Source organism: Mobula hypostoma, chromosome 6, assembly GCF_963921235.1.
Source record: "Mobula hypostoma chromosome 6, sMobHyp1.1, whole genome shotgun sequence".
NCBI lineage: Eukaryota > Metazoa > Chordata > Chondrichthyes > Myliobatiformes > Myliobatidae > Mobula > Mobula hypostoma.
The window spans coordinates 37,253,435-37,520,095 of record NC_086102.1 but is presented as its reverse complement, the minus strand read 5'-3'; the positions used below and the strand labels follow the sequence as shown (position 1 = coordinate 37,520,095).

The 266,661-nt window shown below is 41.4% G+C and overlaps 3 protein-coding genes across 6 annotated transcripts in view; 2 read left to right on the top strand and 1 right to left on the bottom strand.

Moving 5' to 3' along the window:
- The window catches only part of si:ch73-264p11.1 (uncharacterized protein LOC100000923 homolog), a 30,997-nt gene extending 4,703 nt beyond the window's left edge, over nucleotides 1–26,294 (top strand). The window contains exons 2-6 of the mRNA XM_063049840.1: nucleotides 2,617–2,785; nucleotides 11,361–11,585; nucleotides 16,246–16,309; nucleotides 22,386–22,545; nucleotides 23,880–26,294. Of these exons, the coding sequence (XP_062905910.1) occupies nucleotides 11,398–11,585; nucleotides 16,246–16,309; nucleotides 22,386–22,545; nucleotides 23,880–23,917 (450 nt within the window). The 5' untranslated portion in view covers nucleotides 2,617–2,785; nucleotides 11,361–11,397 and the 3' untranslated portion in view covers nucleotides 23,918–26,294. The remainder of the gene's footprint in view (nucleotides 1–2,616; nucleotides 2,786–11,360; nucleotides 11,586–16,245; nucleotides 16,310–22,385; nucleotides 22,546–23,879) is intronic.
- Nucleotides 26,295–66,822: 40,528 nt separating this feature from the next.
- Nucleotides 66,823–187,134, top strand: cip2a (cellular inhibitor of PP2A). 4 transcript variants are annotated; one of them, XM_063050604.1, is made up of 23 exons: nucleotides 66,854–66,890; nucleotides 76,568–76,667; nucleotides 95,840–95,943; nucleotides 96,123–96,270; nucleotides 103,579–103,688; nucleotides 111,410–111,504; nucleotides 116,444–116,540; nucleotides 126,627–126,749; nucleotides 130,567–130,712; nucleotides 134,379–134,454; nucleotides 135,485–135,709; nucleotides 139,045–139,204; nucleotides 140,674–140,815; nucleotides 141,706–141,805; nucleotides 143,319–143,437; nucleotides 149,637–149,817; nucleotides 151,110–151,184; nucleotides 157,144–157,254; nucleotides 179,826–180,022; nucleotides 180,620–180,733; nucleotides 180,850–180,932; nucleotides 183,249–183,388; nucleotides 184,101–187,134. In XM_063050604.1, exons 3-23 carry the CDS (start codon nucleotides 95,842–95,844, stop codon nucleotides 184,269–184,271), a joined length of 2,715 nt encoding a protein of 904 aa, XP_062906674.1. In that variant the 5' UTR covers nucleotides 66,854–66,890; nucleotides 76,568–76,667; nucleotides 95,840–95,841; the 3' UTR covers nucleotides 184,272–187,134. The 4 variants fall into 4 exon arrangements, with proteins under 4 accessions (XP_062906672.1, XP_062906674.1, XP_062906673.1 ...); XM_063050603.1 differs by lacking the exon at nucleotides 66,854–66,890 and adding an exon at nucleotides 67,062–67,564; XM_063050602.1 differs by lacking the exon at nucleotides 76,568–76,667 and having other exon boundaries at nucleotides 66,823–66,890.
- Nucleotides 187,135–234,020: 46,886 nt separating this feature from the next.
- On the bottom strand, nucleotides 234,021–249,904 carry LOC134347775 (tyrosine-protein phosphatase non-receptor type substrate 1-like). The gene is made up of 6 exons (XM_063050180.1): nucleotides 249,821–249,904; nucleotides 246,612–246,690; nucleotides 244,401–244,760; nucleotides 243,169–243,474; nucleotides 239,430–239,522; nucleotides 234,021–237,923 (listed from the first exon to the last, which is right to left on the bottom strand). Exons 1-6 carry the CDS (start codon nucleotides 249,902–249,904, stop codon nucleotides 237,784–237,786), a joined length of 1,062 nt encoding a protein of 353 aa, XP_062906250.1. The 3' UTR covers nucleotides 234,021–237,783.
- Between the last annotated feature and the right edge of the window lie 16,757 nt (nucleotides 249,905–266,661).

Below are 266,661 nucleotides of genomic sequence, written 5' to 3'. Positions count from 1 at the left end.
GACATTCTGAAATCGACGATAATCTCCTTGGTTTTGGTGACATTAAGCATCAAGTTGTTATCACTGCACCAGCTCTCTAGGTGTTTGACCTCCTCCCTGTACATTGTTTCATCATTTTTGCTGATGAGCCCCACCACTGTGGTATCATCAGCAAATTTAATGATCAGGTTCTCCTTGAATCTGGCTGCACAGTCATGTGTTAGCAGTGTAAACAGCAATGGGCTAAGCACACAGCCTTGTGGGGATCCAGTGCTCAGTGTGATGGAGTCAGAGATGTTCCTGCCAACACGGACTGACTGTGGTCTCCCTGTCAAGAAATCCAGAATCCAGCGACACATGGCAGTGTTAAGGCCAAGCAGCGACAGTTTCTCCACTAGTCTCTGCGGGATGATGGTATTGAACGCTGAACTGAAATCAATGTACAGGATTCTGGCATGAGTGTCTTTGTTGTCCAGTGAGAGAGAACTGTGTGCAGTGTGGTGGATATTACGTCCTCCGTGGAGCGATTTGGACGATAAGCAAACTGTAGAGGATCCAGTGATGAGGGGAGGCTGGCTGTGATATGAGGCTTGACAAGCCGTTCAAAACATTTCATCACTATGGGGGTCAGGGCAACGGAACGGTAATCATTCAGACAGGCTACAACTGATTTCTTTGCTACAGGGATGATTGTGGAGGTTTTGAAGCATCTGGGGAAAATGGCTTGACGAAGGGAGATGTTGAAAATGTCTGTCAGGACATCTGCTAATACATCAGCACATTCCTTGAGCACATGTCCAGGGATGTTGTCGGGACCTCCTGCTTTTCGTGGGTTGACCCTGGCAAGGGTCCTCCGTGTTTGCTCTGGATCAATAATTGGAGCCAGCTGGTCAGATGGTAAAAAGGGACTGGCTCTCCCCCTTGCTGTAGTGTTTGATGCTTCGAAGCGTGCAAAGAAATTGTTAAGCCTGTCTGGAAGAGAGGCGTCGCTGTCATCAGTTTTCTGCCTGATCTTGTAGTCTGTCAGAGTTTTAATTCCCTGCCACATCCGTCTGGTGTCACCTGTGTCACAGAAGTGTCCGTGTATTTTGCCCGTGTAGGCCCTTTTCGCTTTCCTGATCCCTAGTGAAAGTGCAGACCTGGCTGAGCGAAGAGCACACCTGTCCCCCGATCTGTAGGCTGTGTCATGAGCCTTCAGTAGTGAACGCACCTCTGTCATATCTATAGCAAAGGATAGAAAATATTGGCAAGAATTAGTTGCAGACTACCAGCTAGTTGTAATATTGAGTGTGGCATAGAGCAGAAATGTAGAGGTGCATATACAGGAAGTGAGGTAGAGACTTTAACCTACATGGAAACAGGATGATTCAAATTTCCTTTAAGGTAAAGTAGAAGTTGAATGCATGGAACTTATGAGATGCTCTTCTAGTTCAATATGTAGAAGTATCCAACATTTTAAAGTTTTTTTTTTGCATTGAGAAATGGTTTGAATGATAAGCTTGTTCTCAAGGAGAGTTCAGAAGAATGATCTTAATATGATAGATATAAACAGAAAATGTTGAAGTATTGAGCAAGTCAGACTGAATCCGTGGAAAATGAAAGAAGTCATTCTGTTTACTGTATAGATACAAGCCAGATGCACTGAATAGTTCCACCATTTTCTGGTTTTTTATTTGAGATTTCCAGCACCCGCAATTTTTTTTCGATTTTCATTTACATTGGATTTGAAAGTGATTCAGTACAAAGATAAACTCTTAAGTCTAAATGGAGAGTTAGTATCATTGATTGTGAGAAAACATTGAAAGGCGGATTGGTGGATAGGAAATGCTAAATAGTAAAAGAAAGAATGCCAAAAAACAAAGTGGTTAATCTGTGGCTGACCTAAGAAATTAAGGATAAGATTAAACCACAGGATGAACCATATAAAATTGACAGAAATAATGGTTGGCCTGTGGACTGGGAGCATTTTGGAACTTAGCAGAAGAAATTGATAGAGAAAAGCAAGAGAAAATATAAATATAGATCACGCAAACATAAAATCAGTAACTTATAGAGACATGTGAAGAGAAAGGAAAAAGATTAGTAAGGGAAAATGTGGGCATTGCATGAATAGAGATGGTGCAATTTATAATGGGGAATGAAGATACTGTGCAACTAAGCAAGCAATTAGTTTGTATTTGAATACAGAGAAGACACAAAACCTTTTGCATATATTAGAGAATCCAGGTGCTAGTGTGAAAGGGGATCTGAAGTGTTACATAATAAATAGTACAAAATAATGCAGAATGTGGAAGTGGATAAATCCCAAGGATTTTATAATATACATGCCAGAAGTTTGAAGAGATTACTTTAAAGAGAGCGTTTCTGAAGGGTGCAGCAGTAGAACACTTTAAAATACTATTAAGGAGAATAATATGGATTTATGAAAGGTAAATCATGTTTGTTTAATTTACTGGAGCTCTTTGGGAATGTGACTGGAATATATAAGGGGGTATTATTGGATGTAACATATTTGGATTTGCAGAAAGTCAAAATCGAAGTCCAGTTTATTGTCACATGTATAGAGAAAGTAAAGAATGGAATGAACGGATCCTTCTCCGCTTGACAGCCTGACCAATGTTCAAAGCTTATTCACAGGGCTCAAGACAGGAGTGTGATGGAATACTGTCTACGGCCTGGATAAGTGGACTCACGAAGCACAACACCACGCTGGGTTTAGCAGCACACTTGATCAGCACCCTATCCATAGTGTGGGTTTTCTCCGGATGCTCTGGTGTCCTCCCACAGTACAATGACGTGCTAATTGGTAGGTTAATCAGTCATTGTCAATTGTCTAGCGATTAGGCTAGGATTAAATTGGGGAGCTGCTGGGCGGCGTGACTCAAATGGCCGGAAGGGTCTGTTCCGTGCTATATTTCAATAAATTAAGATAAAATCCATTCACACGCTCTACCACCACCAAGCACATTATCAGCAGTTTGTGTTATCAACAGGACACACTACAGTACCCACCAAGACTTCTTAGACAGCAACTTTCATCATATGACCTCTACCGGCTAGATGGACAAGGCCAACAAGACATAGGAACACCAACGCCTAGAAGTAGCCCTCCAGCCATACAAAGGTTCAAAGGTTCATTTATTATCAAAGTGTAGAACTCTGTAACTCTTCTTCTCCAGATAGCCACAAAACCAAGAGACTAAAGAATGGCAGCTTGATCATCAACCCCCAAATCCCTCCTCCCAGCAAAAAATAGTGAACAAATCATCGACCCCCAAATCACCCTCCCTTGCACACAAAACTACCTAGAAAGATTGGGCAAAAAACACAGAACATAAAATACTGTGAGACTGAAAAAAAAGTCTATGGTCCAAGTCCATATCCAAAACTCAGAAAATCTGGGTAGCATTCTTTGGGCATAGCAGCAGGTCTTTCGCTCTCCAGCACCAAGCGATTCCCCTCCCCCCCCCAGTGATCAAAAGGCAGTTCATCACCATTCTGATTTGGAAATACATCACCGGGTCAGAATCTTAGCACTCCCTCCCTAATAGCATTGCGGATATGTCCACGCCTCAAAAACTGCGGTGGTTCAAAGAGGCAGTTCACCATCTCCTTCTCAAACACAATTAGGAATGGGTAACTAAATGCTGGGTCAGCCTGCACACATCCATTGAATGAATAGAAGACAAAATCTGTGACATTCCATCCTTTGTCTGGTCAGATACTAAGATGGATTTGTCTTTAGCAAGACCTAGATAGCTTTAAGGAAAAGGCTGATAAGTGACAGATAATATTCAACCCACACAAAAATAGGGCCTTGACCATCATCAACAAGAGGAAGTCCGATCACTTACCCATGACATTCAGCTTGCTTATCATTACTGAATAGACTCAAGAGTTCATCATTGATGGAATCAACTGGATCCACCACATAAGTACTCTGGCCACAAGAGCAAGACAGCGAATGGGTGTCCTGTGATGAATGATTCACCTTCTGGCTCTCACATTCTAAAGGTTACAAGTCAGTCATGTAATGGAATCTGTGTCTTGGCTAGTGTAACACTGACAACACTGAAGCATCTCAAACACCATCCAGGGTAAATTAGCTCACTTGGCTGGCACTCAATCCACTATTGCAAATGTTCACTTCCTCATGCACCATCTAGCTGGCCAGTGTTGTGGTGGCATCCACACCAGGCATCAAGACGCGTGGTCTTGGGTTCAAATCCGGCTGGATCCTTGCACGATCTCCATCCATGCTGGGTTCAGCATTGAACTAGTAACTTGGCCTTGTAAAAACAAACAAAAATGCTAAAGAAGTGGCGAGGTTTCCACCTGATGTGCCACAAGGCATGGAAAGGAACAAAAACATCTACAAAATGCACTGCAGTTATTCATCAAAACCACTACCATCAAGTAGGACAAGAGCAGCAGGCAATGTAAAGACCACCAAGAGTTAAAAGATTTTCTGATTCACCAGTTAGAAAATACTTCCAAATCTGGGTGTGTTGGAGGATAATAATGATGAGGCGGGGGGGGGGGTGGTTAGTGGTGGGATGGGTTGGCATAGTAACTAATGGATATGTATCTTCATTCAATCTGAAAACAACATTTCACCAGAATTGTGTCTTCTGCTTATTAATTTTGTCGCTACTGCCCTTTATATCCTATGTATTTTTAGTTTTGCACCAACACTCCAGTATTTGCTCTGTGCTGCATGTGCCACAACCTCAACCCTTTGACCTCCCAGATCCCAGGCTCTGACCTACTGATTCCTCCTAAATTTCAAATGAAGTTCCAATCCTCAGCCATACTTCTGGACACTGAATAAAAACAGAACGGAAATCAAGATATATGCTAGCAAGGAAGTGTCAAACCAAATGCACCATATTCTTGGAAATGTAGCCGTTAAGGAATTGAGCCACACAAATTTTATGCCTGTTATTGTTTTCTAGATTTAAAAGGGTAATATCTCCAGTTTTAGTTACTAGGATTTTGTGTATGAAAATAGAGGAATCAAGAAGAACTACAGAAGCAGAGAATATATTTTTCTTTTGTGAAGTACTGACATTCTGATTTCAAAGTAGAGATGACCCATGTTAACAACAGGAATTCTGCAGATGCTGGAAATTCAAGCAACACACATCAAAGTTGTTGGTGAACGCAGCAGGCCAGGCAGCATCTATAGGAAGAGGTGCAGTCGACGTTTCAGGCCGAGACTGACCCATGTTAAATTTATTTTATCAAGTTGATGCTATTTTTGGAGTTACAATACAAAATACCAAGTTCTGTGCTTCAGAAGTTGTACTTTGTGGTGTGAGCATTAGCCATTTGTTCTGGCCGCAAATTAGGAAGTAGAGTTCTCACGAAGCCTGTTTTGTTCCATTGGTGAAATAATCTTGCTCTTCTGCAAAGTGCAGTGTAATTTATCTTTCTTAACAACAATAAATACTGAATCTTGCACAATACACGAGATTATATTGCAAAATAGTAGAAAGGTATTAACCGTGGCAAATTGCAGTTAATGCGCTGAAATGTTCAAAGAATTTCATATGAGCTTTATCAAAGAAAATATGACAATGTCTTGTATAAGGATGTATTAGGACTGATGATCAAAAACTTAAGACAGGGACTGAATGAATATATTTGAAAAGAGAGAGAGATTTAAACTACTTGAAGATCCTTTCCTTCCTGCATAACCTTCCATTTTTCTCTCATCCATGTGCCCAAGTTTCTTAAATGCTCCTAAGTTACCACCAGTCCCGGCAGGCGTTCCACACACCCAACCCTCTCTGTGTGAAGAGTTTATCTCTGATATCCTCACCAAATACTTTCTTCCAATCTCCTTAAAATTACATGTCCTTGTATAAGCCATTTCTGCCCTTGGAAAAAGTCTCTGGCTATCCATGCTATCTATGCTTTTTATCATCTTGTACACCTCTATCTAGTCACCTCTCATCCTCTTTCTCTCCAAAGAGAAAAGCCCTAGCTCACTCAACCGATCTTCATAAGATGTGCTCTCCAGTCCAGGCAGCACCTCCCTGAAGCTTCCCCATCCTTCCTATGATGAGGCGACCAGAACTGAACACAATATTCTAAGTGTGGTGTAACTCGGGTTATAAAGAGTTGCAGCATTATCTCGCAGCTCCTGAACTCAATCTCTCAACTAACGAAGTCCAATACACCATATGCCGTCTTAGCAACCATATTGCGCCCAAAATCCCTTTGTCCCTTCACACTGCTATGAATCCTGCCATTAATCTGGATTCTGCCTTCAATTTCGACCTTCCAAAATAAATCACTTCACACTTTTCCAGGTTAAACTGTGTCTCTGAACCATCTCCAAATGAAGGAGTACTGATGGGAGGGGGCAGCTTTGGTAAAAGTAGGCCTTTTCCAAGGTTTCTTAATACCTTGGCCCATGAAGCCCAAACAAGGTGTGCTGATACCAATCTTTAACAGAAGCCTGACAATAAGTATGAATTTAATTTAGAATGGGTACAAATGGGTGGGGGCAGGGGAGGGTCTTTGGGGAAGACAAGTGGTAGCACTGTATGAGTACGGAAGCCAGGATGAACTTTCAGTATCTTGTTTTGTCTGTGGCTTTCCAATTCAGCCAATTAATTGCAACATTTTTCTGAGTTTGGCGTAAAATATGTTGCACTATGCACTATGTGGATCTAGAGCAAGGAATCTCATCTAAAGGCTTTAAAGAGGCAATCCAACAATGGAAATTGGAGATTAAGAAATGAATGAGAGAAGATTCTTTGTGGATGTAGGAAGAACTGGTCTTGTATATAATAATCAGTTGCTCTACACATTGTTGAGTTTCAGTGAAGAGTCAGCAAGAGATATTCTTTCGCAGCATGGCTGGATGACCTAGAAGATTATTAGTAGGAACATTATGTCATGGATGGGAATGGTAAAGTAAGTAGCTTAATAAACTTGTGCCAGGACAGGGACGATGAGTACAATTGTACGCTACTACAGTATATACAAAGTGACTCACTGGTCTAGGGGTATGATTCTTGCTTTTGGTGTGTGAGAGGTTCCAGGTTTGAATCATGAACGAACTCAATTTTGGGATGGCGTGGCAGCGTAGCAGTCAGCACAATGCTTCACAGTACCAGAGACATGGTTTCAATTCCCACAAGTATCTGTAAGGAGTTGGTATGTTCTCCCATGACCCTGTAGGTTTCCTCCCACACTCCAAAGACATATATGTGAGTATGTTAATTTGTAATATGGGTGTAATTGGGAGGCATAGGCTCAATGGGCCAAAAGAGCCTGTTCTCGAAATAAAAGTAATCACCAAACCTACCTCTCATCTGACTTCTTAAAGTAAAGTTAAGGCACTGTTAGTCTTGCGAGACCATGGATCTGCGCCCGGAAAGTCTTCACTCTCCAGGGCGCAGGCCTGGGCAAGGTTGTATGGAAGACCAGCCGTTGCCCATGCTGCAAGTCGCCCCTCTCCACGACACCAATGTTGTCCAAGGGAAGGGCATTAGGACCCATACAGGTTGGTACCAGTGTTGTCGCAGAGCAGTGTGTGATTAAGTGCCTTGCTCAAGGACACAACACGTTCCCTCGGCTGGGGCTCGAACTCACGACCTTCAGGTAGCTAGTCCAATGCCTTAACCACTTGGCCACGTGCCTACACAATCTGACTTCTTAGATCCCCAGCAAATGACTTCTCATATCCACCTATCTTGTAAGTCATTATTTCATTCTCTTTCTGAGCACTTTATTGTATAAAGCTTTACCTTAATCAGTTACTTCTTAGCTTCCGCTGGTCAGGGTCAATGCATCCTAGCTGTCAAAGCCAATATACAAGACGGTACGCAAGCCAGGGCAGTTCAATATGGAGAGCAAGCTGTTGCCCATACAGCAGGCTCTCCCTCTCCACACAGCTGATGAATCAAAAGGAGTGACAGAGACTGATACAATTTGGAACCAGTGGCTTTGCAGGAGGTACCTGTCAGCATTGAACTAAATGTTGGACTGCCTGAGGGACTCCAGCTCCGATTTTTCCTCTGGGTTTCCCCATGAATAGGTATAGTCACAAGGCAGCGGAGGTTTGAAATTAGAGTTTTCCTTCTCCTGGATGAACTGCTAACCACAGCTGATGAGCGCCATTTGTCTAGAGCAATTGATTTTAAGGTGCCAGTAACCTGCATTTGCCCTTTCTCCTGTCAGTAGAAATGCTTCCGTTGGGCTTAGTAGCTAAGCCACACATAAGGCCAGGAGCTCGACTTGGTTGTCGGAGGGTACTTGAGACGCACACCATTGGGAGCATTAAATAGGTAGTGGGACCTCATCCCCACTTCTACCCCTGGCTATAACAGCCTTAAGGAACCACTCAATTACTAAATCTCTTCTGACTAGGCACTCTCACAAAATGTGCTAGATCACTTAGTAAGCAATGAGGTGTGCTTGTTTCCCCATTTCAGCAACCACAAATTGAATATGACATTTCAAACCCCACATTTACATGGGAAATGCAATAACAACAGATCCACGGCTCCCTTGCAACCTCCATGACATCAGAGACAGAGATGCTGGAACTTCGAGACACTTGGAAATAAAATTAAATGTCAGCAATCCACACATCAGACAACATTAGATTACGTTGAGGACACAGAAAATACTGGAAATATTCATTTGTAGAGAGAAATACAAGAATTAGCATTTCAGGTCAACGGCCCTACTCTTTCTTGCTATATCCTGTTGTGATGTTGACTGTCTCAATTTTTCCATTCTACTTAATCACTCTAACCAACGCCCCTCTGAAATTGGAGCATTTTGTGCTCTGAAGACAAACCCCAATATTTTCATCAAAACCGCTGACAAAGGTAATGCTATCATTGTATGGCATATTTACCTTTACTTTGCAGCCCTCTGAGATCTTCTTATAATCATTCTGGACATCTGGGGAAATGCGATCTGTGTTAGTGTGGGAAACACTGCCCAGATAGTGTGATCATAATCTAGAGATATTGTTATGTCTTTTTCTCATATGGTCATATAATACTCTCAGGCAAGAAAGTCTATTTCCCCATTATGTTTGGAGATCCATTGTTGCTCTTAATTTTTTCTTCAGTAATTCAGGATTGTTTGTATGTGTCTAGAAAGTCCATTCTTTGATGATTTTCTTAATATCAGTATTTTAAGTATCTTTTACTAGTTTGAGCCGGTCTTCTTAGTAGACAATATAATTAAAGTGGTACTACATTCTAACTTTTTCACATTATTTGTTATCTACATAAATTAGTAAGATCCCCCCCCCCACACACACACACACACACGCCCCTTGGGCTCCTCCTTTTCAGGATGAAAAACTTGTTTCCCAAATTTTTCCTTGTTTTTTTTTGTGATTTATTTTTTATTGAATTTCATCATCAAACAAACATTTCCAAAAGATGTATTTCAGATACTGTACATGTATATCATATAATCATATTTGTCATAAATCTGCACATAATATTTATCTGAAGTATACACTTATAGAAAGGAGAGGAGAGAAAGAACAATCAAAAGAAGAAAACTATGTACAGAGTAGGGAATGATTTTTTTTTACAACATATTCATTGACTTGTGAGAATAAAATCAGACCTATGAGGTGTTATGTAGTTAAACCATTTTTTCCAGTATGAATAAAATTGTTCCAACTTATGATTAACAGATGCTGTTACCTTCTCCATTTTGTAAATGTCCATTGTAATTTCCATCCATACATTTAAAGTTGAGCTCTCCTGTGATAACCATTTCCTGGTAAGGGTCTTTTTACCAGCCACCAGCAGTATATTCATTAAATATTTATCTCTTTTCAACCATTCTTGAGGTATATACCCAAAATATATGGTCTTACTCTCTAAGGGTATTTCACATTTAAAGGTGTCTTGTAGGGCATTATGTATCCCACTCCAATAGTCCTTAATAATGGGGCATTCCCAGAAAATATGATAATGGTTTGCACTTTGATTTCCACAATTTCTCCAGCGAGCAGGGCAGTTACTATTATAATGGGATTTCTGAGAGGGTGTAAAAAAATATCTTATCAAGTTTTTCCACCCAAACTCCCTCCATTTCTGTGAACTGGTACACTTCCATTGATGCCTCCATATTACTGTCCAGTCTTCCTCAGATATTATTATCCCTCCTTCCTTCTCCCATTTTGTTTTAATGTATGAAGTTGAATGTGTTTTAAGATTTGACAAACCCTTATAAATGCTTGAAATTATTCTACTACCGTTGACTGAATTATATGCTTTTCTAAGTAGCTCTATCAGACATGTACTTGCTTTGGTTACATTTTTAACTGTCCTATTAACATACTGTTGCATCCGTAAATACCGGTAAAAGTCTTGTTTTTCTAATAAGTGTTTCTCTTTGAGCATTTCAAAACTGAACAGTGTTCCTTCGTTCACTATATTGCAAATAGCTGTTATTCCTTTAGCTGTCCAGTCCTTAAATCTAGCATCCAGTTTATTTGGCGTAAAATCTGAGTCATATGCACACCATTTAAGAATTGCAATGTCTCTCTCTAGTTTATATTCTTTTATAATAGTTTTCCATATTTTAAGAGTCCATTTCACCCACGGGTTGTCAATATTATTTATGTAACTTTGTTGGTTGTTATCAGCCAAAATTGCCTGTATGGGGATGGAAAGTACCCTCTCCTCAATGTTTTTTCATTGAGCGTCAGCATATCAAATTTTTTCTTGTAACTTAAGCTTCTGACTGAGCAGGTAAACCCTGTATATTCTCTCTGCACTATTTCCAGAGGTTGAACCTTCTCAATGATAAGAATTGAGCAGAATATGTAAGTAACTTTACTAATGCTGGTGACAATGGTGAAAGATATAGCTAGTTCTTCCTTTGACTTGTATTCCATTGTTTAGGTTATACTCTATATCAAAATCACTCACAGTTTTTGCTATATTGCCCACTTTGCTTCTTTGTGGAAAACTTCCGTCCTCCACTACTAAATCTATGCACAGGTTAAAACACTTAGTTATATATAAAAAAAAATTGCTGAAGGAAGGCAGCATCTGTGGAGGAAGATGGCATTTTGGATCAAGTTTGCTTTTTGCTCCATATTTCAGCATCTGCTGTCTCACTAGTCACCATTAATCCATTCTGGACTGTGTCCTTGATTCACAGAGGTGCCCACGTTTACATTACCCACAAACTGGGTAGCACAGAAAAGCTGTGTTTCTCAGTATTTCCTTCTTCATTGACTTCATCACCCTGACTACTAGTTTTTGCAATTTAGCTTTTTTTTATCATTACTCAAATTTGCACTTGAACTGATAAAGTTGCTCTTTGCTTGTAATTAACAACTAAATACTGTAACATTCTCAACCTTTTTTATTCAATAGTTAAAACTGAAAGCTCAGGAGAAAGAAATAAGATTTCATGTGTGAAGCAAAGAGAAGACATGAGAGAAAACCAGACCCAATGTCTGCTATTGCATCACTCCCGTATTTTCATGGAAACATCAGCAAAAAGGAATGTGAAACTTTACTTGGAGCAAATGCGACTGATGGAAGTTACTTAGTGCGGCAGAGTGAAACAATCCCTGATACTTTATGCCTCAGTGTCTTGTAAGTAACAGTGTGATAAACGTAGTTTAATTTACAAAATTAATATTAATTGAAAGGTAAAGTAACATAAATGGTCAAAGCAACACACACAAAATGTTGGAGGAACTCAGCAGGTCAGGCAACATCTATGGAAATGAATAGATAGTCAACATTTCAGGCCGAGACTCTTCTTCAGGTCAGAGAGGGAAGGAGGAAGACGCTAGAATAAAAAGGTGTGGGGAGGGGAAGGGGAAGGAGGCGAGCTGAAAGGTGATAGGTGAAGCCAGGTGGGTGGGAAAAGTCAAGGGCTGGAGAAGAAGGAATCTGATAGGAAAGGAAAGTGGACCGTAGGAGAATAAAAAGGAGGAAGGGACCCAGGGTGAAGTAATAACCAGGTGAGAAGAGGTAAAAGGTCAGTGGGAAATAGGATAGAGGAAGGTGGGGGGTGGGGGGGAATTTGTTTACCAGAGGGAGAAATTGATATTCATGCCATCAGGTGGCGGCTTTCCAAATGGATTATAAGGTGTTACTCCTCCGCCCTACAGTGGTTTCATCTTGGCACAACAGGACAGATATGTTGGAACGGAATGGGAATTGGAATTAAAATATTTGGCTACCAGTAAGTCCCGCTTGTGACGGATGGCGCAGAGGTGATCAACGAAGCAGTCCCTCAATTTACGACAGGTCTCCCTAATACATCGGGAGCACTGGACTCGAATGATGACCCAGCAGGTTCACAGGTGAAGTGTTGCCTCACCTGGAAGGACTGTTTGGGGCCCTGATTGGAGGTGAGGGAGGAGGTGAATGGGCAGGGGTAGCACTTAGGCCACTTGCAGGGATAAGTGCCAGGACGGAGATTAGTGGGGAGGGTCTGATGGGCAAGGGAATCACAGAGGGAGCAACCCCTGCAGAAAGCAGAGGGGAGGGTGCAGCAAAGATTTATGTTTAGTGGTAGGATCCTTTTGGAGATGGCGGAAGCTGTGGGGCATAGCGTGTAGGATGTGGAAGCTCATGGGGTGTTAGGTAAAGACAAGAGGAGGCAGGAAAATAGGGTGAGCACAAATGTTCTGGAAATGGAGGAGATGCAGGTGAGCGCAGCATCAAGAGTGGAGGGAGGGAAACCCTGTTCTTTAAAGAAAGAGGGCATCTCTGATATCCTGGAATGGAAAGCGATGTCCTAGGAACAGATGTGGCAGAGGTGAAGAAACTGAGAAAAGGGAATAGCATTTTTACAGGAGGTAGGGTGGGAAGAGGTATAGTCAAGATAACAGTGGGAATCAGTAAGATTATAAAAGATGTCAGTCAACATTTTGTCTCCAGAGATGGGAACAGAGAAATGGAGACAGGGGATGAAGGTGTCAGAGATGGGCCAAGTGAATTTAAAGGCAGGGTGGAAGTTAGAGACAAAGTTGATAAAACTGACGAACTCAGCATGAAGCAGCACCAATGCAGTTACCAGTGTTACAGAGGAAGATTTGGGGAGTATTACCAGAGAAGGCTTCAAACATGGACTGTTCTACAAGGCCAACAAAGGGGCAGACATAGTTGTGGACCATGCAAGTGCCCATAGCTGCTACTTGAGCTTGGAGGAAGTGAGAGGAGCCAGAGGAAAAATTGTTCAGGGTGAGGACCAGTTCTGCCAAACGGAAGGGGAGGGGATGGTGGAGGGGAATTGGTTGGTTATTTTGTCAAGAAAGAAGCAGAGAGCTTTGAGGCCTTCTTGATGGGGGATAGAAGTGTATAAGAACTGAACATCCATAAAAAGTTAAATTGTTTTATGAAAGTGTTTTATGGTTTCAAAGTAGGACAGACAACTTTTTGTTTTTAATCACATTTATACACATCGAAGTCTGACTGCCACATTTCAAGAAGTGTGCAATACCATGAGAGAGGATTCAGGAAATTTGTAAGGATGTTGGCAAAATGAAGTTTAGTTAGAGAGAACTGGGTAAATTGTATTATTTTCTTCAGAATAAAGAAGGCAAGGAAGAAATTTAGCTGAGTATTTAAAATACTGTGAAGCCAAGACAGGAAGAAATGAGGAATTATTTCCCTAAGCAGTGAAGTCAATGAATATGGAGCATAAATTTAAGATAATTTGAAAGGATTAGAGGGAAACAAATGAAACTTTTTTTTCCTTATTAGGATCTGGAAATTGCCGTTACAATTTATGATAGAAGTGTAAACTCTCACCACATTTAATAAGTATCTGGTTGCACCCTCATCAAAGTTACGGACCAGGATTTTCTTTTCCTTCCCAACCAAAGGCAGAATGGCAATTTGTGGCATCCATTCCAACACCCTGGCTAATTCAGTATGGTACTGGAAATTAAATCTAGGACAGTTCTACTCTCCATACCTCTGTTGTGTTACTACCCCTGTTCGAGTACTTGCATCAGAGCTGTGTAACAATTCAATGAATTGGATTTATTCATTAATATATGGACTGCAGTTGTAACTTTTTTTTAGATTAGATTAGATTACGAGGGCACGCAGTCCTCTTTCATTGTCATTTAGTAATACATGCATTAAGAAACCTTGTGTTGTCTCTGGAATACGACTAAGTAGTTTTGGAGATTAGAACATACAACATGGAACAGTACAACACAATACAAACCCTTGATGTTGTACAAACCTCTTAACTCACTCCAAGATCAACCTTATGCTTCACTCCCACATAGCCCTCCAGCCCTCTTTTATCCATGTGCCTATCTTAAATCTCACTAATGCATCCACCACTACCATCACCACTAGCAGGGCATTCCATCCTTTTACCACTCTCTGTATAAAAAAACTTACCTCTGACATCATAACTATACTTTCCTCCAATCACCTTAAATTTATGCCCTCTCGCATTAGCCAGTTCTGCCCTGGGAAAAAAATGCTGGCTGTCCACTTTTTCTATGTCTCTTATCATCCTGTACATCTCTATCAAGCCATCTCTCACCTCCTTCACTCCAAAGAGGAAAGCCCTAGCTCAGCCAATCTCTTTTCATAACACATACTCTCAAATCCAGGTAGCATCCTGGTAAATCCCCTCTTCACCTTCTCTAAATCTTCCACATCCTTCCTATATTGAGGCAACCAGAACTGAACACAATGTTCCAAGTGTGGTCTAACCAGGATTTTATAGAGCTGAGCTGCAACATTACCTTGTAGCTGTTAAACTCAATTCCCCAACCATTGAATACCAACGCACTGTATGCCTTCTTAACCACCCAATGAACTTGCTCGGCCACTTTGAGAGATCTAGGAACGTGAACCCCAAGATGCTGCTATTCCTCCATGCTGCTAAGAATCGTGCCATTAACCTTTTATTCTGCCTTCGAGTTCAATCTTCTGAAGTGTACCACTTCACACTTTTCTGGATTGAATGACATCTGTCACTTCTCAGCCCAGCTCTGCATCCTATCAATGTTCCTTTGTAATCTATGACATACTTCTACACTATCCACAACACTATCCATGTCCATATCACCTCAGACTTACTAACCCACCCTTCCACTTACCCTTCCAAGTCACTAATAAAAATCACAAAGATAGATCCTTGTGGTCATCACTGGTCATCAACCTCCAGGCAGAAGACATAGCATCCGTTACCACTCTCTGCCTTCTGTGTGCCCATCACTGATGTAAGAGCCACTGGTCTATAATTACCAGGATAATCCCTTTTACCTGTCTTGACAAAGGCATAACATTTGCCTCCCTCTAGTCTTCTGGTACTTCTCCTGTTGCCAGTGATGATGCAAAATTCTTCACCAGAGGTTCAGCAATCTCTTCCCTCACTTTTCTTACAAACCTGGGGTGTATCTGTCCAGTGCTGGGGACTTATCAATCCCAATGTTTTTCAAAAGTTCCAGCATATTCTCTGGCATCATCAAGGCAGTAGAGGAGGTCGTGGACCGACATGTTGGAATGGGAATGAGAAGTAGAATTAAAATAGGTGGCCACTATGTAAGTCTCCCTTTTGTGATGGATGAAGTGAAGGTGCTGGAAGTGTGCACTAGTCTACATTGGGTCTCATAGATGGAGAGGAGACCACATTGGGAGCACCAGATGCGGTGGAAAAACTCGACAGAGTTGCAGGTGAAGTGTTGCCTCACTTGGAAGGTATGTTTGGGGCCCTAAATTGCCCTAAAATTCTGTAAAAAATTTACAATGCTTCTTATCTGGGCATGGATGAATGAATATATTTTTATATACCTGATGAGAATTTTCAGTGAATGCATAGTGTAACTTAAATGATAATCGAAGTGTTGGGATGACTGGTTTCAATTCAGTAAATGCAGGCTAAATTTCAAGTCAAGATTTTGTTTGATGCTAAAGCAAAGACTTGACACTCTTAATTCAAATTCATTTTTCAATCAGATGGAGCCTCAGTTCTCTCGATTTACACATGATTTACAGACAGACATGTAAAATGAGCCTTTTTTTTTAGCTATTTCCTCCAAACGTGAGTTGTGTAAAATAAGAACCCTATTTCCGACCTGTGTTTGAGTCGAGTGAGATTCTGCCCCGGCTGAGGTCAGACGATATATCTTCTCTTGTGATGTTAATGGTTTACAGTTCACAACCGTATATCTGAACATTTCACCCTGACCAATTCATAAGCAGAATTTGTTTGGGTGCAATTAATAAATGTTATACATTAAAAATTACAATGTTTTAAATTTTTTTTTAGCTTTAGTAAAATTGTATATACATACCGTATTTTCAAAGATCGTCATGGACAATTTATGATTCAGGTAAGAAAAGTTAATGTTACTTAATTATAGTTAAAGTTTTTTTTTTCTATTTCTGACTGTTACTTGATTACCAATAAGGTTCAGTTGGAAATTTGAGTGAAGCTTCATCCAAACAAATGAGTGGTGGCGTATTTTGGGAGGACAATGGCAGTACACTTTGGAGCATTGATGTACAAAGTGATCTTATGTGAATAAAAACTAAATAATGAACACAATTTTTTAAATTCATATTTCTTGAGGTTTTTAATTACAGAGAACTGTGATACAAATTGTTTACAGTTTTGTAATGTGGGCGGTTCTGGGTGCCACACTATAGAAAAGGTGTGAAGCCTTTGGAGAGAATGCAGAAGACGTTCATCAGGATGTTGCCTGGATTGGAATGTATTATCTACAAGGAGAAATTGGACAAGCTTGAATTGTTTTCTCTGGAGTGTGGGAGTTAGAGAAGGGCAACTTGATAGAAATATACAGAATTATGAGGAGTGTGGATAGGATGATAGTAAGTCCTTTTCTGAGGATGGAAAAGCCTAATAGAAGGTGTAGTTATAAGGGGAGAAGGTGAAAGTTTAAAGAAGATAAGCAGGTCATTTTTTACATGGGGATTTGTAGGTATTTGGAAGGCAATGCCAGGGGAGGCTGTAGAAGCAGATATGATAGCAATGTTTAACAGGCATTTAGACAGATACATGAACAGGCAGGGAATGGAGGAATATGACCACGTGCAAACAGACAAGTTTAGTCAGATTGGCATCTTGGTTAGTGGACATATGGCGAGCCTAAGGGTCTTTAACTGCAATTGGATGGGGTGGATTGCTGTCACATGTACCAAGATGCAGTGTAAAACATTTTTTTGCATGCCACCCATTTCAAACAGAAATACATTGCGGTCCGAGAAAGGGAAAAGCAATAACAGCAGGCAGAATATAGTGCTACAGTTACAGAGAAAGTCAGTGCAGTGCAAGGGTCATGACAAGGGAGATTGTGAGGTTGATAGTCCGTTTTATTGTACAAGTGGTCTATTCAAAAATGTTATAACAGTGGGATATGACAACTATTCTATGTTCTATGTTTATGAATTCTTCTCATTGTGCCAGCTAGCTCAGTAGATTTCTTTCCCAAGGACATGGGAGGATTGTTCATCCAAACCTAACCCCTTAGAAAGGAAGTCTGCCTTTAGAAAACTTCCTAGGACAGTATGAATCAGAACCTAGAAAGAAAAACAGAAATTAATCAAGGATAAACATCACCAGAAAGTTGTAAACTTGAAAAAGCCTGCAGATGCTGAAAATCCAAAGCAGCACACACAACATGCAGGAGGAACCCAGCAGGTCAGAGTGGGGAATAGAGCAAGAGGGAAACAGGGGGATTATTTTACCAGGATGAGAAATCAATATTCATGCTATCAGGTTGGAGGCTATCCAGACAAAAATATAAGGTGTTACTCTAATTTACTGAGGTGGTCACAAAGGAGACTAATGAGAGGAGTACATTTGATACAGTTTGATTTTAGCAAGGTATTTGGTAAAGTTCTGCGTGGCAGACAGAATAACAAATGGAAGTCCACAGGATTCAAGAGAAAGTGGCATTTGGATATAAAGCTAAATGCAGTGGTTGGCAACAGGGTTAAAAACCATATAGGTGTTCTTATCAAGGTTCCGTAGGGCTTGGTACGGACACATTTGCTTTTTGTGTTAGCTATCCATAACTTGAACCAAAATGCAGGAGCCGAAGAGTCATAGTGTAATGCAGCCCAGAAACATGCCCTTTGGCCTAACTTGACAATGCTGAACAAAAAGCCCATCTGAGCTAGTCCCATTTGCCCACATTTGGCCATATCACTCTAAATCATTCCTATCTAATCACCCGCCAATGTCCTTTAAATGTTGTTATTGTACCTGCCTCAGCCACTTTTTGGCAGCGCGTGGCATAAGTGTACTGGCCTCTGCTTGAAGAAGTTGCTCCACAGATCCCTTTTTAATCTTTTCCCTATCACTTTAAACCTATAACCAGTTGTTTTTGATTACCTTTTCCTCAGAAAAATACAGTGTGCTTTCACCGTATTTATGCCCCAGTGATTTTATACACCACTATAAAGCCACATCTACACTCTAAGGAATAAAGTCCAACCATTGCCTATAACACAGGCCCTTGAGTCCTGGCATAAATGTTGAGTCATGGCATCTCATAAATCTTCTTCGCACTCTTTCCATCTTAATGATATCTTTCCTGTAACAGGATATCCAACACTTGGATTGCATTTGATTGCATTTCTTACTTTAATGGCTAGAAGATCCATTTTGTTGAATTGGAAAGAGATCAACCCTCCTACTGTATTTCATTGGTTTTCACAAACTATGGTGTGTTTAAATTTGGAGAAAATTAGAAGTGCGGTTTATGACCCTTCCATTAAGTTTGAAAAAACCTGGAGGCCATTCATTCAGCATTTTCATTTGATGTAATTTGATCATTTCCAAACTTGTTTTATCTCTCTGTACTGTTGTTGGGGAGGAATTTTTAAGTTGTTAGTTTTGCCCAAGTCTTTTAGTTTAGTTGATTAATTCTGCTTTTCTTTGGGGATGGGGTTTGTTTTTTTTTTGTTTTGTTTTTTTTTTCTTTTTCATGGTTTTTTTCCAGTTTTTTTTTGCTTTGTATTATCCGTTGTCAGTTCTACATGATTGGGAGCTTTGTTAATTTACACTATTTGGTTTTGCAATTACTTTTTTAAGTGTAACAATGTATCTCCTACTATTTGTATTATTGCTATGTTTTGTTTCTATATTTTGAAATTAATAAAAAAGGTTGAAAAAAAAGAAAGGATATCCAACACTCTACACAATAGGCCAGGTATGATCACACCAATATCTTGTACTCAATGACCTGACTGGTGAGGTCCATGATGTCACTTTCAGGGAACTATGTACTTGTGCTCCTGGCTGCCTCTGTTCTACAACACCATCCAGAGCCCTACTATTCACTATGAAAGTCCTACCCTCATTTGACTTTTAAAAATGCAGCACATCACACTTATCTGAATTTAGTATCATTTGCTATTCTTTAGCGACTTATCTGGTTGAGAAATACCCCCTGTAAGTTTTGATCATCTTCTTTACTGCCTACAACACTATCTGTTTTAGTACCATCTTGTTAACCACACTTTGTGCATTCTCATTCAAATTGTCTATATAAATGATGACCACAATGGGCCCAGCAAAATTCCCTGTTGCACACCACTACAATCCCAAAAGCAACCTTCCAACTTCATCTTCTGATTCCATCATCAAGCCAATTATGTATTCATTTAGTTAAATCTCCCTGGGTACCATACAATCTAACACCCCGCCCGCCGAGACCAGCCTTCCATGTGGCATCTTGTCAAAGGCCTTGCTAAAGTCCATATAGATAATGTCCACTGCTATGCCCTCATCAATCTTTTTTGGTTATCACTTCAAAGAACTCTAATCGATATGTGAAATGCAAAGTGATAAAGAAAGTTGCAGATGAGGACATCGTGGTTAGATTGTGCTGAATAGCAAGTTGTAGTTTCCTGGTTATCAGTGGATTGCTCTGTTAGGCACAAAAAAACGGCAAATGGATGCATTCCAAAGGAATGCGAGGTTATGCAGTTGGGAAGAGAAAGCCAGACAAGGATATGCATGGTAATTTTTTTTTAAATTTGAGAAGGATCTTGGTGCATGTCTACTGATTCTGGACATGTGGATGTGATGATTAAGTATGCATAGCATTTTAGCCTTTATTGGCTGAGCCATCAAATAAGAGAACAGTGAGTAGTAAGGACACAGCTTATAAAATGTAGACAATTATGGGCAATGCACTACAGAGATATTGTGATATTATCTCAGATGGTGTACAGGAGATTTATAAGATGATGCCAAAGTTAGAATTTTTGACATAAGAGGTTGGCAAGGCATATGTTATATTCTTTGAAACAGTATGAGAGATTTAATCATTGCACATATGAATGGATTGTATGAAGGGATTTGTGAATAGCCCAAAAAGTCCTCTTTTGCCTGGCATGAACATGGTACTTACATCTGTACTATAAGTAAAATATTTGTGATCTTATGACTCCTGAGACCCAGATCAGAACATTTCACCAATTTTACAAATAGCTGTCCTGGCACTTATGCCTTTTCACTAGGGTTGAAGACGTCGCAAAGTATCCACAACTATAATTTGATTCCTTTGTTCTTGTGATGATATTCTATGGGACCCAGTTTCTGGATCTGTTACTTTTTTATATTTCTATAAAGCAGATTTTGTTTAACCTTCAAAATAATTGGATCAGTCACACTTCTGGAGTTTCAAGAAAACTGTACTGACAAAATGAAAAAATGCATCAAAATTTTATTAAGCAGTAGATAAAAATATCAAGATTTAGCTGTTCTAAAATGGTTGTTATATCTTAAAATTAAAAATAATTGAAATACTGAAAAGGTTAGGCTACAACTGTGGGAAGAGAAACAGTTAACATTTCAGATCAAAAACTCTTCATCTTTAAATTGATGCCTCAAAAAGATAATATGGCCAAGATAGTGTATACTTTAATTTTGAGCAACCACAGACCTATTAAAGGATTGAGGATAAAAAATTAGATCTCACTGACAAGTGTATATGGTTAGCTGCCCTTTGTGTGCAGGCAAGGTTCTGTGCAAGTGAATTTTAGTCACATGGGTGTAATAGGGCAGTGTGAGCTTATTGGGCTGGAAGGCCTGTTGCCATGCTGTATCTCCTAAAAAAGAATGCAAAATCATTCTTCAAGAACAGCCACAAGTTAAGAGCGGCTTAGGCTCAAATTCGTTTTCTGCATCATTAGTGCACCTAATGCAGATCTTTAAAATTAATACACCTGATCAAATTTATCTCTCGTCATACCCTATCCCTCTTTTCCAAGAACAAACCAATATTCTGTACAACATACAAGTATTTTGAGTTTATTTCAGGTTTCCAGGGTTCATGATTTTGATTTTTATCCAGCCCAATTGAATACTAATGTAATATGAAGGCATTACTTCTGTTTTTTTTAATGTAAGCTATTAGTCACGGGTGATCAGATTATTTAATATTTGCATCTACACTGAGTGGCACCTCTTAGGCTATCATCCAGATTGTAGATGGCTTACTTCCACCGCAATTCTGTGTGTTCAGAAGTGGCTAATGAGGCCAGTGTAAAAATTGCAGACACCTTCAGATGGGACAGGTAGTGGTAATAGGTGAGAAGGTTTATTCATTTCACAACTAATGCAAGACCTGTCTGTATTCCTGATACACAGTCTTGAATTTCTCAATACCTTTCTAAACTTCCTACTCCATTCATGGGGCAGAGAACCCCAAGCATCACTGAGAATAGTGAAGATCTTTAAGCTGTGAACAACAGTATATTGAATCATTCTCTGTGTCTACCCGATAATATCTTCCCATGACTAAACTCAGAAAAGAGTGTTTGGTTTGGGAGACTGTTGTTAGGTATCTGAACAGGTAAATTGGTGCAGTTCACATTTTCCTTTAATCCCTAAGTAATGTATTGGTGGAATACAGTGGAATACAGTATTCATCTCTCTGCAAGAGTACAAAGAAAATATATCGAATTAAGCAGATCAGATGAACTGAAAACCATTTGCAAATTGATGTGTTTCTATGGACTAGTAAGGAAAGAGGTGGATTCCACTGGTGTGCAGAAAGAGAAAATACAAACTGTTCTCTATCAGTAACATTCCTCAACTGAACAATCTTTCATTTGATAAGTTCAAATTAATCTTGAAATTGTAATATATTATGTATAAAGAAAATACTTTATAAAAGAGCACATTTTATAAAAGTTGAAAGCAGAAGGTTTTTTTTCACAAAGGTAGCAGGTATTACATGGTGAATTTTATATTTGTGAAAGAGGCATTAAAAGAGTTTGATCATTTGTAAAGGGGACCAAATATATTTCTTGAAATATTTCTTTTGGCTGTGGTTTTCAGTCTGAAAATAACTCTTTGAGGTTGACTATATAGTGAAAATGTATAATTGTACCAAGTTTTTAAATGGATGCATTGTTACTTTCATTGTACAGGCTGGATTTGGAATTAAAGAAAAGTTCTTCAAACACCTGCCAGATTTAATTGATTACTATAAAAAACCTCACAAAGGTCTAGTGACACATTTGCGTTACCCTCTGCAAAGAAATAAAGTTATGACAGAGGATGGAGAATGCTCAAAGACTGTCTATGAGGGTATGATAAGATTTTACTTTTTTATTTCTTATAATTATAATTTTTATATATAGACTACCAATCTGATGAAAAAATAAATGAATAAAATCAATAATAATTCTTATAACTGACAGTAAATATTACAATACAACATTTAATAAATTTCTGCACACACTGCACAAATATTTCTGCACCTATTTCAGGGATGGATATATAAAAAAACCTATTAACTTGTTTCATGGTTCAATGTTATGTCAGAAGCAGATTCCAAAATGATTAAATACATGCTCTCTAACAAGTGTTATAAAGATTCTGTGTATTTTCCATGAAAAACACAAAGTTACATTGTTATCTGCTCAGTGACAGCAACAAATTTACAACTGGGTATAAACTGTTCAAAGACAGCAATCATTAAAGGCTGGAGTGGAAAAAAAGTAAAAATTAACGTGCAAGACTTGCTATCATTATATACACTCTGTGGCCACTTTACTGAGTATACCTGTTCAGATGCTTGTTAATGCAAGCATCTAATTAGCCAATTATGTGGCAGCAACACAATGCATAAAAGCATGCAGACACGGCCAAGAGGTTCAGTTGTTCAGATCAAACATCAGAATAGGGACAAAATATGATCTAAGTTACTTAGAATGAGATCAGAGGAAATTAGCCAGACTGACAGGAAGGTGACAGTACTTCAAAACCATGTTTACAACAGTGATATGCAAAAGAACATCCACTGAAGTGGATGGACTATAGTAGCAAAAAACCACAAACATACATTCGGTAGCCACTTTATAAGGTACGGGTAGTACCTAATAATGTAACTACTGACTGTACAATGTCTAATGGTTAGTTATAAATTCCTTAACTAAATTAAATTAATTTCAGAAAAATGGAGAGATGGGATTAAAAAGCCTGATAGAGAAATGGAGGAAGATTGCACAACAGTCCACAATCAACATTTAGGAACTTTTCCTGTACTCACTGACAGACTTCTCAAGTACTTATGCTCTTTGCTTTGCCTTGAATTTGTTACTTTTTCAGGAAATATACATTTTGATGAGCTATGAAAGAAATACAATTAATGAGGTTAGAATGTTTTGAATTTGTAGTTCTATTTTCAAAATAACAATTTCACCATCAAAAAGTTCAAACTTGAAAGGGAGGGGTTCATTCAGTCACACAGTAATGTGATAATAATATGTGTCTACTGTCAGAACCAATGAGTTAGCATGGATCTCATTAAACTCAGGAAGGAAATGAAACCGGAACAATGCAGGAACAGAAATCCATGTTGCCAAATAATCTAAACTCCATACAGTTTCTTCCTCATTTATTTTCCTTTTATTTTGCAGAAGTTGAAGATGCAGATTATGTGGAAGTCCTTCCTTAATAAAAATAACAAAAAAGAGGCACCACTGACTTTTCAAAATCCCCAAAATCCACTGGCAAGGCAAGTTCATTGATGACCTTCCTATGGGCAACACCCCCAAAAGTTAAGCTCTGTTCATGTTCATTCAGCTCCAAATGGGTTGCTTGCATGCTCAACACCGGACTCCTAAAATATGGCTCTATCGTGAGAAGGAAAAGAAATGATTTAGGGATAATCTCAAAGCCTCCTTGAAAAATGTTGCATTACCACAAGCTCACTGGAACCACGCGTCTCTGACTGCTCAAAATGGAGAGAGGCATTTGGGGTGACCTTATGTCTGATTGTTTGCAACACGTAGAAGGTCAGCCTAACTGCAAACGATGTGATCCACCTCCCATACAACCATTTAAATGCCACATCAAATACTTATTGCTTCAAAAGCAGCAGAGTCTGTGGGACCAATGACAGCCTCATCAACCATCACAAGACTCATGGAATTGGAGTGGAAACATGTTGATGTCAATACCATGGCACAGATTAAGGTGAATAAATTAGTGCTATGTAAGGCCTAGAAATTATTCTGTCATCTGTCACATTTTCACACAGTATCTAAAGTACACTTGCTAAAATACATTCCACTGCTGGGGAAACTGAAAGTGATGCTCTTCAAGAATATATTAATCTTCAAACTTGGAATCAGAATCAGGTTTATTATCACTGGCATGTCACGAAATTTGTTGATTTGTGTGTGGGAGCAACACAGTGCAATGCATAAAAGATAGTGTACATTATAATAAGGAATATGTGCAGGTTGGTTGTCCACCATATCCAACCGTGACAGGAGAACCGAGAGGGAGAGTTTTTACAGCGGAAAAGCAGTTTCACTGGAGCAGTTCCACTCCTTCGACCTCAGAGGTCCAGATCCAGTGGTATGAGTAGTTGTCTCAAACTGGGGACAGTAGATGACCATGACTACTTCTGTGCTCTTTGTTCTCCATGAAGCATTGCAGAACCATCTTCCTGGCTGCTGGATCTCATCCACCCAGTCTGCTGGAACTGACTTCACATGCTAGGACAGGCAACGTCAGTATCTCACTGGGGTATGAGGCCTGCTGGCTACCCTCACCTGGTTTAGCCTGCCTATCAAAGTGGTGTACCAGGGTGTGGCCGCTGCCACATGCAAGCAGCTACTGGGAGCCACATGGGAGAGCTAAGTGTCTGGTGGGGACCAAGGGTGAGTGAGCTGCCCCAGAATGGACAGAACAAGCCCAAATGCCCCAAGAAATCTGTAACGTAAGTAAGTACTGCAAAAAGAGAGCAAAATAGGGAAGTAGTCTTCATGGACCTTTCAGAAATTTGATGGTGGAGGGTAAGAAGCTGTCCTTAAAATGTTGGGCATCTTCAGGCTCCTGTAGCTCCTCCCCAAAGGTTATAATGAGAAGTGGGCATGTCCTGGATGATGAGGTTCCCAATGACAGACCCACCTCCTTGAGGCAGCACCTTTTGAAGATGTCTACGATGGTGGGGAATCTAGTGCCTGTGACAGAGCTGGCTGAGACGCCATCTTCCTGCAGCCTTTTTCAATCCTGCTCATTGGAATCTTCATGCCAGGCAGTGATGTGAACAGTCAGAATGCTCTCCATGCTACTCATGATGTAGCTCATCTAAACTGGCCTTCCTTTGCTCAGCACTGATTTGTTCCCCGCCTCCTCAAACCTCTCCCCAAACCCTTCCAATCTTTTTCCTATCTACTTATTTTCCTCATCCTCTTATTTCTATCTTACCTCAACCTCCTCCATGAGTTTCTTTCAGCATGCCTTTAAGCCCCTCCCAATTTATCTCTCAATAATATTTTACCCCAGTAAAAAATTCTAACCCTTACAAAAATTGTCCTCAAACTCCCCAGTTTTCTTCCCATCTCCAAATATTCCCTGCCCTGCCTTTGCCTTTATGTGGATGGTGAAGAGAGACAATCTCTTCCCATCCCTCTATTAACATGGGAGGATATTGGAAAAAACGCCTTTTGTGAATATCTAAGAGTGTTTCTACCACATATAAATGTTTTGGTCATCATATTTGGAAGTACATATTGAGGTTTCACACAAAATTCATTCAAGTTCCCTTATCCGGTGACTTCTCAAGGTACATGATATAGAATTTAAAGGGCTTTGGCTGTTAGTTTGGATTGAATAAGAATGATTCACATACAGTAACTCACAACATTCTAGCTTTTCACCTTTTTCAGTAGATAAGTTACATTTGTTGTAAATAAGTTTAAATGTTTTTATCAATCTTCTTTCAAATTTTGTCTGAATTAAAAAATGCTTAAAGAAAGCAATCTTATCTCTGCAAACTACTGGTTTCAGGTGTTGATGAGTTTCATATAAATTATTTTGGAGTTCTTGCAGATTATATTAATAAAAATATATAAAAAAGTGGCCCTCTTGTTGCCATTTGTTTCTCTACGATGACTTGTCAATTAGAAGTAAAAACTAAATTCATTAAGCTACAATCTTCCATCAGGACTGAACATGCAAAGGGGAGAAAGCTAGTGTAAAAAGTTGCCAGGGAGGAGTGAATGCTAACCTGTCTAGTGACAGTTCAGGAAGGGTTGATGGACAGGTAGAGCCAGCCAGGGGATGGAAAGCTGGAGATAATGGGAGACGCTGAGTGATGAGATGGTAAACAGAGCAACACACACGAAATGCTGGAGGAACTCAGCATCTATGGAAAAGAGTGCAGTCAACATTTCAGGCCGAAACCCTACAGCAGGGCAGGAGAAAAAAAGCTAAGGAGTAGACTTAAAGGGCGTGGGAGGGGAGAGAGAAACACCAAGTGGTAGGTGAAACCTAGCGGGGAGGGATAAAGTAAAGAGCTGGGAAGTTGATTGTGAAAGAGGCAAAAGGCTATGGAAGAAAGAAAAAAGGGGGGTGGGGGAGGAGCACCAGAGAGAGACGATGGGCGGACAAAGAGATAAGGTGAGAGACAGAAAAGGGAATGGGAAATAGTGAAGGCGGGGGGGGGGGGGGTTCATTACCGGGAGTTTGAGAAATCGATGTTCATGCCGTCAGGTTGGAGGTACTCAAATGGAATATAAAGCGTGTGGCCTTATCACAACAGTGGAAGAGGCTATGGATGGATATATCAATAAACAGAGACAACAGAAGACTGCAGATTATGGAATTGAGTTGAATTGACTTTACTTCTTACATCCTTACATACATGAGGAGTAAAAATCTAAATGTTACTTCTCCATCTGAATGTGCAATATGCAATCATAGTAATTTATAATAATTAATAAACAGTCAATGTTCTATAATAAATAGAACAGTCAATGTAATATAGAGTACACTCAAATCAGCGTGAGTTCAGCAGTCTGATGGCCTGGTGAAAGAAGCTGTCCCGGAGCCTGTTGGTCCTGGCTTGTATGCTGCGATAACCCTTCCCAGATGGTAGTGGCTGGAATAGATTATGGTTGGAATGGTTTGGGTCCCCAGTGATCCTACGGGCCCTTTGTACACACCTGTCCTTGTAAATGTCCTGAATCACAACTACAGATGCACTGGGCTGTCAGCACCACTCTCTGCAGAGTCCTGCGATTAAGGGAGGTACAGTTCCTATACCAGGCAATGATGCAGCCAGTCAGGATGCTCTCAATTGTGCCCCTGTAGAAAGTTCTTAAGATTTGGGGGCCCATACCAAACTTCCTCAACAGTCTGAGGTGAAAGAGGCACTGTTGTGCCTTTTTCACCACACAGCTGGTGTGTACAGGCCACATGAGGTCCTCGGTGATGTGGATGCCAAGGAACTTAAAGCTGTTTATCCTCTCAACCCCAGATCCATTGATGTCAATAGGGGTTAGCCCGTCTCCATTCCTCCTGTTATCCACAACCAGCTCTTTGTTTTTGCGACATTGAGGGAGAGGTTGTTTTCATGACACCACTGTGTCAGAGAGATGACTTCTTCCCTGTAGGCCACCTCGTTATTGTTTGAGGTAAGGCAAATCAATGTAGTGACATCGGCAAACTTAATTAGCAGATTGGAGCTGTGGGTGGCGACACGGTCATGGGTAAAGGAGGGGACTCAGTACGCAGCCCTGAGGGGCTCCTGTATTGAGAGTCTGAGAGTTGGAGGTGAGGGAGCCCACTCTTACAACCTGCTGGCGATCTGACAGGAAGTCCAGGATCCAGCTGCACTAGGCAGAGTCAAGGCCAAGATTTCTAAGCTTCTTGTTGAGCCTGGATGAAACTACGGTGTTGAATTCTGAACTGCAGTCTAAGAACAGCATTCTCACATAAGCATCTTTCTTCTCCAGATGTGTAAGGATGGTATGTAGAGCAGTGGCTATTGCATCGTCTGTTGATCGATTGTGTTGGTAGGCGAATTGTACGGGGTCCAATTTGAGTGGTAGCAAGCTGCAGGTGTAATCCTTGACCAGCATCTCAAAGCATTGGCTTATTATTGAGGTGAGTGCAACAGGACACCAGTCGTTCAGGCATGTTACCTTGGTCTTTTTTGGTACAGGGACAATGGTGGATAATTTGAAGCAGGAGGGCACACTACACTGGGAGAGGGAGAGATTAAAAATGTCAGTAAACGCACCTGCCAGTTGTGCTGCACACATCCTGAGTACTCGACCCAGGACGCCGTCCGGTCCCGCAGCCTTGCGACCGTCCACTCGTTGGAAACACCTGCGTACCTCAGCCTCAGAGATGACCAGGTTGCAGGTTGTAGCGGTGGCTTTCCTCGGAGGCTCAGAGTTAGCAACATTGAACCGAGCGTAAAAGTGATTGAGCCCATCTGGGAGAGAAGCCGCGATGTTGGCTGCACCACTACGTTTTGGCTTTGAAGTCTGCGATGGTTTGCAGCCCTCGCCACAGGAACGGAAGGTGGTGAGAGGAATGAGATAGGGGAGGGATTAGATTAGATTAGGTTAGATTCAACTTCATTGTCATTGTGCCGAGTACAGATACAAAGCCAATGAAATGCATTTAGCATCTGACCAGAAATGCAGAGAATAGTGTTATTCACAAAATAACTGCGAATAAAAAAAGTGCTACAGCACACAAATATAAAAGTACTTGAGACAGTACAATATGGATGCAATACTGCTTAGCGCTGTGATGAGAGGTTCAACAGTGTTACAGCCTCAGGGAAGAAGCTCTTCCTGTGCCTGCTGGTGTGGGAGCAGAGGCTCCTGTAACACCTACCGGATGGGAGGAGAGTAAGAAGTCCATGATTAGGGTGAGATGCATCCTTGATAATGCTTTTCACCCTGCCCAGGCAGCGTTTATAGTAGATGTTCTCAATGGTGGACAATTGGGTGCCGATAATCCGCTGGGCAATTTTCACCACACACTGGAGTGCTTTGCGGTCAGATACAGGACAATTGCCATACCACACTGAGATGCAGTTGGTGAGTATACTCTCAATGGTACAGCGGTAAAAGTCCTGGGACAGAGGTGAGCTTTCTTCATGCTCCGCAGGAAATAAAGGATGGTGGGCAGATGGGAATAAATAGGAAGGGAATGAGTGTGTGGATGATGGGTAGATGGAACTACGTGAGGGAGGGAAAAGAAACTGAGTAAAGGAGGATGGCGTGGTTGGATTAAAATGTGCGTGAGAGAACCTAGATCGGCCATTTCCAACTTGAGGCCCATAGACCTCTTGGTTACTGGTAGGAGTCCATGGCATACAAAAGATTGGGAAGCCCCGACCTAGATCAATCAGAGCGATGCTATTGGGTTTACAGATCACAAAGTTCTAAACTCAGACGAAGACCTTAAGCCCTATCGGGGATAAATAGCCACTGATACTCTCTCTAAAGGGAGGTTAGACTGTAACTGTCCAATCTTCAAAGACCAGTTCACTTCCCTGTTTATTCTCCATGGTGAGATTAGCTGCCAATACCCACTATTCAACTGGTGTGACCCCTCACCCTAACAAGGAGAAGATCCTTCCAGCTAACAAAGTAGTTTAAAACATGGTTCATTTACGCATTTTCATTGATACACATTTAAATCCAAACAACATTCTTAAAACACATTTCCATCTTAAAGATTTCCAAATTTCAAACTATTTCCAAAGCACAAAACATTTCCAAACCACAAAGCACTTGTAAAGCGCAAACGATTTTCAGAACACAGGTACAATTCCGATAAACTAAAAATTTTAGAAGTACTAATGAGTTGCAGACGAATGAGCCATCCATTGCAGAAAATGAAGCTAGAGGAATGGATTCCAGTTCACCCTGTGTTTCTTTCGTAGCTTCTTCAAGTTCCTTACCTCATTCCAATCCTAATGAGCCTGAACTACTCTCTACATTTATACCTTTTTTCTACCACTTGGGTAACTTCTCAGCTATATGATATTTCCTCAGATATTCTTTTTACACAAGCATCTTGGAGACACAGTTCGCAACTACATCGCACGCTGTCGGAGAAGTGCTGCCAGGATAATCAAGGACACGACCCACCCAGCCAACACACTTTTTGTCCCCCTTCCCTCCAGGAGAAGGTTCAGGAGCTTGAAGACTCGTACGGCCAGATTTGGGAACAGCTTCTTTCCAACTGTGATAAGACTGCTGAACGGATCCTGACCCGGATCTGGGCCGTAACCTCCAAATATCCGGACCTGCCTCTCGGTTTTTTTGCACTACCTTACTTTCCCTTTTCTATTTTCTATTTATGATTTATGGTTTAAATTTTTAATATTTACTAATTTAACTATTTTTAATATTTAATATTTGTAATCCAGGGAGTGCGAAGCGCAGATTCAAATATCGCTGTGATGATTGTACGTTCTAGTACTAATTGTTTGGTGACAATAAAGTATAAAGTATCTTTGATGTAAAGCTAACTGCTCTGCATACATAAACCTTCCAACTATAAACATCTGTTTTTGATATGCTGAATGATATTATCCATCTGGTTTGCAAGTTTCCTTGAACTAAGCAACTTAGAGTCAGCTTGCCTGTTTTGAAACAAGCTGAAATAAATAACCCATTGTCTTATACTACACTTTTGAGCAATAGTAAACTAGGTGCAGTGAGCTACATCTTATTTCCCACAGACAGAGTGCCCGCAAAGCTGTTCTATACACAATACTTTGTTTTAACTTCAAACTGATTACTGCTCATGAATTACATTTTAAGAACTGAAGACGGACTCCCATTTTATGACCAGAAGTTAGACAAAGAAATATTAGTTGGAAGTTTACTTACATCTGCTTGACCTTACAAGCGGTATCCACAGTGATCAGAAAGCAAGATCAGCAAACATGAGCAAGAGGCTCAAGAAATGAATATCCATCACATCAGAAGAAGAGAGAAAGGGAAAGAATGGATCCAGATTTCCTGAAATTGGAGAATCTAATGTTCATGTTTTTGCACTGTGGACTCCCCAGGCAGATCCTCTGGTTGCATTTAGTCTGAGTGTTGCAGTGAGGGAGTCTGAGGGCAGTCTGGTCAATGTGAGAATGGGAAAGGGACTTAAAATGGCTTTCAACCAGGAGCTCAAGGTCAATCGTGGTGTTCCACAGGGATCAGTACACTAGGGTTCATAATTTGGACTGCAGGATCATCAACACATTTTCTACGTCTGGATATGATACCTCTAGGTGGGAGAGGGATAGTTAATACTGAGGACGGATGCAATAAATTACAGCATGACATTAATATATTTGCATATGGACTTCGATACAGATAAATACAGGTTAGTATATTTTGGTAAGAAACCTGGAAGTGTGAGTCTAGGTGGCATGGATCAAAGGGATGTTTGAATACAAATATACCAATCATTACACATTGTTCTGTTAGTCAGGTAATAATAAAACAAACCACGGAATTGCCAGTGCCAATGGCACCTCTGCGTCCCCCCCCCCCAGTTACTATTAAAGAGGGAGGAGCTGGGGCAGGGAATCAAAACCTGGATGTAACATACACTATTCCATTTGGAGTACAGCAGCTAAGAGAGATTGTCAAAGATATCAGGACTTGTGACCCTTGGGAACAGTTTCAAGCAACTAGTCTTCAGAGAATAATACATGACCTAGATGATGCCGAGGAAAGGGAATTGATTATAATGTGTTTACATCCAAATATACACTTGGCTTTACCAGATATACAGCAACAAGGCACAAATGAGGAATTAAAGACGGCAATACTGACTGTTATGGGTATTAACAGAGGGGAGCCGGTAGAGGCGCTAGCCAAATGTTACCAGAGGAGAGGTGAACATCCCACTGTGTTTGCGTCCCGTTTATAGACGGTGTTCCAAGGAGTCTGTGCAACAGCATTAGATCGAGATCACTTAGGACCAGAGCCCTCAAATAGATGGTTAAGGACATTGCTGTCTCACTCTACTGATGAATCTAAAAAGGCATTAGAAATGTTTGATCCCACTGAACCTACACATAATGGGGCATGGACACGGAGGAAAATGAGTAGAGCATGGGAAAAGGAGACACAAAGGCCAAATAAACCCGCTAATAGGAAAGTGCTGCCTGTTGGAGATAAGGCAACTGCCTGGAGAGATGAAGGTAGGGGACCCACCCCAAATGTCTCCCCACTACACTATCAAGTGACCAGGAAAACCAAAGGAAATGAAACAGTGTCGAGAAAAGGGAGACTTGGAGGTGGAGTATTTAAATGCTGTAACTGTGGTCAAGAGGGAATGCCCAAACCTGAGAAGTGGGAGAGTAGAGCAAGGAGGGTTGTCCTTGGAGTGGGCAGGCAGAACTCAGGGTCATTTGCACGGTATAAGCATGACTGCGGAAAAATGGCTGGCAGCACATGCATACAAGGTCCAGACCCCAAACCACAGAAGCAATATGGGTTTCCAAAAAAAGCTGATGAAGATACGGGTAAGGTAATACAAAGTTTGGTAAAACGACGGGTACTGAGGCTAGTAACCTCCACAAATAACTCAACTATATGGCCAGTAAGGAAACCAGATGGTAGTTGGAGGTTGACAATAGATTATCGAGAGCTGAATAAAGTAACCCCATTAACAGCCCCAGCTGTAGCAACTGACCCAGAAACAATGTCAAACAGAATGAAAGATCACAATTGTTCACGGTTTTAGACATAAGTAATGGATTTTGGTCTATCCCATGAGAAAGAGAGTGTCAATACAAGTTTGCATTTACCTTTCAGGGACAGTAGTATACATGGACTGCCCTACCACAGGGATTCCATAATTGCCTGTCTATATTTCAGCAGCATTTATTGGAGGGTTAAAACTGTTTTCAAAGACTGAATGCTTGGTCTAATATGTAGATGATCTAGTCCTGCAGACTGATACCAAGCAAGAACATTGTCAGCTATTGACAGAAGTGTTGCAATTATTACATGCATTGGCACTGAGGGTAAACCCTAAAAAAAGCACAGGTGATAAAACAAGAAGTTGGTTATTTGGAAATGACCTTGACACTGGGAAAAAGAGAAATTAATAAACAAGGAGTAGAATCGCTCATAAAACTGTGTATTCCCCCAGACGTGAAAAAGCTGACATCCTTTCTAGGGCTGGTAGGATACTATAGGGATTACATTGATGAATTTTCCACTAATTTTTATAGATGCACCGTAGAAAGCATTCTTCGAGGGTGCATCACAACCTGGTCTGGAAGTTGTCCTATCCAAGACCGAAAGAGGCTGCAGAAGATCGTGAACACGGCGCAGCACATCACACAAACCAATCTTCCATCCTTGGACTCATGGTCAGAGCAGTGCTACCAGGATAATCAAGGACACGACCCACCCAACCAACACATTTTTCGTCCCTCTTCCCTCCGGGAGAAGGTTCAGGAGCTTGAAGACTCATACGGCCAGATTTGGGAACAGCTTCTTTCCAACTGTGATAAGACTGCTGAACGGATCCTGACCCGGATCTGGGATCTGGCCCTCCAAATATCCGGAAATGCCTCTCGGTTTTTTTGCACTATCTTACCTTCCATTTTCTATTTTCTATTTATGATATATAATTTAGATTTTTAATATTTACTATCGATTTGTAATTCAGGGAGCGGGAAGTGCAGAATCAAATATCGCTGTGATGATTGTACGTTCTAATATCAATTGTTTGGTGACAATAAAGTATAAAGTATAAAGTAAGGCAGCTCCTTTAATGGAGTTACTGAAAAGAATGTGGCGTGGGAATGGAAATCAGAGCACACTGTGGTAAACCATACATATATGTTGTAACTGGGTTACCTGTCTGGACACGCCCCTCTGCTGGCTGCTCCTGTGGCTCCTCCCACAGACCCCTGAATAAAGGCGATTGGGCCATGGATCCTCCTCTCAGTCCAGGGCAGATATTCAGCATGGTCAAGGTCACATTTTACTGCTAATAAAAGCCTTTCAGTATTTACTCTACCTCCAGTCTTTTGGAGTAATTGCTAGTGCATCAATTTTATTAGCAGTAATTCTAAAGCATGGAACACGTTCTGAGACCCGACAAGTTAGACCTCAACCCGCAAACACCTGAAGCTGGAAACGCATTCGAACTCTGGCTGGCCTGCTTCGAATCATACCTGGAGGAGATTGAAGTGACCGAGCCCACCGCGAAGCGCAGAGTTCTCCTCTCCAGGGTCAGTCCACGGGTCTACTGGATGATCAGAGACCAGCCGAGCTACAACGGCGCGATAAGCACACTCAGATGATAATACCTGTGACCGGTAAACACTGTCTATGCGCGACATCGCTTAGTGTCGTGGCTGCAGCGGCCCGGGGAGTCGAGCACTGAGTTCGTCTGGGTCCTACAGACACTCACGCAGACCTGCGACTGCGAGAACTGACAGCTGAACAGCATTCGGAGCTCCTAGTGAGAGACGCCTTCGTCACGGGGACCAGGTCAGTGTATGTGCGCCAGCGGCTGCTGGAACACGCCGATCTTAGCTTACGTTCGGCGATTGAGCTGGCCGACACGCTGGAGGCCGCTCTGCACAACTCTGATGCTCTCCAGGCACACGATCTCCTGACGGCCACGTGGACGCCGCAGACCCCGTAACCCGCTGGCGAATCGACCATGGCTGCTGCCAGTCGCAAGTCCGCGAAGTGCTACTTCAGTGGACTCGAGAAGCACCCCCGGAAACGCTGCCCGGCCCGAGAAGCTACCTGCTCCAGCTGTGGAAAGAAGGGCCACTTCGCCAAGGCCTGTAAGTCCAAACCGCGAGCGGGATCGAGCAGCACCGCGTGCAAGGCATGGGGGTTGCCATCTTGCCTGCACGCCGTCACCACGTGCGAGACATGGGGGCAGCCATCTTGGTCGGCGCCACCTTGCACCACCTACGACCCACGGGTGTTTACGAGGCACCCCACTGCGCCGGACCAAGACAGCGACTGAACTCTGGCCTCCGTGACCCTCGACCAAAGCGCTCCCCACCAGCTCTCAAGGTCAATGATGGACATCCTGGTGGAGGGGTGCAGGACAAGCTGCCTGTTTGACACAGGCAGCAGGGAGAGTTTCATCCACTCGGACATGGTGCAGCATTGCGGACTCGTGATTCGGCCGGTAAGTCAGAGGGTCACCATGGCTTCCGGGTTGCATACAAGAGACATCCAGAGGGGTTGTGTAGTGACGCTAGTGGTGCAGGGCACAGAATATCGAGACTTTACATTACTGGTCATGCCTCAACTGTGTGCCCCTGTGCTATTGGGGCTCGACTTCCAGAGCCACCTGAAAAGCGTGACAATGGAGTATGACGGGCACCTCCCACCAATTACTGTTGTAAATCCCCAGTTTTATAGGGATGCGTCACATACCCCGCTACTGACCACACAACACACACCGACCCGCACGTCACACCCAACACCATGCCAACTGCCGCACTACCGACGCCACTCACGGCCTCTCCACCCTCAAGATCCCTCACCCACCGCTGTTCGCCAACCTGACCCCCGACTGTAAACCTGTGGCAACTGAAAGCAGGAGGTACAGCGCGGGGGACAGAGCCTTCATTAAGTCAGAGGTGCAGCGGCTGCTCAGGGAGGGGGTCACTGAGGCAAGCACAAGTCCTTGGAGGGCGCAGATGGTCGTTGTTCGGAACGGGGAGAAAAATAGGATGGTCGTGGACTATAGCCAGACCATCAACAGGTTCACACAGTTCGATGCGTACCCTCTACCCTGCATCACGGATATGGTCAATCAGATAGCACAGTACAAGGTGTACTTGACCATAGACCTAAAATCCACTTACCATCAGCTCCCCATCCACCGGGAGGACAGCCCTTACACTGCCTTCGAGGCGGACAGCAGGCCTTATCACTTCCTGCGTGTCCCCTTTGGTGTCACGAATGGTGTATCTGTCTTCCAGAGGGCAATGGACCAGATGGTGGACCAGTGCCAACTGAAGGCCACATTGCCATATCTGGATAACATCACCAACTGCGGTCATGACCGGCAGGATCACGACAACAACCTCCAAAAATTTTTCCAAGCGGTCAAAGCTTTCAATCTCACCTACAACAAGGACAAGTGTGTGTTCGGACTTGCTATCCTTAGGTGTGTCGTGGAGAACGGAGTCATTGGCCCTGACCCCGACTGTGTGTGCCCCCTGTTGGAACTCCCTCTACCCAACACCCTCAGAGCCTTCAAAAGGTGCCTGGGCTTCTTTTCATATTACGCCCAATGGGTCTCTAACTACGCAGACAAGGCCTGCCCCCGGTCAAGTCCATCACATTCCCCCTCTCAGCCGAGGCCCGCACGGTCTTCAGCCGCATAAAAGGGGACATTGCCAAAGCAGCAATGCATGTGGTGGATGAGGCCATTCCCTTCCAAGTAGAGAGTGACGCCTCCGACTTTGCGCTGGCTACTATCCTCAACCAGGCAGGAAGACCGGTGGTGTTCTTCTCCCGTACCCTTCAAGGCCCTGAAATTTGGCAGTCATGGTGGAGAAAGAGGCCCAGGCCATAGTGGAAGCTATTAGGCACTGGAGGCACTATCTCGCCGGCAAAAAAGTTCACCCTGCTGACTGACCAGCACTCAGTCACATTCATGTTTAGTAACGAACAGCGGGCAAAATCAAAAATGATAAAATTCTGAGGCGGAGAATCGAACTCTCCGCTGTTATGTAACCAACAACAATGAATATTAATGGAGACGGGTTATATAAAAACAACCAAACATTTATTAAACACGTATAAACGATCAGGCAAAAAAAAAGGAAAACTTTAATCGGAGGTTAACAGGTATGCAGCTGTTCACCAACTCGCCACTCAGCTCTGGTTCTTAAAGCGTTAAATGCTGAAAACAGTTCTTAAAGCGATACAGTCAGATAAAGCTCTTAAAGCGATAACTTCGAAAGTCCAACAGTTTTACACATTCAATTGGGAGAGACTTCTCTGGAGAAAGATTTCTTCACCAACGCACCTTTACTGCTGGTTCTGTCCACAGGATTCCCGATGCCGAAAATAAACAGTTTAAATCAACTGACCTTAAATTCCTTTTAGAGAAGAGAGAGCAACTTTTTGCATGAACTCATTGCCCTATTGCAAGAGTTATCTCGATGCAGGTTCTCTCCAACGAAGACTCAATAAGGTCGATCCTTTATTAAACTGCCAAACGATGCCGACTTCTCTCGATCCTTCACTTCGATGAATTCTTCACTTTCCCTTCAAAACTGTCGGAATTGAGTAAATTGGCACTTCCAGCCACAAATTTCCAGTCCGAATACAATATCTTGTTAAGAGAACGCACCTTCCGTTTTAAAAATGAAACTGCGTCACAAAAACAAACACGCAGCAGAAACGGAGGCACAACACGTTCTACCTGGAAATCTACAAACTCAAAAACCAACTGCGTCACCTGGGTCGGCCCTTATATAGTCACGGGGCACATGTCATCACGTGACCTCACATCGGCGGGAAAATCACATCAGGTGACCTCCAAAAGACCATTACAGCATTCTCACAAAAAAACAGATCTCCTTGAGCATGTAGCACCTCCATCCAAAAGAAAATTTTGGTATCTTGAAGAACAAAAATTGAACAATTTATACAAAAAAAAATACAAAGGTATAAAATTTACAAAATACACAATATATACAATCTTATCTTTCAGCCCTTTACAAACAAGTGTACAGTAGGAGTGTTACAAATGATATCACTCCAAAGAAAAACAAATTTTCATTGTACATTTAACATCTAGACAGACAATCAGTGATCACATTGTCTTTACCTTTAATATGGGTGATCAAAATATTGTACTCCTGTAACATTAAACTCCAATTTAATAATCTTCTATTTATGTTTTTCATCTTACTTAAAAACACTAATGGATTGTGATCGGTATAAACTGTGAGCGGTTTATGAGTAAAACCAACATACACTTCAAAATGTTGCAAAGCTAAAACAAGAGATAACAATTCTTTTTCTATTGTTGAATAATTTCTTTGATGGGCATTAAATTTCTTAGAAAAATAAGCTACCGGACGATCAACTTCATCACCATCATCTTTTTGAAGCAACACTGTTCCTGCAGCTTCATCACTAGCATCTACAGCTAACGAAAATGGTTTTTCCAAGTCAGGAGATTTATGTACAGGTTGACTACATATTATAGCTTTCAATTTATCAAATGCCTCCTGACAAGACTCTGTCCAAACAAACTCCTTATTTTTCTTCAAGAGATTAGTTAATGGAAGAGCAATGTTTGCAAAATCCTTACAAAATTTTCTATAATATCCCACCATACCCAAGAATCTTCTGAGGGTTTTTCTACCAGTGGGAGTGGGTACTTCCAAAATTGCCTGAACTTTTGCTTGAACAGGTGCTAATTTCCCCTGACCCACAACATAACCAATAACCTTTTAACAAATCAATTTTTGTAAGGAATTTGGCCTGTCCAACTTTATTCACACAGTCATCTACTCTAGGGATTGGATATGCATCGGTCTTTGTCACAGCATTCACCTTCCTATAATCCGTACAAAACCTAATACTATTGTCTGGTTTAGGCACCATAACACACAGCGAACTCCAATTCGAATTAGAATGTCTAATAATATCATTCTCTAACATGTACTTAATTTCCTGTTCAGCAATTTCACATTTTTCCCTGTTCATCCAATATGAATGTTGTTTTATGGGTTTTGCATCTCCCACATCTACATCATGTGTAGCTACGGTGGTTCTTCTAGGGACATCTGGAAATAAATCTCTGTACTTAACAATTAACTGTTTCATCTGCTCTCGCTGTTCCGGCTGTAAATGAGCTAATTTTTCATCAATCTTTTCCAGAATTTTTGAATTTGGCAACCTGGCTGAAATAATGTTGGGTTTAAAATAAGTTTCAGATGAATCCTCTAGTAAGTTTTCATCAAGATCAGACTCATTATTAATCATAACAGTCATAGTAGCAAGTTCTCTTTCATAATACGGCTCACCAAATACAAGAATTGGTTGCAGTGGAGCCACTGGAGTAACCTGATTAGGTTTACCAACAATTTGACGTGTATGACACGTTCTACAAAATGTCGCCACATCTTGTGTTAAACTAGGCCAATAAAAATGTTTAGAAACTTTGTTCATAGTTTTCTTTACCCCTAAATGACCACCGAAAGGAATACTATGAGCCATAGTCAAAATCGCATTTCGGTAACTTTTAGGAACAACAACCTGATGATTAACTTCCCATTCCTCACTAGCAGGAATTGTCGGCGATCTCCAGTTTCTCGTTAATACCCCCTTTTCAAAATAATATCCAACTGGTACTTTTCCAATTTCACTATCTGGAAGAGCTCTCCGACTCCGAGCCTACTTCTTTGGCAAGGACTCTTCCACCCCCACTGATGACCCCTTCTCCCGTCTTCAACCCTCCTCTTCTTCATGGACACCCCGCTCTGGTCTTCTGCCTGCTCTGGATCTCTTTATCGCTAATTGCCGACGGGACATCAACCGTCTCGACTTCACCGCACCTTGTCCCCATTCCAACCTCACTCCTTCGGAACGCTCTGCTCTCCACTCCCTCCGCACTAATCCTAACCTTATTATTAAACCCGCCGATAAGGGGGGTGCTGTTGTAGTCTGGCGTACTGACCTCTACCTTGCCGAGGCACAGCGACAACTCACGGATACCTCCTCTTATTTACCCCTCGATCGTGACCCCACTAAGGAGCACCAGGCCATTGTCTCCCACACCATCACCGACTTTATCCGCTCAGGGGATCTCCCATCCACTGCTACCAACCTTATAGTTCCCACACCCCGCACTTCCCGTTTCTACCTCCTACCCAAGATCCACAAACCTGCCTGTCCTGGCTGACCTATTGTCTCAGCTTGCTCCTGCCCCACCGAACTCGTTTCTGCATACCTCGACACTGTTTTATCACCCCTTGTTCAATCCCTTCCGACCTATGTTCGTGACACTTCTCACGCTCTTAAACTTTTCAATGATTTTAAGTTCCCTGGCCCCCACCACTTTATTTTCACCATGGATGTCCAGTCCTTATATACTTCCATCCCCCATCAGGAAGGTCTCAAAGCTCTATGCTTCTTTTTGGATTCCAGACCTAATCAGTTCCCCTCTACCACCACTCTGCTCCGTCTCGCGGAATTAGTCCTTACTCTTAATAATTTCTCCTTTGGCTCCTCCCACTTCCTCCAAACTAAAGGTGTAGCTATGGGCACCCGTATGGGTCCTAGCTATGCCTGCCTTTTTGTTGGGTTTGTGGAACAATCTATGTTCCGTGCCTCTTCTGGTATCTGTCCCCCACTTTTCCTTCGCTACATCGATGACTGCATTGGCGCTGCTTCCTGCACGCATGCAGAACTCGTTGACTTTATTAACTTTGCCTCCAACTTTCACCCTGCCCTCAAGTTTACCTGGTCCATTTCCAACACCTCTCTCCCCTTTCTAGATCTTTCTGTCTCTGTCTCTGGAGACAGCTTATCCACTGATGTCTACTATAAGCCTACTGACTCTCACAGCTATCTGGACTATTCCTCTTCTCACCCTGTTTCTTGCAAAAACGCCATCCCCTTCTCGCAATTCCTCCGTCTCCGCCGCATCTGCTCTCAGGATGAAGCTTTTCATTCTAGGACGAGGGAGATGTCTTCCTTTTTTAAAGAAAGAGGCTTCCCTTCCTCCACTATCAACTCTGCTCTTAAACGCATCTCCCCCATTTCACGTACATCTGCTCTCACTCCATCCTCCCGCCACCCCACTAGGAATAGGGTTCCCCTGGTCCTCACCTACCACCCCACCAGCCTCCGGGTCCAACATATTATTCTCCGTAACTTCCACCACCTCCAACGGGATCCCACCACTAAGCACATCTTTCCCTCCCCCCCTCTCTCTGCATTCCGCAGGGATCGCTCCCTACGCAACTCCCTTATCCATTTGTCCCCCACATCCCTCCCCACTGATCTCCCTTCTGGCACTTATCCGTGTAAGCGGAACAAGTGCTACACATGCCCTTACACTTCCTCCCTTACCACCATTCAGGGCCACAAACAGTCCTTCCAGGTGAGGCAACACTTCACCTGTGAGTCGGCTGGGGTGATATACTGCGTCCGGTGCTCCCGATGTGGCCTTTTATATATTGGTGAGACCCGACGCAGACTGGGAGACCGCTTTGCTGAACATCTACGCTCTGTCCGCCAGAGAAAGCAGGATCTCCCAGTGGCCACACATTTTAATTCCACATCCCATTCCCATTCTGACATGTCTATCCACGGCCTCCTCTACTGTAAAGATGAAGCCACACTCAGGTTGGAGGAACAACACCTTATATTCCGTCTGGGTAGCCTCCAACCTGATGGCATGAACATCGACTTCTCTAACTTCCGTTAAGGCCCCACCTCCCCCTCGTACCCCATCTGTTACTTATTTTTATGCACACATTCTTTCTCTCACTCTCCTTTTTCTCCCTCTGTCCCTCTGAATATACCTCTTGCCCATCCTCTGGGTCCCCCCCCTTGTCTTTCTTCCCGGACCTCCTGTCCCATGATCCTCTCGTATCCCCTTTTGCCTATCACCTGTCCAGCTCTTGGCTCTATCCCTCCCCCTTCTGTCTTCTCCTATCATTTTGGATCTCCCCCTCCCCCTCCAACTTTCAAATCCCTTACTCACTCTTCCTTCAGTTAGTCCTGACGAAGGGTCTCGGCCTGAAACGTCGACTGTACCTCTTCCTACAGATGCTGCCTGGCCTGCTGCGTTCACCAGCAACTTTGATGTGTGTTGATCTGGAAGAGCTTGTTCTTTTAATTTAACTATCTCAGGATCCCTACCGTGCTCTGCTATCATCTCCTTCCGAGACAAAGACAAATCTTCCTGATCAGACTTACCACCAAAATCCTGATCAAATAAGGTAGGCAAGAAAGTTTCTGATAAATCCTCAAAATTCGAATCTTGATTTGAACTGTCATGGGTAACAACCATATCCTTTACATCAGTCTTTTTAGCCATAGCTCTTGTTACAACACAGGAAGAATCTGTGTTAGAATCCCTCTGTGGTTCCTCAGAATTTGAATTTATTGTCAAATGCACTTCAGGAAAATCTTGTCCACCTGCTAAATCATTCCCTAACAAAAGAGAAACATCATCCACAGGTAAACTGGATTGTAGTCCTACTTTAACAACCCCTGTAACTAATCCTGACCTTAAATTTACTCTACGTAAATGTACTGGCATAAGGGCACTGCCTACTCCTCTTATATGATTTACCTCACCTGTGTCAGACTCATCACTAAACCTTAACACACTATCTAATATTAGTGATTGTGAAGCTCCAGTATCTCTAAGTATTCTTATCGGTACTGCATTGGATCTTTCTTTCAGGGATACAAACCCTTCTGTTATAAAAGCCTCATATCCCTTCTTAACTTGGTCAGACTCTGACACATCTTCAGTAATATTTTCTAAACCCTGTAGCTTTACAGGCTTTCCAATATGCTGCACAATAAGCAATTAGCCACTCCATGTCCAGGTTTCTTACAATAATTACAAATAATACCAAAATGTCTTTCCTTCACATGTCTCCCTTCATCCTTACTTTTCTCACTAACTTCAGATTTAATTTCTGATTTACCTTGACTCTCTGTGTTAGTTTTCCTCTTAAAAATTTTACCTGGAGAAAATTTATTCTTGTGAATTAAAACATACTCATCAGCCCATTTAGCAATCTCCTGCAATGTAGCAGTGTCCCGTTCATTTAAGTATGTTCTCACTTCAACAGGATTGCTTCTTTTAAATTCCTCCTGCAAAATCAGCTCTTTCAATTTATTATACTCTCCATTCACATTTTTAGAGGAAACCCATCTCTCAAAACACACAGATTTCTCATAGGCAAATTCCACATGAGTTTTTTCCACTGATTTCTTTAAACTTCTAAATCTTTCTCTATATGCCTCCGGAACCAACTCGTTTGCCTTTAATATATTCTCTTTAACAATAACATAATCCAGTGCTTGTTCAGCATTTAAAGCTGTATAAACTTGTTGTGCCTTGCCTTTAATTACACTTTGTAACATCACTGGCCATTGGTCCTTCGGCCACTTTAAACTCAGAGCAACTGTTTTGAAATGTTGGAAATATGCATCCACATCAGCTTCATTAAATGGAGGAGCCAAAACAACCTCACGACTAGCAATAAATTGTTTCATAGCACCAGAAGACTGACTCCCGAACTTTAATTTCTGCATCTCTAGCTCGAATTTCCTCTGGTTTTCAGCTTCTCTTTCTGCAAACTCGCTTTTTCTAAGTGCTTCTCTTTCTTCAAGTTCCCTTTTTTTAAGGGCTTCTCTTTCCTCAAATTCCCTTTTTTTATTAGCCTCTCTTTCGGCTATTTCCACTTCAAATGTTTCAAACTTTAACTGTTCAAGATGCAACTGCATTTCCAGATTACTCAGTGGAAACTTCTCTAACACCTCCTGATCAAACAATTCCAAATTAATATAATGTTCAGCAATTTTTCTTTGTATGAAAGCCTTGGTGGAATTTCTCGTAATCCCTTTAATATCCAAACTCTTAGCAATCTCCAATACCACAGGTTTTCTCGCATTCTCTAAAAATCCCGAGTCAGGCGTTTTTAAAAACCCGTCAATATCCATTGTTGCCGAATACAACACATACACCAATCAAACCAAAAAAAAATCGGATATTCCCTTTTCCCAAATCAAAATGGCAATTACCAGCACTTAAACTCAAAATCAGAACATATCCCACGAGCCCCCACAAAATTATGTTACGTAACCGGCAACAATGGATATTAATGGAGACGGGTTATATAAAAACAACCAAACATTTATTAAACACGTATAAACGATAAGGAAAAAAAAAGGAAAACTTTAATCGGAGGTTAACAGGTATGCAGCTGCTCACCAACTCGCCACTCGGCTCTGGTTCTTAAAGCGTTAAATGCTGAAAACAGTTCTTAAAGCGATACAGTCAGATATAGTTCTTAAAGCGATAACTTCGAAAGTCCAACAGTTTTACACATTCAATTGGGAGAGACTTCTCTGGAGAAAGATTTCTTCACCAACGCACCTTTACTGCTGGTTCTGTCCACAGGATTCCCGATGCCGAAAATAAACAGTTTAAATCGACTGACCTTAAATTTCTTTTAGAGAAGAGAGAGCACCTTTTTGCATGAACTCATTGCCCTATTGCAAGAGTTATCTCAATGCAGGTTCTCTTCAATAAGGTCGATTCTTTATTAAACTGCCAAACGATGCCGACTCCCCTCGATCCTTCACTTCGATGAATTCTTCACTGTCCCTTCAAAACTGTTGGAATTGAGTAAATTGGCACTTCCAGCCACAAATTTCCAGTCCAAATGCAATATCTTGTTAAGAGAACGTACCTTCCGTTTTAAAAATGAAACTGCATCACAAAAACAAACGTGCAACAAAAACAGAGGCACAACACGTTCTACCTGGAAATCTACAAACTCAAAAACCAACTGCGTCACCTGGGTCGACCCTTATATAGTCACGGGGCACATGTCATCACGTGACCTCACATCGGCGGGAAAATCACATCAGGTGACCTCCAAAAGACCATTACAGCATTCTCACAAAAAAAACAGATCTCCTTGAGCATGTAACACCACCTACAACTATGACATCATGTACAGGCCTGGGAAGCTCAACGAGCCCTCCGATGCCCTATCCCAGGGAACGTGCGCCAGCGCGCAGATTGACCGGCTATATGCCCTACATGTAGATCTTTGCCACCTGGGGGTCACCCGGCTTTTCCACTTCGTGAAAGCCCGGAACCTGCCTTACTCCCTTGAGGAGATCAGGAGGATGACCAGGGACTGCCAAGTCTGCGCAGAGTGCAAACCACACTTCTACCGACCCGAAAAAGCACAACTAATCAAGGCCACCCGCCCTTTTGAGCGACTGACTGTCGACTTTAAGGGCCCCCTTCCCTCCACCGACCGCAATGTATGCTTTCTTAATGTTATCGACGAGTACTCGCGGTTCCCCTTCACCATCCCCTGCCCCGATACCACGACCACGTCAGTTATAAAAGCCCTGCGCAAGCTCTTCACTCTGTTCGGATACCCATGCTATATCCACAGTGACGGAGGGTCCTCGTTTATGAGTGACGAGCTGCACCAATATCTATTGGCTAGGGGAATTGCAACTCGTAGGACCACAAGCTATAATCCCCGAGGGAATGGACAGATGGAGAAGGAGAATAGCACGGTGTGGAAAGCCACACTCTTTGTCCTCAGGTCAAAGGGACTGCTGGTCTCCCGCTGGCAGGAGGTCCTTCCCGAGGCACTCCATTCCATCCACTCCCTGTCATGCATGGCCACCAATGCCATCCCTCATGAGCGACTCTTTTCTTTTCCCAGAGTCGACCACTGGGACCACCCTATCAACTTGACTGATGTCCCCGGGGCCAGTGCTGCTCCGGAAACATGCGAGGAGCAATAAATACTCCCTGATGGTCGAGAGGGTTCACTTACTTCCTGCGAACCACCAGAATGCCTATGTGGTTTTATCTGATGGGTGGGAGGACACGGTCTCCATCCGTGACCTGGCGCCCGCAGGAGCACCGAGCCCCTACTCTGAAAACTCCATGTTGACTATTAACCCCATACCCATCGATATATGTCCCCACCAGACACCGCGCACTCCAAACCCTACACAGACACCACACGACACTCCCATACCAGGCGCGACGCACATGCACGAGGGATTAACAACGCCTAACGTGCTGACCCCTCAAGTCAGGCCGGAGCCAGCACAACCGCCATCGCCGGTGCTACGTAGATCACAGCGACGGACTCGACCACCTGATAGACTTGACCTGTAAATATACTTGTTTTAAATATTGTCAGTCACTTCACCCAGCGGGACTCTTTTTAAAAAAGGAGGGGTGAATGTGGTAAACCATATATATATGTTGTAACTGGGTTACCTGACTAGACACGCCCCTCTGCTGACTGCCCCTGTGGCTCCCCCCACAGACCCCTGAATAAAGGTGATTGTGTCACTGCTCCTCCTCTCAGTCCAGGGCAGATACTCAGCATGGTCGAGGTCAGATTTTACTGCTAATAAAAGCCTTTCAGTATTTAATCTACTTCCAGTCTTTTGGAGTAATTGATAGTGCATCACACACCCAGGCGATTACAGCTCTAAATAAAGCATTGGCCACTGCGCCTGCTTTAAAAACCCCAAGTCCGAATAAGCCATTCTCGTTGGAGGTGGCCACAACTGGTACCACCCTCTCAGCAGTGCACATGTCTCAGCAGGAGACACATGGTAAGTTAAGACCAGTAGCATATGCCTCACGCATGCTCTCACCAGTAGAACAGGGGTATACGGTATGTGAAAAACACTTGTTAGCAGTTTTCTGGGCGGTACAACATTTTGTCTACATAGTGGGGCTTAATCCACTTACAATACTGACAGAACACACCCCCATGCAATTACTATTAGATGGAAAGATTAAAGACGGTTCAGTAAGACAGAACAGAATTGCTAGATGGACATTGCTGTTGCAAGGGAGAAATATAACTGTAAAATGATTAAGTACCACCACTATGTCAGCTGACAACCTGGTGTACCAAGGTGATGAACATGAGTGTCAGGTTATGATAGCAAATGATCCCAAGGGACCATTTGTATCAAAATGAAAAGGAAGGGGTGGAGGCAGATCAGACAAAATAATGCTTGAGAACGAAGACACAAAAGAGAAGGGAAAACGCTATTTAAAAGTTTTTGTCGATGACTCCTCATCAGTACAGGATGTTGAGAGGAGAACTAGGTGCAGCATATATGTAGAGGATGAACATGGCCAGGAAAGGTATAGCATAGCTTTAAAGTTACCTAAAACCATAAGTGCACAGGCAGCAGAATTGGCAGCTGTAGCAAATGTGGGTAGCCACCTAGAATGTTTTCTGCCTGGATCAGTCACACAGCTGATAGTATGTACTTTTTTAACAGCCTTACAGAACATTTGCCTCTGTAGGAAGCAAGAGAGTTTGCTTCAGCTGACGGAAAGCCCCTCCTATCTGCTGCTTTGTTGCGACATATATTTGAAGAAGCAAAGGGGAAAGAATACGGAGTTGCAAAGGTGAAAGCCCACTCAAAGTTGTCCCCCGAGGGGAATAGGAATGGGCAGGAATGACAGCCGCAGACTGGGGAGATCAGAAGGCAGAAGGAACAACAGGTTAAGGTTATGGATTTGACTGAGGAGGGGAAGAAAGAATGCATTAAAAAAAATAGAAGGAATAGGGTCAGAAATGTTTAAAGAGCACAAGGTCCTACTCCATCCTTAACTAGTGGAGTGGTGTTGTAGCAACAACCTTGCACTCAATGCCAGTAAGATGAAAGAGCTGATTGTGAACTTCAGGAAGGGTAAGACAAAGGAACACATACCAATCCTCATAGAGGGATCAGAAAAGGAGAGGGTGAGCAGTTTCAAGTTCCTGGGTGTCAAGATCTCTGAGGATCTAACCTGTTCCCAACATATCAATGCAGTTATAGAGGAGACAAGACAGCAACTATACTTCATTCGGAGTTTGAAGAGATTCGGTATGTCAACAAATGCACTCAAAAACTTCTATAGATGTACCATGGAGAATATTCTGACAGGCTGAATCACTGTCTGGTATGGGGTGGGGGGGGGGGGGAAGGCTACAACACAGGACCAAAAGAAGCTGCAGAGGGTTATAAATTTAGTTGGCTCCATCTTGGGTACTAGCCTATAAAGTACCCAGGACATCGTCAAGGAATGGTTTCTCAGAAAGACAGCATCCAATACTGTATTAAGGACCTCCAGCACCCAGGGCGTGCCCTTTTCTCACTGTTACCATCAGGTAGGAGGTACAGAAGCCTGAAGGCACACACTTAACAATTCAGGAACATCTTCTTCCCCTCTGCCATCCAATTCCTAAATGGACATTGAATCCCTGAACACTACCTTGCTTTTTTAATATACTTCTGTTTTTTTCACAATTTTTAATCTATTCAATATATGTATACTGTAAATTTACTTGTTTATTTATTTTTATTATTATTTTTTTTTTCTTCTTCTTCTATATTATGTATTGCATTGAACTGCTGCTGCTAAGTTAACAAATTTCTCGACACATGCTGGTGATAATAAACCTGATTCTGATTCTATATGAAGGAAAGTTTGTGGTCCCAGAGGGAGGAAATTAGATGATCCACTGGCACCATGATTTATGGGGACATCAGGGAGCTGAAAGCTACCTGGAAAAGATAAAGGGGGTGTGTTGGTGGCTTAGGATGAAGGACGACATAGAACACTCTGTCAAGAATTGCTTGATTTGTGCACAATATAATCCCGACTGAAATGTAAAGAAAGGAGCCCTCTGACACACCAGACCAGTGGAAGGGCCTTGGACTAATTTGCAGATAGATTATGTTGGGCCTTTACCACCCACCCCAGGAGGGTACAAATATATTCTTGTAGTAGTAGATACTTTCACCGAGTGGGTGGAAGCTTTTCCAACTAAGATTAACACGGCCAAAGCCATTGCAAAAATCTTATTAGAAAGGGTTTTTACTCACTGGGGATTACCTCCGAGTCAGATCAAGGCACACATTTTACAGTCCAGATAATGCAAGATGTCATGACATTTTTAGGGATTAAGCACAGATTTCATATACCATATAGACCACAGTCCAGTGGAATTGTGGAAAGGATGAACCAAACATTAAAAAATATGATGGTCAAATGGTGCAACAACATAGGACAACATGGCAAGTAGTTTTGCCTTATGTACTGATGATGATAAGGAATACAGTGACATCATCAATGGGTTCACTCCTTATGAACTCACTACAGGTAGAAACATGAGATGGTTAGAGGAGTTGTTAGGATTAGATTTATCAGAACCTGAAATAGATGGGATTGTGTCAGAAAAGTGGGTACAACAGTTGGTAGAGACAGTGAAAGAGACCAATTATGAGGCAGCCCATGAAACAGTAAAGAAGAAGCAACAGAGTAAAGCTTACTTTGACTCAAATGTCAGTCCTGTTGAATTAAGCGCAGGACAAAGGGTGATGATTAGAATACGCCAACCCACCTCATTTTTAAATCCAAGGTTTGCAGGACCCTATGAAATCACAGACAAAGAAAGTCCATCAGTATACAGGGCACTAACTTCTCCAGATAAAAGTGGATGGTACCACATCAACCAGTTGAAATTGGTAGGAGAGAAACAGGAAAATTATCATCATCGGCATGTAACAATTGATGTACATGATGGTCCTAACTTTGGAGACTTGACAATCGATGTACATGATAGTTCTGATTCAGAAGATCTGAGTTTGGAACAGTTGTTCCAGGAAGGTGACAGCAGATCTGACCAAGGAGGAGTTTTTCCATTTTCTCAGTCTGAAAATCAACGGAGGTTTATAAAGAAAATAAAGAAAAAAAGAAATCAATTGGTTCCTACCTCCCCTATCCTGAAATGAAACTGGCTGAGAAAAGGCAGATAGCATGAGTCCAAAGACAATTGGGAGCCTAGATTGGATGGGTTAGAAAAACACATAGAAAATATGGATTTAAAGTAATTTAAGATTTGAACTGGAAATAAGAGCAGATATTACCCTTGTGTGTTTACAGATTTAATTCAACATGAAGAGAATAATGTATTTTATTGTGATGGAATTGATCATGTCTGGGGCCATGATTGGTTGCGCTTCAGAAACATTACAGCGGATGAAAGTGTCAACAACGACTTTGTTATTTGAAGAACATTCGGTGATCAAAAACAATTCTCTCAACGGACACAGGTAATATGGGCACATGTGGAAGAAATAGAAGATTCGAATTTGTGTTTTTCTGGGGTAGATCGTTTGATGTGTGTGGATAAAACATTAAATATTCCAGAGGATACAAAGGTACAATTCCTATGTAATAAAATTTTAGAGGTGACTTTGTTTAGTAACCCAGGGGGGATAATCATCAGTCAGTTTTCTGGTCGGTTTATTGAGCAACCTTCAGGTGATGATGGCCACGGTAAGATTACAGTTCTGTGGGATCGCACTCATGTGAATATTGAGTGGGACAGTGATCTACACAAGAGATATATCGATTGGGGTGGCCACATCAAGTGTTTCTCAAAGTTTGTTTCTATTGTTATAAACAGTCCACAAGAGGATGTAGTACATGGGGAGAGTAAAATGGAAAGGACACTAAGTGTTTCTGTCAGGGCCCAGTCCCTTTCAGGGTTTTCAAACTAATAGGAAATTGACCACTCCACAACCCCAATTAACTAAACTACAGCAGAGCCTAAATGTAGTGAGACTCAAGGTAACATAAACGGGGTGGATTAGTGTTAGAAGATACAGGGGAGTTTGTCACTTGGGTACCAGGGTACCAGCACGTGCAGGTAATCTTTAATCTAACTGAAATAATGGTGCCTGAATGGCGCTCATCTACAACAAAATGATTATTTACTCACCTTCTTGGGAGACATTAAGCAGGAGTGAGTTTAGGCCAGTCAAAAATAGAAGGAAGAGAGGACTATTGGAATTAATGGGAGCAGGTTATGCATTAGAGGTAGCAATGGTCAATACCTCAGATATAGCAGAATTAGAAAATCAGGTACAGTCTCTTCAGCTAAAAATGCAGGATATTACTAGAGAAAGTTATTGGAATCAGATGCAAACTAGTCAAATTGGTCAGAGTGCATCACAGGTAACGCTGGATTCACTTAAGTTTCTGAAACCCCTTCAGGATACAACAAATTTGATAATTGACCGCATAGACCTCCTAGCTAAAGGAACACATAAAGCAGAGATCTGTGCTACATATACTAGTTGGCTGCTCACCATGTTTGGTATGAATTTATTAACAATTTGATGCACATCCAGTACCAAATTGGATAGCAAATGAGCAATTAATAGAATGGCTTGGAGAAGAGGTTCCCTTGTGTCATTTTAGAAGTCTTACACTAACCAATAGAGTACTGGGTACTTGTGATGATGGTAAAGGGAGGTTTTATGTTGGTGCAGTATTTCACATTCCCTGTCATGGAAGTAATTTTATTTACTCCTTATAAATGGTTTGCAATGTAAGTAAGTATTATGAGAATACTTGAATATCCTTTAGCGACCCACCAAAACATGCTATTGTTATGAATAGGAATAGATGTATCGAAATGTCATCAAGGAGGAAACCACTGAGCTTGTCCAGAAGAGATGACGAGACAGAAACTTGTCATTTGTGGTTTCAATATTTATGAGAATTGTTCATTTTCTATTTTTCTTGTGAATAATGATTCTTTTCTGCAGTATGCACTGGTGGGATGAACATACTATAAAGCAACAGCAGCCATGAGTTACACCAAGAAATGGAAAGAGTGTCCTTTGGAAAGTCACAATGTTGCAATTAGGGATATGACTTTAATCTTGACATTGGAGGATGAACTTTGCCTCAACCAGACGTGGAGAAGGTGGTGGGGGAGAAACTTGCAATCCAACGAACTGATGCACATCAATATTTGTGGGACTATGTTGTTACTGAGTTGCCACCGATTTCTCATTTGACTGCAGACTGGACACGAGTTGGAGGAGGCAAAGCAGATAATCCATCAATGGACTAAATATACAAAAGTTATTAAGACACATGTCTGATAAGGCAAATGAAATATTTAGTGACTCAGACTTTTGGGATAAGTTTTGGAATTGGGGATCAAATGTTCAAATACATCCATGGGTGAGGATAATCTCACATGCTGCTGCAATATTTATTTTATGTACACTGATAATTGTATTGTTTAATGTTTAATTAGAAGGTGGAAGGATGAAATTATGCAAAAGATAGAGGATGATAATTTTATAATATTGAGAAAACAATAGCTGGTATAAAAATGTATGAATTTAGTAAGTAAATGTTATAACGTAAGTGCAGCATAACTGCTGGGGATCTATGGCAATCCAATGGATAGTCAACAGAATAGAGGAGGATAGTGATCCTAACATAAATATCTTTGGATCAAGAGGAGGGAGATGTGGGCCAGAAAGAACAACAGTCTATAAATCAGTGAATTCAAATGAATCAAGGACAGTGGAAGCAGACAGACTAATTGTCTTTGTTCTTGCCATGTGCTTGGGGATGGAGGCTGCCATTTTGTGAAGACACTCTATTCTCCATTTTGTGAGCTTGACATGTTGAGCTTGATCAATGTTTTAAAAAAGACACAATGATAATTCAGGTAATCTGGTAGACTGGAGATAATTTCTAAATTAAAAGTTATTTGTGAGATATTCTTTGGAGATAAGATGCAGATTTGTGAATGTTAGGGTTGGTGCCTGCCTGGAGTGATTTGAGCTTGTTGCTGATTGAGAACAAAGAGCGATAAATTATCGACTGTCACTTGATGGGGAGAGGGGAATAAATGGATGCTGGCTTGGAGCAAAGCCAATAACTAGGTGTTAAAGGTCAGACACATGACCCGTGACCAATGGCATTGGAATGCAATATTTGAATTGATAAAGAATGGATATTCGGACTTGGGAGTCGGTCTTCAGTTCTTAAAATGTAATTGACGAGCAGTAATCAATTTGAGGTTAAAACTAGGTATTGTCTATAGGGCAGCTTTTTAGGCACTCTGTTTATGGGAAGTAAGATGTAGCCGGTGGGGTGGGGGAGAGAGGATAGGTCCTCTCCTTTAAGATTCCCCCGTCTCCAGCCCTGAATCTCTTTCACCAAAACTTCCCAGCTCTTTACTTCACCCCTCCCAGTTTCAATTATCAATTTGTGTTTCTTCCTCCTCTCCCCCACCCTTCTAACTCTGACTCCTCAACTTTTTTTCTCCAGTCCTGATGAAGAGTCTCAGCCCAAAATGTTGGTTATGCTCTATTTCATAGATGCTGCCTGGCCTGCTGAGTTCCTCCAGCATTTTGTGTGTATTGCTTACCAGTATCTCCTCCATTTCCTGCACATCTGTCTTCAATTTATGTTCTCTCATAACAGGGATAGGGTTCCCTTTGTTTTATCTACCACCCCATGAGCCTCTGTATCCAACAGATCATTCTCCATAACATTTCCCATCTCCCACTGGATATTACTACAAAGAATATCTCCTCTCTTCTCTCCGCTTTCCATGAAGATTGCTCTCTCTCCTCTCTGATCTCCCTACTAGCACCTATCTCTACAAACGTGACATGTGCTACACCTGCCCCTACATCTCCTCCCTCACCACTACTCAGGGCCCTAACAGTCCTTCCAGGTGAGATGATATTTCGCCTGCGAGTCTGTTGGTGTCATTTATTATGTCTGGTGCTCCGGGTGCGCCCTCCACTCCATTGGTGAGACTAGACGCAATTTGGACAACTTTGATGAGCACCTTCGCTCTGTTGGCTGCAAAAGGCAGGATCTCTTGGTGGCTACCAATTTCCATTCCCATTCTGACACATCTGTCCATGGCTTCCTCTACTGTCATGATGAGGCCAAACTCAGGTTGGATGAGCAACACCACATGGATATCCGAAAACATAGAACATAGAAAACTACAGCGCATTACAGGCTCTTCGGCCTACAATGTTGTGCTGACCACGTAACCTACTCTAGACACCGCCTACAATTTCCCTACTGCATGGCTCTCTATTTTCCAAGCTCCATGTACCCAAGAGTCTCTTAATAGACTCTGCTGTATCTACCTCTACCACTGTTGCTGGCAGTGCATTCCACACACCCAACACTCTCTGTGTGAAAAACTTACCTCTGTCATTCCCGCCATACCTACTTCCAAGCACCTTAAAACTCTGCACCCTCATGTTAGTCATTTCAGTCCTGGGAAAAAGCCTCTGGCTATTAATTCCTCTCATCATCTTTCCACCTCTATCAAGTCACCTCTCCTTCTTTCTTTTCAAATCTTTTTATTGTTATATCATAAAAAAGAAATAACACAAGCACATTGAAGTAACAACACTTACAATGTCTCAAAAAAGACTATCTTAAAGATTGAAAAAAAATTGTGATAACAAAAAAAACCTACTAAGCAGAAAAGTGAGGGAAAAAGAAAAGAGCCCATTAGGTGTACAACCCCAGAGCCATGCGTCATACAAAAAGCTTCTAAAAATAAACATCAAACCGCCAGCAAGAAAAGAAAATATATCAAAAAATTTACAATTAGATCGTGGAAAAAATCTATCAATCAGCTCAGATGATAATAACGAGCAAATGAGCCCCATCTTTGCTCAAAATTAAATAAAAGTTCAAAGGTTTGACTTCTAATTTTCTCCAAACTAAGATATAGCATCACTTGAGAGAACCATTGTGACAAAATGGGAGCTGATGTATCCTTCCACTTCAACAAAATGGCCCTCCTAGCTATCAATGTAACAAATGCAATAACACATTGGTCAGACACAGAAATACTACGAATATTTTAAGGGATTATTCCAAAAAGCACAGTTAATTTATTAGGTTGTAGATTAATTTTAAGTGCTTTCGAAATTGTTGAAAAAAACAACTTCCAGAACTGTTCCAATATAGAACAAGACCAAAACATATGTGTCAGTGTAGCTATCTCAGTATTACATCTATCACAATGACTATCAGCATTAGAAAAGTTCTTAGAAAATCTCTCCTTCGTCAAATGATAACGATGTACAATATTAAATTGAATCAATGAATGACTAGCACAAATTGAAGAGTTAACCAACTTCAAAATCTGCATCCAATCCTCTGTCATAAAAGTCAAATTGAGTTCCTTTTCCCAATCCTGTTTAATCTTAGATAAAGGACGCTTATCCTATTGTAATAATAAATTATAAATTCTTCCAATAGAACCCTTGATCGAAGGATTTGTACTCATAATATAGAGTGGATAGCCAGCTCCTCTTCCCCAGGGCACCACTGCTCAATACAAGAGGACATGGCTTTAAGGTAAGGGGTGGGAAGTTCAAGGGGGATATTAGAGGAAGGTTTTTTTACTCAGAGAGTGGTTGGTGCGTGGAATGCACTGCCTGAGTCAGTGGTGGAGGCAGATACACTAGTGAAGTTTAAGAGACTACTAGACAGGTATATGGAGGAATCTAAGGTGGGGGCTTATATGGGAGACAGGGTTTGAGGGTCGGCACAACATTGTGGGCCAAAGGGCCTGTACTGTGCTGTACTATTCTATGTTCTATGTTCTAATAGTATCTAACAGGTCAGCCTCCAATATGTAAGGAATATTACTTAAGTATTTTTGTAAAAAATGTCTAACTTGAAGGTATTGCAGAAAGTGTGAGTATGAAAGAGAATATTTATCAATTAATTGTTCAAAAGACATCAATCTATCTTCTTTAAATAAATCCAAAAAACAATTAATACCTTTATTTTTCCAAAATAAAAAAATTGGTTCACTCAAAGAAGGCTTAAAAAAGTAATTTCAATAAACTAAACTACAAAGTTTAAATTTTTTAAGATTATAAAATTGCGGAACTGGAGCCAAATTTGTAAAGAATACTTAATCACAGGATATAGGATTAAATTAACAATTTTAGCTAATTGTATATGTAAAGCAGCTCCCAATAATGAGGTTAAATAAAACTGTTTTACAACTTACAGTTGCAGGTCTACCCAAATTGGCCAATCTCTCTTATCAACCCAATATAACCAGAAAGACATGTGCCGCACATTAACAGCCCAATAATACATTCTTAGATTAGGCAAAGCAAAACCTCCATCCTTTTTCAATTTTTGTAAGTGACATTTACTAATTCTTGGTCTTTTATTATTCCAAATAAAAGATAATAGAATCAATCTGATCAAAAAAATTCTAGTCAAAAAAACAGGAATATTCTGAAATAAGTATAAAAATTTTGGTAAACTCATCATTTTAACTATATGAATATGACCAACAAGTGGAAATGTAAGTGGACTCCATCTACCAATAAATACTTCATAGAGTCTACTAAAGGAACAAAATTGGCTTTATAAAGATCCTCATATTTTTTAGTAATTATAATACCTAAATATCTAAAAGAATCTGTGACTTTAAAAGGAGTATTATCATATATAGAGACAGAATCATTTAAAAGAAACAATTCACTTTTACTAAAATTTATTTTATATCCTGAAAAACCTCCAAATTCATTAAATAATTTTAGCAAGGCAGGAATAGATTCGTCAGGATTGGATATATAAACCAATAAATCATCAGGGTAAAGAGAAATCTTATGTATGGTGTCATTCACAAAAATCCCATGGATATTTTTAGCCTCACGAAGAGCAAGGGGTTCTAATATTAAATTAAACAACAAAGGAATTAATGGACAGCCTTGCCTTGTCCCCCATGAAAGCTGAAAAAAAGGAGACCTACAATTGTTAGTGACAACAGTAGCAATAGGGGCTTCATATATCATTCTAATCCAACTATTAAAACTAGCACCAAAGCCAAATTTCTCTAAAACATTAAATAAATATTTCCATTCGACTTGGTCGAACACTTTTCAGCATCCAATGATACAACACATTGTGGAGTTTTAAAAGAGGACGAATATATAATGTTAAATAGTCCGAACATTTGAAAAAGAATAGCGACCCTTTATAAAGCCTGTTTGATCTTTAAGAATAACTTTACCCAAAATATTCTCCAACCGATTGGCCATTATCTTTGACAGAATCTTAGCATTGACATTCAGTAATGAAATAGGTCTATATGAAGCACAGTCTGTAGGATCTTTATCTTTTTTAAGAATTAAAGAAATAGAAGCCTCATAAAAAGTAGAGGGTAAGTCACCTTTCACAAAAGAATCCTTAAACATTTCCAACATATACAGAGAAAGCAACTTTTCAAATTTTTCATAAAATTCCACAGGATAGCCATCAAGTCCCGGGGACTTACCAGATTGCATTGAAAAAATAGCTTTATGAATTTCAGCTTCAGTGATTTGAGCATCAAGAGTTTTTTGATCCTCAGCCGAGATTTTAGGAAAAACAATCTTCCGTAAAAAAGCGTTCATTTCAGAGGAATCTGATGGACATTGAGATTTATAAAGTTCAGCATAAAAATCTTGAAAAATCTTATTAATTTCTTCATATTCCTGAGCTAAGGTACCATCTTTCCTACGAATTTTCATGATTTGCCTTTTGGCTGTAGCCATTTTTAATTGAGATGCGAGCAGTTTATTATTTTTATCTCCAAACATATAAAATTTGCTCTTTAACTTAAGCAAATATCCTTCAATGGGATGGGTTAATAACAGGTTATATTGTGATTGAAGTTCCACCCTTTGTTTAAATAAATCAATATTGGGGGAAATTGCATAGATATTATCTAAATCTTTATTTTGTTTTGATATTCTATCTAATTCTGCTTTAGTCTATTTTTTAAGTTTAGCTGAATAAGAAATAATCTGACCATGTAAAAATGCTGTAAATGTATCCCATATAATTAAAATAGACATACCCCCTATATCATTAAAAAGAAAAAGTTCCTTTATCTGGGTTTCAATGAAAGTGACAAAGTCAGAGTTTTGCAATAATGTCTGAGACATGCGCCATGGTGGGCGGGCAAGAGTGACATCATTAAATTCAAAAGACAAACTCAGAGGCGCATGATGAGATATAGCAATAGTGTCATATTCACAATCTTTAACACTAGGCAAGAAGTGGGGATTGATTATAATATAATCGATCCTCAAATATTTTTATAAACATGTGAGAAGAAAGAATATTCTGTGTTATCAGGATACCTCCACAAATCAATCAACCCAAAATCATTCAAAAAGGAATTAATTAATGACGCTGAACGATTTGGAAGTCGCTGATTGGTTGATCCCTTATCAATCATAGGATTTGAGCAGCAGTTAAAATCCTCGCTCATTACCAGCATATATTCATTTAAATCAGGCAGTAAAGCAAATACCTTTTTTAAAAAAGAAGGATCATCTAAGTTAGGACCATACAAATTAACCAAAACAACTTTTCTGTTATGGATCATTCCTTTAACAATTAAAAATCTACCATTAGAATCTGATTCAATATCCTCTTGAATGAATATATTAGATTTAATAAAAATAGACACGCCTTTTGCTTTACTCTGAGAAGTAGAATGGAATTGTAGACCATTCCACCATCCAAAAAATCTATTTTGATCTCCTGCTCTGATACGTGTCTCTTGAGCAAAAATTATATCAGGTTGGAATCGGTTAATAATTTTAGAAGTCTTTTTTCATTTAATAGGATGATTCCAACCACATACATTCCAACTTATTATATTAATCTGTTTAAGTACCATACTATAATTTTATTCTACTTTATACATGCGCAGAACACATACCAATACGGGATGATCAAAGATGGCAGTGATGAAGAATACAACCACATAAAAAACAAACATGCTCCAGAACCACCCAATGGGAAAAAGCTCCTATCTCTAAACCCACCCACCCACACCCGGAAGCCCGAAAAAGGCAAGTGATCTACAATAGAGTTCAAAGCTACTGACTGCTCTGTCTGTATTTTCTTTCCCTTCCCCCAGTTAGTAAAAAAGTAGAGTGACCTTGTAAAAAAGACAAAAAAGTCTCAGCAAAGAAAGGTATTTACATTCCATCATCTAATAAACAAGAAAGAACCAAAATAATGTTATCTCTCAGAGAGAAAAACCAGTGCCATTTTAAGTTTAATATTAATTCCCTAAAAAAACTTTAAATTCAATTGTAAAATGTTATAATAAAACAGAAAAAAATTAATAGTATATTTGACCCAGCTGAATTTTCAAAAATACTAATTAATAATATCACAAGTAATTAAACCCTCCCAAATATATATATAAGCCCTATTAGTAGGAAAAAAATGCCAATTAGCTGATTAAAAAAAAGAAACAAAAAAAATTCAAACCAAGTATTAAATTAAAGGAACAAATCCCCTTATCTTCTTCTCTCAGTCGAATGTTCAGGTGATCAGTTAGACAGTCATACTTGAGCTGTAAATCTTCTTTCCAAAGGAAAGCCAACAATAATGAACAACTCTCCTTGTCTTCTCTAGTTAGTCTCTCAATGAAATATCCAAATGACCTTCATGAATCTTCTTTCCAAAATGTGAATAATATACAGATAACCAAACAACCTTTCAGATAGTTCATTCAGCAGTGGTGTCAGTAACAGCGGTGGGTATAGCCTGAACAAAGTCTAGTGCAGCTTTTGGATCAAAAAAAGTACGAGGAGGAGAACTAGCAGGAAAAACTTTAATTCTTGTCGGATACCTCAGAGAGGGAAAGAGTTTTTTTATCATATGGCTGTTTCATTACCAGGGCAAATTCTGATCTTTGTTCCATTCAACACACATCAAAGTTGCTGGTGAACGCAGCAGGCCAGGCAGCATCTGTAGGAAGAGGTGCAGTCGACGTTTCAGGCTGAGACCCTTCGTCAGGACTAACTGAAGGAAGAGTGAGTAAGGGATTTGAAAGCTGGAGGGGGAGGGGAAGATCCAAAATGATAGGAGAAGACAGGAGGGGGACGGATAGAGCCAAGAGCTGGACAGGTGATAGGCAAAAGGGGATACGAGAGGATCATGGGACAGGAGGTCTGGGAAGAAAGACAAGGGGGGGGGACCCAGAGGATGGGCAAGAGGTATATTCAGAGGGACAGAGGGAGAAAAAGGAGAGTGAGAGAAAGAACGTGTGCATAAAAATAAGTAACAGATGGGGTATGAGGGGGAGGTGGGGCCTTAGCGGAAGTTAGAGAAGTCGATGTTCATGCCATCAGGTTAGAGGCTACCCAGACGAAATATAAGATATAAGGTGTTGTTCCTCCAACCTGAGTGTGGCTTCATCTTTACAGTAGAGGAGGCCGAGGATAGACATGTCAGAACGGGAATGGGATGTGGAATTAAAATGTGTGGCCACTGGGAGATCCTGCTTTCTCTGGCAGACAGAGCGTAGATGTTCAGTAAAGCGGTCTCCCAGTCTGCGTCGGGTCTCGCCAATATATAAAAGGCCACATCGGAAGCACCGGACGCAGTATATCACCCCAGCCGACTCACAGGTAAAGTGTTGCCTCACCTGGAAGGACTGTTTGGGGCACTGAATGGTGGTAAGGGAGGAAGTGTAAGGGCATGTGTAGCACTTGTTCCGCTTACACGGATAAGTGCCAGGAGGGAGATCAGTGGGGAGGGATGGGGGGGAAGAATGGACAAGGGAGTTGCGTAGGGAGCGATCCCTGCGGAATGCAGAGAGAGGGGGCGAGGGAAAGATGTGCTTAGTGGTGGGATCCCTTTGGAGGTGGCTGATGTTACGGAGAATGATATGTTGGACCCGGAGGCTGGTGGGGTGGTAGGTGAGGACCAGGGGAACCCTATTCCTAGTGGGGTGGCGGGAGGATGGAGTGAGAGCAGATGTACGTGAAATGGGGGAGATGCGTTTAAGAGTTGCCTCACCTGGAAGGACTGTTTCCATTATCTCTTTTGGATAATCTTTGTAAAAACGGAGCTCAGATTCCATAAATCTAAAAACTCTCTGTTTTCTTGCCTGTTGCATTATTTGATCTTTAATTTTAATTTTAAAGTGATGGAAGCAAACCAGAACAGATCTTGGTTTACTAGAATCCTTCAATTTCAAAGTAAACGCCCTATATGCCCTTTCTATAGCAGGCGGCTTTGATAAAATGGTAGGAAATAAAGTGTGGAAAAGCTTATCAAAGTAAGCAGTTAAATCTCCATCTTCAGCTCCTTCTTGCAGCCCAACAATTCATATATTCTTTCGATGAGATCTAGTTTCCGGGTCTACAATCTTATTTTGATATCTTTCCAAACGGGTTGTAGCTTCAGACAACTTGTGCTTAATTATCTTCAGTTCCTCTTCATGTGTAATAACTTGAGTTTCCAGGTCTTTAAGTTTTCCCAGAAATGACCTCATTTCATTACTATTCTTTTCCAGTTGGTCTTAAATTGATCCATTCTGATCTTTAATTGAATTCAATGTCTGAACCATATCTTCAGCCCACGATAGCATTTCATCAGATCTTTCCTTTTGCATCTTTCCTTTCCCATTACCTTTATCACTGGGTTCAGGTAAATTCTTCCCACTTCTCGTAGACATAGACATATTGTTCCCCCTCAAGAATCAGCAAATAAAAATTTTAAATTCAAAGGTTAAACTAGGGGGAGAGAAAGAAAACTAAGAGCAGCACAAAATTACTGCTACTCCACTTGCAGACGGGGGTGGTCTCCCCAAGTCACCTCTCATCCTCTGTCACTCCAAGGAGAAGTGGCCAAGTTCAATTCGCCTATTCTAATAGGCATGCTCTCTAATCCAGGCAACATCCTTAAAAACCTCCTCTGCACTCTCTCTATAGTATCCGCATCTATCCTGTAGTGAGGTGACCAGAACGGAACACAGTGCTCCAAGTGCGGTCTGACTAAGTCTTATATAGCTGTAACATTACTTCACAGCTCTTGTACTCAGTCTCACAGATGATTGAGGCCAACACACCATGCACCTTCTTAACAACACTGTCAACCTGTGCAGCAGCATTGAGTGTCCTAAGGAAACGGACCCCAAAATCATTCTAATCCTCAACACTGCCAAGAGTTTTCCTAATAATGATATATACTATTTTCAAACTGGACCTACCAAAATGAATCACTTCACACTTATCTAGGTTGAACTCTATCTGCCACTTCTCAGCCCAGTTCTGTATTCTATTGATGTCCCATTGTAACCTCTGACAACCCTCCAGACTATACAGAACACCCCTAACCTTTGTGTCATTAGCAAACTTACTAACCCACTCTTCTACTTCCTCATCCAGGTCATTTATAAAAATCACAAAGAGGAGGGATCCCAGAACAGATCCCTGCGGAACACCACTGGTCACCGAACACCATGCAGAATACCAACCATCTACAATCAGGTTGGTGCTGGATTCCTAGAGGGGGAATTTCTAGAATGCCTATGAGATGGTTTGCAAGAGCAGCTCGAAGAGATCTCAGGATACTTGGAGGCACAGGATAAAATAGGCCGTAGTCAGCATGGTTTCCTCAAGCGAAAATCTTGCCTGATATATCTGTTGAAATTCTTTGAGAAATAACAAGCAGGATAGACAAAGGAGAATCAGTTGATGTTGTGTACTTGGATTTTCAGAAGGCCTTTGACAAGGTGTCACACATGAAGCTGCTTAACAAGCTCGAGCCCATGGTATTACAAAAGATTCTAGCATGGATAAAGCATGGATTGGCAGGATGCAAAGAGTGGGAATAAAGGGAGCCTTTTCTAGTTGGCAGCTGGTTACTAGTGGTGTTCCTCAGAAGGACATTTTCAACCTCTCACTACTATGGGTGGAAGTTCCCACTTGCTTCAAAAAGTCAACAATTATACCAGTGACTAAGAAGAATAATGTGGGCTGCCTTAACGACCATCACCTGGTAGCATTCACATCGACAGCGATGAAATGCTTTGAGAGTTTGGTCATGACCAGACTGAACTCCTGCCTCAGCAAGAACCTGGACCCATTGCAATTTGCCTATTGCCACAATAGGTCAACGGCAGACACAATCTCAATGGCTCTCCACGTGGCTTTGGACAACACAAACACCTATGTCAGGATGCTGTTCAACCCACAATCCTGATTGAGAAGTTGCAGAATCTGGGCCTCTGTACCTCCCTCTACAATTGGATCCTTGACTTCCTAACCAGAAGACCACAGTCTGTGTGGATTGGTGATAAAATATCCTCCTCGCTGATGATCAACATTGGTGCACCTCAGGGGTGTGTGCTTAGCCCACTGCTCTACTGTCTCTATACCCGTGACTGTGTGGCTAGGCATAGCTCAAATATCATCTATGAATTTGCTCATGATACAACCACTGTTGGTGGAATCTCAGATGGTGATGAGAGGACATACAGGAGCGAGATATGCCAACTAGTGGAATGGTGCCACAGCAACAACCTGGCACTCAATGTCAGTAAGATAAAAGAGCTGATTGTGGACTTCAGGAAGGGTAAGACGAAAGAGAACATACCAATCCTCATAGAGGGATCAGAAGTGGAGAGAGTGAACAGCTTTAAGTTCCTGGGTGTCAAGATCTCTGAGGATCAAACCTGATCTCAACATATCAATGTAGTTATAAAGAAGACAAGACAGTGGCTATACTTCATTAGGAGTTTGAAGAGATTTTGCATGTCAACAAATACACTCAAACACTTCTATAGTTGTACCATGGAGAGCATTCTGACAGGTTGCATCACTGTCTGGTATGGAGGGGCTACTGCACAAGACCGAAAGAAGCTGCAGAAGGTTGTAAATCGAGTCAGCTCCATCTTGGGTACTAGCCCACAAAGTACCCAGGACATCTTCAGGGAGCAGTATCTCAGAAAGGCAGCATCCATTATTAAGGACCTCCAGCACCCAGGGCATGCCCTTTTCTCACTGTTACCATCATGTAGGAGGTACAGAAGCCTGAAGGCACACACTCAGCGAGTCAGGAACAGCTTCTTCCCCTCTGCATTAGATTCCTAAATGGACATTGAATCTTTGGACACTACCTCACTTTTTTTTTAATATACAGTATTTCTGTTTTTGCATGTTTTTTAATCTATTCAATATATGTAATTGATTTACTTGTTTATTTATTATTATTATTTTTATTTTATTTATTATTATTTTATATTCTCTGTTAGATTACATATTGCATTGAACTGCTGCTGCTAAGTTAACAAATTTCATGTTACATGCTGGTGATAATAAACCTGATTCTGATGTCTGTGTTGGGACTGATTCTTTTTACGTTATATATGGCAGATTAGGAGGAAAAGCAAAGAACTGGCAGATGGAATACAATGTCAAGAAGTGTATGGTCATGCACTTTGGTAGAAAAAATGAAAGGATTGACTATTTTCTAAATGGAGAGAAAATTCAGAAAACTGAGGCACAAGGGGACTTGGGAGTCCTTGAGCAGTATTCTCTAAAGGTTAATTTGCAGGTTGAGGCTGTGGAGAGGAAGGTAAATGTGATGTTAGCATTCATTTCAAGAGGACTAGAATATAAAAGCAAGGATGTCATACTGAGACTTCATAAAGCACTGGTGAGGCTTCTCTTGGAGTATTACAAGCAGTTGTGGGCCCCTTATCTTAGAAAGAATATGCTGAAACTGGAGTGTTCAAAGGAGAGTCCCAAAAATGATTCCAGAATTGAATGGCTTGTCATATGAAGAGCATTTGGGCCTGCATTCACTAGAATTCCGAAGAATGAGGGGTGACCTCATTGAAACCTATTGAATGGTGATGGCCTTGATAGAGTGGATGTGAAGAGGATGTTTCCTACAGTGGGAGAGTCTTAGACAAGAGGGCACAGCCTTAGGATAGAGGGGCATCCTTTTAGAACGGAGATGAGGAGGAAATTCTCATTCAGAGAGTGATGAATGAGTGGAATGCGTGTTGGCAGGAACATCTCTGACTCCATCACACTGAGAACTGGATCCCCATAAGGCTATGTGCTTAGCCCATTGCTGTTTACAGTGCTAACACATGACTGTGCAGCCAGATTCAAGGAGAACCTGATCATTAAATTTGCTGATGATACCACAGTGGTGGGGCTCATCAGCAAAAATGATGAAACAATGTACAGGGAGGAGGTCAAACACCAAGAGAGCTGGTGCAGTGATAACAACTTGATGCTTAATGTCACCAAAACCAAGGAGATTATCGTCAATTTCAGAATGTCTCAGCTTGAGCACACACCCCTCAGCATCAGCGGCTCCACAGTGGAGAGAGTGGAAAACATCAAGTTCCTTGGGGTGCAGATCTCGCACAATCTCACCTGGTCCAGGAACACCACTGGGATTGTGAAACGGGCCCAGCAGAGATTGCACTTTCTGAGGAAGCTTAAACAAGCATCACTCCCCACTAACATCTTAACTACATTCTACAGAGGCGTGGTTGAGAGTGTGCTGACCTTTTGCATCACAACCTGGTACTCCAGCTGCAGTGCTGTCGACAAAAAAGCCTTGCAGAGGGTGTTTAGGGGAGCAGAGAAGGTTATTGGGGTCTCCCTACCTTCTGTCCAAGACCTCTTTCAGAGTCAATGCCTCCAGAAGTCACGGTACATCATTAAAGACCCCCCACACCCTCTCCATGAACTGTTTGTTCTTCTGCCATCAGGCAAATGTTACAAGAGCATCAAAACTAAAACCACAAGGCTACTAAACAGCTTCCTCCCACAGGCAGTCAGACTGCTAAATAGCTGCTCTACCTGACTCTGCTTTGGACACTCTTAACTTGCACTGGACACTTATAACTTGATTTTAACTGACATGTGGCTGTTGTGTTTTACCATTTATTGTTATGTTTATTATTTAGTGTTGCGTTTGTTATGTTATGATTGCACTGCTCCTGAGAAACGCTGTCTCATTCTGCCCTGCAGAGCTGATGTACGGTTAGAATGACAATAAAGTTTTTTTGAATCTTTGAATCTTTGAATGCTTTCCAACAGACAGCTGTGGAGGGTAAGTGTTTATGTATATTTAAGGCAGAAGTTGATAGATTCTTGATATTTCGGGGCATGAAGGGATATGGGAGAAAGCAGGAGATTAGGTCAGCCACGATGAAGTGACAGAACAAGCCTGATCAGCTAAATGGCCTCGTTCTGCTCTTATACCTTATGGTCTTATAGTGTAACCTCCCCAAAGTGAGGGTCCTCATTGGCACCATTAAGACTTAAAGCCTCAGCTTCACTTTCATAAGTGTCTATCAGTATCCCCATTTTAGGGAGGATATACTATATACTCAATATCAATTTCATTATAGCATAGCAAGGCTAAGAGTTTGCATGTTCTCACTGTGACTGTGAGGAGCTTTCTCCAAATCCTCTCACGTCCCTAAAGGATGCATATTGGTTGGTTAATTCGATACTCGGGGCTGGAATCCCGAATTTGCAAATCTCTGTGAGTCCGCTGTGGAAGTTGGGGCTCAGTGACTGCAAATCCAAGAATCCACTAGGACTGGAAGCTGAAGATGACCTGCCCTTGGGTTAGATGACTGCGTTATGTGCATGGGCGAAAGGGAGAGAAGAATGGGTCCCATTGCTCGTTGTGTTCTGCCGAGTGTTGTGAGAATGCTATGTTGGCATTGGAGTGTGGTGACTCTCGCAGGCTGCCCCCAGCACATTCTGAGGTGTGTTGGTTAATGTAAATAACACATTTCATTGTACATTTTGATGTAGATGTGATTTTAAAAATCTGAATCTGTAAATTGACCCCAATGTGTAGATGAGTGGTAGGACTAGGTGGGATAGTAAAATAATTAACTGGGTATATTGAAGGATTTGTCCCCAAGCTGATTACTTCTACACCCAGCTGTGGGAAGAGTTCCTGCAAATATTAGCGCAGAAGTAAAAATAAGACCACAAAATATTGTAAAGTCTCAGCCCTTTGTGGAGAGAAAGTCGCTTAAAAGATTTCATTCGCACTTAGAAAAGTAACTTCACATCTTCGCAGAGTGACGTCAGGGAGCATAATCAAGGCTCCGCTCCTCACTGCGCATGCGTTCTACGCGCCCCTCATGATGGTTGCGCTATTACGTCAGCGGGAGGAAATGCTTCTTCTGTGAGGAGATTTTTTACAGTAATTTACAGGTAATCTACAGGGAGTGGGGTGCGCTGGAAAGTTGGGAATACGTCTGTACTCCTCAGAGTTCAACGCCAACTAATTAGTAATTAATACAATTGGCAAACGAATGGAGCTGCGAGCTGGTGCCGTGAAGTTTAAACCGTTGGATGATTTAAATTGTAGTTGTCCGAATGGCGGGGGAATGGTCGTAAAGACACGCCGCATTTACGTTTATTTTGACCATAACAAAGGGATATGCGGGGCTAGTATTTAGGGAACGGTCAGTTCTCGTGGTAATTCAGCATTTAGGGAATCAACGGGGACGCTGGGTGTGTTTAGTTGTGCTGCTTTTGTCCGACTCCCCCTGTTCTGAGCAGTTGGGAGTGTCGGTGGTTTAAACGGGGAGCGCGCGGCACAGTAACGGTTACAGACCGGTGATCGCGAGCGACAGCGGGACCCGCGGGGCTGGGCACTCGGACCTCCGACCTAGGACCTCCTACCTCCGGAGACCAGCAGGGAGTCACTCCGTTCCAACTAATGCAGCGCCTTTAAATAAGCAAAGCTGTTTCTCGAGCAGTAAACAGCGGTTGACTGACAGATTATGCACGGCCACCCTCTTGATCTAAGGTGTGGGTATCATTGAGCGTCTTAAAGGAGGAGAGAGAGTCAGAAAGTTTAAGGAAGGCGATTCCAGCAGAAGGTACATTGGGTCATTTACATTTGTTGATTATGTCAGGGCCAATATTAACTGTCCCAATAGGGTTGAAGGGATTTCCAGGGAAGAATCGTGATCATGGAAAGATTAGAACTAAGGTGAAAATTTCAGACCAGGTTGTTGATTAGCCAAAAACAGATAAGACAGAATAAGGCTTCATGTGGTTGAAGATTTGACCAATAAAAATTTGCTGAAAGCAGATATTATGTTTGAGAGAGAGCGAGAGACTCTCCATATATCCATATGAAGTTACGTTGCCTTTTCATGATCTCATACATTATTTCTCTTTTTGTGCTTGCTCTGTTCATAACATCCTCGTTAGATATTCGCTTCATCCATGATATTCTTTGCATCCTCCTCTAAAACCACATCTCTGCTGCTTCAATTTGCTTCCTCATGTTACTAGATATTGTCCAACATTCTGATCCATATAAAATCTCCTCCTTAAGCCTACCCTCTGCCACCTCCAGTTTAAATTCCATGCGGAATATTTTGGAGGACTAAGAACTATACTCACACTCTCTTACTCCCCACACAGTCTTGGAAATGTCGACTGTTCATTTTCATGTATGCTGCCTGACCTGCTGAGTTCCTCCAGCATTTTGTGTATATTGCTTTGGATTTCCAGCATCTGCAGAATCTCTGATGTTTATGTTAGGTTTGAGGACATTTGACATTGTGAAGAACAATTGTGTTGCAGATGCCAGCAAGTGCCGGTCCTTAGGTTCATCATCATCATCAGGTGCCGTGCCCAGATTGAGCTTTGACTGCCATGGCCCACACACTCCTGTTTCGGGTCAAGTGAATCAGTGTATTGGTATTCATTTCCAGTCTCTCTGGCTGCTGTCTCTATCATCATTTGTCTTTGCCTTCCTTTTGCTTTCTTCCCTTCAATCTTTCCCATAATTACCGTGCATTCTAACTCCTCTTTCTTAATCACATGTCCAATGAAATTACATTGCCTTTTCATGATCTCATACATTATTTCTCTTTTGTGTTTGCTCTGTTCATGACATCCTCATTAGATATTCGTTTCGTCCGTGATATTCTTTGCATCCTCTTCAAAAACTACATCTCTGCTGCTTCAATTTGTTTCCTCATATTACTAAGATTGTCCAACATTCTGATCCATATAACTGGATAAACGTAACATTTCAGTACACTGAGGCAGGTTGTCATGCCTTGTTTAGTGTTGGTCAGTATACTCTTCATTCTCGTAAAGGTGCCTTTTGCCATCCATATTCTTCTTCTGATGTCCATGTCGCACCTGCCATCTGATATCACCCAGCATCCTAAGTAGCAAAATTTGTGTACTTGTTTTATGTCTTCACCGTTTATTTTCAGCTTGCAGATAGGATTCTCCTTTTTGGATATCACCATATGTTCTGTCTTTTTGCGATTGATAGACCCATTTTTGCACTTTCTTTGACATCTATATCAGTTAAGTTTTGTAGTTCTTAGACCATAAGACCATAAAACAAAGGAGCAGAAGTAGGCCATTCGGCCCATCGAGTCTGCTCCGCCATTTTATCATGAGCTGATCCATTTTATCCTATTTAGTCCCACTGCCCCGCCTTCTCACCATAACCTTTGATGCCTTGGCTACTCAGATACCTATCAATCTCTGCCTTAAATACACCAAATGACTTGGCCTCCACTGCTGCCCGTGGCAACAAATTCCATAGATTCACCACCCTCTGACTAAAAAAATTTCTTCGCATTTCTGTTCTGAAAGGGCGCCCTTCAATCCTGAAGTCATGCCCTCTCATAGTAGACTCCCCCATCATGGGAAACAACTTTGCCACATCCACTCTGTCCATGCCTTTTAACAATCGAAATGTTTCTATGAGGTCTCCCCTCATTCTTCTAAACTCCAAGGAATACAGTCCAAGAGCGGACAAACGTTCCTCATATGTTAACCCTCTCATTCCTGGAATCATTCTAGTGAATCTTCTCTGTACCCTCTCCAACGTCAGCACAGCTTTTCTTAAATAAGGAGACCAAAACTGCCCACAGTACTCCAAGTGAGGTCTCACCAGCGCCTTATAGAGCTTCAACATCATATCCCTGCTCCTATACTCTATTCCTCTAGAAATGAATGCCAATATTGCATTCGCTTTCTTCACCACCGACTCAACCTGTAGGATAACTTTAAGGGAATCCTGTACGAGGACTCCCAAGTCCCGTTGCATCTCAGAATTTTGAATTCTTTCCCCATTTAAATAATAGTCTGCCCGTTTATTTTGTCTGTCAAAGTGCATAACCATACACTTTCCAACATTGTACTTCATTTGCCACTTCTCTGCCCATTCTTCCAATCTATCCAAGTCTCTCTGCAGACTCTCCGTTTCCTCAGCACTACCGGCCCCTCCACCTATCTTCGTATCGTCAGCAAACTTAGCCACAAAGCCATCTATTCCATAATCCAAATCGTTGATGTACAATGTAAAAAGAAGCGGCCCCAACACTGATCCCTGTGGAACACCACTGGTAACCGGCAGCCAACCAGAATAGGATCCCTTTATTCCCACTCTTTGTTCCTGCCAATCAGCCAACGCTCTATCCACGTATGTAACTTTCCTGTAATTCCATGGGCTCTTATCTTGTAAGTAGCCTCATGTGCGGCACCTTGTCAAAGGCCTTCTGAAAATCCAAATATACAACATCCACTGCATCTCCCTTGTCTAGCCTACTGGTAATTTCCTCAAAAAATTGTAATAGGTTTGTCAGGCAGGATTTTCCTTTAAGGAATCCATGCTGAGTTCTGCCTATCTTGTCATATGCCTCCAGGTACTCTGTAACCTCATCCTTGACAATCGACTCCAACAACTTCCCAACCACCGACGTCAAGCTAACAGGTCTATAATTTCCTTTTTGCTTCCTTGCCCCCTTCTTAAATAGCGGAGTGACATTTGCAATCTTCCAGTCTTCCGGAACCATGCCAGAATCTATCGACTTTTGAAAGATCATCGCTAATGCCTCCGCAATCTCCACAGCTACTTCCTTCAGAACATGAGGGTGCATTCCATCTGGTCCAGGAGATTTATCGACCTTTAGCCTATTCAGCTTCCTGAGTACTTTCTCTGTCGTAATTGTGACTGCGCACACTTCTCTTCCCTGCCACCCTTGAGTGTCCGGTATCCTGCTGTCTTCCTCAGTGAAAACTGATGCAAAATACTTGTTCAGTTCCTCTGCCATCTCCTCATCTCCCATTACAATTTCTCCAGTATCATTTTCTATCGGTCCTATATCTACTCTCACCGGTCTTTTACTCTTTATATACTTGAAAAAGCTTTTAGTATCCTCTTTGATATTATTTGCTAGTTTCCTTTCATAGTTAATCTTTTCTCTCTTAATGACCTTGGTTTCCTTTTGTAAGGTTTTAGAAACTTCTCAGTCCTCTGTCTTCCCACTAATTTTTGCTTCCTTGTATGCCCTCTGCTTTAACTTTGGCTTTGACTTCTCTTGTCAACCACGGTTGCATCCTTTTCCCACTTGAAAATTTCTTCTTTTTTGGAATATACCTGTCTTGCACATTCCTCATTTCTCGCATAAACTGCAGCCACTGCTGCTCTGCCGTCTTTCCTGCCAGTGTCTCTTTCCAGTCAACTTTGGCCAGTTCCTCTCTCATGCCACTGTAATTTCCTTTACTCCACTGAAATACCGACACATCAGATTTCGGCTTCACTTTTTCTAATTTCACAGTGAACTCAATCATGTTATGATCACTGCCTCCTAAGGGTTCCTTCACCTCAATCTCTCCAATCACCTCCGGTTCATTACACAATACCCAATCCAGTACAGCCGATCCCCTAGTGGGCTCAACAACAAGCTGTTCTAAAAAGTCATCTCGCAGACATTCTATAAATTCTCTCTCTCGAGATCCAGCGCCGACCTGATTTTTCCAATCTACTCGCATGTTAAAATCCCCCACAATTATCATAACACTGCCCTTCTGACAAGCCTTTTCTATTTCCAGTAGTAATTTGTAGTCCACATCCCTGCAGCTGTTTGGAGGCCTATAAATAACTGCCATCAGGGTCCTTTTACCCCTGCTATTCCTTAGCTCAACCCATAAAGATTCTGCACCTTCCGATCCTATATCACCTTTTTCTAATGATTTAATATCATTTCTTATCAATAAAGCCACGCCTCCCCCTCTGCCTACCTTCCTATCCTTCCGATACACCATGTATCCTTGGACGTTCAGCTCCCAGAGACATGCGTCCTTTAGCCAGGTCTCAGTGATGGCCACAATATCATACCTGCCAATCTGTAGCTGTACAACAAGATCATCCACCTTATTCCTTATGCTGCGTGCATTTAAGTACAACACCTTAAGACCAGTATTTGATACTTTTTGCTTTGATTTCACTGCAACTTTATTGCACTGCAACTCATCCCAATGGCTACACATTTGCCCCATCACCTGCCTGTCTTTCCTGACATCTTTACTGCTCAGTATCTTAGATTTATTTCTGTTTTCCCCTTCCTCCGCTCTATCATTCCGGTTCCCATCCCCCTGCCAAATTAGTTTAAACCCTCCCTAACAGCTCTATTAAACTTTCCCGCCAGGATATTGGTCCCCTTCGGGTTCAGGTGTAACCTGTCCTTTTTGAACAGGCAACATACATCAATGTTGCTGGTGAACGCAGCAGGCCAAGCAGCATCTATAGGAAGAGGTGCAGTCGACGTTTCAGGCCGAGACCCTTTGTCGGGACTAACTGAAGAAAGAGTGAGGAAGGGATTTGAAAGTTGGAGGGGGAGGGGGAGATCCAAAATGATAGGAGAAGACAGGAGGGGGAGGGATAGAGCCGAGAGCTGGAGCTCTTCTCCTATCATTTTGGATCTCCCCCTCCCCCTCCAACTTTCAAATCCCTTACTCACTCTTCCTTCAGTTAGTCCTGACGAAGGGTCTCGGCCTGAAACGTCGACTGCACCTCTTCCTATAGATGCTGCTTGGCCTGCTGCGTTCACCAGCAACTTTGATGTATGTTGCTTGAATTTCCAGCATCTGTAGAATTCCTGTTGTTTGCTTTTTGAACAGGTCATACTTTCCCCAGAAGAGATCCCAATGATCCAAGAATCTGAAGCCCTGCCCCCTACACCAGTCTCTCAGCCAGGCATTCATCTGCCTGATCCGACTACTCTTGCCCTCGCTAGCACCTGGCACAGGTAGCAATCCCGAGATTACTACCCTGGAGGTCCTGCTTCTCAGCTTCCTTCCTAACTCATGGAAATCTCTCTTCAGGACCTCCTCCTTTGTCCTATCTATGTCATTGGTACCAACATGTACCAAGACAACTGGCTGCTCACCCTCCCCCTTTAGAATATTCAGGACCCGATCCGAGACATCCCGTACCCTGGCACCTGGGAGGCAACACACCATGCGGGTATCTCTGTCAGGCTCACAGAATCTCCTGTCTGTTCCCCTGACTATGGAATCCCCGATGACTACCGCATTTCTCTTCTCCCTCCTTCTCTCCTGCACAACAGCACCAGGCTCAGTGCCAGAGACCCGGTCACCGTGGGCGTCCCCTGTCAGGTCATCCCCCTCAACAGCATACAGAACAAGATATTTGTTGCTGAGGGAGACAGCCACAGGGATGCTCTCCATTATCCGGGCATTTCCCTTCCCTCTCTTGACAGTGACCCAGTGTTCTGACTCCTGTAGCCTAGGGATGACTACCTCCCTGTAGCTCCCGTCTATCACCTCTTCACTTTCCCTGATAAGCATTAGGTCATCAAGCTGCAGCTGCAGATCCTAACACGGTCTCTGAGGAGCTGCAACTCGGTGCACCTGGCGCAGATGTGGCCATCAGGGAGGCTGGAAGTCTCCCAGGATTCCCACATCTGACACCCTGAACAAAGCACTAACCCTGCAGGCATGCTATCTAATTCTACACGAATGAAACAGGAAAAATAAGTCTACTCACCTACTTACCTCGCCAAACAGACAAACTTTTTAAACCGTTAGCTGTGAGAGCCCTGCTGTTCCTGTCTGTGCGGGCCGATTCGCGAAAGGGGTGGGGGGCGGGAGAGAAAAAAGAGTTCGCGCTTCACTCTCGCCTCTTCCCGTTTATCGCCAAAGCCCGTTGAAGCCAAAGCCCTACACTCTGCTACCGCTCACTCCGCTGCCTGCTGTATAGGGTGGTCGCCTTTTTAAACTCTCCGCGCGGTCCTGCTGATGTCACGCGCCTGCGCAGTCTCGCCCTTCTGGCACTCGAAGAAGTTTTTAAAAAAAAAACTGCTTCCTTCACAATTCAGCTCCCATGACGCTCTGTAGTCCCGATCCAAAGGATCCAAACGATCCAATGTTCTTCCTCCATACTTGCAATCAACACAGTGTCATCTGCATATCTGAAATTATTGATGTTTTCACCGCCAACTTTGATTCCCAAGATGTCTCTTAATTTTTTATAAAATGTTGCTTCACTGTACACATTAAATAAATCAGGGGAGAAAACACACCCTTATCTAAAGCCTTTCTTGAGTTTCGTAAACTGACTCACTTCTCCATCTATTCTTACAGCAACAGTTTGTTCCCAGTACAGATTTCTGAGTAGGCGGATGTCTATCAAATCTCGATCTAGAGTTTCCTGTAATATTTAAAATAGCTTATTGTGCTTCACTTTATCAAATGCTTTTGTGTAGTCGACAAAATAAACAAATCTTTTTGCACTTGAATAGCTCGTTCTGATAGTATCCTTAACATCAATATTGCGTTTCTTGTACCTTCGTCTTTCACAAAACCACATTGTTCTTTACCTATTTCAGCTTGTATCTTACTTTTAGCACTTGTCATCAAAATTCTTAGAAGTGTCTTAGTGATATGACTCATTAAATGGTCCTATGTAATTCACATTCTATTGCTCCAGGTTTCTTAGGAAGAGTGATAAATACTGATTTTTTCATCTCTTCTGATATTATTCCAGTCTCATAAATGTCATTGATTAAATCAGTAAGTTTTTCAATTCCATCATCTTCAAGGGCAATAATTTGTTCTATTACTGATCATCAGGACCTGCTGCCTTTCCTGTCTTCATCTTATTTATTGCATTTCGAACTTCAGATTTTAAAATACTTGGATTTTCAATGTTCTTCTTAGTTTCTGTTTTTTTGCCTCGATCGTCTTCAAGCAATTCCTGAATATACTCAGTCCATCTGTTCTTAATCTCATCTTTTTCCATGATAACCATACTGTCCTTTGCTTTCGAACATCCACCTGAAGAACGGAGGAGCTTTTTACCAGTGATATTCTTGACTGTTGATGTACCCTTTTTGGATCAGTAATAGGGATTCTTTCTAGTTGCTCACATTCCTGGTTTAACCATTCTTCTTGGCTTTTTGACATAAGCTTTTAACTTTTTTATCTAAGAACTTATATTCCATAGAATTTGCTTTCTTCAGTCTCCTTTCTTCCATTTTTTGATTTCATCTGTCATCCATTTATTCTTTGTGCTTTTTTCTTTTTTAGGAATCACTGACTTTGCTGATTCTACCAAGGCATCCTTTAAAGAGTTAAATTTCACTTCTACATGATTGCTATCATCTTCAACAGATTCTATTTCTAGACTTTGAAATCTATTCCTTACTTCAATTGTAAATTTTTTGTCTTAAGTTTTCTTTAATTAATTGCGAGTAGTTAAGGGATTGTTCAGGTTTTTGCTTCTTTAGTTTTTTTAAGTTTTACTTTTACATGACATATTACTGGGTTATGGTCACTATTACAGTCTGCACCTGGATATGTTTTGCATTGAGTCACTGAGTTTCTAAATCTTTGGTTTATAGTAATAAGGTCAATTTGATTTCTGGTGCTATCAGCTGGACTTTTCCAGGTCCACAAGCGTCTTGGATGGTTTTTAAAGTAGGTATTCATAATGACCTGATTATTCCTTAGGTTACACTAATGTAATTATACTACAGTTACATTTAGTGTCAATTTTATGTTGTTAATATAAGAAAGATACATTGTCTAGTCCTTAAAATGTATTTACAAAAAGCATAAACTTAAGATACTGGAAATCTTAAGCAACACACACAAAATGCTGGAGGAACTCAGCAAGTCAGGCAGCACCAATGAAGCGAAATGGACAGTTGATGCTTCAGGGCTAGAAAAAAAGAGGGAGAAACTAGAATAAAAGGGTAGGAACACACATCAAAGTTGCTGGTGAACGCAGCAACGGCCCGAAACGTCGACTGTCTCTCTTCCTAGAGATGCTGCCTGGCCTGCTGCGTTCACCAGCAACCTTGATGTGTGTTGCTTGAATTTCCAGCATCTGCAGAATTCCTCGTGTGCTTGCGTTCTATAAAAGGGTAGGGGGTGGGTTGGAGCAAGAGCAGGCAGATGATAGGTGAAGCCAGATGAGAAGAGGAAGGGAGATAGGTGGAGAGGGGAAAGTGGGAATGATGTAAGAAGCTGGGTGGTGATAGTGGAAGTGAAAATAGAATCTGATTGGAGAGGACCATGGAATAAAGGGAAGGGGTGTGAGGATGGGAGGAATGTATGGACGAAGGGTAGATCAAGAAAACGGAAGGGGAAAGAAACGGCTATGGGACTAGTGGAATAAGGGAAAACAAAGCGGGGGGGGGATAGAATGGTATGGTTACTCGAAGTTAGATAAGTTCATGTGACAAATCTTGGAAATACTGTGTGATCATTTTCAACTTCAGAAGCCTAAGATTCTAAACCTAGAGGAATTGTGGAGACTATTTCTCAAATAATCTAACTGTAGAAATTATAATTGCATATCTGCTTTATGATGACATGATATAAAAGTGAACCTAACCATAATGTTGTGTCAATCTAGTTCAACCTACTCCATGATCAATTTAACCCTTCCCTTCTACACAGCGCATAAACTTTCATTTTCCCTATGTCCATGTACCTATCTAAAAGTCTCTTGAATATCCATATTGTATCAGCCTCTGTCAAAAAAAACCCTTTATTCTTGATCTTTTTACCATATTAGTTTATCTTTCCTCCAGCAAGCATTCAACTAGAATAGAGTTAATCCTGTTGATGAGAAGGAGCGTATTCAATCTTCTTCACCTCCAATCAAGCACAAAGATCACCATAACCTGAGAGGTAGAAATGTATTATACAAACAGCACCTGAGTTCACACTTTCAAATCAAGTTCTCAGCTACGGTTGATTCATTTGTGGAAGCATACCAGAGAATAGCTTTGCACTGGACATCCAGAAGAGACGAGAAAGTTCCTCTATTGATATGTCCTGCCATAGCAGCTCCTACCCCATCCCCGGGCAGTTGGGATCCACAGGGAGATTATGGAAATATGGAACCACTCAGAACACATCAGAGAATATTTTATAGTGTATTGGTTCTCCACAGCTGGAGTACTGTTGCTACACTAGATGTGATTGCATTGGAGAGAGTTCACAGGAGATTCATCAGGATGCTTCCTGGGAAGGTCTGCTAAGTTATGAGGAGAGAGGTTGGGTTTGTTTTTCTTGTAGAAGAGGAGGCTGAGGGGGTAATCTGATAGAGGTTTGCTAAATTTCAAGGTTTTAGAGAGGGTAGAATTTCTTTTAAAAAAAAAGCTTTTCCCTATAGCAGATGTGTCAAATACTAGAGGTCATAGTTTTAGGGTAAAAGGTTAATTAGTAGGTTTAGAAGTGATCAGATGGTGATTGAAACATGGAGCATACTGCCTGATTGTGTGGAGGAGGTGGATACTTTCACAACATTTAAGAAGTATCTAGACAAGCATTTGAATCATCACTGCATGGAAGGCTATGGACTGAGTGCTGGTAAATGGGATTACTATACATGGAATTTTGCTGGTAGGGATGGACACGGTGAGACGGAGGGCCAGATTCTATGCTGTGTAGCTCTTTGACTTTAATAAACACATATTGCTGACGGAATTTTCCCCTGCCACCAGCATGAAGCATGGAATTTTAGACAGCACCCAAGGGGAAAAGGTTTGATTACAAATATGGTGTTTGGCACCAAGCTATATTTATTATCCCTAATAAGTCCTTCCCTCCGCTAGCCTGCAGGTCACTCTTGGGCAAGGTGTAGCACCTGCTTAGCCCTCCGATCAAGATCATGTGAAGCCATGGGAGCAGGTGGCGGATGGTCGTGTGAGCAGTTAGTGGATATCGCAAATCCTGGTTATGTTACCACTGATGCTAGACCAATAATCTCTGAAGATTATTGATAATGGCTGGGGTCACCTGTCTTGTAAAGACAATGTCCAGAGGAAGGCAATGGCAAACCACTTCTGTAGAAAAATTTGCCATGAACAATCATGGTCGAGACCATGATCGTCCATGTCAAATGACACGGCACATAGTAAATGAATGAACAAGTCCTAACATTCTCAAAAGCAAATAAACCTGTCTTTCAAAACTTCGTCCAATAACTTTCCCATCATTAATGTAAGACTCATCAGGCTATAGTTCCCTGGCTTATCCCTGATGTCCTTCTTAAATAAGGGTACATTAACTAACATAGCTCTCATCCAGTCTTCCTGTACCTCACCTCTAGCTAACAAAGACACAGAAGTATCTATTCAGGCCCTAGCAATCTCCTCCCTTGCATCCAATAACAAAATAAGATACACTTGCTCAAGATCTGGATATTTATTCACTTTTATGTATTTCAAAACCTCAAACATCTCCACCTTCATATTGTTGATAATGCTCCTGTGTATCACCTGTCCCTTCCCTTCAAGTGACTTGCTTAATCCTTGCTGTCTGTAGCTGATATAAGCCTTTTTTGCTGAATAGTCCTTGTCCACCAGGATTCTCTAATCCTGCCAGCCTTGTCCTTCATTCTAACAGGAACATACTGACCTTGAACTCTTCCTATCTCATTTCTGAAAACATCCCACTTGCCAGACATCTCTTTACCTAAAGAAAGTCTCTCCCAATCAAATTGTGCAATTTCCTATATGCTGCCATCAAAGTTATCCTTGCCCCAGTTCAGGACTTTAACTTGAGGACCAATCTTACATTTTTCTATAACATTTCCTAAATATATTTTGAGTGTAGCATTTCTCTATAGGTGATCTATATGCTGCCTCAGAAAAATTCTACCCCATCTAATCCCTGAGTACTAACACAGTCCCAGTGACTCTTAAGGAAGCTAAAATCATTCACTTTGCAATACCTTCTCTCTCTTCGTGCATGTGACATTGGTACCAATATGGACCATCTGTCTGTTCTTTCAAAATATTGTATAGCTGTGCAGAAACATCTTTGACCCTGTCACCGGGGAAGCAATATGCCATCCTGGAATCTTGCAGATGGCTAAGGAAACACCTATCTGTGCTCCTGATAATAGAGTCCCCTATTACTCACCCAGACAGACTGACCCAGTTATGGTTCTGCTGTTCTAGCTGCTGCTGTTGATTTCCTCTAGGGGAAAACAGTAGAGATATTGTGGTGGGTGATTTTGACTTCCCATGCTGACTGGGACTCCCTTTGTGTTAGGACAGTATTTGTTCAGATCATCCAAGAAAGATTCTTGAAACAGTATGTAGATAGTCTATCTAGGCATAGGACCTTTCTGGTCATTATATTGGGGAATGACCCTGGCAAAGTGATTGAAGTCTCAGTGAGAGAACATTCTAGGAACAGTGATCATTATTGTGTACATTTTCAGTACTAAATTAGGGGAACACTGATTACAACATTATTAGGTAGGAACTGAAGAAAGTGGATTTAGAAGCTGTTGAAAAACATTAAGGTGGATAAATCCACAGGGCCTGATCTAGCACAAGACTCTCAGTGTCTTGGCACCTCATCAATTGCTAAACAATAGGCATTATTATTCCTTTGTTTTAAGCAGGACAACAAACTATTTGGTTGTGAGCCTTACATCACTGGTGGGGAAATTACTAGAGAAGTTTCTTGTTGATTGATATACTTCTAGGCAAGATGGAATTATTAGGGACGGTCAGCATAGCTTTGTGCTTAGGTCCCGTGTCTCAATTTTTCTTTTGAGGAATTGACAAAGATGAGGGTAGGGCAAGTGGATGTTGTCCAAATAAACTTTATTCAGCCATTTGACATGATCCACTGTGGTACATCCCACTGTATTCTCTGACAATCTTCCTTGCTATCCACAACTCCATCAATTTTGGGTGTAGCAGTTAATACAACACTATCACAGCTCAGGGTATCCAGAGTTCAGAATTCAATTCTAGAGCTGTTTGTAAGGAATCTGTATGTCCTCCCTGTGGAATGCATGGGTTTTCTCTGGGTGCTCTGGTTTCCTCCCATAATCCAAAGATGTACCAGGTAGGCTAATTGGTCATTGTAAATTGTCCCATGATTAGGTTAGGGTTAATTGGGTTTGTTGAGGTTTTTGTGGCAGTATGGTTCTAAGTGCCATAAGGACTTACTCCACGCTGTATCGCTAAATAAATACATTTTTGTGTTATCTGCAAAGTTACTAATCATACCTCCTACATTTTCATCCAAATAATTTATATATACTACAATCAAAGGTCCTAGCACTGATCCTTGCATTGGTGAACTTTCTTAGCAGTGGCATCATTGTGGTTGACCAGGATAGGTTATTGGTGACGTTCACCCCTAGGAAATTGAAGCTCTCAACCACAACACCATTGATGTAGACAGTAGCATATACACTGCCCTCCCCCCTTCCTGATCAGCTCTTTTGCTTTGCTGGCATTGAGGAGAAGGTTGTTCTTATGACACCATGTCATAAGCTCTCTATCTCCCTCCCGTACTCCCAACTCGTGATTATTTGATTTATGGCCTACAGCAGTTGCAACTGTAGGTTGCAAACTTGTAGATGCAATTGGAGCAATATCTGCCCACACAGTCATAAGTGTGTAGGGGATTGAGGATGTAATCTTAGAGAGCACCAGTGTTTAGAGTAATTGTGGTGGTTCTGTAACTGCCTATCCTTACTGATTGCAGTCCATTGATCAGGAGGTCGAGGATCCATTTGCAGAGTGGGGAATTGATTCCCAGAGTCCAGAGACTGGTAATGCATTTGCTTGGACCTATAGTACTGAAAATGAAATTATAATCAATAAACAATAATGTAGGTGTCTTTACTGTCCAGATGCTTTAGAGATGAGTGTAAGAACAGGGAGTTGGTGTCTGCTGTGGACCTGTTTCGGCAGGTGATTGCAGTGTGTGCAGGCTGTCTTGAAGGCTGAAGTTAATGTGTGCCATGACTAGCTTCCCAAAGCACTTCATGATGGTGATAGCCATTAAGGAACTTTATCTTCTTTTACTTAATACCAGGATGCTAGTGATATTCTTAAAACCCGTGGGAACCACAGACTGAACCGAAAGAGGTTAAAAAACCTTCAACCAGCCTCCTCTTTATGGACCTATGTGTATATTTTCACAAAGATCAGTAATGTAGCCAGTATAATCAAAGACCCCACCCATACCAGATATTCTCTCTTCTCCCCTCTCCCTTAGGGCAGAAAATACAAAAACCTGAAAGCATGTACCCCAGGCTCGTGGCAGCTTTTATCCCACTGTTATCAGACTCTAGAATGGACTTCATACAATAAGATGAATTCTTGACCTCACAATATACCTTATTATGGTATAGGGTTTCTCAGTAATGTTAACTACTAAGGCTAATGTAATGGCTTCTCTGTAATATTAATTGCTGATGTAATGGTTTTTCTGTTGCAGCGATGTTTGGGTTATAACGGGTGGCTAACCAATGGGTGAAATGTTATTCTTTCTTGTATGTCTGGGAGCGGGGGTTTTCGTGGGCTTTTGGTGGAGGTGAGTGAAGAGGAAGGACGCGGGTGGAGAGTGCTGGGTGATCTCCAGACGGCGTATACTAGGGTCCGAGGGTTAGTGAAGTTTCGATAGAGGTCGTTTACGGAGGAATACTGGTTGCATGAGCTCCAACAATTATTGAGACTTTAAAGTGGGCCCTTTTATTTTGTTTGTTTATTTTCATACTAACACTATATTCAAATTAAGATTCATAAAGTTTATTATTTGATTGTATATGGTGTACTGTCTGATATTTTGCATTGTGGGTTTGTGAACAGGAACACATTACACAGCATCCGTCCAAACTTGAATTCTCTGTTTAGCGAGGCGGAAAACTGATTCCCCTAGACGAACGTGAGTGGCAAGCCTGGTGGGTTACATTTGTGGGGGCTACGTCCTGGATTTGATTCCGTTGGATGCTTTGTGATCGCCCTTTTTAAATTAGTGCTGATATGGATGCTGCTGGGATCCAACACTTGTGTGCATCTGAGGGATTAAAGGTTATTAATGCGTGTGTGTTGAGTGGGGTGGATATTAGTACCCCGGATGAATTGTTAATTCAACGTTTCAGTATGGTTAACGCTGTAGGCAAGGTTGAATTTGTAACGCGAAAGTTTGATAAAACGGCAAGCGCTGACATAATGGTGGTGGGACTGCCAGAGTCTATTGGCGACCCAAGGGAGGTGGGGCCATGGCATGTTCATACTGTCAGGGAGGGGGAAAATGGAGCTCAGCGAGCTGAGTTGCCAGCAGTGGAGAGCGGTGATTTTAGAGAACAGGCTCTATCATTCCTGAGGGATGAGGGGAAAGAGTGGTCGGATTTGGAAAGTTTGATTAATTCCCGTCCCCCTGTGAAGGGTGAGAGCTCTGAGTTGGCATCCACCATTACCTCCCTGGCAAGTAAGGCAGCGGCTCCCCGCCAGAAGCTAAAAATTTTCTCTGGAATAACGCCCACCCCCGAGGGGGAGGAGGATTATGAGACGTGGGTGGAGCAGACCTCTCAATTGTTAAGTGAGTGGCAGTGCTCTGATGATGAAAAGCAACAGAGATTGGTTGAAAGTTTGAGGGGGTTGATGGCTGAGGTAAGAGGCGTGAAAGTTAACCAGCCCTCTGCCTCCTTTGCTGAGTATCTGGATGCATTGGAAAGCGCTTTTGGTCTGACTGGGAGCTCCTAGAGGAGTTTCAAAACTTGCGTCAGGAGAAGGGGCAGAAGCTTTCTGTGTACCTTTTTCGGCAAGAGAGACAGCTAAATTGTTTGCGGCACCGGGAGGCATTCAGGCGGCTGAGATGGATCAGTTGAGGATGGACCAGGTAACTGGGACGCCCAGGCCCAAGATAGGATTGCTTGGAGTCTCTAGCAGTCCCGTAAGACGCGTCCCCCTCCATCATTTGTTCAGCTGATCAGAGAGGTGTGGGAGGATGTGAACGCATTGGGCTGCGAGAGGACTCTGTCAGCAGGGTGCAATCCTCAGTAGTAACCCCTTGTAGTGAAGTGACCGGGGCCAGCTCAACCCGGGAAGTGGTAAAGGAGGTGGTGGCAGAGCTGAGAACTGAGAGGTCACGGGGGTTCATGGCAGGTGTGGACCCTTTGTATGATAGGACTGGTAGAGAGGACCCACCCCCCAGGGGACGGACTGTGCAGAGGGCTGTGGGTGGCCGAGGTTCCGTGAGAGGAGGGGTGGCCGGTAGCGTGTGCTATAACTGTGGGGAAGAGGGACACTTCCGGCAGGAATGTGAGCGGCAGGAAGCCCCTCGGAGAGTGAGCCCCCGGGTATCCAAGCAGGGAGACGTGTCAGGAAACTTAGAGGAGACCCAGTGAAGGAACGGCCTGGTGTTTCTGGGAGAACACATTCCCAGCAATGTACCAAGGAACCCCCCGAAAGCAAAAGACCCTATTCTTGATGGATTAGAGGGACCCCACTGCAGTGTGTCACTACGGATAGAGGAAATCTATGCTAAAGCCATACTCGACACCGGTTTGCAGATCATGTTACTGTACTGTTCGTTCTACAACCAGTAGCTGAAGCATTTGCCCTTGACCCCATTCAGTGAACTGGAGATTTGGGGTATCAGTGATGGCGATTATCCGTATGGCAGTTATTTGTCAGTGAAACTGGAGTTTTCGGAGGCCGATGTGGGAGTGTCTGAAGTTCTTGAGATGTTAGTGCTGGTTTGTCCGGATCCAGTTGAGACGGGTGGTGTTTCAATTCTGGTGGAGACCAACACCTCTCTGGTACGGAGGCTCATGGGGGCCTGCAAGGAGAAGATAGGTGAGAGCTTTTTGGGGACCTTGTCTATGTACCCAGTGTTTCAAGCTGCGTTTGAGGAAGTGCGTGGCCGCACTGGGCTGGATACCGAATTTAAACGAGGGACTGTGTGGTGCACCCAGTTGAAGCCTAAGGTGATACAGCCTAGGGAGGTAGCGGGAGTGATGGGGACCCCCAGATTCCCTGGAGTGCCTGAGGGCGAAGCCCTCTTAGTGGACGCTCCGGAAGATCTTGAGGGGGAGTCACGATTTTCGGCTGGGGTGCTGGTGAGGCCCGAATTTCAGAGACCCTCGGTTGTACAGGTGAGCAGGATGGCTGTGATTGTCAGGAACACTACGAGGAGGGAGGTCACCTTTAAGAGAGGGATGCCCCGGCGCATTTGTTCCTGGTGACAGTAATGTCTAGTGTCCCCGTGAGGCCCCCTGGGGAGAAGCTATTGAAAAAAAGGGAAAAGTTGACCGCTGAGGCATTTAACTTCAGGGATTCTCCTGTGCCGCCAGGTTGGAAAAGGAGGCTGGTAGAGAAGATGTTGAAGCTGGAAGGTGTCTTTTCCATTGGTGAGTTTGATGTGGGTTGTTCCAAGAGCACTCGTCACACCATCTGGGTGACCAAGGACACCCTGTTTAGAAAAAGGTCGCGGCGACTGGCCCCTGCAGACGTGGAAGACGTGTGGCAGCATTTGTGTAAGTTGAAGGAAGCTGGGATCATCACTGAATCCCGAAGCCCCTATGCATCCCAAATAGTAGTGGCCCAGAAGAAAAACGGGAAGGTACGCATGTGTGTGGACTATAGGACTCTGAACAGGCGCACCTTCCCTGACCAGTATACGGTCCCGAGGGTCAAAGACGCACTGGCCTGTTTGAGTGGTACGAAGTGGTTTAGTGTGCTGGACTTGAGGAGTGGATATTACCAGATCCCGATGAGGGAGGCCAATAAAGAGAAGACGGCATTTATATGACCCCTGGGATTCTTCCAGTTTGAAAGGATGCCCCAGGGCATATCGGGAGTCCCTGCCTCCTTCCAAAGGGTCATGGAGAAGATGGTGGGGGATATGAACTTGCTTGAGGTGTTGATATATTTGGATGACTTGATAGAATACGTTAAGGATGGCACCAGTAACTGGTGACTTTGCATGTGCTCTCCAGAGCAAACTGCCCTCTCCACTATCCTATACCCGAGAAACCCTTGTAAACCTTCAATTTAGCAAGATAAAGATCAACAACACCCTGGCGAAGCTACTGACCGAGCTGGAGATCACTGCGTCAGAACTGCTTCTTAAACTCCGGACCGCACCTGGAACCGACCAACGAGACGCACCACGTTCCCGGAGGCCCGCGGTCTGCTACCGTGCTGGAGCGCTTGGAGACACGACCCATTCCAACCAGCACCTCTCCAGAGCAGATGACCACACAGAAATGACAGCGGAGACCTCAAGATGCCCCAGACGCTTCCCCGGAGAGACCACCGTAAAGCCCTGTTGGTGGCCATCCACAGTTGCCAGAAGTGAGGCCTCTGCTGCCGACCTCAGAAATCGAGCCTGAGGCTCGGCTGGAGTGGAGGCCTCCGCAACCATGACTCAGCTTAAGGACTTGTTTCAACAAGAAGCCCGGCCATCCGGGATTAAGTGTAGGCTTCGGGGCCTGACCCAATCGACGGCCCAGGCCCTCGGCAGCTGGAGGTGGCAGCGGAGCCTCCCCTGTTACTCGGCCCGACCAGGAGCACACAATGACGCGACCCGCCAACATCGAAGAGCTGACAACAACACACTGCATCAATGGAGACTGGGAAAGATGCACTACTTACCAAGGAAGCGTGGGAAAAGAGCTGGGCTGCTGGTCAGATTGAAGCTGAGGGGCTTCAGGGTACCTATGCTCACCATCCTACTAGCTAATGTGCAAGCCATAGAGAATAAGGTGGATGATCTGAAAGGGAGACTCACCTACTGCAGGGAGGTGCAGAACTGCTGTGAATTCTGTTTCACCGAGACCTGGCTCTCCCCTGCCACCCCTGACTGTGCCATCTGACCGGAGGGATTTTCGATCCATCAGATGGACCGCACGGCGTCTTCGGGCAAGATGAGGGGAAGTGATATCTGCCTACTGATCAACACTGGGTGGTGCTCGGACACAGTGGCACTGACAAGCTTCTGCAGCCCAGACCTGGAACACCTGTCAGTGAAGTGTCTTCCCTACTATCTGCCACGGGAATTCACCTTGGTCATGCTGACAGCGGTCTACATTCCCCCCCAGGCAGATGGGGAGTGTGCTCTGAGCATACTGTATGCCAACATCAGTGAACTTCAGACCAGGTATCTGGAGGCTTTGCTCATTACAGCCAGGGACTTTAACCAGGCCAACTTCAGCAAAGTGCTGCCAAAGTTATACCAGCATGTCTCCTGTCCACCAGAGGCCCGAATATACTTGACCACTGCTACACAGCAGTCAAGGATGCCTACCGTTCCGTCCAACGACCTCACTTCGGAAAATCGGACCGTCAGGCTTGCATCAGACTCCTCCTCCCGGCTTACAAACAGAAACTGAAGCGGGAGGTCACGGTGTCAAAAGTAGTGTCGCATTGGACGGAGGAAATGGATGAGGTCCTCCGTGACTGCTTTGAATCGGTGGAATGGTTAGTATTCAAGGACTCGACAGCTAACCTCAATAAGTATGCCTCAGCTGTCACAGCCTTTATTTGGAAATGCACGGAGGACTGTGTGTCTCGCAAGACGATCCGGGTATTCCCAGATGGCGTCCCAGGACCGGTTCTCCGGGCCTGTGCAAGCGAGCTAGCTGGAGTGTTTGCTGACATCTTCAATTGCTCCTTGCTTCAGTCTAAGATCCCCTCGTGTTTTAAGAAGGCAACAATAATCCTAGTGCCGAAGAAGAGCAAGGTACTTCAACTTCCTCACAGACAGGACCCAGGCTGTAAAAATAGGGGACAAGCTCTCCTCTACAATCACTCTGAGCACAGGTGCCCCACAAGGCTGTGTACTCAGCCCCCTGCTGTACTCACTGTACACCCATGATTGTGTAGCCAAGTTTCCATCAAACTCAATATATAAGTTTGCTGATGACACAACAATTGTAGGCCGTATCTCGGGTAATGATGAGTTTGAGTACAGAGAGGAAATTAAGAACCTGGTGGCATGGTGCAAAGACAATAATCTATCCCTCAACGTCAGCAAGATGAAGGAATTGGTTGTTGACTTCAGAAGGAGTAGCAGACCGCATGACCCAATTTACATCGGTGGTGCGCAAGTACAACAGGTCAAAAACTTTAAGTTCCTCGGGGTCAATATCACAAATGAACTGACTTGGTCCAACCAAGCAGAGTCCACTGCCAAGAAGGCCCACCAGCGCCTTTACTTCCTGAGAAAACTAAAGAAATCTGGCCTGACCCTAAAACCCTCACTAATTTTATAGATGCACCGTAGAAAGTATTCTTCCAGGGTGCATCACAACCTTGTCCTGTCCAAGACCAAAAGAAGCTGCAGAAGATCGTGAACACGGTGCAGCACATCACACAAACCAATCTTCCGTCTGTGGACTTACTTTACACTGCACGCTGTTGGAGCAGTGCTGCCAGGATAATCAAGGACACGACCCACCCAGCCAACAGACTTTTTGTCCCTCTTCCCTCTGGGAGAAGGTTCAGGAGCTTGAAGACTTGTACGGCCAGATTTGGGAACAGCTTCTTTCCAACTGTGATAAGACTGCTGAACGGATCCTGACCCAGACCTGGGCCATTCCCTCCAAATATCCGGACCTGCCTCTCGGTTTTTTTTGCACTACCTTACTTCCCATTTTTCTATTTTCTATTTATGAATTATAATTTAAATTTTTAATATTTACTAATTTTAACTATTTTTAATATCTTTAATATTTAATATTTGTAATCCAGGGAGTGTGAAGCGCAGAATCAAATATCGCTGTGCTGATTGTACATTCTAGTACCAATTATTTGGCGACTATAAAGTATTTGGATCCACCTTGGAAGAACACGAAGCGAGGCTACTGAAGGTGCTAGGCCACCTGAAAGATGAAGGGTTAAAACTTTCCCTGGACAAGTGCCAGTTCTGCAAGACGTCTGTTAGCTATGTCAGGCATATAATCTCTTTGAATGGAGTAGCTACAGACCTGGCTAAGATAGAAGTGGTGACCACTTGGTCAAGGCCCCACACTGTGAGTGCTCTATGCTCGTTCCTTGGGTTCTGTGGTTATTATCGGAGATTCATGAAGGGCTACATCAAAGTGAGTCACCCTTTGAATCAGCTTCTGTGTAGTTACCCTCTCTTGGGGAAGAAAGGGACAGGAAAGAAAGGACGGGAGGTTGGAGAATATCTAAACCCGTCGGAGCCCTTCGGACAGAGTTGAGATGCAAAATGTAAGGAGGCTTTTCAGTCGCTGAAAGAGTTGCTGACCCAGGCACCGGTGCTGGGTTTTGCGGACCCCCGGTTGCTGTATGTACTACACACAGATGCCAGCCGAGAGGGATTAGGGGGCGTCCTGTATCAGGAACAGGGCACTGGGTTGAGGCCTGTAGCGTTTGTCAGCTGGAGTTTGTCGCCCTTCGACAGAAACTATCCCACCCACAAGTTGGAATTCCTGGCATTGAAATGGACGGTAGTGGATAAGCTGAGTGACTATCTCTGGGGGGCCAAGTTTGAGGTGAGGACGGGCAACAACCCTCTCACTTATATCCTGACCTCGGCGAAACTGGAGGCCACAGGCCATCGGTGGTTGGCAGTGTTGTCTGCGTATGATTTCAGCCTGAAGTACCAGCCGGGGAGCCAGAACGTCGATGCGGATGCTTTGTTCCAATGGATGCATGAGGAACTGGACAGGGACAAGGAGTAGGAGAGCGTTCCTGCCCCTGGGGTGAAGGTCATGTGTCAGTTTGCTATCACCATGAAGGCCGAGGAAAAGGAGAGGCTGGATCGAGCAGTGATTCAATTGAGGGCTTCTGATGACGCCCTACCCCCAGTTTACTGTAACCTGACTGCTCTGAAGACCAAGCAGTTGCCAGAATTGAGTTCTGGGGAAGTGACTGCTGCTCAGCGAGATGACCCAGGCATTGGCACTATTTGGTATGTGGTTGAAAAGTGGAATATGGCTCAGGCGGAGAAGACGAAACATGCTTCGGTGTCTCCATTACTGCGAGAATGGCCTCTGTTGAAGTTGAAGAACCAAATCCTATACTGGGTCAGGTCACTACAGTGGCAAAAATGTAATGGGAGAAGTATTTCGTTCATTATGGCCTTCCCAGGGGGAATACATAGTGACCAGGGACAGGACTTCGAGAGTAGACTCATCTATGAGTTCATAGTCATAGTCATATTTTATTGATCTTGGGGGAAATCGGTTTTCGTTACAGTTGCACCATAAATAATTAAATAGTAATAAAACCATAAATAGTTAAATAGTAATATGTAAATTATGCCAGGAAATAAGTCCAGGACCAGCCTATTGAGTGAGGGTTTCTGACCCTCCAAGGGAGGAGTTGTATATTTTGATGGCCACAGGCAGGAATGACTTCCTGTGACGCTCCGTGTTGCATCTCGGTGGAATGAGTCTCTGGCTGAATGTACTCCTGTGCCCACCCAGTACATTATGTAGTGGATGGGAGACATTGTCCAAGATGGCATGCAACTTGGACAGCATCCTCTTTTCAGACACCACCGTCAGAGAGTCCAGTTACATCCCCACAACATCACTGGCCTTACGAATGAGTTTGTTGATTCTGTTGGTGTCTGCTACCCTCAGCCTGCTGCCCCAGCACACAACAGCAAACATGATCGCAAGACTCGTAGAACATCCTCAGCATCGTCCGGCAGATGTTAAAGGGCCTCAGTCTCCTCAGGAAATAGAGACGGCTCTGACCCTTCTTGTAGACAGCCTCAGTGTTCTTTGATCAGTCCAGTTTATTGTCAATTCATATCCCCAGGTATTTATAATCCTCCACCATGTCCACACTGACCCCCTGGATGGAAACGGGTCACCAGTACCTTAACTCTCTTCAGGTCTACCACCAGCTTCTTAGTCTTTTTTCACATTAAGCTGCAGATAATTCTGCTCACACCATGTGACAAAGTTTCCTACCGTAGCCCTGTACTCAGCCTCATCTCCCTTGCTGATGCATCCAACTATGGCAGTCATCAGAAAACTTCCGAAGATGACAAGACTCTGTGCAGTAGTTGAAGTCCGAGGTGTAAATGGTAAAAGAGAAAGGGAGACAAGACAGTCCCCTGTGGAGCCGCAGTGCTGCTGATCACTCTGCCACACAGTGTTGCAAGCACACGTACTGTGGTCTGCCAATCAGGTAATCAAGAATCCATGACACCAGGAAAGCATCCACCTGCATTGCTGTCAGCTTCTCCCCCAGCAGAGCAGGGCGGATGGTGGTGAACGCACTGGAGAAGTCAAAAAACATGACCCTCACAGTGCTCGCTAGCTTGTCCAGGTGGGCGTAGACACGGTTGAACAGGTGGCATCCTCAACTCCTAGTCGGGGCTGGTAGGCGAACTGGAGGGGATCTAAGTGTGGCCTGACCATAGGCCGGAGCAGCTCCAGAACAAGTCTCTCCAGGGATGTGGGAGGTCAATGCCACCGGTCTGTAGTCATTGAGGCCGCTGGCGCGCGGCGTCTTCGGCACAGGAATGAGGCAGGACGTCCTCCACAGCACAGGAACCCTCTGGAGCCTCAGGCTCAGGTTGAGGACATGGCGAAGTACTCCACATAGCTGAGTGGCATTCTTGGAGTTGAGAAATTGATGACCTCGCCCTATCACCCGCAGGGCGATCCCCAGCCTGAGAGATTTAATCAGACCTTGCTAGACGTGCTCGGGACCCTGGAGATCAGCAAGAAGAGCAAGTGGAGTCAACATATTCGGCATCTGGTTCACTGTTAGAACTGTACATGAAATGAAGCTACTGGGTACTTGCCATATTATCTGATGTTTGGGCGCGAGGCAAGGTTGCCCATTGACCTTTGTTTTGGGACTAACACGGGTGACTTACCATCGAAGCCTTATCTGAATTATGTGTCTGATATGAGAAGAGAACTGAAAAGGGCTTTATGAATTGGCTGTGGTTGCGGCCGCCAAGCAGAATCGAGGAAATAAGAGGAGCTATGATCAGAAAGTGAGGTTCCTCCAACTCCTGCTGGGAGACCGAGTCCTCATAAGGAATTTGGGACTCCCTGGAAAGCACAAGTTGACTGAGCACTGGGTGGCCACACTTTTTGTGGTGGAGAGTCAGATGCCAAACCAACCAGTTTTCTGGGTGAAACCAGAGGAGGGGAAGGGGCCTGTCAAGATTCTGCATTGGAACCACCTGTTGCCCCTGGGACAAGAGGTGCACATAGACCCAGAGTCTGACTTGGAGCCTACACCTAGTAAGAGGACTCTGCGAAAACGTGGGGTGACTGCAGGGCCCCCAGCAGGAGAGGCTGGGCTGGGCCCCACCCCTAAGAAGAATACTGATTCGGAGGATGATGATTTGGATGTGTGGTACATGCTGCCTTTCGCTAACTCCCCATTGATTGGGGACGAGACTCCTGGCCCTTCTCCCACTGAGTCAGGTGAGGTGAGGGGTGTGGGCAGCTTGGGGTACAGCAGGACCCTGAAGGAGAAGAGGCGGAGCCTGGACACGAAACAGGGGAGTTTGAGTGACAGATCGTGGGAGGTTTCGCCAAACAGACCCAAAGTATCCCCAGTAGTGTCTGAGCAGGAAGAATTAGGTGAGGAGGTATAGAGGTCTCAAAGAATTAGCACCCCAGATAGGTTGGCCTATGTAGTGCCTGGGGAACAGGACGTGATCTCTACTGTTTTGGGGAGCTATGTCACTGCTTTCTGCACTTGGATTGGGCTTTGTGTTTTGCAGGAAGGGTTGGCGAATTATCTCAACGTAATGAGGGCATGACTAAATTCGGTGGGGGGAGAATGTAGAGTTTCTCAGTAATGTTAACTGCTAAGGAAAATGTAATGGCTTCTCTGTAATGTTAACTGCTAAGGCTAATGTAGTGGCGTCTGTGTAATGTTAACTGCTGATGTAATGGTTTCTCTGTAGCAGCGATGTTTGGGTTATAATTACAGATAATGGGTGGCTAACCAATGGGAGAAATGTTATTCTTTCTTGTATGTTTGGGAGCTGGGGTTTTCACGGGCTTTCGGTCGAGGAGAGTGAAGAGGAAGGATACATGAACAGAGTGCTGGGTGATCACTGGTCAACGAAGTTTCGACAGAGGTCGTTTGCGGAGGAATACCGGTTGCATGAGCTCCAACGATTATTGAGACTTTAACGTGGGCCCTTTTATTTTGTTTGTTTATTTTCTTATAAACCCTATATTCGAATTAAGATTCATAAAGTTTATCATTTGATTATATATGGTGTACTGTCTGATATTTTGCATTGTGGGTTTGTGAACGGGAACACATTACACAGCATCCATCCAAACTTGGAATTCTCTGTTTGGTGGGGCTGAAAGCTGATTTCCCTATAGACGAACGTGAGCAGCAAGCCTGGTGGGTTACAATGGTTTTGCACTTTATTATTTACCTGCACTGCACTCTCTCAGTTGCTTTTACACTTTATTCTGCAGTGGTATTGTTTTACCTTGTTCTATCTCAATGCACTGTGTAATGATTTTGATATATATGAACAGTATGCAGGAAAAGCTTATCACTGTATCTTGGTACATATGACAATAATACACCATACAAAATACCCAACAGCTAATCTGCACAGGGTTTAAAAGACATGGCCAGGGACTCCATCCAGGCCAGATGCTTTCCACAGATATACTGTCTGGAAGACTGATATTATGTCTGCAAGAGTGACTCTGGGTTCAGGTGCATTGGTGGCTGTAAAGATGGGTGGTAACATACCAATCCCCTTCTGTGTAAGAAGAAAGTATGCAATAAATGGCGAGAACCCCTGATGTACAGAGGGATCTTGGGGTCCAAGACTATATCTTCTGAAAGTAGAAACACAAGTGGATAGGTTGGTAAAGAGTGTGTATGGTATGTATCCCCTCATTGATTGGGCATTGAGTGTAAAAGTTGGGAAGTCAGTCTTTCTCTCAGAGTGGAAAAGTCATACGTTTAAGGTGAGCGGGAGCGAGGTTAAATGGAGATATCTGTGGCAAGGTTTTTAATAGGTATGGTAAGTGCATGGATCGTGTAGCTAGGAGTGGTAGAAGTAGTGAATCATTTAGATGGACAAATGAACAGGCAGGGAATAGAGGGATAAGGATCAAATACAAACATGGAAACAGAAAACCTACAGCACAATACAGGCCCTTCAGCCCACAACGCTGTGCCGAACATGTCCTTACTTTAGAAATTACCTAGGGTTACCCACAGCTCTCTATTTTTCTAAGCTCCATGTACCTATCCAGGAGTCTCTTAAAAGACCGTATCGTATCCGCCTCCACCACCATCGCCAGCAGCCCATTCCACGCACTCATCAGTCTGTACCTACTTCCAAGCACCTTAAAACTGTGCCCTCTCGTGTTAGCCATTTCAGCCTTGGGAAAAAGTGTCTGACTATCCACACAATCGTTGCCTGTCATCATCTTATACATCTATATCAGGTCACCTCTCATCCTCCATCGCTCCCAAGGACAAAAGGCCAAGTTCACTCAACCTATTCTCATAAGGCATGCTCCCCAATTCAGGCAGCATCCTTGTAAATCTCTGCACCCCTTCTATGGTTTCCATATCCTTCCTGTAGTAAGGTGACCTGAACTGAGCACAGTACTCCAAATACTCCAAATAGGTGTGATTAGTTTAATTTGGCCTTGGTGGCACAGACATGGTGGACTGATGGGCATGTTCCTGTTCTGTACTTCTGTATGTTCCATATTTCATTCTAAAATATGCATAGCAATCATAGATGGAAATTCATCAGGAAGGAGGTTATTCTGCCTACTGTCCATGTTGACTTCCAGCAGAACAATCCCCTCTGTACCATTTCTCCCTCTTATTTTTAAAAACCTACGAAGAGCAACTAAAAGAATCATTAGAAGGGAAAAAATTAAATATGTAAACAAGCAAGCGAACAATATCAAAGTGGATAGTAAAAACTTTTTCAAGTATGTAAAAAAAAAAGAGGGATGAGAGTGGATATAGGATCACTTGAAAATGAGGCCGGAGAAATAATAACGGGATAAGGGGTTGGCAGATGAACTAATTAAGTATTTTGAGTTCGTCTTCACTGTGGAAGATGTAGTGTGTGAAGGAAGAGAAGTGAGTGCAGTTACCATTACAAGGGAGAAAGAAAAAGACCCGAGGGTTCTGAGAGATGTAGCGGTAGCGGGTGTGGAGGCATTAGCTTTCAAGAATCACTGGACTCTGGCATGGTTCCGAAGGGCTGGAAAATTGCAAATGTCACTCCACTCTTTAAGAAAGGAGGGAGGCAGCAGAAAGGAAATTATAGACCAATTAGCCTGACCTCAGTGGTTGGGAAGATGTTGGAGTCAATTGTTAAGGATGAGGTTAAAGAGTACTTGGTGACACAGGGCAACATAGGAAAAGTCAGCATGGTTTCCTTAAGGGAAAGTCTTGCCTGACAAACCTGTTGGATTTCTTTGAGGAGATTACAAGTAGGATAGGCAAAGGGGATGCAGTGGATTTTGTATATTTGGACTTTCAGAAGGCCTTTGACAGGTGCCACACATGAGGCTCCTTACCAAATGAAGAGCCCATGGTATTACAGGAAAGTTACTAACATGGTTAGAGCATTGGCTGAGGGTAGGAGACAGCGAGTGGGAATAAAAGGATCCTTGTCTGATTGGCTGCTAGTGACTAGTGATGTTTCACAGGGGTCGGTGTTGGGACCACTTCTTTTTATGCTATATATCAATGATTTAGATGATGAAATAGATGACTTTGTTGCCATGTTTGCAGATGATACAAAGATTGTTGGAGGTGCAGGTAGGTTGAGGAAACAGATAGGCAGCCGAAGGTTAGGAGAATGGGCAAAAAAGTGGCAAATGAAATACAATGTTGGAATATAAATAAATGTGCAGACTATTTTCTAAATGGGGAGAAAATTCAGAAATCTGAGATGCAAGGGGACTTGGGAGTCCTTCTGCCGAACACCCTAAAGGTTAACTTAGAAGTTGAGTCAGTGGTGAGGAAAGCAAATGCAATGTTTGCATTCACTTCAAGAGGTCTTGAATACAAGAGAAGAGGTGCGATGCTTAGGCTTTATAAGGCATTGGTGAGGCCTCATCTTGAGTATTGTGAACAGTTTTGGGCTCCTCATCTAAGAAAAGATGTGCTGGCATTGGAGAGGGTCCAGAGGCAGTTCACAAGGATAATCCCGGGAGTGAAAGAGTTATTACATGAGGAACGTTTGATGGCTCTGGGTCTGTACTTGCTGGAATTTAGAAGGTTGAAAGGGGATCTCATTGAAACCTTTCAAATGTAGACAGAGTAGATGTGGAAAGGAAGTTTCCCGTGGTAGGGGAATCTAGGACAAGAGAGCACAGCCTCAGGATAGAGGGGCGTCCATTTAAAACAGAGATGTGGAGAAATTTCTTCAGCCAGAAGGTGGTGAATTTATGGAATTTGTTACCACAGGCAGCTGTGGAGACCAGGTCATTGGGTGTATTTGAGGCAGAGATTGATAGGTTCTTCATTGGATACTGCATCAAAAGTTACGGGGAGAAGGCTAGGGAATGGGGTTGAGGAGGGGAAAAAAGGATCTGCCATGATAGGTAGAGCAGACTTGATGGGCCAAATGGCCTAATTCTGCTCCTATATCTTATGGTTTATGGTCTTATTTCCCTATTTTAGAGTACCCAAATACTAAACTAGTTCTTGTGTAATACTGACGAAGGGTTTCGGCCTGAAACGTCGACTGCACCTCTTCCTAGAGATGCTGCCTGGCCTGCTGTGTTCACCAGCAACTTTTATGTGTGTTGCTTGAATTTCCAGCATCTGTGGAATTCCTGTTGTCTTGTGTAATACTAATTACTTGTCTACTCAAATCTATCTCACCTGGAAAAACGAAGTGAAGTTTTCTGACTTTTAGTTGTACTGCAGTTTGAGTGTATTTATGACCTCTGATGCCAATTAATGAAACTCTATGGTCTAGAATTTCATTAAAAATGTGCAAGTTTTACATTATGGTGAAAAAATTGTTTTTGACAAAATTAATGCTTATTTACTTAGTAATGCTGATCAAATTTTAACTTCTATTGATCTGCTTTAAATTGTCTTACTTGCTTACTTGCCTAGAAATGGATCTGACTTCTTCCATGAAATCCCTGTTGCTGGCTATCACACAGTATAAAAATAGCAAATCCGAACAGAATGCTTTACAAATCCAAAGGCAATTGGATGTAAGTACAACATGTATTGCATGAAAAAAATCTCTTCTTTTGTGTGATTTTATGTGAAATCTTCTGGATAAGTAGATTTCAAGAATTCAGAATGTTGTCAAATGCACAACCCTTGTTGAGAAATTAATATTTTCTAGTCTGGAAATGTTCAGCTAAATAAATTCTGTTTTTTTTTGTAGATAATTTGTGGAATGAAAGCAATACATGTATTTGCAACAAATCAAAGTTTGCCAAGTGAATGTCTGAACAGTCTTGTGGAGCTTGTTGGTGATCCTAACATAAAAGTGACACTGACTCTGAAGATAATAGGATTACTCACTCAATTAGGTATTGTTTTATTTTGTTAAATTAAGTTAAATACTCTCATGCAACATAATTCATTTACTTTTCATGACTTATTATCACAGAAATGTATTATGGTGCGATTGCAGACTTTGTTAGGAAATTATTATCTGTTTTGACAGCTCTTTCATGCTTACAAGTAAAATTGTTGCCATGTACTTGTATTGATCTCTGAAAGTGTAGAGAGAGAACAAATATACTTAGGGATTCAACATTTTCTAAAAAAGCATTTTTTAAAAATATTCCTGTGCAAAAATGGTATCTATTCAGAAAAAGTCTGTGCACCTCTAGCTCAAGTGTGGGGAAAAATATGATAAATGTTTAATGTTGAAGTTTATGCAATATGCACTATGTGGAACAAAACATGATTTAGTGTTAACCACAGTGAAGTGAAACTATTACAGGTGTCCCCCGCTTTTCGAACGTTCGCTTTACGAAACCTCGCTGTTACGAAAGACCTACATTAGTTACCTGTTTATGCTGGCAGAAGGTGTTTTCACTGTTACGAAAAAGGCAGTGCGTGCCCCTAGCAGCCAAGCCCCTCCCCCAGAACTGCATTCTAGCCGGCATTGCTTAAACATGTGCCTGTGAGCAGCCGTTAGCAAGATGAGTTCTAAGGTATTGGAAAAGCCTAAAAGAGCTCGTAAGGGTGTTACACTTAGTGTAAAACTAGACATAATTAAGCGTTTCGATCGTGGTGAACGAAGTAAGGACAAAGTGAGTTTGGCTTATGGAAGTTGACGAAGGTGATGTTGTCATCCCATGACCAAGAACTGACAGATGAAAAGCTGATGCAATTGGAAGAGGAAAGGATAACAATCGAAACTGAATGCAGCAGCGAATGGACCGAAAGTGAAGTCGTCCAGGAACTGAACGTGAAGCAACTGCTTGAGATTTTCGCTGCAATTATTGCAGAAAAGTACGACTTTAATTTTGAAAGGATACGTCGGTTTAGGGCATATTTGCAGGATGGTTTGACTGCTTACAAAGAACTGTATGATAGAAAACTGAGTGAGGCTAATCAGTCAAGCATACTGTCGTTTATCAAGCCTTCCACATCAGCCACAGCAGACGACGAACCTCGACCTTCGACATCGAGGCAGGCAGACATAGAAGAAGATGACCTGCCTGCCCTGATAGAAACAGATGATGATGAGATGACACCCCAGTGTCCCACCACCCCAACCCCCGGGCCGCGAATTGATACATTGCCGCGGAGAATGCAGCGGTAGCTGGGACGCACCCAGCATATCTTTAAGAAAAAAGCCTAAATACACAAGCTAATTAATCAGGTGCCGCCCGGCATGTAATTAATTAGCTTGTTTATTTTGGCTTTTTCCTTAATGATGTGCTGGGTGCGTCCCAGTTACCGCTGCATTCTCCGCGGATCGGTATCAGTTCGCTGCCTGGAGTTTGGGGACCACTGCACCACCCCAACCTCGGACAACTCAGCTTAACACACCATCATCAGTGTGCTCAGCGCTGACTTCTCGATTCTGGTAAGTGATACTACACTGTACGTACATTATTTCTACTTTATATAGGCTGTGTAATTTTACGTGTTACAGTATTTGGTATGATTGGCAGCTTCATAGCTTAAAGGTTACTGCAGAGAGTGTTTCTGCTGAGAGCGCTTGCATGAGATTTTTGCTACGGAGAACAGTGCGGCAATGATTGTAGAAAAGCATTTCTACTTTATATAGGCTGTGTATTTATCAAATCATTCCTGCTTTTACTATATGTTACTGTTATTTTAGGTTTTATGTCTGATTTGGCATGATTTGATAGGTTATTTTTTGGGTCTGCGAACGCTCACAAATTTTTCCCATATAAATAAGTGGTAATTACTTCTTCACTTTACGACATTCCGGCTTACGAACCGTTTCATAGGAACGCTCTGCCTTCGGATGGTGGGGGAAACCTGTATTGGAATCATATTCAGAGGGTTAGTGAAATTTAAAAGGGGAAAAAATTTTGAAGAATGAATTAGTAATATTAGAAGTAGTAATCTGGAGCAGATGAATGTTCAAAAAGGGGTGAGCAACTAGAAAATACATTAAATCAAAGAATCAAAATCAGGTTTATTATCACCGGCATGTGTCGTGACATTTGTTAACTTAGCAGCAGCAGTTCAATGCAGTACTAGATGTGCGTGTGTGTGTGTGTGTGTGTGTGTGTGTGTGTGTGTGTATGTATAAAAGCATATATATTAGAAACAATATATAAAGTAACTTCAGTAAAATGTAAAAATAATAGACTGGGTCTTGATCTAAAACATCAACTGTACATTTCCATAGATGTTGCCTGACTCATTGAGTTTGTCCAGCATCTTAAGTGTTGCTCTAGATATTTGTTTGCTGAGGCCTAGCTTGGGGAGAAAAACATGAGAACCATATCGGACGCAGAATTAAGGCAAACATTGCTTACTTCATAAATTTTATCATTATAAATGCAAGAGAGGGAGGAAGAAGTGTTGGAGATGTAAAAGATGAGAATCTGAAGCGAATAAAAAAGCAATGAACAATCAGTATTTTGGGTCAAGACCTATTAACTGGACTGATAGAGGGGAGATAGCTAATTTAGAGAGGTGAGGGGTAGAGGTGCAGAAAGAGCTGGCAAGCATTAGGTAGATCTAAGTGAGGAGAAGTGATAATCAGATGGATGAGGAAAGAACGATGATGGTGACAGTGGTGATAGGTGCAGGCAATAAAGGGCTGCAGATAGTAGAATCAAATTGGTTAGGGAAATGGAGCATCGAACCAAATAAGGGAGCTGGGGTGGGCAGATTGGATCAGTATGGGAAGGGAACCCAGTAGAAGGAGCACGTAGTTGATGGGCAAATGGAGTGGGTTTAGTGGAGAAATAAAACAGGGTGACTGAGTGTGGGTCTTGAAGTGTGTGTAAGTGGAAACAGATAGATCAAGAAGAGAATTTAAACGCAAACAACAGGAATTCTGCAGATGCTGGAAATTCAAGCAACATACATCAAAGTTGCTGGTGAATGCAGCAGGCCAAGCAGGATCTGTAGGAAGAGGTGCAGTCGACGTTTCAGGCCGAGACCCTTCGTCAGGACTAACTGAAGGAAGAGTGAGTAAGGGATTTGAAAGTTGGAGGGGGAGGGGGAGATCCAAAATGATAGGAGAAGACAGGAGGGGGAGGGATAGAGCCGAGAGCTGGACAGGTGATAGGCAAAAGGGGATACAAGAGGATCATGGGACAGGAGGTCCGGGAAGAAAGACAAGGAGGGGGGGTGACCCAGAGGATGGGCAAGAGGTATATTCAGAGGGACAGAGGGAGAAAAAGAGTGAGAGAAAGAATGTGTGCATAAAAATGAGTAACAGATGGGGTACGAGGGGGAGGTGGGGCATTAGCGGAAGTTAGAGAAGTCGATGTTCATGCCATCAGGTTGGAGGCTACCCAGACGGAATATAAGGTGTTGTTCCTCCAACCTGAGTGTGGCTTCATCTTTACAGTAGAGGAGGCCGTGGATAGACATGTCAGAATGGGAATTTCTGCTTTCTGCTTTCTCTGGCGGACAGAGCGTAGATGTTCAGCAAAGCGGTCTCCCAGTCTGTGTCGGGTCTCGCCAATATATAAAAGGCCACATCGGGAGCACCGGACGCAGTATATCACCCCAGTCGACTCACAGGTGAAGTGATGCCTCACCTGGAAGGACTGTTTGGGGCCCTGAATGGTGGTAAGGGAGGAAGTGTAAGGGCATGTGTAGCACTTGTTCCGCTTACACGGATAAGTGCCAGGAGGGAGATCAGTGGGGAGGGATGGGGGGAACGAATGGGCAAGGGTGTTGTGTAGGGAGCGATCTCTGTGGAATGCAGAGGGGGGGGAGGGAAAGATGTGCTTAGTGGTGGGATCCCGTTGGAGGTGGCGGAAGTTACGGAGAATAATATGTTGGACCCGGAGGCTGGTGGGGTGGTAGGTGAGGACCAGGGGAACCCTATTCCTAGTGGGGTGGTGGGAGGATGGAGTGAGAGCAGATGTACGTGAAATGGGGGAGATGCGTTACTGACTCTCACAGCTATCTGGACTATTCCTCTTCTCACCCTGTCTCTTGCAAAAACGCCATCCCCTTCTTGCAATTCCTCCGTCTCCGCCGCATCTGCTCTCAGGATGAGTCTTTTAATTCTAGGATGAGGGAGATGACTTCCTTTTTTAAAGAAAGGGGCTTCCCTTCCTCCACTATCAACTCTGCTCTTAAACGCATCTCCCCCATTTCATGTACATCTCTCACTCCATCCTCCCACCACCCCACTAGGAATAGGGTTCCCCTGGTCCTCACCTACCACCCCACCAGCCTCCGGGTCCAACATATTATTCTCCGTAACTTCCGCCACCTCCAACGGGATCCCACCACTAAGCACATCTTTCCCTCCCCCCCTCTCTCTGCATTCCGCAGGGATTGCTCCCTACACAACTCCCTTGTCCATTCGTCCCCCCCCCCATCCCTCCCCACTGATCTCCCTCCTGGCACTTATCCGTGTAAGCGGAACAAGTGCTACACATGCCCTTACACTTCCTCCCTTACCACCATTCAGTGCCCCAAACAGTCCTTCCAGGTGAGGCATCACTTCACCTGTGAGTCAACTGGGGTGATATACTGCATCCGGTGCTCCCGATGTGGCCTTTTATATATTGGCGAGACCCGACGCAGACTGGGAGACCGCTTTGCTGAACATCTACGCTCTGTCCGCCAGAGAAAGCAGGATCTCCCAGTGGCCACACATTTTAATTCCACATCCCATTCCCATTCTGACATGTCTATCCACGGCCTCCTCTACTGTAAAGATGAAGCCACACTCAGGTTGGAAGAACAACACCTTATATTCCGTCTGGGTAGCCTCCAACCTGATGGCATGAACATCGACTTCTCTAACTTCCGCTAAGGCCCCACCTCCCCCTCGTACCCCATCTGTTACTCATTTTTATGCACACATTCTTTCTCTCACTCTCCTCTTTCTCCCTTTGTCCCTCTGAATATACCTCTTGCCCATCCTCTGGGTCACCCCCCCCCTTGTCTTTCTTCCCGGACCTCCTGTCCCATGATCCTCTCGTATCCCCTTTTGCCTATCACCTGTCCAGCTCTCGGCTCTATCCCTCCCCCTCCTGTCTTCTCCTATCATTTTGGATCTCCCCCTCCCCCTCCAACTTTCAAATCCCTTACTCACTCTTCCTTCAGTTAGTCCTGACGAAGGGTCTCGGCCTGAAACGTCGACTGCACCTCCTCCTACAGATGCTGCTTGGCCTGCAGCGTTCACCAGCAACTTTGATGTATGTTGCTTAGATCAAGAAGAGAACTGGGACAGCACGGAGCAGGTTTCCTGAAATTGGTTAATTCACCATTCTTGCTGTCAGATTGTAGACTACCCAGGCAGAATATGAGGTGCTGTTTCTCTAGTTTGCATTTAGTCTCAATGTGGTGGCACAGGAGTCTGAGGGAGTGTGCAACCTGAACATTGAATACTCCTTTCTTTCTTGACAGTATTAAGGTAAAGTAAGAGCTAAATATTCAAAAAAGGAACAACTCATTGATTATAAAAGAATCATATTAATCATTATATTTCATTAATTTTCAATGGAGAACTAAAACATGGAGTTACTTGTTCCTGGTATGTTTAGTTACTTTGCCATGGCAAGTTTGATGGTCTGGTATTTTACTCCATAATAAAGATTGAAGAATTTCAATGAGCCCTTTTGTAGCAGGTAAAGCATTAAAAGGTTCAAAGGTCCAATTTAATGTCAGAGAAATGTATATAATATACATTCGGAAATGCTTTTTCTTTGCATTGAGCTATGTTTTATTGAGCTATGTTGGATATTGCATGAATAAGGACACTTCTGAATTTGTAGTGTCCTATAACTCACCTCTGAATAATTTGAATTAGGAATTATGAATATATTGTATGAATAATGAATAATTTAATGAAGTATAGGTAGATACAAATACACAAACTTCTGTTTTATGCTTTTGTGTGCTGGTGATTGAATTAGGTTAAAATTTATCCTTTCTTGAATTCCTTGAATACATTTTTTGAATAATAGGATGATTTTCACTACAACACAAATTGCAATGCAAACATCACAGAAGAGTTCCCTTCTAAATTGTTTAATTGTAAGTCATTTCTTTTTCCTTGTTAGATTAGATTAGATTATGAGGACATGCAGTCCTCTTTTATTGTCATTTAGTTTTGCATGCATTAAGAAATGATACAATATTCCTCCGATGTGATATCACAAAACACAGGACAGACCAAGACTGAAAAAACTAACAAAACCACATAATTATAACATATAGTTACAACAGTGCAACAATACCATAACTTGATGAAGAACAGTCCATGGCACAGTAAAAGAGTTCAAAGTTTCTCGAAAGCCCCACATCTCACGCAGACGGGAGAAGGAAGAAAACTCTCCCTGCCATGCCCGACCACAGTCCAACTCTGAGTCGTCCGAAAACTTCAACCCTCCGATCAGCCCTCCGACACAGAGTACCGAGCACCATCTCTATCCGAACGATTCGACCTCAGTCTCGGTTGCCAGCAGCAGGCAAAGCCGGGGATTTTGAGGCCTTCCCTCCGGAAGATTCTCGATCGCACAGTAACAGCGGCAGCGAACTGGCGTTTCAGAAATTTCTCCAGATGTTCCTCTGTGCTTTCACGTCTGTCTCCATGAAATCAGAATTGTCTACGGCCCCTATTTAACGGATACAATATCATTTTCACAGGAGGGCTGTGCATGTGTGGCGTGCTGCTATCACCTCCTCCCTTATGGATATTTAATTAGATTTGAAATCTCAATATTTATTTCATAAGCCAACAGCCCTCAGCACAGATTGCTTCTTTTGTTTCTAAGGGGACCTTTTCTTTTCCTGGTTACCCTCTTCCTCTTTATGTATTTACAGAATGCCTTAAAATTCACCTTAATCTTATCTACCAATGATATCTCATGGCCCCCTTTTGCCTTCTTTTTCACTGTTATATTTTGCTGTTAATTTTTTAAACTAGCTTTAAAGATTAAAAAAAGAACGGTCCTATATTTCTGTGCGTTGTAAGCAGTCCCTGATACAGATGAGTGTGAGGATGAGTCATGTGTGCAATAGCTCGATGAGCCTCATCTTCCCTCTTTATTAAAATCTAGTATCACATCCTCATGAAGGAAGTTGCATTCTTAAGTATTGCCATTACTTGGACTTATAATTGTTTTAAGTTATATTTTTCATTGTTTTCCACTATTTTAGATGAGTTTCCTCTTGTAATTATTTTATTTTTTCTGTTGTAGCATCAGGTAGTGAGACCAGAGAAATATTACACACATACAACCTTATCAGTGCACTTGCAGCAGTGGTTCATCATAACAGTACAACTCCCAAAGAACAAGTGGTATTGCAGGTAAGAGTACAATGTAAATGGGAGTCTACTTTTTGTAGTTTTTTTAATATAAACATTCCTGGATGTGATTACTACTGCAAGGCCACCATTTATTTATTGCTCCTTACTGCTATTAAGGATGTAGTCATTGGATGCTTCTTGAATTGTTGCAATCTAGATAATGTCTGTACTTGCAATGCTGTTAGATCTTCTTCTGTTAATACATTCCCCTTATATGAAGGTTAGGAGTGAAAATGTTTGTTCCAGTGTAGCATTCTTTTTGATTTACGACTTATTGCGCAACTAGCTGCTATACCTACCATTGGTTGGGTAATTATGCTGGCAATGTTGATGTACAGTTGATTCTGGTTAATTGGGACACATTGGGACAAGTACATTTTGGCCCAATTAAGCAGCTGTCCCAATTAGCCAAAGTTTCATGGAAATAGTTAAAAAGGTAGAAAAAATTACCATTTAACTGAGTAATAAATTATGCATTTAAATGAAATACAGAACAAATTAGAACACTACCAATATTACTACAGTACTATAAAAATATGTATTACAGGTGTCCCCGCTTTTCAAACGTTCGCTTTACGAAACCTCACTGTTACGAAAGACCTGCATTAGTACCCTGTTTTCGCTTTCAGAAGGTGTTTTCACTGTTACGAAAAAAAATCAGTGCATGATAAAAGGCAGCGCACACCTCGAGCAGCCGCTGTCCCCCGATTCGGAACGGCATTGTCGCCGGCATTGCTTTAACACGTGTCTGTGAGCAGCCGTTTGCAAGATGAGTTCTATGGTATCGGAAAAGCCTGAAAGAGCTTGTAAGGGTGTTACACTTAGCGTAAAACTAGACATAATTAAGCGTTTCAATCGTGGTGATCAAAGTAAGGACAAAGTGAATTTGGCTTGTGGAAGTTGACGAACATGATGTTGAAGAAGTTTTGGCATCCCATGAGCAAGAACTGACAGATGAAGAGCTGATGCAGTTGGAAGAGAAAAGGATAACAATTGAAACCGAATGAGTAATGATGTAAAGTACGACTTTAATTTTGAAAGGGTACATCGGTTTAGGGGATATTTGCAGGATAGTTTGAGTCCTTACAAAGAACTGTGTGATAGAAAAATGCGTGAGGCTCAGCAGTTAAACAAGCCTTCCCCATCAGCCACGGCAAACGACGAACCTCGACCTTCGACATCGAGGTAGGCAGAGGTAGAGGAAGATGAGCCGCCTGCTCTAATGGAAACAGACAACGAGATGACACCCCAGTGTCCCACCACCCCAACCCCCAGGCCACGGACAGATACCAATTCGCGGAGAATGCAACGGTAGCCGGGAGACACACAGCACATCTTTGAGGAAAAAGTCGAAATAAACATGCTAATTAATTAGGTGCCGCCGACACGTAATTGTCGGCCCAGATCAGAGATGACACAATGGGCAATTGCCTCTGATCTGGGCTGACAATTACATGTCGGGCAGCACCTAATTAATTAGCATGTTTATTTCAGCTTTTTTCTTAAAGATGTGCTGTGTGCCTCCCGGCTACCGCTGGACCCCTGCATGCTTCACGGCAATGTATCGGTCGGCGGCCTGGAGGGTGGGGGCCACTGCACCACCCAACCTGCGACGACTCAGCCTAACACACCTTCACGATTCCCGTAAGTGATACTACACGGTACATACATTATTTCTACTTTATATCGGCTGTGTATTTTTACGTGTTATTTGGTATGATTTGGCAGCTTCATAGCTTAAAGGTTACTGGAGAGCGCTTGCGCCGCGTTTTTGCCAACAGCGCTTGCGTGAGATTTTCTGCCGACGGCGCTTGCGTGAGATTTTCACTATGGAGAGCAGTTCAGTAATGATTGTGGAAAAGTATTTCTACTTTATATAGGCTGTGTATTTATCATATCATTCCTGCTCTTACTATATGTTACTGTTATTTTAGGTTTTATGTGTTATTTGGCATGATTTGGTAGGTTATTTTTGGGTCTGCGAACGCTCACAAAATTTTTCCATATAAATAAATGGTAATTGCTTCTTCGCTTTACGACATTTCGGCTTACGAACCATTTCATAGGAACGCTCTACCTTGGGATGGAGGGGGAAACCTGCAGTTCAAATACTTATTGGTGGAGGAATTCATCCAGTGTACGCTATCGTGTTCATTTGATTGACTGTAAATGAACAAAATCAGCGCAGACATCCAGTGCAGATAATGGACTGTCTTCATATAATGCTTTTGACGGTTGCATCTTTCAAATCTTCATTTTCATTGTAATATTCAGATAATTGTAAATACCTTCAAATTCTAAGCAATGTTCCCTCTAAGATGTGCGTGTGCATACATCTTTTGCTACAAGTGCACAAAGGAATTTAAACTGCCAAAAAAGTTGTCACCCTCTACCTCATTGGCGTGTTAATTATGTTACACGATTGTACAAAATCACATTTCCTTTACTGCTTTCTGATGCAGAAGATGTTGACTATGTGGAGTTTGGGATGTTTTGTCTGCAGATTTTAGAACTGGCTTATTTATACTGTTTTTAATTGAAGAAATTATTCACTGCACACGTTGTCACGGGGCAAAAAAATGCACATCAAGATCTTTGCATGCACAGGTCGTTACAGATTAGAAGGAACATTGATTCTAACTAACTTGTTGAAGTAGTGCAATCATTTCATTTTCACTCCCGGCTGTTTCTGACATCTTCAAGCTTGAATGCTTGAAACTGCAGTGAGTAAAATAGTTCTCAATTGTCGTCTTCTTTATTTCTTGCTAACTAAAAGTCATTGCTTTTTAAAAACAAGCACACACTAAGTAACACTATTTAAAATTGTTTGCTCTAAGCACTAACGGCCTCACAAGATGCAAGTTAGAAATTGTTTGGTGACCATCTCCTGTACCAATTAAGCAGCATAGTGTCCCAAATAAACAAACTGAATCCTTGCTATTTTCTCGATCAGCTTTTTGTTGTTTAAGAGTTGTCCCAAATAAGTAGATGCTCTGATAAACTGATGGTCCAATTAACTGGAATCTACTGCATTTATTTCCATACATTATAGAGCTCCTGGTAAGTTAAATAAAATGTAACTTAAACATATTCAAACGCAATCAAATTCTAAAATGATAAATTTAACTTAAATTTGTGATATATAAATGATTTGGATAAGCGTATAGGTTGGTTGATATGTAAGATGGTAGGTGACAAAGTTTATAGAAATTGGTCAAGTTATATGTATATATGCATATATAATATGACATTGAAACATAGAGTAAAATGCATATATATACATAATGTGAAAAAAGTTGTCAGAGGTTTCAGCAGAGGGCGCAGCCTCAGAATTAAAAGATGCTCCTTTAGAAAAGAGATGAGAAAGAATTTCTTTAGCCAACAGGTGCTGAATTTCTGAAATTCATTACCACAGGTGGCTATGGAGGCCAAATCATTGGGTATGTTTAAAGTAGATGCTAATAATAATAAATAATAAATCAGCCATAAGAAAATGGCTGAGCAGACATGATGGACTGAATGGCCTAATTCTGCTTAAATGTCTAGTGGTTTAAGAAATATGACTGGAGAGATAGTTTAATCTGGACAAGTGTGAGATACTACACCCAGGGAAGCCAAATTGAAGAGGAAAGTATGTACATTCTGTGAGCCACAGTTCCCTTGGAGATGTTAGATTGTCTAGTGGGACAGAGATTTTAAAAGAAGTAAGCAAGCATAGTCGGGACATTCTGTGCACCTCAGTTCTCTTGGAGATATTGGATTGTGCATAATTAGGCACTGGGCAAGGGTCAATAAAAATAAGTTAGGTTTAAACAGTCTTATAGAAGCTTTGTAGAGGAGATGTGAAGGCGTTGGTAGATTTTTTTCATTTAAATTTTCTTTCTTATTGCACAGTTAGAGCAGTGGGGATGCCAGGCAGGATAGTAGAATGCTCCTCTTGCGGGATATGGGAAGGTAGAGAGATCTCGCGTTCCTTATGATACACTTGCAAGAACTACCTCCAGCTGCAGCAGCTTCCAGACTGTTAAAGAAATGGAGTTGGAGCTGGGTGAACTCTGGATCATCTGGGAGGCTGAAGGGTTGATAGGCAGGACTTACAGTGAAGTAGGTACACCCGAAGTGCATCACACAGGTAGCTGAGTGATCATCAGGAGGGGGAAAGGAGATAGGCAGTCAATGTAGAGTACCTCTATGGCTATTCCCCTCAATAACAGGTACGTTGCTTTGGATACTGTTTTGAGGGAGGGATGATTTAGCAGATGAAAGCCACAGCAGTTAGGTCTCTGGGACGGAGCCTGGCTATGGCTCTGGCTCAGAAGGGAAAGGTGGGGTGGGAGGGGGAGGGAAGAGAATTGAGATGTAGTGATAAGAGGTTCATTTGGTTAGAGGAACAGAAAGAAGGTGCTGTGGATGAGAACTAGATTTCTGGATTATATGTTGCCTACTGGGTGCCAAGGTCAGGGACACCTCCGATCAAGTCCATAGCATTCTTAAGTGGGAGGGTGAGCAGTCAGAGGTCGTGTTCCATGTTGGTACAATGACATAGGTAGGAATGGTGATGAGTTCCTGCAAAGTGAATTCAGAGAGTTAAAGGACCGGACTTCTGGGTTGTGATCTCAGGATTGCTACCCATGCCACGTGCTAGTGAGGCCAGAACTAGCAAGATCACACATAGCTAAGGAAATGATGCAGGAGGAAGGGCTTCAGATTTTTGAACCATTGGGCTCTCTTCTAGGGAGGGTGGGACTTGTGTAAGCGGGATGGGTTTGCGCCTAAACTTGAGGGGACTAATATCCTTGTGGGAAGGTTTGTTACTGCCGCATGAAGGGGTTTAAATCAGAGTTGCAGTGGGATGGGAACCAGAATGCCAGACCAGATATTGGAGTGGTTGTGGGGAAAGATTTGTTAAGGCTACGTACAAAGTCAGGAATGGAAAGGTTGAGTATGGTGGGATTACTGTTTTGAGTTGTGTATGTTTCAATAAGGTAAGGTGGATGAGCTGAGAGCATGGATCAGCAAGTGGAATTGTAGCCATTAGTGAGACTTGGGTGCAGAAGGGGCAGGTCTGGCAGCTCAGTGTTTCAGGGTTCCAGTACTTTAGACATGATAGAGCAGGAGGGATTAAAGGGGAAGGGATGGGAAAATGACACAGTGGAGACTGGAGAGCTCATCTACTGAGGCTATTTGGATAGGACTGAAGACTAAGGAAGGTACAACTATGTTAATGGGATTATATTGTAGACCATCCTACAGTGTGCAGGATTTAGAGGAGCAAACTTGTAGGGAGATTGCAGACTATTGCAAAAAACGTATGATTGTGATAATAGGTGATTTTAACTTTCCACATATTGACTGGGATTCTCATACTGTGAATGGAAATTGAGTTGTCAAATGTGTTCAGGAAAGCTTCCTTAATCAGTTCATAGAGTTCTCACCCAGAGAGAGTGTGATACTAGATTTCCTATTAGGAAATGAGATAGAGCATGTAACAGATGTTTGTGTAGGGGAACACTTTGCATCTCGTGATCATAATGCCGTTATATTCAGGATAACTATGAAGAAGGATAGGTTGGGTCCTTGTGTTGAGATTCTAAATTTGAGGAAGGCCAACTTTGATGGTATCAGAAAGGATCTGGGAAGTGTGATTGAGACAGGTTGTTTTCTGCCAAAGGTGTACTTGGTAAATGGGAGGCCCTCTAAAGTGATATTTTGAGAGTATAGAGTTTGTATGTTCCTGTTAGAATAAAAGACAAGGATAACAGGTTTAGGGAATCTTAGTTTTCGAGATTGAGAATCTGGTTAAGCAGGAAGATGGTAGGGCATAGCAGTTACAGGCAGAAAGGAGCAGATAAGGTGCTTGAGGAGTATACGAAATGTAAGAGAACACAAAAAGGAAGTCAGGAGGACTAAAAGAAGGCATGAAGTTGCTCTACAGACAAGGTGAAGGAGAATCCCAAGGTCTTCTACAGATATATTAAGAGCAAAAGGATAGCAAGGGACAAAATCAGTCATTGGAAAATCAGAGTCGTCATCTATGCATGGAGGAGATCAAGTAGATATTTTGCATGTGCCTGTCCTCGAGAGATGGACACACAAGTAAGGCAAAACAGCAGGGTGGTGAGAGTGTGGAACAAGCTGCCAGTGGAAGTGGTGGGTTCAGGTTTGATTTCAACACTGAGTAGAAATTTGGATAGATATATATGGATGGGAGGGGTATGGAGGGCTATAGTCTGGGTGCAGGTCGATGGGAGTAGGCAGATTAATAGTTTGGTATGGACTAGATGGGCTGAAGGGCCTTTTTCTGTGCTGCTGTGGTCAGTGATTCTACATAGTAAGTGACAGGATCCTTGACAATGATATACAGAGGACTCTTAGGGTGCAAGTCCATAGCTCCCCAAAATTAGCAACAGGAGTAGATAGGATGATATTGATGGTGTAGAGCATATTTGCAATGAATATAGAAATTGCAGACATGAGAGACTGGAGATGCTAGAGTCTGGAGCAACAGACAGTTTGCTGTAGTAACTCAGCAGATCATTCAGCATCTTGGGTGGGGGGGGGAGAGAAATTGTCAATATTTCATGTTGAAACTCAGCATCAGGACTAAAGGGTGCAAGAGAAGAAGAGTTGAGACCGAAACCAAAGATGATTGGTGGACCGATGGGAGAGGTGAAGCAGAAGGATGATGAGTAGATTGAGTACAGTAGGAAAAAGGGATAGGTAAAGTTGGGAACCATGATAGATCAGGCAAAAATCAGAGGAAATTGGACCCAGGAGGAGTGGGAATATTGAAGATGAAAGCAGCTAGTGGAGCTTGGTATCCAACAAGGATAATAACTAACTACCTATCCTTGACATTCATAATAATTACCATCAACATTGATTAGAAACTTAATTGGATCAAGCCATATAAAGATTGTGGCTTCAAAAGAAGGGCACAAGCTAGATATCCAAGAGTGAGTGTTAGGGAAATTAATTTGCTAAGGAAATTCAATTGAAGTTGGTTGCAAGTAAATTAGACAGAGACTTCGAAGTAAAGAGAGCCTTATTCACGATATTGTGGGGAGTGGAACCTCTTACAGTGGGTTTTGAGCTCCAAATAATACAGAGAGCACAGCTCTTTTTATACATGTGCAAATCGATTGCAATAGTAAAGGCTGTTCGGTTACCCTTGTGAATTAGAAAAGATAAGCTAGGTTCACATGTAGTTCTCCTGTGATAAATTATACCCATAGCAACAGCCAAAAATAAAAAATACAGTCCTGTGTACAACTTTGTATTAACAGTTTGTCTCATACCCTTGAGTCTTAATTCTTACAAGATAAGCAACTGCAAGTATTTATTCTAAGAATCATCTTTGCTGAAAGCCAAGGCCATATCTATAACAAACTAAGCTGCAAACTGGTTTCCATATTCAAAAACCCAATTAACCTTTGTCTGTCAAAATCTTTAACTCACAATATTTTCCTCCACAGTGAGTGATTCACTTCCTGACTTCCCAAAGAAGTTCTACTGTCTGAAAGTCATTTAAGTAATGTGATTTTTTAAAAAAGTATGTATGATAAATATAATGCCTTTTCCAGCAAAGATCTGTGCCAAACATATCTCACCATTGAAAATAAGTTAATATTTCAGCACGAGATGAATATAGTTAATTGATTTTAAGATTCATGTGCCTTGCTCAGATTTGATCATTATTAATTATTCTGTATTTTCAACAGAGCCTGCAGCTTCTACAGAAAATAACTTATAACACCAGAGTTTTTCATTGTGGTACAAATGTTGATGAACTGATTGCATTTCTGGTGAAACATGTGTAAGTTTGTAACAATTTTATGAACTTAAATTGAACAACTCTGATAAATTATAAAGATCTGATATTTTCATCCTTTTGAAATCCATACTCTCCTTCTTAAATGTCTTAATTAATTAATAGTCTGTCTCCAATTCCATGTTACTGCCTCTTTGCTATCCAACATCTTTCAGTTGAATATTGTTGGATATTCAACTACTCCTTGGTTAATGCTCAGCTTGTCAAATCAGCTTCTCCCTTTAGCATCATTGCCTTCAATATTTATGTGACCATCATTATCCTCTAATCATTAATCCTTTTATTGCCAACTAAGCCTTTCTAAATCTTTTGAAAATATAATTACACCACTATATGTTCACTACCATAAATATTGTTATAAATTCATCCGGTCTGATATTTGGTCTATGTAAAGAGCTCTATCTTTTCTGGTCAAAGGTGTTGAAGGAATTCTCTATGTCTTAAGTACAAGGTAGTCTGCAAATGCTAAAAATCTTGAGCAACACACACAGTATTCTGGAGGAACTCCAGGGACTGATTTGCTGGAATGGGAAGTCCAGTTGAAATGGGTGGCCATCGGGAAATCCCGCCTTTTGCAGTAGATAGTGCAAAGCTAAGTGACATAGCTACCCCTAATCTATGTCGGGTCTTGCTGATGTAGAAAAGGTCATTCCGGGAGCACCGGATACAATAGATAACCTCCACAGACCAATGGGTGAAGTGTCACCTCGCCTGGAAGGACTGTTTGGAGCCCTGAATGGTGCTGAGGGAGGAGGTGGAGAGGCGGTTGTAGCACTTGTCACACTTGAAGGGATAAGTGCCAGGAGGGAGATCAGTTGGGAGGGATGAGTGGACAAGTGCGTCACATAGAGAGCGGTTCCTATGGAAAGCGGAGAGTGAGGTCGAAAGGTGAGGGTGGGAAAGATATGCTAGTGATAAGATCCTGTTGATATAAGGGTGTTATTTCCACATGGGGTAAATGAGAGATCACCGAGAAGTCAACTTCACTTTTTAGAGGCAGTTAGGGAATGAGTGGAAAGTTATAACTAAGGTGAACAGTTGAGGTATATATGCAGGACTTGCCGAAGTACAGTATATCCGGGAATAGAGAACAAAAAGATTTCTTTCAATAGTTTTATGAAAAAGTAGGCAGAAGGTATTAGCGTAATTGGCCATTAGATTACTAATTTAATTGGTTCGGCTCAACATTGTGTGTTGAAGGGCCTGTTGCGTTGCTGTGCTGTACTGTCCCATGAATGGCAACAATCAAGCAGAACATAATCCCTACTATGGATTCGGTAGAACCAAAAGATCCATTTTCAGTGCTCTGTATATTCTATGTCATTGTTTTTAAAAATTGTGTATTGCAAAACCCATACAAAATGTAATTTGGATATTAGAGAATCAAAACTACAGCAAAACGTGTGTTCTTATTCTTTGTTAACAATTTTGTGAAATATAATCATAAAAGCTAAATAAGAAATGTTCAGAATGTTCAGCCTACTATTTTAGTCATCTGTTAATCTACCTAAATACAAAGTGCTTTAAAGTAAAATTAATAATTTTAACTACTAATGAACTTCTTTTTGAACTCCGAGTCAATATTTGCAAGATTCTGTTGGTTAGAGCATAACATATAGGAGAAGAATTCGGCCATTTGGCCCATTTCATCATGGCTGATCCGATCTTCCTGTCAGCCTTAATTTCCTGCCTTCTTCCTGTATCTCTTCAGGCCCAGACCAATCAAAAATCTATCAACCTCTGCCATAAATATACATAGAGACAAGGCTTCCACTCTTCCACAGCTGCCTGTGGTAAAAAATTCCACAGATTCACCACTCTCTGGCTAAAGAAATCTCTCCTCATCACTGTCTTAAAAGGATGCCTCTCTATTCTGAGGTTGTGTCCTTTGTGTCACCCACCATAGGAAACATCCTGTCTACATCCACTTTATCGAGGCCTTTCAACATTTGATAGGTTTCAATGAGGTCACATCTCATTCTTCTGAATTCTAATGAATACAGGCCCAGAGCCATCAAACACTCTTCATTTGATAAATATTCAATCCTGGAATCATTTTTGTGAACCTCCTTTGAATCCTTTCCAGTTTCAGTACATACTTTCTAAGATAAATGGCCCAAAACTCCAAGTGAGGCCTCAACAGCGCTGTATAAAGTCAACATTACATAGTTGCTTTTATATTGAAATGAATGCTAACATTGGATTTGCCTTCCTCACCATAAACTCAACCTGCAACTTAACCTTTAGTGAATCCTGCACCTCATTTTTTTATATTATCTCCCCATTTAGAAAATAGTCAACACTTTCATTTCTTCTACCAAAATGCATGACCATACACTTGCCAACACTATTCCATCTGCCATTTCTTTGTTCATTTTCCTAATCTATCCAAGTCCTTCTATAGCTTCTCTACTTCCTCAGAACTACCTGCCCCTCAACCTATCTTCATATCATCTGCAAACCTTGCAACAAAGCCATCAATTCCATCATCCAAATCATTGATATATAATGTAAAAAGAATCGGTCCCAACACAGACCCCTGTGGAACACCACAAGTCACAGGCAGCCAGTCAGAAAAGGTTCCCTTTATTCCCACTCTTTGCCTCCTGCCAATCAGCCACTGCTTTATCCATGTTAGAATTTTTCCTGTAATACCATGGGCTCGTAGCTTGTTAAGCAGCCTCATGGCACCTTGTCAAAGGCTTCTGAAAATCCAAGTACACAACATTAACCAATTTGCTTTTGTCTATCCTGCTTGGTACTACTTCAAAAAATTCCAACAGATTTATCAGGCAAGATTTTCTCTTGCAGAAACCATGCTGACTACAGCCTATTTTATCATGTGCCTCCAAGTACCCTCAGATCTCATCAAGCTGCTCTTGCAAACCATTTCATAGGCATTCCAGGAATTCCCCCCAAAGAATCCAGCACCAACCTGATTTTCTCAATCTATCTGCATATTGAAATCCCCCATGACTATTGTAACGTTGCCCTCTTGGGGGTCTGTATACAACTCCTAACAGGCTCCTTTTACCCTTGTAGTTCCTTAGCTTTATCTACAATGATTCAACACCTTCCGACCCTGTGTCACCTCTTTCTAATGATTTGATTTCATTTTTTACAACAGCAGCACCGCCCTCTCTGCCTTCCTGCTTATCCTTTGAATACAATGTGTATCTTTGGATGTTAAGCTCCCAGCTATAATCTTTCAACCATGATTCAGTGATGCATACAACATCATACCTACCAATCTGCAACTGTGCTGCAAGTTGACGTACCTTATTCCGTATACTCCACACATTCAGATACAACCTCTTTAGTCCTGTATTCACCCTTTCCGATTTTATCACATCATGCTCAACCTTTAGATTCATAACTTTGTCTGAGGTCTTACCAACATCTGCCTCCACTACCTCTCCACTAACTGTTCTGGAACTCTGGTTCCCATCCCCCTGCAACTCTGGTGTAAACCCCACTGTGCAGCATTAACAAACCTTCCTGCTAGGCTATTAGTCCCCCTCCAGTTCAGGTGCAAACCGTTCCTTCTGTACAGGTTCCACCTTCCCTAGAAGAGAGCCCAGTGATCCAAAAATCTTGTACCCTCCCTCCTACACCAACTCCTTAGCCACGTATTAAACTGTACAATCTTCCTAGTTCTAGCCTCACTAGCATGTGGCACAGGTAGCAATCCTGAGATCACGATCCTGGAGGTCCTGCCCTTTAACTTAACACCTAACTCCTTGAACTCCCTATTCAGAACTTCATCACTTGTCATACCCATGTCATTGGTACCTACATGGACCACAACTTCTGGCTGTTCAGCCTCCCACTTAAGAATTCTGAGGACTCAGTCTGAGATATCCCAGACCCTGGCACCCAGGGAGGCAATATGTCATCAGGGAATCTCGTTCTCGCCGACATAAACTTCTGTCCTTTCCCCTAACGAATATTTTATCACCATAGCGTACCTCTTCCCCCTTCCCATCTGAGTCACAGAGGCAGACTCAGTGCCAGATACCCGATCACTGTGACTTTCCTCTGTTAGGTCATTCCACCCCAATGATATCTAAAGTGATTATCCTGTTGTTGAGGGGGATGGCCATAGGGGTACTCTGCACTGGCTCTACCCCCTTTCCCAGTATTATATAGTGGGTCTTAGTGTACACATGTTCTGGTCATACTGGATTTTCCTTTCATATTGCAGGTGTTAATTTTGTGTTACAATTTTATTCCTCATTTAATGTACATAAAGGAAGCCTCTAATTTAAATACGTTATCAGGCTATACTGAATTGCACCATAGCAAGAACATCAGCTGGTTAATTGTATAAAATTTAATCAAGTTAGATATCATAATTTGCTCATTTAGTATTTATTATCAGGTATGTTTCTTCAATGGAACCAAATGCATGGTTGGTCTCCACCATCCCTAATTTATTTCCTGCTTTACAGTGAAATAATAATTGTTGAGACTTGAATGCAAAAGTTTTGGCAAACAATCCAGCGCAGTACTGTGAAGCACTGCACTTACAGAGATCATTTGGATGACCTCCGTAATTGAGAACCTGCCTGATGTCTGGCGGATATAAAAGATCCCATGACACTATTTCAAACATTAGGAGAGGAATTATCCTTGGCTTGTATGTGTCCTTCAGTCAACATCAGTAAAAGCAGAATGTCTGATTGACATCTAGTTGGTCCTATGAGTAAATTGGCTGTTGTGGATGACTTGATTGACCGGACCAAAAGAGAACTTAAAATGATTAGTTAATTGCAACACTGTTGAAAATGTCTTGGGTTTTATGAAAGGCACTATATTAATACAAGCTCATATTTAATTGCTATTTCTCCATACTTTAATTTAAAACATCTTCAATAAATTCATTTCATGCAAATTAATTAATGTGAATTTCATTGTAATGCAGTCAAGCCCCAGAAGATGAGCTCACTTTACCATGTCTAGGATTGATGGCAAACCTTTGTCGCCACAACTTCTCTGTTCAAGCCTATATAAAATCATTGGTAAGATATTTCTATTTTTCTGTTTGAACATATCAAAACTAAGGTAAATCTAATGTAAAATCTGTTCATATTCTAGATTCAAAAACTGGTATTTGTTAGTTCTGTGCAGTGAGTATCTTTAAGGAAACAGTACGGGAACACATTTCAGCAATCCAATTATTGACACTTTTAAAATATTGTATTGCAGTGTTGAAACATTTCATAAATATTTATTGTGGATTACATCATGTAAGAATTATTCATTTTATTTATTATTCATTTTATTATGTTCGATATTGCCTGATAGGCAGTGAGTAGGGAAGAGTGTTTAATTTTCAGATTGGAAACCTGTAAGTAAATAGACCGCCACATAAATCAGTATGAGGACAGTTGTGGTTTATGATACAAGTTAGAGAATGTAACTGAATATAACCACATTTGTAAGCAATACAAAGATGATGGGAAAACAAACATTGAAGATATAAGCAGCTTACAAAGAGGGGTTAAATGAGTGCAAAATGTTGGCAAATGGCATATAATGCGGGGGTAATATGAAGCCGTTCCCTTCGAAAGGAAGAATCATAAAGCAAATTTGTATCTGAATGGAGAAAGATTTCAGATCCCAAGTCCCTCTGCACAGAAGCATGCTGCAATTTTTTACCATTTAAATAACAATCTGCTCTTTCATTTTTCCTTCCAAAGTGGATGACCTTGCATTTACCAACATTGTACTCCATCTGTCAGGCTCTTGCCCACTCACTTAACTTATCTATATCTCTCTGCAAACTCTCCGTATCTTCTGCACAATTTGCTTTTCCACTCAATTTAGTATCGTTAGCAAATTTAGATACACTACACTCGGCCCCCTCTTCCAGATTGTGTATGTTGTGAACATTTGTGGGCTCAGCACTGACCCCTGTGGTACACCGCTCACCACTGGTTGCCAGCCAAAGTAACACCCATGTATCCCAACTCTCTGCTTTCTATTAGTTAACCAGTCTCTTATCCATGCTGATACATTACCCCCAACTGTATGCATCTTTATCTTATGGATAAGTCTTTCATGGGGCACTTTATCAAACGCCTTCAGGAAATCTTAAGTAAACAACATCCATCTGTTCCCCTCTACCCATTGCGCTCGTTATATCCTCAAAGAACTCCACTAAGTTTATCAAATGGGACCTGCCTTTGCTGAATCCATACTGCATCTGCCCGATGGATCTATTTCTTTCCAGATCGGTATTTCTTATTTAATGATGCTTCAAGCATTTTCCCAACTACAGATGTTAAACTAACCGGCCTATAGTTACTTGCCTTTTGCCTACATCCTTTTCTGAACGTTGGCGTGACATTCGCCATCTTGCAATTCACTGGGACCTGCCCAGAGTCCAGAGAGTTTTGGTATATTATCACCAAAGCCTCTACTATAATTTCTGCTACTTCTTTCAGTACCCTGGGATACATTCCATCAGGACTAGGGGTCTTATCTATCTTCAGGCCCACAAGTTTGCTCAGCACTACTTCTTTAGTGACAGCTATTGTATCAAGGTCCTCGCTTCCCATTGCATCCATAACATCTCTCTTCGGCATGTTCGATGTGTCCTCCACCGTGAAGTCCGACACAAAATAGTCATTTAAAGCCTTGACCATTTCCTCATTACCCAATATCAATACCCGCTTCTCATCCTGCAAAGGGCCCACATTCACTTTAGCCTCCCTTTTCCACTTTATATAATTATAAATACTTTTACTATCTATTTTTATATTTTGTGCTAGTTTATTTTCATTATCTAGCTTCCTTTTCTTTATTGCTTGCTTAGTGGTACTTTGTTGCTTTTTAAAGTTTTCCCAGTCTTCCAGTTTCCCACTATTTTTGGTGACCTTGTGTGCACGAGCTTTTCATTTGATGCCTCCTTTTATTTCCTTAGTTATCCAAGGGTGGCTCTCCCCACCCTTACTGTCCTTGCTTTTAACTGGAATATACTTTTGTTGAGCACCGTGAAAAACCTCTTTGAAAGTCTTCCACTGTCCCTCAACTGTCCCACCATATAGCCTGTGTTCCCAGTCTACACTAGCGAAATCCTCCCACATTCCATTGTAGTCTCCATTGTTCAGGCATAATACGCTGGTTTTAGATCGAACATTTGCACCCTCCATTTGTATGAGAAATTCAATCATACTGTGGTTACTCTTTCCAAGAGGATCCCTAGCTACAAGATCACTAATTTTACCTGTCTCATTGTACAGGACCAGATCTAAGATAGCATGTTGCCTTGTAGGTTCAGTAACATGCTGTTGAAGAAAGCCATCCTCCTCAAGACTACCTCAACCAACTTGATTCACCCAATCTATGTGCAAGTCCCCCACAATAACTGCGATTCCATTCTTACATGCCTCAGATATTTCTCTGCTTATTGCCTGTGTCACTGTAATGTCATTATTCGGTGGCCGATAGACAATTCCCACCAGTGATTTTTCCCTTTATAATTCCTAATCTCTACGCAGATGGATTCAACATTCTGCTCTTTAGATATTATATCGTCTCTCACTATCGTCCTGATCTCATCCTCAATGAAGAGCAGTGTCCCACCTCCCTTACGTTTCTGACCTTACTTCCATATTACCTGATATCCTTGGATATCTTATTCCCATTCCTCTCCACCCTGCAATCACGTCTCTATAATGGCCACTTGATCATACCTCTTTTTGTACTGATTTGTGCCACAAGTTCACTGACCTTGTTTTGACTACTACGGGCATTCAAATAAAGTGCCTCTATACTCATTGTGCTTTTAAAATCTTGTAATCTTTTACTCTTTTGCACTTGACTTTCCTTCACTCTACTCTTACTTTACTCTTTTTTTATCTTTTGCTTTTTCTTTATCTTCATCCACACTTTTTCATTTTATCTATACTTTCCCAATCTGTTGAACCCACCCCCTTACTATTTAGTTTAAAGCCTTATCCACAGTGCTAGTTATGCGTTTCACTAGGATCCAGGTGCCATCACGGTTCAGGTGGAGCCCATCCCATTGGTACAGCTCCCACCTTCCCCAGTACCCACTTCTCCCACATTAATCCTTGAGCCACACATTTAACTCTTTAATCTTCTTGACCCTATGCCAGTTTGCATGTGGCTCAGGTAATAATCCAGAGATTACTACCTTTTCGGTTCTGCTTTTTAATTTAGTCCCTAGCTGCTCAAATTCCCTTAACAGAACCTCTTTTCTTGTTCTTCCTATGTCATTTGTGTAACCATGTCAACTGGTTCTTTCCCCTCTCACTGCAAATTCCTCTGCAGGTCAGATAAGTATCCCGAGCCTGGGCTCCAGGCAGGGAACACAGCCTTCGGAATGCTTTATCCTCGCGACAGGGAACTCTATCTATTCCCTTGACTATACTATTCCCAATTACCACTGCATTTCTATTCTTGCCCCCCCGCCACCGAATAGCTCCCTGAACTACAGTGCTACAGTTGGGTTGCTCATCCTTTCTATCGCCCCCACTCTCATCCACACAAGAGCAAGAATCTCAGACTTGTTGGACATGCTCAAGGGTTGAGGCTCCTTCAGCACTGTCACTTGGATCCCACTACCTATCTCCCTCGCAGGCACACCCTCCTGTCCCTGACCACAGACTAAATTTGAGGCAGCTTATCTAATGGGTGTGACTATCCCCTGAAGCAGAGAATCCAGGTTACTCTCCCCCTCTCCCTGATGTGTCGCAGTGTTTGAAGCTCAGATTCCAGGTCATCAACTTTGAGCATGAGTTCTTGAGCAGCCAACAATTGCTGCAGATATAGTCTCCAGGAACCACAGTGGGGTCCACCAGCTCCCACATCATGCAACGACAGCACATCATCTGATCCTGCATCATCTCTATTTAATTAGCTGTAATTTAGTGACTTTTCATTCAACCACTACAAAAGCCTTACCTGCTACTTACCTGTGCCTCCTCGCCAAAGCTTCAAGTTCCCACTCCTACACTGGACCACTCATACAATGCTTTGACCCTGCTTTACTTTTATTTGCTCCAGCTAATGAAACACGTATCGATTAGTCTGCCGCTAATGTGCTGATCCCCGTGAAACGCCTCTTTTTTAAACTCTTCACCGCGATATGTGGAAAGCACTCTCTTTGAATCAATTGGTCCACTGCTAATGTGCCAAGCCCCGTGAAACATTTTTTTTAACTCTTCTCCCTGACCCGTGCAAAGCTTTCTCTCTCTTCGAATTGATTGGTCTGCTGCTAATGCCTCTGTGTGTAGTCTAGTCAGCTGGTATTGACCCAGTAGGCCAGAACCACAGCACCAACAAAGCACAGCATTTTTAGATTAATCTGATCTTAACCTACCATATGATTTCACACTCTCATAGAAATGTCATTGTTCCACCTCCTCTTCCTCCATCGCTGCCTAGGTAGCTTCTCTCTTTCTCAGGTCTAGCACAGAGTTCCTCGTCTGAAACATTAACTCTATCTCTTTTTGCAAGTGTTGCCTGACCTGCTGAGTTTTTCTATATTTTTTATTACATCATGTTGGCTTTGTTTTTATTCTACACTTATAATCTGGCCTGCTGGCCATGTCCCACAATGTTTTCTGTTTTTATTTCAGATTCCCATTATTTGCAGCTGTTTTGATTTTTTAAAAAATTTTTAGAGCATGTAGTTACAAAATTAGATAACACACTGACCTCTTGCTTGATAATTATTGCTTGCAGCAAGCATTCTAGTATTGGTTTATTGCTTAATTTACCAGCATTCACTGGTTAGATCATAACTGCAACACACACAAAACACTGGAGGAACTCAGCAGGTCAGGAAGCATCTATGGAAAAGGATAAACGGTCGATGTTTTGGGCCAAGACCCATCTGCAACATCATAATTGCCCTGTTTGGCAAAAGAAACCAGCATAGAAACCATAGAAAACTACAGCGCAGAAACAGGCCTTTTGGCCCTTCTTGGCTGTGCCGAACCATTTTCTGCCTAGTCCCACTGACCTGCACATGGACCATATCCCTCCATGCACCTCCCATCCATGTATCTGTCCAACTTATTCTTAAATGTTAAAAAAGAACCCGCATTTACCACCTCATCTGGCAGCTCATTCCATACTCCCATCACTCTCTGTATGAAGAATCCCCCCCCAATGTTCCCTTTAAACTTTTCCCCCCTCATCCTTAACCTATGTCCTCTGGTTTCTTTCTCCCCTTGCCTCAGTGGAAAAAGCCTGCTTGCATTCACTCTATCTATACCCATCATAATTTTATATACCTCTATCAAATCTCCCCTCATTCTTCTACGCTCCAGGGAATAAAGTCCTAACCTATTCAACCGTTCTCTGTAACTGAGTTTCTCAAGTCCTGGCAACATCCTTGTAAACTTCTTTGCACTCTTTCAACCTTATTTATATCCTTCCTGTAATTTGGTGACCAAAACTGAACACAAAACTCCAGATTTGGCCTCACCAATGCCTTATACAACCTCATCATAACATTCCAGCTCTTATACTCAATAGTTTGATTAATAAAGGCCAATGTACCAAAAGCTCTCTTTACAACCCTATCTACCTGTGACGCCACTTTTAGGGAATTTTGTATCTGTATTCCCAGATCCCTCTATTCTACTGCACTCCTCTGTGCCTTACCATTAACCCTGTATGTTCTACCTTGGTTTGTCCTTCCAACGTGCAATACCTCACACTTGTCTGTATTAAACTCCATCTGCCATTTTTCAGCCCATTTTTCCAGCTGGTCCAAGTCCCTCTGCAGGCTCTGAAAACCTTCCTCACTGTCTACCACACCTCCAATCTTTGTATCATCAGCAAATTTGCTGATCCAATTTACCACATTATCATCCAGATCATTGATATAGATGACAAATAGCAATGGACCCAGCACTGATCCTTGTGGCACACCACTAGTCACAGGCCTCCACTCAGAGAAGCAATTCTCTACTACCACTCTTTGGCTTCTTCCATTGAGCCAATGTCTAATCCAATTTACCACCTCTCCATATATACCTAGCGACTGAATTTTCCTAACTAACCTCCCATGTGGGACCTTGTCAAAGGCCTTACTGAAGTCCATGTAGACAATATCCACTGCCTTCCCTTCATCCACTTTCCTGGTAACCTCCTCGAAAAACTCCAACAGATTGGTCAAACATGACCTACCACGCACAAAGCCATGTTGACTCTCCCTAATAAGTCCCTGTCTATCCAAATGCTTGTAAGATGCTGTCTCTTAGTACTCCCTCCAATAACTTACCTACTACCGACGTTAAACTTACCGGCCTATAATTTCCCGGATTACTTTTCGATCCTTTTTTAAACAACGGAACAACATGAGCCACTCTCCAATCCTCCGGCACCTCACCCGTAGACAGCGACATTTTAAATATTTCTGCCAGGGCCCCCGCAATTTCAACACTAGTCTCCTTCAAGGTCCGAGGGAACACCCTGTCAGGTCCCGGGGATTTATCCACTTTAATTTTCCTCAAGACAGCAAGCACCTCCTCCCTTTCAATCTGTACAGTTTCCATGATCTCACTACTTGATTCCCTTAATTCCATAGACTTCATGCCAGTTTCCTTAGTAAATACAGACGCAAAAAAACTATTTAAGATCTCCCCCATTTCCTTTGGTTCCGCACATAGCCGACCACTCTGATCTTCAAGAGGACCAATTTTATCCCTTACAGTCCTTTTGCTCTTAATATACCTGTAAAAGCTCTTTGGATTATCCTTCACTTTGATTGCCAAGGCAACCTCATGTCTTCTTTTAGCCCTCCTGATTACTTTCTTAAGTATTTTCTTGCACTTCTTATACTCCTCAAGCACCTGATTTACTCCCTGTTTCCTATACACTTCATACAACTCCCTCTTCTTCTTTATCAGAGTTGCAATATCCCTTGAGAACCAAGGTTCCTTATTCCTATTCACTTTGCCTTTAATCCTGACAGGAGCATACAAACTCTGCACTCTCAAAATTTCCCCTTTGAAGGCTTCCCACCTACCGATCACATCTTTGCCAGAGAACAACCTGTCCCAAACCACGCTTTTTAGATCCTTTCTCATTTCTTCAAATTTGGCCTTCTTCCAGTTCAGAACCTCAACCCTAGGACCAGATCTATCCTTGTCCATGATCAAATTGAAACTAATGGTGTTGTGATCACTGGAACCAAAGTGCTCCCCTACACAGACTTCTGTCACTTGTCCTAACCCGTTTCCTAACAGGAGATCCAATATTGCATCCTCTCTAGTTGGTCCCTCTATATATTGATTTAGAAAACTTTCCTGAACACATTTTACAAACTCGAAACCATCTAGACCCCTAATAGTATGGGAGTCCCAATCAATATATGGAAAATTAAAATCCCCTACCACCACAATTTTATGTTTCCTGCAGTTGCCTGCTATCTCTCTGCAGATTTGCTCTTCCAAGTCTCGTTGACTATTGGGTGGTCTGTAATACAATCCCACTAATGTGGCCATAGCTTTCATGTTTCTCAGCTCCACCCATAAGGACTCAGTAGACAAGCCCTCTAATCTGTCCTGCCTGAGCACTGCTGTAATATTTTCCCTAACAAGCAATGCTACTCCCCCACCTTTCGTTTCTCTGCCTCGATCACATCTGAAACATCGGAACCCCGGAATATTAAGCTGACAGTCCTGCCCCTCCTGTAGCCAAGTTTCACTAATTGCTACAACATCATAATTCCACGTGTCAATCCACGCCCTCAACTCATCCGCCTTCCCTGCAATAGTCCTAGCATTCAAATATATACACCTCAGAAGATTTTTACCACCAATCACAACCTTTCTATTAGCGGATTTGCTTGAACTTTTAAGATCATTTATTTTCACCCCAGCCACACTGTCAGCTCTGGCACTCTGGTTCCCATCCCCCTGCAAATCTAGTTTAAAGCCTCCCCAATAGCACAAACAAACCTCCCTGAAAGGATATTGGTCCCCCTGTAGTTCAAGTGTAACCCGTATCTCTTGTACAGGTCCCAACTGCCCCAGAAGAGGTCCCAATGATCCTGAAATCTGAAACCCTGCCCCCTACACCAGTTCCTCAGCCACTTGTTCATCCTCCAGAGCATCCTATTCCTACCCTCACTGGCACCTAGCACAGGTAGCAATCCTGAGATTACCACCCTCGAGGTCCTGCTTTTCAACTTCCTACCATGCTGTCTATACTCATTCTCCAGGACCTCCTCACTCTTCCTTGCTATGTCATTGGTACCGATGTGCACCACGACATCTGGCTGATCACCCTCCCACTTCAGAATGTCATGCAATCGATCAGAGACATCCTTGACCCTGGCACCTGGGAGGCAGCAAACCATCCTGGATTCTCTGTCACAACCACAGAACCTCCTATCTGTACCTCTAACTATTGAGTCCCCTATCACTACCGCTCTCCTCTTTTTCCACCCTCCCTTCTGCACTGCAGAGCCAGACTCAGTGCCAGAGATCCGGCTACTGCAGCTTGTCCCAGGTAAGTCATCCCCCCCAACAGTATCCAATGCGGTATACTTGTTGTTGAGGGGAATGGCCACAGGGGAACCCTGCTCTGCCTGCCCTTTCCTCTTCCCTCGCCTGACAGTGACCCAATTTCCTGTGCTCTGCTCCTTTGGCGTAACTACCTCCCTGTAGCTACTATCTATAATCTCCTCATTCTCCCGAATGATCCGGAGGTCATCCAGGTCCTGCTCCAGTTCCCTAACGCAGTTTGTTAGGAGCTGCAGCTGGATGCACTTCTTGCAGGTGTCGTTGTCAGGGACCACCGGAGGGCTCCCTGACTTCCTACATCCTGCAAGAGGAGCATTCCAACATCCTGCCTGGCATTCTCTCTACGCTAGACAATCTGAACAAAAAACTTACTGGAACCTACACTGGCCTCTGCCTGTTTGAGCCAAAGCCGTCCTACTCTGACTCAGTCCACTCCGACGATGGCCGCTGTATATGGTGGTCTGCTTTTAAACCTTGGCGCGCTACGTCACGCGCCTGCGCAGTGCAGACCCTTCTCCCCGAGCAGTGTTTAAAAAAAAAACCTACTTTTTCTACCTGATTTCTTCACTCCTTTCTTCAGCTGCTTGCTTCGACATATTTTGACATTAGCATTTATTACTAACTACATTGCTATTTGTCCTTAAAAAGCAGAATTAATTGATCATGACACTTGCTTATTTCTGCTGTGAGAAAAGCGGAATCATAAAACTGTGGTGGATGTTGGAACTTGTGATCACCAGCAGTGCTCTTTGTAACTTCATGCATCCTCCAAATCATGTGATAGCAAATTATGACAATAATTCTTGGCTTGTACCTGTAAGTTTTCATTGTTCTCGTACTGCCTTCTTAGACCTTAATTTTAGAAAACTATTGACATGATTTAAAATCCCTTTGTATATGTAATTATTGGTAATTTCTACAATGTTATTTTGTCATCTTTGTAATCCAGATTTTGCTGAGCAGTGATTTGAAGCATATGATCTATTGTATGACTCTTGAACTTTTGGTTCAAAATTCTGTGAGTTTATTGACCTTATCAGGAAAGACAGAATAGTTAACCGAGAGACATTAGTTCCTTTAGTTCCTTTGAACTGGTTTTGCAAAACTAATTGATTTTTTTATTCTTTCTTTTTGGTGCAAAATACTGTTGGTAATTAGCAGTGATTCTTAGTATAGCCCTGTAAGTTCAAAGCTAAATTATTAGTTTTTTGTAGTAGGATTTTCATTTCCATATGGTGTTCTTAATAAATTTCATCTTTTATTTGTAGTGAATGCCAATTTTTTTCTCCCACATGCTTAATCTGCACTTGAAACTTCAATTTCATACACAATTAAATTTACATAATAGGGCTGCCGTACTTGCTGCCCTAGGTTTCACAAATAATATTTCCATAACCGTTAAATTTGAATTATTCGTTTGAGGAAGGGATTCATCTTGAATTAAATAAAATCGTTCCTTTTTCAAAGATTTTGTTTTAAAATAGTCAAATAAATGCAAATTGAAAGCATGATTGAAGTAATCTATAATTATGTTTAATCAGCAGCTGAATAAATATTCATTTCAACTTTCTCATTTCTTTTTCATTTCCACAGAATTATATTAAAGGGTTTTATCGATCTCTTATTAAATTCTTAGCTCACAGCAGTTTAACAGTAGTGGTTTTTGCACTTTCTATACTATCAAGCCTAACTCTGAATGAAGAGGTGGGAGAGAAGGTAAGAGCTGAAATGCCCTCTATTAATCTCTTGCTCAATATTTGGCAGTAGCTACTATTATTTTGCTGTATGTTTTCATTGACTTATTTTGTGAAAGGCTTAGATAGAATGGACTTAGGATGTTTCCAGTAGTGTTAGAGGGTACAGCCTTAGAATGCAAAGATGTCTTTTAAGAACAGGGATGAAGAATTTCTTTAGCCAGAGGATTGTGAGTCTGTGGAATTGATTGCCACAGATGGCTGTGGAGACAAAGTTATTGGGTTTAGAAAAGCTGAGGTTGATAGGTCCTTCATTAGTAAGGGTGCCAAAGGTTGTGGGAAGAAGACAGGAGAATGGGGTTGAGAGGGAAAATAAGTAAGTCATGATTGAATGGAGAGACAGACTCAATGGGCTGAATGGCCTAATTATGCTCCTATGTCTTATGGCCTTAATGTTTTAATTCTTTTCTGGATTATTTCATAATTATATGAAACATCAAGGAGGGTCTATTATTTTTGGGTGATTTTGTTTTGACTAATTTCCTTTCCTTGGTCATTCTTAAATCTTTTGCTCATTTTTTCTGACTTTATAGACATAATGTAACATGCGTTTCAGTTTTTTAAAATTGATTGACTAGAATGCTTTCCAATTCTTCTTAGAAGGGTGTGCCTTCAAAACATTAAAAGTGTAATTGTAGATATATTATGAGGAAATGTGTATATTTTAATATAGTGCCTTTTAAAGCAGTAAAAATTCAATGCACTGTACATGAATTCAATCTTAGAAAATGTGTAGACTGAAACATGATAAAGATTGATTGAAAATGGGCTTCTAGGTTGTCCTGTGGGATTGAGAATTTCAGTTCTATGGATTCTGACATAGCTGATGAAGCTGCTGCAGATTGCTTGAAATACCAGGTGTTTGGGAAATGGTATGCATTTATGTATTTTCACCTGATAAATTGACTTGAGATCCTCATTGCATTCCAATTTTAAATAGTCATGGGTTAGGGGTTTTCCACACATCATATGGATATTGCCCATTCCTCTTCTGTGTTGACCTTTCCATAAAAAGGTAAACCTATCATCTTTATTCTTTCACCCGTTGGTCTCCTGCCGCGTGTCTCACTCAAATGTGGTGATGTCATTGTTAAAAGATCTTAGTTTCTGGACTTTTATAGTGGAGCAATGTTAAAGTCTGTTATAGTTGGGACTCCATGTGGATCCTGACTTTACAGGTCCTCAACTTCATATTGAGGGGGGAGGTGGCCTGTGTATAATGTCTTTAAATTATCTACCGCATGGCCTTGATGGAGCAGCTTCAGATCCAAGCTGACTGGAGGTGGCCTCTGTTACATGGATATTAGCGTTCATGTAGATGGATATGTACATTAGGAGTTGTTCAAACATCAAAGACAAGTGTATGCTCCTTTGCACATATCCTTGATAACTGCCATTTCCTCACTTCCTCTAAGCACCCTCCCATTGTAACCTCTCACTATCAACAGCATAAAGGAAGAGAGACAGAGAACTTTAGAAAGGCTAATTGCATAACTGGGGTGGCAGGATGGAGATTCATCTCTACCAAAGGAGGTGTGAGGCGCTTCTTCTGCCTGCTATCCTGCAGGTCACCCTTGTGCAAGGTGTAGCACCTACTGAGCCCTCCAGTCATGGTTACGTGAAGCCTTGGGAGTAGGTGGTGGATGGTTCTACAAGCAGCTGATATATATCATGTCCTAGTTATGCAACCACTGACACCCAGGCAGACAATCTCTGAAGAGGATTGATAATGGCTGGGGCCACCAGTCTTGTAAAGACACTGCCCAGAAGAAGTCAATGGCAAACCACTTCTGCAGAAAATTTTGCCAAGAGCAATTGTAGTTATGATTGTCTACATCATACAACATGGCACATAATGATGATGATAAATAACACAACTAAAGATTTGGACAGCTAAAGCACCAATCATGAACTAAGAATATGCAGTTACATTCAGTAATTATATAAATAATTGCAGGGACAATAAAAGGAAATACAGAATAGCTCCAGACATAGAGATTTAAGACTATATGAAAAAATGCATTAGGAGTATGATTCAATATATTCCCAAGAAAGGTGAATGCCATTTCATCTAAGTTAGGATGTAGGCCCAGTATAGGTTTATGGAGCATGGAAGATTAGATACTGGCAAGAAAGAATTAGAATAATCTTTTTTTTTAAAACAGCGGAGGCAAGATAGAAGGGGACTTTCTGTAAAATGATTATTTAAACGCTTATCTTGAGATCAAATCAGGCACTGAGATGGAAATAATATGACAGTGTCAAAAGAGTGGAACCAGGCTAAAGGAAATCATTCCTTGTGATGGTGGAGGTCTGGGCCTCATGCAAGGGAGGGGACAATAGCTTTGCTTTTTTAAATGCATAATGGAAGGAGTTTGATTGCTATAATGTGGATGTCAGATAGACACCTGATTAATATCTAGCTATTGAGAACTGAGAAAGGTAGTGATAAGGTGGATGCCCATTTTGACTCTTTAGGATGCCGATAAAACTGCAAGTGTAGTGTGTGTATTTTTGGCAGATCTGTGGCACAATAATGTTAAACATGGTTTAGCCAGATTAGTTAATAAATGGCTGAATCAGCTGCGTAGGAGATTTTCTAATTTATAGCTAGGAATTCCTGAGTTTGAGAAGGATCATCAATTTTTACTGGGTATGAAGATAGCAAAAGTGGAGAAGAGAGATGAGATTGATATCTGGATTATTGTAGAGAATGGTTGGCCAATTACTGTGTAGTTAAAATAAGAGTAATTTAGAGGGTAGGATGCTCAATGCCCGATAGTAAAGCAGCTTCTGGAGTATATTTAGAGAAATGTTACAATTTACATGCAATGTGCCCATTCTCAATTTTAGTTGGTATAATATGTATAAACAGAATGAAGATCTTAATGAAATCTAGAATATTCTGGCTTTCTACTTTATTTATGCTTCTCATAATTTTCTGGTCTCTTGGTCTAAAAAGCACAACCCAAGTTTGTCAACCTTTCCCTACAGCTCATATGCTCCACTTCAGAAAGCATTCTAGTAAACATCTTCTGTACCCTTTCCATCGTATCCACATCCTTCCAATAACAAGGCAACCAGAACTGCACACAATACTCCATGTACAATCTGACTAAAATTTTATATATCTACAGCATGGCTTCCTTACTCTTATACTCAACGCCCCTACCAATAAAGGCAAGCATGCCATATGCCTTGTTTACCACCTTATGCATTTGTTTAGTCACTTTCATTGAACTCTGGACTGGGCCCTCAATGCCATTAAGAGGCCTACTGTAAATTGTATACTCTCTCCTTTCATTGAACTTCCTGAAGTGCAACACCTCATGCTTCCCTGAATTAAGCTCCATCTGCCAGTTCTTTGCCCATATCTGTAATTGATCTACATCTATCAGTGTTTTACTCTATAACTCCATGAATCTTGGTGTCATCTGCAAATTTGCTAATCCACCCATCTATATTTTCATCCAAACATAGATATATATCAGAACAACAGAGGTCCCAGCACCAATTCTTGTGGAACACCACTGGTCTCGAACATCCAGCCAGAATAACAGCCTTCCATTCCTACTCTCCATCTTCTATCAACGTTCTGAATCAAACCTTGCAATTCACTCTAATTCCCATGCATCTTTATCTTCTGAATCAACTTACCATGAGAGATCTTATCAAATCCTTACTAAAGTCAATGTAGAGAACATCCCTCAGCAAGCACCTTTGTCAACTCCTCAAAAAACCCAGACAAGTCTCAAAGTTTGATTTTGTTTTAAATACAGCTATTTCACGCCAAAAACATCCACCAGACATTCCAACTTATATTTAATATTCTGGTCAATGGAGATGGAACACTGACCAGAAAATATGCTGTAGATCTTCTGGTGGATCTCCTCAAGAATCCCAAGATTGCAGATTTCCTTCAAAGGTAAGGTATTCTTTAGCAGTGTTATATGAACATTGCATCTATAAACTTTGGGTAGGAAACAGATTGTCATATTCTTTATACTAAATCTTCAAAATATTTTTGAACATTGGATACTAGATCCTTCTTTCTTTATTAATCTTTTTATTGATTTAAAAGGAACATAAATACAAACAAGAGGAGAATTATCTCAAATATATGTATATCAATAACAATACAAACCGAGATTAAGATAGACATTATCAAAATCATACACAGGTGTCCCCCGATTTTCGAACGTTTGCTTTACGAAACCTCGCTGTTACGAAAGACCTACATTAGTTACCTGTTTTCGCTAACAGAAGGTGCTTTCACTGTTACGAAAAAAGGCAGCGCGTGCCCTGAGCAGCCAACTTCCTACCCCGGAACTGCATTCTAGCCGACATTGCTTAAACACGTGCCTGTGAGCAGCCGTTAGCAAGAAGAGTTCTACGGTATTGGAAAAGCCTAAAAGAGCTTGTAAGGGTGTTAGACTTAGCGTAAAACTAGACATAATTAAGCGTTTCGATCGTGGTGAACGAAGTAAGGGCAAAGTGAGTTTGGCTTGTGGAAGCTGACGAAGATGATGTTGAAGAGGTTTTGGCATCCCATGACCAAGAACTGATAGATGAAGAGCTGATGCAATTGGAAGAGGAAAGGATAACAATCGAAACTGAATGCAGTAGCGAACGGACCGAAAGTGAAGTCATCCAGGAACTGAATGTGAAGCAACTGCATGAAATGATAGAAAAATGCGCGAGGATAAGCAGTCAAGCATACTGTTGTTTTTCAAGCCTTCCACAGCAGACAACGAACCTCGACCTTCGACATCGAGGCAGGCAGACATAAATGAAGATGACCTGCCTGCCCTGATGGAACCAGACGATGATGAGATAACACCCCATTGTCCCACCACCCCAATCCCCGGGCCGCGGACCAATACATTGCCGTGGAGAATGCAGTGGTAGCTGGGGCGCACCCAACACATCTTTAAGAAAAAAGCCAAAGTAAGCAAACTAATTAATTAGGTGCCGCTCGGCATGTAAATGTCGGCCCAGATCAGAGGCGATTGCTGATCTGACATTTACGTGCTGGGCGGCACCTAATTAATTAGCTTGTTTATTTCGGCTTTTTTCTTAAAGATGTGCTGGGTACATCCCGGCCACCGCTGGACCGCTGCATGCTTCGTGGATCAGTATCGGTCGGCGGCCTGGAAGTTAGGGACCACTGCACCATCCCAACCTCCGACGACTCAGCCTAACACATCATCATCAGTGTGCTCAGCGCTGTCTTCCCAATTGCGGTAAGTGATACTGCACTGTACATACATTATTTCTACTTTATATAGGCTGTGTATTTTTATGTGTTATTTGGTATGATTTGGCAGCTTCATAGCTTAAAGGTTACTGGAGAGAGTGTTTCCGCCGAGAGCGCTTGCGTAAGATTTTCGCTACGGAGAACATTGCGGCAATGATTGTAGAGAAGTGTTTCTAGTTTATATAGGCTGTGTATTTATCATATCATTCCTGCTTTTACTATATGTTACTGTTATTTTAGATTTTATGTGTTATTTGGTATGATTTGGTAGGTTATTTTTTGGGTCTGCGAACACTCACAAATTTTTCCCATATAAATAAATGGTAATTGCTTCTTCATTTTACAACATTCCGGCTTACAAACCATTTCAAAGGAATGCTGTACCTTCGGATGGCAGGGGAAACCTGCATATTGTTAAGCTAGTATAAAATATATAATAAAAAAAAAGAAAACCGCAATTCCCCTCTTATCAGTCCATGAAGAGGAAAGAAAAAACTTTGAATTTTAAATGAAGTAAAAAAACCCACTAAATATATTAAAAGAAGAAACAAAAAAAAAGGGACTGGGCAGTCCATTTTGAGGGTACGACCAAAAAAAAAGAAAGTTTCTGATCAAATCTAAAACTTCGGGAAAAAAAATTGGAAGAGTAATGAATCAAATTAAATGAAAATATTGAATAAAAGGTTGATACTAGATCTACTTATTCATAATTTTGGTAGCTAATTACTTTTAGTGTTGGTGCATGGCCAAGTGGTTAAGGCGTCGGTCTAGTGATCTGATGGTCGCTAGTTCGAGCCTCAGCTGAGGCAGTGTGTTGTGTCCTTGAGCAAAGCACTTAACCACACATTGCTCTGCGATGACACTGGTGCCGAGCTGTATCGGCCCTAGTGCCCTTCCCTTGGACACATCGGTGGCATGGAGAAGGGAGACTTGCAGCATGGGCAACTGCCGGTCTTCCATACAACCTGGAAACCTTCCAAGGCGCAAATCCATGATCTCACGAGACTAACGGATGCCTATTAATTACTTTTAACACACACAAGAATAGAAGAAAATAGACCAGAAGAAGACAACTGGTTACTCAAACTTGCTCTGTTATTCAACATGATCATGGCTGATTGACACGGAGTTCAACTTCTCTTCTGTATCAGTTCAGCATAACTGGGAAAAAAAATTGTCAACCATCACTTTACTATTGATTTACATTTTTTCTGATGACTAGCAATCCACAATTTCAAAACAGGAAGAAAAAGTCTTGGCAGATTAGTTCATGTTAGAAATAGCAGCCCAATAATAATCTTTTGAAAAATACATTTGAAGAAGGGTGTCAAAAATGTAATTTTATTTTGGGCTGCTTAAGTGTATATTTCTTTCTCCCTTAGTATCTGATGTAATGTCTGTCACTTAAGAATGAAGACCAATCATGATTCATCCATGGCACCAGGTTATTGATTGTGTGTGAAGCTTCATTCAACACATTCCCTTTTCAGGTTTTTCTGAGCTTTTGTTGAATCTATTCTAATTGATACTCCAATCTGTATTGGTAATTATGATATATATTTTACACTAATGCATTCGAGTATGAAGCTTGAATGTCCTTTCCAGCTTACAAACCTTTGATTTCGCTACTGGCGGGATGGATTTGTCAGCTGCAGACATCTTTTCCTGTGTGGGAGCTTAGTTTGTGGCTGCATCTCCGTTTTGCAAATTGTTTAAATTATGAACAGTTCTCAAGATTGGAACCTTGCCGTAGTCTGGGGAGTTTCTGTACAATGGGAACTCTCATGAAACTGAATAGAGACATAATTGTGGCGTATGATCAAGTGAATGATGATATAGCATTGTTCGTTTTTTCTATCTCTTTTGTGCCTTCCTTGAATTTGATTGATGTCTTCTACATTCTTCCTTCCAATCTTCTTTAATCCTTGTAGTTAAGCAAAGCTTAGTGTATTATTTCATTCTATAGTTGGGAATAACTTGATGCAAGTAAATTTCTTTTTTAACTGCATTTCTTTTCTCTTGTTATTGGCTATAATTAGATTAAAATAAAGGCTTACGCTTCTATATTTAAATCTACAATGAAATTAATTTAATTGCATATTAATTAATGCAATTTCTACTTTGGTACTTTACTATTCTGTTGAGCTACAAGAGAGCATATTTCCAGTGATGGCATTGCTGCAATTTAAAATGTTTTGAAAAGGACAGGATGTTACGATGATTTTGATAGAGCCTCTTTCTGAATGCAAAAGTGAAAATTGAGTTTGTAATAACAAATTAAAACCTGAGACTATTCAGTAAACATGTGGAACAAGTTTTTTTTTATCATTTTAGGTACGAGCATTTCAAATCATGCTTATGTCAAGTGTTAGGTCTTCTTCGTGGTAAAGATTCAGATTCAGCAGCTAAGGTATGTATGTAATATTTAATTTATAGGTGTATCATAAATATAAACATACATATTTCATTTTTTCACCTAAGAAAAACAACAAGGAAAAGGATCAAACTGGTAAGTATTTAAACTTGCAATTTTTGACTTGAATCTGATGAATGGTGTCTCTAAAACAGTGTCTAAAACATAAAAGCTAGTATATGAATATGCTTTTATTCTTGTATGTTGTTTTCATCTTGTTTCTTTTTTTCAAATATATTTTTTACTCTGAACAAGAAAGGAAGTACCCTTAAGACATAGGAGCAGAATTAGGCTGTTCAGCCCGTCACGTCTGCTACACCATTCCATCATAGCTGATCCGTGATCCCACTCAACCCCATACACCTGCTTTCTTGCCATAACCTTTGATGGCCTGACCAATCAGGAAACTATCAATTTTTGCTCCACCTTATCTAGACCTTTTAACATTCGGTAGGTTTCAATGAGATCCCCCCTGCATTTTTCTAAATTCCAGTGAGTAAAAGCACAAGGCTGCCAAACGCTCCTCATATGTTAACCCCTTCATTCCCAAAATGTGGAGCAGCTCTCATTGATGCTTGTCTCCTGCTCGGCAAAATTAAATGAAATAAATCAGATGAAACATTCTCTTAACAAGTCCTTAAATTGTGTCTTTCCAATTAGTGTCTTGTATTGTCCATTGGAATTTTTTTTTTAAATCCCCACTTTCCTGAGAAGCTAACTGGACTGAATTAATTGGTTTATTTATCCCATTTTAACATCAATACTATGTGTAATGAAAGAGCTTAGAAAGATGATAGAATCCTGCTGTTTCATCTTTTGTTTCGATTTAGAATGCTTTTACCTAGGTGATTTATCCATTTTTAAAGACATAAACTCTCTGACTTGCTGAGTGTCTCACTTTTGTCTTTATTGTTTCTAGATTAATTATAGAATAGAAGATAAAATCTGATGGGTAGTGCATTCGTTTAGTATGATTGTAACCCATTTTAAATTCCGTATATGCTAATACAGCTTTTCTGTCCTGCAGATCCTTGAATTACTAGTTGCATTTTGCTCAGTGAACAGTCTCAGGAGAATATTATGCCATGCAGTGTTTGGAGCTTCTGAAGAAAGACTCACAGCAGCTAAACTCAAATCGCAACTTAAACCTTCAGAGCCAATTATTACTCTCATCCATTGGTCAAGTCAACCACTAGAGAATCCTGAGAGGTGTTCATTACTTGCTCTTGTTCTTCTAAAGGAGTTATTTGAGGTACATGGTCTTTATACATCTAAGTGAGTGAATAAATAGAGAATGAAAAGCTAAAAGCTGCTTGCATTTTATAAACACTTATAACTTTATAAACTCTTTAAAGATGTAAATTCAACTTAGAGGTTTTAGAATAAAAATTTGCAACCAAATTTTATAATGCTTCATTCTAGAACTGAGCCAGTTAAATTAGGCTAAGATATTTCATAAGACCATAAGACATGGGAGCAAAATTAGGCTATTTTGCTCATTGATCTGATCCACCATTCCATCGTGGCTGATTTATTATCCCTTTCAAATCCATTTCCTTGCCGCCTTCCTGCAACTTTTGATGCTCTTACTAATCAAGGATCTATCAACCTCCACTGTAAATATACTCAATGACTTGGCCTCCACGGCCGTCTGTGGCTATGAGTTCCCCTGATTCATCACCCTCTTGCAAAAGAAATTGCTCCTCATCTCTGTTGTAAAGGAACGTCCTTGTATTCTGAGGTTGTGCCCTTTGGTCCTAGACTCCCCCACTAGGAAATATCCTCTCCACAGTCACTCTATCTAGGCCTTTCAATATTGGATAGTTTTCAATGAGATTCGCCCCCCCCCCCCATCGGTTCTTTTAAACTCCAGCAAGTACAGACCCAGAGCCACCAAACGCTGGAACAATCCTCACACATTAATCCTTTTATTCTGCAATCATTCTTGTGAACCTCCTCTGGCCCCTCTCCAAAGCCAGTACATTTTAGATAAGAGGCCCAAAATTATTCAATACTTAAGTGTGGTCTGAGTAATGCTTAATAAAGTCTCAGCATTACATCCTTGCTTTATATTCTAGTCCTCTTGAAATGAATGCTAAGTTTGCATTTGCCTTCTTTACCATCAACTCAATTGCAAGTTATACTTTAGGTTTAGGGAATCCTGCATAAGGACTCCCAAGTCCCTTTGCACCTCTTGATATCTGAATTTTCTTCCCACTTAGAAAGTAGTCTATGCCTTTATTCATTCTACTAAAGAGCATAACATAGATTTCCCTACACTATGTTCCATCTGACGCTTCTTTGCCCATACCCCCAATCTGTTTGTTTTCTCAACACTACCTGCCCATCTTCATATCATCTATAAACTTACAACAAGGCCATTAATTTCATCATCCAGATCTTAGATAATGTGAAAAGAAAGTGTTTCCATCACAGACCCCTGTGGAACACCACTGATCACCGGCAGCCAACTAAAAAATCCTCCTTTATTCCCACTCTTGCTTCCTGCCAGTCAGCCATTCTTCTTTCCATGCTAATATCTTTCTTGTAATGTCAACAAATGTTTCTCTTAATTTGTGAGTGGGTGGAGAGGAAAGCAAGAATGAGCATCCAGTTATTATTTGATAGCAGGACTTTGACATTACACAAGATGCTTGAGGATCTCAGTTGGTAAGGCAGCATTTATGGAGGAAACTGGACAGCCAATCATTTGAGTTGACATCCTTCATCTGGACCAAAAGATAGAACAGAGATAGCCATTATAAAAAGATGGGGTAAGTGGTGGAATAAGAGTTAACGAGCAATAGATGAGAAGGAGTATTAGGCAGATGGAAGAGGGAAGAGTGGAAGTAGCAACGGAAGCTGGGAGGTGATAGGTGAAGGAGCAAAGGGATGAAGATAATGGAATCTGATTTGAGAGGACGGTGGAGTATGGGACCAAGTGAGAGAGATGGGGGTAGGTAGATGGGAATAGTGAGGGAGAAAAACAGAGGAAGAGGGGGAAGAAACAGCGTAATGGCGACATTCATCCCAGCCTTCATGGTGATAAAATAAACTGTGTCTTCTTGCATCGTGCTGATAGAGGTGAAGATTAAGAGTCACGGGTGAGGAATTTCAGAGGCCAGGTGGAGAAAATAAATGGGATTGAATAAGTGGATTTCAGAAAAGTTATCTAGTGAATACTTCAGTGGTTGGTAAGTTGATGGAAAAGATCCTGAGAGGCAGGATTTATGTTTATTTGGAGAGACATAATATGATTAGGAATAGTCAGCATGGCTTTGTCAAAGGCTTATGAGCCTGATTGAATTTTTTGAGGATGTGACTAAACATGTTGATAAAGATAGAGCAGTAGATGTAGTGTATATGAATTTCAGCAAGGCATTTGATAAGGTACCCCATGCAAGGCTTATTGAGAAAGTAAGGAAGCATGGGATCCAAGGGGACCTTGCTTTGTGGATCCAGAATTGGCTTTCCCACAGAAGGCAAAGAGTGGTTGTAGATGAGTCATATTCTGTATTGTGGTTGGTGATCAGTAGTGTGCTCAGAGATCTGGGGCCCCTTCTCTGTGTGATTTTTATAAATGACCTGGATGAAGAAGTGGAGGGATGGGTTAGTAAACTTGCTGATGACAGAAAGGTTGGAGGTGTTGTGGATAGTGTGGAGGGCTGTCAGAGGTTACAGGGGGCATCGATAGGATGCAAAACTGGGCTGAGAAGTGGCAGATGGAGTTCAACCCAGATAAGTGAGGTGGTTCATTTTGGTAGGTCAAATATGATGGCAGAATATAGTATTAATGGTATGACTCTTGGCAGTGTGGAGAATCAGGGATCTTGGGGTCCGAGTCCATAGGACACTCAAAGTTGCTACGCATGTTGACTTTGTGGTTAAGAAGGCATACGGTGCATTGGGCTTCATCAACCATGGGATTGAGTTTAAGAGCTGAGAGGTAATGTTACAGCTATATAACATTAGCTGGTCAGACCCCACTTGGAGTACTGTGCTCAGTTCTGGTCACCTCACTACAGGAAGGATGTGGAAACTATAGAAAGGGTGCAGAGGAGATTTTGAAGGATGTTGCCTGGTTTGGGGAGCATGTCTTATGAGAACAGGTTGAGTGAACTCGGCCTTTTCTCCTTGGAACGGCAGAGGATGAGAGGTGATCTGATAGAGGTGTATAAAATGATGAGAGGCATTGATCATGTGGATAGTCAGGCTTCTTTCTAGGGCTGAAATGGCTAACATGAGAGGGCACAGTTTTAACGTGCTTGGAAGTAGGTACAGAGGAGATGTCAAGGTTAAATTTTCTATGCCGAGTGTGGTGAGTGCGTGGAATGGGCTGCCGGCAACAGTGGTGGAGGCGGATACGATAGGGTCTTTTAAGACACTGCTGGATAGGTACCTCGAGCTTAGTAAAATAGAAGGCTGTGGGTAACCTAGGTAATTTCTAAAGTAAGTACATGTTTGGCACAGCATTGTGGGCTGAAGGGCCTGTATTGTGCCGTAGGTTTTCTGTGTTCTATGAATGCCATGGAACAAAACAATGTTTTGGCCTTAATTTATTCTGTTACTTTCTATTGCGTTCATTAGGAAATAATTGACTGTACCCTTTGGATCACAGTTGAGCCATTTATGGAGCTGCTTTTTCCTGTTATCTTGGAGCAGTTAAAGATTCCAGACCAGTCTTTAGAGGATGCTCTATTAAAAAAGAAATATGAGCGAATTGCAAAGGCACTTGATGTCCTTTTGGATATCCTTTTTGGTTAGATATGATAATCTAAAGCATAAGCACTGAAGTTAACATGAGTATTGAGAATATTAAACATTCTGAACAGCTATTAATTTACTTTATTCGGGTAACTGAAGTTTGTCTTTGTTAATTGAATTAATATTGTGTTTGAATGTGGGGATATTTTTACAAAACACCCTAACTGAGCTAAATAATATACAATCTGAAAGCAGCAAAAAAAACTTTACTCTCTTCTTGATGGAGTGATATTCCCTCACATTTTTTCAGAGCAGATTTACAGTTTAGTATTTTCACCCTGTAAAAGAGAGCTGAGAGCGCTAATGAATTGAACATCTATGTATACAGAAATAAAAGTTTATAAGTTTTTTTTTTCGTTTTCTATTTCCAAAATTAATATAAAGGCTTGTGTGTTTTGGAAGCTAAGAAGGTTTTCCAGAATTTTTTTTTAATTCAAGTTTTAAGTTTAATTGTCAGTCAACCACACATGAATACTCATGAATACAGCCAGACGAAACAGAGTCACTCCAGGGCCAAGGTGCAAAACACAATACCAACAGTCATACACAGCATGAGGCACATATAAGATAGTAGTAAAATACAGTCACGCTTCCTCCAGCACCTGATTCCGCTGCCTACATCTGGGCAGGCTACAACTGAGGCCGTGCAGCTCCCTCACCATTTGCCAATAATCCAATGAATTGCACTTGCAGCATTCCACACCACCAATGTCTAACAGGGTCTTCTGATCACAAGAAAAGTGCCTGAAATGACTGCACAACTCCTTCACACACTGATGCCTCTCCATCGCAGGTATCATCACAATCCGCGCCAAATCTAGCTCCTTCAGTTTCTCTGCCAACAGGAAATTTGCTGATGGGGTAAACTTGCAGTACTTTAAGTTTTTAATGTCCAACAGGCTCTTGCATTTGTAAAAAATACATTTTAAAAAGGAAATAACGCCTTTGGTTGACTCCATAGAAGCCACTGCATATGAGTGCCACCATCTTACCAGAAGAATTGAAATCTCTGATATAACAATTTGCATGTGCCACTGTAACTTCATCGTCTGTAGAGAAATTTAACCTATGCTATTATAAAACAAAAATTCATTTACAGGATATGGGCATTGCCAGCTGCCAGCATTTATTGCCCATCCCTAGTTGTCCTTGCGAAGGTGGTGATGAGCTGCCTTCTTGAAGTCACTGCAGTCCCTGAGGTGTAGGTACACCCACAAATGTCATTAAATGTAGCCAAAGCTGGTGAACCACCTTATGTGTCCCTTGAAGTTGTGATAAAACTATAGAATAATTTAGCAAATACCAGTAAGTGGCAATAGTCTTTTGGTGCTTTACATTTTTACTTGACTAAAGGAGATCTAATTAAGTGAGGGCTAATCTTAGATTAAAGCAGGTATGTTCAATGATGGAGGAAGCGAAAAGTGCTTTGCATTTTTTCTTAACTATATTTACTGCTTTGTGGAGATGACACAGCAAAATTACAGATTGCTAAAGTTCTCACTGCCAGAAATTGTATTTCAATTCTGGAGTATCAGTTTACATACAATAGGATGGATGTTGGCTATCGGAGCAATATAACAGATGTGGAACTATGGTAAGCATTTGGATTGCCTTTTCTTAAAAAAAACAAGAAAATACTCTTGTGGGATCTTTTCAAGCATTTATTAACTAGCCTTAGAATGGTATTCAGCAATTTAAAGAATTGTTTTGGTGGCAGGAGATTCATATATTTTGTTCTAGCATTAACTGGAAGGGAAGTTTTTGTTAAATGCATTGAATTTAAAATCCTCATCCAAGTGATCTTGCCTCTTCTGTGTCCTATTATTAAAAACTTCTACAGTACAGTATTTGCTTTGTGCGCTGTTTGATTTGCCTTGGCTATTTGGTTTCATATTTGGAAACCCCTTCTAAGCCTCTCCCCTCCTGACTTCCTTGGAAGTTCGTCCAAATCATCTCCTCAGACGAAATTTTTGGTATGCCCTCTGAATTTTAAGTTCTTTTGGGGTACTATCCATTTACCTTGAGCTTATTCTGAGCACCTTTGGATTTTTTTTAATAAACGTTCACAAATCCTAACTGGCTTTGGAACATTAAAAAGAGGAAATTTGTTTCCTGTGGCATGGATGTTCAAAGAATACCAGTTCAGGTGGCTGACAAATGATTTAGCAGTGACATGACAAAATCAAAAAAAATTAAACAGTTTAATGTACTGTCTGAAAAGATGGGAAAAGCAGATTTGGTAGTAATTTTCTCAAAAAAGGATAAACATATGGGTAAGGATTTGTTTATGTAATAGAGAAATTTAATTTCTATGGTTCATTTTTCTAAATTTCTAAATTGCTTCATATAGTGTTTATTTGTTATGCTCATCATTTATGGCAAAAGTAAAATAAGCACTTGTAACCCAAGAATAGCTTATAATTGACATTGTTATAATTTTTATAAACTTGTATTTCTTTCTTCATTCTCCAACATGTTAAAAAGTAAAATAGGTACAGATATTGTCTTAAAGACTCTTACCCTTATGAGTGGAGTCAAACAGCTGGTGCCGAACATGGAAGCAAGCTTTTATAAGATTTTACAGGTAATAATTAATGGTGCGTTTAAAACTTGTATTTCTAAGAGGTCTTACTACTTATTTATATTTTGGTTAATAAAGATATTGCATTTAATGTGTTAATTCTTGAACCACTTTGAAAAATGTGATTTATTAGCAAGTGGTAGAATATTGGCCCAGATGTTTTGTGAATGAAAGATTTTATTATGGCAGCTGAGAGTCATCAGGAATCCTTGGATGATCTCTGACCTGTTTAACAACAGCAGCTTGCTAAATTGAGTGTGAAAATTCATCAATCTAAATGGAAGTAGTATAAGTTAGAATATTTAACTCAAAGTATTTACAGGAAAAAAAATGGAGAGGTAAACAACAACAAATGTATTGTTAGAGACAAAGGAGGCAAAGTTTAAAGTTAAACTTGAACGTAGTATTTTTCTCTGTTGATATTCAACAATAATTAAAAACTGAAGGAATAAGATTTTGTCTGGTCTCTAGAAGGTCTTGATCTTGCATAGTTGCTTCCTAAGATATTTCTACATATTTCTGAATACAAGAGGATTAACAGCAAAGGGTGTTTGATATCCATTCTCCCTGCTTACTTGGTTGAGAGATCTTTAGTTTTCTTATTAGCAATGAATTTTAGGTGAGTTGTACATGGATGTTTCAGCTCAAGTGTTTCAATGAGATTTTCCAGCAATTGTCACTGACTAAACTCGTAATAGAGTTGCCCATCAAACGTACTTGAGCTCCATAGTTTGGTTCTAACTGCATGCCTGAATAGAAGCAGCTAATACCCCATATAGCATCTGCATCAGTAAAAATGAATGGCATATCTTAGAAATATATTTTGAAGCCTAACTGAAGTATGTACCTGGAAAGTGATATGGCCTAAGCCAGTGTACTTCCAGGAGAGGAGAGGAATATGCCCACATACCTGCATTGGAATAATTCACGCTGACCACAGTGCTTGTTTTGGGATGGCTGCAATTATACCTATCATTAATTGATGATACTATAAAACAGTAGAACATCTACTATCGCAGCTGAGAAGAAAATCTTGGCACTTCCTTTTTAATGTGTCAGAGATTCACTGAAGGATAAAACTTGCTTTTGAATTATATATTTTCAGAGAAAATATTTCATTTGGAATATCGTTGGTATTTTTTGTAAAGAAACATGATATTTTAAAACTATTTCTGTTCTGTATCTCATAATAATATGTTTAATGCAGCAGATCTCAGTGGTCTCTCAAATAACTCACCTAAATGCCTGTTTTTCCCTGTTATTTCTTTTATCTAAAAGGTATCCATATATGCATTCTCTTTTCATCTTCCTCAGCTCCTGTTTTGCATATGGTAATCATTTTCCTAAGGAATTACAAACATACTTCAAAATTGTTAGCTGTTTAACTGTTACTATGTTGAATTCCTTCCAGCTCCTCTGTACCTTACAGAAGAGGAGAAAATTATGAATTGTACTACAAAGTTTGAACAAAGAATTGGCTTCATTAATTTTTATTTTTTTTTAATGCTTCCCCCAGGACCAGCGACTTACTTCAGCTTTGTCATTTGCATTGACATCTGAGCACAGAGAGTATGTACAGTTTGCGTTAAAGATTCTGTTTGAGGCAGCACCTTTGCCTGATTTTCCTGCTGTCATGTAAGTGCTGGTTTACTTTTACTATTGGTTGTTTAGAATTATCACTGTCTTGTATAACAATTTTACACTTTATAGAGCATTAATATCGTAACTGCTTTGAATGAAATATAGTATGTTAGTTCTTGGAGTCAATGTGAAAGAATCAGTCAGGTTTAATCAGAATCAGACTTAATATCACTGGCATATGTTATGAAATTTGTTGTTATGTGCAGCAGTTCTTTGCAATACATAATAAAAATTGTAAATTTCAGTGAGAAGTATGGGTATATATACTCTGTGTGTGTGCGTGTGTATGTATATATATATTTTTTTAGAGTTAGATTAGTAGTGCAAAAAGAGAAACAAAAAAGTAGTGAGGTAGTGATCATAGGTTCAGTGTCCATTCAGAAATTGGATGGCAGAGGAGAAGAAGCTGTTCCTAAACCATTGAGTGTATACCTCATGGTAACAATGAGGGGAGGGCATGTCCTGGGTGATAGGGTATTTAATGATAGATGCTGCCATTTTGAGACATCGCTCCTTGAGGATGTCCTGGATGCGGGAAAGGCTGGTGCCCATGATGGAGCTGACTAAGTCTACATCTGTCTGCAGCTTATTTCGATCATGTGCAGTGGACACCCCCCACTCCCCCCCCCACCAATACCAGACAGTGATGCAGCCAGTTAGAATGCTCTCCATGTTACATCTGTAGAAATTTGCAAGTATCTTTGGAGACTTACCAGATCTACTCAAATTCCTAATGAAATGTAGTTGTTTTCGTGCTTCACTTAAAGCATCTAAGATAGTAGATCAAGGAATGGTATTCAACAAGTCAAGTATTTCTATGATATCACCTGCAGTAAATAAAAGCAGACTTGTATTTTGAGCAACAAATAGTTTGATGGAGGAACTCACAAACAAGAGAAAATCTACAGACGCTGAAAATCCAAGCAATACATAAAAAGTGCTGGAGGAACTCAGCAGTCCAGGCAGCACCTATGGAAAAGAGTACAGTCGACATTGTGGACTGGGACCCTTCTTTGGGACTGGAGAAAATGATGCTTCTCTTTTGACACAATCATCCCTCAGAAGCTGGTCGGTAAATTGTCCTCTTTGGGACTCAACACCCATCGCTGTAATTGGGTCTTGGACTTCTCGATGGAAAGATCCTAGTCAGTCCAGAGTTAGTAGCAACATCTCAAGCTCCATCATGCCTTCCAAAGCTGTGTGCTCAGCCTGTTGCTGTTCATGATGCTGACTCATGATAGCATTGCCAGATCCAGTTCAAACTGCATTATCAAGTTCGCTAATGATACCACAGTGATTGGCCTCATCAGCAACAATGAGGAGTCAGCATACAGAGAAGAGGAGAGAAGGTTTTCAGGTACTGTGAGAACAACAACCTGAGTCTAAATGTGGACAAGACAAAAGAGCTGCTTGTGGACTTCAGGAAGGCACAGGTCGACCACTCTCCATTGCGCATCAAAGGTTCTGCCATGGAGAGAGTTAAGAGCAGAAAGTTCCTTGGTGTGCACATTATGGAAAGTTTAACCTAGGTCTAGCCAACACCTTCTTATTAGTCAAGAAGATACAACAAAATCTATACTTTCTAAGGAGATTGAGGCATGCAAAGCTCTTCCCCCTCCTTTTTACAGCTTTATACAGGTGCACAGTTGAGAGTATCTTGTCTGGCTGCATTGTTATGTGGTATGGAAGCTGCAAGGCATCAGACTGCAAGACTCTACAGAGGATAGTAAAAATTGCCGAAAGGATCACTGGGCTCTACCCCCCCCCCCATATGTGACATTTACCAAGGGCGTTGTATACGAAGGGCCCCAGGCTCTGTTGAGGATTGCTACCATGCATCTCAAAATCTCTTTGATGCACTACTATCAGAACCAAAGTACAGGAGCATTAGGGCTAGGACTCCCAGAATGGGTAACAGCTTCTTCTCACAGGCTGAGACTAATGCCTCAACTGAGGTCTCATCACTAGGGTAGTGAGCTGTTTACTATAATATTTACTGTTTACATTTTACCTGTGCTGTGCACTACATGCACTTTGAATTATATTTTAACTTATTTGTGGTATTACTTTGTTTTATGTGCTGTGTATGATGTATATTTTGTGCATGCACCGTGTTCTGAAGGAACGTTGCTTGGTTGTATATATGTACAGTCAGATGACAATAAACTGAAAGAGGGGAGGGGTGAGTGGTGTACAAGACCCCAAGGTGAACTAAAGAGGGGAGGATGACTGGCTGATGGTAGGGAAGGGTAGAGTTAGGAAACAGGCAGATAGATAGAAACATAGAAAATAGGTGCAGGAGTAGGCCATTCGGCCCTTCGAGCCTGCACCACCATTCAGTATGATCATGATCATCCTGTACCTGCCTTCTGTCCATACCCCCTGATCCCTTTAGCCACAAGGCCCATATCTAACTCCCTCTTAAATATAGCCAATGAACTGGCCTCAACTGTTTCCTGTGGCAGAGAATTCCGCAGATTCACCACTCTCTGTGTGAAGAAGTTTTTCCTCATCTCGGTCCTAAAAGGCTTCCCCTTTATCCTCAAACTGTGACCCCTCGTTCTGGACTTTCCCAACATCGGGAACAATCTTCCTGCATCTAGCCTGTCCAATCCCTTTAGAATTTTATACGTTTCAATAAGATCCCCCCTCAATCTTCTAAATTCCAGCGAGTATAAGCCTAGTCGATCCAATCTTTCATCATATGATAGTCCTGCCATCCCAGGAATCAATCTGATGAACCTTCTTTGTACTCCCTCTATGGCAAGAATGTCTTTCCTCAGATTAGGGGACCAAAACTGCACACAATACTCCAGGTGTGGTCTCACCAAGGCCTTGTACAACTGCAGTAGTACCTCCCTGCTCCTGTACTCAAATCCTCTTGCTATGAATGCCAGCATACCATTCACCTTTTTCACCGCCTGCTGTACCTGCATGCCCACTTTCAATGACTGGTGTATAATGACACTCAGGTCTCGTTGCACCTCCCCTTTTCCTAATCAGCCACCATTCAGATAATAATCTGTTTTCCTGTTCTTGCCACCTAAGTGGATAACCTCACATTTATCCACATTAAATTGCATCTGCCATGAATTTGCCCACTCACCTAACCTATCCAAGTCACCCTGCATCCTCTTAGCATCCTCCTCACAGCTAACACTGCCGCCCAGCTTCGTGTCATCCGCAAACTTGGAGATGCTGCATTTAATTCTCTCGTCTAAGTCATTAATATATATTGTAAACAACTGGGGTCCCAGCACTGAGCCTTGCGGTACCCCACTAGTCACTGCCTGCCATTCTGAAAAGGTCTCGTTTATTCCCACTCTTTGCTTCCTGTCTGCCAACCAATTCTCTATCCACATCAATACCATACCCCCAATACCGTGAGCTTTAAGTTTGCACACTAATCTCCTGTGTGGGACCTTGTCAAAAGCCTTTTGAAAATCCAAATATACCACATCCACTGGTTCACCCCATCGTCAAAAAATTCTATAGGGTTCGTCAGACATGATTTTCCTTTCACAAATCCATGCTGACTTTGTCTGATGATTTCACCGCTTTCCAAATGTGCTGTTATCACATCTTTGATAACTGACTCTAGCATTTTCCCCACCACTGATGTTAGGCTAACCGGTCTATAATTCCCCGGTTTCTCTCTCACTCTTTTTTTAAAAAGTGGGTTACATTAGCCACCCTCTAATCCTCAGGAACTAATCCAGAATCTAAAGAGTTTTGAAAAATTATCACTAATGCATCCACTATTTCTTGGGCTACTTCCTTAAGCACGCTGGGATGCAGACCATCTGGCCCTGGGGATTTATCTGCCTTTAATCCCTTCAATTTACCTAACACCACTTCCCTACTAACATGTATTTCCCTCAGTTCCTCCATCTCACTGGACCCTCGGTCCCCTACTATTTCTGTAATCTGTGGAAGCAGAGAAAAAAGATGTGAGTCAGATGAAGGGGGTGGGTGTGGTGAAAGTAAAGATAGGTTCTGGACAGTGATGAGTAGGAGCACAAAGACTGCTAGTGCTTGCATCTGAAAAGAAAGGTAGGTGATGATGCAAACTATAAGAAGGGAGGTGAATGGCAGTTGGAAGCGGGAAAACCCTGTCGAGGGACTGTATGTAGGAGGAGGATGAAGATGGGTGAGGAATGGAAAAGGGCCAGAAACGGGAGGATTGGAAGCAGAAAGAGAGAGTCTATTTTTAAAGTCTGTAATTTTTGCTTTTAATGATGTCTTGTAACAATCAAACTTTATTTTTGTGATTGCTGCATTACCTTACAGTGTAGGACAAAATTTTGGTTCCTCTTTAAAAGCAAAGATTAAAAAGAGTGCATGTATCATAGCTAAATTACATTGTCTTGCCTTTGTTCCCATGGTGCCCCTGCTGAATTGCACCACAATTGTCAAGCATCATCACTTAAAAATATAGTAAAATTGATAACCTGTTTGAGGGCTTGAGTGATTTCAATCTGCTAGATTTTCTGTATTTCAATGCTCTTCCTATCAATGCACTAATGCATTTTAAATTGACTTTTTATGTTGCAAAATAATGTACAAACATAAATTTTCCTGCGAACCAATTAAGTTTAAAGGGAACCCAGAAACGGGTTCCTCATGAGTGGGAAAGGAACCTGGTAATTTAGACCCCTGTGAGTGAGAAGAGAGGGCAGGGACCAGGGCCATGGTGATTGGGAAGGGAGCTTGCAAAAGTCATCTGCAAACCTACAAACTGAACCAATGGGATTTCTGAATCATTGGATAACAGATTTTCAGAGGTTTGTTGTAACACCTGTTGTATTTGTGGGAGAGATAAAAGGAGCAAATTCTTGATTTATAGCTTAAGGTATTAATTAATTGAAAAGTGATTTAGGGTGAGGAGTTGTTTCGGTCATTTTGATTAATAGAATTTTTATTAAAGTATAAAACACAAATATAATTGCAAGTTGGGCTAATCATTTGCTGTAATTTGTTTTCATTATGTTGCAGTCATTTTTTGCATTTAACATGGTAAATTTTCTGGTATGTCACAAATCTACAAAAATTGTGCTGTGTCAATTCTTGGACATATTCTGATTGGCTGTACAGTATATGTTCTCGATAATGACCTGTCTGCGATACTGTAGGTATTACATTAATGTAAAACCTTCTTGATTCAATTAATTTGTTGGAGGAGCAATGCTATATATTCCTTCTGGGTCGCCTCGACCTGATGACATGAACATTGATTTTTCCAACATAGTAATTTCTCACCCCTCTCTCCTCTCTTTATCCATCATCCATTATGGTTACCCTTTCACCCCTTCTCAACTATCCATCACCTCCCTCTGGGTCACCTTCCTCAATCCCTAGTTTCCTTGGTCCACTCCTCTTTGATTATATTCCTCCTCCTTCAGCCCTTGACCTCTAACACCTTTCCCCTCCCTGCTTATTTCATCCCACTCCACCACCCACCCACCTTCCGCCTCACCTAGTCCCACCTATAATCTGCCATCTGCCAGCTTGTATTCCTTCCATTCCCCCCCCCCCCTTAATCTTATTATTCCGGCTTCTGCCCCCTTCTTTGCCTGTTCTGAGAAGACTGGAAAGACCATAAGTGATAGGAGCAGAATTAGTCCATTTGGCTGAATGAGCCTGCTGTGCCATTTCATCGTGACTGATTCATTTTTCCTCTCAGCCCCAATCTCCTGCCTTCCCCCTGTGTCCCTTCATGCTCTGACCAACGAAGAATCTATCAACCTCTGCCTTAAATATACGTTTGTACATACAGACAAGGCCTCCACAGCTGCCTGTGGCAATGAATTGCACAGATTCACCACTCTCTGGCTAAAGAAATTCCTTGTCTCTCTCTGTTCTAAGAGAACAGCCCTCTATTCTGAGGCTGTGTCCTCTAGCCTTGGACTCTCCCACCATAGGAAACATCCACTCTATCAAGGGCTTTCACCATTTGATAGGTTTCAATTAGGTCACTCCTCATTCTTCTGAATTCCAGTGAGTATAGGCCCACAGCCATCAAATGCTCTTCATGTGACAAGCTGTTCAAACCTGGTATCATTATTATTTATTTCTCTCCCTTGATGCTGCCTGACTTACTGAATTCCTTCAGTGTTTTGTGTGTGTTGTTCAAGATTTATAGCATCAGAAGAATTTCTTGTGTTTACAATAATAGCTCTCTTTTCTTTTTAAGGCTTGGAGAAAGCATTGCTGCCAATAATGCTTGTAAGCAACAGAATTCTGATCACGTGATTAAAAACATACCTGTCCAGCAGCAATCAACAAACTTCATAACACCAAAGTGTTCGAGTACCGCTGATGCAACCAGATCAAATATTCATGAATTAATTGATAAATTGCAAATGGGAGCAGAGGTTTGTACTGCATGTTGATTGGATTTAAAAGATACCTAATTATGGTAACATGCTTTTGATATTGTATTTATGTATGATTGATATTGATAAGCTTACTGAGTTCACAACAGATATGTATTAATTGCCCATAGCACTTGGCCTTAATCTGTTCAACTGATAACGTGCAATGAATAGATAAAATTGTAGCATTTTTAGATTGATGTTTTAAAATAAAAGCCTCAAGGTACTTGATGGGGACATCATTAAATAAAATTTTCCCAAAATCACATAAGGCAATATTATGACAGATGATTGAAAATTTGGTCAAAGTGAAATGTTTTAAAGATGGTGAAACAGAGTGAATTAAGCACATCTGTGTCAATGTTATTGCCTTATCAGTTTCAAATCTTAGCTGTTTGTCATTGGAGGAACAGACAGCACTGATGGAACTATCTGGATTGCCCTGAAGTCCTCAAATGGGAAAGCATAGAAAGCTGAGAGTTTCCAGTTGCAGGGCGTTATATAGAAAGGGGAGGATACTCTGTTGAATATTTGAAAACAAGGATCAAATATATCAAAACTGAGCTGTGTCTTTGAGCGAAGGTACGTTAATGCATATAAGTGATTGGAGAACGGGAGTTTTGTGGAAATTAATACAGAAAATGGTTTTGAGAAATGATTAGGCTGCAGATGAAGATTTTATAGCCCAAGGCCAGGAACAGCTGAGTCATATGTGTGAAAATGGGTTGACCTAATCACAGCATGGATTTATAAACTTTTCTGGATTAAATATATTGTACACAGTTAGGTTCATTCTCAAATACTGTAGTTCTTGTGGAGAAAGGTGGAGTAAGTGGCAGAACAGGTTTGTAGTTGAGACCAAACATTGTGGCATCTTTCTTCACAGTAATTAGAGGAAAGTTCTACTTTTCTAATATTGGTTATTTGCTGAACATTTGATAGTTTATAGATACTGTACTTATAGTGCAGTCTTTTCTAATAAAAGCCTTCAGCAACCTTTTTATGTGGCATCTTATCAACTGTATTTTTAGGATTTCATCGATACATCAATCAGTTTTCCTATATCCATTCTGCTTAATATGTTGCAAATAAATTTGTCAAAGTTGATTTCCTTTTCATAAGATCATGTTGACTTTGCTTGGTTATATTTTGATTTTCTAAATATCCTTCCACTTCTGTATTTCATAGTAATGTTTTTGACCTTGTCTTGCTGAACACCTGAAATCTTTTCCCCCTTGTTTTCCACAAATTAGTATTTTATAAATTTGTTTACATTTACATTTAATCTACAGCTGAAGGAACAAATCAAGGATGTTAGGCTTTCAGATGTGATGGATGTCTATGAACAGAAGCTTTCCTCCCTTGCAGTAAGTGCTACTCGAAAATGTTAAATAAACTTTAAAATTGTGATGTTGAGTAAATTCAGATTCAAATTAGTTTATTGTCCTATATACCAGGGTACAATGAAATTCCTTGTTTGCGTGAAGCTTGCAGAGTAAACAGTATACATGATATAATAACTACAAATGAAATCTCATGTTCCAAAAATTAATAATTTATCATGTACATTTATATTAATAAAATTGATTTTTAAAATTCAGAAACAGGAAAATATTGGACATATGTACATATTTCTTGTTTGAAAGATAAATGATATCCATATATTCAAATTTTTCAAATATTTCCAACATGACAAAATAATTTAGAGGAGTGATTGAAAAGTAATTTTATATTATGTTAATTTCAGCTCCATAATTTAAAAAATGCATTAAAGTTTAATTGTTCATTTTGGTTCATTGCAAAGCAAAATCAGGTGGTAGGCAAAAAAAATAGTGAAGGATGTATGTCATCATATACAATATAAAACTGCTTCAGAAAACAGCTAGAGATAAAGTGCAGTACAGGTAAATGATAAAGTACTATATCATAACAGGGTAGACTGTGATGTCAAGAGTCCATCTTATCGTACTAGGAACCATTCAATAATCTCGTACAGTGAGGTGGAAGCTATCCTAGAGCCTGATGGAACATAACTTCTAGACTTTTGTGTCTGGGGAGAAGAGAGAATATCTGGGGTGGGTAGGGTGTTTGATTATGCTGGCTGCTATACTGAGGCAGAGGGAAGTATAGGCAGTGTCTACGGAGGCTGGTTTCTGTGATATGCTGAGTTGTGTCCACAACTCGCTGCATTTTCTTGCAGTCATGTGTAGAGCAGTTGCCATACCCAGCCAATATGTATTCAGATAGAATGTTTTCTAAGGTGCATCAATAAAAATTGGTAAGTGTCGACACAGACATGATAACTTTCTTTTGCCTCCTAAGGAGCAGGTGCTTTGGTGGGCTTTCTTGGCTGTGGCATCTTTATGATTATAGGAGAAAGAACAATCAACCCAGACATATTCTACCTTCCTATTATAGCCTTACTGAATTTTTGATCTCAATTCTTTTTATCCTTCTTTGTACCACATTGCCTTGATACCAGACAGTTCAAAAGATCAAAGTAAATTTATTATCAAAGTACATCTATGTCACTACATACAACACTGGCATTCATTTTCTTGCAGCCATACTCATTTGGTCTAATAGAATCAATGAAAGGCCGCACCCAAGAGGGTGGACAAACAACCAATCTGCAAAACTATGCAAATACAAAATTTAAATAAGGATACATAAAAAAACGATAATTATTGAGAACATGAGATGAAGAGTCCTTGAAATTAAGTCCATTGATTCTGGCAACAGTTCAACGATGGGGCAGGTGAAGTAAATGAATTTATCCTAACTGGTTTAAAAGCCTGATGGTTGAGGGGTAATAACTGTTGCTGAACCTGGTGGTGTGAGTCCTGAGGCTCCTGTACCACGTTCCTGATGGGAGCAACAAGAAGAGAGTGTGATCTGGGTGGTGGGGATCCCTGATAATGGATGCTGCTTTGCTGCACAGCATTCTGTGTAGATGTCCTCTGGAGGGGAGGGCTTTACCTTTAATGGACTGAGCCATATCCACTAACTTTTGTAGGATTTTCCATCGAAGGCCATTGCTGTTTCCATACCAGGCTGTGATGACTGGTTGTCAATATAGTCTCCAACATATATCTATAGACATTTGTCAAAGTTTTAGGTGTCATGCTGAATCTTTGCAAACTTGTAAGAAGGGAGAGGCACCGCTTTGCTGTCTTTATAATTGCACTTGTGTGCTGGGTTGAGGCCGGGTCCTCGGAAATGATAACACTGAGGAATTTAAGTTGCTGATCCTCTCCACTGTTGATCCCCTGTTGGCTCATGGACATCCAGTTTCCCCCTCCTGAAGTTAATAATCAGTCTCCCTCCTATATACTGATTTGTCACCACCTTTGGTTTGGTCACGACAGTGGTGTTATCAGCAAACTTGTGTATGGCGTTAGAGCTGTGCTTAGCCACACAGTCATAAGCGTAAAGTGATACCTATATCTAAACAAAATGGTTTTGAAAATGGCCATTAATCTTCCAGCTACTATCTTTTGGGGAGATATTTCATTGTTTTCATTGCTCTTGAATAAAACAGTACTTATAGCTTTCACTTGCAAATAGATCTAAATTTAGAGAAGATAGCCTTGCTGTATAAATGCTACATAATTGCTTATTTATTTTAATAACAGTTGCTATAACTGTATTTCTCTACTACAGAAATTTGTCTTTATTCATGATGGTCATTGTAACATGAAAGCTGAGATTGTTAAGGTGGCAGGCAATGTATTAAAGGCAATGATATTCTCCTTTGATGTAGATAATGAACTTGTTGACTTTTGATACTTTTAAATGAGTACTAGACAACAGGGTGACCCGTTGGAGCACCCTTTGAGAGAAGGATAGTGCAGTCTGATGTGACCAGAATGAACATTAAATTTTCCTGAATGCTATTGCTATCTCTGATTTGGAAATTAAAGAAGAAAAACTCAGCTTATTAAAGAAGGAAGACGCATAGCAAGACAAATATGTGACCAGAATGAACATTAAATATCCATGAAGTAAATTTGAAGGAATCGGGCTTGCTGGGTCGGGTCTGGAATTAAATGTCCGATGTAATGATGGATTTGGCCTTGAATAATCACAGAAGAATTCCATCCATTGTTAGTTGGAATGACTTCTTTGGCACCAAAGGATATCATTTGGAAGAGCAATTGTATTGTCTGATGTTCTTCCTGAACTCATTTGCAATAGGTTCATCATTGCTGTACAAATTGAGGAGTTCATTAGGTAGAGGCTGCAAATTGTCTATCCTGACCTTTCCCTTCATACAGCAGAAATGTGCGGTTTCTCCAGTGAATAGGAAGGCACGGCAGTGAGGGCATACTCTGGTCATCGAACCAACGTCAGCAGAAATGTGACAGCATGCGAGTCGTGCATTTTGCCTTGCTCTTTCTCTGTCGAGGTATTGTCATCGAAAGCAGCCATTGTCGCCTTCAGCAATTCTCGCAATAATTACTCTGTGCCGCATATTCTCGAGTTGATCTTTCCTTTTCTCCTCTGTCTCTTCCGCTCTCCTCCTCCTCTGCCTGTTTTTGTCATTCCGGAGACACGCAGCGCTTTCATCCTTCGTCTCTTCATCTCTTCTGCCATTTGTTCTTTCTCTCTGATCCTGGAGTCGTGCGGCCCTGGCCTGATCGAATTCTTGTTTTGTCCTCCGTCTGTGCCTATTGTTGTCATTTTGGAGACATGCATGCCTGTCCTCCTCTTGTCTCGTCTTCTCTCGTCTTTTTTGTCCTGACTCTTTGATCCTGGAATTGTGTGGCTCAGGCCTCATCCGATTGTTGTTCTCTCCCTCTCCTTGCCGTTTCCCGACGTCGTTTGGCATGATCTCTTGACCATAATGTCCCCCTTTTCTTTCCATGCGGCATAATTAGACTTTCCATATATTTTTACCCTAATGCTTGATAGAAGATAGGAAGCAGTAACACCAAAATCTCTAAGCTGCTGAGGCTGGCCGTGCGCATGCGTCGGGCTGTGGCATTGTCTCCATGAAGGGTGGAGCCGGCTCTGTGAGCATCATGCGGCACTGCTGAGGCTGGCCGTGCGCATGCGTTGATGTATGGCATTGTGGTCTCCATGAAAGGTGGAGCCGGCTCTGTGAGCCATCGTGAGGCGCTGCTGAGGCTGGCCATGCACATGCGTCGGGCTGTGGCGTTGTGGTCTCCATGATGGCCGATCGGGTCTCGGGTGAAAGGCAGCCTGTTTATTTTTGGCGAATGAGCAATTTTATATGAATATATAACCCTGAACTTTGCCTGCATTCTGTAAGTTAGCGCATTTTAATTTGATTTAGCCAAAATAAGTGCTGCTGTAATGCACCGTTTGCGCCAATTGGAGGTCACAAACAGACAGAGCATGAGAGTTTTAGTAGTATATAGATTTTACGATCTGCTTGTTTAAATTTAATATTGATTATGGTATTACTTTTTAGGTTGATATTTATTCCTTATCATTGTGGCTTGTGTGGATTTTCAGGCACATTTTTAAAAGCATTTGATTAACATAGTTCCGAAACTTATTAACAGCAGGAATCATCTATTTGAGTGGGTTGCAGTGGGTCATTTGCTGAGTACATTTGAAGGAGGATTTAAAGGTGAGATTTTGGATATTAATTTATGAAGTTACAAGAGGAAAATAGCATTGAGCCAAAGGATGAGATGCAATCTTAATGAAAAAACTGGCACAAGGAGCCAAGCAGCCTTCTGCTCCCTGCTGCCATAAGAAAAAGCTTGCCTGGTGTGGAACTTTAGTTGAAAACTTGCTAAGGAATAAGCTTTCCATCCAAAATAATAGGCTTTGAATTGACTTTATTACTTACATCCTTTACATATATACATGAGGAGTAAAAATCTTTACATTACATCTCTGTCTAAATGTGCAATTATAGTAATTTATAATAAATATTATGTACAACAGGATATACAGTTGCGTCACCTTGAATTAAGCAGTCTGATGGCATGGTGGAAGAAGTTGTCCTGGAGCCTATTGGTCCTGGCTTTTCTGATGCAATACCGTTTCCCGGATGGTAGCAGCTGGAACAGTTGGTGGTTGGGGTGACTTGGGTCTCCAATGATCCTTCGACCCCTTTTTACACACCTGTCTTTTTAAATATCCTGAATAGTGGGAAGTTCACATCTACAGATGCGTTGGGCTGTCTGCACCACCCTCTGCAGCATTGAGGGAAGTACAGTTCCCATACCAGGCGGTGATGCATCCGGTCAGGATGCTCTCAATCATGCCCCTATAGAAAGTTCTTAGAATTTGGGGGCTCATACCAAACTTCTTCAACTGTCTGAGGTGAAAGAGGTGCCGTTGTGCCTTTTTCACCACACAGCCGGTATGTACAGACCACATAAGATCCTTGGTGATGCTTATAGAAACACTGAAAAACTTAAAGCTGTTCACCCTCTCAACACCAGATCCATTGACGTCAGCAGGGGTTAGCCTGTCTCCATTCCTCCTGTAGTTTACAACCAGCTCCTTAGTTTTTGCAACATTGAGGGAAAGGTTGTTTCCTTGACACCACTGTGTCAGGGTGATGGGCCAGAATGTGATACCGTGATGAAACAAGTAAAAAGTAGCTTTGTCAATGGGTACAGCTGTACTCTCAGGTTTGCCATTCTTCAAAACTGTAAAGACTTTTGAGTGCTTCTAAATATTGTCAAAAGCTTTTGTAAACCAAAAGCAAAGTAAACAAATAAATTAACAAAATAATTTAACAGAAGTTAAATTATTATTAATTAAAACATTTAAAATGTGAATATTAATATGAATATGTGAATTTTCTTTCTTGCCATGATTCATCTGATAAAATAAATGGGCTTTATGTTTCTGATCAACTTAACTGTGAAAGCTTTAAATCATTCAATATTTCAAATTCACTGAAATTCAGAAGTAAAGATCAAAGTCATTACATTATTCAAAAAATTTTAAAAATAAACTAAATCATTTACTAAAGTGTAATTAATTCAAAAGCATATGTAAATTGTCACTCACTCACTCACCCCTTAGCAATTCTAGCTCTCCATTCAAATGAATAGAGACACTATTGTGAGAAACAGCAAAGCAATTTGAAACTTCTGCACTTGCTTGGAAATTCTAAGCTTAGTGATAGTTCTTTCCAAAATTTCTCCTGTGAAGTAGAAATTTGCCTGTGATGTTTATTTATTTATACATCTTTCCTGACTGAAGCAATATTGTGGAACTTTGCCTACCCCTGTGTCACATATTAAGAATTGGCATTTTAGAGTATACAAGGCTGTATTGATTTAAAAATGCTTCAATTTTGACATTAATGTTTATTTTGTCTTATTTGTTTAGTCCAAAGAAAATCGTTTACAAGATTTGTTGGAAGCTAAAGCACTGGCCCTAGCACAGGCTGATCGCTTGATTGCCCAGTATCGTTGTCAAAGAGCCCATGCAGAAGCAGAGGTATGTTGACAGATATATATGGTATAGCCTGATCGTAGTTACATCCAGTTATTGTTTCTGGTCTGTACATTGCAATTCAAATAATGAAATTGGTACAAAAAATGACTTCGTCAGGGATAAGCTAACTATGTTGTGAGTTTCATTCACAAATAGATTTTTAAAATTCAGCAGAACAGGATACTATTTTTATGGTTTTTGCAGTGCAAATCCATGAATAGTATAAGAGATGGTTTCTAAATCTACATACACTCAGAACCTGCTTAACGCTGAGGATGTGTTCCTCGGACGTGGAGCGCTATGTAAATCAGTGTTATGTGGGGTCATTATAACATTTCATAAATGGACGTGTGTGCCTGATTTTTAAAAAAATCAAACCCGAGATATATGACATTATTTTATGTAAACACAGTTTGTGGAGTAACAAAACATGCAAATAGGTCTAATATGCACATCAGTGGGGCAGCAACAGTAGCAGCGGAGAGAATCGGGTGGTGGTTGCATCTTAGGGACCAGGCTGTGGGTCCTCCTCTAACTTTGGCTTCTTCTTCAAGTAGGCGCAGAGATTTGACGGCCTTTTTTAAGGTACCTCTCATGAAGCAGTTCTCGGTAGCAGGAAATCATGTCAAGAACACCTCTTTGCCTTTTTGCTTCACTCCCATTCAGGGTCATTATTGATGAACTGCTCCATGATTTGTGTGATTGTGGTGAAGGTAGTGCTGAGGAATTTTGTGGTGAGCTTTCTTGCTGGTGTTGGTAACTTTGAGGTTGTTTTTGCAGTAGCCTTTATTTTGTCTGCATTTTTATACTTTTTCTGATCGTCGAGGTAGCCAATTTCAAAGAGGTGCTAACATAAACCTGACGCTCACCATTTACAAAACTAATGCTTTTCCTTGACATCTTAAATGTAATTCCCTCAATGGGTGAAAAATATGGATTAAATTGGCAAGGGAGCAAAAATGTTTACACTCGTTGGGGAGGCAGAGAACTACTAATACGTGATTGGCTGTGAGTAGCTCAGAGTGTATGTAAAGCGCTCTCATTGGCTGATTGAATGTTTACTGCATTGGTGGCCGCTGTTGAAAAGTTTTAAGTGATGTTTAGAATGAATTTTTGTTGTTTAAAAAAAATGTAAAAAAGAATTTGTAATGCTCTAGTTAAGACTTTCACTGCTATGCTGTAGGTATTTCATTTGAGCAGTTCTGTAAGGGCAGTCTGTTCTGCTTTCAGCCTGTTTGGGTTTAAGCTAAGAAAAGGGCCTTTGTTGTTCAGGATGGTGGAATTGGGAGAAGGTTCTGAAGAATGCTGGGCAGAGAGGTTTTTGTCACAGACACTGGTGTGGATCGAGGTCTTTTAGGCAGGAGCTGGGAGAAGACAGGAGGGAAGATGGCTGAAGATGCCATCCCTGTTGCACAAGGTGCTTTGTGCAGATTTCAAGGAGGAAGGAACAATAATCCTACCTGTGGGGGGAGGCCCGTTTGTTTGAGATGGATTTCAAATGACATTTCAAAAGTTGTGTGTGCTTTCACGCAGACCAAGGGTCCAGCATGTGAACTAAAGACAACTCCAGGATGAGCTCCAATTTACATGTATTTTTGACTAATTATGATAGCCCTTTTGTATTTTCTCTCTCTTTTCTTTAATAACTGGTTAAATTAACAGTCATAAATATACTTTCATCCCAACCTCATAGATTTGGCAGGATCCAAGTCATATCTACTCTAGACGTATGGGGTCTGAGAAAGTCTGGTGGCTGTTGGCAAGAGGCTAACGAGCCACATCTCTAGAGACGCCTAGTAAAAAGGGGTTGCATTTTGGGGACTATTGACCCAGATTGAATTTGTTGAATACTGTGTGATTGTTCTAAGAATTAATTGTGGTTTTGTATTTAAGCCTGTGTTAAACTATTGTTGGGGGAAGTGGTTAAGGTACATGTTTATGGATGCCGCAGGGATTAAGCCTTGATGTGATTCAAAGAGACTACCCATAACTAAGGATTGTGTTCTGAGCAGCATGAATATCTGCAGCCCAGATAAATTGTTGATTAGGGTTTTAAGTACCATTAAATTATTAGAGAAAGTTGCGATCGTGGAACGGCAGTTTGAGCGAACAGTGGGCAAAGATGTTGTTTTAGTTCGTCTAGCGATGACATGACGGGAGTGGATCGCCCTGGTAGCATTGGGGTCCCAGGAGAGGTGAGGCCATGGGCCGTCCATACTTTCACAGAAGAGATGAGTATAGGTGTGGGTGTGGAATTGGAAATCAAGTTTCCGGTAGCTGAGGGCAGAGACTTTAAAAAGAAAAGGTTGCTCTCGTTTCTGTGGAGTGAGGGGAAGGAGTTCTCTGATGTAAAAGGTGTAATTTAGTCCTTCAGAGGTTGATTTAAATTCTGAGCTCGTTTTGGTTATTACGTCAATGGTTGATTAATGCAGGAGTATATCTGTGGAGAGCCAAAGTTATTGAAGGCTGGGAGTACTCTCTGGGGTCAAGCCCACACCCGATGGGGAAGAAGAATATGAGGCTTGGGCTGAGCAGACATTTCAGTTACTGGATGAATGGCAGTGCTCAGATAATATGAAAAAACACAAACTGGTAGCGTAAAGGGGCCGGTGGCTGATATAGTGAGGTTCCTCAAGGCAGAAAATCCTTTAGCTGTGTCAGCTAATTATTTGCAAACTCATGAAGATTGGAAGTGCAGCCGATCTTGGGATAAAGTTTAGGGACACATTTCAGGAGGAAGAAGAGAAGTTGTTTGGCTACATTTTCAGGTTGGAGAAACTGCTGCTTTGTTTGTGCCACAAAGGGGGCATTGAATTGTCTGAGAGAAATTGCTTGAGGATGGAGCGAGTTGTGAAGGGCGTGTTGTCACATGACACATGCTCTACGTATTTGAATGACCCACAAAATGTGCCCTCCTCCATCTTTTACCGAATTACTCAGAATTAGAGAGGAGGAAAACACGATGGAGGAACAGAAGGCCCCTGTCAGCAGGGAGAAGTCCTCAATAGTAGCCTCTGTTACTAAAGCGACCCCTGATGCCACTCAAGTGGGGGTTTTGCAGGATGTCATGAAAGATCTAAGGGCTGAGGTATTTCGAATAAAATCAGTTGTTGCTGCCACCAAGCATGACAAGGCCAATCGAGGGCTGCTACTGAGCGGGGTCCCTTGACCAGGGAAGTGACTGGTATTTTCTGTTTCATTTCACGTGGGAGTGAGCAGAGGAGCAGGCGTCAGAGTATACGGAGACCGAGTAGGAAGGCTTTGGCTCAAGGGGGGTTTCGGCAAGGTAGGTTGCCTATGTAGAATACAGACAGGAAGAATGTGTGTGAGGCCGGTGTTCTGTGCTCAGTGTCAGATGTGGGAAGTCCCAGCCTCCTGGATGGCCACATTTGCGTCAGCTCCTTAGGGACCATATTAGGGAACTGGAATTGCAGCTCGATAACCGTCGCCTGGTCAGGGAAAGTGAGGAGGTGATAGATAGGAGCTATAAGCAGGTAGTCACACTGGGGCCTCGGGAAACAGATAAGTGGGTAACAGTCAGGGGAGGGAAGGGCAGGAGTCAGAGGCTAGAGAGCACCCTTGTGGCTGTACCCCTTGACAATAAGTACTCTTGCTTGAGTACTGTTGGGGGGGGATGGTCTTCCTCGGGGAAGCAACAGTGGCCCCGCCTCTGACACAGAGTCTGGCCCTGTGGCTCAGAAGGGTAGGGAAAGGAAGAGGATGGCAGCAGTGATAGGGGACTCCATAGTTAGGGGGTCAGACAGGCAATTCTGTGGACGCAGGAAAGAAACACAGATGGTAGTTTGCCTCTCAGGTGCCAGAGTCCGGGATGTTTCTGATTGCGTCCTCAATATCCTGAAGTGGGAAGGAGAACAGCCAGAGATCGTAGTACATATTGGTACCAATGAGATAGGCAGGAAAAGGGAGGAGGGTCCTGAAAGCAGACTACAGGGAGTTAGGAAGGAAGTTGAGAAGCAGGACCACAAAGATAGTCATCTTGGGATTACTGCCTGTGCCACATGACAATGAGTATAGGAATAGAGTGAGGTGGAGGATAAATATGTGGCTGAGGGATTGGAGCAGGGGGCAGGGATTCAGATTTCTGGATCCTTGGGACCTCTTTTGGGGCAGGAGTGACCTGTACAAAAAGGATGGGTTGCACTTGAATCCCAGGGGGACCAATATCCTGGCAGGGAGGTTTGCTAAGGCTATTGGGGAGAGTTTAAACTATGATTGCTGGGGGCTAGGAACCAAACTGAAGAGATGGAGGAAGAGGCGGTTGGCTCACAAATAGAGAATGCTTGGATTCAGTGCGAGAGGGAGGATAGGCAGGTGATAGAGAAGGGGCGCGCTCAGACCGATGGCTTGAGATGTGTCTATTTTAATGCAAGGAGTATTGTGAACACAGCGGATGAGCTTAGAGTGTGGATCAGTACTTGGAGCTATGATGTTGTGGCCATCACAGAGACTTGGATGGCTCAGGACCAGGAATGGTTACTTCGAGTACCAGGCTTTAGATATTTCAGAAAGGATAGGGAGAGAAGCAAAAGAGGTGGGAGCGTGGCATTGTTGATCAGAGATAGTGTCACGACTAAGAAGAGGAAGCAGCGGAGGGACTGTATACGGAGTCTCTGTAGGTGGAACAGGAAGGGGTCAATAACTCTGCTGGATATTTTTTTTACAGACCACCCAATCATAACAGGGACATCGAGGAGCAGATAGGGAGACAGATTCTGGAAAGGTGTAATAATAACAGGGTTGTCGTGGTGGGAGATTTTAATTTCCCAAATATCGATTGGCATCTCCCTAGAGCGAGGGGTTTAGATGGGGTGGAGTTTGTTAGGTGTGTTCAGGAAGGTTTCCTGACACAGTATGTAGATAAGCCTTCAAGAGGAGAGGCTGTACTTGATCTGGTATTGGGAAATGAACCTGGTCAGGTGTCAGTTCTCTCACTGGGAGAGCATTTTGGAGATAGTGATCACAATTCTATCTCCTCTACCATAGCATTGGAGAGGGACAGGAACAGACAAGTTAGGAAAGCATTTATTTGGAGTAAGGGGAAATATGAAGCTATCAGGCAAGAACTTGGAAGCATAAATTGGGAACAGATGTTCTCAGGGAAATGTATAGAAGAAATGTGGCAAATGTTCAGGGGATATTTGCGTGGAGTTCTGCATAGGTACGTTCCAATGAGACGGAAAGGATGGTAGGGTGCAGGAACTGTGGTGCACAAAGGCCGTTGAAAATCTGGTCGAAGAAAAGAAGAGCTTACGAAAGGTTCAAAAAACTAGGTAATGATAGAGATCTGGAAGATTATGGTACTGATTGTGGATGATCAGCCATGATCTCAGTGAATGGCGGTGCTGGCTCAAAGGGCCGAATGGCCTACTCCTGCACCTATCGTATATTGTCTATTATAAGGCTAGCAGGAAGGAGCTTAAGAAAGAAATTAGGAGAGCCAGAAGGGGCCATGAGAAGGCCTTGGTGGACAGGATTAAGGAATGCCCCAAGGCATTCTACAAGTTATGTGAAGAGCAAGAGGATAAGACATGAGAGAATAGGACCAATCAAGTGTGACAGTGGAAAAGTGTGTATGGAACTGGAAGAGATAGCAGAGGTACTTAATGTGTACTTTGCTTCAGTATTCACTACGGAAAAGGATCTTGGCGATTGTAGGGATGACTTACTGTGGACTGAAACGCTTGAGCATGTAGATATTAAGAAAGAGGATATACTGGGGCTTTTAGAAAGCATCAAGTTGGATAAGTCACCGGGACTGGATGAGATGTACCCCAGCCTACTGTGGGAGGCGAGGGAGGAGATTCTGAGACTCTGGCAATGATCTTTGCATCATCAATGGGGACGGGAAAGGTTCTGGAGGATTGGAGGGTTGCGGATGTTGTTCATTATTCAAGAAAGGGAGTAGAGATAGCCCAGGAAATTATAGACCAGTGAGTCTTACTTCATTGGTTGGTAAATTGATGGAGAAGATCCTGGGAAGCAGGATTTATGAACATTTGGAGAGACATAATATGATTAGGAATAGTCAGTATGGCTTTGTGAAAGGCAGGTTGTGCCTTACCAGCCAGATTGAATTTTTTGAGGATGTGACTAAACACATTGATGAAGGAAGAGCAGTAGATGTAGTGTATATGGATTTCAGCAAGGCATTTGACAAGGTTCCCTATGCAAGGCTTATTGAGAAAGTAAGGAGGCATGGGATCCAAGGGGACATTGCTTTATGGGTCCAGAAATGGCTTGTACACAGAAGCAAAGGTGGTTGTAGACAGGTCATATTCTGCATGGAGGTCGGTGACCAGTGGTGTGCCTCAAGGATTTGTTCTGGGACCCCTGCTCTTCGTGATTTTTATACATGACCTGGATCACAAACTGGAGGGACGGGTTAGTAAATTTGCTGATGACACAAAGGTTGGAGGTGTTGTAGGTAGTGTGGAGGGCTGTCAGAGGTTACAGTGAGACATTGATAGGATGCAAAACTGGGCTGAGAAGTGGCAGTTGGAGTTCAGCCCAGATAAGTGCGAGGTGGTTAATTTTGGTAGGTCAAATATGATGACAGAATATAGTATTAATGGTAAGACTTTTGACTGTGGAAGATCAGAGGGATCTTGGGGTCCGAGTCCATTGGATGCTCAAAGCTGCTGCGCAGGTTGACTCTGTGGTTAAGATAGCATACAGTGCATTGGCTTTCATCAATCATGGGATTGATTTTATGGGTAATGTTGCAGCTATATAGGACCCTGGTCAGACCCCACTTGAAGTACGGTGCTCAGTTCTGTTCGTCTCTCTATAGGAAGGATGTGGAAACCATAGAAAGGGTGCAGAGGAGATTTACAAGGGTGTTGCCTGGATTGGGGAGCATGCCTTTTGAGAATAGGTTGAGTGAACTCAGCCTTTTTTCTTTGGAGTGACAGAGAACAAGAGGTGACCTGATAGAGGTGTATAAGATGACAAGAGGCATTGATCGTGTAGATAGTCAGAGGCTTTTTCCCAGGGCTGAAATGGCTAGCATGAGAGGGCATAGTTTTAAGGTGCTTGGAAGTAGGTACAGAGGAGATATCAGGGGTAAGTTTTTTTACACAGAGAGTGGTGAGTGCGTGGAATGGGCTGCCAGCGACGGTGGTGGAGGCGGATATGATAGGGTCTTATAAGAGACTCCTGGATAAGTACATAGAGCTCAGAAAAATAGAGGGCTATGGTAACCCTAGGTAATTTCTAAGGTAAGGACATGTTCGGCACAGCTTTGTGGGCCAAAGGGCCTGTATTGTGCTGTAGGTTTTCTATGTTTCTATGTCTCTAAAACTACAGAATGAGATCAGGTCCTTCAGCCCTCAGTGCCAATCCAAATTAATCCTATCTGCCTGCACATGGTCAATAAGTAATAGCTTATATTTAAAATTTGAATATATACGTATGTAGTTATAAATATTGTGTATATAGATATAAAATAAATGTGTACTTCAGATATAAATAAAGTCAAGAAGAAAAGTGCTGTAGCCTTGACTGTCAAGAGAAATTATAACAGTTAATTCTAAGGAACTGGTTTGTAATGCTATCAGATTTAATCAGGTTTAATACCACCTGCATATTGTGAAATTTGTTGTTTTGCGGCAGCAGTACATTGAAATATGTAATAATAAAAACTATAAATTACAATAAGAAGTATTAAAAATAAAGTAGTGAAATAGAGATTGAAGGATTTCATATAATAAGAAGGTGAAGAATTTCATAAATGATGACCGATTACAAGGTGTAAGCGCGAGAGTTTCTCTAGATGCTGGAAATCCAAAGCAAGACACATGAGATGCTGGAGGAACACAGCAGGTCAGGCACCATTCATGGAAATGAACAAATATTTGACATTTCAGGCTGAGGCCTTTCTTTAGACCCTCCTTCAGATTACAAGGTGTTACTGTTTGGAATTACCTAGGTGTAATTTTGTGTAATTTCCTGGAAGTTAATATGCAAGTATGCAAAGCAACTTGGAAGGGAAAAACTGTCTGTAATTTAAGAGGGCCTGATAAAGATGGGATATTGAGAGCAAATCTTCACAAGGCAGGGAATGCAGCAAATGTTCACCAGATTGATTTTATAACAAACTTGCTGTGTGGAGCGATACAGATTGTGCGCATGCGCTGGTCGTGCATGCACCCTGTTACAGTTGCTCTGTAGTTTCTTACTTTTAAACTTTTTAACTTAGTTATTTGTTGCATTTTTTTCTCACGGTAACACGTTGAAGCTGCACCCTCTCTAACATGCTGGTGGAGAGAGTTTTACTTGTTTTTTTAGCGCTGGAAATAGTTACATTCGGACACGTCTCGTTAGCGTGGCAGCAAGATGGCCGCATTGTTTATTCCAGGGACCAACTGATTGCGCTCATGCCCGCCGGTTTAGCAAACAAAGCAGCAGACATCCCGGCTGAAATGTGGAGAAAAACACACAGAGGATGCAGAGGGGGATCAAAAAGGCGAGGGAAGAGGACCGGGTCGAGACAACAGAGCCTTATGGAGAAAGAGAAGTTAGAAACCATGTCTCCCCTCTCTCATCATGGGAAATGTAAGATCGCTGGGGAATAAAATGGACAAACTGATGGCGCTTGTCAGGAGTCAGAGAACATTTCGGGAGAGCAGTGTCGTGCTTTACTGAGACGTGGCTGCACGAGGACATACCCGATCAAAGCGTTTCCATAGAGGGCTTCCAGACCGTTCGAGCTGACCGGAGTTGCACTGAGAGCGGTAAGCGTAAAGGAGGGGGGCTTGCAGTTCTGGAAAACAACAGATGGTGCAATCCTGGGCATATTACGATCAAGGAACGTGTTTGTAGCCCGGATATCGAACTTTTTGCTGTTGGACTCCGGCCATATTATTTGCCAAGGGAAATCTCGCATGCAATTGTGGTTGTTGTGTACATCCCTCCCTCTGCCAACCCGACGTCGGCGTGTAACATCATTTACACCGTCATAGCTAGATTACAAACCCAGCACCCGAGTGCCCTCATTACCATCTCGGGTGACTTCAACCAGGTTACCATGGCTAGAACACTGCCCAACTTCATGCAGTATGTGAGCTGTACAACCAGAGGGGAGAGGACTCTGGATTTGATGTATGCTAACGTTAAGGGTGCATGCAGCTCCTCTCTCCTCCCCCCACTGGGAAAGTCAGATCACAACCTGGTGCATCTAAAACCCTGCTATGTGCCTCTGGTGAAGAGTAAACCTGCAACCTCAAGGACAGTGAGAAAATAGTCGGAGGAGGCTTATGAGGCGCTCCAGGGTTGTTTTGAGGTGACAGACTGGCAGGCACTCTGTGAGCCACATGGAGAGGATATTGATGGGCTCACAGAGTGCATCACTGATTACAATAACTTCTGTGTGGACTGCAATGTTCCGACAAGAACTGTCCTTTGTTATTCAAATAACAAGACATGGGTGACAAAGGACATTAAGGACATCCTGAATGCTAAAAAGGGGGCGTTTAGAGATAGAAATAGGGAGATGCTGAGGGCAATACAGAGGGACCTGAAAGCCAGGATCAGGGAGGCTAAGGACAGGTACAGGAGGAAGCTTGAGTGGAAACTTCAGCAGAACATGAGAGAGGTCTGGAGGGGGATGAGGACCATCACTGGGTTCCAGCAAACTAGCAACAGAGGAGCTGAAGGCAGTGTGGACAGGACCAACGAACTTAACCTGTTCTTTAACAGATTTGATATTGTGGCCCCTGCCCATCCCCCACATGAGCCATCTGTTGTCGGCCCCCAACCAACACATATTCCACTCTCCCCTCCTACACCCCCTCACAGTCCCCCACCCTACTCTCATGACTATACCCCTTCCCCACACGAAACCACCATGGTGGGCTTCACAGCTGAACAGGTGAGAAGACAGCTGAAACACCTCAACCCAAGCAAGGCTGCAGGACCGGATGGTGTCAGTACCAGAGTGCTCAAAGCCTGTGCCCCTCAGCTATGTGGAGTACTTCGCCATGTATTCAACCTGAGCCTGAGGCTCCGGAGGGTTCCTGTACTGTGGAAGATGTCCTGCCTCATCCCTGTGCTAAAGACGCCGCGCCCCAGCGACCTTAATGACTACAGACCGGTGGCATTGACCTCCCACATCATGAAGACCCTGGAGAGACTTGTTCTGGAGCTGCTCCGGCCTATGGTCAGGCCACACTTAGATCCCCTCCAGTTCGCCTACCAGCCCCGACTAGGAGTTGAGGATGCCATCGTCTACCTGCGGAACCGTGTCTACGCCCACCTGGACAAGCCAGCGAGCACTGTGAGGGTCATGTTTTCTGACTTCTCCAGTGCGTTCAACACCATCCGCCCTGCTCTGCTGGGGGAGAAGCTGACAGCGATGCAGGTGGATGCTTCCCTGGTGTCATGGATTCTTGATTACCTGACTGGCAGACCACAGTACGCGTGCTTGCAACACTGTGTGTCCGACAGAGTGATCAGCAGCACTGGGGCTCCACAGGGGACTGTCTTGTCTCCCTTTCTCTTCACCATTTACACCTCGGACTTCAACTACTGCACAGAGTCTTGTCATCTTCAGAAGTTTTCGGATGACTCTGCCATAGTTGGATGCATCAGCAAGGGAGATGAGGCTGAGTACAGGGCTACGGTAGAAAACTTTGTCACATGGTGTGAGCAAAATTATCTGCAGCTTAATGTGAAAAAGACTAAGGAGTTGGTGGTAGACCTGAGGAGAGCTAAGGTACCAGTGACCCCTGTTTCCATCCAGGGGGTCAGTGTGGACATGGTGGAGGATTACAAATACCTGGGGATACGAATTGACAATAAACTGGACTGGTCAAAGAACACTGAGGCTGTCTACAAGAAAGGTCAGAGCCGTCTCTATTTCCTGAGGAGACTGAGGTCCTTTAACATCTGCCGGATGATGCTGAGGATGTTCTACGAGTCTGTGGTGGCCAGTGCTATCGTGTTTGTTGTTGTGTGCTGGGGCAGCAGGCTGAGGGTAGCAGACACCAACAGAATCAACAAACTCATTCGTAAGGCCAGTGATGTTGTGGGGATGTAACTGGACTCTCTGACGGTGGTGTCTGAAAAGAGGATGCTGTCCAAGTTGCATGCCATCTTGGACAATGTCTCCCATCCACAAAGTAATGTACTGGTTGGGCACAGGAGTACATTCAGCCAGAGACTCATCCCACCGAGATGCAACACAGAGCATCATAGGAAGTCATTCCTGCCTGTGGCCATCAAACTTTACAACTCCTCCCTTGGAGGGTCAGACACCCTGAGCCAATAGGCTGGTCCTGGACTTATTTCATAATTTACTGGCATAATTTACATATTACTATTAACTATTTATGGTTTTATTACTATTTATTATTTATGGTGCAACTGTAACGAAAACTAATTTCCCCCGGGATCAATAAAGTATGACTATGACTATGCCATTGATAATATCATTTATGCATACAGCAGAATAGATTCAGGAATGAAGTTTCCCTTAGCTAGTGTCTTAAAATATATGGTTGCCAATCAGGACAGCAGGGAAAAGAAGCTGAGAGTAGTAAATCTTTAGAATTGTTAAGAGGACTCTGGAGGGTTAGTTAGACATTAATTGGTAATTAGGCATCTGGGGATGACAATCGACAATAGGTGCAGAAGTAGACCATTCGGCCCTTCGAGCCTGCACCACCATTCTGAGATCGTGGCTGATATCTACCATCAATACCCGGTTCCTGCCTTGTCCCCATAACCCTTGATTCCCTGTGTGGGATTAGTGTAGGAAAGTGATGCTGAAGGATCACCTATGAACCTATTGAATGGCAGAACAGCTGTGTGAAACTGAATGGCCTACTCCTGCATATATTTATTCTTTTCATCAAACTGAGCATAATAGGTTTAAAGGGTGGGTGGGAACCATGGCCCATGCAAGTTTGATGGAAGCATCAGTCCTTGGTGTGTTAATAGCAGGGGAATTTGCGCTTCTGTGTATCAGAGGGTGTGTGAGAACCAGGGTTCCAGGGATGACTGGAATCAGCACCCAGTGAACCAGATGTAGAAACTCAGCAAGCCAGGCAGTATCTGTGGAAAAAAGTAAACAGTCGACGTTTTGGGCCAAGACCCTTCATCTGGAATTTTGAAGGGCTTCAGCCCGAAATATCAACTGTTCACGTTTTGCCATAGATGCTGCCTGTCCTGCTGAGTTTTCATGTGTGTTGCTTTGGATTTCCACATCTGTTTGCATATTTAGAATCATTGGGAATTCTGAACAATCAGATGCCAGAGCAGATGGTGGAGTGGGGGTGAAATAAATGATGTTAAAAGTTTGTGCAGAGTCTCAAATAGAAGGGTTGTGTGTGATGGTAATAATCTTCTGAGGTGTGTCTATTTCAGTGCAAGGAGTATTGTGGGGAAGGCTGACGAGCTGAGGGCGTGGATTGACACATGGAATTACGACATTATAGCCATTAGTGAAACTTGGCTGCAGGAGGGGCAGAACTGGCAGCTTAATGTTCCAGGGTTCCAATGTTTCAGACTTGATAGAGGCAGAGGAATGAAGGGTGGGGGGTGGCATTGCTAGTCAGGGAAAATGTTACAGCAGTACTCAGGCAGGACAGATTAGAGGGCTTGTCTCCCGAGGCAATATGGGTGGAGCTGAGACACAGGAAAGGTATGACCACATTAATGGGGTTGTATTATAGACCACCGAGAATTGGAGGAGCAAATCTGCAGAGAGATAGCAGACAACTGCAGGAAACATGAAGTTGTGATAGTAGGGGATTTTAATTTTCCACATAATTGATTGGGATTCCCATACTGTTAAAGGTCTAGATGGGTTAGAGTTTGTAAAATGTGTTCAGGAAAGTTTTCTAAATCAATATGTTGAGGTACCAACTAGAGAGGATGCAATATTAGATCTCCTATTAGGAAACGAGTTAGGACAGGTGACAGAAGTGTGTGTAGGGGAACACTTTGGTTCCAGTGATCATAACACCATTAGTTTCAACTTGATCATGGGTAAAGATAGATCTGGTCCTCGGTTTGAGGTTCTAAACTGGAAAAAGGCCAAATTTGAAGAAATGAGAAAGGACCTAAAAGGTGTAGATTGGGACAGGTTGTTCTCTGGCAAGGATGTGATTGGTAAGTAGGAGGCCTTCAAAGGAGAAATTTTGTGAGTGCAGAGTTTGTATGTTCCTGTCAGGATTAAAGGCAAAGTGAATAAGAATAAGGAACTTTGGTTCTCAAGAGATATTGGAACTCTGTAAGAAGAGAGAGATGTATGGCATGTATAGGAAACGGAGCGAATAAGGTGCTTGAGGAGTATAAAAAGTGCAAAAAAATACTTAAGGAAGAAATCAGGAGGACTAAAAGAAGACATGAGGTTGCTTTGGCAGTCAAGGTGAAGGATAATCCAAAGAGCTTCTACAGGTATATTAAGAGCAAAAGGATAGTAAGGGGTAAAATTGATCTTCTTGAAGATCAGAGTGGTTGGCTATGTATGGAACCAAAAGAAATGGGGGAGAGCTTAAGTGGGTTTTTTTGCGTCTGTATTTACTAAGGAAACTGGCATGGAGTCAATGGAAGTAAGGCAAACAAGTAGTGAGGTCATGGAACCTATACAGATTGAGGAAGAGGAGGTGCTTGCTATCTTTTCAATCTTTTTATTGTTATACAAAAGAAATAACATGAGTACATTGAAGTAACAACACTTACAATGTCTCAAAAAAGACATTATCTTAAAGATTGAAAAAAGATTTTTGTGATAACAAGAAAAACCTACTAAGCAGAAAAAATGAAGGAAAAAAAGAGAACCCATTAGGTGTACAACCCCAGAGTCATGTGTCATACAAAAAGCTTCTAAAAATAAACATCAAACCGCTTGCTATCTTGCTTGCTACCTTGAAGCAAATCAGAGTAGATAAATCCCCTGCACCTGACAGGGTATTCCCTCGGACCTTGAAGGAGACGAGTGTTGAAATTGCAGTGGCCCTGGCAGATACATTTAAAATGTCGGTATCTATGGGTGAGGTGCCGGAGGATTGGAGGATAGTTCATGTTGTTCCGTTATTTTTAAAAGGCTCTAAAAGTAATCCGGGAACTTATAGGCCGGTAAGTTTGACGTCGGTAATAGGTAAATTATTGGAAGGAGTACTGAGAGATAGGATCTACAAATATTTGGATAGACAGGGACTTATTAGGGAGAGTCAACATGGCTTTGTACGTGGTAGGTCATGTTTAACAAATCTATTAGAGTTTTTTGAGGAGGTTTCCAGGAAAGTGGATGAAGGGAAGGTAGTGGATGTTGTCTACGTGGACTTCAGTAAAGCCTTTGACAAGGTCCCGCATGGGAGGTTAGTTAGGAAAATTCAGTCGCTAGGTATACGTGGAGAGGTGGTAAATTGGATTAGACATTGGCTCAATGGAAGAAGCCAGAGAGTGGTAGTGGAGGATTGCTTCTCTGAGTGGAGGCCGGTGACTAGTGGTGTGCCACAGGGATCAGTGCTGGGTCCATTGTTATTTGTCATCTATATCAATGATCTGGATGATAATGTGGTAAATTGGATCAGCAAATTTTCTGCTGATACAAAGATTAGAGGTGTAGTGGACAGTGAGGAAGGTTATCAAAGCTTGCAGAGGGATTTGGACCAGCTGGAAAAATAGGCTGAAAAATGGCAGATGAAGTTTAATACAGACAAGTGTGAGGTATTGCACTTTGGAAGGACAAACCAAGGTAGAACATACAAGGTAAATGGTAGGGCACTGAGGAGTGCAGTGGAACAGAGGGATCTGGGGATACAGATACAAAATTTCCTAAAAGTGGTGTCACAGGTAGATAGGGTCGTAAAGAGAGCTTTTGGTACATTGGCCTTTATAAATCAAAGTATTGAGTATAAAAGTTGGAATGTTATGGTGAGGTTGTATAAGGCATTGGTGAGGCTGAATTTGGAGTATTGTGTACAGTTTTGGTCACCAAATTACAGGAAGGATATTAATAAGGTTGAAAGAGTGCAGAGAAGGTTTGCAAGGATGTTGCCGGGACTTGAGAAACTCAGTTACAGAGAAAGGTTGAATAGGTTAGGACTTTATTCCCTGGAGTGTAGAAGAATGAGGGGAGATTTGGTAAAGGTATATAAAATTATGATGGGTATAGACAGAGTGAATGCAAGCAGGCTTTTTCCACTGAGGCTAGGGGAGGAAAAAAACAGAGGACATGGGTTAAGGGTGAAGGAGGAAAAGTTTAAAGGGAACATTAGGTGGGGCTTCTTCACACAGAGAGTGCTGGGAGTGTGGAATGAGCTGCCAGATGAGGTGGTAAATGCGGGCTCGCCTTTAACATTTAAGAAAAACTTGGACAGGTACATGGATGAGGGGTGTATGGAGGGATATGGTCCAGGTGCAGGTCAGTGGGACTAGGCAGAAAAATGGTTCGGCACAGCTAAGAAGGGCCAAAAGGCCTGTTTCTGTGCTGTAATGTTCTATGGTTCTATGTTGGATTATTGGTGTCACTTAGCAATAACTTGCTGCTTGCTGTCTACAGTCAATAGGATTTCTGAAAATTACACAGAAAACACTCCTCCAAGCATTCCATTTCTCAATACCGACCTTTTCTCCTCCCTTCAGGTCAGTCTCTTTTTCAAGCTGTTTTAGTTGTTGAGTCTATTTGAGAGTAAAAGAGAAATAGATTATAGGACTTTAAGGGAACCAGGAGACATTGGGTTTTTACAAGACAATGGCACCAAGGTAAAAGGCCAATTGCATTGAAAGATGGAACAAGCATCATAGCCATGCAGCCTATTTCTTCTTCTTTTTTTGTTCTTACTGTTCTGCATGCAAGTCAAGTCCTTGTCAACTATGTGAGAGTAAAATCGTAGAACTGCAGAGGTTCAAAATCTGAAATAAAAATAGGAAATTCTCAAAATATGCAGCAGATCTGTGGAGGAAAAACAGTATAATAGCATTTTTTCTAGCCATATATTTTCTTACTATGGAAACTAATCACACGGCTATTTTTGAAGGTATTGTAGCTAAATGGAAATGATAAAATAAATTTGTAAAACGATTTGGTTTGTACACTGAGGATGATCTAAATTATCTGCAAAGAAATATTTGGCTAGCATGAGGAGTCATTTTCTAAATTACTGCAATTAAGACTCATCACATGATACGATATCATGATAATTTTTAAAGATAGGTGTTAACAAATTGACATCTTCAAAGTATGGAAAATAAATAAACAGCATCTCAATACAACTTCAGTGAAGAAAGCCATTTGTTCAAGAAAACAGCCATCTCTTCATCTTTGTTCAATATTGAGGCAGTGGTGGCCTGTGACTTTGGTATTACCGGGGAGTTGGGAAGGTCTTTATGCACAGTTAAGCCCCTATTCTGCTTCATGATCAATGTTGAAAACATGGGGCTTATGTTGAAACAGGGGTTTCCTATTCACAGTTTGGAGTATAAAAAATTATGTAGTTAATGGATTGGCATCAGTTTTCCTCTTACTGCATTTTAATTTTTGCTCATTCTCAGATTTAGCAGTGGCTATTGCATAAAATTTCATCTCCCTCCTCCAAATGTGACCTAAAATTTTAAGTCTTTTGTTTTTATTGAGCTAATTTAATCTGGTTTTAACTGGGTGTCTTACATTTGAATTAAAATATTCTCCTTTTGCTGCTCCCATGTTGGAGTGAATTTTCTTCCTTTTCAAATCTTTTTATTGTATATATATATATATATAGGAAAAATAACATGAGTACATCGAAGTAACAACATTTACAATGCCTCAAAAAAAACCATCATCTTAAAGATTGAAAACAAAATTTTGTGATAACAAAAAAAAACCTACTGAGCAGAAAAGTGAGAGAAAAAAAGAAAACCCATTAGGTGGACAACCCCGGAGCCATGCGTCATACAAAAAGCTTCTAAAAATAAATATCAAACCGCCAGCAAGAAAGGAAAATGTACTAAAAGAATTTACAATTAGATCGTGGAAAAATTATATCAATTAACTCAAATGATAATAACGAGCAAATGAGCCCCATCTTTTCTCAAAATCAAATAAAGTTTCAAAGGTTCGACTTCTAATTTTCTCCAAACTAAGATATAGCATCACTTGAGAGAACCATTGTGACAAAGTGGGAGCTGATGTATCCTTCCACTTCAACAAAATGGCCCTCCTAGCTATCAATGTAACAAATGCAATAACATGTTCGTCAGACACAGAAATACCATGAATATTTTGAGGAACTATTCCAAAAAGCACAGTTAATTAGGTTGTAAATTAATTTTAAGTGCTTTAGAAACTGTTGAGAAAACCGACTTCCAAAACTGTTCCAATATAGAACAAGACCAAAACATATGTGTCGGTGTAGCTATCTCAGTTTTACATCTATCACAATGACTATCAACATTAGGAAAGATTTTAGAAAGTCTCTCCTTTGTCAAATGATAATGATGTACAATTTTAAATTGAATCAATGAATGGCTAGCACAAATTGAAGAAGAGTTATCTAACTTCAATATCCGCATCCAATCCTCCGTCATAAAAGTCAAATTAAGTTCCTTTTCCCAATCCTGTTTAATCTTAGACAAAGGACGCTTATCCCATTGTAATAATAAATTATAAATTTTTCCAATAGAACCCTTAATCAAAGGATTCATACTCATAATAGTATCTAACAGGTCAGCCTCCAATATGTAAGGGAAATTACTTAGATATTTTTGTAAAAAATGTCTAACTTGAAGGTATTGCAGAAAGTGTGAGTATGAAAGAGAATATTTATCAGTTAATTGTTCAAAGGACATCAATCTATCTTCTATAAATAAATCCAAAAAAGAATTAATACCTTTATTTTACCAAAGTAGAAAAATTGGATCACTCAAAGAAGGCTTAAAAAAGTAATTTCGGTAAATTAAACTACAAAGTTTAAATTTTATAAGATTAAAAGAATTGCGGAACTGGAGCCAAATTTGTAAAGAATACTTAATCACAGGATATAAGTTTAAATTTACAACTTTACCTAATTGCATAGGTAAAGGAGCCCCCAATAACGAAGTTAAGTAAAACAGTTTTACAACTTTTAGTTCCAGATCTACCCAAATTGGCCGATCACTCGTATCAACCCAGTATAACCAAAAAGACATATATCGCAGATTAACAGCCCAATAATACATTCTAAAATTAGGCAAAGCAAGACCTCCATCCTTTTTCAATTTTTGTAAATGACATTTATTAATTCTTGGTCTTTTATTATTCCAAATAAAAGATAAAATAATAGAATCAATCCGATCAAAGAACTTCCTAGTCAAAAAAACAGGAATACTCTGAAATAAATATAAAAAATTTGGTAGAATCATCATTTTAACTATATGAATACGACCAACAAGTGAAAATGTAAGTGGACTCTATCTACTAAATAAATACTTCATAGGGTCTACTAAGGGAACAAAATTAGCTTTATAAAGATCCTTATATCTTTTAGTAATTACAATACCTAAATATCTAGAAGAGTCTGAAACTTTAAAAGGAGTATTATCATATATAGAAACAGAATCATATAAAGGAAATAATTCACTTTTACTAAAATTAATTTTATATCCTAAAAAACCTCCAAATTCATTAAATAATTCCAGGGTAGGAATGGATTCGTCAGGGTTAGATATATAAACCAATAAATCATCAGCATAAAGAGAGACCTTATGCATGGTCTCATTCACAAATATCCCATGGATATTTTTAGCCTCACGAAGAGCAATAGCAAGGGGTTCTAATATTAAATTAAACAACAAAGGACTTAATGGACAGCCTTGCCTTGTCCCCCGTGAAAGCTGAAAAAAAAGGAGACCTACAATTGTTAGTAACAACAGTAGCAATAGGGGCTTTATGTATCATTTTAATCCAATTATTAAAATTAACACCAAAGCCAAATTTCTCTAAAACATTGAATAAATATTTCCATTCGACTCGGTCGAACGCTTTTTCAGCATCTAAAGATACAACACATTGTGGAATTTTAGAAGAGGATGAATATATAATATTAAGTTGTCTCCGAACATTTGAAAAGGAATAATGGCCCTTTATAAAGTCTGTTTGATCTTTACAAATAATTTTACCCAAAATATTCTCCAACTGATTGGCCATTATCTTTGACAAAATCTTAGCGTCAACATTCAGTAAAGAAATAGGTCTATATGAAGCACAGTCTGTAAGATCTTTATCTTTTTTAAGAATTAAAGAAATAGAGGCCTCATAAAAAGTAGAGGGTAAGTCACCTTTCACAAAAGAATCCTTAAACATTTCCAACATATACGGAGAGAGCAACTTTCCAAATTTTTTATAAAATTCTACGGGATAGCCATCAAGTCCTGGGGACTTACCAGATTGCATTGAAAAAATAACCGTATGAATTTCGGCTTCAGTAATTTGAGCATCGAGAATCTTTTGATCCTCAGCCGAGATTTTAGGAAAAACAATCTTTCGTTAAAAAAAAGCATTCATTTTAGAGGAATCTAATGGACATTGAGATTTATATAGCTCAGCATAAAAGTCTTGAAAAATCTTATTAATTTCCTCATATTCCTGAGCTAAGGTACCATCTTTCCTACGAATTTTCATGATTTACCTTTTGGCTGCAGCCATTTTTAATTGAGATGCAAGCAGTTTATTATTTTTATCTCCAGACATATAAAATTGGCTCTTTAACTTAAGCAAATAACCTTCAATGGGATGAGTTAATAACAGGTTATATTGTGATTGAAGTTCCACCCTTTGTTTAAATAAATCAGTATTGGGGGAAATTGCATAAATATTATCTAAATCTTTAATTTGTTTTGAAATTCTATCTAATTCTGCTTTAGTCTGTTTTTTAAGTTTAGCTGAATAAGAAATAATCTGACCGCGTAAAAATGCTTTAAATGTATCCCATATAACTAATTTAGGTATACCCCCTATATCATTAAAAAGAAAAAATTCCTTTATCTGGGTTTCAATGAAAGTGACAAAGTCAGAGTTTTGCAATAATGTCTGAGACATATGCCAAGGTGGGCGGGCAAGAGTGACATCATTAAATTCAAAAGACAAACTCAGAGGCGCATGATCAGATACAGCAATAGCATCATATTCACAGGTTTTAACACTAGGCAAAAAGCGGGGATCGATTATAATATAATCGATCCTTGAATATTTTTTATAAACGTTTGAGAAGAAAGAATATTCTCTATTGTCGGGATGAAGATACCTCCACAAATCAATCAACCCAAAATCAATCAAAAAGGAATTAATAAATGACGCAGATTGATTTGGAAGTCGCTGATTGGTTGAGCTCTTATCAATCATAGGATTTAAACAACAATTAAAATCCCCACCCATTATGAGCATTTAAGTCAGGCAGTAAAGCGAATACCTTTTTAAAAAAAGGATCATCTAAGTTAGGACCATATAAGTTAACCAAAACAACTTTTCTATTACAGATTGTTCCTTTAACAATTAAAAATCTACCATTAGAATCTGATTCAATATCCTCTTGAATAAATATATTAGGTTTAATGAAAACAGACACGCCTTTTGTTTTACTCTGAGAAATGGAGTGGAATTGCAAACCATTCCACCATCTAAAAAATCTACTTTGATCTCCCGCCCTGATATGTGTCTCTTGAGCAAAAATTATATCAGTTTGGAATCGGTTAATAATTTTAAAGGTCTTCTTTCGTTTAATAGGATGATTCCAACCACGTACATTCCAATTTATTATATTAATTCGTTTTACATGCACAAAGCACATACCAGTGCAGGATGATTGAAGATGGTGGCGATGAAGAATACAACCAAATAAAAAAACACGCATGCTCCGGAACCACCCAATGGGAAAAAACTAACTCTAAACCCACCCACCCACACCCAGAAACCCGAAAAAGGCAAGCGATCTACAATAGAATTCAAAGCTGCTGACTGCTCTGTCTGTGTTTTCTTTCCCTCCCCCCAGTTAGTAAAAAAGTAGAGTGACCTTTGTGAGAAAGACAATAAAGTCTCAGGAAAAAAAGGTATTTACATTCCATCGACTAATAAACAAGAAAGAACCAAAATAATATTATCTCTTAGAGAGAAAAACCAGCGCCATGTTTAAGTTTAATATTAATTCCCTAAGAAAAGCTTTAAATTCAGTTCTAAAATGTTATAATAGAACAGAAAAATATATAAAAAAGCCCTATTAGTAGGAAAAACTACCAATTAGCTACGAAGTATTATTAAATTAAAGGAACAAATCGCCTTATCTTCTTCCCTCAGTCATAAAATGTCCAGAGATCATTTGAGCAGAGATACTTAAACCGTAAATCTTTCCAAAGGAAAACCAATAATATGCAATAAAAAACAACTCCTCGTGTTCTTTAATTAGTCTGTTGATGAAATATACAAGTGACCTTCATAAATCTTCTTTCCAAAATGCAAATAATATAGAAATAGCCAAACAGCCTTTCAGATGGATCATTCGACAGTGGTGTCGGTGACAGCGGCAGGCAAAGCCTGAACAAAATCCAGTGCAGCCTTTGGATCAAAAAAAGTACGAGGAGGAGAATTAGGAGGGAAAATTTTAAGTTTTGTCGGATACCTCAGAAACGGGAAAAGATTCTCATCATATGCTTGTTTCATTACCAGGGCAAATTTGATCTTTGTTCCATTATCTCTCTAGGATAGTCTTCATAGAAGCGGAGCTCAGATTCCATAGATCTAAAAACTCTCTGTTTTCTTGCCTGTCGTATTATTTGATCTTTAATTTTAAAGTGATGAAAACAAACCAGAACAGATCTTGGTTTACTAGAGTCCTTCGATTTCGAGATAAACGCCCTGTGTGCCCTTTCGATAGCAGGCGGCTTTGATAGAATGGTAGGAAATAAAGTGTGGAAAAGCTTACCAAAGTAAGCCGTTAGATCTGCATCTTCAGCTCCTTCCTGCAGCCCAACAATTCTTATATTCCTTCGTCGAGACCTAGTTTCCAGGTCTATAATCTTATTTTGATATCTTTCCAAACGAGTTGTAACTTCAGACAGCTTTTGTTTAGTTATCTTCAATTCCTCTTCGTGTGAAATAACTTGAGTTTCCAGGTCTTTAAGTTTTCCCAGAAATGACTTCATTTCATTACTATTCTTTTCCAGTTGGTCTTTAATTGATCCATTCTGATGGCATTTCATCAGATCTTTCCTTTTGCATCTTTCCTTTCCCATTACCTTTATCACTAGGTTCAGGTAAATTCATCCCACTTCTTGTAGACATAGACATATTGATCACCCTCAAGAATCAACAAGTAAAAATTTTAAATTCAAAGCTTAAACTAGGGGGAAAGAAAGAAAACTAAGAGCAGCAGAAAAATACTGCTACTCCATTAGCAGAAAGGGGTGGTCCCAGGAATTTTCATTGGACTGTGGAATGCACTAGTGACATCTAGTGGCAAGTAAACATTTTAACATGTCATATATTGGATTTTCAAATATTTAAATTTATGATTAATGTATCTGCAAGACTTGGTCTGTATGTTTATTCTGAGTTGTTACATTTTATGAATTATTAGGAACTTGTGTTTGAATTGTAGGCACGACAATTAGCTTCACTTCTAATGGACGCAGAGAGAAAAAATGAAGAACTTGATGGAGTGTTGAAGACTCAGCTGCTGGAATCTGACCGTGCCAAGGCTGATATTGAAGAGCTTTATCAACACAATTGTAAACTACAAGCAGTTGCTGAAGAGCATGAGTCATTAAAAATTACTTCTAAAAATCTTTCTCAAACGTAGGTTTTGCATTTGTCTGTTTTGTTTATGATATATTTTCCAACTGCTTTTAAAACAGTCATATCGTTGGCATGTGAGTAAAGGTTTTTCTTGAATGTTGTAGCTACATTTGTTTTGTTCTATCAGGTAGAAATTGTGCAGTTACCTGTAAGAAAAAAGAATGGAGAGTACTGTACTGTGCAAAAGTATTAGGCACATATATATAGTTGGGGGTGTCTAAAACTTTTGCCCAGTACTGTAAGCTGTTTTTTTTATATCCAGTACCCTAGCTATATATATGTCCCTAAGACTTTTGCACAGTGCTGTATTCTCCCAGATAATGAGAATCGGGTTTAACTTTTTTCTGTCTCCTTGCTTCGTTTTCCAAAATATTATTGATAAATACATTGGATGTCAAGCAACGGAAGGGAACTTAAGGAAATGAAAAGAACAAGAGCACGAAAATTATCTGTTGGAACATGCTTAATTTTCCAAATGATCTCAGAGAAGCATAGCATTCCAAAGGAGGTTAATTGTATCTATACAACTTTATTCATAGTCTGTATTTTGATCAAAATAACTGTCTAAATTTATGGTCCATAAATTTTATCTTCTAGACTTGATAATGTTGAAAGGCAATTTAAAGAACTTCAAATTGAACATAATTCATTAAGCAAACAATGTGAATTATTCAAAAAGCAAATTGACTCTCTTAAGCAACAGAATGATAGGTAAGCCCATCTTATGATATCTGTTTAGATATGTTTTTCATAAATCCTAATGTTTTTCAAGTTACTATTGGGCAGAAAGCAGTGATATATCTTGTCTTTTCCATTTTGAATCATAGGTACATTGCTCTGTTGGCAGAGTTGGAAGGACAGAAAAATGATTTGTGCATTCAGTTGCAGGCGAAGGATAATAAATTATTAGGTTTGATTTGTATTTCATTATGTATCTTTGGTTTAAAATTATTCAAAAGCCTTTAACACTTAATATAAATGCTTGTAAAATGCTTTTTTTTTCATTTTACGTCTTGAAAATGTTCATATTGTCTAGTTAAAAATAAAATTTAACCAGACATTGCATTAATGTTTAGGGTTTTATTTTGCTGAAGTTTTCCCTACATCTATTTTTTTGTCACCTCTTGTACCTTATTTGTGACTTTGGAAAAATTGTTCCTATTGTGGGCTTGGAGTGCGTGTCTCCAGCTGTATAACATATAAGTGGAATTATTGGGTATGATTTGTGTCAAATTCCCCATATAGATTGAAAGTGTTATGATTTTAACAAAAAACTCTTCCCTGTACTGTGTCAAGAAATCTTTAGAAATGCATCATTCTCATTAACTTCACTTGGAATTTGAAAGTTATTAGCAGGGTCGTGTTGTTGATGCCAATTCTTTGCCAAAACGCCTACTTTTCTGCTCCCCACTCTAAAATCCGAGTGCAATGCTCTTAAGAACATGCAGAGCACAGTAGGAAAAATTGATCAAAGCTGTACCCTGAATTTTTTGAATTGGACACTCTTTGGTGTGCATTTTAATTTTTTTTTTTATTAAATAAATTATGGCAAGTCTATCAGGGTACATTGACTTTATTTTTGTAAACTTTTGTGAGTGACATGGAATAGCACTTCAAGATGTTAAAAATGTTTTATGCTTTCGGTAATCAATCCACTTTACTGTGCTGTTTTGCATTTTTAGGTGACCTTTTAAGAAGACTGATAGTACAGGCACAGAATTATTGTTGGAAGCCTATATCAGATGCCATGCAGCATGTTTGCTAGTTGCTATGTGACTTTTCTATTCTTAGCTGGAAATGACTGTAAATAAGTAATATGTATTGTTATAGGCCTGGCCACATTTGGCTGGAGGTCTTGCACAGTGATCTTTCATTAAAAGTAGGTTGCAAAGTAAAAAAAAATCAGCTCCTTGGAACAGAGATGACAAGAAACTTCTTTACCCAGTTGATAATGAAAGTTTGAATTCTCCACTTGTACACTTTGAAAGCTCATTTGCGGAGCACTTTCAAGACATGGATCAATAGATTTATGAATATTTAGGAATTTGGAATATAGGGTTAATGAAGAAAAGTAAAGCCATGATTAAAAATAAATCAGTCTTGATCTCATTGAATAGTGGAGTAGGCACCAGATACTGTAAATCATTTCCTGTTTCTCCTATGTTCACATAGTTTTTGTAAAGTTCTATTATATTTAGATGCACAGGGATCAAAGTCAGTCATGTATTAGGAAGATAACCTCCTGTAAGACAGAAATGTTACTTCTCATTTGGTTTCACATTTACTGCTTGTCTTACCTAGACTTGTGTCCAACCCAAGTTAGTTTTCTTTGCATCTCATGCATACAAATACTTGAAACGTGTATGCATCATCGGGAATCACCCAATTCGGTTTATTATACAAGTAAAAACACTTAGATGTGTAATATATAGTCATACTAATATATTTAGTACAATGTCATCTGTGAGTTAATTGTAATGTATGTACCTCTAGATCTTGTAACATCTCAATAAGATCTCCTTGTACAGAAAATGATACATCAAGGATAAATTCCTATTCTTGAAAAGATATTTTTGATGAAATACAAGAACCAAAAGCAGCTTTTAGTTAGTTTTAATAGCTTCAGTAAATAGTTTGTTTACTTGTAAGGAGCAACTTTTGTTCTGTAGCAATTCCTTTAGACTATTCTTATGCATCCATTCCTTGAATTTAGTTCTCAACAAGAGGAATTACTAGAACATACAATGTAATATATTGGCATCTTATGTATAACTGGCCAGCTCGTCATCAAAGCTACAGATTCACTGTTTAAGTTGTTTTGACTACTAGCTGACAGTAATTGGAGTGATAATTCAAGAGAAATTGGTTGAGGAGATAAACTGAATTAAAGAACCTGAGTGTAAATTATTAGTGCCTTTAAGTTAAGGAACAGATTAACAAGTTGCTTAGAAATGAGGAATTAAAGAAACAGATGCAAAACTACACATGTGATTGCTGTAGTTTAAATGATAGATGGATATTTCAATCATTTCCATAGTTTCACCAAACCATCCTGATGGACTAGGAAGTTGTAAGGTAATTTTCTGGACTTGTGAAATTGAAATTATGTTTGAAACATTGAAAAGTGGCATGGAGCACACAAAGTATCAAATACAAAATGACACGCTTAGTTACAATGTGCTTATCCTTCTTTCTGTGTGTTGCTTTAAAACTTTTTGATTTACAGATTTAGAACAAAGGTTCCAGTCACAACATGAGAAAACAAAAACAATGGAAAAGGCGAAAGAAGACTTAGAAGAAGCTATTGGTATACTCCAAAAGGATCTTAGCAAGACTGAGTTAGCAAGGAAAGAACTCAGCATTAAAGTAAATATTCTTATTATTTAATGATATTGTTCCCCTCAGAATACTGTAGAAATGTGAGCTGGCATCTGTAAACACTGTGATGTGCAAATCATTGCTTTCCTTTCTAGAATATTCTGTTAAATAGCTACGTCTCAGACAGAGAGTAAACTGATTATGAAAGCTCCAGTTCAGATTAGATGAGAGATCAGTGACTAAATTGAGAATATCTAGGGTAATCTTAATGCTTGAAATAAAGATCTGATTGGAGCAATTGTGACTTCATAAACAGAGTCCAAAAATTGCTCAGACCATATAGATAGGGATTTAACAGAAGATGAAGAAAATTTGCTTTATATTGTTTTGAAGACTGTGCACTGTTGCAGTTATTTCTTTCTCTGAAAAATATTTATTTAAAATTGACATGTATACATCAACAGAATTAAGTAAAGATTGACTCAATATTTTCAATTCTCTCATGAAAATCTTCTTTAACTGTGTTAATAAAACTGTGCCACATTTGTTCTAAAATGCAAATAATTTCCTTAGTTCTTAGCAGAATGTATGTTAATAGATGTGCAAGTGAAGAGCTGAAGCAAGCAAAATAAAATACTGAAGGCTTGTAACATATCCAGATTCCTGAATGTGCCTGAAATAAAATGAATAGAAGCTTTGGATAAAAATTCTTGATGATTTAATTCTGCCTAATGTATATATTTGAACTGTTTCTTCATAGTTGTCATCCCTCGAAGTCCAGAAATCCCAGTTTGAGGCACAATTACAGCAAAAAGAAGCCCTTGTTCAAGCTCAACAGGAGGAACTCAGCAAACATTCTCAGATGATAGCAATGATTCATAGTCTTAGTAGCAGTAAACTACAATCAAACACTGTAAATCTCAGTTTGTAGCCTTGCTTATTTTTGTCATTTTAATGTGGAAAGAAATAGGAAACGTCTCAATTGTTAGCTTCGAGTTTCTGCAGCTGGATGATTAGATATTCATTCTGTGGGATTAAAGCTACAAATCATTTTAACTAGAATTCATAACTATTAAATGTAAAGTATTTAAAATCTGTTTGCTTTGATGTTGCTTGAAATTAGATTGCTTTGGGTACCATTTCATACAAGAATATTGTCTATAATTTTGATGTAGTGATTCAAACCAGATTTCTGTTGAACTGTATTACCAGTCTTGGTCTGCAATACAATACAATGTATGACCAAAACTTTTAGTAGAATGTATATTGAGAGGGTGTCACTTAGAATTTAGGCAATAGTTATTTCAAACTTGAACAACTCTATACTTAATGATAGAGTAGAATTCTGCCATTATATTAATACTAAATATAATTGTCTTTCAGTATAGTCCTGGTTTCCAATACCCAAACCAGTTACAATTATTGTATAATCAATTATGTATTTTATTTTGTTGCATATTTAAGTTGAGTGAGATTATCGTAAATTGTGCTGCTCATGAGCTTTACACAATGGAAATATTTGAAATACAATTTTTCAAATATTTTATAAAGATGTCTGACCAACTTGAAATAAGCATTACCCAAAAATAAAGAAATCAACCTACTAAATTCAAATTCAAACTCACCAATATTATTATATTAAATACTTGGAAACAATTGACCTTATATACCCCTGTCACTTGTTCAAATCTTATGCACATTTGTAAAGGAGTTTTGATACTCGTCTGAAACTGTGGTGTTTACTTTATGCATATTCTCATTTTCAGTTAGCATGCACAACCAAACTTAATTGTACATCTTTTCTTCCTTTGTCTCTATTGACAGAATAAACTTTTTAAATATTAATAAATTTAAGCTGAGTATAGATATTGTTTATACAATATATAAACACATAAACATTTTGTTTTTTTTGTACAATGTATCAATGTTTTTGATAAAATTACACTAATTCAGATTAAATAGCAAATGGATTGTACATATTTCTGCTCTTGATAGTCCTCTTAAAACATTGGCCAGAGACCACATTATTCAATCATAACTGGAAGATGTGCTTGGAGGAGTGATAGATGTTATATGATCAGTTGGGAGATTGAAGGCATATGCATCAAGTGCATCAGTGGGTATTTAAACTTCATTTTTGATGGAAGCATGTACAAGGAAGGTTTATTTGCAGCAATTTCAACTCCATTATTTAAAGGGCTGATCATACAGCATCATTCAACTGTAGATGAAAGAAAAAGGGAAAAAAGGATGTAAACGAATATAGTTGACAAATAAAACCATGCCCAAATTCTTTGATACTCCTTAATGTGTTGCTAGTGAGGAACTGGAAAGTCATTTCTGTGGGATGCAATCTGCAACAGGAGTAAAAGTGACCTGCCTACGTGTGACCTAAGAGATGCCACACAAAGGTGTAGTGCCATACTCCTGAGTGTGGTGCCAGAAGCAATTTGACTAATTTAATCATGTCACAAAAATTGAATAGGGATTCACATTCTGTGTGTATCTTAAGATCAGTGCAGCTCAGGAGGCCCTTCAGCTTATGGAGTCCATGCTAGCTTCCTGTAGATGAGTCTGTTCTCCCCCATAAACTCATTCTTGTGTATCCTTATCAAATTCCCTCTCAGTCTTACTCCACGGATACCAACACCAACTTCTCTAGCTGAATCTTGTATCTGAAACTGTCATCTCTCTTTCCGTATACATCCTCCTTAAGACTTCCTAAAGTATGGTGGCTAGAATTGGAAAAATATTCCAGTTATGGTTTAAAGCATGTTTATTAATAAACAATTAACCTTTCTGATTTTGTACTATTTATTTGTAAACTTTGATGATAATTCCCTCAACATGTCTTAAAGCTTTCGAAGATTTATACATCCCAGGTCCCTCTGTTCATATATAGTCTTTGAAACTGTATTGTCTATTTCCATTTTATTGAAGCTCCTACTTCTCTCTATTAGGTTCCATCTGCCTTTTAGCTATACAGTTCCTCATTTTAGAGTCCAGTGGTGTTCTCAATATTTACCACAGCTACCAAATTGAGTATCACCTGCAAATTTTGAAATTTTGTCACATATGCTCACATCCAAGTTATTGATACATATATATATATTTATATACAAAAAGGTAGTCTAATTTACCTGTTGTCTTGCAGATAAGCCTTTGGATAGTTTCCATGACATGCACTATGATCAATACCCTAACTAATTCTCTGCGTCCCACGATCCACTCAGGAATACTCAGGCAGAGTTAGTGTGGGGCCACCTCTGTCTCTTGCAATGCCATGGGCTTCAGATCTGCATACCCCTGCCTACCTTCACTCTGCAACATCACTGCAACCTGCCTCACCTGGTGTAGAGGAGTTACTACCTTTCGGTTCAATATGATAATTTAACCATACAAGCCCCCCCCCCCCCAGCCACTGCACATTACTATTCAATAACCATCGTTGTTACCTGGTTATCATAGGCAAGCTTCAGGTAACCCATGGGCCCAACAGTAAACTAAATTCCATGTAAAATATTTCTGTGCAGTTGAAATATTGTACATTGATTAGCAGTTTAAAAAGCAGAACAAATGCAGCATGATGTTTGAAAGGAATTTTGGCAAGTTGGAGCCAACTTCTCAGTTTAGGCACTTGCCTTTTGATCATGAAATGAAATCTTGTACAAATATTGTATGAAATAAAATCAATGACCGTGAAATACATTTATTTTGTCAATTCTATCGTATTATTGGCTTGGCTCTTTCCAAAGTTTTTGATTTTGAACCCAACCAATTGATCAAATTGTAATTGTGGGAATTAATCTTTTCTCAGATATGCTGCCTCTAGGCCAACAAAATAATAAATATGTAATTTCTCTCACTTGTAATTTAACTACAGTTTGTCCTGCCGAGTAACTCAAACCACTGACATGAATGTTTTTAGTAGACCAAAACATTTCTATATTGTTTACAACTTTAAAAAAATACAATAAATTGTCCATAAAAAACAAGTTTAATATTTTAAAATTTTTTGGAAAAAAGTTACACAGTGATAAGATAAAAGATATATCAGTTTTGGAAAAAAATTGATTTCTGTATAATATTAATCTGCTTTATTTATACTATTCATATATTAATTTTGTGCAAACCTTGTTGATTAAAACTTGTTGCCTCTCTGTTTCAAGTCTTGATACTTCTTAAATCCTTGAGAATTTTCTGTTTTCATGTGTGTTCCTCCTGACCTGAGTGTATCTAATATATTTTGTTTTCAGTTCTTTGTATCCAGCATACCTTAGTTTTAGTAAGTCCCAATATTTAACTAAATGATCATTTTGTGACAAAAATATGTTTTATATTGTTAAAATCTATATTCATCAGCCTGAGCACAAACTATTGGGTTATTAGGAAAATAGTAGAATACCTGGAACATGGTTCTTTATAATTGTGTCTCAAATATAAAGTCGATCATCTATTTTGAAATTAGATCCTTCTCAGCCTGTTTAGATGGCTTAGATAAACTTTTAAGTGATGCAACCTCTCCATGTCATATCAGGCAGATACTCCAGTTGAATTGATCTGTTTTTGCTGAGAATGGGGCTCAGAGGCAAATATAGGAGACAAAATAGGTGCAAGAGTGTACCTCAAACATAAATAAATAGGTCCAATCTAAAACTTTTTTTTCAAGCCTTGGTGGCATTATAACTATATTTATCCTACTTGTTAGAGCATTGTTTGATCACAAGACAAATCAGCAAACTCGCTATTATTAACACAGCAGAAATTAGTACTCCAAGATGACCGCGTCCTTGACTTTCTTCATGAGGAGTTAAATCTGAAATTTGAACAAATGACATTTTAATTAAATATTAATAGAAAAATATCCAAATCTGAATAACCACAATGAATAGAGAAGTTAGATTTAAATTTTAAAAAATAACAAAATTTCAGAAACCTAGAATAAAAAGACAAAAATTACTTAAATATCTGGGTTATTCCCTCAGAAAAAGATAAAACAAGCTTGCAAACACAAGGAATTCTGCAGATGCTGGAAATTCAAGCTTTCCAGTTACTTGAACGTCCTTGGAAATGTAAGGCCAATGGCAGAAAGCATTTTATGGAAATGTTATTCAATACATGATTTATAAAGAATAATTGGAATATGTTATAAAAAACTGGAGAATGCAACAACAGACGATAGTTCCTACTTAAATAGACAATTTCTAAATATGTTTTTAAAATTGACTTGAATTGACTTTATTACTTACATCCTTCATATACATGAGTACTAAAAACCTTTATGTTATGTCTCGTCTAAATGTGCAATGTGCAATTTATAGTAATTAATAAATATGTACAACAGGATAGTCAATATAGCATAGGAATGCAGTTGCGTCAGCATGAATGAAGCAGTCTGATGGCCTGGTGGAAGAAGCTATCCTGGAGTCCGTTGGTCCTGGCTTTTATGCTACGGTACTGTTTCCCGGATGGTAGCAGCTGCAGCAGTTTGTGGTTGAGGTGATTTGGGTCCTCAATGATCCTTTGGACTCTTTTTACATACCCGTTTTTGTAAATGTCCTGAATAGTGGGAAGTTCACATCTACAGAAACGCTGGGCTGTCTGCACCACTCCCTGCAGATTCCTGCGATTGAGGGAAGTACAGTTCCTGTACCAGGCAGTGATGCAGCCAGTCAGGATGCTCTCAATTGTGCCCCTGTAGAAAGTTCATTAGGATTTAGGGGCCCATACCAAACTTCTTCACTGCCTGAGGTGAAAGAGGCACTGTTGTGCCTTTTTCACCACACAGCCAGTATGTACAGACCACATGAGATCCTCGGTGATGTGTATGCTGAGGAACTTAAAGCTGTTCACCCTCTATTAATGGTAGGCTAATAGGCATTTGCCCTACTGTGAGAGTGATCCATGCACTCAAACTTATCATCAATATAACAGCAGTTTTTAAACCAAACTTATGATAAAATGGTCTATTTTATAGAAAGAAGAGACTTATTTTATGGGGAATTTCAAGTTGTCAAACATTTTAATTGAGAGGTTTGACCTCTTTCATTCACTGTAACAGTATTTAAAATGTATGTCTAATTGAGACACCTAATTGTATTTGTCTTGCAATTTTTCATCTTGCTGATTTTATGCGTGAGCCAAGAAATTAAAGAGTATAGTAAATGTTTTGAAATTTTGTCATATAGCTAACAAATCAATATAGTAATATTAAAGTAAATATAAATGGCAGGTATCTTTGTTAACCACATTTCAGAAAACGTTTGAATGATACATAAATTTTGTAAATTAAGTATGCAATTTGATCTATATAGTCATTGGATAAAAAATGTAATTTCTCAGAGATAAACACACCTGCATTCTAATCAAATCACATCAATAATGACATGACACAACCTTAACAACAGAATAAAATCACTCCTAGACTATAAAAAGATGTACAAGTAACTTACAGTAGACTGTAAGGACAATGATTCAACTACTATAAGCAAATTGTGGCAAAGATGATAGTGATGGTGTACTGTCAGCTGAAAAAGGGAGGGAAAGGCTAGTGCAGGACAAAATTAATTTCTATGCACTCTTCCCTCTCTGCTGTGCGGGTGCATGGCCATGCCGTAACTGAAGTGTTCCCATGCACATAGCCTTTGTTGCCGTGTAGCTGGAATGTTATGTTACATAATGTTAATATAATTGTGATTTTGACCAATGAACAATAATGGACGGCATTAACTATCCTTAAAAATGTTTGGAAGATCTGGCATCACTTTGTAAATTCCTTTAGAAAAGCTGTTGAATGCAATTCAATTGCTGCAGTATGCAAAAGCAAAAAATTAACAAGCAATGGTCACAGCATTTTGGCAATACCGTTTATTGGAATGACAGTGAAAGATATGCTTGCACCTATAAGTTCAACCGTCAACACTGCACCTTTAATTCCATTCATTCAACATGTGCATTTGACCCTGCTGTAATTGCAAACACAACCAATTTTGAATTTGGAAAAGAGAATGTTGTATGACAAAAAAAAATACTCAACCACTATTACGAACTATAACAAAAGCATTGCCTCAAAATTACTGTGATTTCAAATTTGTCGTTTCTGAGAAAGCTAAGACTGATTCAATTAAGACATTCACTGATATGTTAAAATACATGCTTAAAAACGAAAAATTTGAAGAACTGACAATTCTTGCTGACATTGTTGGAACATTTCAGTCTTCCAGTGCTGACTGCGAAGGTGGCTTCTGTCTTATGAATTCAATCAAAGGTAAATCCAGAAACAGACTAGAAGTGGAACATTTGGATAAAGTAATGAGGATTAAGGAATTAATCTTGGCACTTTATATACTAATACTATACTATAATATTAGTATAGTATTCTAAATATAAGGCTTTATAAGGCACTGGTGAGGCCTCACCTTGAGTATTGTGAACAGTTTGGGGCCCCTCATCTTAGAAAAGATGTGCTGGCATTGGAGAGTGTCCAGTTGAGGTTCACAAGGATGATTCCAGGAATGAAAGGGTTATCCTACGAGGAACATTTGTTGACTCTGGGTCTGTACTCACTGGAATTCAGAAGGATGAGGAGGGATCTTTTCGAAACCTTATGAATATTGAAAGTCCTAGACAGAGTAGATGTGGAAAGGATGTTTCCCATGGTGGGAGTGTCTAGGACAAGAAGGCACAGCCTCAGGATAGAGGGCGCCCTCTCAAAACAGAGATGCGGAGAAATTTCTTTAGACAAAGGGTGATGAATTTGTGGAATTTGTTGCCACATGCAGCTGTGGAAGCCTGGTCATTGGGTATACTTAAGGCAGAGATTGACATGGCATCAAAGGTTACAGGGAGAAGGATGGGAACTGGGGTTGAGGAAGAGAAAAAAAAGGATCAGCCATGATTGAATGGCAGAGCAGACTCGATGGGCCAGATGGCCTAATTCTGCTCCTACGTCTTATGGTCTTATATTCATAGTATGCATAATTGAAAAAAAATGATTGGTTCGTTGAGCTGTATACTAATTAGAGTGAATGTTGTTTTCAGGGGAGGTAAAAATAGGACAAAGAAATCTGAAATTACCAGACGGAGAGGAGTAAAAAACAATGAAGGATTAAATTGTGAAGTCACCTCCTGAGCTTCCTGTGCTCCATGGAAAGAAATAACAATCTTCCAGTCTCTCCTGATAACTCAAGACCCCCAATCTAAATATCATCATCTTTTTATGAATCTTTTTTCAGCTCTTTCCAGCTTAATGGACACTCCCCTATAGATGGGTGACCAGAACTGCACACAATACTCCAAGTGTGTTCTCACCCATGGCTTGTGTCATTTTGGCATGATGTCCCCAACTCTTGTACTTAAAAATTGGGCTCATTCAGGATTCACACCTAGAACCTCCTTCACTCTGAGCAAGAATCATATCCCTCGACCAATTAGCCTTTCATTAGGCCAAAAAAATAGTTGTGATAAATAAATAATTTGTCAGTAAGTAAATCTTCATTAACCAGGGAAAAGCTGTAGAAATCAGTCACTGTTTCGTCTTGAAGTAATGTTTGAACACATGGATGACCAGAAGGGAGGTTGTAGAAGATCAGGTATTGCTTTTGCTGCGGTTGCATGGGAAGGACCAAAGTATTTTATGGAGAGGGAGGAATAAATCATGAATAAACCGAAAACTAAATCCATTCGCACAGGTGCTCCACAACACTCCATGCTTAGCTCCCTGCTCTGCTCACTTTACACTTATGACTGAGTGGCTAAGCACAGTTCCAATGCCATATTTAAGTTTGTTGACGACAGCACTGTCGTAGGCTGAACCAAAGTGGTGATGAATTTGCATATGGTGCGACAACAACCTCTCACTCAATATCAGCAAGACCAAGGAGCTGACTATTGACTTCAGGACGAGGAAATCAGAGGCTGTGGATCAGTCCTCTTCAGAGGATCAGAGGTGGAGAGGGTCAGCAACTTTAAATGCCTCAGTGTTATTATTTCAGAGGACCCGTCCTGGTCCCAGCATGAAAGTGCAATTACAAAGAAAGCCTGGCACCACCTCTACTTCCTTGGGAATTTGCAAAGATTCAGCATGACATCTAAAGCTTTGACAAACTTCTATAGATATGTAGTGGAGAATATATTGACTTACAGCATCACAGCCTGGTATGGAAACACCAATGCCCTTGAACAGAAAATCCTACAAAAAGTAGTGAATATGGCCCAGTCCATCACGGGGAAAGCCCTCCCCACCATTGAGCACATCTACATGGAGTGTTGTCACAGGCGAGCAGCAACCATCATCTGGGGCCCCCACCACCAGGTCATGCTCATTTCTTGCTGCTGCTATCAGGAAAGTGTACAGAAGCCTCAGGACTCACACCACCAGGTTCAGGAACAGTTATTACCCTTCAACCATCAGGCTCTTGAACCAAAGAGGATAATTTCATTCAACTTCACTGACAATGCCATGAAAATATGCCCACAATCTATGGACTTACTTTCAAGAGCCCTTCATCTCATGTCCTTAAACACAAAATACTCTGCAGATGCTGGGGTCAAAGCAACACTCACAACACGCTGGAGGAACTCAGCAGGTCGGGCAGCATCCGTGGAAACGATCAGTCAACGTTTCGGGCCGGAACCCTTCGTTAGGACTGAAGAGAGAAGGGACAGAGGCCTGTAAAGAAAGTGGGGGGAGGGTGGGAAGGAGAAGGGAAGGCTTCCCCTCCCCCACCCTTTTATCTTTCCCCTTACTGTTTATTAACCTGGAACCTACCAGCCTTCTCCTTCCCACCCTCCCCCCACCTTCTCGTGTTCTTGATATGTATGGCTTATTTATTTAGTATTTTCACCATTAGTTGTCTTTTGCATATTGGTTGAATGGCCAGTTGGTGTGGTCTTTCATTGATTCCATTATGGTTATTATTCTAGTATGGGTTTATTGAGTATGCCTGCAAGAAAATGAATCTCAACGTTGTATATGGTGGCATATATGCACTTTGATAACAAATTTACTTTGAACTTTGAACTTTGAAATGGTGCCTTGAATATTTAAATCCAGTCAGCTAATTACATTAATTTGACATAACACACTTACTGTATATCATTAATACTGACAATGAAACAATGGCTTGCTAAAAATCCTTCTGGTTCCTTTACAGAAAGGAAATTTGCTGTACCTTCTCAGTCTGGTCTTTGTTTGAATCCAGAGCTGTCCTGCTGAAGGATCTTGGCCCGAAACATCAACTGTACCCTTTTCCATTGATGCTGCCTGGCCTGCTGAGTTCCTCCAGTATTTTGTGTGTTAATTGGATTTCCAGCATCTGCAGATTTTCTTTTGTTTGCCATAGGCAATGTTGCTTACTTTAACTAGTAGAGCTGCAATGACCTAGGACATAATGACCATAGCTCCAACAGGCTAGGACAAGTTCAGAACTCAAATGCTACTTCTGTGTCATTTCCACATTTGTCATGTGTGGGTTTCTGCAGGGTGCTTCCATTGCCTCTCTTCAGCTGGTTAGTAGGTTAATTGGCCATTGCAAATTATCCCCATCATTTAGATGGGAATGTAGCAAAACTTGGAGCGAATTGGATTGTTCTGTGAACCTCATATTGGGCTGAAATGGTTTACTTCCATGTCACAAAGAAATATATGAGGATTCTCTGAATGGTTTAACAAGATATTCCATCCAGTAAAGCTGCAACTGAATGTGGGAACGTCTTCACCAAAAACCCTCCGTAATGTCAGTAAATGTTCTCTAGCTTGGAATCCTCACATCTCAAAGTTCAAAGTAAAATTTATTATCAGAGTACATCTAAGTCACGACATAGAAACCTGAGATTCTTTTTCTGTGGGAATACTTAGCAAATCTATAGACCATAAGACCATAAGACGTAGGAGCAGAATTAGGCCATCTGGCCCATCGAGTCTGTTCCGCTATTCAATCATGGATGATCCCTTTTTTTCCTCCTCCTCAACCCCAGTTCCTGGCCTTCTCCCCGTAACCTTTGATGCCATGTCCAATCAAGAACCAATCAATCTCTGCCTTAAATACACCCAATGACCTAGCCTCCACAGCTGCACGTGGCAACAAATTCCACAAATTCACCACTATTTGGCTAAAGAAGTTTCTCCGCAACTCTGTTTTGAATAGGTGCCCCTCTATTCTGAGGCCGTGCCCTCTTGTCCTAGACTCTTCCACTATGGGAAACATTCTTTCCACTACTCTGTCTAGGCCTTTCAACATTTGAAAGGTTTTAATGAGTTTCCCCCTCATCCTTCTGGATTCCAGCGAGTACAGAACCAGAGCCATCAAATGTTCCTCGTATAATAACCCTTTCATTCCTGAAATCATCCTTGTGAGCCTCCTCTGGACCCTCTCCAATGCCGGCACATCTTTTCTAAGATGAGGAGCCCAAGACCATTCACAATACTCAAGGTGAGGCCTCACCAATGCCTTATAAAACCTCCTCGTCACATCCTTGCTTTTGTATTCGAGACCTCTTGAAATGAATGCTAAAATGCCATTTGCCTTCCTCACCACCGACTCAACCTGCAGGTTAACCTTTAGGGTGTTCTGCACAAGGACTCCCAAATCCCTTTGCATCTCAGAGTTTTGGATTTTCTTCCCCTTTAGAAAATAATCTGCACATTTATTTCTACTACCAAAGTGCATGACCATGCATTTTCCAACATTGTATTTCATTAGGCACCTTCTTGCCCATTGTCCTAATCTGTAAGTCCTTCTGCATCCTATCTGTTTCCTCGACACTATCTGCCCCTCCACCAATCTTTGTAGCATCTGCAAACTTGGCAACAAAGCCATCCATTGCAACATCCAAATAATTTATGTACAGCATAAGAAGTGGTCCCAACACCGACCCCTGCAGAACACTACACTGGCAGCCAACCAGAAAAGGATCCTTTCATTCCCACCCGCTGCCTCCTACCAATCAGCCAATGCTCTAACCATGTTAGTAACTTTCCTGTAATAACTTTCCTGCACTTAACTTGATAAGCAGCTTCGTGTGCGGCACCTTGTCAAAGGCCTTCTGAAAGTCCAAATATACAACATCAACTATAACCACTTTATCTATCCTACTTGTAAACTCCTCAAAGAATTCCAATAGGTTCATCAGGCAGGATTTTCCCTGAAGGAAACCATGCTGACTTTGTATTATCTTGTCCTGTGTCACCAAGTACTCCATCACCTTATTCTTAACAATTGACTCTAGCATCTTCCCAACCACTGAGGTCAGGCTATCTGGCCTATAATTTCCTTTCTGTTGCCTTCCTCCTTTCTTAAGGAATGGAATGACATTTGCAATTTTCCAGTCCCCTGGCACCATACCAGAGTCCAATGATTTTTGAAAGATCATTTATAATGCCACCACAATCTCTAATGCTATCTCTTTCAGAACCCTAGGGTGCAGTTCATCTGGTCCGGGTGACTTATGTACTCTTAGGTCTTTCAGCTTTTTGAGCACCTTCTCTCTTATAATAGTAACTGCACCCACTTCTCTTCCTTCACACACTACAGCATCTGGCACACGGCTAGTGTCATCCACAGTGAAGACTGATGCAAAATACTCATTTAGTTCATCAGCCATCTCCTTGTCCCCTGTTATTTCTCCTGCCTCATTTTCCAATGGTCCTATGCCCACTCTCATTTCTCTTTTATTTTTAACAAACTTGAAAAAATTTTGACTATCCACTTTAATATTATTTGCTAGCTTGCTTTCATATTTCATCTTTTCCCTTTTTTAGTTGTGTTATGTAGGTTTTTAAAAACTTCCCAACCCTCCACCTTCCCACTAATTTCTGCTTTGTTGTACGCCCTTTCTTTTCCTTTTACAATAGCTTTGACTTCCTTGTAAACCATGGTTGTACTATTTTACCATTTGAGTACTTCTTCATTTTTGGAATACATATGTCCTGCACCTTCCTCATTTTTCCCAGAAGAACACGCCATTGCTGCTCTGCTGACATCCCTGCCAGCGGCTCCTCCAGTTTACTTCGGCCAACTCCTCTATCACACCACTTTAATTTCCCTTACTCCACTGAAATACTGCTACATCAGATTTTATTTTCTCCCTATCAAATTTCAAGTTGAACTCAATCATATTCTGATCACTGTTTCCTAAGGGTTCATTTACATTAAGCTCCCCAGTTGCCCCGGGTTAATTACATAACACCCAATCCAGTATAGCTGATCCCCTGGTAGGCTCAATGACAAATTGCTCTAAAAAACCAATTCTTAAGCATTCAACAAACTCACTTTCTTGAGATCCATTACCAACCTGATTTTCCCAATCATCCTCAATGTTAAAATCTCCCATGACTACCATAACATTGCCCTTTTGACACGCCTTTTCTATTTCCTGTTGTAACCTGTGGTCCACCTCCCAGCCATTGTTGGGAGGCCTGTATATAACTGCCATCAATGTCCTTTTACCCTTGCAGTTTCTTAACTCAACCCACAAGGATTCAACATCTTCTGATCCTATGTCACATCCTTCTACTGATCTGATGCCATTCTTTACCAGTAGAGCCAAACCACCCTCTCTGCCTACCTTCCTATCCCTCCGATATAATGTGTAACCTTGGACATTCAGCTCCCAACTACAACCATCCTTCAGCCATGATTCAGTGATGGCCACAACATCATACCTGGCAATCTGTAATATTGCAACAAGATCAGCCACCTTATGAACTATAAAGTGAACATCATGAACTGTAAACTGTAAACAAACTGTGCAAATACAGATATAAATAAATAGCAATATATAACGAGGATGAAATAACTATACAACAGAGTCCTTAAAGCTGTGCAGCTATCCCCTTTTGTTCAAGAGCCTGATGGTTGAATGGTAGTAACTGTTCTTGAAGCTGGTGGTGGGAGTCCTGAGGCACCTGTACCTTCTAGCTGATGGCAACAGAGGGAGAAGAGCATGGCCTGGATGGTAGGATCTTTGATGATGGGTGCTGCTTTTCTATGGCAATGTTTCTTGTAGATGTGGTTAATGGTGGGGAGAATTTTACCAGTGATGTACTGGGCCAAATCCACTACGTTTTGTAGGATTGAATGAAAAGGAAAATGCAGTTGTTTTTCCCCTTCAAGGGAAGGTGGAAACTTGATTGAGCCTTGCTGGATCATGAGTGAGCACAAACTGCCTGTTCTGTTCCCCAGTTGATCAACAGTTTCACTGTTTTCAATAAAGATGGAAACTATTCTGGAGGATGAAGAGCAGGCAAAAATCCACTACCAGCTACTTAGTACAATTACTAAGGAACTATTTCTACCTTCCTATGCATCTCATTATAACATAGAGTTAGTTTGATTCAACCAAGTTTTCAATGATCCATCAAATTTCAGTGATCACACAGATTTTTGCAGCTTACCTATTTGTAGTACATAGGTGAATATTTTCAACGTATCTTCTGTTTTAACTTCACAGGTATATTCGCCTGCAGCTTCCTTCATCACATGGTGTAGTGTAAGTGATGACGAATTATGGCTAGTTCGTATTTTTAATTGGTTGTTATCGCAATCTGACTTATCGACATACTGAGGCACTGATTGACAGATTACTACTGGAGGAGAGTCTGACGATTTTCTAAATCTCCACACAATTGTGAGATTTTGATCATTAATAGAGGAATAGTTGCAAGTGATTGCCACAGTATGAGTCTCATTTCCTTTCAATGTGCCTAGAAAATAAAACAGAAATGTTCAGGTGTCGTGTAAAACACAGAGCTTCGTTCATCTGTTGATTTCTTTACTTTTACGTTTTTGGAAGACAAATCCCAGATTGGGCATTGGGTGCCAGCAGTCCAGCAGAGATGATTTTGTGAAAAGCACACCGGAAATGCCTGAAAATGGTTTATATTCCCAAGGAGGCAATACTCTATTTGGCATAACACAGATGATTTGTTTGCATGATTTTTGACTAAATATGCTGTTTTACAATGAGTAAGAAAGGCAGGAAGACTCCGAAGGAATTCCGTAGATCTGAGAGCATCTGTGGAGGGAATTGAACAAAACATGTTTTGGGTCAAGATGTACAGTCCCAACCAGAAACTGTCCGTTATCCTCCACAGATGCTCTCCGATCTGCTTAGTTCCTTCAACATCTTGCTTGTTGCTCTAGATTCCAATACCTTCAGTCTGTTGTGTCTACGTTCAGTATGAACATCATTTATATGTGTGGCTTCTTACTGATTTGTTCTGGTGCTGAGTCTGGAATCCAAGAAGGGTTGGTAAATGTAATAATATCAGCTTTAGAGGTTACTACAGTCCTAAAGGTACTTTATTCTATTGATAGTCATCAGAATGTCTTAGCACACTGCAGTGCATACAGATTCCACACTATGACAATGATACCATGTTTGCAGGAAATAAGTCGAAGGAAGGCTATAATTTTTCTCTACAACTAGATTGGAGAACTTTCCAGAAATAATGTTGATGTGGTAATACTGACCAGACTAGATAGCTGCAATTACTGAAAACAAGAGATTATTATCACCATGATAAACAGGGTAAAGCCAGCAATATCAAGTGCCTTCAGTATATCAACTTCCTGGCAGATCAGTTACAATTACATCACTTTCTATTACATCCGGGAAATGCCCAGATAGTGGATAGCACACCTGTAGCTGTCCCCCTCAGCAACAAATATCTTGTTCTGGATGCTGTTGAGGGGGATGACCTGACAGGGGACGCCCACAGTGACCGGGTCTCTGGAACTGAGCCTGGCGCTGTTGTGCAGGAGAGAAGGAGGAAGAAGAGAAATGCGGTAGACGTAGGGGATTCCATTGTCAGGGGAACGGACAGGAGATTCTGTGAGCCTGACAGAGATACCCGCATGGTGTGTTGCCTCCCAGGTGCCAGGGTACGGGATGTCTCGGATCGGGTCCTGAATATTCTGAAGGGGGAGGGTGAGCAGCCAGTTGTCTTGGTACATGTTGGTAGGACATAGATAGGACAAAGGAGGAGGTCCTGAATAGAGATTTCCAGGAGTTAGGAAGGAAGCTGAGAAGCAGGACCTCCAGGGTAGTAATCTTGGGATTGCTACCTGTGCCACGTGCTAGTGAGGGCAAGAATAGTAGGATCAGGCAGATGAATGCGTGGCTGAGAAACTGGCGCAGGGGGCAGGGTTTCAGATTCTTGGATAATTGGGATCTCTTCTGGGGGAAGTAAGACCTGTTCAAAAAGGACAGGTTACTCCTGAACCCGAAGGGGACCAATATCCTGGCGGGAAAGTTTAATAGAGATGTTAGGGAGGGTTTAAACTAATTTGGCAGGGGGATGGGGACCAGAATGACAGAGCGGAGGAAGGGGAAAACAGAAATAAATCTAAGATACTGAGCAGTAAAGATGTCAGGAAAGACAGGCAGGTGATGGGGCAAATTTGTAGCCATTGGGATGAGTTGCAGTGCAATAAAGTTGCAGTGAAATCAAAGCAAAAAGTACCAAATACTGGTCTTAAGGTGTTATACTTAAGTGCACGCAGAATAAGGAATAAGGTGGATGATCTTGTCGTACAGCTACAGATTGGCAGGTATGATACTGTGGCCATCACTGAGACCTGGCTAAAGGATGCATGTCTCTGGGAGCTGAACGTCCAAGGATACACGGTGTATCGGAAGGATAGGAAGGTAGGCAGAGGGGGAGGCATGGCTTTATTGGTAAGAAATGATATTAAATCATTAGAAGGAGGTGATATAGGATCGGAAGGTGCAGAATCTTTATGGGTTGAGCTAAGAAATCGCAGGGGTAAAAGGACCCTGATGGCAGTTATTTATAGACCTCCAAACAGCTGCAGGGATGTGGACAAATTACAACTGGAAATAGAAAAGGCTTGTCAGAAGGGCAGTGTTATGATAATCGTGGGGGATTTTAACATGCGAGTGGATTGGGAAAATCAGGTCGGCACTGGATCTCAAGAGAGAGAATTTGTAGAATGTCTGCGAGATGGCTTTTTAGAACAGCTTGTTGTTGAGCCCACTAGGTGATCGGCTGTACTGGATTGGGTATTGTGTAATGAACCAGAGGTGATTAGAGAGATTGAGGTGAAGGAACCCTTAGGAGGCAGTGATCATAACATGATTGAGTTCACTGTGAAATTTGAAAAAACAGAAGCTGAAATTTGATGTGTCGATATTTCAGTGGAGTAAAGGAAATTACAGTGGCATGAGAGAGGAACTGGCCAAAGTTGACTGGAAAGAGACACTGGCGGGAAAGATGGCAGAGCAGCAGTGGCTGGAGTTTATGCGAGAAATGAGGAAAGTGCAAGAAAGGTATATTCCAAAAAAGGAGAAATTTTCGAATGGAAAAAGGATGCAACTGTGGTTGAGAAGAGAAGTCAAAGCCAAAGTTAAAGCAAAGGAAAGGGCATACAAGGAAGCAAAAATTAGTGGGAAGACAGAGGATTGGGAAGTTTTTAAAAACTTACAAAAGGAAACTAAGAAGGTCATTAAGAGGGAAAAGATTAACTATGAAAGGAAGCTAGTGAATAATATCAAAGAGGATACTAAAAGCTTTTTCAAGTATATAAAGAGTAAAAGATAAGTGAGAGTAGATATAGGACCGATAGAAAATGATGCTGGAGAAATTGTAATGGGAGATGAGGAGATGGCAGATGAACTGAACGAGTATTTTGCATCAATCTTCACTGAGGAAGACATCAGCAGTATACCGGACACTCAAGGGTGGCAGGCAAGAGAAGTGTGCGCAGTCACAATTACGACAGAGAAAGTACTCAGGAAGCTGAATAGTCTAAAGGTAGATAAATCTCCTGGACCAGATGGAATGCACCCTCATGTTCTGAAGGAAGTAGCTGTGGAGATTGCGGAGGCATTAGCGATGATCTTTCAAAAGCTGATAGATTCTGGCATGGTTCCGGAAGACTGGAAGATTGCAAATGTCACTCCGCTATTTAAGAAGGGGGCAAGGAAGCAAGAAGGAAATTATAGACCTGTTAGCTTGACATCGGTGGTTGGGAAGTTGTTGGAGTCGATTGTCAAGGATGAGGTTACAGAGTACCTGGAGGCATATGACAAGATAGGCAGAACTCAGCATGGATTCCTTAAAGGAAAATCCTGCCTGACAAACCTATTACAATTTTTTGAGGAAATTACCAGTAGGCTAGACAAGGGAGATGCAGTGGATGTTGTATATTTGGATTTTCAGAAGGTCTTTGACAAGGTGCCACACATGAGGCTACTTAACAAGATAAGAGCCCATGGAATTACGGGAAAATTACATACGTGGATAGAGCGTTGGCTGATTGGCAGGAAACAGAGAGTGGGAATAAAGGGATCCTATTCTGGTTGGCTGCCGGTTACCAGTGGTGTTCCACAGGGGTCCGTGTTGGGGCTGCTTCTTTTTCCATTGTACACCAATGATTTGGATTATGGAATAGATGGCTTTGTGGCTAAGTTTGCTGATAATACGAACATAGCTGGAGGGGCTGGTAGGGCTGAGGAAACAGAGAGTCTGCAAAGAGACTTGGATAGATTGGAAGAATGGGTAAAGAAGTGGCAAATGAAATACAATGTTGGAAAGTGTATGGTTATGCACTTTGGCAGAAGAAATAAATGGGCAGACTATTATTTAAATGGGGAAAAAATTCAAAGTTCTGAGATGCAACGGGACTTGGGAGTCCTCATACAGGATACCCTTAAGGTTAACCTCCAGGTTGAGTCGGTAGTGAAGAAGGTGAATACAATGTTGGCATTTATTTCTAGAGGAATAGAGTATAGGAGCAGGGATGTGATGTTGAGGCTCTATAAGGCGCTGGTGAGACCTCACTTGGAGTACTGTGGGCAGTTTTGGTCTCCTTATTTAAGAAAGGATGTGCTGACATTGGAGAGGGTACAGAGAAGATTCACTAGAATGATTCCAGGAATGAGAGGATTAACATATGAGGAACGTTTGTCCACTCTTGGACTGTATTCCTTGGAGTTTAGAAGAATGAGTGGAGACCTCATAGAAACATTTCGAATGTTGAAAGGCATGGACAGAGTGGATGTGCCAAAGTTGTTTCCCATGATGGGGGAGTCTAGTACGAGAGGGCATGACTTAAGGATTGAAGGGTGCCCGTTTAGAACAGAAATGCGAAGAAATTTTTTTAGTCAGAGGGTGGTGAATCTATGGAATTTGTTGCCACGGGCAGCAGTGGAGGCCAAGTCATTGGGTGTATTTAAGGCAGAGATTGATAGGTATCTGAGTAGCCAGGGCATCAAAGGTTATGGTGAGAAGGCCGGGGAGTGGGACTAAATGGGAGAATGGATCAGCTTGTGATAAAATGGCGGAGCAGACTTGATGGGCCGAATGGCTGACTTCTGCTCCTTTGTCTTATGGTCTTTCTACAGTGCAGGATGGGTCATAACAAATTTGCAGTTACTGTTGCTACAAACATATCAAGACTATGTATCTTGTGGAGACTGACACATCTCTTAACAGCTCAAAGTCTTTCTGCCAATTGGAGGCACTCGCCAGAAGTTTGAATTATAGAAACTGCAGTTACTCCAAGAATTGTTTAACCATCAATTAATATCCAATTAAGTTAACCATGATCCAGAACTGTTTAACATTCTAGTCAAAAAACATTTTGTAAGGTCCCAGTAGTTCATTATTTGATGGTTACCTTGCATTTTCCAGGATGCAGTCAAAGACTTCTGCAGTCTTTCATTTGTTATATTACACTTGTAGGTGGCTTTTGACATATGATCAATCTTCAAAATGCTTTTAATGTTGTGAAGACGTTTTTCGTCAATTTCTTCAGTTGTGTTTAATCTTGTATCATTCGTTAGATCAGTTCCATTCTCAGAAAATGTAAGTAAAGGCTTTGGATAAGCACCAGTTATAGCACAGATAATGTTGGTCACATTGTCCAGCATATTTGGAGGATAAAATTGCCAATTCTTAATGTCACCTGGAAGGATACAATAACCCATTGAATCGTTAGACAAGTTAGCAGTACAAAATAAATGCTATTCACCTTTAAATATCCAGGAGACAAGAAAATTCTGCAGAGATACAGGACAAGCTTCCAATTTGCTTTCAACTCCTTTACCTTATCTCTCAAGATCAGAACAAATGCAAACTTACACAATAACTCACTTTCTTCACAATTGTATGCATTGGCTACAGAAAAATGAGTTGAGAGGAGAAATTAGGAGATTTTGAAATACAAAACATGAGGTAAAGAAAATGGGTAGGATGAGAGTAAATGCTGTTTTAAATGTTGCCAATGTACAAAGAAGATGGCATATAATAACTAAGTAAAAGAATTTTTGAGACATGATTGCAGGTGGAGCTTTTGTTGACAAGTTCTATGCAAGAGAGACAGAGTAGATGTTGAGATTTAGGGAGAATTCCTGCGTAACTATGAGAGATCATCATGAGCGGGAAACCGTGAGTAACCACTGTACTCAAAACGATGTATCTGTCAAAGTTGTTGGGAAGTTTCCTATTCCAATATTCTCTCAGAGAACATATAAATAAATTGTAATGATTGAGATAGGATGAATGAGTAATAAAACACTTATGACATGGCTGGATTCCATTCCAGTTCCATCTGTAAGTTTGCAAACGACACCATCATAGTGGCCGAATCTCATTGAATGATAAGTTGGAGTTCAAGAAGGAGGCAGAGAGCCTAGTGGCATTGTATCATGACAACAGTCTTTCCCTCAATGACAGCAAAACAATTGATTTCAGGAAGGGGGTGTTGCACATTTCTCCTGTTTATATCGATGGTGTTGAGATCAAAAGAGCTGACCCATAGCTGTTCATTGTCCAACCACACAGACACCATGGCAAAGAAAGCCCTCTAACTTCTCTGCTTCCTCAAGTCACTGCAGTGAGCTGTGGAAACAGCTCAGCTCCTCACAGAAGCCAGCTTCCCCTCTATGGATGCTATCTACACTTTCTGCCTCAATAAGGCAACCAGTTTAATCCAAAACTCCACTACCCTAGATATTCTCTCTTCTCACCAGGCAGGAGATGCAAAAACCTGAAAGCACATCACACAGGCGCCAAGGACAAACTCATTTTATTTTTGTGTCTTCCCCCTTCATTTTCGGTCTTGAACAAGGGTCTCAGCCCGAAACATTGACTGTTTATTAATTTCCACAGATGATGCCTGGCCTCCTGAGCTCCCCCAGCATTTTTGTGTGTGTTGCTTTGGATTTCCAGCATCTGCAGACTTTCTCATGTTTAAGACAATTTGGAACTGTTTTGCTCACTAGGGTTTCAAGCGCCCAGATTTGGAGATGCCAGAAACGGCCAGGAGTGAAAATGAAACAATTTCACTACTTCAACAGGCTGATCCAACCTGATGGCATGAACCTCGACTTCTTGAACTTCTGGTAATGCCCCCCCCCAACTTCTCTATTCACCATTCCCATTTCCCGCTCTCACCTTATCTCCTTATCTGCCCAACACCTCCCTCTGGTACTCCTCTCCCTTTTTCTTTCTTCCATGACCTTCTGTCCTTTCCTATCAGATTCCTCCTTCTCTAGCCCTGTATCTCTTTCACCAATCAACTTCCCAACTCTTTACTTCACCCCTCTCCTCCCTCCCAGTTTCACTTATTACCTTGTGTTTCTCCCTCCCCTCCCCCTACCATTTTACTCTGACTCTTCACCTTCTTTTCTCCAGTCTGGATGAAGGGTCTCGGCCCGAAATGTCGACAGTTTACTCTTTTCCATAGATGCTGCTTGGCCTGCTGTGTTCCTCCAGCACTTTGTATGAGTGCTTTTATAGTACTGTAGTAGCATTGATAGTGTCCTAATTTATTCTGTATTTTATTTAAATACATAATTTGTTACGCAGTTATATGGTAGACTGTCTTTTTTTGAAACCTTTTCAACTACTGTATTTCCATGAAACTAGCTAATTGGGGCAGCTGTTTAATTGGGCCAAATTGTACTGGTCCCCATGTATCCTAATTAACTGGAATCCACTGTACATGGAAGTGAGCATGGACGGCAGTCTGGCCTGAGCGAGGTAATCTAGTCTGTTCTCTACTATCTATTTCTATTCACCCTCTTTGGTGCACCCCTTTTTGCTCTGATTCAAAGCCCTCCACTTTGCCGCATCCATGAGAAACTTCAAAACTCTTCTTAGCATCACTTGCTGAGAATTTCCTCCATGATTCTCTTTGTCATAATCAGCAAAATGGATGGAAAACCCCACTGGTATTTTCCACACTCCCCTGCCTGTGCTGTGATATCCAATCAGCACAATTCTTTTGCATATCTCCAGCATATCTCGGTGACTACCAACCTCCTACACCTGTTTACTCTTGTTCTGTTCTGGTTTCAAATTGCAAAGCATGTTTAAATGTTATTGTGTGTTAATTTTATATTTACTGGTTCTGTGCTTTAAAGAAGAAAGCTAAAATGGAAAATGAAACACTTTCTGTAAAATCGTTCATTAAAAGGTTAACTTGCTATGCTCTAAGCATAAGGAATAGTAATTAACTTCCTGTTGATGTAATCTTATCTATGAATTCACAGAATTATTTTATGTACATTATTTAGGTCACCTTTGGCTATTTTTTTACTTTCTGGAAAGTTTTGGGAAGTACTGTACCATTTTGTAAAAATGTATAGGTTTATGATTGTCATGGGAATGTGGTCACAGCATTCAAACCAACATTAATGACACGTTGATATATGTGTAATTTTTTTTCTTCAAAACGTGATCTTGAGTTTAATGATCAAAAGCAATATTGCTTGAAAATCAATTCCAGGTCAAATAGCACTTGCAGAAATCTGGTGTACTGTATTAGGTGTTCACAATATGGCTTCCTCCCCTTTGGAGAAGCCAAAATGGAGTTTGGGTCATCACTTGGTGCAGCACCTACGTTCAGTCCACTGGACATCCCTGAGCTCCCTGTTATCTGTTACTTTAATTCTCCATCCCACTCTAGTTCTGATCTTTCTGTTTGTAGCAACAAAACCCACCTTCAACTTGAGGAAGAACATCTCCTCTTACATCTTCAAACAATAAAAAATTTGCAGATGCTGGAAATCCAAAGCAACACACACAAAATGCTGGAGGAATTCAGCAGCCAGGCAGCATCTATGGAAATGAATAAATAGTCGACGTTTCGGGCCGAGACCCTTCTTCAGGATTGAAAAGGAAGGGGGAAGATGTCTGAATAAAAAGGAGAGGGGTGGGGAAGGAGGATAGCTGGAAAGTGATAGGTGAAGCCAGGTGGTTGGGAAAGGTGAAGGGATGGAGAAGAGGTAACCTGAAAGGAGAGGAGAGTGGACCACAGGAGAAAGGGGAGGAGGAGGGAACTCAGATAGAACTGATAGGCAGTTGAGAAGAGGTTAAAGGGCAGAGTGGGGAACAGAAGAAGACGGGGGAGGGAAGAAAAAATACCGTAGGGAGAAATCAATATTCATCTTGACAGAAGAAGCCATGAACGGAAATGAGAATCAGAATTAAGATATTTGGCCACTAGGAAGCTCCATTTTTCGCAGATGGAGTAGAGATGCTTGACGAGTCTCACCAAAGTAGAGGAGGCCACATCGAGAGCATCAGACATAATAGTTCAGCTGAAGACACCTGAGGGAATTTCAGCAATAGATCTACCATGAGCTAATTAAATGGAGCTGACTGGATTTCTGGGTTCCAATATCATGTATTTCATGTCTCATTTATTGTCCCTCTCATCCCCATTCTCTTGTCTCCTCCCCATAACATTTGATGTCCTGACTAATTAGGAACCTATCAACCATAAGACCATAATAAGTCTATAAGATATAGGAGCAGAATTCGGCCATTTGGTCCATTGAGTCTGCCCCACCATTTCATCTTGGTTGATCCATTTTTCCTCTCAGCCCATGTCTCCTGCCTTCTCCCATATCCCTTCATGTCCTGACCAATTAAGAATCTATCTACCTCTGCCTTAAATATACATAACAACTTGTCCTCCACAGCCGTCTGTGGCAACAAATTCCCCAGATTCACCACTCTCTGGCTAAAAAGGTGCTTCCTCACCTCCACTCTAAAAGGACACCCCTCTATTCTGAGGGTGTGCCCTTTGGTCCTAGACTCTCCCACCATAGGAACAATCCTCTCCAGGTCTGCACTAATAAGGCTTTTCAACATTCAATTAGGTCACTCCTCATTCTTCTGAGATTTAGTGAATACAGAACCAGAGCCATCAAACACTCTTCATATGACAAGCCATTCAATCCTGGAATCATTTTCATGAGCCTATTTTGAACCCTCTCCAGTTTCAGCACATAATTTCCTAAATATGGAGTCCAAAGCTGCTCACAATACTCTAAGTGAAGACTCGCCAGTACCTTATAAAGCCTCAACATTACATCCTTTTTATATTTTAGTCTTCTTGAAATGAATGCTAACATCACATTTACCTTCCTCACCACAGACACAACTTACGAATTAACCTGAGTCCTCAGATTTCTGAATTTTCTCTCCATTTAGAATAGTCTCTCCTTTTATTTCTTCTACCAAAGTGCATGCTTTAATTGCAGCCGAAAACTTGGCCTCCACAGTCATCAGTGACAATGAACTCCACAGACTGACCACCCTCTAGATAAAGAAATTCCTCCTCACTCTTGTATTGTAGATTTTTTTCACATTTTGGTGAGTACTTATGATTAGATTCCTTCTCATTCTATTTGACTCAAAATCACAATTTATGAAGCAAATTAACAATGGAATATAACAGATTTCTGACCAGCCACTTGTAAGACGATATTCTCTTCCTTCTTTCCCTTGGGTGTACTGACGTAACACTGATAGACTCCTTCGTCATCCACTTTAATTTTTGTAAGAAGAAGAGATGCATTTCCTTCTGATATCTCACTGTTAAACAGCTTTGTTCTTCCACGGTAGTGATCAACTTGGCTACTGAACTGATCGTTGCCTCGATAAAAGCTATGAACCACAGTTGGTTTTGGCTCCTTTATGTACATCCAGTGCAGCACTATTTCCTGCAATGGTGCTGGCCGAAACCTGCATGGCAACACCACACCCTTGGAAACGATAGCTGTGAGGTGTGTGGCGTCTAAAAGAAAACAGTGAGATTAATTATTACTCACAAAAAATATACAATTGAAATCTCATGCTTAAAAAATATGGCCAATATCCCTGGTAATCAGTTCACAGAGTGACCTTGTTTGGTTGGGAGGGGTTGCTGGATCGCCAATCATTTGGGATTGACTGGGTGGGGGACATTGACAATAATCATAGAATTAAGACAGAATTGTGAGAGTGTAAGGTAGGTGTAAAACAAAGCTATTTTGTTGACGCTCATGCATTGTAAGCAACATTGTCATTTGTGACTGGTTATTACATCAGGATGTTCAGCCCTATCAAGTCTACTCAGAGAGAGCTATCTATTCTGTGACCTATTCTAACTTACTATGTTGTTCCAACAGAATGGGACATTAATGGACCCAAAGTGCAAAAGTTAGAGCCCACTAATGACGCACATTGCAGTAGGCCTCACTAACTAATTTTAGGTAACCAGGTTGTCTGACTGTTTTGGGATGGGTTGTTGGGTGGCTGTTTCAGTACCTGACTTACCGTTTTGGTATTACCACAGCAGGCTGACTGTCATTTTTGGGTATTAACTTGGCAAAGTCAGTGTACTCATCAAATGGTAGAACAGATCTAAATGGTTGAGTTACAATAGATAGAAGTTTTATTTTTAGGAAGACAGGAGAAGAAATGTTCCTCCAGGGTCCCATAGTTCTTAATATCCTCCCTAAGAGTGTCAAATCCCTTCCAGACCCCGAAAGAAAAAAAAACACAGTTGCTGGAAACTGAAACAGAAACAAAAATCAAAGCTGAATATCTTGTGACTCTCTGGTCCAATCACTGCTCTTCACTGCGCTTGCTTTTCTCTGTAAGCCTTGTCCTCATTTCTCTTCTCTTTCCACCACCCAGGAACCCAAACACTTGAACTGGCACATACCCACATTTGTTACATTCCTTAGTATGTCCTAAACAGGGCCCCCAGGTGAACTGGTACACTCCCATACTTCTCACATTCCTTTCTCAGTATGTGATCTCCTCAGCACTAGGGAAACCAAAAACAGGTTGGACGACTGCTATGCATTCCACTTAGTCATAGTCTTAGTCATAGTCATAGTCATAGTCATAGTCATAGTCATAGACATAGTCATACTTTATTGATCCCGGGGGAAATTGGTTTTCGTTACAGTTGCACCATAAATAATAAATAGTAATAGAACCATAAATAGTTAAATAGTAATATGTAAATTATGCCAGGAAATAAGTCCAGGACCAGCCTATCGGCTCAGGGTGTCTGACCCTCCAAGGGGGGGAGTTGTAAAGTTTGATGGCCACAGGCAGGAATGACTTCCTATGACGCTCTGTGTTGCTTCCCCTCGCCTTTCATTTTAAATCTCTGCCCCATGCAGATCTCTCTGTCTTCAGCTTCCTACACTGTTCCAACAATTTCCAACATGAAACTAGAGGACCTCATCTTCATTCAGGCTACATTGTAGCCCATGGGACAGAAGTGGAGCCCTGCATGAACATAAGGGCCAAGCCTGAAGCAGGAGTGGTGTTAGCTTACATTCTGTATTGTAAAGCAAACTGTGGGACAAAGAGTATCCACATCCGATTAACCATCCCTGCTGATCGGTGTAACAGAGCCACCCAGCTCAGAAATAAAGACCCCTCATAGCTATTTAAATGGAGATAACTCCAACACCACAGGACCAATGGCATTTGTTTTTGCATTCCTGGATTTAGAGATTGTGGTAAACCATATATATACGTTGTAACTGGGTTAACTGTCTGGACACACCCCTCTGCTGACTGCCCCTGTGGATCCTCCCACAGAGTCCTGTATAAAGGTGTTTCGCCTTGCCCCTCCTCCTCAGTCTGGGGGCAGACACTCACCATGGAGGTTGTATTGTACAGCGAATAAAAGCCTTTCAGTATTTTACCAAACCTCAGTCTTTTGGAGTTATTGAAGGTGCTTCAATTTTATTCACTGTACAATACGACCTCCACGGTGAGTGTCTGGCCCCGGACTGAGGGGCAGGGGCAGGGCGAAACACCTTTATACAGGACACTGTGGGAGGAGCCACAGGGGCAGTCAGCAGAGGGACATGTCCAGACAGTTAACCCAGTTACAACATATATATATGGTTTACCACAGAGATAACACTGCTAGCTCCAGGATTGTCTCTGTAACAGTGGGGGTAACAACAGAGAAGCAAGAACATAATATGGGAGACACAGACTGAAAATGTAAGAATGATGTATCATGAGATTATGACACATACCCATTATTTGCTTAAATACGTCCGCTGTGAGTAGTTAATTGATAGATTTTGTGCTGCAGACTACCTCTGGAGGAATTGGATGTTTGTGCAGTTTTGGGCCCCTTATCTTACAACGGATGTGCTGAAACTGCAGAGGTTTCAAAGGAGGTTCATGAAAATGATTCCAGGATTGAATGGCTTGTCATATGAAGAGTGATGGCTCTGAGCATGTACTTACTGGAATTCAGAAGAATGAGGGGTAACCTTATTGAAACCTGTGAAATGGTGAAAGGCCTCAATAGATGAAAGGAGGATGTTTCTTGTGGTGGGGGAGCCTAAGACCAGAGGAGACAGCCTCAGAAAAGAGGGGTGTCCTTTTAGAATGGAGATGAGAAGGAATTTCTTTAGCCAGGGAGCAGTGAATCTGTGGTATTCTTTGCCATGGGCAGCTGTGGAGGCCGTCTTTATGCATAGTTAAGGCAGACGTTGACAGATTCTTGACTGGTCAGGTCATGAAGGGAAACGGGGAAGGGGGAGTGGGGGGAAGGCAGGGGATTGGGGCTGAGAGGAAAATTGGATCAGCCATGATGAAATGGCAGAGCAGAGTCGATGGGCCAAATGGCCTAATTCTGCTCCTGTATCTTATGGATTTATGGTAATGAATATGCCCTTGGTATCTATGGTAACCAGGGCTTAAACGAACAAAGGACTTTAAGCATGTGACCATCAGACACTAATCAAAGACAAGCAGTTTACATCAAGCAGGTGAAGTGATGTCATAAGTGGCTGATCAAGCAGTTCCTATCTCAATCACAGAACAACTATATCTGTGACCCCTCATACTCTCCAACTCTTCAATAATTTTCATCTCCCTAGTGCTGACTACCTCACTTTCACCATGGATGGCCAACCCTGTACACATCTATCCCCCCATCGGAAAGGCCTCAGACTGAGATTCATTTACTCAAATTCATTTATGTGTACATCAAAAAGAAACAGTGAAATACAGCATTTGTGTTAACAATCAATACCACTTAAAGATGTGCCGTAGCATCCAGGACATCTTCAAGGAGAGATGTCTCAAAAAGGTGGCATCCATCATTAAGGACCCCTATCAGCCAGGACTTGCCCTCTTCTCATTGCTACCATCAGGGAGAAGGTACAGGAGCCTGAAGGCACACACTCAGTGATTCAGGAACAGCTTCTTCCTCTCTGCCATCATATTTCTGAATATATATACATATAAAGAAGGCGGACAACAGAAGAGATTCAAAGACGTCTTAAAAGACAACATGAAGAAATGTAACATTGACATCAACAGTTGCGAAACCAATGCCAAGGACAGGAAACTCTGGCAAGCCATCATCCGAGAAGGAACAGCAACTTTCAAAGCCAACAGATGTGCAGAATTAGAAGAGAAGAAAATGGAAAGAGAGGCAGCAACAACCAAAGCCCAATCTGCCATCTGGAGCTACCTGTCCTGAATGCGGAAGAACTTCCAAAGCCAAGGTTGGACTCATAAGCCACTTGAGAGCCCATAAGTAGATCAACAGAACGAAGACCATCACTCTCGACCTCGAGGGATAGCCACGACGATGATATATATACACACACATACTTCCTATAATTCATGAATTTTATTATGATGTATTGCATTGTACTGCTTCAACAAATTTCACGACATATGCTGGTGAGATTAAGCCTGACTCTGATTCTGATTCTGGTGTGACTGATATTCTGAACTATGTGTATTTCAATACAAGAAGTAGTGTGGGAAAGGCAGGTAAGCTCAGGGCATGCATTAACACGTGGAGTCATTATATTGTAGACATCGGTTGCTGGAGTGGCAGGACTGACAGCTCAGTATTCCAGCGTTCCATTGTTTTCGATGTGACAGAGCGGGAGGGAGTAAAGGAGGAGGGTGTCGTTACGAGTCAGGAAAAATGTCATGGCAGTACCCATTCAGTACAGTTCAGAGAACTCGTCTAGTGAGGCTTCATGGGTGGAACTAAAGAATAAGAAAAGTATGACCATGTTAATTCCTTGGAACATAGAAAATTGAGGGGAGATTTGTTGGAGGTAATCAAAATTATGAGGGGTATAGATAGGGTAAATGCAAGCAGACTTTTTCCAATGAAGTTAGGTGGGACTACAACTAAAGATCATGGGTTAAGGGTGATATGTGAAATGTTTAAGGGGAGATGAGGGAAAATGTCTTCACACAGAGAGCAGTGAGAGTGTGGAACGAGCTGCCAGCTAAAGTGGTGCATGTGAGCGCAATTTCAGTGTTTGAGAGAAGTTTGGATAGGTACATGGATGGAGAGCTATAGTCTCGGTGCAAGATGATTGGAACTAGGCAGTTCAAATGGTTTGGTATGGACCAGGTGAGCTGAAGTAGTACTTTGCAGTACTGTGCAGTACTTTTTTATAACTCTATGACTTCTCTCCACTTTCTTGATCTCTCTGTCTCTGTCCTGGGAGACAAATTATGCACCAGCATCTTCTAGAAACTCACGAACTCCCACAGGTATCCCGACTACATTTCTTCCCATCCTGTGCTGCTATTCCCTTCTTTCATTTCCTCCATCTCTGTCACACCTGTTCTATGGTAAGGTTTTCCATTCCAGGATATCAAAATGTTGTCATTTTTCAGAAAACAGGATTTCCCTCCACGCCTCCAGCAATGTTGTTGATGGATCCCATCCACCCATATCTCTTCTATTTCCCACATGTCTGCCCTCACCCCATCACCCCCTCCCCTCCAATATATCAGGAATAGGGCTCCCCCTTGTCCTCACTTATTACCCTTTGAACCTCCGCATCAAACATATTATTTTTCTCATCTTCCACCGTCTCCAACAGGACCCTAGCACATCTTACCTCTTGCTCTCTCTGCAGGATCACTTTCCCTTGTCCTCCCGTGTTTCTGCACCAAGCCCCCTCCAGGCATCTATCACTGCAACCATGCTAAGTGTTACACTTGCCCCTACACCTTTTCGCCCACCACCGTTCAGGCCCTAAACAGTCCTTCCAGGTCAGGCAGCCAGGTCATATGTAAATCCATCAACTTGATTGCATTTGGTGTTCTTGGAGTGGCTTCCTCCATATCAATGACATCCAACACAGAAATCTCATTGGGCGCCTACCTTTCACCTGCTGTCACAGCCAGGATCTCCCAGTGGCCAGCCATTTTAATTCCACTTCCTATTCCCACACTAATATGTCTGTCCACAGCCTCCACTTCAGCCAGGTTAAGGCTAAACACAGGTTAGAGGAACTGTACCTTAACCTGGCCCGCACATGCATTGATTTCTCTAGCATCCAGTAAACACTCCCCTCTACCCGAAAGATCCACTTTGGCAAGTGTGTTATTTGAATGGTGTTAGGTTGGGAAAAGTTGGTATAAATACTGCATACTTCTCATCTCAGCAACCTAAAGACATGTTTTTTTTATTTTTCCAAAACATAAATTCTGTGATTCTCTTTGATCTTCTAGCACTTCCTGCCTTTGTTACCCACCAAACTTCTACCTTCCAGCGGACTGGCCATCTCCCACTTCCCTGATAATTTCCCCACCCTGAATCCAGGAGACCCCTTCAGGAAGCTGACTAGATCAATTTTAGTAAGATTTAGACTTCCAAGTGGCACAGACACCTTTGCTATAAGCACAGCCAATGCCTTTCCCTCACACTTGCTTGAAGTACTTATTCAATTCCCTTTTAAAAAGTTACTTATCTAACAATAACAGTAAATCAGGGGCCACAGATCCCTGGTCTAGGAACATACTTAACAACAGATTTATTTTTTTTAAACAGTTAAGACGCATAGAAAGAATGCACATATTTCATTCTTATTAATAGAGCACTGTTAATAATTGTTCTAATAACCACTTTCAGTGGGGTTAGAACTCTATTTATCCATGTGATAATTTTTCACTCGTTATACTTTCAAGACCATCAATAGTGTAATTTAGAAAAATGCGTTCTGATCCTAATTTAACATTCAGGTTTTGATAAAGTCAACGCGATAACACAAAACTTTAATAAAATGGAATGTCACCTGCTCTTATTAGTTGAAAAATCCCAAATATACAAAAGCTGGCTAGTTGGTGTAACATCTCTGCATCTCTTTCAATTCACAGTAGTTTTCTTCAGAGTACATAATTTCACATGAAGTTGCAAGCGATGCAAATCTTAATTGTATATCTCATTAGAAGTACTTATTCAATTTCAGAATCAAAGTCCTGCAATAAAAATGTGACATCAGATCAAATTATGTTTAAAGTACATTTTCATAGGAAGTAATGCAAGTTACATTGCCTCTTTGCTTTCTGGTAAACCATTTTCGCCAAATGATGTAGACCACTGTAAGATTTGTCCGGCATGCTTGTGAAGTTAATCATTTCAAAGTCCAAAGTCACTTAGAGATGAAAGGTTGCCCTGGGTATACATTTGAAATTTGATCTCTGCACAGCAATGAGATTACATATTAACTAAATCTCTCCAAAGCTTAATTTTCACAGTTTTAGAGATACAAGGATATTCTGAACAAAGGCAGTTAATTCGTAATGTCTCTGATTAGTTGCAAAACCATCAAATTCAGGAATTAAGGGGGAAATCCATAATGATGATAATTTATTAGAAGTATTAGTAATCTCCAGAAGAATTAAAGAGAGAGGCATAAAGTCATAGAGTCATACAACATGGAAGCTGGCCCTTCAGCCCAACATGTGTATATTGACCAAGCTTAGCCCATTTGACCCTCATCTCTGCTATCCATGTACTTATCCAAATGTTTTACCATATCTGCTTCAACAGCATTCTCTAACAGCTCGCTCCATATAAGCACCACCCCCTCCATGAAAAGTTACTCCTCAGATCACTTTTAAATATTTCACTTCTCACCTAAAACCTACAGCATGTTCTCTAGTCTTTAGTTTCCCTTTCCTGGGAAAAAGATTATGTGTGTTCAGCCTATTAATAACCCTCATGATTTTACGTCTGCCCTATTTCTCCTCCATTCTAAGGAACAAGGTCATACTCTGGCCCAACCTCCTCCTATCATAGAGGCCCTCAAGGCCTGACAGCATCCTAGTAAATCTTCTCCGCTATAGTTCCAATTTAATGAACTATTTCCTGTAACAGCGTGATCAAGACTGTAAACACTATACTTTAAGTGCGGTCTCACCAAAGTTTGTAAAACAATGAAAGGTAGTGAAAGTCTGAAACTTGATTTTTATTTTATCATTGGGAACGTGTGTTATCAAAAAGGAATGTCAATCCCTTGTTTAGTCCTTGAGTAATGTCAGGTTACCTGCAAAGAACCATGAAACCGAAAATGATTCTTCAAAATCATTTAACAAATAAGACTGTAAGATCCAGGAGCAGAATTAGGCCATTTGCTTCATCGAGCCTGCTCCTTCATTTCATCATGGCTGATCCATTTTCCCTCTCAGCCCCAATCTCCTGCCTTCTCCCCATATCCCCTCATACCCTGGCCAGTCAAGAATCTAGCAACCTCTGCCTTAAATATACATAAAGACTTGTCCTCCACAGCTGCCTGTGGCAATGAATTCCACAGATTCACCTCTCTAAAATAATTCCTCTTCATCTCTGTTCCAAAAGGACATCCTTCAATTCTGAGGCTGTGTCCTCTGGTCTTAGACTCTCCCACCATAGGAAACATCCTCTCCACATCCACTCTATCAAGGCCTTTCACCATTCAATAGGTTTCAATGAGGACACCCCTCATTCTTCTGAATTCTAGCGAATACAGGCCCAGAGCCATCAGATACTCTTCATATGACAAGCTGTTCAAAGCTAGAATCATCTTCATGAACCTCCTTTGAACCTTCTTCAGTTTCAACACATCTATTCTAAGATAAGGGGCCCAAAACTGCTCACAATCCTCCAAGTGAGGCCCCACCAGTGCTTTATAACATTTTAATATTACATCCTTGTTTGTATGTTCTTTCAGATTACCAGTTAACAGGTGCAACAACATACAATACCCTCAGTGGCCACTTTATTAGGTACCTCCTGAACCTAATACAATGGTCACTGAGGTTATGTTCTGCTGCCCATCCACCCCAAACTTTGACATTTTACATGTTCAGAGACATTCTTTTGCGCACCATTGTTGTAGTGCATGGTTATTGTGTTAATGTTACCTTCCTGTCAGCTTGAACCAGCCTGGCCATTCTCTTTTGAATTGCCTGGTGTTTTTGCCCACAGAACTACCACAGGGGATTTTTTTCACCACCTCCTGTAGACTCTAGAGACTGTTGTGCATTAAAATCACAGAAGGTCAGTAGTTTGTGAGATGCCTGGCGCCAACAATGTGAAATGTGAAGAGGCCTTTCAGTCGCTGAAGGTGCTGGGCCGCCTGAAAGCTGAAGGGTTAAAACTTTCCCTGGACCAGACTTTCTCTGGTCTGTCAGCTATGTTGGGCACAAAGTCTCATGATGGAGTAGCTATGGATCCGTCTAAGATTGAGGCGGATCAAGGCCCCAGACTGTGAGTGCTTTGTGCTCGTTCCTTGGGTTCTGTGGGTACTATCGGAGGTTCTGGAAAGGCTGCACGAAAGTGAATCGCCCTTTAAATCAGTTTCTGTGTGGTTACCCTCCCTTGGGGAAGAAAGGGAGGAGGACAAAAGGAGGAGAGTAAAGTGTATCTTGGCTCTTCGGTAGTTTCCTTTGCAATGATTATTTAAGATCAAATAAATCAATGTAATGAAAATGATTTTGAGTCGTAAACCAATTTCTGTTACATTGGGAAAGGAAATTCGAGGGGTTGACTGACAAAGTGCTAGACTCCAATAATGTTTTGAAAGAATGGAGGATACACAAGGATAAGAAGAAGGAATAGTTCAGTTAGAGTTTAGAACTGCAGGATGTTACAGCACATTTGGCTTAAAGGTTCGATCAATATTTTAAAGTCAGCCACTGAGTAAACAAGGAAAGAATCAAGTCGGAAAGACGAGGATAACCTTTGAGTACGGTATGTTTAGAGTATCTCCAGGGTCCCAGTGAGGTGAAACAGAAGGTGGGGCTGAATGTTAATCTCTGGACGAGCCAGATGCCAAACCATTGGGATTTCTGAACAACGAAATAATAAAATAGTGGAATTGTACTGTAAAAAGTAACTTGTGCAGTATCACTTTATGCCACTGCTATTAGATTTCCTGAAGTGAGAATAGAAAGATTCTCACATCTAGGTCAAAACCGCAAATCAAAATCCTATACTAGAAATTAAGTCATATCTCAACCTGCTCACAGAGATGGAAGCATTTAAAAATAATGTACTTACATTTTCCAGCTCCTTCTCAGCATTCTTTATCTTGTAGTTTCATTTACTTTTGTCGTTTCAATTTCTTCTTGAAGTTTAATACTTGCTTCCTCACTAGAGCACGAAGTTTCACAATGCCAAAATGAAGGTGGAGTTATTGTTAATCGGAACAAAAGAATGTACCAATGACTTGAACCCAACAGGTATGACTAGTTGAGCAGGTAGAAAATCATGGATAGGATTGGCCAGCTCTGAGATGATATGAAAAGAAAATAACGTTATGTCATGCCTCTTGTATATTTACATCTGTTAAGAAATGTGCTTATGCATATAAAATCTGGGGAATAGCAAGTCCATTAATACATCAGGAAACAAGTATGGACCAAAGAAATTCACAAATATTAGGTTTAACTGCAAGTTGCCAGATTTTAAAAGAATGAAACTGGTCAAATGTGGAAAAGGAATTTTCTTTGCCAAAGTTTTACTGGGAGACTGATAGAAACTTTATTAATGCACATAAGCAGTTGATAATATTTGTCTAATTTTATTTTTATTTATTTAGAGATACAGCACATATTAGGGCAATGTAGCAGGAATGGAGATTTGGCAACTGAGAGAGAAAACCCCTGAAGCCATGAGCCAAATGAACCGTGTGGATACTCTGACTTCACGTAATCCTGGGGGAGGAACACCCAATGTCCTCACTTAAATCCAGGCTGTTACAATGGTATGAAGATAGAGTTGTTTGGATTGGACTGGTTAAATAGACTAAAGGATAAGTTAATAGATGAGTAGAGCCAGTTATTTAGATAGTTAATTCATAGCATTCAGCAGAGAAGTGTCCCATTGAAATAGAAGAAAGAGAGCAATGGTAAGCAAAGGAGGTCAAAGAAAGTATTTCATTAAAGGATAAATGTATAATATGGCGAGATCTTGTGGTAGACCAGAGAACTAACAATTTTACAGGAACCAATGGTAAAAGACAAAGAGTTTAGTAAGCAGGGAGAAAACTGAAGATGAGAAAAAGCTGGCAAGTAATTAAAACACTGCAAGTATTTTTGTTAACATGAGAAAGCCTGCAGATGCTGGAAATCCAAAGCAACTCACACAAAATGCAGGAGGAACTCAACAGATCAGGCAGCATCTATGAAAATGAATGAACAGTCGACCATGTGGGCTGAGTCCCTTCTTCAGGATTGAAAAGGAAGGGGAAAGATGCCAGAGTAAAAAGGTGGGGGAGGGAAAGGAGAATAGCTGGAAGGTGACAGGTGAAGCCAGGTGGGTTGGAAAGGTAAAGGTCTGGAGAAGAATGAATCTGATATGTCATGTGTGATGCCCAGCAGAGCTACCGGACGGATGATGCTAAGGAGAGAGATAAGAAAGACAATGGAGAAACATTCAAAATGCTAATAAGAGAGAAGAGAGGGATTAACGGGAAAGAAACACAATTCAGATATTGACAGACTGGTTGCTTTGAACCTGAACTGTTTGAAGTTTGATGGACAGGTGATAGCCCAGCAGGGGGATAAAAGGAGCAGGTTTGCTAAGGCACGCGACACACCACGAGACCCTAGAAAGAGCAGTGTGCCCCCACAAGTGGTGGGCGTTTGGATGTCCAGTTCGCGGGAACCGACCGGAGGCTCACAGGGCGTAAATGTACGATTGGTGGGAACCTAGGGTGTGTGTCCGCCCTTGCCTGGGTGCCGGGTTCACTGCGGAAGAACGATCGTATCCGGAATGGAGGGGTCACAGTCGGTGACCACAGCAGGATAGAAGACATCAAAAGGTCTGCCTGAAACTAAATTGCATCTCTCTCTCTCTCTCTCTCTCTCTCTCTCTCTCTCCAGGTAAGACAACAGTGATTACTGTGAACTGCACTAAACTGAACTGAACTCTGCTTCAATTAAGACTGATCATTTTACCCCTAGACTGCGATAGAGCTTGGTTGATTCCTATTACCCTAGTTCTGTGTATATGTGTGTATTATCATTGCTAACCTGTTACATTTATATCCTTACGATTAGTGTACTGCATTACTTATTTCTTTAATAAAACTTTATTAGTTCCTAGTAATCCAGATTCCAACGAGCGTTCCATTTCTGCTGGTTTGGCAACCCAGTTACGGGGTACGTAAACGGATAGGAGAGGAGAGTAGACTATAGGAGAAAGGGAAGGAGGATGGAACCCAGGGGGAGTGATAGGCAGGTGAGAAGAGATGAGAGGCCAGAGTGGGAATAGAAGAAGAGGGGAAGGGAAGGGAAATGTTTGTTACTGGAAGGCAAAAGCGACATTCATGCCATCAGGTTGGCGGGTATTCAAGTGGAATATAAGGTGTCACTCCTCCACCCTGAGGGTGGCCTCATCATGGCACAAGAGGAGGCCATGGACTGTTATGTCAAAACAGGAATGGGAATTGGAATTCAAATGTTTGTCCACCAGGATGTTCCGGTTATTGCAGATGGAGCGGAGGTGTTTGATGAAGCGGTTCCCCAATTTATGACGAGTTTCACCAATATAGAGGAGCACCTGGAAAGACCATTCCCAGCAGATTTACAGGTGAAGTATTGTCTCACCTGGAAGGACTGTTTGGAGTCTTGAATGGAGGTGAGGGAGCAGGTGAATGGGCATGTGTAGCACTTAGGCCACTTGCAGGGTTAAGTACCAGGGGGTATTAGTGGGGAGGGTCAAATGGACAAAGAAATCACAGAGGGAGTGATCCCGGCAGAAAGCAGGGAGGGGGAGAGGTAAAATTATGTTTAGTGGTAGGATTCCTTCGGAGATGCCAGAAGTTGTGGAGGATGATGTATTGGATGCAGGGTCTCATCCAACAAGTACAGACAAGAAGAACTCTATCACTGTTAAGGTGGCGGGAAGACGGGTGAGGGCTTTTATTGATATATTGAAAGGAAAAAGAACGTAACTGTGGTAAGTGTGGGACATCTTGTAGGTGAGACTGGAGAATTTTAAAAGTATAAAGAGTTTCTTCCTTCTACCATCTGTGTGAGATGATGGGGCTATCAGGACTTGAGAGTTTTTTTTTTACCATGCCCATGGTCTGCTCTTTATCAAATTACGGTATTGCTTTACACTGTTGTAACTATATGTTATAATGATGTGGTTTTGTCAGTTAGTCTTGGTTTGTTCTGTGTTTCTGTGATATCTTTCTGGAGGAACATTGTATCATTTTTCAATGCATGCATTTCTAAATAACAATAAACGAGGACTGAGAGTCCTCATAATCTAATCTAAATGAGTACATATAGTGGAGGTTATCACAAATATCCTAAAGGTTTCTGATCAGCCAGTTTTAAACACTGTGGAAGTCCATGTAAATATCATCATTACAGTTGAGGGCTTTGTAACTTCAAAACATTAAACTAATTCCAAGGAAGACACAGGAGTCCAAAATGTGAGTCTATCTTTGTGTTTACTTTAAGCGAGGTGTGAACAGGTCACATGATAGCATGATGATGTATGCAATTCACATATTTTACACATAACCCATAATGAATTATTTAAATGAACAAGAATGTTTAATCAAGCAACACATATACAAGATTATTTAAATATTACTGAAATATTACATACACAACAATTAACATAAAACATAGGAGCAGAATTAGCTCCATCAAGTCTGCTCAAACATTCAAATATGGCTGATTTATTTTTCCTCACAAACTCATTCCCTTCCTTCTCCCTATAACCTTTGATGTTCTTACTAATCAAGAATTGATTCCCCTCTTTTTAAAAATATGCTCAGTGACTTAGCCAACATTGGGTATATTTGTGACATTAAATTCCAGATTCACATCCTCTGGTTAAAGGAATTCCTCTTCAGCTGAGTTCTAAAGGGACATCCTTCTTATCTGTGACTGTGCCCCCTTGTCCTAGATTCCTAGACTCACTCACTAATAGAAACGTCCTCAATATACCCACGTTGTCTAGGCCTTTCAAAATTTGGCTTGTTTCATTGAGTTCCCCCACCCCCCACCACCATTCTTCTAAAGCTCCTGTGAGTACAGACCCAGAACCATCAAATACACCTCATACATTAACCCTTTCATTCTTGGGATAATTTTCTAGATTGGCATATGCTTTCTTAGATTTGGAGCCCCAAACAGCTAACACTACTCCAAATGTGGTCTGACCAATACCTAATAATGGCTCAGCATTACACCCTTGTTTTTATATTCTAGTCCTCTTGCAAACATTGCATTTGCTTTCCTTAGTACTGAGTCAACCAGTGAGTTAATCTTTAGGGAATCCTGCACCAGGACTCCCAATGGAATCTTATATGAAAACTCCAAAGTCCCTATGCGCCTCCGATTTCTGAATTTGCTCCTTGTTTAGAAAATTGCCTTTATTCCTTCCATCAAAGTGAATGGCCATACACTTCCCTATACTGTATTCCCTCTGCCACTTCTTAGCCCATTCTCCTAATCTGTCCATGTCTTTCTGCAGACTCCCTGATTCCTCAATCCTACCTGCCCCTCCGTCTGTCTCTCAACCATCTGAAAACCTGGCCACAAAGCTACCAATTCATTAACACACAACTTGAGAAGTAGCAGGTCTAATACCAATCCTTGTGGAATGCCACTAGTCACCAGCAGACAGAAAGGTCCCCCTTTATTCACACTCCTTGCCTTCTGTCAGTCAGCTAATCTTCTGTTCATGCCTGTGTCTTTTCTGTTATACCGTGGACCCTTATCTTATTTAGCAGCCTCACCTGCAGCACTTGTCAAAGGACTTTTGAAAATCCAGGTAAATAACAACCACTGACTCTCCTTTGTCAATCCTGCCTGTTGCTTCTTCAAAGAATTCCATCTGATTTGTCAGTCATAATTTCCCCTTGAGGAAACCATGCTGACTTTAGCCTATTTTATCTTGTCCCTCCAAGTGCCCCAAAGCGTCATCCTTAAAAATAGACTCTAACATCTTGCTAGCCACTGAAGTCAAGCTAACTGGCCTGTCTCTTGCACCCCTCCCTTCATGAAGAGTGGAGTGTGTTTTGCAGTGTTCTAGTCCTCCGGAATTACTCCAGAATCTAGTGATCCATGAAAGTCACCACTAATGCCTCCACATTCTCGTCAACTACCCCTTTCAGAACCCCGGGGTGTAGTCCATCTCATTCAGCAGACTTACTGACCTTCAGACCTTTCAGTTTTCCAAGCACTTTCCCTTTAGTAATAGTGACTGCACTTACTTCTGCCCCCCCCCCCGACACTCTCAAATTTCTGGTACATTGCTAGTGCCTTCCACCTTGAAGACTGATGCAAAACACTTACTTAGTTTGTCCTCCATTTCCTTGTTCACCATTACTACCTCTCTAGTATCATATTCCAGTTATTATTAGCTAGATTAGCTTCATATTTAATTTTTACTCTTTTTGCTTTTTAGTTGCCTTCTTTTGGTTTTTAAAAGGTTCCCAATACTTTAGCTTCCCACTAATTTTTGCTACATTGTATGCCTTAACCTTTGCTTCTATGCTGTCATTGACTTCCCTTTTTAGCTAGAGTTGCCTCATCTCCCTTTAGAATGTTTCTTCTGCTTTGGGATATATCGATCCTGCAAATTCCAAATTAATCCCAGAAGTACCAGGCATTGCTGCTCTACCATTATCCCTTCTCGTGTCCACTTTCAATCAGCTTTGGCCATCTTCTCTCATGCCTCTGCAGTTTTGTTTACTCAACTGTAATAATGATATGTCTGATATTAGCTTTTCCCTTTCAAACCGTTAGGTGAATTTTATCGTATTAGATCATTGCTTCCTAAGGGCTCCTTTACTATAAGCTCCTTAATTGAATCTGGTTCATTACGCAACAGCCAATCCAGAATTGCCTTTTTGTTTGAGGGCTCAACCACAAGATCCTCTAAAAAGCTATTTCCTGGGCATTCCCCAAATCCCTTCTCTTGGGATCCAGCACCAACCTAATTTTCCCAATCTACCTGTATATTGAAATTGCCCCTTTTACATAACTTTACTATCTTCTGTTGTAATTTGTACCCCACATTCTGGCTACTATTTGAAAGCCTGTATACACCTTCCATCAGTGTCAAATCAAGGTCTTTTTAACCTTGCAGTTTCTTAACTCTACTCCCAAGGATTCTACATCTTCTGATTTTATGTCGATTCTTTCTAATGATCTGATTTCATTCTGACTAACAAAGCCGCCTGACTCCCTCTTCCCACCTGCCTGTCCTTTCAATACTGTGGAAACAAAAGCAAGGAAAGGGATAAAATAGTGAGCTTTATACAACCTTTCCTACGTGTGGAAGTTTAGCAAGGTGACAGTCAAGAGAAGCTGATAGAGAGAGTAGGCAGACATAGTGTACTCACTCAGTTTGAACATGGCCCTTGAAGCCAAAACTGTTCTTTATCCAGCCTTTCTTTACAAGTCTGGGAACCAAGGTCATCAAACATACCAAGTGAAGATAAAGATGCTAACAAAGGATTCCAGGGTAACTCTTACTATTGGCCAGTTGTTTTACAAATTCTGAAGTATTTTTGGTCATGGATTTTATTGGTTATTATCACATGCAATATGTGTGATGATTATTTAAGTACGTAAATGAAGATATTCAGAAGTGACAAAGATTCTGTTGGATAAATATCTGTATCCAACTAGTCAGTTTCTACATAGAACTGGCATTTCTTTTCAAGCCTCAGAGCAGGCTGGTGACAGGGCTGAGCTGTTCTCCTTGCACACAAGTAAGTAAACTGTGACGGAAGAAGGAGTGCAAATTGTCAGAGTCTAACGAATCGGAGACAATCATACAATGTGTATCCTTGAATGTTAAAGTTGTGATCTTCTTTCTAGCATGACTCTGTGATGCCCAAATGTTATACCTGCTGATTTCTAACTGAGCTACAAGTTCATCTACCCTATTTCATATACTGCATGCATTCAAATATAACACCTTCAGTCCTGTAGAATCAGAATCAGTTTTATTACGTCTGACATATGTTGTGAAATTTGTTGTTTTGCAGCAGCAGCACAGTGTAGTACATAATATACACTATAAATTACAGTAAGAAATATATGTTAAAATTAGGCAAGTGGTGCAAAAAGAGAGCAGATATAATGAGGCAGTGCTCTGGGTTCATGCTCAGAAATCTGATGGTGCAAGGAACAAGCTGTTTCTGAACGTTGACTGTGTGTACTCATCACCTTTCATTGCAATTTTGTCTCCGTGTTGCCTGAAGTTATATTCTTATCCCTTTCTAAACTTCTCATTTTATTCTTCATTCAGGAGGCAAAGTGGAGGATGAAGTATTTTGAAAAGCTAACAGGACCAAAATTAGTCAAATCTCCAGATCCCCAAAGTTTGCAAACCTGCGTGGTGTTGATAAAATACATTTTCTAGAATACACTTAGAAACAAAGGACATTCGGTGTACTAAGTCAATGACTCAAACAGTGAGAACCTTGAGGATGGAAGTGGGGAGATCTGAGGCTGGCATCACCAGCATGTGCAAGGACTACCCTCACATTGGTTGTCCCTGTCAGTGATTGTCAAGCATTGCCATTTCAGGCACAGCTGAGGTTGTGGACAGATCGCAGGTCAAATGACCTAGTCTATACTTAATAAACTACATATGTGGTGGATGTCATCCAAACTAATAATGAGAGGTTTGCTTAGTCTTCGTTGTCATGGTATGTCTAGGGTAATTGGCAAGGCTCCAGATTTCTGCTTTTGGAGTCTAGTTTGTTGTCTTTTGGTTGGCTTGTGCAGAAATATTTAAGATATTTTGAAATCTCTTCTTACTTTCTGAAAATGAAATGCTGTGGTGGAATAAATGGTCAGGAATACCTGTTGGTTAAGTTGAAAAAACACATAATGTGAGGAGTAAGGTTTAGGCAGGTGAATCAATTCAACATAGTAATTTACTTGCTCAGTGATCCAGATTAATGTAGCGTAAATGGTTACTCGGCAACCTGTTTGGAGCCATGCTTCACTCATGGCAATCTTATATCACTTTGCATTTTTATGCATCTGCAAATTGAAAGCTGCAGCAAAAGTGCAAGCCTGGCAAAATTTCAGAGGTAAAAGTTCAAAGTGAAGTTATTATCAAACTACATGTACTACCATGAGTTACAATTTATTGCAGGCATTCATAGTACATACAAAAGAAACACAATAGAATCAATGAAAATCTTCATACAACAAAGACGGATAAGTAAACAATCTGCAAAAGACAATAAACTGTGCAAATACAATAAAGAAATAAAATAATAGTAATAAATAAATAAACAATGAATACTGAGAATCTGTGTGGTGGATTCCTTAAAAGTGAATTCATAGGTTGTCAATAGTGAGTCCAATGTTGGGGTGAGAGAAGTTGCCCTCTTCTGGCTGAGGGGAAATAACTATTCCTGAACTTGGTGGTGTGGGACTGGGGGCTGCTGAACCACCTTCCTGATGGCAGCAGTGAGAAGAGAGCATGGCCTGGATGACCATAAGACATGGGAACAGAATTAGGCTACTCGTCTTATCAAGTCTACTCTGCCATCGCGTCGTGGCTAATTTACTCTCCATCTCAACTCCATTCTCCTGCCTTCTCCCAGTAACTTTTGATGCTCTTACTAATCAAGAACCCCTCAACCTCCACTTTAAATATACCCAATAGCTTGGCCTCCACAGACTCCTCAGCCTCTAGCTAAAGAAATCCCTCCTCATCTCTATTTTAAAGGGATGTCCTTGTACTCTGTGCTGCCCCTTCTGGTCTTAGACTCCCCCACTGTCGGAAATATCCTCTGCACATCCACTCTATCTAAGCCTTTCAATAATCGATAGCTTTCAATGAGATCATTCCCAATTCTTCTAAGCTCCAGTGAGTACAGATCCAGAGCCACTGAGCACTTCTCATAAATTAACCCTTTTATTCCCATTAACCTCCTCTAGACCCTTTTCAAAGCTATCACATCTTTTCTTAGGTAAGGGACCTAAAACTACTCAGAATACTCTAAGTGTAATCTAACAGTGTGTGTCTGAGCATTACATCCGTGCTTGTATATTCTAGTCCTCTCGAACTGATTGCTATCATTAGAAACATAGAAAACCTACAGCAAAATACAGGCCCTTTGGGCCACAAAGCTGTACCGAACCTGTCTCTACCTTAGAACCATCTAGGTTTACTCATAGCCCTCTATTTTTCTAAGCTCCATGGAGCCATACAGGAGTCTCTTAAAAGACCCTATCGTTTCTGCTTCCACCACCGTCCCCAGCAGCCCATTCCATGTACTCACCACTCTCAGTGTAAAAAAAACTTACGCTGACATCTCCTCTGTACCTACTTCCAAGCACCTTAAAACTGTGCCCTCTCGTGTTAGCCATTTCAGCCCTGGGAAAAAGCCTCTGACTATCCACACAATCAATGCCTCTCATTATCTTATACACCTCTATCAGGTCACCTCTCATCCTCCGTCGCTACAAGGAGAAAAGGCCGAGTTCACTCAAGAATCCAGGCAACATCCGTGTAAATCTCCTCTACATCCTTTCTATAGTTTCCACGTCCTTCCTGTAGTGAGGTGACCAGAATTGTAGGGTCCTATATAGCTGCAACATTACCTTACGTTTGGCTTCCTCACCATTGACTCAACTAGCAAATTAACCTTCAAGGAATTCTGTTCAAGGAATCCCATGTCCCTTTGCAACTTGGATTTTTGAATTTTCTCTCCATTTAGAAAATAGCCTATGCTTTTATTTCAGAATCAGAATCAGAATCAGGTTTATTATCACCTGCATGTGACGTGAAAAAATTTGTTAACTTAGCAGCAGCAGTTCAATCCAATACATAATCCAGCAGAGAGAAAAACAATAATAATTAAAGTTAAACTAATAATAATAAATAAATAAACAAGTAAATCAATTATGTATATTGAATAGATTTAAAAAGTGCAAAAACAGAAATACTGTATGTTAAAAAAAGTGAGGTAGTATCCAAAGATCCAATGTCCATTTAGGAATCGGATGGCAGAGGGGAAGAAGCTGTTCCTGAATCGCTGAGTGTGTGCCTTCAGGCTTCTGTACCTCCTACCTGATGATAACAGTGAGAAAGGGGCATGCCCTGGGTGCTGGAGGTCCTTAATAATGGACGCTGCCTTTCTGAGACACTGCTCCTTGAAGATGTCCTGGATACTTTGTAGGCTAGTAGCCAAGATGGAGCTGACTAGATTTACAACCCTCTGCAGCTTCTTTCAGTCCTGTGCAGTAGCCCCTCCATACCAAACAGTGATGCAGCCTGTCAGAATGCTCTCCACGGTACAACTGTAGAAGTTTTTGAGTGTATTTGTTGACATGCCAAATCTCTTCAAACCCCTAATGAAGTATAGCCGCTGTCTTGCCTTCTTTATAACTGCATCAATATGTTGGGACCAGGTTAGATCCTTAGAGATCTTGACACCCAGGAACTTGAAACTGATCACTCTCTCCATTTCTGATCCCTCTATGGGGATTGGTATGTGTTCCTTCATCTTACCCTTCCTGAAGTCCACAGTCGCTCTTTCATCTTACTGACGTTGAGTGCCAGGTTGCACCATTCCACTAGTTGGCATATCTCACTCCAGTACGCCCTCTCGTCACCACCTGAGATTCTACCAACAATGGTTGTATCATCAGCAAATTTATAGAGGGTATTTGAGCTATGCCTAGCCACACAGTAATGTGTATATAGAGAGTAGAGCAGTGGGCTAAGCACACACCCCTGAGGTGCACCAGTGTTGGTCGTCAGCGAGGAGGATCTTCTACCAAAGTGCATGACCATACATTTCCCAATGCTGTATTCCATCTGCCACTTCTTTGGCCATTCTCCTAAACTGAAGAGTCCATCTGCAGCCTCTCTATTTCCTCAAAACTACCAGCTCCTACACCTATCTTCATATTGACCGCAATCTTGCCCACAAAGCCATCAATTCTGTCATCCAAGTCATTGATGTATAACATAAAAAGAAGTGGCTCCAACACAGACTCCTCTGGAACACCACTAGTCACCAGCAGCCACCTAGAAAAGACTCCCTTTATTCCAACTCTTTGCCTTCTGCCAATCAGCCAATGCTCTAACCATGCTAGTGTCTTTGCTGTAATAACTTGTTAAACAGCCTCATGTGTGGCACCTTATCAAAGGCCTTTTGAAAATCCAAGTATACAACATCCACTGATTCTCCTTTGACTATCCAGCTTGTTATTTCTTCAAAGAATTCCAACAGATTTGTCAGGCAAGATTTTCCCTTAAGGGAACCATACTGACTTCAGCCTATCTTATCATGTGCCTCCAAGTACCCCAAAACCACATCCATACTAATCAACTCCAACATTTTGCCAACCACTGAGGTCAGACGAACTGGCTTGTAATTTCTTTTCTTCCACCTCTCTCCCCTCTTGAAGTGTGGAGTTATATTTTCAATTTTACATTTCTCCGGAACCAAGCCAGAATCTATTGATTCTTAAATGCCTCTACAATCTCTTCAGCCACCTCTTTCAGAATTCTGGGGGTGTAGACAATCAGTCCAGATGATTTACTTATCTTCAGATCTTTCAGTTTTCCAAGTACCTTCTCCTTTGTAATGGCAACCTCACTCACATCTGTCCCCTGACATCTCGAACTTCTGGCGTACTGCAGAGAAGTCTGATGCAAAGTACTGAATCTGTCATTCCCTTGTACCCTCTTATTACTTCTCCAGCACCATTTTCCAGTGGCTAGATATCTTTTCTTGCTTCCCTTTTACTCTTCATATATCTTTCTTTCTTTCTCTATCTTTTTTATTAAGTTTCGAATTGATAAACATAACAATAATAATGATATGAAGAGATCGGGATTACATTAATAACAGTTAATGTATACAGAAACAGACTCTGAGTAGCATATGTAATTTAAGCCTCCCAATCTCTTAGTAACCGAACATGAAAAAGATTCAAAAAATTTTATGCAAAGAAAAAGTCCCCCTACACCAAAAATAACCAAAACAAAACAAAGGCTGGGCTGGCATGTTTCATCGGTTAAAATCATTATTTGTCATTAACTCCACTCCTCTATACACAAACAAAAAGTTTTTGGAAAGGATTCGGAAAAGGTCAGCTTACATCAAATGAAAATGTTGAATAAATGGCCTCCAAGTCTCTTCAAATTTAACCGAAGGATCGATAGAACCACTCCTAATTTTTTCCAAGTTTAAGCATGTTATAGTTTGGGAAAACCATTGAAATGCAGTAGGGGGATTAGAATCTTTCCATTTAAATAAAATGAATCTTCTGGCTATTAATGTAACAAATGCAATCAAATGACAAGTCGAAGGGATAAATGATTGGAGTCCATCACTGGTAATCCAAAAATTGCAGTAATAGGATGAGGTTGTAAATCAATATGCAAAACTACTGAAATAATATCAAAATATATCATATATCTAAAGAAACCTCTGACATCCTCTTTAATATTATTGGCTGAATTATCTCCGTATTTCATCTTTGGCTTCTTGATGACTTTTTTAGTTGCCTTTTGTTGGTTTTTAAAAGCTTCCCAATCTTCTAACTTTCCATTATTTTTTGCTCTATAATATGCTCTCTATCTGGCTTTTATGTTGGCTTTGACTTCTCTTTTAACCACAGTTGTGTCATCTTGCCTTTAGAGTACTTCTTCCTCTTTGGGAAACAAACTACCCCATCCTCAGCCCTATCATTCCAGTTACCATCCCCCTACCAAATTAGTTTAGGCCCTCCTGAAAAACTCTTGCTGTCCAATCCTGTCCTGGATATTGGTCCCCCTTGGGTTCAGGTATAATCAGTTCCCTTTGTACAGGTTGCACCTGAACTCAGAAGAAATCCCAATGATCCAGAAATCCTAACGCCTGCTTCCTGCACCAGTTCCTCAGCCACACATTTATCTGTCAAACGATCCTCTTACCCTCACTAGTGTGTGGCACAGGCAGCAATTCAGAGATTACTTCCACAGCGGTCCTGCTTCTCAGCTCTCTACTTAGCTTCCTAAAATCTCTCTTTAGAACCTCTTTATGTCATTGGTGCCGGTACATACCAAGAATTCTGGCTGCTCACCCTTCCCCTCTTGAATGCCAGGAACTCGATTCGATCCATCCCTGACTCTGGCACCAGGGAGGCAACATTCCACCCATATGTCTCTAACACATCTACAGAATCTCGTCTTTCTTACTCTAACTATGGAATCTCCAATCACTATTACAGTCTCTTCACTTCGCTTCTCTTCAGAGCCACAGGGCCAGACTCAGAACCAGAGACTGAGTTGCTGCTGCTCCCCCTGGTCGGTCACACCCCCCCCTCAACAGTATCCAAAAGGGGAGAAGCCACAGGGGGTACTCTGTACTGGCTGCCCATTTCCTTTCTTTTCTCTCCTGTTAGTCACCCAGTTGCCTGCTCCCTGCGGCCAAGGGGCAACTACCTCCCTGTAGCTCCTATCTATCACTTCCTCAGTCTCCCATATGAGCTGAAGGCCATCATGCTGCAAGTCCAGTCCTTTAACATGTTCTCTAAGGAGATGCAGCTTGGTTCACTTGGTGCACTTGTGTCTATCTGGGAAGATGTAGGTCTCCCAGTACTCCCCCATCTTACACAAAGAACACAACACTGGCCCTGGAGTCTTTCTCACAGCTCTAACTATGCCCTATCAGATGAAGAATAAAGAAGAGAAAAAGAAACTTACTAGATACTTCCCTCCCCAGTCCTGATCTTGCCCAAGTCTGAAGAGCCAAAGCCTCCCCACTCACACAATGGCCTCTCCACTTGCTCCTGCTTTTTTTTTTACCTTAGCTAATGAATCCTCTTCACTGTTTGGCTGCAGTTCAAACTCAGAAGACTGCCACAAAGCGCTGTCCTTTTTAAAATTTTCAATCACAGACCTTTGTGAAGTCATCTCTTCTTCTCAAACTTCTGTTCACTGATTGGCCACGGGTCAAACTCACAGCTCTGGAAATCAACCCTCCAACTAATGAAGGACAACACACTATTTGCCTATACACCATACACCTGACATCAGAATTACCGCACGGCAATTCTGATGCATCTATGGACGTGGACAACAAACTAAGTCCTCCACACTGCTAAGAATCCTGCCATTAGTATTAATCCTGCATCTATATAGGACCCTGGTCAGACCCCACTTGGAGTACTGTGCTCAGCTCTGGTCACATCACTACAGGAAGGATGTGGAAACCATAGAAAGGGTGCAGAGGAGATTTACAAGGATGCTGCCTGGATTGGGGAGCATGCCTTATGAGAATAGGTTGACTGAACTTGGCCTTTTCTCCTCAGAGTGACGGAGGACGAGAAGTGACCTGATAGAGGTGTATAAGATGATGAGAGGCATTGAGCGTGTGGATAGTCAGAGGCTTTTTCGCAGGGCTGAAATGGCTGCCACAAGAGGGCACAGGTTAAAGGTGCTTGGGAGTAGGTACAGAGGAAATGTCAGGGGTAACCTTTTAAAGCAGAGAGTGGTGAGTGCGTGGAATGGGCTGCTGGCAACGGTGGTGGAGGCGGGTACAATAGGGTCTTTTAAGAGACTTTTGGATAGGTACATGGAGCTTAGAGAGGACTATGGGTAAGCCTAGTAATTTCTAAGGTAAGGACGTGTTTGCAACAACTTTGTGGACCAAAGGGTCTGTATTGTGCTGTAGGTTTTCTATGTTTCTATGTTTCTAACCTTGTATTCTGCCAACATATTTGACCTTCCAAAGTTAATCACTCACAGTTCCTGGGTTTAAAGTAAGAATCTTCACCATAAAATGGAACTTGCTACATCAATATGAATTACACCTGATGCACACTCTGGAGTTTGTCTTCCAGCTTGGAATAATTGATCCACGACCATTGGCATCACTGGTTCCCTGTGAGTTTCACCAGGATGCTGAAGGGTGAGTTGCCCAGTTGTACTCAAATCTACTGTAGTGGAGTATTTTAGAAGCTGGTCACGGCCAAAATTAACTCCTGCCCAAGCAAGGACCTGGACCTGTTGCAGTTTTCCTATCACCACAATAGGTCTACAGTGGACAAAATCTCACTGGCTCTCCACTTGGCTTTGGATCGCCTGAACGATGGCAATACATACATCAGGCTAGTGTTTATTGGTTACAGCTCAGCGTTGAAGACTATCATATTCTCAGCACTTATCAAAAAGCTCCAAAACCTGAACTTCTGCACCTCTGTCTGCAACTGGATCCTTGACTTCCTCATTGAGAGACCACAGTCAGTGTGGATAAGAAATAACACCTACTCCTCTCTGATAATCAACACTGGCACACCTCAAGGACGCATGCTTAGTCCACTGCTCTACTCTCCCTACGTCTACAACTGTGTGGTTAGGTACAGCTCAAACTTCATCTATAAATTTGCTGATGACACAGTCACTGCTGGCAGAATTTCAGATGGTGACAAGGAGGTGTACGGGGGGTTGGGACAGATCAGCTGGTTGAGTGGTGTCACAACAACAGCTTGTACTCAGTGTCATTAAAACCAAGGAATGGATTGAGGACTTCAGAAAGGGTAAGTCGAGGGAACACACACCAGTTCTCATCGAGGGATCAGCAGTGGAAAGGGCGAGCAGATTCAAGTTCCTGGATGTCAGACATCTCTGAAGATCTGTCCTGGCCAACATATGGATGCAATTTCAAACAAGGCTCAGTGGCGGCTATATTTCATTAGGAGTTTGAGGAGAGTTGGTATGTCACCAAAGCCTATTGCACATTTCTACAGGTGTACTGTGGAGAGAATTTGGACTGGTTGCATCACGATCGGGTATGGAGGGGCCACTGCACAGGACTGGAGAAAGCTGCAGACCCAGCCAGTTCCATCATGGGCACCAGCCTCCCCAGCATCGAGGCCATCTTCAAAAAGCAATGCCTCAAAAAAGGTAGCATCCATCATTAGGGACCCGCATCTCTCAGGAATTGCCCTCTCCTCATTTCTACCATCAAGGAAGAGGTACATGAGCCTGAAGACACACATGCAACATTTTGGGAACAACTTCTCCTCTGCGATCAGATTTCTGAATGAGCAAAGAACCTATGTACACACGCTCATTTTTTTCTGCTTTGTTTTTGCTTTCTTTTTGCACTTATTTAATTTATACATAGAGTACACAAATACATTATATATATATATATATATGCACACTCATACTTACTGTAATTTGTAGTATCACTATGTATTGCAATGTACTACTGCTGTGAAACAGCAAATTTCCTGACATTTGGCCAGTGATATTCAACATGATTCTGATTCCGATTCTGAAGGTACAGTGAAAATCCATGGTGGTTATTTCTTGGGAGGGCTGGATTTTATCTGCAGCCTCTCCACAGAAGCCGTAGTCTGGGGTAACTGGTTTTGTCGCAAAGGTGAAGCCACTGCCTGAAGCCACACCCCGGAACAGGGAGTGGCGACACCTAGCAAGGGTTACTAGTACTATGCTCCAAAAGACTAGTGGGGTTGCCATTAAACCAGAAGACAACTCTCTTGTTCATTCTCTCCCTCTGTCTCTCCCTCTCTCTTCATTCATTCGCAGAGTATCAGCGGTGACTGCAAGTACAAATAAGTGACTAACAAGCTGATTGTTTAAGAGATGCAAAGTCTACATGTGTAATCTATGTCAGAATAAACTGCAGTCTGATTGCCATTGGTTTCAAGGTTATTCCACACATATTTATGACTGCTGTAAAGTTTTACAACAAAGAAAAATCAAACCACGGAGGTATTGCATGTATTCAGGTTTGGTATGTTGTTTACTTATGAAACACCTTTGACACAGACCGATCTTGCTATTGCAATTCAAATGCACCAGAAATTGACCAATGTCTTATTTCATTTCTGAACCATAAAATATGTGGTAAAGCAAATGACCAAAAAGCATATTTTAATGGTCTCAAAGTTTACTCTCAATAATTTTGTTGCATTTATTTTTTCATCTCTCTCATAAGACAGCTTGCTTTCGTTGAGTGAACTTTTACCACTGCAATTAAGGACAATGAAAGAAAACTGGTGCCAGTGAACTTCCGATTTTTATATCCATTTACTTCAGGCAAATCAACCTTGTGATTGAATCTACAATATCTGCAATATACCCAGCATTTATTTTATACATTTTTTTGTCATTCTGGTCTTTCTTGCCTGCCTCACTGCATTTTTTTTGCATTTCTTGCCTGCCTAACTACATTTTTTGCATATCTTGCCTGCCTCAGTGAGACTTAGGAAGACTATTAGCAGTAAAATCAGTTCTAGAAGTAAAGGTGGCCTTTTAGTTTTCTTCCGTATCACCTCTGAGATTTCTCTTCCATTTCCTCATGTGATATTTGGATTTGGGTTGGCTAGTATTCTTGCCCTCTTTTTAATCTGATATTCAAACTGTAGTTGTCACTGACAAGACCAGCATCATATTTCTCATTCATGGCTCCCACTGGAAGGAGGTGAGTAGTTTTGAAGCACTGCAGACCAACTGGGGAATCCAAAGTACTGATGAATAAGGAGGTTCAATACATGGTCTAGCAACACAATAGAGATGGATACAGAGTCTATAGAAGTGAGGCAAAGTGGCATCAGCTTCATGGACCCTGTACAGATTACAGAGAAGGAGATGTTTGCTACTCTGAGGCAAATCAGGGTGGATTAATCCCCAGGGCTTGACAAGGTGCTCCCTCGGACACTATAGGAGGCGTGCAGAGATTACCAGGACCCTAGGAGAGGTACCAGAAGATTGCAGGATAGCCAGTGTTTTTCACTGTCTAAAAACGTTTCTAAACATAGACCAGGGAATATAAGCTGGTGAGTCTGACACCAGTTGTGGGAAAGTTATTGCAAGGTATTCTAAGGGACCAGATAGGTAAATATTTGGATAAACATGGACTGATTAAGGATAGTCAGCATGGCTTTGTGCCTGGTAGGTCATGTCTAACCAATCCAGTGGAGTTTTTTGAGGAAGTTACCAGGAAAGTGGATGAAGGCAAGGCAGTGGATGTTGTCCACATGGACTTCAGCAAGGCATTTGACAAGATCCCGGAAGGGAGGCTAATCAAGAAGGTCAGTCACTCGGCATGCATGATGAGGTAGTAAATTGGATTAGACATTGGCTTTGTGGGAGAAGCCAGAGAGTGGTAGTAGAGGGTTGTCTCTCTGACTGGAGGCCTGTGACTAGTGGTGTGCTGCAGGGACTGGTGCTGGCTCCTTTGTTGTTTGTCATCTATATTAATGATAATGTGGTTAACTGGATCAGAAAATTTGCGGGTGACACCAAGATTAGGGGAGTGGCGGACAGTGAGGAAGGCTATCATGGCTTGCAGAGGGATCTATATCAGCTGGAAAAATGGGATGAAAAAAGGCAGATGGAATTTAACACAGACAAGTGCGAGCTTTTGTACTTCGGTAGGACCAAACAGGGTAGGTCTTACACAGTGAACAGTAGGAAACTGAGGAGTGTGGTAGAACAAAGGGATCTGGGAATACAGGTTCATAATTCATTGAAAGTGGTGTCATGGATAGATAGGATCATAAAGAAATCTTTTGCCACATTGGCCTTCATAAATCAATGTATTGAATATAGGAGACGGGGCGTTATGTTGAAGTTATGTAAGTCACTGGTGAGGCCTAATTTGGAGTATTGTGTGCAATTTTGGTCACCTACCTATAGGAAAGATGTAAACAAGGTTGAAAGAATATAGAGAAAATTCACAAGGATGTTGCCAAGCAGGACTGGAGGACCTGAGTTATAAAGAAAGATTGAATAGGTTAGATCTACAAACTGTATATTCTTCAGAATGTAGGAGACTGAGAGGAGATTTGATAGAGGTACACAAAATTATGAGGGGTATATATAGGCTTTTTCCACTGTGTTGGCGCGTGGCCAAGTGGTTAAGGCATTGGTCTAGGGTTCTGAAGGTCGCTAGTTTGAGCCTCGGCTGAGGCAGTGTGTTATGTCCTTGAGCAAGGCACTTAACCACACATTGCTCTGTGACGACACCGGTGCCAAGCTGTATCGGCCCTAGTGCCCTTCCCTTGGACAACATCAGTGGCGTGAAAAGGGGAGACTTGCTGGTCTTTCATACTCCCTGCGACCTGGAAACCTTCCACGGTCTCACGAGACTAATGGATGCCATATATATTTCCACTGAGGTTAGGTGGGACTACAACCAGAGGTTAAGGGTGAAAGGGATCTCATTGCAACCTATTAAATATTGAAAGGTCTGGATAAAGTGGATGCGGAAAGGATGTTTCCTATAGTGGGGGAATCTAGGACCAGAGGGCACAGCCTCAGAATTGAGGGCCGTCCATTTAGAACACAGATGTGGAAAAAATTTCTTTAGCCAGAGGCTGATGAATCTCTGAAATTCATTGGCACAGACAGTTGTTCCAGCCAAGTCACCGGGCACCGGGTATATTTAAGATGGAAATTGATAGGTTCTTGATTAATCAGGGTTGAGATGGAATATATGTCAGCCATGATGGAATGGCACAGCAGACTTGATGGGCCAAATGGCCTGATTCTGCTCCTATGTCTTATAATAAAAAAACAAATGAGAGGATAATATCTGAGTGAATGGAACCTCTGTGTCCTGAGAACAATAAGGTTTCCACTTTAACAAAGAGAGGACGATCGGTTTGCAATCAAAAATTTCTTGCATAATGGCAAGATTCTCACCAGCTGCCTGTTCGTTCAATTTTGCAACATTAAATCAATTGTTTGACATATAATAATCAGTGAGGTAATATAAACTGGAGGAATTTCTAGAACAACACTAAACTGGCAAAATGCAGCAAGAGTAATGCCAAATTTTCTGAAAGAATGTCACAGGAGACTTTGCATATTCAAAGAATAAGATTACACAGACAGCCTTTGGTAAAACAGGTGGCCCGTTCATATTTAACACACGTAATGCTGGCCAAGCAGTGAGTAAATAGCATCATCACTGTTATCTTTGTTAAGCTGCTGTCTCACTGGTGGCTTCGCAGTTTGTTCACTTTCAGGCCTGGCCGATATCACTGATAATGGAACCTTCTTTTCTGCAATAAACCAGAGAGGAAAATCCTTAGAGGAGCTTAGAAGGTAAAGCAGCCAAAGAGCTGCAGAATAAAAGTAATGCCAACTGCAGGAAGATGAATTCGTTTTAAAGCAAATTGATCTGTGTGTCAAGATTGATGGAAGTGTACTAGCAGAGAAAAAAAACTCTTAACAACCAGACATCTGAATCATTAAAACTGAAAGCTGTAAGTCTGAATTAGCACCTGTAATAGGAAAAGTTCTGTTTTAAGATTCAAGATTGTTTATTGTCATTCTTCAATACATGAGTGTGATGGGGAACAAAATGATAGTTACTCTGCAGCCTATGCAGCATAAAAAATACAATAAGCACAATAATATAAACATGAAAACAATCCTATAAAACTCAATGCACAAATTACTATTGATTGCATCAGTATCTCTCATATCATGTCTCTGACATGAATTCTCACTGGAAAGCCAGGTACAAGCAGAATTCTTTAGAAGCTCTTTTAAAGAAGTGAGGAATAGGAAAGCTGGAGACTGAGGTGGAGGGGCTTGCATTGATTCCAGCCTGTGGCATTCAGCAACAGGGATAGGCAGGAAAGTGAGTGGAGGCCGGGTGCTCCACAGCCTTGGAAGGGATGAGCTGAGTTGCTGGAGGAAGTTACAGGGTGGCTGCGGAGCAATTCTTTGAGGAGTGCAAGAGGTGCAGCCCTGTGATCCATTTGTTAAGGTTGGAGCTACCGGTAATCGCTATGGAGCTGGACAACCAAGAAGTTGGCAAAGTTGATTTTGTTACTAAGTGCAGCATCACAGAGTAAAGTCTGTTCATAAAGTGTTCTTCATACTCTTAGGATTTCCTAAAGCACTTTGAAGTTAATCATGTTTTTTTGAAATGTTATACTACATAAGCAGGTGCCAGGCAATTTGTGCACAACAATATTTTGCATTCAACAGTGTGATACTAGGATTAAATGTTGGTCTGGACACAGGGCAAATTTACTGTTCCTCTTTGAAATAGCATGAGAACATTTGTGCTCATGTGAGAAAGCAGACATAGTTTCTTATAACAATTCATCACAGAGAGGAAAACCAGAAGTTCTTTATGCATCACATGCCATTTCCACCAGAGTAATAGAAGGTATCAGTGGCTGTGGCTGTTTCAAAATCCCAGGACAAAAATCTGATTGGAAGGATTCAAGCAACAGGCAGTGGGGCGGCTTGAAGCTGAAGGTGTGTGTTCAAGTAAACTGAAGAAGGAGAATCAATGGTAAGGACAAAAGATACAGTCTATCTGAGTTAGAGTTCAGGACTGATTTGGAGCATACAGTATATTTGCCAACAATCCCAGTAAATTGGTTTTAAAAGGTTACAGTTCTATACATAAAATACTTGGATGCTTATTCATAACATAAACTTGACCGTGTGACTTGGAACAAGACAGTACTCCGACTATGTTTGCCGCAAGCTTCTTTTAGAATTTACAATAATGTAGCATTGTAATTTAGAAAACATGAAACACTTACTTGAAATTGAGTAAAAACAAATTACTGCAACTATCAGCACAAGCAGACTGCATAATGTCGATATTGTCCAATACTTTTTATGTTTAACAGGATCTGGTGAGATAATTCAGGAAAAACTTTTGAAGTTGCATTGCATAACATTATACAAAGTAGATCTCATAACTTTAAGGTTAGTTTCTCTTCACACTAATCATTATCTAAATTGAATTACAGGGTCTCATTGTAGTCTCAGCAGTCACAACAGTGATATGATTCTTTCTGAATCTGACTCTTTTCAATAAAAGCTTGATTTTCATGGATTTTACTCTCCTTTTTCAAAGCAGTTTCTATCACTTAATCTATACAAAGGGAATGTGGTATTGTCCATTTTGTCACCAATTTTGAATAAAAGATCTAAAAACCACACTCGAGGTGAATTCATGCTCTGAATAAAAGCCCAGAGCTTTGAGACTGTGGGAAACCACTAACACCTCTTTAACTATCTATCATTTACCTGTTTGATTTACATTTTCACAAGATGCTGTGCTTCTAAGGCTGCCAATCAGAAATGGAATTTAAAGTATCCACTTATTAATTTATCCAAATGATACACAGCTTTGCTGATTTTTTTCCTATTTGCTGGCCAATTCTGTAATGACAATTCATTCCAATAGAATTGTACGCTAGCTCATTATAACTGATATAGCCTGTGCAAGAAGGCTAGAGACGCAAGACTTCAGAACAAAACCTTGGCTGATTTCCAGTCCTGTACTGAAAAATCTCTGAAGGTGTTTGCCTTTCAGATAGGACTTAAAACTCAAGTGGATTAAATAACATAATTGCAAAGCGGAGCAGGGGCCGCACCCCCCAGTGTCCTTGCCAATGTTAGTCACAGTTTGCAAAGTAGCTGCCATATCACCTACGTTACAACAGTCACTAACCTCTTGCTGCAAAACACTTCAGATTACTTTGAAAGGAATGTGGAAGTTGCTATATATGGATATCTTTCTGATTTGGCGAAGAATTGTGGGTAGGGTTGACACTTCCCTTCCTTCGTAGCTCACCCTCACCCAGTATCCCCTAACTTCCTGTTGTGTTTGTTTCCTTCCCTTCAGTGATCCCCATCCCAACCCTCCCTCACTCTTACTCCTCCCTTTTACTCCTCCTTCTTCCAACCCTCTCCTGTACACCCTGAAACTCATCTAGCTCCTTCTATTCCTTTCCTAGATTCCTCCCAACTCCTCTCAATTTTCCTCCAACCCTTCGATCCCCTCTCCTCATTCCCTGGCACCTTCTCTTCCCAACTCTCCCTCTGCCCCTCAGATAGCACCCTTTCTCTCTCTCCCTTCATCAGCCCTGAGAAAACCTTGGGAAAGGCTAGTTGATCATTCAATGATATCAGCTGTTCATCTGATGCTGCCTGAAGTTGACTGAATGTCATCGCCCCAAAAGAGAGCACGCGGAGCAAAGCCCCAGGTCATGTGATATCTACCCTGGATCTCCTCTGAAATCTATGGAAAAGCTGCAGCCTGATGCTGGCACTGTGCAGCAGGTGCTAGTTTCCAGGATCTATAGACCTGCTTGCCATTAAACCCAGATCTCACTCTGCGTCCTTGCATGCTACCTGGTGCACAATGACTACTACATATTACAGGAAGTACACAGGCAAATTCCAGCCTTCAATATGATGTTTGGAACCTGGAATATCAGGACCTCAGGGACAACCATCCTAATCTATACGTCAATGACATGAAAGAGGGTTCTGAGAAGGAAGATTTATTTGCATTTAAAAAGGCAAGGTTGGATTAGGGATAGTCTGCATGATTTAGACATAGACATAGACATACTTTATTGACCCCGAGGGAAATTGAGTTTCGTTACAGCTGCACCAGCCAGGAATAGAGCATAAATATAGAAATACAAAAACCACAAACAGTATGCAAACTATGCCAGATGGAAATAGGTCCAGGACCAGCCTATTGGCTCAGGGTGACTGACCCTCCACGGGAGGAGCTGCAAAGTTCGATGGCCACAGGCAGGAACGACCTCCCATGATGCCCAATGTTGTATCTCGGTGGAATATGGCCGGAGTCCAACAGCAAAAAGTTCAATATCCGGGCTACAATTACGTTCCTCGATCGTAATATGACCAGGGTTGCACCATCTGTTGATAACCAGAACAGCAAGCCCCCAACTCCTTTACGCTTACCGCTCTCAGTGCATTTGTGTGTGAGGAATCACGTCTCACAAACTTGATTGAGGATTTTGAAAAGGTGACCAACAAGAATGATGAGGGTGTGATGGTAGATGAGCAAAAGAATGACAGATGGACTAACTATTGCAGGCATCTTAAACTCTGGAGAGATACTACCAAAACTGTCTCTGCAATTTGCAGAATAAGCAGGCAACATCCATGATATTCAGAGATCTAAGTACCCTCAGTTGGCTCAGAAGAGCTGGCCACATCATGTATATGCTTGATCCTGGACTCCTAAAAGACCTGTCTTCTCTGAGCTCTGCAGTAGTAAGGTATTTCAAGGAAATGTTTTGATGAATCCATGACTTCCTGAGCACACGGACATCCGATGTAAATAGGAGAGGGAATCTTGTGTCTTTTCAAATGACCCACCCATTCTGATCCACCAGTGATGGAATCAATGGATCCCATATTAGCTTCATCAGTTCCCTTGGGACCTGGAGAAGCGGAGTGGAATGGAAGCAAGTTGAGGGACATGTCTGAGGGACTGCCTAAGAAGGGGAGAAGAATGAACGGGAAACTTTTCTAGCTATGGATGATATGTGGACTGCTCTGAATGGCCGTGCTTTTCAAGGTTTCAATTTACTAGAGCAAGGTAAGTGGATCAGCTCTCATCTCTTTTGTAGTTTCTTAAGTTCTTGGTAAATTGACTAATTATCTATGTGACTAAATTAATCAAACCTTTGTGAGGGATAATGCATTATTTATCGTCATCATCGTTATGTGTCGTGTCAATTGACATGCGCGATTGTGGTTTTTCCATGACCATGATTGTTCTTGGTAAATTTTCTACAGAAGTGGCTTTCTATTGCCTTCTGCTGGGCAGTGTCTTTACACGATGGGTGACGCCAGCCATTATCAATACTCTTCAGTGATTGTCTGCTTGGTCTCAGTAGTTCCATAACCAGGAATTGCGATATGCACGGGCTGCTCGTACGACCATTCACCACTTGCTCCCCTGGCTTTACGTGACCCTGATTGGTGGGTGGTGGGGGCTAAGTGGGTGCCACACCTTGCCCAAGGGTGACCTGCTGGCTAGTGGAGAGAGGGAGCGACTTACACCTCCTTTGGTAGAGACCTATCTCCACCCTGCACCCAATACATTATTAGATTTAGCAAAACCTCAGCTCTGCTGCTTGACTCTGTATTCCCTATTAAACTTCTTAGTTGTTACAAATCATATCTATCATCATTGATGTGAGACTTGACACAGTCCAATAATGTGCAGTGTTCCCTATATGAAAATCTAAGTCTCAGATCACAGGGAGAATGGGCCTGACTGTGAAAACTGAGTGTTATAGTTAGCCCGAGCAGTCCCAAGTTGAAAAGTTCAACTTTGCTGTATGAGAGTCTGCCAAACTAAGCACAGACCTGTGCATTAATTGTGAGATACTTTGTTTAAATCCTTGAATGGGAAAAATAAATCATTGGAATATTCATTCCAAAGTTTTGCAACGTGGCATGATTCAAACACCTGTATAACAAAACACCCAGCAAACTTACCTGGGCTGCTGTCACGACTGTGTTCAATGATTGGTGTGGAGAGTGTTGAGTGGTTCACCTGACAGGAATAATTCCCACCATCACTCCAGTCAGATACAGACAGATTCAGGAAGCTTGCCATGGAGAACGAGCCGTCACTATTAGAATAGAGATGCCCATCCTCTGTCCCGTTGGTGATCAACTCTCCATCCCTAAACCAGGACACTTGAATGTTGCCCGGGTAGAACTCCACTGATGTGCAGATGAGCTGTATGCTAGCGTCAGGGGAAGATGGAGCCTTGGTTGTTAACTGAACTGTTGGGCGTGCTGAAAAGCAATTGTGATATAATATTAGTCCTTGTAAGCCACGCAGACTCTTTCTAATTGTTCTCTGTCTATCCAAATGTGGCAGATCCTGTCCCTTAGAATTCCTTCTAGTACACCTGGCACTACTGACATCATGCTGACTTGCCTGTAGTTCTCTGACTTGTCCCTGCTTCCCTTTTAAAAGCCACCTTCCAGTCTTTGGGAAGGTCATCTGTGACTAACGATACACCAGTTAAGGACTCCACAATTTCCTACCTAGCTTCCCATAAAGTCCAAAAATGCACTTGATCAAGCCCTGGGAATTTATGCACCTTAATGTGCTGGAAGGCTGTGAATATTTCCTTCCTGGTAACATGAATGTCCTGATTCAGGATTTCAACCCCAAACATAAACAGTTTTTCCTCTCCCTGATGCTGCTCAACCTGCTGTGCTCCTCCAGCAGATTGTTCATTGTTGCAGACTCCAGCACCTGCAGTCTCTTGTGTCTCCAAAACATCTCTACATATTTCCCTTATCTGTCGAGCAGTCTGCACATTAAACACTGAGGGGAAATACTGGTTAAATATTTCCCATCTCCAGTGGCTCAAGACATAGATTCAAGACTAAGGGGACCTATTCTTTCCCCTAGCCCTCCATTTACTCTTAATATAGCTATAAAATTGCCTGGGAATTTTCTTAACTTACGCTGCCAGATCTCAAATCCTTCTCTTTGCCCTTCTGATTTCTCTCTTGTGAGTATTCTTAATATTGTAACTATAAACTCTTCAATAGTTTAGGCATTTTCTGGAAAGAACATCAGCTTGAAACACTGACTTTATTTCTTTCTCCACAGATGCTGCCCGACTTGGTGAGCATTCTCAGCATTTTTCTGACTTTATGTGAGAGATAACTACAAGGTACTTTGGCATTCCTGACATACAACTCACCCTCCACTTTCAGCCACGTGCCTTCTCCTTTTGCTGTCAGTATAGGGGGAGGTATTTCAATAGAAAATTCACAAAAATAAATGTCAATGTCATTTAGATTAACATTATCGATCAGTAAAGATGTAGAGTTTGCTGAGGTATCCAGTGTAACTTGAAATCGACTTGTACACGTTGGAATAGAAGCAGAATTATGTTTATTTTTCATTTGCTGACACAATAGCTGTTCACTGGAGTTCCTCATCCACTTAATTCTCATCTGCTCTTCATCTCCACCGCTGTACGAACAATTTATTTGTGCTGTGTCTCCTTTCAATACTTTGATTTCTGGTGGTGTCTGGAAGACTTTTGGGTTTGTTTTTGCTGAAGAAAAGATAAATGATTAATATAATAAAATCTCTATTTGGTAGTGAATATTATCTGTGCTGAATGTAACACTCCATTTGCAGTTCAGTGGAAATCAAAAAGGTGTACAACTAATTTAGTGTCTATAAACACCAACATAAATATTTTCATTATTAACTTGGAGATGACATCGCTTTCATGCAGGAGATGTCCAAGATCCCACACCACTTTTCTTTGAAAAAGAACAGAAAATTACTCTCGATTTCCTGGACAATATTTATTCCTCAGTCAAACCACTAAAAAAGACCTGGTCTTTTTATCACTTGTGGGGAATTACTGTGTAAAAATTTGCTGCTGTGTTTTCTCTATTGTGATGGATTAACTTCAAAAGCATGAACGTAATTGCATCTAAATCACCTTGGGAAAACTTGCAGTGGCTGAATTTCTTTCACTCGGGATACCAGTAAAACTACCTGGATGTTTTAATGATTGAGATCACCTTCTTCATCCCCATCCCGTTTCAATGGAGTTTATGCAAGCACACCTCCAACATTAGGTTCATATTCCAAGCAATAGCTGTTCCTGATCCACCATGTTCACCCTTGAACCCCCAGGCTCCGGAGCCAGCACGGATAACTTCACTCACCTCAATTCTGAGCTGATTCCACAACACTTTCAAGGACTCTGCAACTCATGTTCTCAATGTTATTTATTCATTTATTTATTTATGGGTGTATTTGCACATTAGTTGTTTGTCACTCTGTGTTGTGTGTGTGTGTGTGTGTGTGTGTGTGTGTGTGTGCACAGTTTTCATTGATTGTATTGTATTTCTTTGCTGTACTGTGAATGCCTGCAAGGAAATGAACTTCAAGGTAGTATATGGTGACATATACAAATTTTGATAATAAACTGGCTTTGAAGTTTGAACTCTGCAAATATTCGTGATATCCTTACTTCAAATTAGTTGAGGGATTTACAAAAGGGAAAGAATTAAACAAAGTCAAAACTCACATTTATTGGGAAGATGATGAATTTGAGCATCGTTTAAAACTATTTGAGTCAGCATCAGAATGAGGTTAAACATAACTAGCATATGTCGTCATATTTGTTGTTTTGGGTCAGCAATACCATGAAAACTATAAATTATAATAAGAAATGCATATATTTTAATAAGTAGTGCAAAAAGACAGCAAAAAAAAGTGAGGTAGTGTTCTTGGATTGGTTCAATGTCTGTTCAGAAATCTGATGTTGGAGGGGAAGAGGTTGTTCATAAAATGTTGAGTGTGTGGGCATGCTCTCTTCTTATTGCTACCCCCTTGATGGTAACAATAAGGAGGGGGCATGTCCGAGGTGATGATGGATGCTGCCTTTTCGAGGCATTGCTTTCTGAAGATGTCACGGTGGCGCGACAGTATCGTAGAGGCTAGTGCAAGGCTATTACAGAGTTCAATTGCAGGATCTCTGTAAGAGCGTTGTTCGTTCTTCCCGTGTGCATGTGTGTTTCCTCCGGATGTTCCGGTTGCCTCCCACATTCCAAGGATGAACTGGTGAGTATGGCGAATAGTCCATTCGAAGCTACCCTGTGATTAGGCTCGGGTTAAATAGGTGGGTTGCTGGACGGTGTGAGGCATTGGGACAAAAGGGCCTATTCTGCACTGTTTCTAAATAAAAGTAAATATCCTTGATGCTAGTGACCTTGATACAGCTGGCCAAGTTTGCAACCCTTTGGCTGAGATGGAGTCAATTTCTATGTATTGATTAATAAAGTGAAAGCAAGCCGCATGGCAGTGTGCAGAATGGGAAGGCAATAGTTGTCTTGTCTCATCAATGTAATTAATAGCATCCATGATAGGTATAAATCAGACTTGCCTGCAATTAGAAAAAAGTAAAGAAAAACACCAATGCAGATCTCTTGCGTTCTCTGAAGTGTCATTTTATTTAGTTCACCCTGAAGATGGAAAAAATAGAAATTAATGAATTGCTAAAGGAGCAAATCATTTGTCTCTGTGTCATCGGGAGCAGCAACTTGCACGTACAACATAACGAGGAAGTCCCCTGCATTTCACAATAACGTTTTGGGAAATGGACACCAAGTTGGAGTTGGTGGTGTTAAATATTTAATCATAGTGCAGTTATTTTAGAAACATAGAAACATAGAAAATAGGTGCAGGAGTAGGCCATTCGGCCCTTCGAGCCTGCACCGCCATTTATTATGATCATGGCTGATCATCCAACTCAGAACCCAGCCTTCCCTCCATACCCCCTGACCCCTGTAGCCACAAGGGCCATATCTAACTTCCTTTTAAACATAGCTAATGAACTGGCCTCAACAGTTTGCTGTGGCAGAGAATTCCACAGATTCACCACTCTCTCTGTGAAGAAGTTTTTCCTAACCTCGGTCCTAAAAGGCTTCCCCTCTATCCTCAAACTGTGACCCCTCGTTCTGGACCTCCCCAACATCGGGAACAATCTTCCCGCATCTAGCCTGTCCAATCCCTTTAGGATCTTATACGTTTCAATCAGATCCCCCCTCAATCTTCTAAATTCCAACGAGTACAAGCCCAGTTCATCCAGTCTTTCTTCATATGAAAGACCTGCCATCCCAGGAATCAATCTGGTGAACCTTCTTTGTACTCCCTCTATGGCAAAGATGTCTTTCCTCAGATTAGGGGACCAAAACTGCACACAATACTCCAGGTGTGGTCTCACCAAGGCCTTGTACAACTGCAGTAGTACCTCCCTGCTCCTGTACTCGAATCCTCTCGCTATAAATGCCAGCATACCGTTCGCCTTTTTCACCGCCTGCTGTACCTGCATGCCCACTTTCAATGACTGGTGTATAATGACACCCAGGTCTCGTTGCACCTCCCCTTTTCCTAATCGGCCACCATTCAGATAATAATCTGTTTTCCTATCTTTGCCACCAAAGTGGATAACTTCACATTTATCCACATTAAATTGCATCTGCCATGAGTTTGCCCACTCACCCAACCTGTCCAAGTCACCCTGCATCCTCTTAGCATCCTCCTCACTGCTAACACTGCCACCCAGCTTTGTGTCATCCGCAAACTTGGAGAGCTGCATTTAATTCCCTCATCCAAGTCATTAATATATATTGTAAACAACTGGGGTCCCAGCACTGAGCCTTGCGGTACCCCACTAGTCACCGCCTGCCATTCTGAAAAGCTCCCGTTTATTCCCACTCTTTGCTTCCTGTCTGCTAACCAATTCTCCACCCACACCAATACCTTACCCCCAATACCGTGTGCTTTAAGTTTGCACACTAATCTCCTGTGTGGGACCTTGTCAAAAGCCTTTTGAAAATCCAAATATACCACATCCACTGGTTCTCCCCTATCCACTCTACTAGTTACATCCTCAAAAAATTCTATGAGATTCGTCAGACATGACTTTCCTTTCACAAATCCATGCTGACTTTGTCCGATCATTTCACCGCTTTCCAAATGTGCTGTTATCACATCCTTGATAACTGACTCCAGCAGTTTCCCCACCACCGACGTTAGGCTAACCGGCCTATAATTCCCCGGTTTCTCTCTCCCTCCTTTTTTAAAAAGTGGGGTTACATTAGCCACCCTCCAATCCTCAGGAACTAGTCCAGAATCTAACGAGTTTTGAAAAATTATCACTAATGCATCCACTATTTCTTGGGCCACTTCCTTAAGCACTCTGGGACGCAGACCATCTGGCCCTGGGGATTTATCTGCCTTCAATCCCTTCAATTTACCTAACACCACTTCCCTACTAACATGTATTTCGCTCAGTTCCTCCATCTCACTGGACCCTCTGTCCCTTACTATTTCTGGAAGATTATTTATGTCCTCCTTAGTGAAGACAGAACCAAAGTAATTATTCAATTGGTCTGCCATGTCCTTGCTCCCCATAATCAATTCACCTGCTTCTGTCTGCAGGGGACCTACATTTGCCTTTACCAGTCTTTTCCTTTTTACATATCTATAAAAGCTTTTACAGTCCGTTTTTATGTTCCCTGCCAGTTTTCTCTCATAATCTTTTTTCCCCTTCCTAATTAAGCCCTTTGTCCTCCTCTGCTGAACTCTGAATTTCTCCCAGTCCTCAGGTGAGCCACTTTCTCTGGCTAATTTGTATGCTACTTCTTTGGAATTGATACTATCCCTAATTTCTCTTGTCAGCCACGGGTGCACTACCTTCCTTGATTTATTCTTTTGCCAAACTGGGATGAACAATTGTTGTAGTTCATCCATGCAACCTTTAAATGCCTGCCATTGCATATCCACCGTCAATCCTTGAAGTGTCATTTGCCAGTCTATCTTAGCTAATTCACGTCTCATACCTTCAAAGTTACCCCTCTTTAAGTTCAGAACCTTTGTTTCTGAATTAACTACGTCACTCTCCATGTTAATGAAGAATTCCACCATATTATGGTCACTCTTACCCAAGGGGCCTCTCACGACAAGATCGCTAATTAACCCTTCCTCATTGCTCAAAACCCAGTCCAGAATAGCCTGCTCTCTAGTCGGTTCCTCGACATGTTGGTTCAAAAAACCATCCCGCATACATTCCAAGAAATCCTCTTCCTCAGCACCTTTACCAATTTGGTTCACCCAGTCTACAAGTAGATTGAAGTCACCCATTATAACTGCTGTTATTTTCCCCTCTTTGAAGCAAGAAGGAAAGAAAAAAAATACTCTGTGGTGAAAAATGAGAACTGGAGGTACTCAATGGGTCAGGCAGCATCTGTAGAGGAAAATGAATAATGAGAATTTCAGGTCAAAACTTTTCATTTGGGTGGGAAGATAGCCAGTACACAGAGGTGAATTATGTTAAATTAAAAAAGTAGTGGTCTAGTGTTATAGGTTCAATATCTATTCAGAAATCGGGTAGCAGATGGGTTGAAGCTGCTCCGAATCACTGAGCGTATGTCTTCAGGCATCTCGTCCCCAATGGCAGCAATGAGCAGAGGGCACATCCAGGATGATGGGGGTCCATAATAATGGGCACCACCTTCCAAGGCACCGTTCCTTGAAGGTGTCCTGGGTGCGGGGGAAGCTAGTGCCAGTGATAGAGCTGACTGAGTTTACGGCTTTCTGCAGCTTCTTTCGATTCTGTGCAGTACCCCTCCACCCAAACCACATGGCGATGTAGCCAGAAAGAATGCTCTCCATGGTACACCTGTCGAAATTTGTGAGTGCCTTTGATGACAAATCAAATCTCTTCTAAACTCCTAATGAGATATAGCCACTGTCATGCCTTCTTTGTAACAGGTTTGATATGGGCCCAGGATAGATCTTCACAGATCTTGACACCCAGGAACTGAAATTGCTCACGCTTTCCACTTCTGATTCCTCTATGATGACTAGTGAAGCGGAGGGTTGAGACAAGATCTGGCAAGCAAGAGATGGATTCAGGTGGATGCCTGCTCACCTCCTTATACTGGCCATCTCCCCTCTACACTATGAATGCAGTTAAAGGATCTTTTGGTCTTGACCCAAAACATCACCTGTCCTTTTTTCTCACAGATGATAACTGACTCGCTGAGTTCCTCCTGCTGTTGCTCTATTTTTTTAAGATATCAACATCTGTAGTCTCTTGTGTCCCCAAAAAGCAAATTGTATTTTTAAAGAGTTGGTTATTTTGCTTTTTCCTTTCACTTTCTGTCTTCCAAAGTCTTTTCATATTAAACATGTCCACTATTCTGGTGTCTAGAGTTACCTGGTCTCTGTATGTTGTCAGCTGAACCAACTTCACTATGAAAGCCCACAAGTAAATGAATCTGAAGGTAGTACATGGTGACAGATGTAAATACAAAATACTCTGCAGATGCTGGGGTCAAAGCAACACTCACAACACGCTGGAGGAACTCAGCAAGTCGGGCAGCATCAGTGGAAACGATGAGTCGACGTTTCCGGTCGGAACCCTTCATCAGGACTGTAGAGGGAAGGGGCAGAGGCCCTATAAAGAAGGTGGGGGAGGATGGGAAGGAGAAGGCTGGTAGGTGCCAGGTGAAAAACCAGTAAGGGGAAAGATAAAGGGGTGGGGGAGGGGAAACAGGGAGGGGATAGGCAGGAAAGGTGAAGAAGGAATAGGGGAAAGCACAATGGGTAGTAGAAGGAGGCAGAACCATGAGGGAGGTGATAGGCAGCTGGGGGAGGGAGCAGAATGAAACTGGGATGGGGTACGGGAGGGGGAGGGAATTACCGGAAGTTGGAGAATTCAAGACCATCCCCCTCCTACCATTCAGGGCCCCAGACAGTCCTTCCAAGTGAGGCGACACTTCACCTGTGAGTCTGCTGGGGTGATATACTGCGTCCGGTGCTCCCGATGCGGCCTTCTATATATTGGTGAGACCCGACGCAGACTGGGAGACCATTTCGCTGAACATCTACGTTCTGTCCACCAGAGAAAGCAGGATCTCCCAGTGGCCACACATTTTAATTCCACATCCCATTCCCATTCTGACATGTCTATCCACGACCTCCTCTACTGTCAAGATGAAGCCACACTCAGGTTGGAGGAACAACAGCTTATATTCCATCTGGGTAGCCTCCAACCTGATGGCATGAACATTGACTTCTCTAAATCCGCTAATGCCCCACCTCCCCCTTGTACCCCATCTGTTATTTATTTATATACACACATTCTTTTTCTCTCTCTCCTTTTTCTCCCTCTGTCCCTCTGATTATACCCCTTGCCCATCCTCTGGATCCCCCCCCACTTTTCTTTCTCCCTAGGCCTCCTGTCCCATGATCCTCTCATATCCCCTTTGCCAATCACCTGTCCAGCTCTTGGCTCCATCCCTCCCACTCCTGTCTTCTCCTATCATTTTGGATCTCCCCCTCCCACTTTCAAATCTCTTACTAGCTCTTCCTTCAGTTAGTCCTGACGAAGGGTCTCGGCCTGAAACGTCGACTGTTCCTCTTCCTGGAGATGCTGCCTGGCCTGCTGTGTTCACCAGTAACTTTGATGTGTGTTGCTTGAATTTCCAGCATCTGCAGATTTCCTTGTGTTCTTATTAATAAGAATGGATTTAAAGTTTATGAAGCAAGCTATCACTTCCAGTTTGGTGATACAGACTTATTGGTCTTTCTGCCATGATATTGATCCAATTTTTGGAATTCTTTTGACATATGACAAAATCAGCACATTTCAGAGAGACAAGATTTTCTAGTTAAACGGGTCTTTCCATTTAATCTCCAGCCCTTGTCTAAAACCTTGTGGTTATCATGGAGTTTTTTAAAGTTGCAGTCCACACCTAAATACTATGGATTCAGAGAGTTATCCAGAAAGAAACAGGTCTTTCATCCATGAAAACCAAGCTGTCCATTTACACTAATCCTACATATTCATCTAAGCCTTTACAATCAATATACCTGTCCAAATGTCTTAGATATTGTAATTGTTCCCTTCTGTAATATTTTCTCTGGAAATTTGTTCCAGACATCCACCTACCTTGGTATGGAAATCTTGCCAATCAGATTACCTTTCAACATTCCCCTTTTCACCTTGGTCTATGCCCTCCAGCCTAGACCCCACTAATTTTAGAATAAGAATATTATGACTGTCTACCCTGACTGTGCCCCTCATTATTTAATAAACCTTTATAATGTCAGCCCTCAGTCTCCACGTAACACCGGTGTTAAGTACAGTGGGTTATAAGATTTCTGATAGCCTAAATATTCAAAATGGCCAAATAATAAACATTTATATATAAATAGTGTTTGGCACTTTCAAGCTGTTCCAAAAATTTCCCAGCTAATGCAAAGAACCACAATCAAAAAAGTGTATAGGGTGACTAATACGGAGTCATAGTGTCATAGAATCATAGACAGCAGCACAGAAAAAGGCCCTTCAGCCCATCTAGTCCATGCTGACCTGCTTTCTGTCTAGTTTCATTTACCAGCTCCTGAAAAGTAGCCCTCCAGGCTCCCCTCATCTACATAGTTATCCAAACTTCATCACCACTTCAGCTGGCAGCTCATTCCACACTTGTACCTTCCTCTGAGTGGAAAATTTCCCCTTCAGGTACCCTTTAAATATCTTCACTAGCATAAAAGAGAGGGCAGACGATATCAGGAATTAGTGGGAAACTTTAAAAAACAAACAGAAGACCAAAAAGCAAGAAGGAGAGAAAAGATAAAATATGACGGTAAGCTATCGCTATAATATTAAAGAAGATACCGAAAGATTTTTTCCAGATATATAAAAAGAGAGCCAAAAGTGGATATTGGACTGCTGGAATATGACAATTGAGAGGTAGTAATAGGGTCAAAAAAATGGCGGATGAACTCTATAAGTACTTTGCATCAGTCTTCACTGTAGAACGCTCCCGCAGTGTGCCAGAAGTTCAAGTATTAGGACAAAAGTGAGTGCAGTTGCTATTACTAAGGAGAAGGTGCTTGGGAAGCTGAAAGATGTGAAGGTAGATAGGTCACCTGGACTAGATGGATCGAAGGAGATAGTTGAAGAGATTGTGGAGGCAATGGTAATAATCATTCAAGAATCACTTGATTCTGGAATGGTTCAAGAGGACTGGAAAATTGCAAATGTTACTCCATACCTTAAGAAGAGAGGGAAGCAAAAGAAAAGAAATTATAGGCCAGTTGGCCTCACTTCAGTGGGTGGGAAGGTGCAAGAGTCCATTATTAAGGATGATGTTTCAAGGATACTTGGAGGCACATGATAAAACAGGCCAAAGTTAGCATGGTTTCCTAAAGAGGATATCTTGTGTGACAAATCTGTTGGAATTCTTTAATGAAATAACATGCAGGATAGGCATAGGAGAGTCAGTAGATGTTGTTTACTTGGATTTTCAGAAGGCTTTTGACAACGTGCAGCAAGTGAGGCTGTAAAACAAGATAAGTGTCCATGGTATTATAGGAAAGATACCAGCATGGACGTAGGATTGGCTGACTGACAGGAGGCAAAGAGTGGAAATAAAGACGGCGTTCCTGGTTGGCCACCGGTAGGGAGTGGTGTTCCGTGGGGGACAACGCTGGCTGAGTCTGCTTCTTTTCATGTTATTTGTCAAAAATTTGGATAATGGAATTGATAGATTTGAGGCCAAGTTTGCGGATGATATGAAGAATGATGAGGAGCGGTTACTGTTGAAGAAGGAGGGAGGCTGCAGAAGGATTTGGACAGATTGGGAGAAATGGAAAGAAGCAGCAGATAGCATACAGTGTAGGGATGTGTATGATCATGTACTGCGGCAGAAGGAATAAAGGTGTAGATTATTTTCTAAATGGGGAGCTAATTCAAATATTGGAAGAGGAAAGGAATTTAGGAGTCCTGGTGCAGGATTCCTTAATGATTAACGTGCAGGTTTAGTCAGTAGGAAGGAAGGCAAAAGCAAAATTAACATTTATTTTGAGTGGACTAGAATATAAAAGCAAGGATGTAATGCTAAGGCTTTATAAGGCATTAGTCAGACTGCATTTACAGGATTAGGGACAGTCCATCAGATCCATGGTGACAGCGCTGATCTTTAAGAGAGTCAGTATTGTCCTTGCTATACTTTTGCTCTTAATGTTATCTACAGAAGCCTTTGAGATTGTCTTTCCCCTTGTCTGTCAGAGCCACCTCATGTTCTCTTTTAGTTTTCCTGATTTCTTTCTAAGTGTTCTTGTGCATTTCATATACTCCGCTAGCTCCTTATTGGAACCTCTTTTGGGGATATTAGTACGGCGGTCCCAATTCAATTTTTTTTGCCTATTTTGCAGCAATTCACTTTAGTCACTGGATAATGGGGAGCATCATGGATTAGATGGACTTTCCCTAATCCTGTAAGCGGAATCAGGCGGTGCAGCTTTTTCAAGCTGATCCTGTTCTCCCTGGTGACTAATTCCCTCGGAGGGAGATAAGTGAAATTCCACACTCAATTGTGGCACAGCAGGAAGTCAAGAACAAATGAATTAGTCAGTATTCTGACCCGCCCTACCAAGAAGTGATTTGTTTGCCTAACTGATAGGATTTAAAAGGCACTAAAGTTATAATGACGGGCTGAATTTTTACCGCTGCTGTTCATGTTCTATGACAAAGCCCTAAAGGTACCATCCCTAGGTAAACAGCTCAACATCCCGTCACACCGATCTGACTTCAGCCCGCACCACTTGTCAACATATATACATGTTACATGGCCAAGCACAACCATGTGGGATCCCTGCTTCTGAGCTTCCTAGTGGAATTTCTGCCTACACGGATTTCTTAAACACGGGAAGCGGTTCTGATGCTCAGGCAATTGACCGGCCATGTCATTTTATAAGTGTATCCATTATGATTTGGGTTGAAATCTTTGTTCCCTGTTGTTTACTCTGGATCTGCATTCTATCCCTTTTAGCCTTTAACCAGCAATTGTGTTTCCACACAGCCTCATAGATATCTGGAACTCATTCATTAGCCATTCAAACTCAAACCAAAGCCAAACCTTCATAATTGGAGGATTGGAGGGTGGCTAATGTAACCCCAATTTTTAAAAAAGGAGGGAGAGAGAAACCGGGGAATTATAGACCGGTTAGCCTAACGTCGGTGGTGGGGAAACTGCTGGAGTCAGTTATCAAGGATGTGATAACAGCACATTTGGAAAGCGGTGAAATGATCGGACAAAGTCAGCATGGATTTGTGAAAGGAAAATCATGTCTGACGAATCTCATAGAATTTTCTGAGGATGTAACTAGTAGAGTGGATAGGGGAGAACCAGTGGATGTGGTATATTTGGATTTTCAAAAGGCTTTTGACAAGGTCCCACACAGGAGATTAGTGTGCAAACTTAAAGCACACGGTATTGGGGGTAAGGTATTGGTGTGGGTGGAGAATTGGTTAGCAGACAGGAAGCAAAGAGTGGGAATAAACGGGACCTTTTCAGAATGGCAGGCGGTGACTAGTGGGGTACCGCAAGGCTCAGTGCTGGGACCCCAGTTGTTTACAATATATATTAATGACTTGGATGAGGGAATTAAATGCAGCATCTCCAAGTTTGCGGATGACACGAAGCTTGGCGGCAGTGTTAGCAGTGAGGAGGATGCTAAGAGGATGCAGCATGACTTGGATAGGTTGGGTGAGTGGGCAAATTCATGGCAGATGCAATTTAATGTGGATAAATGTGAAGTTATCCACTTTGGTGGCAAAAATAGGAAAACAGATTATTATCTGAATGGTGGCCGATTAGGAAAAGGGGAGGTGCAACGAGACCTGGGTGTCATTATACACCAGTCATTGAAAGTGGGCATGCAGGTACAGCAGGCGGTGAAAAAGGCGAATGGTATGCTGGCATTTATAGCGAGAGGATTCGAGTACAGGAGCAGGGAGGTACTACTGCAGTTGTACAAGGCCTTGGTGAGACCACACCTGGAGTATTGTGTGCAGTTTTGGTCCCCTAACCTGAGGAAAGACATCTTTGCCATAGAGGGAGTACAAAGAAGGTTCACTAGATTGATTCCTGGGATGGCAGGACTTTCATATGAAGAAAGACTGGATGAACTGGGCTTGTACTCGTTGGAATTTAGAAGATTGAGGGGGGATCTGATTGAAACGTATAAGATCCTAAAGGGATTGGACAGGCTAGATGCAGGAAGATTGTTCCCGATGTTGGGGAAGTCCAGAACGAGGGGTCACAGTTTGAGGATAGAGGGGAAGCCTTTTAGGACCGAGATTAGGAAAAACTTCTTCACACAGAGAGTGGTGAATCTGTGGAATTCTCTGCCACAGCAAACTGTTGAGGCCAGTTCATTGGCTACGTTTAAGAGGGAGTTAGATATGGCCCTTGTGGCTACAGGGGTCAGGGGGTATGGAGGGAAGGATGGGGCGGGGTTCTGAGTTGGATGATCAGCCATGATCATAATAAATGGCGGTGCAGGCTCGAAGGGCCGAATGGCCTACTCCTGCACCTATTTTCTATGTTTCTATGTTTCTATAATTGCCTCCACAAATTTTGAGAGAATTTCCAAAACTATAGAACCTATTTTGATTCAGCCTCATTATTCCAATAAATACACAGAGATTTAAATTAGAGAGGTCCTGAAACTAGACATGGGGATGCTGACGACTGATTAACTCAAGCCCACTAAATGTGACACAGTAAACCCCTCTGCATGGCAAATGATTGCTGTACCCACCTGATATTGACTGAACAGTGAAGTGGCTTAGAGAAGGGACCAGTTCACTGAATTGCATTCACTAGCCTGTCTTGCCCTAATCCAGCTTGTATGTGTGATTAGAGCAAGTGGTGATAGTTAAGATGGAGATGACTGCAGCTTGTGGAAAGATTCTTTTTTAATATTTATTCATTTACGGGATGTGGGCGTCACCAGCTAAGCCTGCATTTATTGCTCATCCCTAGCTGCCCTTGAGAAGATGCTGATGAGCTGCCTTCTTGAACCGCTCCTGCCCCGAGGTGTAGGTACACCCGCAGTGCTGATAGGGAGGGAATTCCGTGACTTTGACCGAGTGACAATGAAGGCATGTTGATATGCTTCCAAGTCAGGATGGTGATTGACTTGGAGGGGGATTTTCTTGGCACCACATGGGAGAGAATGGAATGTTCTGTGTCACACTGAAGCTCTTACCATGGAAGGTGGAGAGGGGAGACAAGTTCTGTTTCTGCAATGGTCCTATGGCTTCCTCAGGCTCACATTCAGAAATTGATAGGAGGAGTTAGCTGTATCAGAATCAATCCTCAGGCTCCTAGATGCAATCCCAGAAAACTTTAGTCATCTTACCTGAGGTTAGGGATAAGTTCAGTTATCAACGTGCGTGTGGTCGCACATATTGCACGACACAATAACTCTCTCTATTCGGCTGGTTTGTACCCAGCATCCATGCATTCAGAGCATTCTCAGACACTTAATGCTGCCCAAAGACTTGCCCCTTCATTTGATACTTCACACATATTGACAATTGTTCATCCATGAGACACAGATTATCTAAACCATATCTTATGGCCCTTCCCTCACTTGTGCTGGAGAAGCTGGGCCCTCACCATCAACAGCAACAGCAGGGGCTAACTGTCAGAGAATAAATGGGGCTGCCTCACCTTACACGGGTGCAATAAATGCTCACAGTTTATGGCAGGCCAGAAACCATCCTCACTACTTTGCTGTTCCACAACCTTTTCTGATTTTCAGGCTTTAGCTGCTGATTTCCTCCCTCACCTACTCTCCAGGTCTGGCCCACGTGCTCCTCCTGTCAGATACTCGGGCACTTCAATCTGCCAAAGCAGAGGCAGGAGACCGAGAAGGAGGGTGAAGACGACCCACACTCATTAAAGATACTATGACCAGTGGGCAGCTCAGAGACCAACACCCCATGTAATTTACAGGTTAGTTCAGACCGTATTCTGTCCCAACTGATGCATCAGACATTGAGAGAACTCCAGCCAGGGAACGGGTATCTCAGCTACTTGGGAATCAGATCAGACATTAATGGGAAGGGTTACAAGATCAGGCTAAGTTTTGGCAAACTAGCAGCATATGTTTACTGTCATGCCTGGACTGACATGTCAGTCCCTGGCCTCCTATGCCGCCATGATGAGGGCACTCTCAGACTGAAGTTGGAGGAACAAGGCCTCATATTCCATTTGGGAATGTTCCAACCTGACGGCATGAGCATCAACTTCTCCAACATCCAGAAATTTCTATCCCTCTCCTCCTTCTCTCCTTTTTCATTCCCCATTCTGACTCCCCACTTATCTCTTCTCTTCTCCTCACGTGCCTATCACCTCCCTCTGGTTCCCTACCTTCCCTTTCTCCCATATGCAATCTCTTCTCCTATCAGATTTCTTCTTCTTTCTCCCTTTACCTTTCCCAGATTCATTTTCCTACCCACACCCTCATCTGTCTTCATCTATGACATGTCAGCTTGTGCTCCTCCCCTCCTCCCACCACCTTATTCTGGTTTCTCCCCCCTTCCTTTCCAGTTCTGATGAAGGATCTTGGCATAAAAGTTTGACTGATTATTCCCCTCCATAGATGCTGCCTGACCTGCTGAGTTGCTCCAGCACGTTGTGTGTGTGTTATTCCGGATGGAGTTGGAGGAGCTAAAGGCAGCGCCAGAGATATTTGCAGACCTGGATGACTTCTTCCAGTTCGTCCATGAAACAGTTTAATTTCTTCTCTTCTCATTTCTCTTTTTCCTTTTTCAAGGTGGCTGGGGTCCTGTCAGAGTCTGTGATCTACAGCTGCAGCTCAAACTATGGTCCTCTCGGGTGGTGGGTTCTCGCTCTCACCACGCGGCCTGGTGTTTCGATATCTCCGGGTGCAGCCTGGAAGGTGCACACCTTCAGAGTGCGGCCCTTTGAACAGCCTGATTCCTTGCTGATGTTGCCGACTGAACTGTTGCGGGAGGTTGTAACACTGAGACAGCGGGCAGTGTGTGCAGCTGTCAGAAGGCCCCTGCACTCATGCAATCTCTCTCTCCCTCTCGATGGTGAGTGAGAATCTGTTGGTCTTTGAGTCAGGGGGCTTGGACAAGCAACGGGACAGATAGTAACATTGAAACCATGAACTGTTGGTCTCCTATCTGACTGTTACAGGAGTGATATGTGAGGGAGAGAAAGAGAGCCTGTCTGAGATGTCGAAGTATTGGGCTGGACAGGAGTTTTTGACGACTTCTAGATCAGGGTCTCTGGGGGTTTTGCTATTGCTTGCTCGGTGGCGGGAGTTGATGCTTTTGCTGGAGCAAGTGGGCAGAGGGTTTAAAAACGCAGACACGAGGAAATCTGCAGATGCTAGCATTTCAAGCAACACACAGAAAAAACTGCTGGTGAACGCAGCAGGCCAGGCCACATCTATAGGAAGAGATACAGTCGACGTTTTGGGCCGGGACCCTTCGTTAGGACTAACTGAAAGAAGAGCTAGTAAGAGATTTGAGAGTAGCAGGGGGAGGGGGAGATCCGAAATGATAGGAGAAGACAGGAGGGGGAGGGGTGAATGCTCTTGCTGTTGCTTGTGCGTGGGGGGTGGGGGAGCGCTTTGGGGTTCTAATGTTTTCTGTCATTAATTCTCTGGGTTTTTTGTTTTGTGGATGTCTGCAAAGAATAAGGATTTCAGGCTGTATACGTTCTCTGATATTAAATTGAACTATTGAACCATTGGATGGGTCAAACACCAACTTTGCACAGCATTTGTGCCGTTCTTAAATCTCATCCTTTCCAACATGGTCAACACCATGAAAACTGTGTAGGCTCAACCACCAGGATGTGTCTGATGTTCAGTATCTCAACTTCCACTGCACATAGGCTGAACTGTTTGGCTGGAAGCCTAGCCTGTTGTAACCTGGATGGCTATCGGCATGGCATGTCATTTTACTAGTCTTCAGTGAGGCCTGCTGAAGACCAAAGCAGTCCAGCACTCTATTCTCCAACAGAGCACCACGGCATCATCCTGGAGACAGGGTGTATTTCCAAGGAGCACTCAACTTTCAAGAACTCAATATTCCTTGCCCCGGTATTGTCACATCGCCAGTGGCCTACCTGTTTTTGTCATCTGGGTTCTCCAGAAGATTGATGTTCTTGCCTGGAAGATGCACTTGAGGCCTAGCTTTCTAGTTCAGTAATTTATGAGATTGCCCTTCATGGCTACAAATTTTCTCTAATACAATCTGGTAGACTTCATGAGCTCCTGGGGTAAAGGCGAGCATTATGGTATATATATATATATTTAGATTATGAGGACACACAGTCCTCTTTTATTGTCATTTAGTAATGCATGCATTAAGAAATGATACAATGTTCCTACAGAATGATATCACAGAAACACAAGACAAGCCAAGACTAAAAAAACTGACAAAAACCACATAATTATAACATATAGTTACAACAGTGCAAAGCAATATCATAATTTGATAAAGAACAGACCATGGGCACGGTAAAAAAAAGTCCCAAAGTCTCCCGAAATGTTGACATTATAGGGTATTTTACATGTTCTAATATATAACTTTGATTTGGAATAGATGTATTCTTTGATGTACTATGTTCTGTAGTCGTTGATGCAAATAAGTGAGGTACTGGAGGATTAGAGGACAGCCAATGATGCTCTGCTGTTTAAGAAAGACTCTAAAACTAAACCAGGAAATTATAGGCTGGTGAACCTGACATCAGTAGTGGGAAAGTTATTGGAAAACATTCTAAGGGATTGTATATATGAGGATTTGGATAGACAAGGACTGATTAGGGACAGTCAGCTTGGTTTGGTGGATTTGATGGCTCTGGGTGGGCCTCTACTCACTGGAATTCAGAAGAATGAAGGGTGACCTCAGTGAAACCTTTCGAATGGTGAAAGGCCTCCACAGAATGGATGTGGAGAGGATGTTTCCTATGGTGGGGGAGTCCAAGACCAGAGAGCACAGCCTCAGAATAGAGGAATGTCCATTTAGAACAGAGACAAAAACAAATTTCTTTAGCCAGAGGGTGGCGAATCTGTGGAATTTGTGGCCGCAGGCAGCTGTGGAGGCCAAGTCACTGGGTATATTTAAGGCAGTGTTTGATAGATTCTTGATTAATCAGCCCATGAAAGGGATTCAGGGAGAAGGCGAGAGACTGAAGCTGAGAGGGAAAATGGATCAGCCAGGATGAGATGGCAGAATAGACTTGATGGGCCAAATGGCCCAATTCTGCTCCTATATCTTCTGATCTTATCGTCTAAGTTTACAGGAAACATGAAGAGTAACTTCTTCACTCAACGGATTGCGAGAATGTGAAACAAGCTGCCCATATCAGTGATGGATGCGAGCTCCATTTCAACGTTTAGGAGAAATTTGGATAGGTAGATGGATAGTAGGGACATGGACGCTACGGTCCCAGTGTAGGCAGCTTAAATGGTTTGGCATGGACTAGATGGGCCCAAGGGCCTGTTTCTGTGCTGTACTCTCCTATGACTCCAAGGGCTAAAACCTGCCACATGATAGGTGATAGTCATTGTAATGAAGGCATTGCCTCCGGTTTTCTGAGCATGTCTTGGTGTCTGGGAAGTATATTCCATAAAACTCCTTTATTCTGCATTGTGCCAATGACGGCTGAGTTTTTTTGAAACATAGTAATGACCATTTCTAACTTGTTTCATGTAACTGAAAAAAAAATCAAGCATTTCCAGGTGTGAGGACAAAAGGAGTGCTGGAATCTGGAACAAAAATGAAATGCCATGGAGGTGGAGTGAGGAGAATCCAGTCAGGAAGGTAATTCCTACCATCATCACTGAGCTGCCCATCAAGAAGTGCCCGTAGATGGTGAAAACCAGACTACAGTAGACTTATTTGTAATAAACATGAATGAAGGAAAACTCAAAGAAAAATACTTTCATCTTTCGAAGCAGCTTTGCTGTAGTAAAAGTAATTGCATAGCAATTGAGAAATGTACTGTTTGTATAACATGGAGGGATATCCCAAGAATATGAAATGCTTCACAGTTTCCCTTTTAATTACAATAAAAGTGTGCTTGAAACCTGTGTCAATGTAATAATATTTTAATCTTGTATGTTTACATGATCTGACACAGCAATAATTTCTAGCTTATGTTGTTTGGTTTGACCTGCAGATTTGGTGTGACCTGCAGCTCTCTTTCTGAACCGAGCTGCATCTGACACACCAATGGTCAGAGTTGCCCACACAGTGAAGTAATGCCCAACAGGCAATACTTACCAGGAAGTTACTCTGTGATTCTCATCTCTTCACCCCTGGCTTATGTATGGGTTAGGGAGTTCTTCTTTAAGTTAAACATCGGCACTTCCTCTTTTCCTCCACAAGAAGGATGGAAGTTGTCCTCTGGCTGTGCAGAGGAAAAAAAAAATGGAGCCATTATTTCCATCCTTTTGGCAAAGATGGTGATTGTGCAGCTGCCAATGTCCAAAATAACTAGCTGACAGCCACAGGTCTTTGGTAGAAAGTGCAAAATACTGATGGTGGAACCTGAAGTGTCAGCGGAAAGTTCTGGAAAGACTCAACAGGCCAGACAGCACCTGTGGAGAGGAAAGCTGAAATTTGACTTTGATACCTTTTCAACAGAAGTAGTGAAAGGACATTGAATTAAAACAAGAGACTGATTTCTCTACTCACAGATGCTGTCTAACCTGCTAAGTGCTTCCTAACCTTTCTGAATTTATTCTTTGATAAAATTATCTTTCTTCATGAACTCTGACATTTACGTTATTTCCACATTCGCCAGTTTGTTTAGTCATTTGGCTACGTATACATTCATCAAAAAAACCTTGCTGAAAGTCTCCAACTGCACACCAGTGTTATTTTGAAATCCAAAACAGTATGAAGTATCATCGGATAAAACTAGTTGTGAAAAACAGGCTCCAGAATAGTTCAGTCCTAATTAATCATCAGCCATGAAGTAAATGGCCTTGAGCTGTCCTGCACATAATCACCATAGTCAACCTACTAACATGAGTTTTATATTGTCCTTTGAGCGAGTGCAGAGGAGATTTACAAGGATGTTACCTGGATTGGGGAGCATGCCTTATGAGAATAGGTTGAGTGAACTTGGCCTTTTCTCCTTGGAGTGATGGAGGATGAGAGGTGACCTGATAGAGATGTATAAGATGATGAGAGGCATTGATCTTGTGGATAGTCAGAGACTTTTTCCCAGGGTTGAAATGCCTAACATGAGGGGGTGTAGTTTTAAGGTACTTAGAGGTAGGTACAAGGGGGATGTCAGAGGTAAGTTTTTCACACAGAGAGTGGTGGGTGTGTTGAATGCACTGCCAACGAAGGTGATAGAAGTGGATACAATAGGGTCTCTTAAGAGACTCTTAGATGGGTACATGGAGCTTTGAAAAATAAAGGGCTAAGCAGCAGGGAAATTCTAGGCAGTTTCCAGAGTAGGCTACACAGTCGGCACAACATTGTGGGCTGAAGGGCCTGTAATGTACTGTAGATTTCTATGTTACTATGAATGTTTTTTTTTAATCCAAATGTACAACTAACACTTTGTTGATCAAGTAGACATGAAATCTGCAGCAGATCGAATAGGACTGTAATTCAGTTCTTGCCTCATGCTGGTTTGAGAGGGGCTGGATGGCCAGAACTTACAAACACCGAATCGATCGGCTCAGCTCTGGATGTGATATTGGAGGAGATTCTGCAGAGCAAGCTTCCAGTTTATGAACCAATGGAGAAATATTTAGCTACAAGGTTTGTGCAGGGAAGATAAGGGGTGGCCAACAAACCCACTGCAGTGTCTCACTCAGCTTGGAGGAGCTGAGGGACATACAGTACATTTCTTAGAAATCCAATTATAGTCAGGTCTGGTTACATATATATGTAATGTATGAACTTTTGGTCTCCTTTTGCACATTGGTTGTTTGTCAGTCTTTGTTCACGTGTAGATTTTCAAAGATTCCATTGTATTTCTCTGTTCTATAGTGAACGCCTGCAAGAAAATGAATCAAGAAAATATATGGAGACATTTACATACTTTGATAATAGGTTTATTTGAACTTTTTATTTTACATGGCTTAAATAAAGATCAAAGGCATACATACATTGTATGAAACAGTGCAACCGATGCCAGATGAGCAAAATCCAAAGTGGCAGCTCTTCAACGCATGTCTTACAAACAGTTTGATAGATTGGACATCTATACACAAAAATGGGGCAAATATTTAAGTTTCCTGGGGTGGAAATAGTGGTGAATATGTGGTGAAGCGTATTGTTGAATGGCAGTCTTTTATGTTAATAGAGGTCTAAATAGACACACATGGTTATTATATTGATATTTATTTCTGCCATGTTTGTTTTTTATTTTATGGATATTTTTATGTTTTGTAAGCTATGATTTACATAATTTCAACACTGACTCAAGGGTTCAGGGAAAAATTTGTAAAAGAATTCAGTAAAATTTAAGTCATTTAAAAAACCCTCCTCACACAGGAAGTTTTTCAAAATGCTTGAAGGCTAATCTTTACACTGTACTTCACACATGCTGAACAACTATACCTTGGTTTTGCTATTGCTATAAATGCAGCCTACAGAAATATTTTTAGACATTATATCTTGATTGCACTAAATGCTATTTTTATTCACTGTCGGTTAGAAGGGTTGGAAGAATCCACAGGACATTAAACAGCATATATTTGATCCACTCCCATTTCCTGGGCTGTGACCCACAAGGCTCAGGGAGCCATTTTGTTAGAAGTCGCCAAGTCTGTTAAAAACATGTACAAAATGGCTGCGCATGTAAAGCTTCCAGCAGTTTGTTATGTGATTTATGTGTCCACACCTTTTACAAAAACATGTGTACATTTGAATAATAAATCATACCTGGCATGTGTAAAGTCAGATTGCACACTAAATTCAAGTAGTATTAACTGATTTCAGGGCTCCAGCTGCTAAAGAGGTGCTGATTTTCCCATAGGATTGCCGCTGGAGTCAAAGTACATCTTCCCAGCCAAGGCTGAAAAGAGGGCCTGATCTAACTGGTCACCGTGGTGGAGTAGGCCCAACATTCACCAGCTTCACGTCAAGTACAGTGACAACTGCCAGAAGGATCTGCATATCAGCAAACTTAAGAGACTTCCCATCTCCATCAGACCCCTAAAGATAGATAAAATGGCAGTGAGAGGAGGTGACACATGCAACAGCAGTGGATTCTAATGAAAGGTCGGAGTTAGGAAATGGTTGGGCATTGATTCATGGAAAGAAAATCATGTCTGGCTAATCTGTTGTCCTTTGTTATATTTTTCATCATTTCTTATGAAATCAAAGGAAATCATTCAGCCCATTAGCTCAGCCAGGCTACAAAGCATCTTCCTCAATCAGAGTCACCTTCTGTAACCTACTCTCGCAAATGCTGATCAACTTCACCCTGATTCTCCTACAAAAGGTCATTTACAGTAGCCCTTTAATCTACCAGCGAGCATAGTCTCTGACATTCTTTGTGGATGTGACCAGTGGAATAGATGGGGGTCTGGAGAATTTGGTGTAGCTGAATTTTTGGAAAGCTTTTAACAAAGTTCCACACGGGAGAATTGTCAGCCTAGTTAGAAAACACTGTTGTATAAGAATTAGTTATCGGACAGAAAGACATGAGTAGGAATAAGCAGATCAGGGGGCGACTAATGGGTTATCACAGATATCTGTATTTGGGTAATTGGTAATTTTATTTATCATTGTCACATGAGCTGAAATATAATAAAAAGCTTTTGTTCGCCTGACATTCAGACAGATCATTCCATAAGACCATAAGACATAGGAGTAAAATTAAACCATTCAGCCCATCGAGTCTGCTCTGCCATTCTATCATGGCTGATCTCGGATCCCAGTCAACCCCATACACCTGCCTTCTTGCTGTATCCTTTGATGTCCTGACCGATCAGAAAATGCCTTAAATATACGCACGGACTTAGCCTCCACCACAGTCTGTGGCAGAGCATTCCATAGAATCACTACTCTTTGGCTAAAAAAATTCCTCCTTACCTCTGTTCTAAAAAGTCACCCCTCAATGTTGAGCCTGTGCTGTCTAGTTCTGGATACCCCCACAAGAGGAAACATCCTCTCCACATCCACCCTACCTAGTCTTTTCAACATTTAGTAGGTTTCAGTGAGATCCCCCACACATTCTTCTAAATTTCAGTGAGTACAGGGCCAAAGCTGGCAAATGCTCCTCATATGTTAACCCCTTCATTCCTGGATTCATCCTCATGAACCTTCTCTGGACTCTCTCCAATGACAACACATCCTTTCTGAGATATGGGGCCCAGAGCTGTTGACAATACTCCAAGTGCGGCCTGACTATTGTCTTAAAAAGCTTCAGTATTATCTCCTTGCTATAAATGCCTACATTGCATTTGCCTTTTTTACCACAGACTCAACCTGTAAACAAACCTTCTGGGAGTCATGCACAAGGACTCCTAAGTTCCTCTGCACCTCTGATGTTTGAACCTTCTCCCCATTTAGATAATAGTCCGCATTATTGTTCCTTTTACCAAAATGC

Excerpts from the sequence above, each read along its gene's own strand:
- cip2a (XM_063050602.1), top strand. The coding sequence starts at position 95,842 with ATGGATCTGACTTCTTCCATGAAATCCCTGTTGCTGGCTATCACACAG. Across the intron at positions 141,806-143,318 it reads GCTTTTATAAGATTTTACAG|GACCAGCGACTTACTTCAGC; the intron begins GTAATAATTAAT and ends TGCTTCCCCCAG. Across the intron at positions 180,023-180,619 it reads TCTAAAAATCTTTCTCAAAC|ACTTGATAATGTTGAAAGGC; the intron begins GTAGGTTTTGCA and ends TTTATCTTCTAG.
- LOC134347775 (XM_063050180.1), bottom strand. The coding sequence starts at position 249,904 with ATGGAGAGCATTCTTTCTGGCTACATCGCCATGTGGTTTGGGTGGAGG. Across the intron at positions 243,475-244,400 it reads CACGTGGCTGAAAGTGGAGG|CACGCCCAACAGTTCAGTTA; the intron begins GTGAGTTGTATG and ends ATTGCTTTTCAG. Across the intron at positions 239,523-243,168 it reads CAGTCGTGACAGCAGCCCAG|ATCCTGTTAAACATAAAAAG; the intron begins GTAAGTTTGCTG and ends TTATCTCACCAG.